Raw genomic sequence first — 288,358 nt, 5'->3', positions numbered from 1 at the left:
GAAGTCCAACGTGCACCGCTCTGGCCCTCGTCAGTGGTGGCATGAAATTCCTGCTCCAACTCCAGCTGTTCCTCCTCCTCTTCTTCGTCATAGCTGCTGGGGCCAGCGTTCCCTGAGGCGGATGGCCTGATGTTGGTACCATCACGCTGATCGTTTTCTCCTTCAGATTCCCCCAGTTGCATCATGACAGCTGTTTCCTTGATTTTTAACATCGACCTCTTCAGTAAACACAGCAGTGGTATGGTAATGCTGACTGAAGAGTTGTCACTGCTCACAAGCAACGTGGATTGCTCAAAATTTTGGAGGACTTGGCAGAGGTCCAACATGTTGGCCCAATCGGATCCACAGAAGCTTGGCAGCTGGCCGGATGCGCCTCGGTACTGCGCCGTCATGTACTGGACCACTGCACTCTTCTGCTCGCAAAAGCGGGCTAGCATGTGCAGCGTAGAATTCCAGCGCGTAGGGACATCACACAGCAAGCGATGGTGGGGGAGATTGAAGCGCTCCTGCATCTTGGCGAGTGCCCCCGAAGCAGTACTGGAAATTCTACAATGTTTGGCCACTCGACGCACCTTCAACAGAAGATCGGCCAGGCCTGGGTATGTCCTCAGGAACCGCTGAACTACTAGGTTCATCACGTGCGCCAGGCAAGGGATGTGTGTCAGCTTAGCCAACCTTAAAGCGCGAATGAGATTACTCCCATTATCACACACAACCATGCCCGGTTTCAGGTCCAGCGGTGCCAGCCACAAATCCGCCTGTTCCTTTATTCCCCTCCAAATTTCCTCCCCTGTGTGCTGCTTATCCCCAAGGCAGATTAGCTTCAGCAACGCTTGCTGACGCATGCCAACAGCTGTGCTGCACTGCTTCCACGATCCTACTGCTGCTGGGTTAGCGTTTCCGGATGAGGTACAGCTTTGAGATGCGTTGGAGGAGAAGGAGTCAGAGAGGTAGGTGCTGCTGTTGTTATCCAGTGGGAGGGACGGCGGTGCAGCTGTTTGTGGCGTGGGCAACACCCGTGCCGTAGCAGGTGAGGAATCGCTGCCAGGCTCCACAAGGTTCACCCAGTGCGCGGTAAGGGAGATGTATCGACCCTGGCCGAACGCACTCGTCCAGGTGTCAGTGGTGAGGTGAACCTTGCAGGCAACGGCATTCTTCAAGCTTCGGGTTATTTTGCTGACCACGTGCTCATGCAACTCAGGCACTGCAGAGCGCGCAAAGTGGTAGCGGCTGGGAACCACGTAACGTGGGATGGCCACTGACATCATGCCCTTGAAGCTGTTTGTCTCCACCACTCGATATGGCAGCATTTCGCAGGCCAGAAGCTTGGCTATGCTGGCTGTTACTGCCACGGCCCGGGGGTCATTTGCTGGCAATTTCCTCTTGCGCTCAAACATCTCCGACACAGACAACTGAACCGTAGCGCTGCACACGGAAGGGCTGTTGGTTGTTGTGTTTGATGAACACTGGGAGACCTCAAGAGCACTACTCCGGAAAGTGACAGTGTCAGCGTCGTCTGATGTTTGTGAATGTTGTGAACCACGCAATGGCTGGGCTACTGCTGCTGCTGAGGCGGGTCTGGTGGTGAGTCTGGTGAACCCAAGGGAGGCAGTGTTGTTGCTGGTACCCTGTCCTGACGCGTTTGCCCACAGAGTGGGATGTTTGGATAGCATGTGACGGCTCATGCTGGTGGTGGAGAGGTTGTTAATACTTTTCCCCCTGCTCAGGCGGGTCTTGCACACCTTGCAAATCGCCATGGTAACATCCTCAGTGCAGTCTTCAAAGAAAGCCCAGACTTTGGAGCACCTGCCTCCTTGCTGGCGATTTCTGTTTGCTCCTCTTTTGCCTCTCACTTGAACTTCCACGCTTGTGGTGCCTGAAATTGCGCGCCGCCTACCTTGTGGCACAAGGCGAACTCGTGCAGCAGTGGGTTCTTCAACAGACTCATCTGTGCTGCTGCTACGACGGCGATGTTCTCGTTCACAAACAAAATCTGGGTCTCTGTCCACATTGTCCATACCCTCCTCTTCCATCTCCTCAAAATCGTCATATGTCATTGTGGGCCGCCGCCGTGGAGTAGAGCTCCCCACAACAACCTCTGCGCAGCACACTCCAACGTCGTCTTCCAGATCTTGTCGGCCGACCTCCTGCAATTGCAACCCCTCCTGCCCAAATTGCTCTGGGATTTGGGTTTCCGAGTCCTCCTCGGACTCGCCTTGTATTTCAGTGCGCGGTGCATTTCCCACAGTTAACGGTTGTGAATCCAGGCACAACATTTCTGGCTGTTCCTCCATTGACCTTTGAAAGGTGGAAGTTTGTTGGGCTGGGAATAGCTCCTGCGAATACCCCATTGTGTCCTGAGGTAATTCATCGGACTGGTTATCTGGCAGTTGTGTGCGTGGTGTCGCTGCCGGTTGTGTCAGCTTTTTGCCCACTGGCTCCTTGTAACTGGCTGAGGACTCGGACCTCGTGCGTGATGTGCTGGTGCTGCTTAACCCACTGCTGGACGCTTGAGAGGTCATCCAAGTAATTATCTGGTCCTGTTCTTTTGGATTTGTGAGGGTTGTTGTCCTGGACAACATGGGCGGTATTGAGTGGGTTTTCTTGGGTGCTCCCCTGTGGCCTGTACGTGAACCGTCAGGGGAAACACCTCTTCCCTTGCCCCTCCCTCTTTCACCGGATTTCTTCCTCATTTCACTTATCCTTACAGTACACGCTGACTGGCAGCAGTACAGTGGCAGTACAGAAATGCTATACAGTACCACTATTTCCAGCAGCGACACAGAGCACAATGCTATACAGTGACGGGTGAGCGGTGTACCACTATTCCCAGCAGCGACACAGAGCACAATGCTATACAGTGGCGGGTGAGCGGTGTACTACTATTCCCAGCAGACACAGAACAGTAAACAGAATGCTATATAGTGTGGCTGAGCGAGCGGTGTACCACTATTCCCAGCAGACACAGAACAGTAAACAGAATGCTATATAGTGTGGCTGAGCGAGCGGTGTACCACTATTCCCAGCAGACACAGAACAGTAAACAGAATGCTATATAGTGTGGCTGAGCGAGCGGTGTACCACTATTCCCAGCAGACACAGAACAGTGAACAGAATGCTATATAATGTGGCTGAGCGAGGTACACAGAGTGGCAGTAAACAGAATGCTATATAGTGTGGCTGAGCGAGTGGTGTACCACTATTCCCAGCAGACACAGAACAGTAAACAGAATGCTATATAGTGTGGCTGAGCGAGCGGTGTACCACTATTCCCAGCAGACACAGAACAGTGAACAGAATGCTATATAATGTGGCTGAGCGAGGTACACAGAGTGGCAGTAAACAGAATGCTATATAGTGTGGCTGAGCGAGCGGTGTACTACTATTCCCAGCAGACACAGAACAGTAAACAGAATGCTATATAGTGTGGCTGAGCGAGCGGTGTACCACTATTCCCAGCAGACACAGAACAGTAAACAGAATGCTATATAGTGTGGCTGAGCGAGCGGTGTACCACTATTCCCAGCAGACACAGAACAGTAAACAGAATGCTATATAGTGTGGCTGAGCGAGCGGTGTACCACTATTCCCAGCAGACACAGAACAGTAAACAGAATGCTATATAGTGTGGCTGAGCGAGCGGTGTACCACTATTCCCAGCAGACACAGAACAGTAAACAGAATGCTATATAGTGTGGCTGAGCGAGCGGTGTACCACTATTCCCAGCAGACACAGAACAGTAAACAGAATGCTATATAGTGTGGCTGAGCAAGCGGTGTACCACTATTCCCAGCAGACACATAACAGTAAACAGAATGCTATATAGTGTGGCTGAGCGAGCGGTGTACCACTATTCCCAGCAGACACAGAACAGTGAACAGAATGCTATATAATGTGGCTGAGCGAGGTACACAGAGTGGTAGTAAACAGAATGCTATATAGTGTGGCTGAGCGAGTGGTGTACCACTATTCCCAGCAGACACAGAACAGTAAACAGAATGCTATATAGTGTGGCTGAGCGAGCGGTGTACCACTATTCCCAGCAGACACAGAACAGTGAACAGAATGCTATATAATGTGGCTGAGCGAGGTACACAGAGTGGCAGTAAACAGAATGCTATATAGTGTGGCTGAGCGAGCGGTGTACTACTATTCCCAGCAGACACAGAACAGTAAACAGAATGCTATATAGTGTGGCTGAGCGAGCGGTGTACCACTATTCCCAGCAGACACAGAACAGTAAACAGAATGCTATATAGTGTGGCTGAGCGAGCGGTGTACCACTATTCCCAGCAGACACAGAACAGTAAACAGAATGCTATATAGTGTGGCTGAGCGAGCGGTGTACCACTATTCCCAGCAGACACAGAACAGTAAACAGAATGCTATATAGTGTGGCTGAGCGAGCGGTGTACCACTATTCCCAGCAGACACAGAACAGTAAACAGAATGCTATATAGTGTGGCTGAGCGAGCGGTGTACCACTATTCCCAGCAGACACAGAACAGTAAACAGAATGCTATATAATGTGGCTGAGCGAGGTACACAGAGTGGCAGTAAACAGAATGCTATATAGTGTGGCTGAGCGAGCGGTGTACTACTGTTCCCAGCAGCGACACAATGACAGGGGGGACCCTGGCTAGCGTGGCTGGAGCGCGAACTACCCTGCCTGCCTACCCAAAGCTAAACCCACAGACAAATGGCGGAGATATGACGTGGTTCGGGTATTTATTTACCCGAACCACGTGACAGTTCGGCCAATCAGAGCGCGTTCGGGTCCGAACCACGTGACCCGTTCGGCCAATCACAGCGCTAGCTGAACGTTCGGGGAACGTTCGGCCATGCGCTCTTAGTTCGGCCATGTGGCCGAACGGTTTGGCCGAGCACCGTCAGGTGTTCGGCCGAACTCGAACATCACCCGAACAGGGTGATGTTCTGCAGAACCCGAACAGTGGCGAACACTGTTCGCCCAACACTAGTCTGCACCCACTTCCTCAGGCCAAATAAAGCGCCAGAATTGTGTCAGAGCCAGGTATAGAGTGCCCTGTAACTGGCTCTGATACAACTGTGGCACTTTATCTCTAATTATTTTTATTCTAAAAATTTTAAGTTGATGCTAATTTTATGAAAATTTTTATACAAAATTAGGTAACTTGAAAATGGACAACTTCAAGGCGCTCAAAGGCTGTGAAAGAACAGAGAGGTACGAACAAATCAATATTCAAAATAAGAAAAGAGACAGTTGTGTCCGCACACTGCAACAAAAATTCCTGGTGGTTCTGGATCCCCACAATCCACCACGGCCGCCCATGAGGCGGGGTGAGGCAGGTTCCTCGGGCGGCAGAAGTGAGGGGGCATTGCAGGAAGTGACGTGGCGGTGGAACGTAATGAAGTGAGTAATTGTGTCCTCGCTCTCTGTGACATAATTAAATGCTGCACTAAAAGATGGAGGGGGAGAGCAGACGGTTGAGCCCCAGGTGAGGGAGGGGGGGTCGCGCCCATTGCATATGCGCGCACACACACGCCCGCCCCTTCTGGCCCCGTCCTCCTCTGGCTCTCGGCAGTGTCTCTGTGTCTGCCCTGCACATGCGCAGTGGCAATAAAGCTCTTACACAGGGACGGTGCAGGGACACTTATTATATACAGAGATACCGGGGAATAGGGAGGGGTGGCAACCTCATGAGTTTTCCTCAGGCGGCAAAAAGTCTAGAACCGGCATCATCATTAGTTCATATTAACATTCGAAAATAAGAATATCAAAATAGTTATAAAAATAAGTAGAATATTAATAATAAATAAAGTTTACAATTAAAGCGATCCTGAAGTGAAAGGGTCCCCAGGGGGTAATTATTACCTCGCAGGGGGGAAGCGTCTGGATCCTTAACGTTACTCGAGGCGAAACTAAACTGAGGAGATAAACAATTGTATTCATCCTGCTAAAAATGACTTTTTTTTTAGTTTTTTATGAAGTAGATTGAATGTTTTGTTGTCTCAGTGGCAGCCTATTAAGTGTCACTAAATGAAAATACGTGAACTATTGACCTTTTTCTATCTCCTCCTGCTCTCAGAAGTTGTATTAATGCCAGGAAAACTTTTATGCTAGGTATACACAATGAGATTTTCAGTAAGATTTACTGTCAGATTGATTATTTCTGACAGGTGTGATATAATTTCCGATAAATTTTACGATTGATTTTCCATAGAAGTGAACGGAAATCAGAACGGACCTGTCGGAAATAATCGATCTGACAGAAAATCTCGTTGTGTGCACCTAGCATTATGGCTATAATTTGCTTATCGGTAGAGATGTGGCGAACGGTTCGCCGGGCGAACATCTCTGGGGGGTTTACTACCTCTGGGTCACTCTGACCCGGAGTAGTACGCCTGCGCTGCCCGGCGGAGCGTGTCCTAGATCGCGCGCCTGTTGCCTGGCACTCTCTGCGCATGTGCGTGTTCATGACGTCACGCACATGCGCAGAAAGTGCCCGGCAACAGGAGCGCGATCTAGGACGCGTTCCGCCGGTCAGCGCAGGCGTACTACTTCGGGTCAGAGCGACCCAGAAGTAGTAAACCCCCCAGGGATTCAGAGATGTTCGCCGGCAAACGGTAAGGGAAATGTTCGCGGGCGAACGGTTCAGGAACCGTTCGCCACATCTCTACTTATCGATGATGTTTACCATATTCCTGACAAGATACTGACAAGACTGAAGCACATGTACACGTTTTGTCCCATTATGTCACAATTCACCTCAGGCACACTTTAAGAGGCTTTCCTCATACTCCTCCACAGCCCTGTTCTGGTGGTAAGGCCCCCTGAAAGTCTACTTGTTGGCGGCTTGGCGCTTGTTGGTGCCTTGTGCATGAGTGCTTGCTATCTCCATCCTGCTTAGCTTTTTTTGGAAATCTACTATGCAGACGCGAGCTATCTCTGGCTGTGCAGTAGCACAGACCGAATCAGGCTATTTCCCCCAAAGCCTCAGCGGCGCACTGGTAGTGTGCATGTGCACAGAGGCCACACTGGAACAGGGCTGCGGAGGACAATGGAGGAAGCCTCTTTATGTTGGGCATATACTGCTCGATTTTGAGCCATTAAAGAAAACCTGTAATGAAAAAATCCTCCCCTCGGGCGTACTCACCTCGGGTGGGGGAAGCCTCTGGGTTCCTATTAAGGCTTCCCCCGTCCTCCTCGGTCCCACAGCGGCGGCGATAAAGCGCCCCGAACAGCTGTGATGTAATTATTTACCTTCTCGGCTCCAGCTCAGGCGCAGTATCGGCTTTCCACTCGGAGATAGGCGGAAATAGCCGATCGCTGTCGGGCCGCTCTACTGCGCAGGCACAAGTCTCCTGCGCCTGCGCAGTAGAGCGTAGCCAACGGAGATCGGCTATTTTCGCCTATCTCCGTGCGGAGAGCCGCAACAGCGCCCCCTCTGGAGCCAGGAAAGGTAAATAAATCAGTGCTTGTCAGGCTTGTCGAGGGAGGATTGCTGGACACTTCGGGGGAGCCAGCGCTGGACTGCCTGCAGTTACAGGGATGGGGGAAGCCTCATTGGGACCCTGAGGCTTCCCCCTCCTGAGGTGAATGCCCCCCAGGGGAACTTTTTTTTGTAACAGGTTCTCTTTAAGATGGCTCGATAGATAATTTCCGACATGTCCAATCTCCCGACTGATCGTTTTGCCACTCGATTCCAGATAGCAGTGAATGGAAAAAGTTAAGAAAAACGAGCGGAAGATAAGAGAATTGACTGCAGAATCGAGCGGCGAAATGGTCGAATGGGAGAATCGAGTGGCAAAAACGAGCCGTGTATGCCCAGCATTAGGATCCAGAAGATCTTCCCTCCTGAGGTAAGTATCAAGAAAGGTGACTAGGGATGCTCGGAAAATTCCACGGAATTTTCTACATGCTTTAGCATGTGGTGTGGGTCATGGTCTAGAGGGTAAGACAGATACCTACTACACACTAGGTTCTGGGTTCAAATCCCAGCTATGGTATATAAATAAGCATGCTTTTCAAAAAGTACAAATCCTTAATCATGCTACTTTTTCTATCGAATTGATCATAATGGAAGTATGGTTTATGCTACCGGCAGCTTTAGCATGTAGTGTGGGTCATGGTCTAGAGGGTAAGACAAATACCTACTACACACTAGGTTCTGGGTTCAAATCCCAGCTATGGTATATAAGCTGTTTTGAAAATCTGCAATTCCCTACTGCGAGAGAGAGAGAGAGAGAGAGAGAGAGAGAGAGAGAGAGAGAGAGAGAGATTTTTCCGACGGAATTCTGTGTAAGAGAGAGAGCGAGAGCGAGAGAGAGAGAGAGATTTTTCCGACGGAATTCTGTGTGAGAGCGAGAGAGAGAGAGAGCGAGAGAGAGAGAGAGAGAGAGAGAGAGAGCGAGCGAGAGAGAGAGAGAGAGAGAGAGAGAGAGATTTTTCCGACGGAATTCTGTGTAAGAGAGAGAGAGAGAGAGAGAGAGAGAGAGAGAGAGAGAGAGAGAGATTTTTCCGACGGAATTCTGTGTGAGAGAGAGAGCGAGAGAGAGAGAGCGAGCGAGAGAGAGAGAGAGAGAGAGAGAGAGAGAGAGAGAGAGAGAGAGAGAGAGAGAGAGAGAGAGGAGAGAGAGAGAGAGAGAGATTTTTCCGACGGAATTCTGTGTAAATCGGAATTCCGCGGAACTGACCCGGTATACCGTCGGAATGGAACGGTAACGGAATTTCTATATGTCGGAATGCGGAATTGTGCCGGAAACGGAAATCGGCTATTCCGACCATGCCTGAAGGTGACTTGCAAATCTACCGGGTTAGCTTTAATAAACACATTTTTCTGTAGAAAAATACATAGGTTTATAAAGATCTGAACATCACTTCTGAAAGAGGAGGGACAGAAGGTTTTAGTCACCAATGAGGGACCGTCCTTCTGAAAAATAGACAGTTGGATGCTATGCCGTAAGCATAGGGGGTACCATGTAACTTTTAATGAATTACGTGATTGGTTTAGGGATTGGAGAGAGTTCGGCTTCCTGTGGCCTGTCATTTCGAAGGACTTTTTGTTGCTTAACAGAATTTATTTTAAAGCCAACAATATCTGCGGCAGAAGCACAATGAGCTACGTGCAAGAGATACCAACTGAAGCAATTTAATCCTTTTGTCCAACTAAAGGGAAAACTAAACTAATTCAAAGAGCTTTTCATCCCCTGGAGAAGGCGAGATAAAACACTGTACATTGCTGACTAATACAGCCAAGGCCGTGTGACTCCCGAGTTTAATGAATAGCCTTTAATTGTGCCAAGTACCACTAGATATACGCGGCATCCCATCTCCAGGCATAAAATTAGATAGCCGAATCAAAGCCCAGGGATTTCTAATAGAAGAGAAAATTAAAGTCCCTGTTCAGGCACTTTTTTTTCTTTAATTAACCATGCATTAAAAAGTTGCGTTGAAAACAAAAGTTTCCTTCAATGCAAAAGATGATAGGAAAGTACCTGCTGTGCCAATTCATAGATCCTGACCATCTCCCTAGCAACCACAGCTGCCAATACTCTCCCCTTCCACCTCTCAGATGGTCTAGAGTCACACTTCACCGCTAGAGACTGACAGCTGTGATAGGCTTTCAGTCAGGCAGGAGGTGTGGCCACCAGCAGGAGACACACGTGGGCCAAGCAGCAGCACAAGTATGACCCTCAACAGCAGTACCATTGTGCCCCCCAGCAGCAGTTCCATTGTGGCCCTCAGCAGCGGTCCCATTGTGGCCCCCAGCAGGACACACGCACGTGGGTCAAGCAGCAGTCCCAGTGTGGCTACATGCAGCAGTCTTAGTGTGGCCCATAGCAGCAGTCTCAGTGTGGCACCAAGCAGCAGTCTCAGTGTGGCCCCCAGCAGCATTCCCAGTATGGCCCCAGAAGAAGTCCATTGTGGCCCCCAGCAGCAGTCCCAGTGTGGCCCCCAGCAGCAGTACAAGTATGGTCCCAGCAGCAGTCCCAGTGTGGCCCCCAGCAGCAGTCCCAGTGTGGCCCCCAGTAGCAGTCCCAGTGTGGCCCCCAGCAGCAGTCCCAGTATGGCTCCAGCAGCAGTCCCAGTGTGGCCCCCAGCAGAAGTCCCAGTAACACCCCACCAGCAGTCTCATTGTGGCCCCCAGCAGCAGTCCCAGTGTGGCCCCCAGCAGCAGTCCCAGTATGGCCCCAGCAGCAGTCACAGTGTGGCCCCCAGCTGCAGTCCCAGTGTGGCCCCCAGCAGCAGTTCCAATATGGCCCCAGCAGCAGTCCCAGTGTGACCCCCAGCAGCGTTCCCAGTATGGCCCCAGCAGCAGTCCCATTGTGGCCCCCAGCAGAAGTCCCAGTGTGCCCCCCAGCAGCAGTCCCAGTATGGCCCCAGCAGCAGTCCCATTGTGGCCCCCAGCATCAGTACCAGTATGGCCCCAAGCAGCATTCCCAGTATAGCCCCCGCAGTCCCATTGTGGCCCCCAGCAGCAGTCCCAGTGTGGCCCCCAGCAGAAGTCCCAGTATGCCTCCCAGCAGCAGTCCCAGTATGGCCCCATCAGCAGTCCCATTGTGGCCCCCAGCAGCAGTACCAGTATGGCTCCAAGCAGCAGTCCCAATATGGCCCCAGCAGCATTCTCATTGTGGCCCCCAGCAGCAGTACCAGTATGGCCCCAAGCAGCATTCCCAGTATGGCCCCAGCAGCAGTACCAGTGTGGCCCCCAGCAGCAGTCTCTTTGTGGCCCATAGTAGCACTCTCAGTACAACACCAAGCAGCAGTCCCAGTGTGCAGCACAGACTGTACCCTCAAGCAGCAGTACAAGTTCAGCAAGCAGCAGCAGCACACCATGCTTGACAGGAACCACCGTAACCCTGGCAGTAGACACAGGTGCCCCCCCAGTAGCAGGTCTCAGTGTGGTCACAGGCAACCTTTCCTTCCCCCATTAGCTCCCCCCTCCCTTTCCCAGCACATCACATCACAGGCAACCAACATAGCAGCCACACTAAAGGGTCATATATCTTTGCTAACACAATGTGATCCCATTTTATCACTGCCAGTGCCAAATCTAGATGTAAACCGCAGTTTCTTTTAGTCAAGGAGCAGCCCTCACTACACAATCTGTCAGCAGTCTGTACTAACCCTCAAAGCCTGTTGACAATATCTTCCCAGTCACTATCAAAAGGTCATATAAGCAGAGCAAAGCAGGGTACATACATAGGGGGAGGTGGGGGGACTAATGTGGGATACACTGTGGGTGGCAAAAGAAATCTGTATATAAATGAAAATGCTGTACTTTTATGCATCTGTGTAGCAATATGTAGTATTGCAGTTTAGCCACTAGGGGCTTGATTCACAAAGCGGTGCTAACCTACTTAGCACGTCTAAAGTCTTTAGACGCGCTAACCAGGGTGCTAAGTAGGTTAGCACTAGATTTCTCAATCAGATCGCACGCTAACTTTACGCGCGCAAAGTTTTACGCGCGCTAAGTCCCATAGGCTTTAATGGGCACTTCGCGCGGAGCGCACTGCGCTCTGTGCAGTACGCGCGTAAAGTTTTACGCGCATAAAGTTTTGCGCGCGTAAAGTTTTATGCGCGATAAGCTTGTTTAGACGTGCTAAGGGGGTTTTCACAGGCGTGCTAACAGTTAGCACCGCTTTGTGAATCAAGCCCTAGGTGTCTCTCTACTGTTATTAAGGATTTCGTTTTGTACAACTCGTGTGTGTGTGTGTGTGTGTGTGTGTGTGTGCGTGCGTGCGTGCGTGCGTGCGTGCGTGCGTGCGTGCGTGCGTGCGTTTGTGTATGTGTGTAGGGGACAGGGTTTTAAAGCCTCTAAGTTATACTCTACCATGTGTGTCTGCAAATAAAAGCAACCTAACATAACAAACAATATGCAAGATCAAAACTGGATCAGTCCATAAGTAAGAACCGGTTCAGGTGTTAAGCGTGGCAGTTGCAGCGTTCTTCCCACAAATTAATGGAATTGCTTTTTAAATGGTGGATACGGATTTTCGCCTCATTTGCATAAACGCCCATCATCTCATTTCATCCTGGATGCTACATGAAACATCCAGAATTGGCTGCGTTCTGTGCTTACATGCTCCCTTAGGGGGCTCAAAACACGACTAAATGACAGGAACCGGTGCCAAACACTTTTCTGCTCAGTTTCAGAAAAATGTTAAACATAGGATAAACGAGATGGCCGCCAGTAATGTATGTATTTTTTTTCTTTTTGCCCATCTCGGGTTTACTTAAAGAGAATCTGTAAACTTATCCTGGGGGGTACTTACCCTTTGGATTGTAAATCACAAACACTGGTCCGCACGACAGCCAGGGAGCCCCAGGTCTCTCTCACTAGCTGGGGCCCCCAAACCACCATGCAATACCCAGAGGGAAGTGTGGGCAAGCCTTGGACCTCTCACCTCCAGGGAACTCACCCCACCACCTCTAAACTGAATGCCAACTGTTGCCTTTGGATTGTAACAAGGCTTCCCCCGTCCTCCTCCGTCACATGGTAGCAGCACTAGAAGCCCCCAAACGGTGGGCATGTAAATATTTACTTCACTACGGCTCCAGCACAGACGCAGTAGCAGTTCTCTCCACTTGCGCTCTGGCAGAAATAGCCAAGCCCGATCGGGTCCACTCTACTGCGCAGGTGCAAGTCTCCTGTGCAGAAGAGAGGGCCCGATCGAGCTTGGCTATTTCCGTCTGAGCCCATCAAAAGGCAGCTACGGTGCCTGCGCTGGAGCCGGGGAAGGTAAACATCCAATATCAGCTGTGGTTTTGGAGGGCTAGCGCTGCCACCATGGGACAGAGGAGGATGGGGGAAGCCTCCCTAGTATCCCGAGGCCTCCCCCTCCTGGGGTAAGTACCCCCCAGGGGACGTTTTAAGTTTACAGTGTCTCTATAAAACTCAGCCTTTTGGGAAGCTTCTACAAGAGAGAAGTGTTAAAATGTACAAGAGATGGCACACTACAAAGATTTTTTACTTACCCGGGGCTTCCCCCTACCCCTCCAGCATGTCCCTTGCCATTCACCCGCGGTCCTCCGTTCAGCGGCAATCAGCCTTGGTAACTGGCTCAGTTGCGTCAGTCGGGGTCTTCTGCGCATGCACCGACCTCCCGCGCATGCACAGAAGACCCCGACTGACGCTACTGAGCCACACGGGAGGAGGAGGGTGAAGGACTCAAACATGCTTATGGGGCAGGAGGAAGGGAAAAAATATTTGTAGTGTCTCTGGTTTTCTTTAAAGTTCATTCCATCCTTCTCATTTAACCCCGGAAAACATGTGTTTGTTGATCTGTTCGGCCCTGCCCTGGCAAGGTCTTACCAGAGAGTGACTTTCACTTTTGTTTCTCTTTAGTTCACAGCAATGTCATCTGCTGACGTGAGGAAGGAGCTGCTGGATTGTTCTATCTGCCTGAACATATATACGGATCCTGCGACACTGAGATGTGGACACAACTTCTGCCGGGGCTGCATTGATCAAGTGCTAGACTCACAAGAGGGGTCTGGACGTTTTTCCTGCCCAGATTGCAGAGCAGAGTGTGTGGAGCGGCCTGTGCTGATCAGGAACATAACTCTGTGTAACATTGTGGAGAGTTTCCAGCCGCGTACGTACGAAAAGGGCGTCGGGAAAAAAGGGCGCGTGGTATAAACGATAAATGGAAATATCGTTTATAGAAATTATTGTGTAGAATTTCGTTTATAAATAGTGATTTAAAAATGTATAAATCACTAAATAATGTGTATGAGATCGGCAATTCTTAAAACGTTAATCTTCCCTGTTTGTAAAGTGAAACGTATATTTTCGTTTATTAAAAACCCTCCCTGTACCTATCCCTAACCCCTAGACCCCCTGTTGGTGCCTAAACCTAAGACCCCCCTGTTGGTGCCTAACCCTAAGACCCCCCTGTTGGTGCCTAACCCTAAGACCCCCCTGTTGGTGCCTAACCCTAAGACCCCCCTGTTAGTGCCTAAACCTAAGACCCCCCTGTTAGTGCCTAAACCTAAGACCCCCCTGTAGGTGCCTAACCCTAAGACCCCCCTGTAGGTGCCTAACCCTAAGACCCCCCTGTTGGTGCCTAAACCTAAGACCCCCCTGTTAGTGCCTAAACCTAAGACCCCCCTGTAGGTGCCTAAACCTAAGACCCCCCTGTTGGTGCCTAAACCTAAAACCCCCTATGGATAATAATGTTTTACAGACATGAATAAATAAAGAATGTAAAGAAAAAAAATGTAAATTATTTTTTTGGGTGGATAATAATGTGTTAGAAATGTTTTAGAAATAGTGATTTATTATCTTCATAAACGTTATTCGTCACGGGCTCATTTTGTAAACTTAAATCATCACAAACATAGTTATAAATCCTTAAAAATCTCCGGGCGCCGTTATAAATCCTTAAAAATCTCCGGCGCCTTATTTTCCCCGTTCAGCGCCCATTAAACGATATTTATAATGAAAGTGAATGGGGCGCCCTTTTTGTCCACTTGTCTCATGCGCCCAAATCTACTGCTTCCTTTCCAGCCTGCTCAGCCACATCAGGAGGAGAGCGGAGTCTTCTGTACCTACTGTGTAGACTCTGCTGTACCTGCTGTTAAGTCATGTCTGATGTGTGAAGCTTCTCTGTGTGATAAACACCTAAAAGTCCACAGCAAGTCACCAGAGCATGTCATCATTGACCCCACCACTTCCCTGAGGAACAGGAAATGCTCTGTACACAAGAAGATCCTGGAGTACTACTGCACTCAGGATAACATATGTATCTGTGTGTCCTGCAGGCTGGATGGAGAGCATCGAGGACACGATGTGCAAATGCTGGATGAGGCTTCTGAGAGAAAAAAGATGAATCTGAGACAAGATGTGCAGAGACTGATCATACAGAGACAGAAGGCAGAGGAAGGAGTCCAAAATCTGCAGGTGCACCAAAAACTGATGCCTTTAAAAGTAAATGGTATAACAGAGAGAGTCACAGCCCTGTTCAGAGACATCAGGAGACAGCTGGAAGATCTAGAGAAGAAAGTCCTGAGTGAGGTCTCCAGGCAGAAAGAACAGATGCTGCTTTTCTTCCCCAACAGGATCCAGCACCTGGAATTTAAGAAGGAGAAGCTGTCCGGGAAGATGTGTCACATTGAGGAGCTGTGTAACATGACTGACCCACTGACTGTCTTACTGGATCCAGACACAGGGGACTTGTGTGACCCTGATGTGGGGATTAATGAGGTCAGAGAGGAATGTCATAAGTTTGGAGGAGATCTGGATGTCTCTCTGATGTCAAATACATTGCACATCTTGTCTGAGGTAATAATAGACATAAAGAGTGGGATTTATGTACAGGAGCTAGAAGACATGGTAAATACGTGTGAGAGAAAGTACGCGTTTATAGGGAAGCGGAAGTACAAATAATCTTATGATATATTGACTTGTATGTGTAGCACAGCTAAGAAAAAAAACATTATTAGCACAGATATTAATCTCATATTGTTTCCAGTACAGGAAGAGTTAAGGTGACCATACACTTATAGATTTGCAGCAGATTTGACCATCAGATAGCTTTCTGTCAGATGCCTGTCAAGTTGAATCTGACAGGAATCTATCTGATGTGTGCCACACTCTAGGAACAGATTTCTAATAGCTTTCAGAATGAAATCTATTGGAAATCAATCTAAATGCATTATTGGACCATTAGATCCAATGCAACTCTATGGGCCATCGATCTGCTGCCAGCAGCGATCGACCTAGATTTTCCAGCCTGTCATATAGATCAAATTGATCAAAATCGGCTGCAAATCGATCAATCTATAGATTTTATAGAATCCATAGAATCGATCGATCTATTGATGGCTGAAATCAACCAGTGTATGGGCCCCCTTAAGAAACTTCAGTTGTTATCTATGCAAAAGAGCTTATTTAAAGGACTTACGAGGCCAAGTCCATCAAAAAAAATAAAAAAAAGTTAGCTACCTTGCTCAGCTTGTAAGGCACGGAGGACGCCGTCCGCGCCCTCCGTGCCGTTCCGCCTGGTCCCCGCCGCTGCACAGCCCCCGCGAACGGTCCCCGACCAGCCTGTACCAAGATGGCCGGCGGAGCTGGCCGCGGCTGCGCAGTCCGCATAGCCGCGAGTGCGGCTGCGCAGCTCTAAGGCCAACCCCCCGATCCACGCTACTGTTGCGTGGATCGTGGGGTTGGCCTTAGAGCTGCGCAGCCGCACTGGCGGCTATGCGGACTGCGCAGCCGCGGCCAGCTCCGCCGGCCATCTTGGTAAGGGCTGGGGGGCTGTGCAGCGGCGGGGACCAGGCGGAACGGCACGGAGGGCGCGGACGGCGTCCTCCGTGCCTTACAAGCTGAGCAAGGTAGCTAACTTTTTTTTAATTTTTTTGATGGACTTGGCCTCGTAAGTCCTTTAAGCTCTGAGACTTTGTAAAGTGGACAGCACTGCCTTTTGAAGCTTTTATCTCAATTGTCTCTCATTGTTTCTTCTTTTTTTATGTTTTTTCTGCAGAGAAAAGTTCAAAGAGTCAATAGCCTGTGTGAAATAATTTAAAATGCTGAGAGTATTGTGGAAACTGCACTTATTAGAGGATGATTCAATGTTATAAAAAAAAGCTATATATATGAAAATAAAAATGTTGACACTATTACCCAATCAATTCATTATATCACAAGATTTTTTTGTTTTGTTTTTTCGCTTCAGTGTCACTTTAAAGGGACTCAGAGCTCTTGAATTAAAAAGATTTTATACATACCTGGGGCTTCCTCCAGCCCCATCCGCTCTGATTGCTCCCAATGCGCCATCCTCCGCTGCCCGCAGCTTTGGGAACCGGGTCCCATCACTGATGTCAGTCGCCACCAGCTACGCAGGAGAAGTGTGCTCTTTGCGTATCTCTCCAGCAGCTGCTGGAGATATGCGTACAGGGCGCGCTTCTCTTACGCCAGACTGACTCCGACTGACGGAAGTGCGGGGACTCAGTTCCTGAAGCTGCGGGCAGCGGAGGATGGCTGCATGGGAGCAATCAGAGCGGATGGGGCTGGAGGAAGCCTCAGGTATGTATAAAAACAATTTAATTCAAGAGCTCTGGTACATTTTAAGCAATAAAATACCAATAATCTTACAGAAATTCTACTATCACCTTACCAAATCCTCTTCTCACACTTAGCCTCACTCTACCTACTCCAAGCACTAGTAGTCAATGTACCTGGTAAGGGGCTTTCCATAGATGAACTCCAGAACCAAAAAGTGAAAGAAAAAAAAACAAGGGGAAAATGCTAGCCACTACGCCACTCTGCTGCCTTTCATGCTATGTGATGCCTCCTGTTGTTCATTTTCTACCCATCTTTTATTATCCAGTCTGCAAAGAACCTCTTCCCAAAACTGTAGCCCTAAAGATGTACTAACAAACAGACAGGCATTTAAACAATTGACATCTACATAATGAGGGTCATTGGCTTAAGTGAATGGTCTATCTGAACCAGGATTGTGGAGTCAGTACAAAAATCATCCAACTTCGACTCCTCAATTTATGAAACCACGACTCTGACTCCAGGTACCCAAAATTTCTCTGACTCCGACTCCTTCATCTAATTCTTACCAGGGCTGTGGAGTTGTCCAACTCCGACTCCTCAATTTATTGAAATCACCGACTCCGACTCAAGTTACCAAAAATTGTTCAGACTCTTCGACTCCACAGCCCTGATCTGAACTAGAAGTGTGCATATGGACAGAATTTGCCCCCATCTGTTCAACGTTTCCTTCCCTAGTCCCTTTTTTTTTGTATTTTATTCCTTCCAATCAAATTTCCATCCACATCTCTCTCATTCCTTTTCCATCTTACATATTAAGAAATTGCTTACATTAAAACAAAAAAAGGTCACCTTGAGGTTTTTGGGCGCAGGGGATGCCCTTGTTGTTTTGCTCCTTCTTGGAGAATCCCTGGCATCCTCTTCTGCTTGCTCTTAGTCTCACTGGTGGCTCCAGAAATCGGTGACTTCAGGTGAATTTGCACATGCGCTTCCCTGCCGCGCGCCCATCGCATCATCATCACATTGGTCGCTGTAAGCATCCAGTGCATGTGTGGTTCTCTAAAGCCTGAACCGTGCATGTGCAGGATACTTACGGCAGCCGTGTGCTGACACGACGGACGCGCAGCGGGGCGTACACTTGTGACTTCACCTGACGTCCCCGATTACCGGAGCCACCTGCAGGACCAAGAAGAGGATGCCGGAGGACCTTGCTGGCTACAGGGGTGCTGGAGGATGCCCCAGGTAAGTCCAAATTTGGGGGGGGGGGGGTTTACCACTCAGAGTCCCTTTAATACGCTTACTTATATGACTCAGATGGGTATAGTTTAATATATGAATTTCAACATAATAAGCATTGATGTTACACTTTTTCTAGCTGTTGGAGTGACTGTAGTGATGGTCATGTCTAGGAGAACTCATGGAGAAGCATGTGATCAGATTGGTCAGGTGATAGAGATGTACCATATTTTTCAGACCATAAGCTGCACTTTTTCTCCCGGAAAAGTGGGGGGAAAAGTCACTGTGTCTTATGGTCTGAAAACAACAATTTAGAACACTGTCCCCTCTCACATCATGAACCTGCTCCTCCTGTGTCACCAGTCACATACTTGTAGAGGTCTGCTACCACCAGTCACTGCTTTTGTGACTTGACAGCTGACCAGGCTGAGGGGACATCGGGCAGGCTGTGGTTTGTGCAAGAGAGATCCCACGGAGAGCCAAAGGAGAGATGCTTCCTTTACATGGCTGCTGCTGAGTGATGGGCAGCCTTTTCAATCATGACTGCGCTTAGCTACTGGTGCCGATGGTCTCGCAGGCCGGACCGTGGTGCCGTCATTGGGCCAATTACTGAACTTGCTTAGAAATTAAGTGAGAGTGCCGTGGTCCCACAAGTTAGGCAGCGCTGTGGAGTCGGTACACTAATCATCCGACTTCTTTTTTTCTGAAACCACTGACTTCGATTCCAGGTACCCAAAATTGCTCCGACTCCTCAACTATGACTTTACAGCCCTTGAAGGGCTAAGGCGTGGATACAAAAACCTTTCAACTCTGCCTCCGATTCCTTAGTTTATGAAACCTTTAACTTCAGGTACCCACAAATTGCTCCAACTCTGACTCTGCAGCCCTGGTGTTAGGCAGTAGGAGGGAAGGTTAGTGTTAGGCATGAGGGATTTGGTGTAAGAAAAATGTGGTGGTTAAAGAGACTCAGGGATGAATTAAAATAATAGATTTATACATACCTGGGGCTTCCTCCAGCCCCATCCGCATGGATAGCTCCCACGCTGCCGTCCTACGCTATCTCTATCGCGCTACCGGGTCTTGTAACTTCGGCCAGTCGCGGCCAGTTTTAGGCATGCGCAGTGACTCTCTCCTTCTGTCCGGCGCCTGCCTTACGCATGCATCTGCGCAGTATGGAGGGAGAACACTGGCCAAAGTTACGGGACCTGGTATTGGCGATAGAGACAGCTGAGGCTATCGGCGTGGAGCGATCCATGCGGATGGGGCTGGAGGAAGCCCAAGGTATGTATAAATCTATTATTCAAATTTGTCACTGAGTCTCAGTACAGTCCACAGTAAAATATCACTAATATTATTTACCAATATTTTCTCTATTGGCACCACCCAGTGCCCAACTCATCCAGTAGTGCTGCAATAAATACTGCTGCGTACTGCGTCTGTGAGGCGCCAGAAGAGATAGGTGCTACTGTCATGGTAACACCGCAGCCACCCCTACCATCCTTTCAGTAGTACTGCTAGGCATTGCACCATGCCCCAATGCAAAATCGCAAGGGCTTCTTCCATACTCAAATATGACCATGCTACTGTATCTCTGCATTTTCTGGTGATGCAGGGGCAGTCCATGGCTATGATTTCAGAAGGCCCGGATTGACTAGTTGACGTCACTGAGGTTACAACTGCCAGTGCGGACTGGAGGGGTACTAGACTGCAGTGGCTGAACATGGTAGGTACAGGGCCAATTTTGAATTCAGTTTGGGGAACAGGGCAGTTTCTAGGCTAATTTGCACCCAGGGCGAGGATGTAATAATTGTGCCCCCTCCCCCCCCCCCCCACCCCCGTGGACACACAAACCCTTACTCTTTAGGGACAGTCACACAGTCACAGGTCACAAGTAGATCTACCTACGTACTCGTGACCAGCGGCTCATCCAGGAGGAAGCAGCTACCAGAAAAACAAACAGGCAAAGAGAGCCAGGAACGCTGACTCCTCCATGGGCGCTGAGCACTGACAGCCTGCAGTACCGCTACAGGACATCCGGTGTCATTACTCGGGGTGAAGTTATGATGACATCACGCAGGGGTGCAGTGATGATGACTAGACTTCGGATGCAGGCAGCCCTGGAGGAGTCAAGGAAGGTGAACGCGCTGGTAATCTTCTTCCATTTGGCTGCACCGCCCACCACTAGCTCCCTAGTGGTTATGTGCTTCTGCCTGCGCCCTCCTTCTTTTACTTGCCGGTCGGCCCCCTGCCTGCACTGCCCAAGAAACGGCTCTGTTGGGGAAAAATAGTAGAGGCATGCAAACAAATAGCTCTGTTTGTGTAAGTATAGCTATCCTTAAAAGGCAGAACTGAATTTACATCACAGGAGCCTATAGGCACGGATGTTCTGGCACCCTACACTTCAACCCACAGGTGTCCCTTAATAGTTAATACTGATGTACCTCTGGCTAAATAGCTACAGAAAGAGCGTAGCTAGAAATCCCCAGGGCCCGCCTGCAAAAAAAAAAATCCCAGGCCCAACCCCCCCAGAGTCTATCAGCAGGACAGCCAGGCAACTGGTATTGCTTAAACAGAAATAAATATGGCCTCCATATCCCTCTCACTTCAGTTGTTCTTAAAATATGAATTTCAAGCAAACTATTGCACTGCTCCTCTCTGTATGCAGTCTTCCTTTTGTCACAAGAAAACCAAGACATCTGGGCATCCCTTTAGTTGCGTGTAGTACCCCCTAGTGGAGCAGCTGAAATATTTCTTGTGGAAATTAACCCCATTGCTTTGCTATACCTGTAACTGCTGTTCAGCAGCACTCACCAGCAGGGCCGGGCCGAGGCAGAGGCTGGAGAGGCTCCAGCCTCAGGGCGCAGTGTAGGAGGGGGCGCAGAATTCATTCAGCTGTCATTCCCAATTGTGTTTGAAGCAGAAAGAAATAAGAAAAGGTGATACATGGCAGCGACTGCAAGCCAGATAAGTAGAGATTAAGGTGTTGGGGGCCCTGGGGCGCCTCTTAGTGTAATAGCAATCAGTGTGTGACGGCTGGGTGGGAGGGATGGGGGAGGGGCCTCTTAGTGTAATAGCAATCAGTGTGTGACGGCTGGGGTGGGAGGGATGGAGGGGCCTCTTAGTGTAATAGCAATCAGTGTGTGACGGCTGGGGTGGGAGGGATGGGGGGGTGCACTTTGCTGTCTCAGCCTTGGGTGCTGAAGGACCTTGTCCCACCTCTGCTCACCAGGCTTCACTCCTCTCATGGTTCCACACAGGCAGAAGAATGACAGGTTTTAGCGTCAGGAACATGTGGACTCCAGCTGATGACCTGGAAAACAAATGGTTAGTGGAGCTCATTGTGTTGCAATTTTCTATAGAGGGCTCTGTCCTCATTTACAATTATAGGTTCATTTCCCATTTAATAAAGATGGGAATCCCCAAGATATGGTCACATGACATCTTTCTGACATCACTTGATCACAGTTGAAAAGTCTTACACACTTCAACAGTGGAATATGCCATAGATGCCATTAGCATAAAAATCCCCCTACTTGTGTCAGCAGTTAATACATTATTTTAATACTGGTTTCCCTTTCTTGTAATATGCTTTGAACGATTCCTAAAAACAGCATTTCTGTTACTGAAAACACTGCATACCATAGAGTGAGATAAATGGCCTTAATCCACACATCATGTTGTGCTGAGGCTGATAAATTGCTTTTCTTAAAGCGGACCTGAACTCAGAACGTCCTCTCTGCTCTAAAAGATACCCAACAGCATAATAACCTTTAAACAAAAAACATTACTTTGTTACACCTGATTCACATCCTAGAATAAATCTGTACTGTTTCTACTTCCTGATTCATGGAAGCAGACATATTGTTAAAGTGAACCTCCGGACTAAAAATCGACTCAGCAGCACTGAAAAGGCCTGGTGTTTATTTAACAGTTTCACAGCATCAGAACTTTGTTTCTCTTATCCAAGCCTCAGTTTTAGCTGCACAGAAGAAAACTGCCCGGGCTTTTTTCCCCTGATGCTGTGCAAAGCATGATGGGATTTCTGATGTTGTTGCTCTCGTTCTGCTGTTTTGGTGCAATTTTTTTTTTAACATTTAGAATTTGACATTTGAAGCCTAGCGCGTGCAGCTGGGAGGGGTTATCAGGACACAGGACACTTGGAACTGTGTCTCCTGCTCCTTGTCACCTCCTTTCAACCAAAAAGATGGCTGCCCCCATGACAAAGATGGCAGCCCCCATGAATCACAAACATTTGCTTGTTCTTTTAAAACAGGGTGGGTAAAAAATTATATTACCTATCTATTCTAATTAACATAACTAATGTAACTTAATGACAGTCAGTTTGTTTAGGCTGAAGTTCCCCTTTAACCTCCTGTACTGTTAAATGGCCTTGTATGCCATCTCTGCCATATTCAGTCATGTGACACAGGGGAGAGATCAGATTACAATTTGTGATTAGACACAAATGAGCAGGGTTGCTCGTAAACTACGCCAGCGCGAATCTACGCATCGTAGTACACAACTACGCATCGTAGTTCGTAGGCGTAGTTTAAGAACTACACGTACGCATTTCCGCGTAGTCGTAGTCCCGCTATGCGAAGCTTCGCCCGCTACGCGTAGTTGACGTATGTATTCCGAAGTCAACTACGCTTGCGGTAACTGCATTTATATGGGTCATTGCGCATGCGCAGAAATTTTATTGCCCTTTATACGCATACAATTCTGCATTGGATGGTGGAATGTATGCTTATATTAGTTTATGTATGTGCATAGTTAGCAGATTATTGCGGAAATTTTTCCGCATAAGGGCATAAGCGGTCGCATCAACTACGCTACGCACTACGTGAAGCTTGCGTATTTTAATGCGTAGTCTACGGTATGCTAACGTAGCGAAGTGGCTGATTTCGGAGGCGTAGATTGTGAAGCGTATTTGCGTAAAAATACGCGTAGTTCCAGCGTAGCGAAGTTGGCTGACTACGACCATCCCTGCAAATGAGGGGAAATTAAACAGGCTAAACTCTCTAAATACATACAGGGTGCATTTCTCTATTTATTTCTTCAGTCGTGTGCAAGAGTTCAGGTCCACTTTAAGGTACGTGCACACCTGATTTTCTGCCCAACTTGTCATCTGACTTGTTGTTTGTCCAACTAATAGACGTTCAAATATACAGTTGTTTGACCAGTCGTTTAATCCAGTCTATTGTTCTATCCAGTCCAATGTCTATTATCAAGCTGGTTAAACGACATGTAAATTAGGATATCAGCAGCTTTTTTTGGTCAGTGTGTACAGGACGTTAGGACGACTTGTTGTTTGCATGACCAGTTTAAGCGACAATCAGGTGTCAAGTTGGACGTGTGTACGCATCTTAAAGTGAACCTCCGGACTAAAAATCTACTCAGCAGAACTGAAAAGGCTTGGTGTTTCTTTAACAGTTTCACAGCATCAGAACTTTATTTTTCTTACCAACGCCTATTTTTTAGCTGAACAGAAGCTAAGCTCCGCCCCATCAAAGAAAACTGCCCAGGCTTTTTTTTCCCTGATGCTCTGATGCTGTGCAAAGCATGATGGGATTTCATATGTTGTTATTCAAGTTGCCTAGCAACTAGGAGGGGTGATCAGCACACAGGACAGTTTGAACTGTATGCTCCCTGTCACCTCCTTTCAACCAAAAAGATGGCTGCCCTCATTAAACAGGGCCAGCCCGCACACCAACCACAGCTCATGTGTCTCTCGCTGACATATGGCACTTGTTCCCGCCCACTGTCCACTATAGCAGGATACAGACTACCACAAGGGCCAAAAAACAGGTTTACTATAACAGAAGATCTATTATATCAGCATTTACTATATCCCTGACGTTACTCCCGTATACTAATAATGGTGATTGGCCGCCCGGGACCTGGACATTTAGTTTACTATACCCAAATGTTTACTATATCAGAGTTTACTATAATGATATTATACTGTATTATGTAGCTTCCTCTTGGGCCTAGGCACAAGTCAAAGCCAGACAGACCTTTTTTTTTTTTTTTTGATAATAAAGGCATTTCGTAAGATTTTTTTTTTTACTCAAATTAGAATAACGCTGTGATCTGGTAATAATTACATGTCCCCTGTCGATATATGTAAAGTATGATTTTAATGACAGGTTTTCATTAATTAGCCTGACTTTGTTAACAGAGTGTCAATTTCTGGACGGTTCTTAGCCCAGCATCGATCAGAATGGTAGCCAGCTCTTAATAATGAAAGCTTTTAGTGGAAGCCAAGAGGTTAACACACTTAAAAATGCATTTTTTTTCACCCTGCTGGAAGTAAGTGGAAAAAAAAAAAAAGAATGGATTAAGCCATAGGGCCTAAATTTCTCCATCCCGTCTCCTCCCGCGGCGCTGCCTTTGAGGCCGGCCTGTGTCCGAAACGCAGCAACGCCAGACCGTGCAACATTAGTGACACCAATCCAATTGAAAGTGTAGTTACACAGTGACTGCAAAATCAATGATACATTAAGAGCCTGCGCTGGAGAGAGAGAGGTTGGCGGCGTACAAAGGTGTAGGGGCCACATTAAAATAAGACAAATATCGAGCTGGGAAAATGGCTTCACTCTTTCGAAAGGAGAGAATGAGATCACCGCAGGTGAGAGATTTAACTCAAAGGAAGCGTCGGGGAGTCCGTTTTATTATTACCTTCACCGCCTTGTGAAAACATCTCTTTATCGCGGCTGACGACTATCTACGGAAGGGGAAGTCATTATTTGATCCGCTGTTAAATTTATAAGTTTGCCGCTTACAAAGGAAGGAACAGTTCATAATGTTTCTGGTAGTTTCATTTCAGGCCCCTTTTACACTGACACGTTGTCATTGCGTTACGTTATCCTTTTTTACCACAGGGTAACGCTATAGCAATGAAAACCTATGGGGTCTTGCATACCTATTGCGGCGTGATACGATGCGCCGGAAGTAGTGAATTTACCACAACAATAACAGCGTATTATCGGTGATGTCATGTAAGTCGCCACAGATATTTTAACCACTTCACCCCAAAGTTGTTTTTACCCTAACGGACAAGAGATTTTCACCTTTCAGTGCTCATCCCTTTCATTTGCCAATAGCTTAATCACTACTAATCACAATGAAATGATCTATATCTTGTTTTTTTTTCACCACCAATTGGGCTTTTTGGGGTTGATATTTGTTCTCAGTAATTACTTTATTTTCTATGCATTTTAAAGAAGAAAACAAGGAAAAAATAAAAAAATACACTATTTCTCCAATTTCATCCCCTATAGTTTTAACCCTCCTGGCAGTTCAATCCGCCAGGGGTAGCAAAGCCGTTGTTTTTTTTAGTTTTTTTTTCAAGGTCTCGCTACATGATAGCCGCTGCTTGGCGGCATCCCCCCAGTCCCTCCGATCGTCGTTCAAAGAAGGGGATCTCCTGGAGGGCTTCCCCCGTCGCGATGACGACGGGGCGGGATGACGCCACTGACGTCCTTGACGTTGTGACGTCAAAGGGGACTCCGATCCACCCCTTAGCGCTGCCTGGCACTGATTGGCCAGGCAGCGCACGGGGTCTGGGGGGGGGGGGCGGCTGCGGCGCGACGGATCGGTGGGTAGCGGTGGCGATTGGATTGCACACGCAGCTAGCAAAGTGCTAGCTGCGTGAAGCAAAAAAAAATTATGCAAATCGGCCCAGCGGGGCCTGAGCGGTGCCTTGCGGCGGCATAGCCCGAGCTCAGTTCGGGCTTACCGCCAGGAAGGTTAATATAAACACTGCTACTGTACATAAAACCCACACATTTTATCTGCCTATTTGTCCTGGTTATCACACCATTTTAATTATGTCCCTAGTACAAAGTATGGTGACAATATATTATTTGGAAATAAAGGTGTATTTTTTCCATGGTGTTTTTTATCTCACTAAGCTCATGAGCACCTGCGGGAGCGTGCACACGCATGCACACAGCGGCAGCAGCACTGTTTGACTTATAAAAACGTCCTGGAGCCATTAACCTCCTTAGCGGTATGGACGACTTAATACGTCCATTACCGCCGGAGGTCGCCGCTCAGGCCCCACTGGGCCGATTTGAATAATTTTTTTTAAAACACGCAGCAAGCATGCCGCCCGCCGCCGATCCGCCGCCACCTGCCGTGATGCAGGGCCCCCCCAGGCGAGACCCCGTGCGCTGCCTGGCCAATCAGTGCCAGGCAGCGCTGAGGGGTGGATCGGGTCTCCCTGTGACGTCATGATGTCGCCGACGTCGATGACGTCACGACGTGCGTCGCCATGGCGACGGGGGAAGCCCTAAAGGAAATCCCGTTTCAGAATGGGATTTCCTTATTGCTTACAGCGCCGGCGGCGATCGGAGGGGTGGGAGGGATGCGGAAGGGAGGGGGGCATCATGTAGCTAGCGCTAGGCTAGCTACATGATTGAAAAAAAAAAATTAAAAAATAGCGCTGCGCTGCCCCCTGGCAATCTTTAATAGAACGCCAGGGAGGTTAAGAGGCTCTAGCAGGACGTTTTTATAAGTCTGGTTGTCATTAAGTGGTTAAACTGTTTGCCGCTCGCATGCATGGAAGCATTTCTCGACATTACACTTCCGTGCACTTTCTATTTCCGCCACAGGAAGTGAGCGCTAGAGAGCCTCACTCATGGCTTGGCTTGGAGCCAGAAGTGAGATTACCGCACATTGCCGCGGTAATCTCTGAAGGCTGTTTGGTGCAATCGCACCACAACAAAAACGCAGATTTCTGATGTGAAACTGGCTTTAATGAAGAATATCAACAAAAAAGGCATAATAAAAACATATTACTTGAATAATATTAAGAAGATAAATGTGCCCCCTCATGCAGGGTAACTGCAGAGAAGAATGGGAAAATTGGTAACTCCCCCATTCAGGCTTCAACAACACAGTCCCCCTTCCTTCTCCAATGTCCTGGTCTTTAGTCTCTCCTCGCTCAGCTGCAGCTCTTTCTCCACCTGAGGCTACCCCGTGATCGTGGATATAGCCGTGATCACAGGCCAGGATTAATACCTGAAAACCAGCCAACTTTAGTGGTTAATAGCAAAGCCCCCTTACATGCTATTTCTTTAAACTTTTTTTTTAATCTTCAGAGGGTGGGAAATGTTTTTAACCTCCTTAGCGGTATGCCTGACACTGTGTCGGGCATACCGCTCTCTGGCCTCGGGAGTCCCCATGAAAATGTTTTGTGATCCAATGGCTGTGCGGAGAGACTGCGCCGATCGCTGGATCCAGGCTGGGTAATGTATTAAGTGGCTGGATCTGGGGATTGGCGGCGAGCAGGGGGTGTCGGCCACATATACTAGCTAGCCTAGTGCTAGCTAAAGGTTTTACAGCCATTGGATCACAAATTATTCATACCGGGCTATAAAACTGTAAAACCTCCTGAGCGGCGTAACGTTTAGAAGGTTAAAAAATTACGTATTAAAATACTTTACTCGTTGTTGCATTTTTATTTTATTTAAATCTTTGTGGAAATGGATAAGGGGTACTTTGTACCCCTATACTCATTTGTCCTGGGAGGGGGGGAGGGCATCTGGTTAAAGGGGTCTCCCAGATGCCACTATGGCACCATGGGGAAGAGCCCCTTGTCAATGGATTGGACAAGGGCTCCGGCTCTCCCCCGGAGCCTCCCTATATCATGGACCATGCAGGCTGGTATAGTCAGGGTGCGAAGCCCCACTTGGCCGGGGCCCTGCATTCTGGCTAACCCAGCCTGCATGGGGACAGGGATTAAAGAGGCTCAGGAAGGGGGGGGGGGGGGGGGGGGGAGGGATTGCACGTCATTTTTTTACAATTTCCCACCCTCTGAACATAGAAAAATAATCATTTAATACTTTTAGCCATTGACCCTGAACAAGCATGAAGATCAGTTGTTTGAGTGAAGTTTGCATCTCTAGCAGCTACCCTAGAAATCACTTGTATCTGTCATACACTCTTATTCAATTATTTTTATTATTACGGCTGTAAAAAATTAAAAAATGCCCACCGCTCCCCTCGTTCTCCTCTGTCCCCCTCTGTTATGTTCTAAAGCGGGACAGTTTTAGCGTTATAAGTGTTAAAAAAAATGGCACATGCAGTGTGCCTTACACTTATAACACTAAATAGCAGTGGGCTACTGTTAGGCAGCAGGGGTGTGGGGGAGTGGAGGCAGTGGGACACTGGAGGGAGTAGTATTGGGGAAGATGTTTGCATATGCATACATTGCCTTGTCCCAGCCGGTGATCGCTCCTTCACTTCCTCAGTTTGCTGTATTCCAGCATCCAGCCAATCAGCATGTGGCTTCAGTTCCTGCATGGTGATTGGCTGGATGCAGGACTACAGCAAACTAACAAGGAAGTGAAGGAGCAACTGGGATTGTTTACAGGGAAACATCCATTTTTGTGTCAGAGGCCAAAACTGAGGGAAGGAGGAAATTTGGGCGCATGAGGCAGGTAGACAAAAAGGGCGCCATCATTCACTCACATAATAAATATCGTTTAATGGGCGCCCAACAGGAAAAAAAGGGCGCCGGAGAAAAATAACCTTTTACAAGCGGCACCCGGAGACTTTTAATGTTTTATAACTGCTACTCATGATTACACATTATTTAAGGATTTATAATTTTTTAAACATTATTTTTAAACGAAAAACAGCGCAATATTTTTTTAAAACGTTATTAATGCTTTTCACAGGGGGGTCTTAGGTTTAGGCACCAGCAGGGGGTCTTAGGTTTAGGCACCACCAGGGGGTCTTAGGTTTAGGCACCAGCAGGGGGGTCTTAGGTTTAGGCACCACCAGGGGAGGTCTTAGGTGTAGGCACTGTCAGGAACCGGCCCGCGGCACGCCTGCGTATACGGTTCCCGACTGCGGGTTTGACCAGATTGAGAGGGGAAGCAGCCTTAGTCAAGCTAAAACAAGGCTGGGACCCCTCAGAACACCTCTCACTGCCACCACTAGCGGTTCGCTAGACACTTCCACTCTGCTGTCGAGTCCTCAGCGCGCACCCCGCGTTTTCGTATTTGGGTCAGCTTTGCGCTTAGGCCAAATACGGGAACGCCACGCACCCACACACACACACAGTTGCAATCTTACACTGTCGTGAAGCAAAGACCCACTGACAGTCGTTCCGAACGATACTGTTAGCCACTCTGCTGTCGCTACTCGCACTGGCGTTGTTCGTACGTTGGGTCAGCTGCGCGCTTAGGCCAACGTATGACAAACGCCCCCACACACAATGCAATTACAATTTCATACGGTAGTGTTGCTCAAGCGTACAATTAGGCATGAACTTATACACGGTTACACTTCAGTCTCTTCTAGGCTATGAGTGTTAGTTTAGTACGGCAGAAGTCAAACTTATTAAATAATAATTTAATATTCTAGAAAAACATAGAACAATGCAGAACTTAATATATACAAAAAGATTACAAAAAACAAAGTAAAAATAGTTACAAGATAAAAGTTACAAAGATAACACACACGGATATTTGTGTAAAAATAAACGGGGGAAAAAAGAACGTTACCAGCTTAGGTTAGAACGTTGTTTGACGGGAGGACGCCGTTTCGACCAGAAGTCGCGATCCTCCCTAGCTATTCGCTACCTCCGAGAGAAGACACCGGTGGCTGCCCTGGGCCACCTTAAATAGTCCGAAGTGTCCCCTGGGGCATTTAATGTCCAGCCCCCAGGAACTAATACAGTTTCCCCGTTTGTGACATCACCGAACGCTTGTCATAATCCTTCTTGTGATATGCACTTCAAAGGGGTTCCTGCTTTAGCTTCTTGAAGTTTGCAGAATTCGAAAGGTGAGATTGTATCCTATCAGACATCAAAAAAGCTTCCTCCACATTATTTCCTTGGGTAAAGTGTATATTAGCACATACATGAAAAGATTGCCTGTAGACAGAGGCAGACAATCACACCTGGGACAGTAGATCAAAAGTGACTGCTAGTGGCTTAATGAGCTGCTTCCTTGCCTGTTGAAGGTGACTGGTCGTATTCACTGAAGACCTCTTTAGATGCAAATGTAGGTCTAGTGACCCACCCACACAAATACATGAACAGTCCATGAATCTAGCCTGCATCTCTACACCTTTGACATACCACAGCAGATATAAAAATGGGAAAATGAAAATATATTACTGTATTATCCTTAACAGCATCAGCACCCCAATATATCTCCACACCTCCGCCGTTAACTTGGTGCAAGGCAGATGATCTTCCCAGATTATCCTGCCAGCACCTACATTGTTGGTTCTGCTTGACGGGACAGTCCATCAGCATTCCCATGATTGCTCCCCTTCCTATGTTGAATGGTGAAGCTATATTGTTGGAGAACTAAGCTCCATCTCAGCAGTTTTCCATTGTCCCCAGAAACCCGATGTAACCAACTAAGAGGGTTGTGGTCGGTTACGACGGTGAATACACGACCGTAGAGATAGTGCTGCAGCTTTTGTAGGGCCCATACAATTGCCAAGCACTCCTTCTCTATGGTGGCGTAAGCTACCTCCCGGGGTAGCAGCTTCCGACTTAAGTACAGAATCGGATGTTCTTCCCCAGTTTGGTTTACCTGGCTTAATACAGCACCTAGGCCAAAGGCTGAGGCATCCGTCTGGACTACAAACCGTCGGCTGAAGTCTGGCGCTTGCAACACGGGAGGGCTGGCTAGGGCCCTCTTCAGAGCTGTGAATGACTGTTCACATTCTGGCATCCAGAGAATCTGCTTGGGCAGCTTCTTTTTGGTGAGATCTTTCAATGGCTTGGCGAGGGCACTGTAGTTGGGGACAAACTTTCTATAGTACCCAGCCGTTCCTAAGAAGGACTGAATCTGCTTCTTCGTGTGGGGGGTGGGCCAGGACACAATGGCATCTACCTTCCCAGTATCTGGACGAAGCTCTCCCCCCCCCCCCCCACCACATGTCCCAGGTACTGTACCTGTTTCTTGCCTATCTGACACTTGCTAGGCTTGACTGTTAGTCCTGCTGCAGTGATACGTCCCAGAACCTGTGACAGCTGTGCTAAGTGGTCGTTCCAGTTGGCGCTAAACACGGCGATGTCATCTAGGTAGGCGACAGCGCAGTCTTCCAAACCTTCCAGGAGACCATTTACAACCCTTTGGAAGGTGGCCGGGGCGTTTTTCATTCCAAAAGGCATTACATTAAATTCAAACAGACCTGAGGGGGTGATAAAGGCAGACCTCTCCCGTGCCTCAGCTGTTAGAGGGACCTGCCAGTATCCCCGACTCAAATCCACGATTGTTAGCTATTGCGCGCCAGCTAGCTTATCTAACAATTCGTCGACCCTCGGCATTGGGTAAGCATCTGACGCAGTTATCAAATTTAGTTTTCGATAATCTACACAGAACCGAGTGGTCTGGTCCCGTTTGGGTACTAGCACTACAGGTGATGCCCATGCGCTGTGCGACCGTTGGATCACCCCTAGTGACAGCATTTCCTCAATCTCCTTGCTGATGTGGGCCTGAACCTCAGGGGAGACTCTATAGGCTGACTGTCTAACCGGCTTGTTATTTCCGGTGTCAACATGGTGTACAGCCAGGCTGGTCAGACCAGGGCGGGCTGTAAAGGTACCACGGTAAAGGGTCAGCACATCAGATAGCCCAGCCTGCTGCTCTGCTGTCAACTCCGGATTGATCTGCACCTCGGCAACAGAGTCGGTTTCCTGGGTGGATGCCAGGATGTCAACCAGGGCCTCTGCTTCACCGTCCGGTAGCAAACTGCAGACAGGGAGAGCGCAAGCGGTTCTAGCATGATGTTCCTTTAACATATTTACATGGTATGTTTTCAGCTGCTTACCTCGGTCATCCAGCGCGACCACATAGGTCACATCACTAATCTTCCTATGTATGGTATAGGGCCCATCCCAAGCGGCCTGCAGCTTATTCTGTCGCATCGGGTTTAGGACCCATACCTTGCGACCTACCTCATAAACTCTCTCCCTAGCCCCGTGGTCATACCACTGCTTCTGGGTGGCCTGGGCTTGAGTCAGATTCTCTCGCACTAACCCCACCAGGGTGTCCATCTTTTCCCGGAACTTTAGAACGTATTCCACTATGGAGACCCTGGGACCCATGTCCTGCCCCTCCCAGACCTCTCGAATGAGATCGAGGGGTCCGCGTACCCTCCTCCCATATAATAGCTCAAAGGGCGAGAACCCGGTGGATGCCTGGGGCACCTCACGATAAGCAAACAGTAAGTGGGGCAGGTATCGCTCCCAGTCTCTCCCTTGCGATTCAACAAACACCCTTAGCATCTGTTTCAGAGTACCATTGAACCGCTCACATAACCCATTTGTCTGGGGGTGGTAAGGGCTGGCCATGATGTGTTCTACCTGCATTTGTTTACAGAGGCATTCCATTAGGCGCAACATGAATTGCGGGCCGTGATCGGTGAGCATTTCACGGGGAAAACCGACCCGTGAGAAAATGCGCACCAATGCGTCCGCAACCTTGTCTGCCCGTATGGAGCTCAGGGCTACAGCTTCAGGGTAGCGAGTGGCATAATCTACCACCGTGAGAATGAAACGTTTCCCTGTGCTGCTGGGTATTGCCAGAGGCCCAATTATGTCAACAGCAACCCTTTGGAAGGGCTCCTCTATTATGGATAAGGGCCTCAGTGGGGCTTTGTCGGTGTCACCTGCTTTGCCGACCCGCTGACAGGCGACACAAGACCGGCAAAAATCAGCAATATCTGTCCCCATGTGGGGCCAATAAAAATTGTGGGCAAGCCGGGATTTGGTCTTGCGGATCCCCAAGTGACCAGCCAGGGGCACCTCATGTGCTATTCTTAATAGCTGCTCCCTGTACCTGTGGGGAACAATCAACTGCCGGTCGGCCTCCTCCACTTCAGACGGCTCAGAGGGAATAACCTCTCTGTACAGTCTGCCGTGTTCCCAGTACACCCTCACTTTGTCGCCCTCCACCGGTGCCCTGTCCGCCAGACTCCTGAGCTCTTCCAGGCTGCTATCAAGCCGCACAGCCTCGGAGAACTCAGCGCTGTCGGCCACAGGCACCAGGGAGGTGGCAAACTGAAAGGCCTCTGGGTCCTCAGAGCCAGGCTCTGAGGTGGAAGAGCCTGACCCAGTGACATAAGCCCCTTCAGTGGACAATTCGTCTGCTGCAGCCCGGTGAGCACTGCGGGTCACCACTGCAGCTGACGGAGCGTTCACTGTACACATGTCATCATGCAACACATCACATATTACATCAACATTATCTGCATTCATGGTAACAACGTGTCCTCCTCCAGGCCTGGGCACTGGAGACTCACTAGGGCTGGCTCCTAGTACACAGTCCGTAGCCCCTGGGGCCTCACCAGCACTCCCCGCTTGCACAGCATTATCACACAGTACCTTGCAAGAGTCCTGAACTTCTGCGGGGGATGCAGGCTCCATGGGGTGTGGAGTAGGCTCATACCGGGCCACTAACCGTCCCAGGTCAGTACCCAACAAAACGTTCGTGGGGATGGCATCCGTTACCCCCACTTCTTTCATTCCGCTGCCGGCCCCCCAATCCAGGTGGACCAAGGCGGTGGGTATGGCGGGGGTGACGCCCCCAACTCCTTTGACAGCAATAGTCTTGCCAGGAATGTACTCCTCAGGGTTCACAAGCTGGGGGTGCACTAGAGTCACCTCTGCTCCAGTGTCTCTTAGACCGGTGGTAACTGTATCCCCAACCGTGACAGGTTGCAGGTTCTCTGCATAGCTACCTGCATTCCTGGTGGCACACAACGAATTCCGGGCCCCGCCAGAGTTTGGGGCTTCCTTCTTCTTTTCTGGGCACGTAGCACTGATGTGACCCGGTTTGTTACAGGCAAAACATCTCCGAGTGTCAACGGTGGCTGTTCTACCTCCAGGCGGCTGCGGGACTTGGCTTCGCTGGGTGCTCAGAGGAGAAGGTCTCGCAGGCTTTTCTCCCTTCCAGCTGGGCGCCATAGTCCTCCGAAAATCAGATGCTCGATTGGACGTGTAGGCATCAGCAACTTTCGCTGCCTCATCCACGGTCTTTGGCTCTCGGTCCCGTACAAACTGCCGGACCTCAACAGGGCAAGTGTGGAGGAACTGGTCTTTTATTATCAGTTCCTGCAGGGCATCAAAGGTTTCAACAGCCAGTCCTTTTACCCACTGCTGGAAGGCAGTGCGCAGGTTGCACGCATGATCCAGGTAACTGTCATTAGGACCTCGCTGCACTGTCCTGAAACGTTTGCGATACACCTCTGGCGTGAGGTGGTATCGTGCAATGATGACTTTCTTAATTGCCTCAAAGTCTGTTTCTTCCTCCTGGGGGAGACTCACAAACGCCTCCAGGGCCTTGCCTCTCAGCCCTGGTGTGAGGTATCTTGCCCACTGCTCACGGGGCACCCCATACTGCCGACAAGTCCTTTCAAACCCCTGTAGGAAAGTGTCTATGTCAGAGTCCTTGTCCATAGCGGGGAACTTATCCAGGGGGATTCTGTGGACTCGCTCACCTTCGCGTTCTGCGGGTCCAGCAGACCGGTTCTGCTGCTGAAGTTTAGCCAGCTCCAGCTGGTGTTGCCGTTCAGCACTTTCCCTCTCGGCCTGGTGTCGCTGTGCAGCTTGTTCCCTCTCGGCCTGGAGTCTGTCCCTCTCGGCCTGGAGTCGCTGTGCAGCTTGTTCCCTCTCAGCCTGGAGTCTGTCCCTCTCGGCCTGGAGTCGCTGTGCCGCTTGTTCCTTCTCTGCCTGTCGGTGCAGTAGGATCAGCTTTAGGCGCAGTTCAGGATCAGCCGAGTTCAGTAGCTGTAGATCAGCTTCCAGAGATGTCATCTCAGTGTTCGGTGGATCATCCAGGACATCGTCTCCACTCGCATCCTGTAGCGGGAGCGATTCCTCCTCTGGCGTGTCGTGAGCTGCATCCACTGACGTTGAAGCACGGGCTTGCTCTGTCTCATCATACTCCTCCAGCGCACGAACTAACTGCTCCTTAGTCTGGCCGCTCACCGTCTTGATGCCTTTGTGCTCACACAGGTTGAGTAGTATCTCTTTGTTTTGCCTTGCATAGCTGGATGCTTTCTGAGCCATCGTGTTGCACAAAAGAAAAAGAAAAAAGGGGGGAGGGAAAGCAAACACCAAGTGTGTATCTTTGAACCAAAAAAAAAAGTATATAGATTCTGCACTGAGTAGACTTCTGTAGGCTAGTTGCTTCTAGCAAGCTTCCAGCCTTTAGTACTCAGAATAGCGAGCTAAACTGCGTACTAATGTACTAAACGATGCCACCACTGCCAGCCAATTATGTCAGGAACCGGCCCGCGGCACTCCTGCGTATACGGTTCCCGACTGCGGGTTTGACCAGATTGAGAGGGGAAGCAGCCTTAGTCAAGCTAAAACAAGGCTGGGACCCCTCAGAACACCTCTCACTGCCACCACTAGCGGTTCGCTAGACACTTCCACTCTGCTGTCGAGTCCTCAGCGCACACCCCGCGTTTTCGTATTTGGGTCAGCTTTGCGCTTAGGCCAAATACGGGAACGCCACGCACCCACACACACACACAGTTGCAATCTTACACTGTCGTGAAGCAAAGACCCACTAACAGTCGTTCCGAACGATACTGTTAGCCACTCTGCTGTCGCTACTCGCACTGGCGTTGTTCGTACGTTGGGTCAGCTGCGCGCTTAGGCCAACGTATGACAAATGCCCCCACACACAATGCAATTACAATTTCATACGGTAGTGTTGCTCAAGCGTACAATTAGGCATGAACTTATACACGGTTACACTTCAGTCTCTTCTAGGCTATGAGTGTTAGTTTAGTACGGCAGATGTCAAACTTATTAAATAATAATTTAATATTCTAGAAAAACATAGAACAATGCAGAACTTAATATATACAAAAAGATTACAAAAAACAAAGTAAAAATAGTTACAAGATAAAAGTTACAAAGATAACACACACGGATATTTGCGTAAAAATAAACGGGGGAAAAAAGAACGTTACCAGCTTAGGTTAGAACGTTGTTTGACGGGAGGACGCCGTTTCGACCAGAAGTCGCGATCCTCCCTAACTATTCGCTACCTCCGAGAGAAGACACCGGTGGCTGCCCTGGGCCACCTTAAATAGTCCGAAGTGTCCCCTGGGGCATTTAATGTCCAGCCCCCAGGAACTAATGCAGTTTCCCCGTTTGTGACATCACCGAACGCTTGTCAACAACAACAACAACAACAAATAACATTTGTAAAGCGCTTTTCTCCCGTGGGACTCAAAGCGCATAAGCATGGCTCCGACCATCGTGGTACAGGGGAAGAATTTTATAAATCTGGAAATGCCAGGCTAAACAGGTGGCTTTTCAGTCTGGATTTGAATAGCTCCAGGGATGGTGCTGTCTTTACTGGGTGTGGTAGGGAGTTCCAAAGAGTAGGGGCAGCATGACAGAAGGCTCTGTCTCCAGATTTTTTGAGGTGCACTCTGGGAGTGACCAAGTTTATAGAACTTGCTGATCTGAGGTTGTGAGAGGTGTGGTGCAGCTTCAGCAAGTCCTTCATGTATCCAGGGCCCAGATTGTGCAGGGATTTGAATGTCAGCAGTCCAATCTTGAAGAGTATTCTCCATTCTACTGGTAGCCAGTGCAGTGAGCGAAGGATCGGTGTAATGTGACAGTGGCGAGGCTGGTTTGTTAGCAATCTGGCAGCAGCATTCTGCACTAATTGCAGGCGACGCAAGTCTTTTTTGGGGAGGCCAGCATAAAGGGCATTGCAGTAGTCCAGCCGTGATGTGATGAAGGCGTGGACTAGGGTTTGAAGATCCTCTGGGGGAATCAGATGTTTAATCTTTGCAATGTTCTTCAGATGAAAGAAGGAAGATTTAACTACAGATGAAATTTGGTTTCTGAAACTCAATTCCCCATCGATTAGTACGCCAAGGCTGCGCACAAGGTTGGAGCTGTTTATGTCTGAATTCCCAATCCTGATTGGTGTTGCTTTAGGATAGAGCTGTTTTGATGGCGAGCACTGGCTTTGGACAAACAGGACCTCAGTTTTGTCAGCATTCAGTTTCAACCAGTTATCATTCATCCATGCCTGAAGCTCAGCTAAGCAAGAGTTTATTTTTGGGGTAGGGTCTGTTCCACCAGGTTTGAAGGACAGGTATAGCTGTGTGTCATCGGCGTAGCAGTGGTACGTCAGGCCATGTCGTTGGATAAGTGTACCGAGTGGCAACATGTAGATTGCAAACAGCAGAGGGGATAGGATTGATCCTTGTGGCACTCCGAATTGTAGAGGTGCAGGTTTGGACATTATAGGTCCTAGGGATACTCTCTGTGTTCTGTCAGTCAGGAATGATCTGAACCACTGGAGGACTGATCCACTGATGCCACAGTACTCCTGCAGTCTGTTAAGCAGGATTTCATGGTCAACTGTATCAAAAGCAGCTGAGAGATCCAACAGGATTAGGATGGAGCATTCCCCTCTGTCCCTTGTCCCTTGTCATAATCCTTCTTGTGATATGCACTTCAAAGGGGTTCCTGCTTTAGCTTCTTGAAGTTTGCAGAATTCAATAGGTGAGATTGTATCCTATCAGACATCAAAAAAGCTTCCTCCACATTATTTCCTTGGGTAAAGTGTATATTAGCACATACATGAAAAGATTGCCTGTAGACAAAGGCAGACAATCACACCTGGGACAGTAGATCAAAAGTGACTGCTAGTGGCTTAATGAGCTGCTTCCTTGCCTATTGAAGGTGACTGGTCGTATTCACTGAAGACCTCTTTAGATGCAAATGTAGGTCTAGTGACCCACCCACACAAATACATGAACAGTCCATGAATCTAGCCTGCATCTCTACACCTTTGACATACCACAGCAGATATAAAAATGGGAAAATGAAAATATATTACTGTATTATCCTTAACAGCATCAGCACCCCAATATATCTCCACAGGCATCACCAGGGGGTCTTAGGTTTAGGCACCACCAGGGGGGTCTTAGGTTTAGGCACCACCAGGGGGTCTTAGGTTTAGGCACCAGCAGGGGGGTCTTAGGTTTAGGCACCACCAGGGGGGGTCTTAGGTTTAGGCACCAACAGGGGGGTCTTAGGTTTAGGCACCACCAGGGGGGTCTTAGGTTTGATTTATAACTTTATAAAACATTATTTTTAAACAAAATATAGCACAATTTTTTTAAAACGTTATTCATGCTTATCGTTTAAAACCCTGCGCCCTTTTTTCCCCGACGCCCTTTTTTAATGTACGCAAAGCTGAGTGCCAGAAATTATTCTCACTGACTCTGAAGTCTACATAGATACTGAGAGATTCAGCAAGAATTGAGGCAGACTCTAGGTAAAGCCATTATTTTCTCTCCAGGTTTTTTACCCTTGTCACGGCTTTGATGCATAACAGTGATTTACAGGAATAGCATTTATGTCACCGCTTCCGCCTCTGCCTCTGCCCTGGGACTTGTCCAATGTATCACAAGATGTGAGTTCCCAGAAACACACCACCGACACAGAGAGCGCATCTAGATTTCATTGGCCCGCTGTGTGTTCTTCAGAGAGATTCTGGCGCTTCCAGCAAACTCACCCAACTTTATTATCAGCTCATATCTCTTCCTCCTGCACATCTCTCAGCGAATATTCCCAGGAGGAGACAGCAATGGATATAGTCTGTGCAGTTTCTGTTTACTTCTGTTATAACTGTATGTTTAAATCATAGGTTCACCTTTACAGCTCAGAAATGGGGGAAAAAAATAATGATACGCTATACAGTATGTGCCGGTATACTTTGTTAAAGAGGAAACTCCAGTGAAAATAATGTAATAAAAAAAATGCTTTATTTTTACAATAATTATGTATAAATGATTTAGTCAGTGTTTGCCCATTGTAATATATTTTAAATCCCTGATTTATATTCTGACATTTATCACAAGGTGACATTTTCACTGCTGGCAAGAGATGTAGCTGCTGCTTGCTGTTTTGGCAGTTGGACACAGCTGTAAACAGCTATCTCCCACAATGCAACAGACAGGATACTGTCAAGAGTACGTACTCAGAATTTCTTTGTGGGAGGAGTTTCACCACAATATCAGTCATACAGCACCCCCTGATGGTCTGTTTGTGAAAAAAGAATAGATTTCTCATGTAAAAGGGAGTATCAGCTACTGATTGGGATAAAGTTCAATTCTTGGTCGGAGTTTCTCTTTAAAGGGCAACTGAAGAGAAAGGTATATGGAGGCTGTCATGTTTATTTCCTTTTAGACAATACCAGTTGCCTGGCAGCCCTGCTGATCCTCTGCCTCTAATACTATTAGCCATAGCCCCTGAACAAGCATGCAGCAGATCAGGTGTTTCAGTGGTTCAGACTTATAAGTCTGATCTGACAAGACTAGCTGCATGCTTGTTTCTGGTTTTAATCAGATACTACTGCAGAGAAATAGACCAGCAGGGCTGCCAGGCAACTGGTATTGCTTAAAAGGAAATAAACATGACAGCCTCCCTATACCTCTCTCTTCAGTTCCCCTTTAAAGTGAACCTTAAGTGAGGAAAAAAAATTGAGTTTTACTCACCTGGGGCTTACCTCAGCCCCCTGCAGCTGATCGGTGCCCACGACGAGTCGCTCTGATGCTCCGGGTCCCGCCGGCGGCCACTTCCGGTTTCGCCGTCAGGACCCGTCAGGCTGGGGAACGCGGCTCATGCTACGCGTTCCCAGCCAAAATAGCACCCCCTATGCGGCCATATGTCCGCATAGGCACCCGTATGCGGACATATGGCCGCATAGGGGTGCTATTTTGGCTGGGAACGCGTAGCATGAGCCGCGTTCCCCAGCCTGACGGGTTTCCTCACTTAAGTGCCTCTTTAAGCCAGTCAATGAAATGACTATTTATACTGAACATTCTGGAGTACCAATAGCCTCAGTGTAACTGGCATACGTTAATTAAAGGCACCTGAAAATTTGGGCGTGCAGTAAGGCTGATAGTAAAATATTGATATTAAATACCAATATTTTACTATGGCCAAACCTAACCCTACTCTCACACAGAACCCTCCCACCTGATGCCTATACCATAAACCTCCCTCCGCACAAAGTACATACTTAATGCCTAAAACTAACCCCCCCCCCCCCACCCGCACACACTACCTGCCTAATGCCTACACCTACCCCCTTCCCCCAACACACAACCCCTGCCTAATGCTTAATGCCTAAAACTTAAAGCGGTATAAAACCCTGACATAATAAATAAAATCATTTTTTTCCTTTTTATATGCCATACGGTTATCATATTTGCTTTTGTGCATAAGTATTATTATTCATTTAGTAATTACAAGTTTCCAAAGAACACTTTTTTGTTTTGAGAGCTGATTTTGCATTTTATTTATAACTGTTTTTTTCATGCTGAAATATAAGCAGAAATACTTTCTGACTCTCTGTCTTTGTTCAGGAGAGCTTGCAGTGTCAGAGAAGTCTGTATTTACAGTTCTCACTTGATATAATTAAACACAAGATAACTTTATCTCTAGTTCGGATTCATCCAGCTTTCCCAGCATTGAGCTTTTCTGCCCTTTATTTAACCTTTTGAATACTGTCCTAGTAAAAAAAAAATGCTGGTAGTATGCTGTAAATAATGTTTTAGAGCAAAGAAGAATTGCTGGGTTTCATTCCGCTTTAAGTCCCCCCCCCCATTCCGCACACACTACCTGCCTAATGCCTAAACCTACCCCCCCCCCCCTCCCTCGCACACACTACCTACCTAATGCCTAAACCTACCCCCCCCCCCCTCCCTCGCACACACTACCTACCTAATGCCTAAACCTACCCCCCCCCTCCCTCGCACACACTACCTACCTAATGCCTAAACCTACTCCCCCCCTCGCACACACTACCTGTCTAATGCCTAAACGTAATACACACTGCCGCGCACACACTACCTACCTAATGCCTAAACCTACCCTCGCACACACTACCTGCCTAACGCCTAAACGTAATACACACTGCCGCGCACACACTACCTGCCTAAACCTAAATACCCCCTTCCCCCCCGCACACACACACATACCTGCCTGATGCCTAAACCTAGAGCACACACTACTTGCCTAATAGCTAACACTTTCCCCCTTCCCCCCGCACACAATACCTGCTAGAAAAAAAAGTAAAATATCAGGTGCAGCAAAAATATAGACATTTGGGAGTCCGCGGTGCCTGATACATAGCAGGCGCTATTTACCAGGCGCTCAAATTTCCGCTCCAGTGCCCAAATACCAATATTTTCTATCGGCTCCTATGACGGAGCTCAATTAATCCACTTGCCATAATGCGCCCTTTTCTACTGCTTTGCTATAACGGTCTTTCTTGTAGCTGCTTCATGTAGCTGTACAGCAAATGGCAAGTCAGCAACAGCAATAGGGGATGCTGAGGTTGTGACCACACCAGGGGCCCTGGGCCCCTATCAACCACTGTCTTAGCTCTACATTGGGGCTGTGCTGGTAATGATCACCTTTGTATGTTCTTTGAAAAATGGGAAGTGGTTAGAAAAACTGCTTACACCTGACGCTGGGGCTGCCCCTGGCAAGGCTCTGGTGCTTTATATATATATATTGTTATGTAGAGAGAGCTTGAGAGGGCAAACAAAGATCTTAAAGGGAAACTGAAGTGAAAATAAACTTATGATATAATGAATTGTATGTGCAGCACAGCTAAAACAGAACATTAGTTGCACAGTCTCATATTATTTTCAGTACAGGAACAGTTAAGAAACTTCACTTGTCATCTATGCAAAAGAGTTTCTTTGAGCTCTTCGACCTAATTTGGGTTGGCTACAGTGCTATTTTCTGAAGCACTTATACATCAAAGGAACGGTTAAAGACAGCTGCAGATAAGGTTTTACTGCAGGGAGTTCAAAAGGTCATTATTAGCTCTGCTCTGTTTCATAGTTTAAAATACAGAGTGTAGTTTGCAAACTGCAAATATGACAGAATGATACAATGTTATAGAAAAAAAACTATACAACTGAAAATAAATATGAGACTATTTTCTTTGCCACTAATGTTCTATTCATGGGCAGCATGGTGATGTTGTGGTTAGCTCTCTTGCCTTGCAGCGCTGGGTCCCCGTCTCGAATCCCAGCCAGGTCAGCATCTGCAAGGAGTTTGTATGTTCTCCCCGTGTCTGCGTGGGTTTTCTCCAGGCAGTCTGGTTTCCTCCCACACCCCAAAAACATACAGATAAGTTAATTGGCTTCCCCCCTAAATTGGGCCTAGACCAGGCATGGGAAAACTTGGCCCTCCAGCTGTTAAGGAACTTCAAATCCCACAATGCATTGCAGAAGTCTGACAGCCACAGTCATGATTCATAAAGGCAAATGCATTGTGGGACTTGTAGTTCCTTAACAGCTGGAGGGCCAAGTTTGCCCATGCCTGCCCTAGACTCTGATATATACACTTGGCACTCCAGGTGTGACAAAACTACAAATCCCATCATGCCTCTGCCTCGTCGAGTTATGCTTAGAGCTGTCAGAGTATTGCAATGCCTCATGGGACTTGTAGTTCCACCACAGCTGGGGTGCCAAGGTTAGCCATCACTGCATTACACGGTACATACATAGACATATGACTATGGTAGGGACTAGATTGTGAGCCCCTCTGAGGAACATTTAGGGACAAGACAATATACTATGTATAGCGCTGTGTAATATGTCAGCGCTATATAAATACTTAAATAAATAAATATTCATTATCTGTACTACACATACAATCCATTATATCATAAGCTTTTTTTCTCGCTTCAGTGTCACTTCACTTTAAAGGACTTACGAGGCGAAAAAGTCACAAAAAGTTAAATACCTCCATGTAATATCAATGCACGGAGGGCGCCGTCTGCGCCCTCCGTGCCGTTCCGCCGGGTCCCCACAGCTCAATGTGCCCCCCGGCCGGTCCCGACCCCTCCTTCCTTCACTAAGATGGCCACCGGAGCTGGCTGCGGCTGCGCAGTCCGCATATGCGCGAGTGCGGCTGCGCAGCTCTAGGGCCCCCCCCCCAATCCACGCAACAGGAGCCGACCTGTAGCGTGGATCAGGGGGGATGCCCTAGAGCTGCGCAGCCGCACTCGCGCATATGCAGACTGCGCAGCCGCGGCCAGCTCCGGCGACCATCTTAGTGGAGGAAGGAGAGCTCGGGCTGGGGGGTCGGGACCGGCCGGGGGGCACATTGAGCTGCGGGGACCCGGCGGAACGGCATGGAGGGCGCGGACAGCGCCCTCCGTGCATTGATATTACATGCAGGTATTTCACTTTTTGTGACATTTTCGCCTCGTAAGTCCTTTAAAGTCTTATATAAGCTTAAAACTTTGAGAAATTTCCATATAATGTTTGTGTGCAGCCTCCTTGGCTGCTGGCTGGACAGTATGGACACATAACGATCCGATATTACCTCAGCAGCAGTGAAGGATCATAGCAATAATGAAGGTAGCAGGTAGGATAAGAAAGGCAATAATATGGTGAACTGACAGCATCACTTTGACACCCGCACAATGGCAGAACACAATCGATGCAGTATTGACCAACACCACAAGATAAGAGCGCCGATCAATAGGAATCAGATAAGGGAATACTGAATGGCTGCCTCCATCAGGCCGCAAAGAAACAGGAGCATGATGGCTGTCTTATGACTCATTAGCATTTAGTCTTTAGCGGCCTTTAACCTCTGAGGAGGGTTTTATTTTGACTGTCACGATAATTAGTGTGTGACAATCTAGTGGCATTTGTCTTTCTTTTGGGGACAAGTAACTCATCACTGCCAGTTAGAGGGAGACGAAACTTGCTAACGAAAAAATTAAATTGAACGTTTTATATAATTTAGTGAGAGTCTTGAATAGCTGGAGGTCACTGGAAACAAATCCAACCCATGTGAAAGCATCATTATCACGTCAGCTACCGACCAAGCAGCGTGTAATGGCCCATACTCACGGGCTACAATTGTCGCCCATGAGTATGCGCCGTCGCACAGGCGCGCACCCCGAACTGTCGCCCGTCGCTGATGTTGCCAGGCGATTGCCGCGGTCAATCGCCTGGCGACAGTCGCCACCGCAACTCCGCCGCAACTGTCGCTAGTCCGCGTGAGTACGCGGACTAGCGACAGCAACCTCCATTGAGGTATACGGAGCTTCCGGCGAGGGGAGGAGGAACGTCGGCGACAGCTTCCGTCGCGCCGCTGGTCCCTCTTCCACGTGTGTACGCGGAGGGACCTGGCAAGGAGCTGTTGCCGGCCTGTCGCCCACACACTCACGTGTGCTGGCGACAGGCACAAAAAGTTGCCCGTGAGTATGTGCCATTAGTAAGGATGGTCGAAAATGCCCATTTCCGACTCCGCAAAAAATGACAATTTCCCCCAATACCAATTTCCGATTTTCTTTTCATTTCCGAGGAGTATTTTATTTGTCAGGTTTTGCATCAGATTATGCAAAAAATGACAACAGAAAAAATCGGAAAATCAGAAATCGGAAAAATGGAATCCGCAGATTTCGGATTTCCGCAGAATTCTGATTTCTGAATTCCAATCGGAAATGTGGAAATTTGAATTCCGTGGAATCTGGAGGAGCATCCATTATGTTAGGTGCACTGCAACGTGGCGGAATTTGTCTTCTACCATTGCAGTGTCTTTGCAACCAAAGCAAGATGGTGACGGTTATAGCGGTTGTCCCTTTGGTACCACTTATGAGACAGACAGATTCTCTGTGGTGAGGTGGGATGGCAAGATGTTTCCTCAAGGTTGGGCATTCGTGAGCTAGCTACTCGTTTATGTTACTTACTTATGAGTTGGTTTCTAAGGGGGGCCACTAATGATACAATTTGCTGAACTTTCGATTATGAACGATTCTTTATATGAACAATCGTAAATGATCGCTTGGGACCACTAATGGACAAAAATCTCCTAATCAATCCAATCAGATTGGTTGGATTGAACCGAAATTCTATCAATTTCATTAACCTTTTGGGGACCGCCTGTTTTAGATCCTACGCCGCACTTGTGGCTCTGGCTGGCATCCCCGCTCTCTCTGACGTCAGTGCAGTAGAAGAAGAGATGCCGGCCGGAGCGGAAGGGTCCACTGTGGCTCATCGCTGGAGCCTGGACGGTGAGTGATGGCTGCCAGCTACAGGGGAAACACCTGGCTACAGGGGGGACACTGTGCCAAGCAAGCCCCATTGGGGATCCGGCTGCCTGACCCCCCAAATGCACCCCCCTTCAGCAAAAATGCCTGGTCCTTAAAGAAAACCTATACTGAAAATTAAAAGTCAAAATAAACATACACAAGTCATACTTACCTCCTGTGTACTCTACTCCTCAATCTCTTTTTCCTCTCCTGCGTCCTGTTTGTCCACTGTGATCAATAGAATTCTCCATCCTCCATTTTGAAAATGGCTATTACCCCATAACAGCTTCCTGGTCAGCACACTGTTAAACTGTAATATCACCCACTTGAGCCATAGGGAAACATGGACACATCAGTTCTCCTCTCAGCTGTAACTGACAGCAACTGATATATAACTGACAGCAACTGATATATTTCAATTCTGACAAAATGTTGTCAGAACTGGAAGGGATCACTGTAAGAAGAAAATGGTGAGCTTCTGAGAGGAACTGATGGCAAGGTAACTATATAATGTTCATTTGAAGTTACCTCATGTGTTTATTTTAAATAATTTTACTCAGTACAGGTTCTCTTTAAGGGGGGTTAGGCGGCCAGTCCCCAAAGGGTTAATGTGATCACATTGGTTTGGAGATTTTCATCCATTAGTGGTCCCAAATGATGATTTCTGATCGGTCATACAAAGAATCATTCGTAATCGATCTATCAGTAGAGTGGGGCCGAACCTCCGATTTTCGGTTCGCGAACCGGGTTCGCGAACTTCCGTGGAAGGTTCGGTTCGCGTAAAAGTTCGCGAACCGCAATAGACTTCAATGGGGATGCGAACTTTGAAAAAAAAAAATTATGCTGGCCACAAAAGTGATGGAAAAGATGTTTCAAGGGGTCTAACACCTGGACCCCCAGGTGGAGAAGTGGGATACATGCCAAAAGTCCCCGGGAAAAATCTGGATTTGACGCAAAGCAGCGTTTTAAGGGCAGAAATCACATTGAATGCTAAATGACAGGCCTAAAGTGCTTTAAAACATCTTGCATGTGTATACATCAGTGGCGGGTTCACTGAACACAGCAGGTATGCAGTGGCGGGTTAACTGAACAGGTATACAGTGGCAGGTTCACTGAACAGAACAGGTATACAGTGGCAGGCTCACTGAACAGAACAGGTATGCAGTGGCGGGTTCACTGAACAGAACAGGTATGTAGTGGTGGGTTCACAGAACAGGTATGCAGTGGCAGGTTCACAGAACAGGTATACAGTGGCGGGTTCACTGAACAGAACAGGTATACAGTGGCAGGTTCACAGAACAGAACAGGTATGCAGTGGCAGGTTCACTGAACAGGTATGCAGTGGTGGGTTCACTGAACAGGTATGCAGTGGTGGGTTCACTGAACAGGTATGCAGTGGCAGGTTCACTGAACAGGTATACAGTGGCGGGTTCACTGAACAGAACAGGTATGCAGTGGCAGGTTCACTGAACAGGTATACAGTGGCGGGTTCACTGAACAGAACAGGTATACAGTGGCAGGTTCACTGAACAGAACAGGTATACAGTGGCGGGTTCACTGAACAGAACAGGTATGCAGTGGCGGGTTCACTGAACAGTACAGGTATGCAGTGGCAGGTTCACTGAACAGGTATGCAGTGGTGGGTTCACTGAACAGGTATGCAGTGGTGGGTTCACAGAACAGGTATGCAGTGGCAGGTTCACTGAACAGGTATGCAGTGGTGGGTTCACTGAACAGGTATGCAGTGGTGGGTTCACTGAACAGGTATGCAGTGGTGGGTTCACAGTACAGGTATGCAGTGGTGGGTTCACAGAACAGGTATGCAGTGGTGGGTTCACTGAACAGGTATGCAGTGGTGGGTTCACAGTACAGGTATGCAGTGGTGGGTTCACAGAACAGGTATGCAGCCAGGAACAAGCTAAGCCTAACTAATCTTTCCCTATGAGAGACAGTCTGCAGCAGCTCGCCCTACTCTCACTAACGCAGGCACACGAGTGAGCTTAATGGCCGCCGCTGCCTGCCTTTTATTAGGGAGGGAGTGGCTCCAGGGGCTAGTGTAGCCTAATTGGCTACACTGGGCCTGCTGACTGTGATGTAGAGGGTCAAAGTTGACCCTCATGGTGCATTATGGGGCGAACTGAACTTCCGCAAAACTTCGCCTGCGGGACGCGAACGCGAACCACTGAAGTTCGCATGGAACCGTTCGCAGGCGAACCTTTCGGCCCAACAAATTATATCATAAGTGGCCACCTTAACCACTTGAGGACCACAGTCTTTCTACCCCTTAAGGACCAGGCACTTTTTTTCCATTCAGACCACTGCAGCTTTCACGGTTTATTGCTCGCTCATACAACCTACCACCTAAATGAATTTTGGCTCCTTTTCTTGTCACTAATAAAGCTTTCTTTTGGTGCTATTTGATTCCTGCTGCGATTTTTACTTTTTATTATATTCAGCAAAAAAGACATGAATTTTGGCAAAAAAATGATTTTTTTAACTTTCTTTGCTGACATTTTTCAAATAAAGTAAAATTTCTGTATACATGCAGCGCGAAAAATGTGGACAAACATGTTTTTGATTAAAAAAAAACCCATTCAGTGTATATTTATTGGTTTGGGTAAAAGTTATAGCGTTTACAAACTATGGTGCAAAAAGTGAATTTTCCCATTTTCAAGCATCTCTGACTTTTCTGACCCCCTGTCATGTTTCATGAGGGGCTAGAATTCCAGGATAGTATAAATACCCCCCAAATGACCCCATTTTGGAAAGAAGACATCCCAAAGTATTCACTGAGAGGCATAGTGAGTTCATAGAAGATATTATTTTTTGTCACAAGTAAGCGGAAAATGACACTTTGTGACAAAAAAAAAAAAAAAAAAAAAAAAAAAGGTTTCCATTTCTGCTAACTTGCGACAAAAAAAAATGAAATCTGCCACGGACTCACCATGCCCCTCTCTGAATACCTTGAAGTGTCTACTTTCCAAAATGGGGTCATTTGTGGGGTGTGTTCACTGTCCTGGCATTTTGGGGGGTGCTAAATTGTAAGCACCCCTGTAAAGCCTAAAGGTGCTCATTGGACTTTGGACCCCTTAGCGCAGTTAGGCTGCAAAAAAGTGCCACACATGTGGTATTGCCATACTCAGTAGAAGTACTATAATGTGTTTTGGGGTGTATTTTTACACATACCCATGCTGGGTGGGAGAAATATCTCTGTGAATGACAATGTTTTCATTTTTTTTACACACAATTGTCCATTTACAGAGAGATTTCTCCCACCCAGCATGGGTATGTGTAAAAATACACCCCAAAACACATTATACTACTTCTCCTGAGTACGGCGATACCACGTGTGACACTTTTTTTGCAGCCTAGGTGCGCTAAGGGGCCCAACGTCCTATTCACAGGTCATTTTGAGGCATTTGTTTTCTAGACTACTCCTCACGGTTTAGGGCCCCTAAAATGCCAGGGCAGTATAGGAACCCCACAAGTGACCCCATTTTAGAAAGAAGACACCCCAAGGTATTCCATTAGGTGTATGGCGAGGTCATAGAAGATTTTACTTTTAGTCACAAGTTAGTGAAAAATGACACTTTGTGAAAAAAAACCCAATAAAAATCAATTTCCGCTAACTTTTGACAAAAAATAAAATATTCTATGAACTCGTCATACACCTAACAGAATACCTTGGGGTGTCTTTTTTCTAAAATGGGGTCACTTGTGGGGTTCCTATACCGCCCTGGCATTTTACAGGCCCAAAACCGTGAGTAGTCTGGAAACAAAATGTCTCAAAATGACTGTTCAGGGGTATAAGCATCTGCAAATTTTGATGACAGGTGGTCTATGAGGGGGCGAATTTTGTGGAACCGGTCATAAGCAGGGTGGCCTTTTAGATGACAGGTTGTATTGGGCCTGATCTGATGGATAGGAGTGCTAGGGGGGGTGACAGGAGGTGAATGATGGGTGTCTCAGGGGGTGATTAGAGGGGAAAATAGATGCACTCAATGCACTGGGGAGGTGATCGGAAGGGGGTCTGAGGGGGATCTGAGGGTTTGGCCGAGTGATCAGGAGCCCACACGGGGCAAATTAGGGCCTGATCTGATGGGTAGGTGTGCTAGGGGGTGACAGGTAGTGACAGGAGGTGATTGATGGGTGTCTCAAGGTGTGATTAGTGGGGGGAATAGATGCAAGTAATGCAATGACGAGGTGATCAGGGCTGGGGTCTGAGGGTGTGGGCGGGTGATTGGGTGCCCTAGGGGCAGATGGGGGTCTAATCTGATGGGTAGCAGTGACAGGGGGTGATTGATGGGTAATTAGTGGGTGTTTAGAGGAGAGAACAGATGCAATGCACTTGGGAGGTGATCTGACTGCGGGTCTGCAGGCGATCGGATGGTGTGTGTGGGTGATCAGATTGCCCGCAAGGGGCAGGTTAGGGACTGATTGATGGGTGGCAGTGACAGGGGGTGATTGATGGGTGGCAATGACAGGGGCTGATTGATGGGTGGCAGTGACAGGGGGTGATTGATGGGTGATAGGTGATTGACAGGTGATCAGTGGGTTATTACAGGGGAGAACAGATGTAATTAATGCACTGGTGAATTGATAAGGGGGGGTCAGTGGGCGATCAGTGGGCGGGGGGGGCAGATCAGTGTGTTTGGGTGCAGACTAGGGTGGCTGCAGCCTGCCCTGGTGGTCCCTCGGACACTGGGACCACCAGGGCAGGAGGCAGCCTGTATAATACACTTTGTATACATTACAAAGTGTATTATACACTTTGTAGCGGCGATCGCGGGGTTAACATCCCGCCGGCGCTTCCGTATGGCCGGCAGGATGTTACGGCGGGTGGGCGGAGCCAGTTGCCGGGGGAAGCGCGCGTCATCAATGACGCGATCGCTCCCCCGGCATAGGAAAAGGACGCAACGCCCTAAGGCGTATTGCGGTCCTTAAGGCATCCACTTTGCCGCCGCCCATGGGCTGTGGGCGGTCGGCAAGTGGTTAAGGGTGAAAAGCTTTGAGATGGTTCTTCAGTGGAGTGGAATGTGAGTAGCTGATTTAGGAAAGCTTCAGTTTACCACTGAGTCTCCTTCCAGTTTAAATATATAGAGAGGAGATTTGGTACTGCACAGAGATTCACTGAGATTTGGTACTACAAATAGATTCACCATTATTTAGTATTGTATACAGATTCAATAAGATTTGGTATTGCATAGAGATTTACTGAGATTTGGTACTGCACAGAGAGTCACTGAGTTTTGGTACTGCACAGAGAGTCACTGAGAGTTGATTCATTCGGCAATGACCTCAATTCACTAAGAATTACCACATTCGGTAATGCAGAAAAAAGCTGATTTTACAGATCACCTTGCCAAATGCCAATTCACTAAACCTATTACCACACAGAAAATTACCGACTAGTGGGGTAAATTACTGACTTGCGTGGTAAATACCTCAAGAAGTGTCAAGAAATTGCAATTTCTGTGTGTCTGTGTGTGTGTGTCTGTGTTTATATATGCTTGGAGTCGCTCTCCCCCCTCTCGCTGTGTGCCTGCTGTGTATATTTCTCTCTATACAGAGACTACCTCTGCAAAAATATAAAGCAGACAGCTCAGAATGCTTTACTTTACATTGCAGTCTTTACACTTCACTTAACGACACCTCAGTCCAGGTGATAATTTCTCACACACTTTACACTTGCATTCCTCTCTGTGAATTAACAGTCTGTCTTTAACTAGAATTCTGTCATTATTGTAAGGATTGAAACCTTAACTTTAGAAATCTCTCCTTAACTTAAAGACAGAATTCTTAACTTTAGGTTTTCCTGAGGTAAATTGTTTAGTGAATACTGCATGCTTTATCCAGACGCGTATCTTAAGGGGTGCAGGTATGGCTAGTGCCATGGGCGCCATAGCACCCAACCGCGGTCTCCCGTCCTGCTGCCATTACTCAGACCTCCGATCAGCGGCGAAGTGAAGAGAAGGCGCATGGCACGCGGACAAAGTACCGACTGCACTTGCGGAAGTGACGTCATTAGTCACTTCCCGCATTTGAAGCGCAGACGCGTGTGTGCTTACCATGCGCCCTTTCCTCACTTCGCTGCCGATCGGAGTTCTCATTGCTTCAAATGACATGAAGCCAGCATGGACGGGTGGCGGTGGGTAACGGCAGCACTGATCTTATTAAGAACTGTGAGTAGGGGCACCGCAACTATCAATACCTAACCTACGGGGGTCCCTGTCGCTACTTAACCTACGGGGGTCCCTGTCACTACTTAACCTACGGGGGTCCCTGTCACTACTTAGCCTACGGGGGTCCCTGTTACTACTTAACCTACGGGGTCCCTGTCACTACTTAACCTACGGGGGTCCCTGTCACTACTTAACCTACGGGGGTCCATGTTATTACTTAACCTACAGGGTCCCTGTCACTACTTAACCTACGGGGTCCCTGTCACTACTTAACCTACGGGGGTCCCTGTCACTACTTAACCTATGGGGTCCCTGTCACTACTTAACCTACGGGGGTCCCTGTTACTACTTAACCTACGGGGGTCCTTGTTACTACTTAACCTACAGGGTCCCTGTCACTACTTAACCTACGGGGGTCCCTGTTACTACTTAACCTACGGGGGTCCCTGTTACTACTTAACCTACGGGGGTCCCTTTTACTACTTAACCTACGGGGGCCCCTGTCACTCCTTAACCTACGGGGGTCCCTGTCACTACTTAACCTACGGGGGTCCCTGTCACTACTTAACCTACGGGGTCCCTGTCACTACTTAACCTACGGGGGTCCCTGTTACTACTTAACCTACGGGGTCCCTGTCACTACTTAACCTATGGGGTCCCTGTCACTACTTAACCTACGTGGTCCCTGTCACTACTTAACCTACGGGGGTCCCTGTCACTACTTAACCTACGGGGGTCCCTGTCACTACTTAACCTATGGGGTTCCCTGTCACTACTTAGCCTATGGGGGTCCCTGTCACTACTTAACCTACGGGGGTCCCTGTCACTACTTAACCTACGGGGTCCCTGTCACTACTTAACCTACGGTGGTCCCTGTTACTACTTAACCTACGGGGGTCCCTGTCACTACTTAACCTATGGGGTCCCTGTCACTACTTAACCTACAGGGGTCCCTGTCACTACTTAACCTACGGGGTCCCTGGTACTACCTAACATAGGGGGTCCCTGCCACTACCTAACCTAGGAGGTCCCTGTCACTACCAAACCTAGGGGATCTCTGTCACTACCTGATCTTGGGGTCCCTGTCACTACCTAACCTAGCGGGTCCATGTCACTACATGATCTTGGGGTCCCTGTCACTATTTAACCTACGGGGTTCCTGTCACTACTTAACCTACGGGGGTCCCTGTCACTACTTAACCTACGGGGGTCCCTGTCACTACTTAACCTAAGGGGGTCCCTGTTACTACTTAACCTACGGGGGTCCCTGTCACTACTTAACCTACGGGGTCCCTGCCACTACCTAACCTAGGAGGTCCCTGTCACTACCAAACCTAGGGGGTCTCTGTCACTACCTGATCTTGGGGTCCCTGTCACTACCTAACCTAGCGGGTCCATGTCACTACATGATCTTGGGGTCCCTGTTACTACCTAACCTACGGGGGTCCCTGTCACTACTTAACCTACGGGGTTCCTGTCACTACTTAACCTACGGGGGTCCCTGTCACTACTTAACCTACGGGGGTCCCTGTCACTACTTAACCTACGGGGGTCCCTGTTACTACTTAACCTACGGGGTCCCTGTCACTATTTAACCTATGGGGTCCCTGTCACTACTTAACCTACGTGGTCCCTGTCACTACTTAACCTACGGGGGTCCCTGTCACTACTTAACCTACGGGGGTCCCTGTCACTACTTAACCTATGGGGTTCCCTGTCACTACTTAGCCTATGGGGGTCCCTGTCACTACTTAACCTACGGGGGTCCCTGTCACTACTTAACCTACGGGGTCCCTGTCACTACTTAACCTACGGTGGTCCCTGTTACTACTTAACCTACGGGGGTCCCTGTCACTACTTAACCTATGGGGTCCCTGTCACTACTTAACCTACAGGGGTCCCTGTCACTACTTAACCTACGGGGTCCCTGGTACTACCTAACATAGGGGGTCCCTGCCACTACCTAACCTAGGAGGTCCCTGTCACTACCAAACCTAGGGGATCTCTGTCACTACCTGATCTTGGGGTCCCTGTCACTACCTAACCTAGCGGGTCCATGTCACTACATGATCTTGGGGTCCCTGTCACTATTTAACCTATGGGGTTCCTGTCACTACTTAACCTACGGGGGTCCCTGTCACTACTTAACCTACGGGGGTCCCTGTCACTACTTAACCTAAGGGGGTCCCTGTTACTACTTAACCTACGGGGGTCCCTGTCACTACTTAACCTACGGGGTCCCTGCCACTACCTAACCTAGGAGGTCCCTGTCACTACCAAACCTAGGGGGTCTCTGTCACTACCTGATCTTGGGGTCCCTGTCACTACCTAACCTAGCGGGTCCATGTCACTACATGATCTTGGGGTCCCTGTCACTACCTAACCTACGGGGGTCCCTGTCACTACTTAACCTACGGGGTTCCTGTCACTACTTAACCTACGGGGGTCCCTGTCACTACTTAACCTACGGGGGTCCCTGTCACTACTTAACCTACGGGGTCCCTGGTACTACCTAACATAGGGGGTCTCTGCCACTACCTAACCTAGGAGGTCCCTGTCACTACCAAACCTAGGGGGTCTCTGTCACTACCTGATCTTGGGGTCCCTGTCACTACCTAACCTAGCGGGTCCATGTCACTACATGATCTTGGGGTCCCTGTCACTACTTAACCTACGGGGGTCCCTGTCACTACTTAACCTATGGGGTCCCTGTCACTACTTAACCTACGAGGGTCCCTGTCACTACTTAACCTACAGGGGCCCCTGTCACTACTTAACCTACGGGGGTCCCTGTTACTACTTAACCTACGGGGGTCCCTGTCACTACTTAACCTACGGGGTCCCTGTCACTACTTAACCTACAGGGGTCCCTGTCACTACTTAACCTACGGGGTCCCTGGTACTACCTAACATAGGGGGTCCCTGCCACTACCTAACCTAGGAGGTCCCTGTCACTACCAAACCTAGGGGATCTCTGTCACTACCTGATCTTGGGGTCCCTGTCACTACCTAACCTAGCGGGTCCATGTCACTACATGATCTTGGGGTCCCTGTCACTATTTAACCTACGGGGTTCCTGTCACTACTTAACCTACGGGGGTCCCTGTCACTACTTAACCTAAGGGGGTCCCTGTTACTACTTAACCTACGGGGGTCCCTGTCACTACTTAACCTACGGGGTCCCTGCCACTACCTAACCTAGGAGGTCCCTGTCACTACCAAACCTAGGGGGTCTCTGTCACTACCTGATCTTGGGGTCCCTGTCACTACCTAACCTAGCGGGTCCATGTCACTACATGATCTTGGGGTCCCTGTCACTACCTAACCTACGGGGGTCCCTGTCACTACTTAACCTACGGGGTTCCTGTCACTACTTAACCTACGGGGGTCCCTGTCACTACTTAACCTACGGGGGTCCCTGTCACTACTTAACCTACGGGGTCCCTGGTACTACCTAACATAGGGGGTCTCTGCCACTACCTAACCTAGGAGGTCCCTGTCACTACCAAACCTAGGGGGTCTCTGTCACTACCTGATCTTGGGGTCCCTGTCACTACCTAACCTAGCGGGTCCATGTCACTACATGATCTTGGGGTCCCTGTCACTACCTAACCTACGGGGGTCCCTGTCACTACTTAACCTATGGGGTCCCTGTCACTACTTAACCTACGAGGGTCCCTGTCACTACTTAACCTACAGGGGCCCCTGTCACTACTTAACCTACGGGGGTCCCTGTTACTACTTAACCTACGGGGGTCCCTGTCACTACTTAACCTACGGGGTCCCTGTCACTACTTAACCTACAGGGGTCCCTGTCACTACTTAACCTACGGGGTCCCTGGTACTACCTAACATAGGGGGTCCCTGCCACTACCTAACCTAGGAGGTCCCTGTCACTACCAAACCTAGGGGATCACTGTCACTACCTGATCTTGGGGTCCCTGTCACTACCTAACCTAGCGGGTCCATGTCACTACATGATCTTGGGGTCCCTGTCACTATTTAACCTACGGGGTTCCTGTCACTACTTAACCTACGGGGGTCCCTGTCACTACTTAACCTACGGGGGTCCCTGTCACTACTTAACCTAAGGGGGTCCCTGTTACTACTTAACCTACGGGGGTCCCTGTCACTACTTAACCTACGGGGTCCCTGCCACTACCTAACCTAGGAGGTCCCTGTCACTACCAAACCTAGGGGGTCTCTGTCACTACCTGATCTTGGGGTCCCTGTCACTACCTAACCTAGCGGGTCCATGTCACTACATGATCTTGGGGTCCCTGTCACTACCTAACCTACGGGGGTCCCTGTCACTACTTAACCTACGGGGTTCCTGTCACTACTTAACCTACGGGGGTCCCTGTCACTACTTAACCTACGGGGGTCCCTGTCACTACTTAACCTACGGGGTCCCTGGTACTACCTAACATAGGGGGTCTCTGCCACTACCTAACCTAGGAGGTCCCTGTCACTACCAAACCTAGGGGGTCTCTGTCACTACCTGATCTTGGGGTCACTGTCACTACCTAACCTAGCGGGTCCATGTCACTACATGATCTTGGGGTCCCTGTCACTACCTAACCTACGGGATCCCTGTCACTACTTAACCTATGGGGGTCCCTGTCACTCCTTAACCTACGGGGGTCCCTGTCACTACCTAACCTAGGAGGTCCCTGTCACTACCAAACCTAGGGGGTCTCTGTCACTACCTGATCTTGGGGTCCCTGTCACTACCTAACCTAGCGGGTCCATGTCACTACATGATCTTGGGGTCCCTGTCACTACCTAACCTTGGGGGTCCCTGTCACTACCTAACCTTGGGGGTCTCTGTCACTGCCTAACCTGTGGGTCCCTGCCACTATCCTACCTGTGGGTCCCTGCCACTATCTAACCTAGGGGGTCCCTGTCACTACATGACCTGGGAAGGCGCCTGTCCCTTCTTAAAACAGGGTGGTCCCCATGACTACCTAAACTGGGGATCTCTGTCACAACCTAACCTTGGGGGGCACCTGTCACTACCTAAACTAGGGGGGCCCTATCACTAAACCTGGGGAGACACCTGTCACTGTCTAAACTGGGGTCCCTATAACTACCTAACCTGGGGGGGGTCACCTGTCAATGCCTAAACTGGTGGGCCCCTGTCACTACTTAACCTGGGGAGGCACCTGTAACTGCCTAAACTGGGGGGCTGGCTATACTGGGGACACCTCTAGCTACATAATACTGGGGGATCACACCTGGCGACCTATTGGAATTGGTGGGTCTGTGTACATAATACCTTTGGGGGTAATTTTAGTGACCTAATACTATCTGAGGGGTACATCTGTCTACCGAATACTGCTAATTAGGGGACTCACAGGACAATTGCTAATTCAGGGACAGCTCTGAATACCTAATATCTAGGGACACTTCTGGCTACCTAATACTGCTACATAGGGGCAAATGGCTACATAATTATGTTGTCTGGTGAGCATGACTACTTAATTATTTTACTTTGATACACCAGGCTATTTAATTTGTTTAACTTGAGGCACCTGGTTGCTTAAATATTTTATCTGAAAGTATGTGACTACTCAATTATTTTGTCTGGTCTAGATACTTGTTACTATTTAATATTTTTGTTGGGCAGCATGTGAGTACTTGATTCTTATATCTGGAAGCATGGATCTGTTTTATCCTTTTATCTAAAAGCACGTGACTAGTTATTTCATAAATTTTGAGGCACATGGTTACTAACAAATGTACATGAGTAAGGGTGTGGTTTTCACAGAGGAGGGGGATCTGATGGAGGGTAGAGTTGGGCCGAACCTCCGATTTTAGGTTCGCGAACCGGGTTCGCGAACTTCCGCGGAAGGTTCGGTTTGCGTTAAAGTTCGCGAACCGCAATAGACTTCAATGGGGATGCGAACTTTGAAAAAAAAAATTTATGCTGGCCACAAAAGTGATGGAAAAGATGTTTCAAGGGGTCTAACACCTGGAGGGGGGGCATGGCGGAGTGGGATACACGCCAAAAGTCCCCGGGAAAAATCTGGATTTGACGCAAAGCAGCGTTTTAAGGGCAGAAATCATATTGAATGCTAAATGACAGGCCTAAAGTGCTTTAAAACATCTTGCATGTGTATACATCAATCAGGTAGTGTAATTAAGGTACTGCTTCACACTGACACACCAGACTGTTCACTGAACAGAACAGGTATGCAGTGGCGGGTTCACTGAACAGAACAGGTATGCAGTGGCGGGTTCACTGAACAGAACAGGTATACAGTGGCGGGCTCACTGAACAGAACAGGTATACAGTGGCGGGTTCACTGAACAGAACAGGTATACAGTGGCGGGTTCACTGAACAGAACAGGTATACAGTGGCGGGTTCACTGAACAGAACAGGTATACAGTGGCGGGTTCACTGAACAGAACAGGTATGCAGTGGCGGATTCACTGAACAGTACAGGTATGCAGTGGCAGGTTCACTGAACAGGTATGCAGTGGTGGGTTCACAGAACAGGTATGCAGTGGTGGGTTCACAGAACAGGTATGCAGTGGTGGGTTCACTGAACAGGTATGCAGTGGTGGGTTCACTGAACAGGTATGCAGTGGTGGGTTCACAGAACAGGTATGCAGTGGTGGGTTCACAGAACAGGTATGCAGTGGTGGGTTCACAGAACAGGTATGCAGTGGTGGGTTCACAGAACAGGTATGCAGTGGTGGGTTCACAGAACAGGTATGCAGTCAGGGACAAGCTAAGCCTAACTAATCTTTCCCTATGAGAGACAGTGCAGCAGCTCGCCCTACTCTCACTAATGCAGGCAGGCAGTGGCACACGAGTGACCGTAATGGCCGCCGCTGCCTGCCTTATATAAGGGGGGTGGCGCTCCAGGGGCTAGTGTAGCCTAATTGGCTACACTGGGCCTGCTGACTGTGATGTAGAGGGTCAAAGTTGACCCTCATGGTGCATTATGGGGCGAACCGAACTTCCGCAAAAGTTTGCCTGCGGGACGCGAACGCGAACCACGGAAGTTCGCATGGAACCGTTCGCAGGCGAACCGTTCGGCCCAACTCTAATGGAGGGGGGCGCAATTTTAGTGTTTGCCATAGGCGCCATATTACCTAGATGCGCCTCTGGCTTTATCACCATGGTGATAACACTAGAAAAAGCTCAGAACCGTTATTAAAGAAAGGTGATGAGCTTAATGAATTAAGGGCAATGTTTTGTGCTCTGTAACGCATTGTGATACAAAGTCTGAGCAGTTTACCCCTTGCTTTGCAACTGATGTCGTTGTTATAAAACACGCAGTGCTAGAAGCATATACAGTATAATGAGGCTCACAACATTAATCAAAGGGCGCATTCCTTAGTTGCTTCTTTGCCTGCGTTACATGGCATGCCACTGCAAAGGTTTTTGGTTGCAGTATATGCGCGTCACAACACAATGAAATGTCCCAGTGTGAATCCAGCCTTAAAGCACTATGATTCTCTCACAAATGGAATTTCCATTTAAAGGGAACCCGTGATGAGAGGGATAAGGAGGCTGCCATATTTATCTCCTTTTAAACAATGCAAGTTGCCTGGCTGCCGCCTGAACCTGTGTCTCTGATACTTTTTAGCCATAGACCCTGAACAAGCATGAAGATCAGGTGCTCTGACTCAAAGCTGACTGGATTACCCAAATGCTTGTTTCAGGGTTGTGACTCAGACACTACTGATGCCAGAAGAGCAACAGGGACTGCCAGGCAACTGGTATTATTTAAAAGGGAATCAATATGGCAGCCTCCATACCACTCTTTCCTTGGGTTTACTGTAAGCATTTCATTTTTACTTTGTTTGGGAAATGACTCAGGACTGGAAGATGGGAATTTGGCATTGATAAAGGACAACTGAAGTGAGAGTGATATGGAGGCTGGTAAACAAATACAAAATGTGACAACCCAAGGGATACCAACATATCAAAACCTTTATTGTATCAAAACGGTTTGCATACGGCCAACAACCGCCCTTAAAGAAAACCTGTAACGACAAAAAGTTCCCCTGGGGGGTACTTGCCTCAGTAGGGGGAAGCCTCCGGATCCTATCAAGGCTTCCCCCGTCCTCCTGTGTCCCACGGCGGTCTCGCTCTGGCCCTCCGAGCGGTGGGGATGTAAATATTTACCTTCCCAGCTCCAGAGCAGGCGCAGTATCGGCTCTCCGCTCGGAGATAGGCGGAAATAGCCGATTGCTGTCGGGCCGCTCTCCTGTGTGCAGGCGCAAATCTCCTGCGCTCATGTAGTAGAGCGGACCCAACAGAGATCGGCTATTTCCGCCTATCTCTGTGCCACAACAGCGCCCCCGCAGGAGCCAGGGAAGGTAAATAAATGTAGCTTGTCAGACATTTCGAGCCTGGATTGCTGAAGACTTCGGGGGAGCCAGCGCTGGATTGCTTGCAGCTACAGCGGAGGGGGAAGCTTCATTGGGACCCTGAGGCTTCCCCCTACCGAGGTGAGTACCCCCCAGGGGAACTTTTTTTTATTACAGGTTCTCTTTAAAACCAATTAAAATCACAATTGACCTGCAGAGCGCTCCACTTACATAACCCAGGAATCCACACACAGCTCATCCACACTGGTGCCAAAGTCTGATGGTTACACAGAGTGGGGAGACAGAGGTAGCCCAGTGCTGGGCCGAAATTACGCATTAGCGTAATTACGCATCGTAATTCACTACAAATGCACCGTAAGCATTAGGTGTAAGGTTACGGTATTACACGTAATTAATTACGCGTAGACCGTAGGTTACGTTATTACGCGTAAGACAGTAAACTCCTATTGAAATTACACAGTCTGCCGTAATCGCGTAATATTACGCTCCCGTATAATATAAAAAAGCCGCCGACTTTAAGGGTTAATAGCAAAGCCCCCTTAAGTGCTAAGGGCCTCAAATTTGGAGAATATATTAAGGAGATCAGAAGGAATAAGAGGAAAAAAAATTTCAAATAGACCTTATAGTTTTTGAGAAAATCGATGTTAAAGTTTCAAAGGAAAAATATATACATTTAAAAACCCGCCGACTTTAACGGTTAATAGCAAAGCCTGCTTAAAATTTAGGAACACCAAATTCCCAGGGTATATTAAGGGGATCAGTGGGAATAAGTGGAAATTTTTTTTTTTCAAAAAGACCTTATAGTTTTTGAGAAAATCGATTTTTAAGTTTGTGTGTTTATTTACTTTTAACTCTTAAAGGAAATGGGTAAGAGGTACAAGTACCCCTATACTCATTTCTCCTGGGAGGGGGGGTGGGCATCTGGGGGACCCCTTTTTAAAGGGGACTCCCAGATGCCACCATGAACCCCCCCCCCCCCCCAGGAAATCGCGGCCTCCACCTCCACCGCCCATCGGAGGTGGAGAAGAGCCCCTTGTCCTTGGATTGGACAAGGGCTCGGAGGGGGAGGGGAAAGCTTGGCTGCCCCTCCCCTTCCGAGACCCCCCAATCCATGGACCATGCGGGCTGGTATAGTCAGGGTGCGGAGCCCCACGCGGCCGGTGCTCCGCATTCTGGCTATCCCAGCCTGCATGGGGGACAAGGGGTTAAAGAGGTCTGGGAGGGGGGACCCCACGTCGTTTTTTTTTTATATTTCCCACATTCAGAACGAAGTAAGTAAAACTCTTCCCACTTGGGGGAATCTATGAAAATAATACACTATTGTTACCTGTGCAAAAAAAACTGACAGTTTCCGCATTTAAAAGACATTTTTGCCCTTGAAACTTAAAAATCGATTTTCTCAAAAACTATAAGGTCTTTTTGAAAAAAAAATTTTCCTCTTATTCCCACTGATCCCCTTAACCACTTGAGGACCGCCCCCAGCTGATGGGCGGCGGCAAAGTCCGGGCCCAAACGACCGCAATACGCCCATCGGCGGGGGCGGCTGCGGGAGTGGCTATGCGGCGATCGCGTCATTCGTGAAGCGATCAGCCGCAGGGGACTCGCTCCGCCCACCGCTCGTAGTAACCCGCCGGCCGTTCGGAAGCGCCGGCGGGTTACTAGCACCCGGATCGCCGCTGCACGTATGTATAATAGGCTTTGTAATGTATACAAAGCCTATTATACTGGCTGCCTCCTGCCCTGGTGGTCCCAGTGTCCTAGGGACCACCAGGGCAGGCTGCAGCCACCCTAGTCTGCACCCAAGCACACTGATTTCCCCCCCCCCCTGCCCCCTGATCGCCCACAGCACCCCTCAGACCCCCCCCTGCCCACCCCCCAGACCACTGTTTGCACCCAGTCACCCCCCTAATCACCCATCAATCACTCCCTGTCACTATCTGTCAACACTATTTTTTTTATCCCCCCCCCCCTGCCCACTGCCCCCTCCTGATCACCCCCCACCCCTCAGATTCTCCCCAGACCCCGTGTACTGTATGCATCTATCCCCCCTGCTCACCTGTCAATCACCTGTCAATCACCTGTCAATCACCCGTCAATCACCCCCTGTCACTGCTACCCATCAATCAGCCCCTAACCTGGCCCTTGCGGGCAATCTGATCACTCACCCACACCAATAGATCGCCCGCAGATCCGACATCAGATCACCTCCCAAGCGCAGTGTTTACATCTCTTCTCTCCTCTAAACACCCACTAATTACCCATCAATCACCCATCAATCCCCCCCTATCACCACCTGTCACTGTTACCCATCAGATTAGACCCTAATCTACCCCTTGCGGGTACCCAATCACCCGCCCACACGCTCAGATTGCCCTCAGACCCCCCCTTATCAATTCGCCAGTGCAATATTTACATCTGTTATTCCCTGTAATAACCCACTGATCACCTGTCAATCACCTATCAATCACCCCCTGTCACTGCCACCCATCAATCACCCCCTGTCACTGCCACCAATCAATCAGCCCCTAACCTGCCCCTTGCGGGCAATCTGATCACCCACCCACACCAATAGATCGCCCGCAGATCCGACATCAGATCACCTCCCAAGTGCAGTGTATACATCTCTTCTCTCCTCTAAACACCCACTAATTACCCATCAATCACCCCCTATCACCACCTGTCACTGTTACCCATCAGATTAGACCCTAATCTGCCCCTTGCGGGCACCCAATCACCCGCCCACACGCTCAGATTGCCCTCAGACCCCCCCTTATCAATTCGCCAGTGCAATATTTACATCTGTTATTCCCTGTAATAACCCACTGATCACCTGTCAATCACCTATCAATCACCCCCTGTCACTGCCACCCATCAATCACCCCCTGTCACTGCCACCCATCAATCAGCCCCTAACCTGCCCCTTGCGGGCAATCTGATCACCCACCCACACCAATAGATCGCCCGCAGATCCGACATCAGATCACCTCCCAAGTGCAGTGTTTACATCTCTTCTCTCCTCTAAACACCCACTAATTACCCATCAATCACCCCCTATCACCACCTGTCACTGTTACCCATCAGATTAGACCCTAATCTGCCCCTTGCGGGCACCCAATCACCCGCCCACACGCTCAGATTGCCCTCAGACCCCCCCTTATCAATTCGCCAGTGCAATATTTACATCTGTTATTCCCTGTAATAACCCACTGATCACCTGTCAATCACCTATCAATCACCCCCTGTCACTGCCACCCATCAATCACCCCCTGTCACTGCCACCCATCAATCAGCCCCTAACCTGCCCCTTGCGGGCAATCTGATCACCCACCCACATCAATAGATCGCCCGCAGATCCGACATCAGATCACCTCCCAAGTGCAGTGTTTACATCTCTTCTCTCCTCTAAACACCCACTAATTACCCATCAATCACCCCCTATCACCACCTGTCACGGTTACCCATCAGATTAGACCCTAATCTGCCCCTTGCGGGCACCCAATCACCCGCCCACACCTCTGAACGTCCTCAGACCCCAGCCCTGATCACCTCGCTAGTGCATTGCTTGCATCTATTTCCCCCCTCTAATCACACCTTGAGACACCCATCAATCACCTCTTGTCACCCCCTAGCACACCTACCCATCAGATCAGGCCCTAATTTGCCCTGTGTGGGCTCCTGATCACTCGGCCAAACCCTCAGATCCCCCTCAGACCCCCTTCCGATCACCTCCCCAGTGCATTGATTGCATCTATTTTCCCCTCTAACCGCCCCCTGAGACACCCATCAATCACCTCCTGTCACCCCCCTAGCACTCCTATCCATCAGATCAGGCCCAAAACATCCTGTCATCTAAGAGGCCACCCTGCTTATGACCGGTTCCACAAAATTTGCCCCCTCATAGACCACCTGTCATCAAAATTTGCAGATGCTTATACCCCTGAACAGTCATTTTGAGAAATTTGGTTTCCAGACTACTCACAGTTTTGGGCCCGTAAAATGCCAGGGCAGTATAGGAACCCCACAAGTGACCCCATTTTAGAAAGAAGACACCTCAAGGTATTCTGTTAGGTGTATGATGAGTTCATAGAAGATTTTATTTTTTGTCAAAAGTTAGCGGAAATTGGATTTTTATTGTTTTTTTCACAAAGTGTCATTTTTCACTAACTCGTGACAAAAAATAAAATCTTCTATGAACTCACCATACCCCTAACGGAATACCTTGGGGTGTCTTCTTTCTAAAATGGGGTCACTTGTGGGGTTCCTATACTGCCCTGGCATTTTAGGGGCCCTAAACCGTGAGGAGTAGTCTAGAAAACAAATGCCTCAAAATGACCTGTGAATAGGACGTTGGGCCCCTTAGCGCACCTAGGCTGCAAAAAAGTGTCACACATGTGGTATCGCCATACTCAGGAGAAGTAGTATAATGTGTTTTGTGGTGTATTTTTACACATACCCATGCTGGGTGGGAGAAATCTCTCTGTAAATGGACAATTGTGTGTAAAAAAAATCAAAAATGTGTCATTTACAGAGATATTTCTCCTACCCAGCATGGTTGTATGTAAAAATACACCACAAAACACATTATACTACTTCTTCTGAGTACGGCGATACCACATGTGTGACACTTTTTTGCAGCCTAACTGTGCTAAGGGGCCCAAAGTCCAATGAGTACCTTTAGGATTTCACAGGTCATTTTGAGACATTTGGGTTCAAGACTACTCCTCACGGTTTAGGGCCCCTAAAATGCCAGGGCAGTATAGGAACCCCACAAGTGACCCCATTTTAGAAAGAAGACACCCCAAGGTATTCTGTTAGGTGTATGATGAGTTCATAGAAGATTTTATTTTTTGTCACAAGTTAGCGGAAATTGATATGTATTTTTTTTTTTCACAAAGTGTCATTTTCCGCTAACTTGTGACAAAAAAAAAATCTTCTATGAACTCACCATACTCCTAACAGAATACCTTGGGGTGTCTTCTTTCTAAAATGGGGTCACTTGTGGGGTTCCTATACTGCCCTGGCATTTTAGGGGCCCTAAACCATGAGCAGTAGTCTAGAATCCAAATGCCTCAAAATGACCTGTGAATAGGACGTTAGGCCCCTTAGCGCACCTAGGTTGCAAAAAAGTGTCACACATGTGGTATCGCCGTACTCAGAAGAAGTAGTATATTGTGTTTTGGGGTGTATTTTTACACATACCCATGCTGGGTGGGAGAAATCTCTCTGTAAATGGACAATTGTGTGTAAAAAAAAGCAAACAATTGTCATTTACAGAGATATTTCTCCCACCCAGCATGGGTATGTGTAAAAATACACCCCAAAACACATTATACTACTTCTCCTGAGTACGGCGGTACCACATGTGTGGCACTTTTTTGCACCCTAAGTGCGCTAAGAGGCCTAAAGTCCAATGAGTACCTTTAGGATTTCACAGGTCATTTTGCGACATTTGGTTTCAAGACTACTCCTCACGGTTTAGGGCCCCTAAAATGCCAGGGCAGTATAGGAACCCCACAAATGACCCCATTTTAGAAAGAGGACACCCCAAGGTATTCCGTTAAGAGTATGGTGAGTTCATAGAAGATTTTATTTTTTGTCACAAGTTAGCGGAAAATGACACTTTGTGAAAAAAAACAATTAAAATCAATTTCCGCTAACTTGTGACAAAAAAAAAAAAAATCTTCTATGAACTCACCATCCTCCTAATGGAATACCTTGGGGTGTATTCTTTCTAAAATGGGGTAATTTGTGGGGTTCCTATACTGTCCTGGCATTTTAGGGGCCCTAAACCGTGAGGAGTAGTCTTGAAACGAAATTTCTCAAAATGACCTGTGAAATCCTAAAGGTACTCATTGAACTTTGGGCCCCTTAGCGCAGTTAGGGTGCAAAAAAGTGCCACACATGTGGTATCGCCGTACTCAGGAGAAGTAGTATAATGTGTTTTGGGATGTATTTTTCCACATACCCATGCTGAGTGGGAGAAATATCTCTATAAATAGACAATTGTGTGTAAAAAAAATAAAACAATTGTCATTTATGGAGATATTTCTCCCACCCAGCATGGGTATGTGTAAAAATACACCCCAAAACACATTATACTACTTCTCCTGAGTACGGCAATACCACATGTGTGGCACTTTTTTGCAGCCTAACTGCGCTAAGGGGCCAAAAGTCCAATGAGCATCTTTAGGCTTTACAGGGGTGCTTACAATTAGGCACCCCCCAAAATGCCAGGACAGTGAACACACCCCACAAATGACCCCATTTTGGAAAGTAGACACTTCAAGGTATTCAGAGAGGAGCATAGTGAGTCCGTGGCAGATTTCATTTTTTTTTTGTCGCAAGTTAGAAGAAATGGAAACTTTTTTTTTTTCTTTTTTTTGTCAGAAAGTGTCATTTTCCGCTAACTTGTGACAAAAAAAAAAATCTTTTATGAACTCACCATGCCTCTCACTGAATACTTTGGGATGTCTTCTTTCCAAAATGGGGTCATTTGGGGGGTATTTGTACTATCCTGCAATTTTAGCCCCTCATGAAACCTGACAGGTGCGCAGAAAAGTCAGAGATGCTTGAAAATGGGAAAATTCACTTTTGGCACCATAGTTTGTAAACGCTATAACTTTTACCCAATCCAATAAATATACACTGAATGTTTTTTTTTTATCAAAGACATGTAGCAGAATAACTTTCGCGCTCAAATGTATAGGAAATTTTACTTTATTTGAAAAATGTCAGCACAGCAAGTTAAAAAAGTCATTTTTTTGCCAAAATTCATGTCTTTTTTGATGAATATAATAAAAACTAAAACTCGCAGCAGCAATCAAATAGCAGCAAAAGAAAGCTGTATTAGTGACAAGAAAAGGAGGTAAAATTCCTTTAGGTGGTAGGTTGTATGACCGAGCAATAAACCGTGAAAGCTGCAGTGGTCTGAATGGAGAAAAAGGCTCTGGTCCTTAAGGGGCGAAAAGACTGTGGTCCTCAAGTGGTTAATATACCCTGGGAATTTGGTGTTCCTAAATTTTAAGCAGGCTTTGCTATTAACCGTTAAAGTCGGCGGGTTTTTAAATGTATATATTTTTCCTTTGAAACTTTAACATCGATTTTCTCAAAAACTATAAGGTCTTTTTGAAAAAAAAAAATTTCCTCTTATTCCTTCTGATCTCCTTAATATATTCTCCAAATTTGAGGCCCTTAGCACTTAAGGGGGCTTTGCTATTAACCCTTAAAGTCGGCGGCTACCTAACAATGATCCATGCGTCAACTTTTCCGCTTGGGAGCATTGCCTTACGCATTAATTGCTAGTAAGAAATTATGCGTAAGCCAATAACGTAACAACCTGCAGTACGGTATGCTTACGCGTAATTGCGTAAGGGCCATGCGTAATTACAGACATGAACCGTAGATAAATGTCTACGCCGTAAGCGTAATTCCGTAATGCGTAATAGCGTAAAATTACGCGTAATGATCCGTAAGCGTAGATTTTTCCATTACGACCAGCACTGAGGTAGCCAAGTCACTGCAAATGAAACTTAAACCACTTGCGATGCAAGGATCCTGTTACACCATTATCACCAGATCACCTTAGTGTGTATGGCAGACAGCCAACATCTCACCAGTCCAGGCACACCGTATTCAATCCTGTTTTTAGACTTCCGGGATCCCTCTCAATACATTTGTCCTTTAAGGACATCCAAAGGACTAATAAGAACACCAAACACCACACTGTTGCCGTGGTTGCAAAGCAGTGGATTGGAATGTGAACTATCGGACAATTTTAACTGGCTGCAAACTGAAATGGTAAGTTTATTTATCAGCTAACACTGAATGATGGAAATGGCTTGTATACAGCTGGAAAATATAATGTGGAACTTCCTTCTCAAACTACATGTGCTTGGTTTGCTGCCTGGGGATTTTTCATTGTGATGTTGGCAAACACAGCAGCTGGCCTGTAACAGGTGCTCTTTAAAACATACACAAGCGCACACAAGGTTGTCATGATTCACCAGTGGCGAATCCCAGGATGTGCTCTCCAGCACTGCAGCCTACAGAGGTGTTAGTCAAATCCTTTCCTCCTCACAGTTTTGGCAGCAGCAGGGATGCTGAGGGATGCAGGCGAAAATCTGCACAGCAATAAAAAAACAATGTGCAGCCCAATCCAGAAACCGTGTCAGTCTAATCACAGCTGTGTATAATACATGAGACAGCTGCTCAGCTGCAGCCTGCGCCTAAGACTGACGCTGAGAGACAGAGAGAGCTGCCAGTGACAATACCAGCAACAGATGCCCAGGTGAGGTCTACTCATGCAGAATGCTTCAGAGATCATAATGCAGAAATTATTATTATTATTCTTTTATTATCATCATTATTATATTTATATAGTGTGGACATTTTACATACTGCTTTGCAGAGTACATATAGGTCACCTCATGCACAGTGGTGTAGTGGTTAGCGCTCTCGCCTTGCAATCGTGGGTTACCAATTCAGTTACCAGTTCAAATCCCAGCCAGGTCAACATCTGCAAGGAGTTTGTATGTTCTCCCCGTGTCTGTGAGGGTTTCCCTTGGGCATTCTGGTTTCCTCTCACATCCCAAAAACATACAGATAAGTTAGTTGGCTTCCCCCAAAATTGTCCCCAGACTACGATGCATAGACATAGGACTATGGTAGGGATTAGATTGTGATCCCTTCTGAGGGACAGTTAGTGACAAGACACGTAAAAAAAAGTGCCCAGTACAAAGTGATAGCTGCTACTAAAATATTGGAAACATTACTATAATATTTTACTTACTATGACCTAACATAACCCTATTCTCACATTGTGCCCTCCCTATTGATGCCTAACACTAACCGATCCCCCCCACCATTGCCTAACCCTAAATACCCCCAAGTGGTGACTAGCCTTATGCTGAATACACCCGGTTCGTTCCCGCATCAAATGCGCCGCTCGATTCCCGACAAATCGATTATTCCCGAACATTTCTGAGCACATTTCGATGATTTTTAGGTCGATTGCCATGTAAAGTATGAAACGTGAATCGGACATGTTGGAAATAAACGAATCGACGGGAATCGAGCGGTGCATCGACGGGAATCGAGTGTGGGAACGAACCGTGTGTATCCAGCATTAGGACTCCCCCTGCTACTGCCTAATTCTATATACCACCAAGTGGTGTATCTAACCTTAGGGCTCCCCTTGCCGCTGCCTAGCCCTAAATACCCCATAGTGGTGACTAATCTTAGGACTCACCCTGCCTAACCCAAAATACCCCTTAGTGGTGCCTAACCTTAGAACTCCCCCGCCTAACCCTAAATGCCCCCTAGTGGTGACTAACCTTAGGACTCCTCCTGCCTAGCCCTAAATACCCCTTAGTGGAGCCTAACCTCAGGACTCCCCTTGTCACTGCCTATCCCTAAATACCGCCTAGTGGTGTGCCTAACCTTAGGACTCCCCCTGTCACTACCTAACCCTAAATACCCCATAGTGGTGACTAACCTTAGGACTCCCCCTGCCTAGCCCTAAATACCCCTTAGTGGAGCTTAATCTTTGGACTCCCCCTGCTACTGCCTAACCCTAAATACCCCCTAGTGGTGTCTAACCTTAGGACTCCCCCTGCCTAGCGCTAAATACCCCTTAGTGGAGCCTAGTCTTAGGACTCCCCCTGCTACTGCCTAACCCTAAATACCCCCTAGTGGTGTCTAACCTTAGGACTCCCACTGCCTAGCATTCAATACCCCTTAGTGGTGCCTAACCTTAGGACGCGTCCATGCAAAAAGGACTTCGGGAAAAAAGGGTGCGTGGTGTAAACGATAATCGGTAATAGCATTTATAACAATATTGTCTATGTTTTACAAATTTTTAATGTTTTACAAAATAGAAACATTTAATAATGTGTATGAAATTGCAAATTGTGAAAACGATAATCTTCCTTGTTTTAAAAGTGAAACTTATAATTACGTTTGTTAAAAAACGATAATATATGTATAATCTTTATAATTGTATAATATTGTGTATAACCTTCCTTTATCGTTTCTTCATGTAATAAAATCTGAAAATATTGTTTATAACGATGAAGTATGTTCGTAATAACTATTGAAAAACGTTAGTAAATATTAGTAACATTTTACTACAACTAAACCTAACCCTACTCTCACACAGGACCCTCCCTCTACCTATCCATAACCCTTAGACCCCCCTGGTGGTGCCTAACCCTAAATTCCCCCTGGTGGTGCCTAACCCTAAATTCCCCCTGGTGGTGCCTAACCCTAAATTCCCCCTGGTGGTGCCTAACCCTAAATCTCCCCTGGTGGTGCCTAACCCTAAGACCCCCCTGGTGGTACCTAACCCTAAGACCCCCCTGGTGGTGCCTAACCCTAAATTCCCCCTGGTGGTGCCTAACCCTAAATCTCCCCTTGTGGTGCCTAACCCTATGACCCTCATGGGTATGGCCTAACCCTAAAACCCCCTGGTGGTGCCTAACCCTAAGACCCCCCTGGTGGTGCCTAACCCTAAGACCTCCCTGGTGGTGCCTGCCTAACCCTAAATTCCCCCTGGTGGTGCCTAACCCTAAATCCCCACTGGTGGTGCCTAACCCTAAAACCCCCTGGTGGTGCCTAACCTTAGGACTTCCCCTATCACTGCTTAACCCTAAATGCCCCTTAGTGGTGTCTAATTTTAGGTCTCCCCCTGCCTAACACTAAATACTCCCTCGTGGTGCCTAACCTCAGGACTTCCCCTGCCTCTGCCTAGCCCTAAATACCCCCTAGTGGTGTCTAACCTTCGGACTCCCCCTGCCTAGCCCTAAATACCCTTAGTGCCGCCAGCCTAACCTTAGGACTTCCCCTGCCTCTGCCTAACCCTAAATATCCCCTAGTGGTGCTTAACCCTAGGACTCCCCCTGCCTAACACTAAATACCCCCTAGTGGTGCCTAACCTTAGGACTTCTCCTACCGCTGCTTAACCCTAAATACCCCTTCGTGGTGCCTAACTTTAGGTCTCCCCCTGCCTAACACTAAATACCCCTTAGTGGTGCCAGCCTAACCTTAGGACTTCCCCTGCCTCTGCCTAGCCCTAAATACCCCCTAGTGGTGTCTAACCTTTGGACTCCCCCTGCCTAGCCCTAAATATCCCTAGTGGCGACTAACCTTAGCGTGGGGAAGTCCAGTAGGGAATAATTTGTGCACATATTATTTATACTGAAGCTAACGCCCTCCTTTGCTGTACCTGTTTTGAATACAAGTTGTGTACTTTTGTCCATATTGTGGAGTTCTGCACTTCTATTACAGGTAGTTCATTCAGGTGCAGTCTCTGTTTGGAAGCGCTGCCAATGTCTCCAGTTGTACTTTCACAATAATTGGTTTTCATACACATTCGAAATTTCATTGCAAAATTTTGTGGAAAAATCGCACAAATGGAAACCTCGCCTTTAGATATAATATGAAAAATATGTAAAGTTGATTATTCAGTAAAATGTAATTATGAAATTGCAAACGTGTGTGGTATTCCGAACTTCCTCTGAGCTTTCAGGTCACATTCACAGTGGGACGTTATTGTCCTGCATTATAAAGTTATTATAACGCAGGATAACGCACTGTGATGTTAAGCCCATGCGGCATCCACAGTGTGATGTTAACGTCGCGTTGTAAAAGTTGCGTTATGGTAACTCACTGCTTGAAGTGCATTACCTCTAAACGCAGACGTTACACAGATACAGAGAGGCATACTTTTCATTGCCTGTATGCTGCACTGTATCTACTGTATGCCACAGTAAAGTGGCGTTAATGTGTGTTACCACCCTGTTTTTGTCGTTTTTGTCAAATTTAAAAAAAAAAAAAAAAAAAAAAAAAGGTACAGTATGTGGCCACCTTTAGTTAATCGGGAGTGGCTGATTATTCTGATAAATTTTTCTGAAAATTGAATGGTGTAGGATAGATTGTCAATTTCTTGGCTTTCAGACCCGAGCAAATTCTTTTTTGTTCATAATTGGGGAAAAATTGGACACAGGTGTGTGATGCGTTGGTCAGATTTTTCAAATGTTGCAATCAATCAGAAAAAAAATTGATTATAAGTCTCAAATTGAAAAGAAATCTAAAACATTTTATCCTATGTAGCCTTCTTTAGTCTTGCTGCATTTTTCACAAAAACCCACATTTGATCAGATGAGCTCCTAAAAATAAAACTGACCCCTTTTGTCCAGGAGGGGGCGCCTGTCTCCTGCGGACACCAGATCTATGTGGGGTTTTGGAGTGTTAAGAGTTTCTGGTTGATGGAAGTTGACTGTCTGGTGTGTAAATAACAGAAGGTGTGTGTGTGTGTTTTTACTGACCATGTTGTTTATATGATTGCATAGAAGCTCTGCCAAATGTTTCATCGTGCCGCAACACATTGCAGGCCCATCTGGCGGTGGAAGGGTCACTGAGCGCCTGTGTGTGTGGAAACCACGTAACAAAACCCACAGATCTGCTGTATTCTGGAATCTAGCAGGATGGATATACAACATTGGAAAGAGCAGCTCCACTAGAATGAATATACTGTACTGTTAATCATTTGCATGATCTTGTTTTGTTGTGAGTTTCTGTATGTTCTACCTGTATGTTAACCCATTTATCTATTGTGCAGCGCTGCGTAATATGTTGGCGCTTTATAAATACAATAAATAATAATAAGGGGACTGTGGAGTAGCTAAGGTGAACCTTATTTAAAAAACACAGAGGCACCAGGAGCCCGGAGTAGTGAAGTACGTTCATAGGTGGTATAGGGAAATATAATTAGAGGCTGTGGTACTCACAAGGCTGGGTTGCAAATCTGGGCAACCAGAATCAGAATCACGTTTATTCGCCAACTACGACTGGCATCGTACTCAGAATTATTTGTGGTTCACATGGCATAGGCAAGTACATAAAGAGGCAAAACAGATGGGCAAGACAGACATTTACAGGTGTGCTGTGGTGCATCTGACATTTACATTTCCAAGATATAAACAGACTTAGCCTGTGGGGCCTATGTAGTCATTAAAGCACACATCCGAGCACCTAAAAACAATCCACTTACCTGGGGTTTCCTCCAGCCCCTGCCAGCTGTCCGGTGCCCTTCCCGCAGCTTCGCTCCCCGCCAGTAGCCCAGGGTCCCCTCTGGCGCAAGATGCCCACTGCGCCTGCGCGAGCAGCTCTCAGAGTCACGCTGATGTCCTCTGGACTGTACTGCACAGACGCAGTAGTTCTGCACCTGCCCAGTACAGTCCGGATGATGTTAGTGAGCCGAGGTTGGTATCTGCACCGGAGGGGACCGGGAGCCACAGGAGCTGCGGCGAGGGCACAGGGCGGCTGCAAGGGGCTGGAGGAAGCCCGAGGTAAGTGTATTTTTTATTTTTATTGTGCTCTGACCTTCCCTTTAAGGGCCCATTCACACTTGAAAGTAGCAATATTGTTTTTGCGCGGGTGATTTTACCGCATTAGCGCGGTAAAATCACTGGACACTCTCGTGATTCCTGACGATCATGATCAGCGCTTGCTTAAGCACTGTACCGTCATCTCTCGAGAATTGCGGCAAAATGCTTCTGGTAACACGTATTGTGATTGCCGTTAATCGCGTAACGCCTGCGATCGGCAGCAATAGCGGCAGTGAGATCACTGCTATAGGGTTATAATTGCTCTAGCGCTTTAAAAAGCCCTAGCACTTCTGTAATTAGTGGGAATTACCCACTAATCGCCATAGTGTGAATGGGCGCTTAGTTTAGCTTCAGCCAAGCTGTGGGGCCGTACTGTGCTGTGAGGATCAGGGTGAGCAGCTGAGAGGTATACTGACCTAAGAGAGTGCTCTACTAGTTTAGCAACAAAACTTCTCGGTGGGGAAAAAGGAGTTCCTGCGCCTGGTGGTTTTGGATGGGATAGTCCTATAGCGATGACCCGATGGGAGGAGCTCGAAGTAGCGACTGCCAGGGTGGGAGGGGTCGCGAGAGATCCTGGTGGCCCTCCTCTTCATCCTAGTAGAGTGGAGGAGACCGAGGGGTGGCAGCAGAGATCCGATGATCCTCTCCGCATCAGTAATGACTCTCTGCAGTTTATACCTGTCGCTGGCTGTCACACCAGCATACCAGACTAGAATAAAGAGGGGCAGAGGATGGATTCAATGGTTGTGGTGTAGAAACTGATCAGCTGCTCCCATGGCATGCCAATTTTTTTCAGTTGGCGCAGGAAGAACAACCACTGCTGAGATTTCTTCTGAAGTTTGGTGGTTTTCTGCCCCATGTCAGGACTTGTACTAGTGGTAATGTGCTGTTTCCGCAGATGTACGCTTTCTGATTAAAAAACGTGGAAATTTTAATTCTGCGGAATCCAAATGAGCATCCCTATTAGGTAGCCAAAGGGACCCTCACTATTAAGTAGCTAGAGGTGCCCCTGACTGAAGGGAGATCTCATCAGTGGAATGCAGAGAGCAGGGTGAGTAACCTCTCATTTACACTCTCATCAGGACTCTGCATAGGAAAGGAGTGAGCCGCCTTTCCATCTTCAGGCGCCTGTAGGCACGTGCCTACAGTGCCTTATGGTAAATCCGGGCCTTGTTACAGCAAATAAACTTTCCCTTTCCAGTTTATTGTGGAATGTGGAATAACGCAGCAATGGCTGATAAAACGTGCTTGTGATCAGGCCGTCCATGATGCCAAGTGAGGCGACTTCCTCAGGCGGCAGAAGTCTGGGGGCAGCACCAGGCAGAAACAGGAAGTGAAGAGTGCCTGACCAACCTATACTGGGGGCAACTGTAACTGGTTAACCTATACTGGGGGGCAACTGTATCTAGCTACCAACACTGGGGGGATGTATAACATGCTACCTACCTATACTGATTTTGGGGGGCTCACCGCAGCTATAGCATCCGGTGCAAATTGTCGGGTACTGTGCAATCCTCAAAAGTTTGTCTCAAGCAGCAAAAAATCTAGAACCGGCCCTGCTTGTGATTGCTAACACAGCAGCAGGTGCGAAAAGCCCCCAAAAGTCTATTCAAACAAAGTTCAACTTACACTGTGTTTTCGATAGCAGAAATGCTGTGCTTAGTAATATTTCAGAGCCTATTTTAAGCCAGGCAAAAGCTGTATTCAGAGATTAATTGTAATAACATATAACTGTAGGGATACCTTTATTTGGCACATCCTGGAGTCCTGGAATTAGAAGGGTTTAACGCCACAATATACAATAGCGATCTTTCAGCGTGGGGAGGCTCAGGCTAAATGACTAAACCCCGGGAAGCTTGTGTGATGCCTCAGCGTGCATCTCCCAGCATCGCTCTGTGTAGCATCCGCCACCCCCGACCGGGAAACTCCTTTCCCAGCACTGACCTAAATATCAAGACTTCTTCTTTGTCTCACTCCCACTTCTCAGATAGGAAAATATGTTTATTTTGTGTCATTTTAGGTGAAGATGAATTACTGTCCCCAGTAATGGCTGGACCTCCCTACATCTACTGCCCATTAGTGATGACTGCAGTCAGCTGATTCCAACTATGCAAAATTCTGCATACATTTCAGCTATTACGCCTATACATAATTACAATTTGTAAATTCAATTGATTTCGAGTAATCATTCATAATTTCGCGTACATTTTTGCATAATTTTGTGCTGAATTTAGCAGTGAACACCAAAGCCCCTATACATGCTATTGTCACCAAATTGCTAAATATGTTAGAGAGAACCCCAGACGGCATAAAGAAATAAAATAAAAAAACATACTACCTGCTCCACGCCGCATCCTGGATGCATCTGTGCCGCTCCACGCCGCTCTTGGTGGCCCTGTTCATCCTCCGCAGCTTATTCATACCCTGATCACTGGCAGAAGAATCCAAGATGGCCGTGACCCGGAAGTACTTCCTGGGTCACGGCTTAGCTGATGATTAGAGGAGGCGAGGGAGTGAAGTGACGGAGGTGTGGGAGCAAGTTGGTGGAGGCGAAAGAGCGAGGCGGAGGAGGCGGGGGCAGCAGGGGATTTATGGGTGACAGGGCAAAAGGAGGCTAGCGACAATCAGAATGGATGAAAATGGATTTTAAAATACAAAGAATATGTTTTTTAAATTCAGAAAAATGACAGTTTAAAAAAAAAATTCCTGTGCATTTTTAAAATTGATTTTCTCAAAAACTACAAGGTCTTTTTGAAAAATTATTTTTCTTTTTGACTTGTACCCGCTATTCTCCTTAACTTATGTAGCAATAGCATGTATGCGGGCTTTGCTATTAACTGCGAAAGTCGGCACAAAATGACACAAAAATTACCCAAAAATGTATGCAATTACAAATGATTACAACTACAGACATAATTACAATTACGATTTTGGATCGTAATTGCGAATTTCGAATACAAAATTACATCTAATTTGTGCTCATCAGTCACTACGGCCCATACAAAGCTTACAATATGTCCTCTCACACGATTGCAGTGTTGTCCGCTGCAGTCTTACATTTTTCTGGACAGCTGATTCCGTTCATCAGATGAATGGCACTAATCCTCTCCACAGTGAGAGTGGACCCTACATTGTACCCTGGAATAGCATAGCCCATCAGTACAATCAGAGGCGTAGCTATGGGTGGGCAAGGGGAGCACATATGTCCCCGGGTACAGCACTGTGAGGGCGCTCAGCACAGTCACCGTTCCCCCACATGTGTGAGAAGTGGCTCACTGGCTGCCTGAAGTGCCCCTGCTTCTCTCCCTCCCTCTACAGAGGAGTGCAGAAGCATTAAGATCAGCAGAAAAAGCAGGGCACATCTGGCTATCTAAACGAGGGCACATAAGGCTATCTAATGGGCGGAAGGGTGCACATCTGGCTATCTAAAGGGTTGCTTTCTGAATGGGGGAAGGGGGCACATCTGGATATCTAAACAGCATTTGTACATTTAACTCCACCCATGACAATGACCACATTCTGATTTGTGGCCACGCCCATTTTGTCCAGAGGGGGGCACAAAAACAGTGTTTGCCCCCGGGCGCTGAAAACCCTAACTACGCCTCTTGGTACAATACAGATATGGTGCCACTCTGGCAGAGTTTGAACCCGGACTTAAGGTCCGTACACACGACGGACTGGAGGAAACGACGGGTCCGTCGTCACCTCCCGCTGGGTGGGCGTTCCAGCGACAGTCCGGCGTGTGTACAGTCTGTCGGCGGACTGATACGGCTGTTTCTGAGCGATCCACCGGGCGGATCGCTCAGAAGCAGCCGTATCAGTCTGCAGACAGAGTAAATTGTCGGGTGCTGTGCGATCATTCATCAGGGATGGGGGGGGGGAGCATCCTCACAAGTTTGCCTCAGGCAGCAAAAAGTCTAGAACTGGCCCTGCCTGTAGAGCTTCCCATTCCTCCTATGATCCCCGTTAAGGTTATAGGCTCTGTCCCGGATCCTTCCCTCTCCTTAGGTGAGTATCTGTTTAACCCCCTTGGCGGTATGAAAAATACCGCCAGGGGGCAGCGCAGCAGTTTTTTAAAAAAAAAAAAAATTTTAAATCATGTAGCGAGCCGAGGGCTCGCTACATGATAGCCGCTGCTCAGCGGCATCCCCCCAGCCCCGCCGATCGCCTCCGGCGATAGGCGATCAGGAAATCCCGTTCAAAGAACGGGATTTCCTGGAGGGCTTCCCCCGTCGCCATGGCGACGGGGCGGAATGACGTCACCGACGTCAGCGACGTCAGGACGTCATTGGGAGACCCGATCCACCCCTTGGCGCTGCCTGGCACTGATTGGCCAGGCAGCGCAGGGGTCTAGGGGGGGGGCGCGTGCCGCACCGGATAGCGGCGATCGGGCGCGCGGCGGCGGCGATCGGGGTGCTGGCGCAGCTAGCAAAGTGCTAGCTGCGTCCAGCAAAAAAAAAATTATGTAAATCGGCCCAGCAGGGCCTGAGCGGCACCCTCCGGCGGCTTACCCCGTGTCACACACGGGGTTACCGCTAAGGAGGTTAATAAGATAAGTCACTTCAGACCCTCTTTAAAGCAAACTTATTTCCTAGTATCTAGATACTATCTAGTATTTATCCCCCTACTCCTAAAAATTACCTTTTTTTAGAATTCCACATTTTTATTTTCTATTTAAAAGCTAAAAAGTAAGTTTAATGTTTCATCATCTCAGCTGAATGACAGTCTTTCAGCGTCCCAAAGCTAAAATATATTTTACAGTAAAATTTCATTATCGTAAACTCCAAGGGACCAGGCAAAGTGGTTTACGGTATCAGAACTTTACTAAATCAGAAATTGTCCTAGCATGCCCTGGTACATTGTCTGCTGCAAAGGACCAACTCTGTCCTCCCATTGAGGTACACTACAAGCACTTTCACTTTTGGTGGACTACAAGGTTAAGTATACTAACTACTTAAGTACCAGTGGTCTCTGCCCCTTTAAGGACCAGAGACCACTGGTACAGAAACGGCAGAATCCTGACGAATTGCCGCACATACCCGCCGCAACCGCCGTCACTGCCGCACGTCGGGAACCTGGGCCACCCACTTTGCCATCTCTATGACGGCAGAGTTCCTGTGAGCCGGCCAGGAGCCGCTTTCATTGGCTCCTGGAGTCAGGGGGCAATAAAATCAGCTCCTGACTCGCTCACAGGAACTCTGCTGTCATAGAGACAGGCAGAGCAAGTGAGCTGTGGCGGGGATCCATGCCTCATTCATTTTGATAAAGGTGAGGTACTTAACACTTTTGTGATTTAGGCGACTTCTCTTCTCTGTGACAATGCCTCCAGCTGCGCTGAAGGTCTTTTCTGACAGGACGCTTGCGGCAGGGCAGGAGAGAAGTTGGATGGCAAATTGGGACAGCTCTGGCCACAGGTCAAGCCTGCGCACCCAGTAGTTCAAGGGTTCCTCATCGCTGTTCACAGCAGTGTCTACATCCACACTTAAGGCCAGGTAGTCGGCTACCTGCCGTTCCAGGCGTTGGTGGAGGGTGGATCCGAAAGGGCTACGGCGAGGCGTTGGACTAAAGAACGTCCGCATGTCCGACATCACCATGAGATCGCTGGAGCGTCCTGTCTTTGACTGCGTGGACACGGGAGGAGGATTAGTGGCAGTGGTACCTTGCTGGTGTTGTGCTGTCACATCACCCTTAAAGGCATTGTAAAGCATAGTTGACAGCTGGTTCTGCATGTGCTGCATCCTTTCCACCTTCTGGTGAGTTGGTAACAGGTCCGCCACTTTGTGCCTGTACCGAGGGTCTAGTAGTGTGGCCATCCAGTACAGCTCATTCCCCTTGAGGTTTTTTATACGGGGGTCCCTCAACAGGCAGGACAGCATAAAGACGACATCTGCACAAAGTCGGATCCAGTACCCTCCATCTCCTCTTGCTCTTCCTCAGTGACGTCACGTAAGTCAACCTCCTCACCCCAGCCGCGAACAATACCACGGGAAGGTTGAGCAGCACAAGCCCCCTGCGACGCCTGCTGCGGGTGTTCTCCTGCCGCCGTCCCCTCCTCCTCCTCCTCCTCCTCCCCCAAAGAAACACCTTGCTCATCATCCTCTGAGTCTGACTCGTCTTCTGCACACGACTTCTCTTCTTCCTCCTCCTCCCCCCTCTGGCTGCCGCAGGTGTTGAGGAAACAGCTGGGTCTGATGAAAATTGGTCCCATGCCTGTTCCTGCCGTAACGATTCCTGGTCACGCTCATTCACAGCTTCATCCGCCACTCTACGCACAGCACGCTCCAAGAAGTAAGCGTAGGGAATTAAGTCGCTGATGGTGCCCTCACTGCGGCTCACCAGGTTGGTCACCTCCTCAAACGGCCGCATGAGCCTGCATGCATTTTTCATCAGTGTCCAGTTGTCGGGCCAGAACATCCCCATCTTCCCAGACTGTTTCGTTCTACTGTAGTTGTAGAGGTACTGGGTGACGGCTTTCTTCTGTTCTAGCAGGCGGGAGAACATGAGCAGGGTCGAATTCCAGCGAGTCGGGCTATCGCAAATGAGGCGTCTCACCGGCATGTTGTTTTTCCGCTGAATTTCTGCAAATCGTGCCATGGCTGTGTAAGACCGCCTCAAATGCCCACAGAACTTCCTGGCCTGCTTCAGGACATCCGCTAAGCCAGGGTACTTTGCCACAAATCTTTGAACAACTAGATTCATGACATGTGCCATGCAGGGTATGTGTGTCAGCTTCCCCATATGCAAAGCGGCAAGCAGATTGCTGCCGTTGTCGCACACCACGTTGCCTATCTCCAGGTGGTGCGGGGTCAGCCACTCATCCCCCTGTTTCTTAAGAGCAGCCAGGAGAGCTGCTCTAGTGTGACTCTCCGCTTTGAGACAAGACATGTCTAAGATGGCGTGACAGCGTCGTACCTGGCATGCAGCATAGGCCCTGTGGAGCTGGGGCTGTGTAGCTGGAGAGGAGAACTGCCACTCAGCCAAGGAGGAGGAGGACAGCGAAGAGCATGTAGCAGGAGGAGAGGAGGTGGCAGGAGGCCTGCCTGCAAGCCGTGGAGGTGTCACAATTTGGTCCGCTGCGCCCTGCTTGCCATCGTTCACCACCAGGTTCACCCAATGGGCTGTGTACGTAATGTAGCGGCCCTGCCCGTGCTTGGCAGACCAGGCATCCGTGGTCAGGTGTACCTTTGACCCAACGCTCTTCGCAAGAGATGACACCACTTGCCTCTCAACTTCACGGTGCAGTTGGGGTATGGCCTTTCTCGAAAAATAAGTGCGGCCTGGCATCTTCCACTGCGGTGTTCCGATGGCCACAAATTTACGGAAGGCCTCAGAGTCCACCAGCTGGTATGGTAACAGCTGCCGAGCTAACAGTTCCGCCACGCCAGCTGTCAGATGCCGGGCAAGGGGGTGACTGGCCAAAATTGGGTTCTTCCGCTCAAACATTTCCTTCACGGACACCTGACTGCTGCTGTGGGCAGAGGAGCAGGAACCGCTCAAGGGCAGAGGCGGAGTGGAGGAGGGTGCCTGTGAAGGTGCAAGGGAGAAAGCGGCAGAAGCAGATGATGCACCTGAAGGAGGAAGAGGAGAAGGACGGTGACTTTTCTTTTGTGTGCTGCTGCTGCTTTTGCTCAGGTGCCCATCCCATTGCTGTTTGTGCCTTTTCTCCAGGTGCCTTCGTAAGGCACTTGTCCCTACGTGAGTGTTGGCCTTTCCACGGCTCAATTTTTGTTGGCAGAGCGAACAGATGGCTTTGGTCCGATCTGAGGCACACACATTAAAAAATTTCCACACCGCTGAGCCACCCTGGGATGTGGGCACTATGGGGACCTCAGCAGCTGATGCTGAAGGGCAAGTTGGCTGGCTGTACATAGGTGGCGATACATGGTGCCGGACTCTGCCACCAGCTGTTTCTGACGAAGAGCTGCCCCAGCTTCTTTCAGCAACTTCTCTCCTCCTACTACTCTCTGACTCCCCCTCTGAACTGTCCCCCTCTTCATCTCCTCTATTGGGAACATACAGAGGATCCCTATCATCGTCAGCATCGTAATCATCCTGCCCAGCTTCGCTTGCCTCAGAAAAATCCAAACATGCACCATCAGTAGGTCCTTCATCCTCCTTACACGTTACATCCATAGTGTTGCCGCGTAAGGCAGACATATGAGCTGGTGAAAAATCATCTGGCTGTAACAACAATGGCTGTGCATCAGTGATTTCACCACTAAATAATTCTTGCGAAGTGTCAAATGCAGCGGAAGTGGTGCTAGTAGTAGCGCTGGTGGCTGAGCAAGATGAGGTGTTCTGTGTCGCTAAATGCTCAACCACGTCCTGACAATCTTGGGAGGTGATGGGACGTGCCTTCTTCCGAGCACTGTACTGTGGGCCAGGTCCACATGAAATTACATTTACACGACTTCGCGCAGACCTGCCGGGTGGCCTTCCTCTGGCTCTGGCACTAGCTCTTCCTCTACCTGTTTTGTCCATATGGGGTATGCACGGAGTGGTATATCACACTGCGTGCACTCACGTAGGTAGGTGGGTTCACTTAACTGCACAGGTATGCGCACTGATGCGGTGGGTTCACTGAACACAACAGGTATGCAGTGGCGGGTTCACTGAACACAACAGGTATGCAGTGGCGGGTTCACTGAACACAACAGGTATGCAGTGGCGGGTTCACTGAACACAACAGGTATGCAGTGGCGGGTTCACTGAACACAACAGGTATGCAGTGGCGGGTTCACTGAACACAACAGGTATGCAGTGGCGGGTTCACTGAACAGGTATGCAGTGGCGGGTTCACTGAACAGTACAGGTATACAGTGGCGGGTTCACTGAACACAACAGGTATGCAGTGGCGGGTTCACTGAACAGGTATACAGTGGCGGGTTCACTGAACAGAACAGGTATACAGTGGCGGGTTCACAGAACAGGTATGCAGTGGCAGGTTCACTGAACACAACAGGTATGCAGTGGCGGGTTCACTAAACAGGTATACAGTGGCGGGTCCACTGAACAGAACAGGTATGCAGTGGCGGGTTCACTGAACACAACAGGTATGCAGTGGCGGGTTCACTGAACAGGTATGCAGTGGTGGGTTTACAGAACAGGTATGCAGTGGTGGGTTCACAGAACAGGTATGCAGTGGTGGGTTCACAGAACAGGTATGCAGTGGTGGGTTCACAGCACAGGTATGCAGTGGTGGGTTCACAGAACAGGTATGCAGTGGTGGGTTCACAGCACAGGTATGCAGTGGCAGGTTCACTGAACAGGTATGCAGTGATGGGTTCACAGCACAGGTATGCAGTGGCAGGTTCACTGAACAGGTATGCAGTGATGGGTTCACAGCACAGGTATGCAGTGGTGGGTTCACAGAACAGGTATGCAGTGGTGGGTTCACAGCACAGGTATGCAGTGGCAGGTTCACTGAACAGGTATGCAGTGATAGGTTCACAGAACAGGTATGCAGTGGCAGGTTCACTGAACAGGTATGCAGTGGTGGGTTCACAGTACAGGTATGCAGTGGTGGGTTCACAGAACAGGTATGCAGCCAGCCAGGAACAAGTTAAGCCTAACTAATCTTTCCCTGAGAGACAGTCTGCAGCAGCTCGCCCTACTCTCACTAACGCAGGCAGCACACGAGTGACCGTAATGGCCGCCGCTGCCTGCCTTATATAAGGGGGGGTGGGGCTCCAGGGGCTAGTGTAGCCTAATTGGCTACACTGGGCCTGCTGACTGTGATGTAGAGGGTCAAAGTTGACCCTCAAGGTGCATTATGGGGCGAACCGAACTTCCGCAAAGGTTCGCCAGCGGGACGCGAACGCGAACCACCGAAGTTCGCGTGGAACCGTTCGCCGGCGAACCGTTCGGCCCATCTCTATCCATAAGTAGTTAAAGAAAACCTATACTGAAAATTAAAAGTCAAAATAACCATACACAAATCATACTTACCTGCAGTGTAGTCTACTCCTCAATCTCTTTAGCCTCTCCTGTGTCTTGTTTGTCCACTGTGATCAATGGAATTCTCCGTCCTCCATTTTGAAAATGGTTATTACCCCATAACAGCTTCCTGGTCAGCACACAGTTAAACTGTAACATCGCCCACTTGAGCCATAGGCAAACATGGACACATCAGTTCTCCACTCAGCTATAACTGACAGCAACTGATATATAACTGACAGCAACTGATAGATTTCAGTTCTGACAAAATGTTGTCAGAACTGGAAGGGATTATTGTCAGAAGAAAATGGAGAGCTTCTGAGAGGAACTGATGGCAAAGTAACTATGTAATGTTCATTTGAAGTTACCTCATGTGTTTATTTTAAATATTTTTACTCAGTACAGGTTCTCTTTAAGTATAACTTAGGGCTGCATAGCCAGGCTGGACAAATTGCTGTTACAGTATCCAGTGCTCCTTAAAAATTGCAGCCGCCACTGAATAGAGGCAGCCACTCGCTTCCTGAGAGTGGCTCTGATACCTCCGCGGGCAGGACTTGCAGCACTTGTCTTGCAAAACTTTCTGCTTACACCTGGGCCAATCATAAAGCCATCTTCAAAATGCAGCCAATCATAAGTCACTCACATCTGAAACACTTCGATACCTCCACGGGTGGAACTTATCACTCTCCACTCTCCTTAGTTCTGCAGCGAGTAGGCGTGCTCTGATCTGCACTACATGTGAAAGTAGTCTGTACTGTACTCCACCCTCTACCAGGAGCGTCATTGCTAACAAGGGAAGAGATAACCGGGAGTGCGTACAATCCTATGGGAAGATTGTGATGATACTTTTACCTGTGATTGCAAAGCGGAAGTGGTAAAGCTGCATCATCTTTTGTTTACAGTGTGATAGTGGGTCTCTGAGTTATAGTATTTATATTTAAAGGACCGGTATCACGAAAAAAATTGGCTGTTAAAATCTAACAGAACAGACAGGTTTTGGGCCAAACCATCTCCTCATAGGGGATTCTCAGGGTTTTCTTTGTTTTCAACAACATTTCCCGAACAGCAGTTTAACTGCCAAAATAGTAAGATACCAGCCAGCCTCCCTACTTACTTGTTATTTTGTCAGTTAGACTTTGCAACTGCTGTCCAGGAAATGCTATTGAAAGCAAAGAAAACCCTGAGAATCCCCATGAGGAGATGGACTGGCCCAAAACCTGTCAGTTCTGTCAACTGCTTACTTTTTTCGCAATAGTGGTCATTTAACCACTTAAAGAGACTCTGAAGCGACTTTAAAAACTGCTTTTTACCTTGTATTCTACATGGGCATGTTTGCCCCTGCTAAAACGCAGCTATCTCGCGGCAGAACGAGGGGTCTTTACCCCCCAAATCCCCCCACTGCAAAATCCACGACCAACTTGGTCGTAGATTTTGCTGCTCATGGGGGCAGAGCTTTCGGCTGTAGCCCTGCCTCCATGCGCGTCTATCAGCGGCGGATCTCCGCCTCTCACCGCCCCTCTCAGTGAAGGAAGACTGAGAGGGGTGGGGAGAGGCGGAGATACGCGCTGATAAACGCGCATGGAGGCAGGGCTACAGCCATTAGCTCTGCCTCAACAGTAAGCGCTCCCCGGGCACCACGGAGGGGATTTGGGGGTAAAGACCCCTTGTTATGCCGTGGGATAGCGGCGTTTTAGCGGGAGCAACCATGCCCCTGTTGAATACAAGGTAAAAAGCTGTTTTTAATCTTGCTTCAGATTCTCTTTAAGCCTATCTGGATGAAAATGTTCGTCCAGATAGGCTGTGAAAGTTCCAGTGTGTGGTGCGCGTGATCGCCGCCTGCCGTTAGCCCCCCCGATCAGTGAATGGGAATATACTTCCCATTCACCGATCTTTGTCCCTCACAGAAAAACCGACGGTCTCTCATCAGAGACCGCGGCATTTCTGCAAAAAAAAAAAAGTTTCCTGTCTTCATTCTTTTGGCCATCTTGTGGCCAAATAGTACACTACACTCACGTATATTTTTGAATCAATAAATACATTAAATTACAGTTAAAAATACTGTTTACTTCCACACACCAAAAATTACCCAAATAAAATTTTTAATTAAAAAAAAAAAAATTATAATAAAAAAAAACAAAACATAAATAGTTACCTAAGGGTCTGAACTTTTTAAATATGCATGTCAAAGGAGTATATTACAATACTTTTTTAAATTATGGGCTTGTAAATAGCGATAGACGCAAATTGAAAAAATGCACCTTTATTTCCAAATAAAATTTCGGCGCCATACATTGTCATAGGGACATAATTTAAATGATGTAATAAGCGGGACAAATAGGCAAATAAAATACATGGGTTTTAATTACGGTAACATGTATTCATTTCAAACTATGATGGCCAAAAACGGAGAAATAATGCATTTTTTCAATTTCTTTCTTAATATTCCTGTTAAAATGGATTTAGAATAAATTAATTCTTAGCAAAATGTATCACCCAAAGAAAGCCTAATTGGTGGTGGAAAAAAACAAGATATAGATCAATTCATTGTGAAGAGTAGTGATAAAGTTATTGGCAAATGAATGGGAGTTGAAAGATGCTCAGATGCAAAAAATTTACAACCCTGTGGGCTTAAAGAGAAACTCCAACCAAAAATGTAACTTTAACCCAATCAGTAGCTGATTCCCCCTTTTACATGAGAAATCTATTGCTTTTCACAAACCATCAGGGGACGCTGTATGACTGATATTGTGGTGAAACCCCTCCCACAAGAAGCTCTGAGGACCGGGGGTACTGTTGGCAGTTTCCTGTCTGTGAACCTTGTTACATTGTGGGAAATAGCTGTTTACAGCTGTGTCCAACTGCCAAAACAGCTAGCAGCAGCTACATAACCTGCCTACAGTAAAAATGTCACCATGTAATAAATGTCAGAATGTAAATCGGGGAGAGGAAAGATTTTACAATGAGCAAACACTGACTAAATCATTTATACATAATTATTGTAAAAATGAAGCACTTTTTTTTATTACATTATATTCACTGGAGTTCCTCTTTAAGTGGTTAAAATGTACCCAAGCAGAAGCACCTTAGGTTTTATACTTACCTGGAGCTTCCTCTTGTCCCTGGCCTGAAGTTTGCTTCATTCTCCAACAATCTGTCCCAACAGATTGCCCTTCTGACCTAGTCTTGGGCCACTGCTCACGCACAGTCCCGGCTGTGCGCACCCATGATCGTGTTCTCGTGGTCAGGAGTGTTCTTCATCTCAAATTTCTGCATTGTGTGTATTTCTAATATCCCATTGTGACCACTGCAGACTCTGTGGTGGATTGTAAATTATAAAAATTTGGGAGGTGGATGTTCTTTGCTTGAATATTTTCGCTTTAAAAACTACCCATCTTTGTCGTTATAAAAGTTAGGAGATGCTCTGTTGTCGTCCTTGCCTAGCTGCCTTGGCACAGCCGCCGGCATAGAACTCTTCTCACTGAACAGATCTGTATGTTTGGTAATTACTGTCTAGCTAATGATACTGTTTAGGTTCAGAAATCATTTTGAAATGCACTCAAAAAAAACAAACATAAATAATCAGGTGGTTACTGTGGAAACTATGGTTGCCATGGAGATTGCTCGAAAATGTCTTTTTTTTCCGTGCAGAATTTTGCTTATTAGAGAGTCAGATGGGGTAGGACTCAAACCACTTTGTAAACTTTTCTCTGAAGACTTATCGGCAAGTTTCCTACATGGCTATCACAACAACAACCTCTGACCTGTGTGAATCCTGCAGAAAGTGTAACAAAAAGTAAACCACTAATTGGGATTGTCAAAGAGAAATGACACTTCCGTTGATTAGAAAGCAACTCCCTCAGTTCAGCTCTATACATCGATAGTGGCAGGCATTACATGTGCCAACTGACTTTGTTCTTTTGTGCATATAAAGCACAGCTATGCTACAGTGTTCCTAAGGTGGCCTTAAACGGGTTCTTTTGCGAATGAGGAAAAAAATAAAAAGTGGTTTATGCATAAACTATTAGGGCCCTTTTCCACTTGCAATCGCTAGCGTTCACGCTGAACGCTAGCGATTGCTGAATCGCAATTACCGGCGATTCCCCGACGTTCGCCGCCGCGATTTTGCTATGCTATGCACTGCATAGCAAAATCGCGGCAATTATCGCTTCGCCGCGCGTTCGCGTTCCCGACAAAAGCGAATCGCGGTAGTGGAAATGACCTACCGCGATTCCTATGTTAAAAAGCAAACCGTAGCGATTGTAAAATCGCTAGCGGTTTGCGGTTTTGCGATTCAGCCAGCGCAAACGCGCTGGTGGAAAAGGGCCCTTAAACATCCTTCTAAAATAGTGTAAAGTTTTTTTTTTTAAATGAATGGTTTCATCAATACAACATGTAATGTAAATCGTGATTATTTTTCAGTTTTCGGCCATTATAGTTTTTAAATAATGCATGCTACTGTAATTAAAACCCATGAAATGTATTTGCCCATTTGTCCCGGTTATAAAACCGTTTAAATTATGTCCCTATCACAATGTTTGGCGCCAATATTTTATTTGGAAATAAAGGTGCATGTTTTTTAGTTTTGTGTCCATCCCTAATTACAAGCCCATAGTTTATAAAGTAACAGTGTTATACCCTCTTGACATAAATATTTAAAAAGTTCAGTCCCTAAGGTAACTATTTATGTATTTTATTTCTAATTTTTTTTATTACAAAAAAAAAAGGGAATGTGGGAGGTAATGAGTTAATGTTTAATGTAAAACTAATGTATTTGTATATGAAAAATGCTTTAGGGTCTAGTTTTACTATTTGGCCACAAGATGGCCACCAGTGGTGCTCAGCAGAGCTCGAATATTCGAGTAGCTCGAATATTCGAGCTCTTTTTCAGCTATTCGAGCTCGGTATTCGAGCTCCGAATAGCTGGAGCTATTCGAATGGGCTATTCGAGTGAACTCGAATAGCCCATTCACTATTCACGCTATTCGAGCTAACAGCGCTATTCGAGCTCGAATACCGAGCTCGAATAGCGTCATAGCCCAGATTGATGTCCTTAGAGCCAATCAGAGGGCTCCCAGGCCCTCTGACGGCAGCCAATCACTGAGGGGGACCCTGGCCAGCCCCTACCCTATAAATAGCGGCCGCCATGTTCCGTTTCTCCGTCCTTGCCCGACTTTGCACAGAGAGAGATCTGCTCCTTTGTGCGTTGGCTTAGCAAGAGCTTTATTGTGGTCATTTACCTAGCGTTTTTGCTCACATACACCTCCTATATACACCTATATTGTTGTTAGTTAGATAGACATTGTATTTTAGTTAGTAGCTTTTGTGTTACATAGAGAGAGACTCAGACAGCTGCTGCAGGCTTACAGCTTTAGGCCTCAGGGCCTTGCCTGTGTGGGCAGCTGTGCTCTCCTGTCCTCTGTTTATTTCTCATCTATACCAGTATTTCTGCTGTCCTTTAGTACTGATTGATTGTATTTTGTATTGTAGTTATATACTGTAACTGTACTAGGACACTCACTCAGTCACTGTTCATAGGCTACTAGCTCCTGCGTGTGCGTGCACTCACTGTCTGTGTACTGTACACACACTCTATTTCCTTCTGAATAGTTATATACTGTAACTGTACTAGGACACTCACTGACTGTCACTGTTCATAGGCTACTAGCTCCTGCGTGTGCGTGCACTCACTGTCTGTGTACTGTACACACACTCTATTTCCTTCTGAATAGTTATATACTGTAACTGTACTAGGACACTCACTCACTGACACTGTTCATAGGCTACTAGCTCCTGCGTGTGCGTGCACTCACTGTCTGTGTACTGTAGTGTACACACACTCTATTTCCTTCTGAATAGTTATATACTGTAACTGTACTAGGACACTCACTCACTGACACTGTTCATAGGCTACTAGCTCCTGCGTGTGCGTGCACTCACTGTCTGTGTACTGTAGTGTACACACACTCTATTTCCTTCTGAATAGTTATATACTGTAACTGTACTGGGACACTCACTGTCACTGTTCATAGGCTACTAGCTCCTGCGTGTGCGTGCACTCACTGTCTGTGTACTGTACACACACTCTATTTCCTTCTGAATAGTTATATACTGTAACTGTACTAGGACACTCACTGTCACTGTTCATAGGCTACTAGCTCCTGCGTGTGCTCGCACTCACTGTCTGTGTACTGTACACACACTCTATTTCCTTCTGAATAGTTATATACTGTAACTGTACTAGGACACTCACTCACTGACACTGTTCATAGGCTACTAGCTCCTGCGTGTGCGTGCACTCACTGTCTGTGTACTGTAGTGTACACTCACACTCTATTTCCTTCTGAATAGTTATATACTGTAACTGTACTAGGACACTCACTGTCACTGTTCATAGGCTACTAGCTCCTTCCTGCGTGTGCGTGCACTCACTGTCTGTGTACTGTACACACACTCTATTTCCTTCTGATTACTGATTGATTATTGTAATTTCTGGTTGTACTTACTGTTACTACTTACTGTACTAGTAGGGACACTCAGTCACTGTTCATAGGCTAGCTCCTGCGTGTGCGTGCACTCACTCACTGTCTGTGTACACACACTCTATTTCCTTGTGATTATTACTACTGATTATTGTAACTTCTAGTTGTACTTACTGACTCTGTTACTACTTACTTACTGTACGAGACACTCACTCAGTCACCTCGCCCACCAACCCACTCCATTAAAGTACCCCACTTTTCACCCGCCCTTTTAAAAAACTTTTGTGTTTACGCCCAAAACATCGAAGATGTCTGGAAGTGGCAGCCAGCGCGGTCTGGGCAAGGGGAAGGGCCGCAAGGGAATCAGGAGGAGAGGGAGTAGCATTGTGGCAAGCCGCGGGCGCGGCCGCGCCACCATGCACAGTTCCGCAGCAGCAGCGTCAGTGGCTAACATTCCTCCTATAGCCACTGGCCGTGGACGCCTTGGGCGCCGCCGCCGCCGCCCAGCAGGAGCATCTGCAACTCACGCTGCAGAGACACAGCAGCAGCAGCAGCGTGTAGCACCTGCTCCGATTTTCCTCCAGCCGGGTCGGAAACGTCCCATTGAGGAAAAGGATGCAGACACTGTGGTGCAACTGATGACGGAGGATGAGCAGCCCGCCATCAGCTCTGCATCCGAGGCCTCCACCCTCACCACCACCACCTCCACCCCTGTTCGCAGCAGCCGCCCAGCAGGGCCTGGGGAGGAGGCCAGTTCACCGTCAGTCGCCGACCTGTCACTCAGCACTCTTTTGACCCCAGGCATGAATCATTTAGTGTTGGGCGAACAGTGTTCGCCACTGTTCGGGTTCTGCAGAACATCACCCTGTTCAGGTGATGTTCGGGTTCGGCCGAACACCTGATGGTGTTCGGCCAAACTGTTCGGCCATATGGCCGAACTAAGAGCGCATGGCCGAACGTTACCCGAACGTTCGGCTAGCGCTGTGATTGGCCGAACGGGTCACGTGTAGTGTTGGGCGAACATCTAGATGTTCGGGTTCGGGCCGAACATGGCCGAACTCCGAACATAATGGAAGTCAATGGGGACCCGAACTTTCGTGCTTTGTAAAGCCTCCTTATATGCTACATACCCCAAATTTACAGGGTATGTGCACCTTGGGAGTGGGTACAAGAGGAAAAAAAATTTAGCAAAAAGAGCTTATAGTTTTTGAGAAAATCGATTTTAAAGTTTCAAAGGGAAAACTGTCTTTTAAATGCGGGAAATGTCTGTTTTCTTTGCACAGGTAACATGCTTTTTGTCGGCATGCAGTCATAAATGTAATACATATAAGAGGTTCCAGGAAAAGGGACCGGTAACGCTAACCCAGCAGCAGCACACGTGATGGAACAGGAGGAGGGTGGCGCAGGAGGAGAAGGCCACGCTTTGAGACACAACAACCCAGGCCTTGCATGAGGACAAGAAGCGTGCGGATAGCAATTTGCATTTTGTCGCCATGCAGTCATAAATGTAATACAGATGAGAGGTTCAATAAACAGGGACCGGAAACGCTAACCCATCACAGATGTTCATTGTTCATGTTACTTGGTTGGGGTCCGGGAGTGTTGCGTAGTCGTTTCCAATCCAGGATTGATTCATTTTAATTTGAGTCAGACGGTCTGCATTTTCTGTGGAGAGGCGGATACGCCGCCGATCTGTGACGATGCCTCCGGCAGCACTGAAACAGCGTTCCGACATAACGCTGGCTGCCGGGCAAGCCAGCACCTCTATTGCGTACATTGCCAGTTTGTGCCAGGTGTCTAGCTTCGATACCCAATAGTTGAAGGGTGCAGATGGATTGTTCAACACAGCTACGCCATCTGACATGTAGTCCTTGACCATCTTCTCCAGGCGATCGGTGTTGGAGGTGGATCTGCACGCTTGCTGTTCTGTGTGCTGCTGCATGGGTGTCAGAAAATTTTCCCACTCCAAGGACACTGCCGATACCATTCCCTTTTGGGCACTAGCTGCGGCTTGTGTTGTTTGCTGCCCTCCTGGTCGTCCTGGGTTTGCGAAAGTCAGTCTGTCGGCGTACAACTGGCTAGAGGAGGGGGAGGATGTCAATCTCCTCTCTAAAGTCTCCACAAGGGCCTGCTGGTATTCTTCCATTTTGACCTGTCTGGCTCTTTTTTCAAGCAGTTTTGGAACATTGTGTTTGTACCGTGGATCCAGAAGGGTATAAACCCAGTAATTGGTGTTGTCCAGAATGCGCACAATGCGTGGGTCGCGTTCAATGCAGTCCTAGGCCGAAGAGGTCATAGCCTAGGGTCACAAAACCTGTTTATTGGGCAATTTCAATGGTGGCGAGTCTGACGTACATAAATCGCAGCAATGGCCGTTAGCAACGTCTGAATCTCACGAAATGTCTCATGCAGGTAGAAGACATATTGTTAGACTTGGGCTCCAAAGATGGGTTCCCTACATCTCTGCAAACCAGAGTTACAGGGCTCCAAATTTGGTAAAATCCCCCATAGGCTTTCATTGGGCCTCCTATTTACAGTTCCAAAATCTCACATCTTTTCAAAGGGCAATTACTCAGCAGTGGCAAATTTTCTAGCATTGTAGGGACCCTTAGGGGGAACATGACTGGTGAGTTTCGGGCCCCTAGGCCGAAGAGGTCATAGCCTAGGGTCACAAAAACCTGTTTATTTGGGCTATTTCAATGGTAGTGATGGTGGCGTACATAAATCGCAGCAATGGCCGTTAGCAAAGTCTGAATCTCACGAAATGTCTCATGCAGGTAGAAGACATATTGTTAGACTTGGATTCCAAAGATGGGGTCCCTACATCTCTGCAAACCAGAGTTACAGGGGTCCAAAATTGGTAAAATCCCCCATAGGATTTCATTGCCTCCCTATTTCACTTTCCAAAATCTCACATCTTTTCAAAGGGCAATGGCTCAGCAGTACCAAATTTTCTAGCATTGTAGGGACCCTTAGGGGGATCATGACTGGTGAGTTTTGCCACTGCTGAGCCATTGCCCTTTGAAATGGTGTGAGATTTTGGAACGGTAAATAGGAGGCCCAATAAAAGCCTATGGGGGATTTTACCAATTTTGGACCCCTGTAACTCTGGTTTGCAGAGATGTAGGGACCCCATCTTTGGAATCCGAGTCTAACAATATGTCTTCTACCTGCATGAGACATTTCGTGAGATTCAGACGTTGCTAACGGCCATGGCTGAGATTTATGTACGCCACCATCACTACCATTGAAATAGCCCAAATAAACAGGTTTTTGTGACCCTAGGCTATGACCTCTTCGGCCTAGGGGCCCGAAACTCACCAGTCATGTTCCCCCTAAGGTTCCCTACAATGCTAGAAAATTTGGTACTGCTGAGCCATTGCCCTTTGAAAAGATGTGAGATTTTGGAAAGTGAAATAGGGAGGCAATGAAATCCTATGGGGGATTTTACCAATTTTGGACCCCTGTAACTCTGGTTTGCAGAGATGTAGGGACCCCATCTTTGGAATCCAAGTCTAACAATATGTCTTCTACCTGCATGAGACATTTCGTGAGATTCAGACTTTGCTAACGGCCATTGCTGCGATTTATGTACGTCACCATCACTACCATTGAAATAGCCCAAATAAACAGGTTTTTGTGACCCTAGGCTATGACCTCTTAGGCCTAGGGGCCCGAAACTCACCAGTCATGTTCCCCCTAAGGGTCCCTACAATGCTAGAAAATTTAGTACTGCTGAGCCATTGCCCTTTGAAAAGATGTGAGATTTTGGAAAGTGAAATAGGGAGTCAATGAAATCCTATGGGGGATTTTACCAATTTTGGACCCCTGTAACTCTGGTTTGCAGAGATGTAGGGACCCCATCTTTGGAATCCAAGTCTAACAATATGTCTTCTACCTGCATGAGACATTTCGTGAGATTCAGACGTTGCTAACGGCCATGGCTGAGATTTATGTACGCCACCATCACTACCATTGAAATAGCCCAAATAAACAGGTTTTTGTGACCCTAGGCTATGACCTCTTCGGCCTAGGGGCCCGAAACTCACCAGTCATGTTCCCCCTAAGGGTCCCTACAATGCTAGAAAATTTGGTACTGCTGAGCCATTGCCCTTTGAAAAGATGTGAGATTTTGGAAAGTGAAATAGGGAGGCAATGAAATCCTATGGGGGATTTTACCAATTTTGGACCCCTGTAACTCTGGTTTGCAGAGATGTAGGGACCCCATCTTTGGAATCTAAGTCTAACAATATGTCTGCTACCTGCATGAGACATTTCGTGAGATTCAGACTTTGCTAACGGCCATTGCTGCGATTTATGTACGTCACCATCACTACCATTGAAATAGCCCAAATAAACAGGTTTTTGTGACCCTAGGCTATGACCTCTTAGGCCTAGGGGCCCGAAACTCACCAGTCATGTTCCCCCTAAGGGTCCCTACAATGCTAGAAAATTTGCCACTGCTGAGTAATTGCCCTTTGAAAAGATGTGAGACTTTGGAACTGTAAATAGGAGGCCCAATGAAAGCCTATGGGGTGTCAGGAACCGGCCCGCGGCACGCCTGCGTATACGGTTCCCGACTGCGGGTTTGACCAGATTAAGCGGGGAACAGCCTTATTTAAGCTACAAACAAGGCTGGAACCCCTCAAACACTTCCCACTGCCACCACTAGCGTTGCTAGACACGTTCACTCAGCTATCGAGTGCTCAATACACAATCTGCGTTTTCGTATTTGGGTCAGCTTTGCGCTTAGGCCAAATACGGGAACACCACGCACCCACACACACACACAGTTGCAATCTTACACTGTCGTGAAGCAAAGACCCACTAACAGTCGTTCCGAACGATACTGTTAGCCACTCTGCTGTCGCTACTCGCACTGGCGTTGTTCGTACGTTGGGTCAGCTGCGCGCTTAGGCCAACGTATGACAAACGCCTCCACACACAATGCAATTACAATTTCATACGGTAGTGTTGCTCAAGCGTACAATTAGGCATGAACTTATACACGGTTACACTTCAGTCTCTTCTAGGCTATGAGTGTTAGTTTAGTACGGCAGAAGTCAAACTTATTAAATAATAATTTAATATTCTAGAAAAACATAGAACAATGCAGAACTTAATATATACAAAAAGATTACAAAAAGACAAAGTAAAAAAGTTACACAATTAAGAGTTACAAAGATACCACACACGGATATTTGCGTAAAAATAAACGGGGGAAAAAAGAACTTTACCAGCTTAGGTTAGAACGTTGTTTGACGGGAGGACGCCGGTTCGACCAGGAGTCGCGATCCTCCCTAGCTATTCGCTACCTCCGAGAGAAGACACTGGTGGCTGTCCTGGGCCACCTTAAATAGTCCGAAGTGTCCCCTGGGGCATTTAATGTTCAGCTCCCAGGAACTAATGCAGTTTCCCCGTTTGTGACATCACCGAACGCTTGTCATAATCCTTCTTGTGATATGCACTTCAAAGGGGGTTCCTATTTTAGCTTCTTGAAGTTTGGCAGGACACAATGTCACCCATTGAACTCTGCAGACATCAAAAAGCTTCCTCCACATTATTTCCTTGGTTAAAGTGTATTTTAGCACATCCATGAAAAGATCGAATTTTGGTTACAGGTAGCAGTTTGCCTGTAATCCTGTTTACACTTACAGATTTCAAAGCAATTCCACTTCCGTTTTTAAAGTCTGTAGAAATTTCCAACCCCTTCCATGTAAATTTCCAACCTTCAGGTGTCCGCTTCCCATCCCCAACACTCTGGCAAGCTTGCTTTGTATGATGGGACAATGGCTGATTCCAGTTCAAAAGCCATGCCTACCAGCCTATTCTTCCTCAATTGGCCGCTAATTAGCAGTACACACAGTTTCCCCGGCTGGACAATGAGGGCAGAGGTAATGTACATTTACATGCAGACTTACATTATCCTTCAGATTACTCTGGCCAGGTGGCCAATTACTACCAAGCACAATACACATCTGAGGTTTTACCCAGTAGACAGAAAAAAGACAGAAATATGTTCTGTTATTATCCTTAACATTATCAGCACCCCAATATATCACCACACCTCCCCTCTTTAGAATGGGGCAAGGCAGATGATCTTCCCAGATTATCCTGCCTGCGCCTACATTGTTGGTTCTGCTTGACGGGACAACCCGTCCGCATTCCCATGATTGCTCCCCTTCCTATGTTGAATGGTGAAGCTATATTGTTGGAGAACCAAGCTCCATCTCAGCAATTTTCCATTGTCACCAGAAACCCGATGTAACCAACTAAGAGGGTTGTGGTCGGTGACGACCGTGAATACGCGACCATAGAGACAGTGCTGCAGCTGGGGAAGGGTTCCAACCGTCGCTACACGCACTTCCTCTACAGTGGCAGGAGCTATCTCTCGGTCCCTTTGGGGAATGATTATCTGCCGGTCTGCCTCCTCCACTTCGGACAGCTCAGAGGGAATAACTTCCCAGGACCCTCTCAGCCCGCCCCTCCCAGCTGGTGACCTGCTGGCTAGCCCCCTGAGCTCTTCCAGGCTGCTGTCAAATCGAACAGCCCCAGAGAGCTCAGTGCTGCCTGTCACACATTCCAGGAAGGCTGCAGACGGAGAGGCTCCTGGGCCCTCCAGGCCAGGTTCCGGATTGGATGTGGCTGACCCAGCGACATTTGCCACTTCGGTGGACAGTCCCTGTGCTGTAGACTCGCTAGCGCTGCGGGTTACCACGGCAGCTGAGGGAGCGCCCACAATTCACACATCGTAAATCACATCGCCTTTGGTCTTGAAACCATCTGAAGGGGGAGGATCTGGCCTGGTGCCATCTGCCCCTTCAGTGGACAGTCCACCTGCTGCAGCCCAGCGAGCGCCGCTGGTTACTCCTGCAGCTGACGGAGTGTCCACATGACACACAGCATTATGTAGCACAACACAGGTGACATCAGCATAATCAGCCCTACGTATATGGTCATTTGGGCCCTCACATAAAACATCAACATTATCTGCAACATTATACACAGTGGTACTCAGCACTTCACCAGTAGCATCAACAGTTCCTGCATCGATCGCATCGATAGTCCGGGCGTCATAAATGACATTATCAATTTCTGCATTCTTTGTATCAACATGTCCCACTCCAGGCCTAGGCACTGGAGACTCACTAGGGCTGGCTCCTAGCATACAGTCCGTAGCCCCTGGGGCCTCGCCAGCACTCCCCACTTGCACAGCATTATCCAACAGTGCCTTGCAAGAGTCCTGAACTTCTGCTGGGGATGCAGGCCCCACAGGGTTTGGGGTAGGCTCATACCGGGCCACTAACCGTCCCAGGTCAGTACCCAGCAAAACGTTGGTGGGGATTTTGTCAGTTACTCCAACTTCTTTCAGTCCGCTGCCGGCCACCCAATCCAGGTGGACCAAGGCGGTGGGTATTGCTGGGGTGACACCCCCAATTCCTCTGACAGCAATCATTTTCCCAGGTATGTACTGCTCCGGGTTCACAAGCTGGGGATGTATGAGAGTCACTTCTGCTCCAGTGTCTCTCAGCCCAGTGGCAACTGTACCCCCAACCGTGACAAGCTGCAGATTCTCTGCATAGTCAGTGGCATTCCTGGTAGCACACAAAGCCGTTGGGACTTCACTGGGGTTTGAGGCCTCACTGGATTTTGGGGCCTCCCTCTTCCTCTCTGGGCAAGTCGTGCTGATATGACCCACCCTGTCACATACAAAGCATTTCCGAGTGTCAGTGGTTGGTTGCCTGAATCCAGGAGACAGCGGTGCTTGCCTCCTCTGGGTGCTGGGTGAAACAGGTTTAGCCATCTGTTCTCCTCTCCAGCTGGGCGTAGTAGTCCTCCGGGACTCAGGTGCTCTATGGGCGGTGTAGGCATCGGCCATTTCCGCAGCCTCATCCACTGTCTTTGGTTCTCGATCCAGCACAAACAGCCGGACCTCAACAGGACAGGTGTGTAGGAACTGGTCTTTTATCATCAGCTCCTGCAGGGCATCCAAGGTTTTAACTGACAGTCCTTTTAGCCACTGCAGGAAGGCAGTGCGCAGGTTGCAGGCATGATCCAGGTAGCTGTCATTAGGACCTCGCTGCACTGTCCTGAAACGTTTTCGATACACCTCTGGCGTGAGGTGGTATCGTGCAATGATGGCTTTCTTAATTGCCTCAAAGTCTGTTTCTTCCTCCTGGGGGAGACTCACAAACGCCTCCAGGGCCTTGCCTCTCAGCCCTGGTGTGAGGTATCTTGCCCACTGCTCACGGGGCACCCCATACTGCCGACAAGTCCTTTCAAACCCCTGTAGGAAAGTGTCTATGTCAGAGTCCTTGTCCATAGCGGGGAACTTATCCAGGGGGATTCTGTGGACTCGCTCACCTTCGCGTTCTGCGGGTCCAGCAGGCCGGTTCTGCTGCTGAAGTTTAGCCAGCTCCAGCTGGTGTTGCCGTTCAGCTCTTCCCTCCTCTGCCCGGAGTCGCTGTGCCGCTTGTTCCTTCTCTGCCTGTCGGTGCAGTAGGATCAGCTTTAGGCGCAGTTCAGGATCAGCCGAGTTCAGTAGCTGTAGATCAGCTTCCAGAGATGGCATCTCCCTGCTCGGTGGATCGTCCAGGACATCGTTTCCCCTCGCATTCTGTGGCGGGAGCGATTCCTCCTCTGGCGTGTCGTGAGCTGCATCCGCTGACGTTGAAGCACGGGCTCGCTCTGCCTCATCATACTCCTCGAGCGCACGAACTAACTGCTCCTTAGTCTGGCCGCTCGCCGTCTCGATGCCTTTGTGCTCACACAGGTTGAGTAGTATCTCTTTGTTTTGCCTTGCATAGCTGGATGCTTTCTGAGCCATCGTGTTGCACAAAAATAAAAAGAAAAAAAAGGGGGGGAGGGAAAGCAAACACCAAGTGTGTATCTTTGAACAAAAAAAAAACGTATATAGATTCTGCACTGAGTAGACTTCTGTAGGCTAGTTGCTTCTAGCAAGCTTCCAGCCTTTAGTACTCAGAATAGCGAGCTAAACTGCGTACTAATGTACTAAACGATCCCACCGCTGCCACCAATTATGTCAGGAACCGGCCCGCGGCACGCCTGCGTATACGGTTCCCGACTGCGGGTTTGACCAGATTAAGCGGGGAACAGCCTTATTTAAGCTACAAACAAGGCTGGAACCCCTCAAACACTTCCCACTGCCACCACTAGCGTTGCTAGACACGTTCACTCAGCTATCGAGTGCTCAATACGCAATCTGCGTTTTCGTATTTGGGTCAGCTTTGCGCTTAGGCCAAATACGGGAACGCCACGCACCCACACACACACACAGTTGCAATCTTACACTGTCGTGAAGCAAAGACCCACTAACAGTCGTTCCGAACGATACTGTTAGCCACTCTGCTGTCGCTACTCGCACTGGCGTTGTTCGTACGTTGGGTCAGCTGCGCGCTTAGGCCAACGTATGACAAACGCCCCCACACACAATGCAATTACAATTTCATACGGTAGTGTTGCTCAAGCGTACAATTAGGCATGAACTTATACACGGTTACACTTCAGTCTCTTCTAGGCTATGAGTGTTAGTTTAGTACGGCAGAAGTCAAACTTATTAAATAATAATTTAATATTCTAGAAAAACATAGAACAATGCAGAACTTAATATATACAAAAAGATTACAAAAAGACAAAGTAAAAAAGTTACACAATTAAGAGTTACAAAGATACCACACACGGATATTTGCGTAAAAATAAACGGGGGAAAAAAGAACGTTACCAGCTTAGGTTAGAACGTTGTTTGACGGGAGGACGCCGGTTCGACCAGGAGTCGCGATCCTCCCTAGCTATTCGCTACCTCCGAGAGAAGACACTGGTGGCTGTCCTGGGCCACCTTAAATAGTCCGAAGTGTCCCCTGGGGCATTTAATGTCCAGCCCCCAGGAACTAATGCAGTTTCCCCGTTTGTGACATCACCGAACGCTTGTCATAATCCTTCTTGTGATATGCACTTCAAAGGGGGTTCCTGTTTTAGCTTCTTGAAGTTTGGCAGGACACAATGTCACCCATTGAACTCTGCAGACATCAAAAAGCTTCCTCCACATTATTTCCTTGGTTAAAGTGTATTTTAGCACATCCATGAAAAGATCGAATTTTGGTTACAGGTAGCAGTTTGCCTGTAATCCTGTTTACACTTACAGATTTCAAAGCAATTCCACTTCCGTTTTTAAAGTCTGTAGAAATTTCCAACCCCTTCCATGTAAATTTCCAACCTTCAGGTGTCCGCTTCCCATCCCCAACACTCTGGCAAGCTTGCTTTGTATGATGGGACAATGGCTGATTCCAGTTCAAAAGCCATGCCGACCAGCCTATTCTTCCTCAATTGGCCGCTAATTAGCAGTACACACAGTTTCCCCAGCTGGACAATGAGGGCAGAGGTAATGTACATTTACATGCAGACTTACATTATCCTTCAGATTACTCTGGCCAGGTGGCCAATTACTACCAAGCACAATACACATCTGAGGTTTTACCCAGTAGACAGAAAAAAAGACAGAAATATGTTCTGTTATTATCCTTAACATTATCAGCACCCCAATATATCACCACATGGGGGATTTTACCAAATTTGGAGCCCTGTAACTCTGGTTTGCAGAGATGTAGGGAACCCATCTTTGGAGCCCAAGTCTAACAATATGTCTTCTACCTGCATGAGACATTTCGTGAGATTCAGACGTTGCTAACGGCCATTGCTGCGATTTATGTACGTCAGACTCGCCACCATTGAAATTGCCCAATAAACAGGTTTTGTGACCCTAGGCTATGACCTCTTCGGCCTAGGACTGCATTGAACGCGACCCACGCATTGTGCGCATTCTGGACAACACCAATTACTGGGTTTATACCCTTCTGGATCCACGGTACAAACACAATGTTCCAAAACTGCTTGAAGAAAGAGCCAGACAGGTCAAAATGGAAGAATACCAGCAGGCCCTTGTGGAGACTTTAGAGAGGAGATTGACATCCTCCCCCTCCTCTAGCCAGTTGTACGCCGACAGACTGACTTCCGCAAACCCAGGACGACCAGGAGGGCAGCAAACAACACAAGCCGCAGCTAGTGCCCAAAAGGGAATGGTATCGGCAGTGTCCTTGGAGTGGGAAAATTTTCTGACACCCATGCAGCAGCACACAGAACAGCAAGCGTGCAGATCCACCTCCAACACCGATCGCCTGGAGAAGATGGTCAAGGACTACATGTCAGATGGCGTAGCTGTGTTGAACAATCCATCTGCACCCTTCAACTATTGGGTATCGAAGCTAGACACCTGGCACAAACTGGCAATGTACGCAATAGAGGTGCTGGCTTGCTCGGCAGCCAGCGTTATGTCGGAACGCTGTTTCAGTGCTGCCGGAGGCATCGTCACAGATCGGCGGCGTATCCGCCTCTCCACAGAAAATGCAGACCGTCTGACTCAAATTAAAATGAATCAATCCTGGATTGGAAACGACTACGCAACACTCCTGGACCCCAACCAAGTAACATGAACAATGAACATCTGTGATGGGTTAGCGTTTCCGGTCCCTGTTTATTGAACCTCTCATCTGTATTACATTTATGACTGCATGGCGACAAAATGCAAATTGCTATCCGCACGCTTCTTGTCCTCATGCAAGGCCTGGGTTGTTGTGTCTCAAAGCGTGGCCTTCTCCTCCTGCGCCACCCTCCTCCTGTTCCATCACGTGTGCTGCTGCTGGGTTAGCGTTACCGGTCCCTTTTCCTGGAACCTCTTATATGTATTACATTTATGACTGCATGCCGACAAAAAGCATGTTACCTGTGCAAAGAAAACAGACATTTCCCGCATTTAAAAGACAGTTTTCCCTTTGAAACTTTAAAATCGATTTTCTCAAAAACTATAAGCTCTTTTTGCTAAAAAATTTTTCCTCTTGTACCCACTCCCAAGGTGCACATACCCTGTAAATTTGGGGTATGTAGCATGTAAGGAGGCTTTACAAAGCACAAAAGTTCGGGTCCCCATTGACTTCCATTATGTTCGGAGTTCGGGTCGAACACCCGAACATCGCGGCCATGTTCGGCCTGTTCGGCCCGAACCCGAACATCTAGATGTTTGCCCAACACTAGGCATGATGAGTCAATTGTCTGCTGTTGTTGGCGATTTGGAGGAGGAGATGCTGATGGGCACTTTGGGGGAGGAGGGATTGGACAGCAAGACTGTGGCGACAGTCAAGCAGCCCATCCATGCATCAGGAGAGGAGTTTGGGGGGTCATCATCCCAGCAGGACATGTTTCAGGAGGGGGAGGATGATGATGACACGGTGACAGACAGAGACTGGGTGCCACCAGCTCCAGGGGATGTCGTCATCAGCAGCTCTGAGGAGGAGGAGGAGGATGCGCTTGTGGGCCTTGCAAGGAGGCGCATCATTGCAAGCATTGGCAGCAGTAGGCAGGTCCCCCAGCCTGCTGGTGTCTCAGGCTCAGCAGCAGCAGCAGCAGCATCTGCCAGTACCACCACCAGCCGCACCCAAGCCCCCCCCCCCCCCCCCCCAACCACCACAGGGAGACAGGCAGCAGCGGTTCCATGCCGTAGGGGGTTGTTTTTGTCACCAATCTGGCGCTTTTTCACCATGCCCACAGTGTACAGCAAGTACGCCACTTGCAACCACTGTCAGCGGAAGTTGAGCAGAGGTGCAGACCCCTTAAAGTTCAGCACCAGCTCGCTCATCAACCACCTTGCTGCGAAACATTTCCACCAGCATGAGAAGTTCCAGAGGCTGAAGGCATCTTGTGCTGGCAGTGGCACCACACCCATCACTGCACAACCTTCAGCAGCAGCAGCAACAGCAGCCACCCGCCCTCCTGCTCCTCCAGCAGCACCAGCAGGAGTGCGGAAACGCACTCCTCCTCCCCCCTCTGCAACTCCTGCCGCCGACACTGAGGCCTGTTCTGGCAGCCAGTCCTCAGTGGCCTCCTCTGCTGTGTCTGCTGATTCCCGTGCCAGCAAAAGGCCACGCCAGAGCCTTTTGAGCGAGTCCTTCCAGGGGGTGGTTAGGGCTCTGCCTCCCAGCAGCCGTCGCGTGCGGCAGCTGAACGGCTTGCTGGCACGGGCCATGTGCTTCCAACTCCTGCCGTACACGCTCGTGCAGGAGGGGAGCGACATTCGTGCGCTGCTTGCTTGCGCAGCCCCAGACTGGCAGCTCCCCAGCAGACACTTCTTCGCCCGCAAGGCCATTCCTGCACTGCACCGCTTTGTGATGGCCAATGTGGAGCGAGGGCTGGAGCACGCGGTTGGTGAAAGGGTCCACGTCACCATGGACTCCTGGAGCAGCCGCTTCGGGACAGGCCGCTACCTGTCCTTCACTGTCCACTGGGTCAGCTTGGTGGAAGGGGGTGAGGATGGGAGAGCAGCAGCGGGCACAGCAGCAGCAGCAACACAGTGGGTGGTGCCACCCCGCAGGGTCGGGGGAACTGCAGCAGGTTCCTCCGATCCTCTGCCATCCTCCGGCACACCTGGCCAAACCCCCCGCCTCAGCAGCAGCGTGAAGGCCCGCCACTGCCAAGCGCTGCTGCACTTGGTCAGCCTTGGGAAGACCAAGCTGATGGCAACCCATGTGTTGGCCAAACTCCAGGAGCAGGAGAGGATTTGGCTGACCCCCAGAGGCCTCAGAGTCTGAGAGGTGGTGGCCGACAATGGGGCCAATCTGGTTGCCGCAATAGACAGGGGAAACCTGACCCAAATCCCCTGTCTTGCCCACGTGCTGAACCTGGTGGTGCAGAAGTTCTTGCGCACCTACCAGGGGATGGGCAAACTGCTGGAAACGGCAAGGAACGTTGTGCGTCACTTCCGGCGCTCGGCTGCAGCCTGTGCGAGCCTGGAAGACGTGCAAAAGGAGCTGGAGCTGCCACGCCATCGGCTGATCCTTGACGTTCCGACTCGCTGGAACTCCACCCTGGCGATGTTGGAGCGTCTGGTTGAACAGAAGCACGCTGTCAACCAGTACCTTGCCCAGGCCACTGTTTCCGCCGCTCAGAGAAGGGACAAGACCAGCAACATCCCGTCCATCGTCCCCGATGATGACTGGAGGCACATGCAGCAGGTGTGCTTAGTGCTGGCTCCCTTTCTGCAGGCCACTAACATGGTGAGCAGGGACCATGCTATGGTCTGCGAGTGGGTGCCCCTGGTTTGTCTGCTGAACAGGGCCCTCGATGCTTTGCTGGAACAGGGAGCGGCAGCCTTGGACCAGCAGGAGCGGCAAGCAGCTGCACAGTCCACCTCTGAGGGGGAGGAGGAGGAGGACTTGGTGGAGGTCCCCGACCTTGCTGCTGATGAGGGGGATCAGCACAGCGCAGCTGAGTTGGTGCGGGGGTGGAGAGAGGATGAGGAGGCAGAGGAGGAGGATGAGGAGGACAGCACTGCCGTCGATGTGCCAGCAGACGTGGCCCGCCTCTTCCCAATGGCAGCGCACATGCTGACGTGCCTGCGCAGGGACCCCAGGGTGATCCAGATGAAGCAGAGGGAGGACATCTGGATCAGCATGATGTTGGACCCGCGCCTCAAGGGGAAGTTGAGCCAGTTCCTGCCGCCTGCAGGAGGAGACCCAGCGCAACAAATAAGGAGTTTGCAGCAGGCCCTTGTTGAGCGCTTGGAGGAAGCCTTCCCCCAGCCTTCCACCCCCACTGTCCAGCCAGCACAGAGGCAGCAGCAGGTGCCTGCATCCAGCAGCAAGCGCCCCACAGACCTGCTGTCTCTCAGCCACGAGCTCTACAGGACTGTAGAGGCTCCGGCAGCAGTGACTAGAGAGGAGGTGCATGCAGCAGCATCCTCCTCCGGTCACAGCCAGCGCCTGACCCGCATGGTGGCTGACTACATGGGGTCCTACAGCGGGCTTGACAGCGATGCCCCTGTTGATCCCATGGAGTATTGGGTCAAGCGCCTGGAGATCTGGAGCGAGCTGGCGCAGTACGCCCTGGAAGTGCTGTCCTGCCCCCCTTCCAGCGTGCTGTCCGAGCGCTGCTTCAGTGCAGCTGGTGGCGTGGTCACCGAGAAACGCTCACGTCTGTCTCACAAGTCTGTGGACAGACTGACGTTTCTCAAGATGAACCAGGCGTGGGTGGAAGGCGAGTTCCTGGCCCCTGTTGTCGGCGAGAGGGGGACATGAATTGGCTGCCGGAACTTAGAACCATCGTTAATGTGCCTTACCACCCTTTACCACCTCCTGGCTCCTGCTCACTAAGCCAGCCTGGTTCACTTTGACTATTACGTCGCCTGCAGCCACACATTTTACAACTACAGTGGGCTGCTGTGTACTGCCCTTCTGCTGTCTGTCTGTGTTTCCCACTGCCAGGGTACACAGATTTACATTCTGCTGCCACTCTGCCACCAGCTTTTACGTCAAAAAATAGCTATATCTGTGTAGTTGGTTGTAAAACCAAAACTACAAAACCATAAAAAAAAAAAATGGTTTAATTTTTCTGAGGTGCCCGGGTTGAAAACTGTGTTGTCCCAGTTGTGTATTGGACACGATGTGGGCTGCACGACCACTGTCTGGGACCTCCTGTTGTGTTTATTTACAGCCCTGGTATCACCCGCTAGGTACCAGGGCTATTATGTCACGCTGCCTGCCTGCTGCCACACTCACACTACTCCTCCATTCCTCCTGCTGCTGCTGCTGTCTGTCTGTGTTTCCCACTGCCAGGGTACACAGAATTACATTCTGCTGCCACTCTGCCACCAGCTATTACGTCAAACAATAGCTGCTCACATTACTCCTCCATTCCTCCTGCTGCTGCTGCTGTCGGTCTGTGTTTCCCACTGCCAGGGTACACAGAATTACATTCTGCTGCCACTCTGCCACCAGCTATTACGTCAAAAAATAGCTATATATCTGTGTAATTTGTTTTACAAACAAAACCAAAAAACCATAAAAAAAAAAAGGTTTAATTTTTCAGAGGTGCCCCGGTTGAAAACTGTGTTTTCCCAGTTGTGTATTGGACACGATGTGGGCTGCACGACCGCTGTCTGGGACCTCCTGTTGTGTTTATTTACAGCCCTGGTATCACCCGCTAGGTACCAGGGCTATTATGTCACGCTGCCTGCCTGCTGCCACACTCGCACTACTCCTCCATTCCTCCTGCTGCTGCTGCTGTCTGTCTGTGTTTCCCACTGCCAGGGTACACAGAATTACATTCTGCTGCCACTCTGCCACCAGCTATTACGTCAAACAATAGCTGCTCACATTACTCCTCCATTCCTCCTGCTGCTGCTGCTGTCGGTCTGTGTTTCCCACTGCCAGGGTACACAGAATTACATTCTGCTGCCACTCTGCCACCAGCTATTACGTCAAAAAATAGCTATATATCTGTGTAATTTGTTTTACAAACAAAACCAAAAAAACATAAAAAAAAAAAAAGGTTTAATTTTTCAGAGGTGCCCGGGTTGAAAACTGTGTTGTCCCAGTTGTGTATTGGACACGATGTGGGCTGCACGACCGCTGTCTGGGACCTCCTGTTGTGTTTATTTACAGCCCTGGTATCACCCGCTAGGTACCAGGGCTATTATGTCACGCTGCCTGCCTGCTGCCACACTCGCACTACTCCTCCATTCCTCCTGCTGCTGCTGCTGTCTGTCTGTGTTTCCCACTGCCAGGGTACACAGAATTACATTCTGCTGCCACTCTGCCACCAGCTATTACGTCAAACAATAGCTGCTCACATTACTCCTCCATTCCTCCTGCTGCTGCTGCTGTCGGTCTGTGTTTCCCACTGCCAGGGTACACAGAATTACATTCTGCTGCCACTCTGCCACCAGCGATTACGTCAAAAAATAGCTATATATCTGTGTAATTTGTTTTACAAACAAAACCAAAAAACCATTAAAAAAAAAAAGGTTTAATTTTTCAGAGGTGCCCCGGTTGAAAACTGTGTTTTCCCAGTTGTGTATTGGACACGATGTGGGCTGCACGACCGCTGTCTGGGACCTCCTGTTGTGTTTATTTACAGCCCTGGTATCACCCGCTAGGTACCAGGGCTATTATGTCACGCTGCCTGCCTGCTGCCACACTCACACTACTCCTCCATTCCTCCTGCTGCTGCTGCTGTCTGTCTGTGTTTCCCACTGCCAGGGTACACAGAATTACATTCTGCTGCCACTCTGCCACCAGCTATTACGTCAAAAAATAGCTATATCTGTGTAATTGGTTGTAAAACCAAAACTACAAAACCATAAAAAAAAAAAAAAGGTTTAATTTTTCTGAGGTGCCCGGGTTAAAAACTGTGTTGTCCCAGTTGTGTATTGGACATGATGTGGGCTGCACGACCGCTGTCTGGGACCTCCTGTTGTGTTTATTTACAGCCCTGGTATCACCCGCTAGGTACCAGGGCTATTATGTCACGCTGCCTGCCTGCTGCCACACTCGCACTACTCCTCCATTCCTCCTGCTGCTGCTGCTGTCTGTCTGTGTTTCCCACTGCCAGGGTACACAGAATTACATTCTGCTGCCACTCTGCCACCAGCTATTACGTCAAACAATAGCTGCTCACATTACTCCTCCATTCCTCCTGCTGCTGCTGCTGTCAGTCTGTGTTTCCCACTGCCAGGGTACACAGAATTACATTCTGCTGCCACTCTGCCACCAGCTATTACGTCAAAAAATAGCTATATATCTGTGTAATTTGTTTTACAAACAAAACCAAAAAACCATAAAAAAAAAAAAAAGGTTTAATTTTTCAGAGGTGCCCGGGTTGAAAACTATGTTGTCCCAGTTGTGTATTGGACACGATGTGGGCTGCACGACCGCTGTCTGGGACCTCCTGTTGTGTTTATTTACAGCCCTGGTATCACCCGCTAGGTACCAGGGCTATTATGTCACGCTGCCTGCCTGCTGCCACACTCGCACTACTCCTCCATTCCTCCTGCTGCTGCTGCTGTCTGTCTGTGTTTCCCACTGCCAGGGTACACAGAATTACATTCTGCTGCCACTCTGCCACCAGCTATTACGTCAAACAATAGCTGCTCACATTACTCCTCCATTCCTCCTGCTGCTGCTGCTGTCGGTCTGTCTTTCCCACTGCCAGGGTACACAGAATTACATTCTGCTGCCACTCTGCCACCAGCTATTACGTCAAAAAATAGCTATATATCTGTGTAATTTGTTTTACAAACAAAACCAAAAAACCATAAAAAAAAAAAAGGTTTAATTTTTCAGAGGTGCCCGGGTTGAAAACTGTGTTTTCCCAGTTGTGTATTGGACACGATGTGGGCTGCACGACCGCTGTCTGGGACCTCCTGTTGTGTTTATTTACAGCCCTGGTATCACCCGCTAGGTACCAGGGCTATTATGTCACGCTGCCTGCCTGCTGCCACACTCGCACTACTCCTCCATTCCTCCTGCTGCTGCTGCTGTCTGTCTGTGTTTCCCACTGCCAGGGTACACAGAATTACATTCTGCTGCCACTCTGCCACCAGCTATTACGTCAAACAATAGCTGCTCACATTACTCCTCCATTCCTCCTGCTGCTGCTGCTGTCGGTCTGTCTTTCCCACTGCCAGGGTACACAGAATTACATTCTGCTGCCACTCTGCCACCAGCTATTACGTCAAAAAATAGCTATATATCTGTGTAATTTGTTTTACAAACAAAACCAAAAAACCATAAAAAAAAAAAAGGTTTAATTTTTCAGAGGTGCCCGGGTTGAAAACTGTGTTTTCCCAGTTGTGTATTGGACACGATGTGGGCTGCACGACCGCTGTCTGGGACCTCCTGTTGTGTTTATTTACAGCCCTGGTATCACCCGCTAGGTACCAGGGCTATTATGTCACGCTGCCTGCCTGCTGCCACACTCGCACTACTCCTCCATTCCTCCTGCTGCTGCTGCTGTCTGTCTGTGTTTCCCACTGCCAGGGTACACAGAATTACATTCTGCTGCCACTCTGCCACCAGCTTTTACGTCAAAAAATAGCTATATCTGTGTAATTGGTTGTAAAACCAAAACTACAAAACCATAAAAAAAAAAAAAGGTTTAATTTTTCTGAGGTGCCCGGGTTGAAAACTGTGTTGTCCCAGTTGTGTATTGGACACGATGTGGGCTGCACGACCGCTGTCTGGGACCTCCTGCCTGCTGTGTTTATTTACAGCCCTGGTATCACCGCTAGGTACCAGGGCTATTATGTCACGCTGCCTGCCTCATTGACTGCCTGCTGCCACACACTCATCCTCCTCCTCCTGCTGCTGAATTTACCTCCTGCTGTCTGTGTGTTTCCACTGCCAGGGAGCACATACAATGGCGCTTCCAACATGCGTGCGCCACCAGCTATTTGTTACGCTCAATAATAGCTGCATTTCTTTAAAAAAAAATTGAAAAGAGAAATAAGTGAAGAAGAAGAAGACGATATAGAAAAAGAAGAAGAAGAAGAAGAAGAAAAGGAAGAAGAAGAAGAAAAAGAAGAAGAAGAAGAAGAAGAAGAAGAAGAAGAAGAAGAAGATATAGAAGAAGAAGAAGAAGAAGATATAGAAGAAGAAGAAGAAGATATAGAAGAAGAAGAAGAAGATATAGAAGAAGAAGAAGAAGAAGATATAGAAGAAGAAGAAGAAGAAGAAGAAGAAGAAGAAGATATAGAAGAAGAAGAAGAAGAAGATATAGAAGAAGAAGAAGTATATACAGTACTGAACAAAATTCTGGACACAACTTCTCTTTCCACCTTTTTTTTTTTAAAGGAACATCCCCACATAATCACTTGCTGTTGTTACTTGGAAAAAAAGATGTTTCTTGCATCATTCACCCTCAAAACAAGTGTTGGAAGCTATTTAAGGCCAATTCGAATAGTCAGCTCGAATAATGAGCTTGAATACCGACTCGAATAGTGAGCTCGAAGTCCGAGGTCGAATCGAATAGTAAAAATTATTCGACTCGAATATTCGACTGACCTCGAATAATTTACTATTCGAATTCGACCAAACTCGAATTTTAAAAAGGGGTATTTGAGCACCACTGATGGCCACAGTAACTTTTTGTTTATGCGACCTGCAAGTGTAGGAAGTATGCTTGCAGGAAGTCTTATAAGGCTGGGAAACTGTTTTTTTTTCATTATGATCGCTGCTTCTCATTGCGAGGGGCTTAGATCAACGAACGGGAACGGTTCATCCCGTTCATTGATCTCCGGGCAAGCGGGCGGCGGCGTGCACGAGAGCGGGAGCGAGCGCACGAGCGAGCGGGAGCGCGGGCAGCGGCGGGAGCGCGGGAGGTGCAGATATCTCCGTCCCTGGAGGTGAAAGGATGGAAAAAGGGACGGAGATATCCGCACCTATGGGAGTAAAGTGGTTAAAGACCAACTCCAGACAAGTGTCTGCTCATTTTGGCTAGAGTTGGGAAGCGCTACAACCTCAAGTTTTGATTACTCTGTTTTTCCCCTGACTTCTTTATAAAATGTACTTCCAATTTAAACCAGCACTAGTATACATATTTAAAGGTAGTGATGGGTTTTAAATAGCCTGCTAAAAGCCTTCCGCTTGAAGCCACACCTCCTTACTAGAGATTAGAGAATTAGAGAAGGAGGTTTAGCTGTGGTGGAGAAAGAAATCTCTCTCTCTCTCTCTCTCTCTCCTGTAGGCCCATGCGACTCAAGGGGGAGTGGTTCAGACTACCTGAGAGTGAACAGACAGCAGGAGTCAATGAGCTATAAAATGATGCTGCAGGTATTTTCCTTTTTAATATTGTAATTATTTTGGGTGAAAAGAATTATGTGTCCTTTAAATCTGAAGTTAAACTAAACCTTTTTAAACCTAGAGTGCTCCTTTAAATTCGTTGGTCTGATGCCCAAGCCCACCATGTCACGCAAAATAAACAGTCAGTCCTCGTATTCTTTTGTGGCTTTTTTAAAGTTTATTAGGCTGTATTAAATAGTGATATTAGATGATATGGTAGTAAAATTGTTCTGGGGTATTCCAAACCTGGCAATGTGTGCCATGACCCCAGCCCCCCACAGGACTACAAGTACCAGCAGGCCCAATTGGCCTGATGGGACTTGTAATTCTGTGGTAGTTAGGTGTGTCACTGCCTGCCTGGCTGGAATGTAGTATTAATAGAAATAATAATATAGGTATAATATATACCCCCAAGCCCAACTACAAAAAAACAAACCAAAAACCTAGGCCCCCTTTCCTCTATATACACACATCTAATAGCCAGTATATGTCCCCTAGCACAGTGTTATGGTTTAAAAGAAAATTTCCCCCAACCACCAAGTAAAAGACTACATTGTACATTGTATGTTCCCCTCTTCCCTTCCTCTACTACAGGTAGACAGTTTATTAAGCCACTTTGCAGGTGGCTCCGGTGCGCCCCCCGGAGGTCAGGTCTTCTTCTCTGGGCTTCCTCTTCTCTCGTCCGATCAGTCCACCATCTTGTCCTGCTTCTTTCCCTCCTTTTTCTTCTTTTTAGACTCTGTGAACAAGAAAAACGAGGTTGAGGCGAGTTAAAGATCAGTAAACCGATACAACTGGTCAGTGTGTTGTAAGGCAAAAATAGAGAGAGTGTCAATTTGGACACCTTTTCGTGTCATAGAAGATGTTTAGTCACTGGCACAAAAAACATCTTCAATTCATTCAAAATTAAAGAGGAACTGTAGTGAAAATAACAAAATGAATAAAATTGCTTATTTTTTACAATATTCATTCATAGATGATTTAGTCAGTGTTTGCCCCATTGTAAAGTCTTTCCTCTCTCTGCTTTATATTCGAAAATGTATCACTGGTGGTGACATCTTTAGCTCTGCCAGGTGATGTGTACGGAATGTTTGTTACTGAGAGTTCTGTGCAAAGAGGGAGATATTGCTTGCTTGGCAGTTTGAAAAAGCCATTATTTCCCACAATGCAACAAGGTTCACAGAAGCAAACTGTCAGGACCATGGTCATGACATCACACTGTGGGAGGGGTTTCACCACAATATCAGCCATACAGACCCCCATGATGATCTCTTTGAGAAAAGGCAAAGATTTCTCATGGAAAAGGGGGAATCAGCTACTGATTGGGATGACGTTTAATCCTGGGTGAAAGTTCCTCTTTAACTCTAACCTCCATTCGAACATAAACCTGATATCTAACTTCAACCTCCACCCTACAGGAAGCCCTTACTAATGCCATCAACCCCAGCCCCTGACACTAACACTACTAATATAATACCTAATCCTTTACTGAGCCCCAGCCAATACTTACCTTCTGTTGTAAATTTCAGAACCTGTCTAAAATGAAGGCTGGCACTGCAGCTACAGGAACAAGATACTGGCTACAAGAAGTGAATCAGGCGCTGGTGTTCAGCTGTAATAAAACTGAGTGCCTACAAATTTTTAGAGTGCAAGCAGCCAATTGATGTATAGTAGAGCAGATAGGAGGTTCTGAGTTGAGGTTTGTTTTAAAGTGGACCTGAACGCTTGCACAGAACAGAAGGAACACAGAGAAATGCACCCTGTATGTATTTAGAGAGTTTAGCCTGTTTAATTCCTCCTCATGTGTGTCTAATCACAAGTTACATTGTCGTGTATCTTTTAGAACAGAGAGGAGTTCTGAGTTCGGGTCCACTTTAAGCCAACATGCTAAGGATGCTGTCCATGGTTCTGAAGCCCTCTATTTATATTCCTGTTCCTGTCTGTGCCCAGAAAGCAGAAGGAACACTCACAGGAACGGGAATGGATGCTAGAGATCAGACTTGATCTTACAGATCAGAGATGCGTTAGTAATGTTTACATTCAGGAATGATTGACAGGACTAGACAGAGCAGTAGGCTGTAGGGACAGCAAATGCCATGTACAGTAGACAGGCAATTATTAAAGTAAGCCTTAGCCAAATCTCAGGTTCAAAATAGGCCATTACCATTAAAGGAAAACTATCAAACCATGGGCTCGATCCACAAAAGGGTGCTAACTCAGTTAGCACGCCTAAAAGCTTTGGGTGTGCTAACTAGGGTGCCAAGCAGTTACCAAGCCCAAAGCTTTTAATGATGCACACAAAACGCCGCACCGGGAGCCCCTAAAACGTTGCACTGGGTGTGCCCGAAACATCGCAATGTTTTAAGGGCATCCGCTGCAACGGTATAGTCGCACCTGGTGCAACGTTTCGCGCGCATCGTGCAGCACTAACCTTTGCGCGTCCTAAAGGGCTTTAGGTGTGCTAAGGGGCTTTTAGGCGTGCTAACTAAGTTAGCACCCTTTTGTGAATCAAGCCCCAAGTGTTCTAAAATGACAATATACAAATAATGTCTAAGTAGCTGTGCAAACATTTTCCTACTTTTCATGTTAACCACTTGCTGACCGCACGCTTATACCGTGCGTCGGCAAAGTGGCAGCTGCAGGACCAGCGACGCAGTACTGCGTCGCCAGCTGCAGGCTAATTAATCAGGAAGCAGCCGCTCGCGCGAGCGGCTGCTTCCTGTCAATTCACGGCGGGGGGCTCCGTGAATAGCCTGCGGGCCGCCGATGGCGGCTCGCAGGCTAAATGTAAACACAAGCGGAAATAATCCGCTTTGTTTACATTTGTACGGCGCTGCTGTGCAGCAGCGCCGTAAGGCAGATCGGCGATCCCCGGCCAATCAGCGCCCGGGGATCGCCTCCATGTGACAGGGGACGTCCTGTCACTGGCTGCACAGGACGGATAGCGTCCTGTGCAGCCTCGATTGCCGGGGGGGCAGCAGGTAGGAGAGGGAGGGGGGAATTTTGCCGCGGAGGGGGGCTTTGAGGTGCCCCCCCCCCCCCGCATCACCCAGCAGGCAGAAGAGATCAGACCCCCCCAGCACATCATCCCCATAGGGGGGAAAAAAGGGGGGCAATCTGATCTCTCTGCCTGCTACCTGATCTGTGCTGGGGGCTGCAGAGCCCACCCAGCACAGATCAGTAAAAACAGCGCTGGTCCTTAAGGGGGGGTAAAGGGTGGGTCATCAAGTGGTTAAATAACAGAGGCAAAAGTTTTAATTCATTGTGTGTTGGTTTAAGTACAGTTGGAGTGTTTCATTTGCAAAGGTTTGCTTCAATAATACACGGTTCTTTGCACGTCAGACTGCATATGAAAAGGGATGTCAGGTTTCACATACAATTACAAACAAGTTACATTTCCTCTGCTTTCTGCAGACAGCTCAGTCAGAGACAGGCTGAGAGCTTTCTCTCACACACAGGGTTAACAGATGCAGTGTGAGGGAATCCCCCCTCCCTTAATGAATGAGTAGTCCCATCAGATGCCGTCAGTAAGTGTAAAAGGAATTTGATAATAGTAAACAAAGAGATAAGCATTTAAAAATATACACCCGTATTTAACAGCACTTCTTAAACTATTCCTAACTCAATTGAAAAAAACATGTCATTCGATAGTGTTCCTTTAATAGAGGGAAGCCTAACGATCCTAGTGAGTGCTGAGCATGCACCCCCTCCACATCGGGCTGTGCAGCCTCCTCTTCCTGATTCATGGCCGCGCAGGAGATGCGCGAGCACGCCTGCACATGCGAAGTAGTACGGATCCCACGGGTCCAGCTTACTGCGCATGTGCAGGCATGCTCACGCATCTCCTGCACGGTCATGAATCAGGAAGAGAAGCTGCGTGGTTCTGATATTATTAGCAACAATGCCTTGTCCCTAATCTTCAGGGGGGCCCTGTTCAGCGACGGGGGACATTAGAATAGAGAGGGAAGCCTCAATAGGATCCTGAGGCCTCCCTCTCTTTAGGTAAGTATCTGATTTTGTACCCGAGCTTCGGCTCAGGTACAGTTTAAAAAGGAATTGCTTGCAAACGACAAGCAGTCAAGTGTTGCTTACCTCATTTCAAAGTATCATTATTACTATTCTAGTTTTGTTGTGTATTGTATTATAATTGATGAGCGAGCGGTTAAAGGCGTATATTCAGTATCTAGGTGGCCCAAGTTAACCAACACTTTAAACACTGCAAAATGTCAGTGTTGGTTCCAGCCAAGAAGCATACAATAGCTTAAGGTGGCCACTAACTGTCCAATTTCTAGGAAAAAATCGTTCGAGCGATCAGAAATTCTGATCGGACGAAAAATCGTTCACTACACCACCAACTAACCAATCTTTGCTTCCTATCTATCACGACCACCAAGAAAATCCAAATTTTCGTTCGACGAAAATTCATTCGGGCGACATTTTTTTCACTCGTTCATAATCGATTGTGACCACTAATGGAGATTATTTACAACCAATCCGATCAGAGTTTCTGATCGCTCGAACGATTTTTCGCTAGAAATTGGACCGTTAGTGGCCAGCTTTATTTAGTATCGAAATTATAGGTTGCCCATTTCTTTTCCGCTTTCAAATGGCTTTTTAATTTACACACTTTCAAACACATTTAGATTTTCGAGTTTTGTTCTCAGCCGCACTCCATGAATTCCATTCAAGGCCGGCAGAACCCTTTTCTGCAGCGCGATGGCTTGCGAGATGCTCCGTAGCACCCACCCAGCAGCATAGACCAAGAAACAAAGACCACCGCCACCATAAATATGTATTTCCCCGCTCCGCTGTATCGCCCATATAGTGTGAGATGACAGGTAGGCACTGGAGGGGACTCTATTAATTCTGCCTGGTTTCAGCGATTCACGGACTGTGACGGAATGAAGCATACGAGAGCCCTGGAGGGAAAGGGGAGGGGGGGGCAGCGGCGCCACAAAGAACAATCCGCGGACTTCGACAATATGGAGCCACTTTGAATTCAGGACGTTGCATCAGTCATCATTGCCATGCTAGGCCAGGCAGAGGAACAGCAGGAGGCCGCTGGGGAAAGCAGGTCACGGCTCACAGAGGAGCCACAGTTTTGTTCAGGCTTTTGTTTTGTTTTTGCGCTGCCTACTGTTTGCTGTTGTTCGGCTTTCAGGCGGCCTAAAACATGTTGTCTTTTTTTTCCTCTCTCTTTTTTTTATCTTTTTTTTTTTTTTACAAACCATAAGGTCTTGTGGTGTGGGTAAGACAGATGCATATTTCCCCATCCCGAGCCTAACGGTGACGAACAAAGGTGTACTATTTCTGCCAAGGGACTCGCAAATCGTTTAATGTCCAGCGAGAAACTTAAAGGGGAAGTCCGCTCTTGTTGAAGTCTTGGTGAAACTGACAGCATGCTGCATGTTTGACCTTGCTGTGCTTCTGTTCCAAAAGCAGAGACAGAGCTTCCCCTTTAGCACCTGTAGCAGCAGGCATATTTTAATCAGAAACATGCGCTCTGCAGGTATGAAGACAGAATACAGAAAGTCCTTCCAGGCACAGCTTTGATGAGTGGATAATGGCACTTCTAGTCAAGGCCTCCCTCATGCCATACCATTGAGCTGTGTACTAAAATGGGCAAGACTAGTGGCCATCTAGGAAGAAGGCGCTGCCATGCCAGGGAACCCTGCAAGGAAAGAAGAGAAGCGGTGGGGAGCAAAAGGGGGCTTTCTGGGTGGTTATTAACTTTTCTCCCCACGGGGTTGCCTGGAGTTTAAATTCACTCCCTTGACCAAAATTGATTCAGTCTGCAATACATAATGGGTCTACATAGAAATGTAGAGCAACACAAGAAAAAAAGGAAAACTGATGCCCAAGGGAGCTGTTAATGAAAGAGGGACTACAGTACATGGATGATACAAATAGAAGATGGGGCTGCACACGGAATGGGAGAGTTGCTGCTGCACATGGAAGGGGGGCACCAATATACGTGGCCTAGGGGCACAAAAAGTATAATTGTGACCTTGTACATTTGCCAACCAGTAGGACAAAATGTACTGATTCTTAAATGAAAAATGGTATATTTAGTCTCTTATCTTAAACTTCCATAGCAGTTATCAGTGAAGTAACACCTGGGGCCATTTTAATGTGATGCACAGAGCTCTGAATTAAAGTGTATCTGAAGTGAGAAACTCCGCTGAAAGCAAAAGCAAAACCCCCCTCGAAAACATGATTCCCCAAATACCTTTTTATCCCTACCTAGTTTGTCCATCTCCACTCCCCCTAGATTGCAAGTCCTCCCTTCCCTAGTGTATTCTTACATGATCCTGGGCTCCTTTCCAATGACAGCCTGTACTTGTATTACTGAGCCTACCTAACCAGCCCAAAATCACATGATCATGTATCTTATTTGCCTTGTATAGCTTATTCCTATGTTGTATATAATCTTGTTACATTACGTCTGTCATCCTTTTTATTATTGTGTGTATTTATTGTCCAGTGCTGCGTAATATGTTGGCGCTTTATTAATCAAATAAATAATAATATATTGTATGTTTAATGGAAGCTCCCTTCAGGAAAAAATCTCCTCTCCTTCAGAGTCTCTCTTTGAGTCATTGTGAAATTGCTAGCTTACTGCATGCCTGATGCCAACATGCTTTTCTACTGTAAACAATCCTCTTGCAGAAAAGCAGCAGAGGCAAAGATATCCCTTTAGTATTTACAGCAGATATCACCCTGCAGGTAAACTGAACTCCGGGAACTTCCTAAAGTAGAGATGGCCGCCGCCATGAAGAAAGCACAACCGGCAATACTGGGCAGCAAAGTGAGATAATCCTGTGCACTGATAAAACAAGAGGCAGGCAAATGGCGGCAGCTAATATAATAGGATATTCAGAGTATGCTTGGCATGCCTCCACTCTCCTGTACAGCACTGAATGGGGGCATCTTCCTCCAGCCCAGCGCAGAGCTCCTGCCAAACTCGATTCACTGACTTCTCCATCTTCGCTCCGATAGGCCATACAATGAGCCACTGTTTTCCCCAGAAGGATTACAGGACATCAACACAAACCTTATTTTGCCTCTTCCTCGCTGTAGCAAGGCAGAAATAAAGCAAGTAATTTCTCTCTTCTATGAGAGTGTCCCAGCGGACATTCCCACAGGCCCTTATTGGATCTTCCTGCTTCACTCCGTAACCAGACTCCAGATTGATTGCAGGCCAATGAAATTATGTGACAGGTGGGACGAGGACGAAGGTAGAAGACTGTACAGAAGAAATGCCATTATAGAAAGTCTGCTTCTTGGAGCAGTGATAAGAATTGTGTATGAAGTTTCTCATGTTTTACGCTCATGGCATAGCCAAATGAAAATATGTTCGTTTCAGTTGTGCTTCTGTATGCTTCTATTAGCAGGCATCAGACATTTCTGGGACCTGCCCACCCAAAAGTAACTAGCGCCCCCCCCCCCCCCCAAAAAAAAATTAATTAGCCAGCTCTTCCCTGTATAATTAGACAGCGATTCCACCACCAAATTAGCCAGCATTTGCTCCACAAAACTAGGGCCTATCTACACTCATGCCACACATTACACAATCTGCAAGGACATGAGACAATGCATAGATGATGCTGTCTGGTATCTTTTTATCGTGCTGCACAGCACCCAGGCAATGCACTGCTGTGTGCTGGGCAGAGTTATCCCATTCATTGTAAATGAAAGTGTTCAGCACCACAACAGGCAGCAACGGAGGTGTTGGGTATAGTGTGGCCCCCTGCGTTGCTAGCCAGCACACAAGTATGGATGGGCCTTAAAAGCCCATCTATTACACTATTGTGTTGGCTAGCAAGTCCGGGGGCTGCACTGCTCCTCGGTTGCTAGCCACCATGTTGCCGATCCCATTGCACTACCCAATGCACTCAAAGGTACTGCTCCCCGCGATGCACCGCTGCAAAAAGAAAAAAGTCAAAAGAAACATAAAAATAAAATAAGCATGTCATACTTAGATACATCTAGAGTAGCGGATTTTGATTTGGTAAGAAGCCACTTAGGTCTCTAGTGATCATCGCTACTATATGTATAGTTGGTGCAATATTTACTTTGACCCATTGACTCTGCATAGATATATATTAAAATATTTCAGCTCTCTTGAAAGGAATCTTAAAATGAAAAAAAAAATAGATTTACTTACCTGGGGCTTTTTCCAGCACTTGCAGTCTATCTTGTCCCTCACTGTTCTTCCGCTTCACACCAGTCCCCCGCGCCCCCCCCACCTTATGGGTTTTGGATTACCAGACGGTTATGGTAACTGCATCTCATTGTACATTGGAGACAAAACATGTAGGGTGTAGCCTAAATACGTAATGAATTGACACTTACAGCGTGGCCATGTTGAATTAAACACTTAGAGTGGCTTGGACTGTGGCATCACTGTTTGGGTACATATATTAGTGGACTTATTCATCTTGTTCTTTGTAGAAACACAGGAGCCAATGCAGTGAAAAATGAGTTAAAAACATTTTAAAAATGAGGGGTAGTGGACTTACCTCCCCATAGACGACAGAATAGTAAGATATCAAATAAGAACAATTGTTTATGCCTTACTTCATAAAAGTGGTGCAACACGTTTCAAGGGTCTGTAGCCCGTTTCCTCAGCTGAATACAAAAATAAGCAGCTTTAAATGTGTCAAGATGAACAGAGCACCTGTGTCGATTGCTCTTATTTGATATCTAACTAGCGTGTCATCTGTGGAAAGGTAAGTCCACCACTAACCCCCCACTTTTAGACCTCTTGCACGCTACATGCGATTCTGATTTTTTTATACGTCCGATTTTTTTATTTGGAATGAAAAACATAGCAGCGTGCAGTACATTTTTTAATCGAAATCAAAAATCGGATTAGATTAAAAAAAAAAATCGGAATTGCATGTAGTGTGCAAGAGGCCTTAAACTGTTTTTAGCTCATTTTACACAGTGCTGGCACCTCTGTTTCTACAAAGTACAATAATTCACCCCTTTTCATAATCTATGGAGAGCGACTTCTTAGCCTGAGTGGGGACAGGATAATTTCCGCACCTGCCCATACAGTGGTGTCCTTTGAGGTAACCCATCCTTGTGAGTAGTTCACATACCATTAAACACATTTTCTAAACTAATCATACTACGCTATATTGGGCTCTCAATTGTCTTCCCTTTTATTTTTACTCATGTTGTTGCATGTTTAGTGAAATGGTTGTGTCCTGGTCATTCTGGATGATGCTAGTCTGCTCCTGTATATAGTTTTAATAATCCTTGACCATTGCTGACCAGCTCATATATTAAAAAAAAGTTTATGCTTGAAGATCCAGTTTAGACACATTATTATAAATAAAATATGAAATTTGTAGAAAAAAAAAAGGAAGACATGTGAGGCACCCAGTATAGGGTAGCCCCCCCCCCCATTATTAGGTAGCCCCCACCAGTACAAGGTAGCCAGAGTGTGGGTAGCTAGTGGTACTCAAAGTATAGGAAACCAGAGGTGCCCCGCAGTATAGATAGCCAGAAAAAGGCTACCCCCCCCCCCCCCCATTCTGTATGTACTTTCCACTTCAGGGGGCCTGCTGCAGGATTCCATGAGGCCCACAGTCAGGGCCGGATTTCTGGCAAGGCCACATAGGCCATGGCCTAGGGCACCAGAAGTTTAGGGGCGGCACAGTGAGTGGCAGTAAAGCTGTTCTATGCAGCCATCTTTATCTACAAGGACAGCTTTAACCTTTGAACTCACTGTCCTGTACTTGTGATGTCCCTGCAAGATATGTAAGCTCTATCCTGCAGGTACACATCAGCCTAACTCTCATGGTGACACATTGGGTCCATCATTAAGGAGATGGCAAGCATACCATAAAAGTTCAAAACATAACATGTAATCTATACGCATATTACTAAAATAGCTATTGTCTGTGACACCAATGATGGAAAGTAAGGAGAATTCTCGTTGGGGCACACAGAGCTGACAACCATACAGACGATATAGTTGGCCTTGGGCGGTAAAAAGTACAAATCCGGCCCTGCCCACAGTGACTCCCATTATTGCCTGCTGAGACTATTCAACCCCCCTTGGCTACAGGCCATTGTATCAACTGCTATGGCTGCTGTGGTGATCCCTATGCCACTGCCCCAATCAGGCTGAGGCAGAGGCGAAAGAGGCTCCAGCTTCAGGGTGCAGTGTAGGAGGGGGCGCACAACTCACTCAGCTATCATTCCCCTATTGTGTTAGAAGCAAAGAGAAATAAGAAAAGGGGATAAATAGCAGTGACTGCAAGCCAGATAACTAGAGATTAAGAGGTTGGGGCGCCTCTTAAGGGGGCCATACACTAGCCGACCAATTGACCATCCAATTTGATTATTATAATAGAATTGGATGAAAATTGGTGCTGCCAAGTGCATGCCCGACCGACAAAGTGACCAATTTCGGGACAGAAATTGGCCGCACGATTGATCGCGCATGCTGGAAAATTTGGTTGGTTGGTCGGGTGCGCGGCGGTACGGCGGCCGATTTGCGAACGAGCGACGAGACATTGAAACCACCGCCTCTACCACCGCAATGTATAAATGTATGTAGTGTGTGTGCATTTATACATTACCTGTCCTAATGTCAGACGCTATGCGCCGCTAGCGTGTATGCGGCTGTTACCCGGCGAGATGGACGGACACCGTGCGAAAGCTGCTACAGGACAGGTAATGTATAAATGCACTACACTACATACATTTATACATTTTGGGGGCGGCGGCGGGCGGATGCGGCGGACTCAGGCCGCTCAGCCGATTCCCTGATGATTTCATGCTGAAATCGTATGGGAATCGGCCTGTTAGTGTATGGGTAGATTCGACTAGACAAATGTATCTCTAATCAGATTCGATTAGAGATAAATTTGTCTCTTGGTCGAATCTGCCCATAATCGTTCTAATGTAGCAATCAGTGTTTGATGACTGGAGTGGGAGGAATGGAGGGGCGCACTTTGGTGTCTCAGCCTTGGGTGCTGGAGGACCTAGTCCTGGATCTGGCCCCAATGTAAGGTTATACTTTCCTATAAATCTATAACTACTGAGCAGACTACCATTGCTCAAAGTCATTCAAATATTAGGAAACAAGTTCATTTTACAGGTCAGAAGAGTGTTAACGCCCTATTTGTGGCGAATGACTGAGAGACTTCCTCACAAAGTCCCCAGCAGTTTACCACACCCCCTTCATTCATCCCAGCAGGAGAGTAGCGAGTCAGCTCAGCCTTTCACCTCCTCAAAAGGCGTACGTTAAAAAAGGGCGCTGGGAAAAAAGGGCGCAGGGTTTTAAACGATAATCATGAATAACGTTTAAAAAAAATGTGTGCTATATTTCGTTTAAAAATAATGTTTTATAAAGTTATAAATCATTACATAATGTGTATGAAATCAGCAATTTTAAAAACGTTAATCTTCCCTGTTTAAAAAGTGAAATTTATAATAACGTTTTATAAAACATTAATAAGAATTTTACTAAAGCTATACCTAACCCTACTCTCACACAGAACCATCCCTTTACCTATTCCTAACCCCTAGACCCCCCTGTTGGTGCCTAAACCTAAGACCCCCCTGGTGGTGCCTAAACCTAAGACCCCACTGTCGGTGCCTAAACCTAAGACCCCCCTGTTGGTGCCTAAACCTAAGACCCCCCTGGTGGTGCCTAAACCTAAGACCCCCCTGTTGGTGCCTAAACCTAAGACCCCCCTGTTGGTGCCTAAACCTAAGACCCCCCTGTTGGTGCCTAAACCTAAGACCCCCCTGTTGGTGCCTAAACCTAAGACCCCCTGGTGGTGCCTAAACCTAAGACCCCCCTGGTGGTGCCGAAACCTAAGACCCCCCTGGTGGTGCCTAAACCTAAGACCCCCCTGGTGGTGCCTAAACCTAAGACCCTCCTTGTGATTCCTAAACCTAAGACCCCCCAGTGATAAGCATTAATAACGTTTTAAAAAAAATATGGTGCGGTTTTTCGTTTAAAAATGTTTTTTAAAAAAAAATTCTACGGTTTTTCGTTTAAAAGTAATGTTTTAAAAAATATTGTACTGTTTTTCGTTTAAAAATAATGTTTAAAAAATTATAAATCATTAAATAATGGGTAATCATAAGAAGCAGTTATAAAACATTAAAAGTCTCCGGGCGCCGCTTTTAAAACGTTATTTTTCTCCGGCGCCCTTTTTTCCTGTTGGGCGCCCATTAAACGATATTTATTATGGGAGTGAATGGCGGCGCCCTTTTTGTCCACCTGGCTCATGCGCCCAAATTTCCTGCTTCCCCTCAAAAGTCCTGACTGGCAGAGGTGGTGAGTGGCACTGGCAGCTTAGCTTCACCTACCTCTCCCAAGGTCAATGCACCTTCGCTGCAGGAGAGGAAGGGGAATGACTGCATCGGTGCAAGTCACATGACTGTGATGCTGCACATTGAAATTCAGACATACAGTATTCACTCTTTTAAAGTGGGATGAAAATCCATATTAACTGAAAAATAAAAATCATCCAATAAGAAATAACTCATTATCTTACAGTACCTATCTTGTTGTGTTTAGTGTTTACAGTCAGTTTTAAGAGAAATGTGATATGAAAAAAAGAGTTATTTCTGCTGTTTTCCATCTTTACTGTTTCCCTGTGATGCCAAAAGTGACATCACTTTTGACATTTTCTTTTCTTTTTTTCAACTCAGCTCAGTATTAATGTTCCCTCCCTCCTACCACAGATTACTGTCCTTCCCACAGAAATCATCACCTAGACAAAAAACTTACATTACTGTGTAAACTCTACAAAGGGAGGGGGAAATTCAATTACTTTCTGGTCAGAGTGTTCTTATCCTATCCAAAATAGGAAGCTTTTTGTTATTTGCATGCTGAGATACGCTTGTTACTGTAGCTAAAAAAAACTTCCCTCAATCCCACTGGCACTGCAAAGTTCCTGCAGATGGGCAAAGGCTCACAGACCAGGTAAAAAGAAAAAAAGATGGGGGTGGGGTTACGTATAAGTGTTTGGGAAACTAACAACTTTTAGTCATTTAATTATGTTTGGCGTTACCACCCCCTATAAGACATCCGGTATTGAGCTACTGGGGTATTGATGGGGTGGAGAGAGGCTTTAAAGGGAAACCGTGACCAAAAATTGAACTTCATCCCAATCAGTAGCTGATACCCCCTTTCCCATGAGAAATCTTTTCTTTTCTCAAACGGACTTGTGGTGAAACCCCTCCCACAGTGTGATGTCAGGACCATGGTCCTGACAGTTTCCTGTCTGAGAACCTCATTGCACTGTGGGAAATAACAGCTGTTTTACTGTTTCCAACTGCCAAAAAAAGCAAGCAGCATCTCCTTCCACTGTCATCACCTACCAGCAGTAAAAATGTCACAATGTGATAAATGTCAGAATGGAAATTAGGGAGAGGAAAGATTTATACATCATAAATCATTTATACATAATTATTGTAAAAATGAAGCACTTTTTTATTACATTATTTTCACTGGAGTTCCTCTTTAAAGAGGAGCTGTTGGGTATAAGGTCTCAGAGAAAATAAACACATATATCAGTAGCTAAAGATTGGCTGTACTTACATTACATATGCATTTCACTGTCCACGTTTGGATTTCACAGAATTTGTATATAGTATATGCAGAGAATGATGCTCCTGACAGCTCATGGCAGGCTCCATGTTTTTCTGTCAAATGTGTCGTCATGTCCTGCCTGCTTCCTGATCACAGAAAAGCTCGTACTGAATAACACAGTGTGCAGTGAATATTAATGAGCCATGTGGCTAGGAACAATAGCTGACTCCTGCAGTGTACTCTGCCCGGAGATTTATCAGTGCTACGCGCTGGACTGATTACAAGCTGCTGTAACGTCTCATTAGCAGCCGAGGGGAGGGCCCCAGAATGCTTTGCAGTATAGTATGCGGCTTGCGTCCTCTTGGGTCTAACAGCTTTGCTGATAAGCACACATCAAAGGTAAGAGAGATTTTTATCTTCACTAATGCCTTTTTGGCTTCCTTCTAAACTGTTTAACACAGGAGAATAGAGGTTTAAATTAGCTTCTGCAGCCTGACAGTTACTCTTTAAAGGAAGTTAAAGTATTTTAACTCCTTGCCGACCACTCCACGCCAATTGGCGTGAACGCGGCGGCAGCCCCAGGACCGCTCCACGCCGAGTGGCGTGAACGGCCTTCTATGGGGCTAGCAGGAGATCGCGCGCGCCGATGCGTGTGCATCTCCTCACCACCGTCAGTCTACCAGCCGCTCGGAGACTGTTAGATGGCGAAACCGCCATCTATAAACATTGTACAGCATGGATCATTGAGATAAGGAAACAAGTTCCATCAGGCACTACAGTCAGGGCTGAGGCAGAGGCTGGAGAGGCTCCAGCCTCAGGGCGCAGTGTAGGAGGGGGCGCACAATTCATTCAGCTGTCATTCCCAATTGTGTTTGGAGCAGAAAGAAATAAGAAAAGGGGATACATGACAGTGACTGCAAGCCAGATAACTAGAGATTAAGGTGTTGGGGGGTGGGGGGGGGACCTGGGGCACCTCTTAGTCTAATAGCAATCAGTGTGTGAAGGCTGGAGTGGGAGGGATGGAGGGGCGCACTTTGCTATCTCAGCCTTGGGTGCTGAAGGACCTTGTCCCGCCTCTGACTACAGTTAATTTGTATTTATATGAAATTCAAGCGTGATATGGATCACAGTATGTGAATTCCTTGTGTTCATAGATAGGTGCATAAGTCATAAGCATAAAACATTGCTGCGATCTAAGGCAGTCACAAAAGTGATCGGCTGTCATAGGCTGAAGCCTATGACAGCCGATCACACTGATTGGCTGGCAGGGGGAGGGAGGGATGTAAAATAAATTTTAAAAAGTCAAATTTATTCAAAAAATTATAAAATAAATATTTATTAAAAATACAAAAACAAAAAACTGGGGTGCGATCAGACCCCACCAACAGAGAGCTCTGTTGGTGGGGAGAAAAGGGGAGGGGGGGAATCACTTGTGTGCTGGGTTATGCGGCCCTGCAGCTGCAGTGGCCAAATAACAAAAAAAATGGCCTGGTCACTAAGGGGGTTTAACACCGTGGTCTTCAAGCGGTTAAAACCTTATCTTGTAAAAATAGATTTTAAAACTGGACAGCCTGGCGATTGGCAGACTGGAAAGTGTTACATGTTTGTATCTGCAGAGTTGGGGGTGTTCGTGAACTGCGACCTGTCTGCAATGCTGATGGCATCTCCCGGATAGAGAGTTGCCTGGCAGGTTCTCAGGACCCGCTCCTTTCCCATTGCTGTGTGCCAAAGTGATTTCTATTCTTACCATGGAGTGTGATGAACCCGGAGGAAGACAAACTGCGTTGGAGGGACAATTGGTGACTAATGCATTTCAGCCTCAAATAAAGCTGTCCATTCACTTATGCAGAGCGGCCTTAGAAAGCGGGGAACCTAGTTAAAGTCTGATTTATCATCCGCTCCATTGAGGAATGCATAAGGAGAAACACACATAGAGGTGTCCTGTGCTGATTGAGGGAAATTACCAGAGTGCATCTCACCCCTCAGTCATACGTCTGCTGCTATTTGTAAAGGCAGGTGAGAAAAAAAATAATTAATTCTGAGCTATGATATTACTTAAAGGGAACCTGAAGCAAATAAAATTATTTAAAATAAAAACATATCCCATAGTTTTATTTTATGTTTAAACATTTACAAAGTAGATTTAATGTTTTTTGTCTCTGTTCAATGGCATTCTCTTAAGCTAAAATGCTGTATATAAACTATTGACCTTTTTTAATCTATCCCCTACAGCCAGAAGTTTTTCTCTGCAGGAAAAGGTTTGATGGCTGTAATACCTTATCAGTGAGGGTTACACTATAATAACAAGAGCCCGAGAAGACAGAAACTGTTAGTTGCATGCCTGCAGGTGAACTTTATCAGAAAAAAAAGAAATGAAGCCTAGTTATTTATTCATATGTTTGGCACTGTACATACACATATTTATCTTATGTCAAATCATCTCGGGAACATAATCTGGGAGTATAATTATGCATAGCTAAATAGCTAAGCATCACTGGGAGGATGGGGCTAAATACCATTTTACAGCAATATATAGCTACAGGCAGGAACGGCGCTACCATAGAGGCAAAGGAGGCAATTGCCCCAGGGCTCCAGAGCCTGTAGGGGGCCCCAGTGGCTACAAGAGGACATTTTTTTTTTCAAAAAGACCTTATAGTTTTTGAGAAAATCGATTTTAAAGTTTCAAAGGAAAAAAATACACATTTAAAAACCCGACGACTTTAACCGTTAATAGCAATCCACCTTAAATGCTAGAAACCCTAAAGAGATCATTGGGAATAAGAGGAAAAAAACAATTTTTCAAAAAAACCTTATAGTTTTTGAGAAAATCGGTTTTAACGTTTTGAAGGAAAAAAGTATACTTTTAAATGTGGTAAATGTCACTTTTACCGGTAGTAGCAAACCTAACGTTAGTGTAATTTTACATGTATCAAAAGAAAGAGCAATGAATTTCCTGGTGGGGTTTCCAGGGGGTCCATACGCAGTACATATGGGCCTCCTGGAAACCCCTCCGCAGCCGCAGCGCTTTGGCCAGGGATCACTACAGCCGCAATATGGCTGTATGAATCCCTGGCATTTTTTACTATTTTTCCAATTTTTTTATTTTATTTTTTTTACGGTTAGAGTGTGGGAATTTTTTTTTTTAATTATGTGGGGTCCCCCCTCCTAAAACTTTTTAACCCCTTGTTCCCTATGCAGGCTGGGATAGCCAGAATGTGGAGCTCTGACCGATTGGGGATTCACACTCTGACTATACCAGCTGCAAAAAAGGTCCCTTAATGCCGATTATTTTTGTTCCGGGGTATCTGTTGGGTGGCCCCCCAGGTTTATTTTGCCCTGGGGCCCCATTGTTGCTAAAACCGGCCCTGGCTACAGGAAGTGTTTCTTCTGAAACCAAGAAAATTACAGTAAAACCGGGTGTCCTGAATAATTTACTGCATGTTACTGTATGTCGCGACAGTGCCTCTTTAAAAATAATAATGTGGCCTTTAATAAGCTTAGGACAGCATAATTATTGAGCAAAACAAGATTCAGCTGCCCGTTCAGTAACCCGAGCCAGGCAGCGACGGTACAGTGACATATTATTGGTACGGTGATACGATGTGACAATTTTGCCAGAATCTCATTATAGACTGAGATGAATCTCAGATGATGCAGAACGCACAACGCAATCGTTTGAAATGATAGCTGAAGTTCAGCTTCCTGTGACAAAGAGCTCAGAACGCGTCGAGGGGGCGATGGCGACGAGTGTTCGGTAGACACAGAACCAAGACGCATCAGATGTGCACCCAGAAGAGGCTGTGACAAGAAGCCGCAGCGGCTGGGTGGCCGTCTCCTTGTGTAACCTCGTGACATTTAGAGCCGCGGCGTTATGTAAGATGCAAGGAGAGCAAGAAGGACACAAGTAGGTTTACCAACCATCAAACCGAGGCGCAATGAGGAGGATGCGCAAAGTGTATGAAACCGCAGCAATCAGCCCCATTTCTGTACACTGTCATTACTCTAGTAAAACTGACCCCTTTACATAGAGATTGAGAAGCCAGAATCGCCACCTGGGGCTAAAAGTTGGTTATGTGGATCGATAGCCAGGTCCACTGAGTATAATCAGCATCTAAACTGACTGCCGAGTAAAATCATCATCTAAACCAGGGGTCTCAAACTCAATTTACCTGGGGGCCGCAGGAGGCAAAGTCAGGATGAGGCGTGGCCGCATAAGTAATTTCACAATCGCGGCGCATCGCCGCCTCTGCCCGCCCCTCTCACTCTTCCTTCACAGAGAGGGGCGGGGAAAGGCGGCGATCCGTGTGGCGATTGACGTCAGGAAGGTCAGAGCTGAAGCTGAAAGCTCTGCCCCTTCCAGGAAATGCCAGACAGATTGACCCCCGGCGATTTGGGGGCTCTGCAGCCCTTGTTTAACGTCGAGGATGCGGCGGATTACTTGAGAGCACTGAAGCGAACTATAAGGAAGCTTTTGCCGGCGAGGGCCACAAAATATTGTATCGAGGGCCGCAAATGGCCCGCGGGCCGCGAGTTTGAGACCCCTGATCTAAACTGACCGCGTGCCTAGTTCAACAGAGAGAAACAATAAGGAAACTTACAGATATGTCACATAAACCTCTAAATGTCCCATGATCAGTAACCCATTACTGTTTCTGCACTCCTGATAAATGTAAGAAGCTCCTGGCTGCCCCTGGTTAAAGGGTTTTGTGAGACCCCCAAATCTTTATTAATTTACCCTTGAAGCCTAACCTCCCCATTTCCTGTGCTAAACCTAACCTCCACCTGATTTGATCTTTAACCTCTCTGCTGTAAAAAAAACAAAAACAAAAAAACCTCCCTCCTCCTTTCTTCTTTCCTAAACCTAACCCTAACCCGATTCCTAACCTTTCCCATTTCATGTGCCAAACCCTTATCTCATGCCTTTTTTTGAGCCGAAACCTAATCCCACTCCTTTCCTGTGCTTAACCTTTCCCATCTCATGTGCCTAACCCTAATATCATTCCTCTTCTATGCTGAACCCTAATCTCAGTCCTCTTCTGTACTCAACCCTAAACTCATTGCTCTCCTGTGCCTAACTCTAAAATCACTCATCTCCTGTCCTAACTCTAATCTCACTCTTCTCCTGTGCCTAACCCTAATCTCACTCCTCTCCTGTGCCTAACTCTAACCTCACTCCTCTCCTGTGCCTAACCCTAATCTCACTCCTCTCCTGTGCCTAACCCTAATCTCACTCTTCTCCTGTGTCTCACCCTAATCTCACTCCTTTCCTTTGCCTAACTCTATTCTCACTCCTCTCCTGTGCCTAACTCTATTCTCACTCCTCTCCTATGTCTCACCCTAATCTCACTCCTCTTTTGTGCCTAACCCCAATCTCACTCCTCTCCTGTGCCTAACTCTAACCTCACTCCTCTCTTGTGCCTAACTCTATTCTCACTCCTCTCCTGTGTCTAACCCTAATCTCACTTCTCTCCTGTGTCTAACCCTAATCTCACTCTTGTCCTGTGTCTCACCCTAATCTCACTCCTCTCCTATGCCTAACTCTATTCTCACTCCTCTCCTGTGCCTAACCCTAAACTCTCTCCTCTCCTGTGCCTAACTCTAATATCACTCCTCTCATGTGCCTAACCATAATCTCACTCCTCTCATGTGCCTACCTAATCTTACTTCTCTTCTTTGCCTAACCCTAATCTCACTCCTCTCCTGTGCTTATTGCCTAACCCTAAACTCACTCCTCTCCAGTGCCTAACCCCAATCTCACTCCTCTCCTGTACTTATTGCCTAACCCTAAACTCACTCCTCTCCTGTGCCTAACCATAATCTCACTCCTCTCCTGTGCCTAATCCTAAACTCACTCCTCTCCTGTGCCTAACTCTAATCACACTCCTCTCATGTGCCTAACCCTAATCTCACTCCTCTTCTGTGCCGAACTCAAATCTCACTCCTATCATGTGCCTAACTCTAATCTCACTCCTATCATGTGCCTAACCCTAATCTCACTCCTCTCCTGTGCCTAACTCTATTCTCACTCCTCTCCTGTGCCTAACCCTAAACTCTCTCCTCTCCTGTGCCTAACTCTAATCTCACTCCTCTCATGTGCCTACCCAATCTCACTTCTCTCCTTTGCCTAACCCTAATCTCACTCCTCTCCTGTGCTTATTGCCTAACCCTAAACTCACTCCTCTTCAGTGCCTAACCATAATCTCACTCCTCTCCTGTGCCTAACCCTAAACTCACTCCTGTCCTGTGCCTAACCCTAAACTCACTCCTCTCCTGTGCCTAACTCAAATCTCACTCCTCTCATGTGCCTAACCCTAATCTCACTCCGCTCCTGTGCTTATTGCATAACCCTAATCTCACTCCTCTCCTGTGCTTATTGCATAACCCTAAACTCACTCCTCTCCTGTGCCTAACCCTAATCTCACTCTTCTCCTGTGCCTAACCCTAATCTCACTCTTCTCCTGTGCCTAACCCTAATCTCACTCTTGTCCTGTGCCTAACCCTAGTCTCACTCCTCTCCTTACCCTAATTTTACTCCTCTTCTGGGACTAACCTTAGTCTCCACCTTGTCCTGTTCTCAACCTTCAAGCTAAGTTCAAAAACCCTTTCATGCCACTACTACTCTCAGGCCCCGTTTACACTTAATCAGTTGCTCTCAGTTATAACTGAAATGTCAACTGATTTTCAAAGTAAGTCCCATATTTTCCTATGGCACCTTTCACACTTAACGCATTTAACTAAAATATTTTTCAGAATGCACTACTATGGAGAAGAAAAAAAAAGCGTACCAACTGATTAAATGTAAACAGGGCCTAGTCCTCTAGCTTTAACTGTATACAGAAGCACTGATTCATACAGAAGCATGGTTCGGGTGAGGCAACTGGCACCATACCTGGTTCTTAACCTTTCTATGCCTAACCTTAACTCTAACCTTCCCCTATGCTTAAAGAGAACCTGTACTGAGCAAAATTATTTAAAATAAACACATGAGGTAACTTCAAATGAACATTACATAGTTACATTGCCATCAGTTCCTCTCAGAAGCTCACCATTTTCTTCTTACAGTGATCCCTTCCAGTTCTGACAATATTTTGTCAGAACTGAAATATATCAGTTGCTGTCAGTTATATATCAGTTGCTGTCAGTTACAGCTGAGAGGAGAACTGATGTGTCCATGTTTCCCTATGGCTCAAGTGGGTGATATTACAGTTTAACAGTGTGCTAACCAGGAAGCTGTTATGGGGTAATAGCCATTTTCAAAATGGAGGCCGGAGAATTCCATTGATCACAGTGGACAAACAGGGTGCAGAAGAGGAAAAATAGATTGAGGAGTAGACTACACAGGAGGTAAGTATGACTTGTGTATGTTTATTTTGACTTTTAATTTTCAGTTCAGGTTTTCTTTAACCCTTATTCTCCAACCTTTACAGTGGACCTGGACTCTTGCACAGGACACAAGAAAAACAGAGAAATGTCCTGTGTATTTTTAGAGAGAGGAGTCTGTCTAATTCCCCCTCATCTTCAAGTAATCACAAGTGTAATTTGATCTCTCAGCGGTGTCAGCGCAGACATTCGGCAGTCCTCTGCGGACACAGCTAGTAATATGTAAACACAAGATGTAAACCCTTTTTCCTGCTTTATTAAAAGTAGGAAGTAGACACACTGCAGATTTATTGCAGGACCTCTGTAAGCTGTAGCAAAGACTTGTTTGTTCTGTAATGGTTAAAAGAAACACTTTTCTTTTTTACAGTTGATACAAATCCTGCAATAAATCTGCAGTGTGTCTACTTCCTGCTTTCATGGAAGCAGACATGTTGTATACATTGGGCTTGACTCACTAAACTGTGATAACTCAAATATCACACCTTATCAAAGATATCACACCTTATCAAAGTTAACATGCCTTATCAGAGTAGCATAGCGAGCGCTACGAACTTATGCCCGCTAATTGGCAATGACACTCGTCCTGCCCTGAGCCCCTGTGGGTTTGTAGCGCTCGCTATGCTACTCTGATAAGGCGTGTTAACTTTGATAAGGTGTGATATCTTTGATAAGGTGTGATATTTGAGTTATCACGGTTTAGTGAATCAAGCCCGTACTGTGTTAACCCCTTAACTCTCTGCCATGGCAGGCAGATGACACAGCTGAGGGATCAAATTACAACTTGTGATTAGTCACAGATGAGAAGGAATTAGACCAGCTAAACTCTCTAAATACGTACAGGGTACATTTCTCTCTGTTTCCCTTCTCTCCTGTGCAAGAGTTCAGGTCCACTTTAATAATTTCTCTTTTGGCACGTCTTGGTGTGATTTGCCGTCTTAAAACAAGACACATTTTGTCATGAACAAAAATACTATATACAGTAGCGGCAGCTTCGTCTAGCATCTCCCCCGGCCGCCCATCCCCCACTGCCTATTGTTCACAAATAAAGATAAACAATGTTTGTACCCTGCAGAGAGCATTCTGAATAGCAGGACCATACTTAACCAGGCCACAAAGCCTGCAATTAATTCCTTCAGCTTGGCTGCGCTACATCACAACACGATTTTTACGCTAGAAGCCTCATTTCACTTGGGAAAAAAAGATAATATTCGGTTACTCTGCTTACTGTGCTGTCAGATGGTATTTTTTGAACTCAGCCGGGAGAGGAGCTTTTAAGGATACGTGTACTGTCCCTGCACACTGTATTCAGCCTCCATCAACTCCTGATGACCCCCAATACCTGATTTGACCCCTTTACTCCCACATGTTATAGACACCTATAGGACAGTATAGCATGCCCCCCAACAGTCCCGAATTCTGCGGGACTGTCCCGATGTGGGGGGGCTCTCCCGCTATCCCGGTATGGCCCCCTTATGACCCGGCCAGCCATAGGCAGAGAGGGGGAAAAAATGAATGAGTCGCCTGCCGCCAATATGAGATGCAGGATGCCGGCAATCACATACATTCATACATTCCTACCTCCCTCCCTCCCCCTGAATGTGCCCCGTGTCCCCCTGTTTGCAGAGTAAAGTGCGCAGCGGAACGGCTATCATCTTTTCATCCATCCTCGCATACCAGCATCTGGCTTCATTCTGCTTCCTGTGATGTCACAGGAAGCAGGAATCAATGAAGAGCCACAGGGCCGGCGCTACCATAGAGGCAAAGGGGACAATCGCCCCAGGGCCCCAGAGCCTGTTGGGGCCCCCAAGGTGTCTCACCATCTTAACTGTTGCTACCGGGGGCCTCTGCAGAGTCTTTGGCAGACTATCGTATCACCTGTGCTGGCAGGAAGATGAGACACTACACTGCCAAAGACTCTGCAGGGCCCCGGGGAGCACAGTTAAGTTGGGAGGTGATTGGCAAGAAGGGTCAGCAGCCGGCTCAGGGGCCTAGGAGGGAATTTTGGCTGCAACAAAAGGCCCTTAATGTCGTTTTCTGGTCGGGGGTGTTTGTTGGGGGCCCCCAGGCTAATTTTGCCCTGGGGCCCCATTGTTACTAGAACCGGCCCTGAAGAGCCAGATGCCGGTATGCGAGGATGGACGGTAAGATGAAAGCCGCTCCGCTGCGCACTTTACTCTGCAAACAGGGGGACACGGGGGCACATTCAGAGGGAGGGAGGCAGGAATGTATGTGATTGCCGGCATCCCGCATCTCATATTGGCGGCTGGCGCCTTGATCATTTAAAAAAATGTTTTTTTCGTAAACAATCTTTATGGCATGCGGGACTAGGGGTGTGTTGGGGGTGTGGTTATGGGGTGTGGCCTAAGTGTCCCGGTTTCCTTTTCTAAAATGTGGGGAGGTATGAGTATAGTTGTGTAGTCACACATACCTTCAAGCAGGCGTGCCTGAAAAAAGGGTGTGAGGACATTTGGACGCCCAATGTCGCAAATCATATGCAAATCTGCTACTACTTATCATGCAAACAGGAAACTCAGGAGGAGGGGCTGGGAGCAGCTAACCTAACAGTTACATAGTTACAAAGTTAAGGAAAGGTGGGGGGAAAGGCTGCGCATCCCTAAACACATGTTGCATTCGAATGGTTAATCGCACAGGCATACACCGCCTCTGCCAGACTGAAAAATGCATGCCCTGCATCCAAGACAAGTGCTAACATTTATTCCTCCTAGTTTAATTGACTCTGAACTATTTTAAATGGGATCGTTCGACTGCAATTTTGTCAATCGAAAACATTTTTTATGACTGGTTGTGATGGACAGGAAGTACAGATTGGCTTGTTGATGGTGAAATAATCGATGTATTGTAACAACATTATTACCTTAAGCTGCAGTATAATAAAACGGCGTGTGTAAAATGTGATGATGATCTTTATGGGATTGTTATTTCCTCTATTCTCGGTGATCCACTCTGTTCTAAATAAGCTGCATTTTATGATGGTGTGTGTATGATCTATCCCTGCATGTTTTTTCTTCAGTAAAGAGTTCTAACTTGTTATATTGGGTAACTATCTGCATGCACAGAACACTCTGCTCCATAAATTGCGACACTGCATTTATCTGATCGCTTGAATGATTTTTTGCTAAAAATTGGATCGCTAGTGGCCACATTAAACCTCCAGAGTAATAAACAAATTCCTGCAGCTTCCTAGTAAAAAAAAAAAGGTAATAGTTACCGGAGAAGCCTTGTCCCGTGAAGCTGTCCCCCCCCCCTTCCGCGTCACTTGACTTCTGGTGCCTGACCACGCCTCCCCTCTCTGACCTGAGAAAGCCGCCAAGCAGTTTACTGCAGTAAATAGCTTGGCATTGTTCCCGGGAAGAGAATGGAGGAGGGGCCAGGCACTGGAAGTTGGGTGAATAGCTTATCTTTTTTCACTGGGGAGAGAGGGGAGGCGGGGCCAGGTGCAAGAAGTCGAGTGATGTGGGGTCTTCGGGATGGTTTCGCAGGACAAGGCTTCTCAGGTAACTATAACTTTTCTTTACTAGGAGGCTGCAGGATTTTGTTTATTACTTTGGGAAATCTGGTAAATGCGTTCAGTGCTGTGTGAGTGAACGGTTAATGCCGCGCTCCTTATCACAGATAAGCCTATCCAGGCCAGTGGGACCGGCACGGCAGAAGCTCAGAGGAGTTCATTACATACTGAAGTCAGATCGATGGGAAAGAAAATGAGTTTGTCTGCTTGGAGCGTCAGGAGCTGACGCGGGGAGCGGCCGGGGTCACGGGACGGCAGTCAGGCCTGTCGGGTGTTCGGCAGAGCATGCCGGAGAGACCACCACCTCCAACAGGATCAAAACAGCATCAGCTGTAGAATATAAATATGGATTCTGCAACCTTTCCGCAGCAGCTGGGAATCGCATGCACCATCGGGAACATTTAAAGCGTGACATCTGCAATCCAATCACATACTGTTTACTGATTATTAAAGGCCCCGGCATCGAGAGCTTAAGCGATAACATTTATAATTATCTTAGTAAGGGCTTTCCAAATCCATCTGAAATTTAGCTTCATATAATCATCAGCTGCTGCTTCCTGAATAAACAAATACAGGCCTGAGATGGAAGAGAGTTCCTGAAGTACGCTGAGTGGGCGGAGCAGAAACCCATCTCACTAGGCATAACTTCCTCAGCTCAGGCATGGGTTCTCCACAAGTAAAATTCTCAAAAAATAAAAGAAACATTTGAAATCAAAATATGGTGTCACAACATTGAAACCAGGGCCAGTACTAGTAACAATGGGGCCCCTAGGGCCCCCCCCCCCCCCCCAAAAAAAAAAATTACCTGGCGACCCATTGACAGACTCCACCCCTTCTTCCCTAAAGTGGCATTAGAGCCCCTTTGTTGCTGCCTAATTCACCCCTCGGGCCCCAAGCCAAATGTTGACCCCTAACCCCCCCCCCCCCCCTTTCCCCAAGTCTCCTTAAAGTAAATCTGTAGCAAAAAAATCACTGTGATCGAATCTGCTGTAAAATCGTCAACGCTGACCGAACAATCGATTTCCGTACGACATCGATCGTTCCCGTCGATCTGTCCACGCTGAAGATTTTCAGCGATCGCCAGTGGGTCGGGAATGCGTCGATAGCGGCGTTCGAATGTCCGACGACCGACGCTAGCAGCAATACATTACCTGATGCAGCCAACGCGTATCCCCGCTGCTCCTTCTCCGCTGGGCTCCGGCAGGCTTCACTTCTTCCTGTCCCGACAGGAAGTTTAAACAGTAGAGCGCCTTCTACTGTTTAAACTTCCCCGGACAGGAAGTAAAGTGAAGCTGGAGCCCAGAGCGGAGAAGAAGACAGCGGAGACCGGGGGGCTCGCGCCGGCCGGGTCAGGTAATGTATGCGGCGGGGAGAGGGGGCGCAGCAGCAGCTCCACAGATTGTGAATCGGTTTCATAGTGAAATCGATTCAAAATCTGCTTGCAGTGTCAATATCAGTGGGATAGTTTGCCAATAGATCCCTCTTTGATCAGATTCGATCACAGAGGGATCTATCTGCTGGTCGATCTGGTGGCAATCAACCAGTGTATGGCAGCCTTTAGTCACATAGTCACAGGCTGAGAGCTGGAGATGCTATCAGCTTTCCTATGAGTAAATTCAGTCCCCTCTCCTCCTCCCTCCTCCCCTCTGCCTCTGAAATTTCTGGCTAGTAACAGCTCCCCCTCTTGCTACTGTCTGAAAATGCCAAGGCACTGTGAAAAGCTGTGGGCGAGGCTTGTTTAGTTTAAAGGTAATTAGAGTATTAAAACAACACAAAAAAAGTATTTGGCTTGAGGAATACCCTATAAACTATATGAAGGGAACACAATTATGCAATGAGGAAAAGTTTATCTCGGATCCACTTTAAGTTGGAAGGAGACCTGGGGAGGGGGCGGCAGTTGGCTCGGGGCCCTTATGATGGGGATACATGGTAAGTTTCTGTACCGTGTATCGACCAGCTGATCCGGCCAGCTGATAATATTCAGCTGGCCCGATCAAGCCGCTCGACCCGCGCCCGCTCGATTCCCGCCTGCGGACAATGGCAGGAAATCGAGCGGCTGATAGGGACCGCCGGCGGGGACGAGCGGGAATCATTCCGCGCGCACGAGCGGACGAGCGTGGACGCGGCAGGGAAGCGGCTGGAGTCGATCCAGCGGCTAATCGGCCGCCGGATCGACCCGTCTATGCCCAGCATTAGGCAAATGGTAATCTTGATTGAAGCTTCTGGGATATTGATCTTGTCAGTTAAGTAGCAAAGGGGGACTTTAATCAGTTTGATCAGTTCGTTAATCATTTAGCTACTTTGGTGTTAATGTAATTAGCAACAGGTGCACTAGACCATTACATTAGGTAGTAGAAATTTGACAGAACTGACAGGATTTGGACTAGCCCATCTCCTCATAGGAGATTCTCAGGAATTCCTTTATTTTCAAAAGCACTTGCTCTGTCTAACGGTGTGCAGTGAACAGGGAGGCTAGCCAGCATCTTTATAAATCCTTCTCAGGGAGTGTCTTTATAAAAAATAAAGGCCTTGCTGAGAATCCCCCATGAAGAGATGGACTAGTCCAAAACCTGTCGGCTCTGCTAGATTTCTACTACCTACTGTAAGCGACAGCAACATTTGAGAAAAGTAATTTATGACTCATTTTACTCTGGAAGAAACTTACTTAGTATTTGTGTGTGTTTACACATATTTTAAATTTTACAATTTTTTGAGACAGTGGTCCTTTGAAGAGGACCAAGATTGTAAAATATAAAACGTTCTGTAAACCACTGCTTGAAAATTGGAACTCAGTATTAGTTGCTGTGTTTTTGCGAAAATAATCTGAGGGCAGAAACAAAACGAAGATGCTACACGATGGACTGGATGTGTAAAGATCCATATCAGATATCCCCAAATCTTCATTGAAAGGACAGCAAAGCCTTCATTCCCGCATTACTTTTTGTTTTACCCAGCTTAATGCACATTCTTTAAACAGATTACAGTGTTGATATACATGGATGATTAAAATCACGACTAGCAGGAAGTGAACCGTCCGTAACGCACTTTAATATTGCTCCAGTTACACCGTCTCTTTCCTACCTACAACAATTAATCAGGTTCATGGTTGGAGCAATATGACTAAGTGGATAATTACTTCCGCTCACGTAATTGCAGACCCGCTGACGCATTAACTGGCAGGAGTCACTTTGTTGTCACACAGGTACAGGAACTTGTCACGTCAATTCATTCTGCCGCACTGACAAGAATAGTTTTCTACAGCTATTTTAGGGAATGTATGCAGACAAGAAAGATGTCACCTAATCAGGCTTATGTAATACAGCAAAAATCATCATATGGAGGTGTAGTTATCCCCAAAAACCAATTAGTATCCAACTTTCAATGTTGTAAATTACCGTAAGCTGTTGGCTTTGGGTAACTGTGCTAGGTGGTCCACAAATATCTAGATCATGGGTCATGAACCTTTGTGGCTGAGAGAGCCATGAACTCCACATATTTAAAATGTAATTCCGTGAGAGTCATACAATATGTTTCAAACTAAATACAAGTACAATTGGAGCAGCCGTTAGTTTTGGGGGGAGCGCGAGTAAGCTAGTAGCGCATGCTACAGAAGTAGCATGCCTACTTTGAAAATGTTACTCGCGCTGCCACACTAATCTGAGCTTCTTGAGCGATGCAGCTTAGTGAATCAACCTCTACTGATTTTGTCTGTGAGCCAGAAGTAGCCATCAAAAGAGCCACATCTGGCTCCCGTGCCATAGGTTCAGAATCAGAATCAGAATTTATTTCCGCCAAGTACAACGGTGAATTGTACCCGGAATTGGTTTTGGTGCATACAGGGTCGTTGATGAAAAAAAGAAAATAGCACGGTTTAGCATGTTACATACATAGACATGGGACAAGCACACATAGGACAACATTACAGCTTGTGCATACAATTAAGCAGTGCGTCGTATACAGTTAAGCATGGTACATACATTATAAACAATAAAAGCGAAAATAAAAAGCAAAAACAGAGAGCATTACATCATACACGTACAGTTAACGTAATACAAACAGAGCAAAACATACACTGATAGCAGGAACAGAAAAGAGTGGGACTGGAGGAGCAGCCTGAGAGCTGATCTGAGCGCTGCCTTTTTCGGCACTAGACGCTACACAGCGACACGCTCCCAACAAGACAGGTGCTCCGAATGTCAGCGAAAAGTAAAAAGGAAACTAAGGGGGATCATGATGGCGGCGGACAGCAGAGTATACTGCAGAGTATCCTGGTAGAGAGTGGATAGAGAAAGAGAGAGGTAAAGAGAGGGATAGCTAAAGAGAAAATGAGGAAAGAAAGAGAGAGAACCAAAGCGAGAGGAGAGAGGCAGAGACAGGCACCTCTGATCTAGATCGTTGCAGAGGATGAACTTCTTATCAACACGCAGTCCAAAAGCCACTATCATGTAGGTGGGAGGTACATTTGGAAGACATTTTGGCCCCTTTTACACTTGCATTGCATGTGTGTGTTGCACTACCCTGTTTTACCGCAGGGTGATGCAACAGCAATGCAAGTCAATGGGGCCTTTAGCACTTGTCGCATTGCGCTGGAAGTGTTTATCCTACCACAATCCCGACGCACAGCCTGCATCACTTTACCGCAAGCACCACGTTTAACGCAGGGTGCTTCCGGTAATGGAAGTCTACTATAACCAACATGGTAAGTGTGAACAACTGAGCATGGTGCGTCACGGCACACATGTGCAGACCGATGGGAATCCCAGTGACGTACTTCCTGACTAGCAGGTAGTACGTCACTGAGAGGTGGAAGCGCTATGCATATGATCCTGTTGGCACACTCTGCTGTGTAAAAAGGTAATTATTGGTTGCTATGGGTTACCACCTTTTTCGGCACCAGCAGCCTGGTTGGCTGCAATTAGCGTTTTGACATTCTCACAGCCCAGGATATATGTTATCTCAAAGTGGACTCCAGATGCCTCAAGCTTTCAGGAATTGATTTGGCAAATTCAGGTGTGTAAATTAGTTATCTTCATAAACCTCAGCAAAGCAATCAATCTGTAGGTGCAAGATCATATGTTTGTCATATGTTTGTTCTGCAGTGGGATGCAACTGGAGCAACGCATCCCCACCGCAATGCAAAAAACGTGTGTGAAACCTGCCTCAGAGATGCCGAACTGCACATTTGTCAGGCCATTCAGCCTCCCAGCTGCCGGCTACAAGTACCGTTCAGCTGCAATTACATGCTGCCGAATGGCGGCATTTGTTAACACCGCACGTGTCACCTTTGACATGCAACAGTTGTTTCCCAATGGCCGAAAACCTTCTCGTGTCACGTCCGATGACTGCAACTGCCATGCTCAGATACAACTTCATGGCTGTCCACTGTCCACCAGCACCGAGTGCTAGCAAGCACCGTGCCTGTGAACAGGAGAAGCTGACCGGCAGTGAATTCACCGCCTTTAGCTGCTTGTGGAAAAGAGACCTAATGCTGAGTGATATACTGTACATAGAATTTTGAGCAACACAGACTGCCATCCAGACAATGGGTATTATTCACTAAACCAGTACTTACTCCATTTGAGTAGCATGCTCTGCGCAATAAGCAAAACCTGCACTACTTGAATAAAGAGCTTGTTGCTCTCGTGTTTTAATTGTTACAGTTTTTTTTTTACCATAGTGCCCCTTTAAAACTCTGTTTTTTAGAGGAAGGCTGTGAATGATAGATACTGTGCTTTCCTGCTGTGTTCTCCATTGTGTGTGGCCTCTGGATCATGTCTGCTGGGACACATTCACACGTCTGCCTGTGACTCATCGTGTGATAACTAGTAAGAGTGGACTCCTCGGATGGAGAAATCCGCACCTATCTAAAGGGTGAGAAGCACATATACTCCCGATCTAGGAAATGAGGACTTGTGAGACCCCCCTACCCCCCTGGATCAGGAACAAGGAAGTCAGTCAAGCAGCAATAATAACCACTAAGCTATTTTATCTTTCTGATCCCTGTTCTCTGTAGCTGTTTTACTATGAGAAAGTCCATTGCTTTTTCAAAGCATACTTTTTTCTCTATGTTTAAAAGTGTAAGTGCACTTCTAGAGAGTAATGTTTTTGTTGGGGAAGTGGAATGAGAAAAGGAGCAGGGATTGCTAAGACTTTGAGGAGGAAAAGTTCTTTGGAAAGGGTATTATTTGGGGGGCTACATTGGGAAACAGACAGATTAACCTACTGTGTTGTTTCACCTTATGCATCCAAGCAACGTTCACCTACCATTCATTCGCCAACACTACTTATCACAATTAATTGATCTATATCTTGTTTTTTTCCGCCACCAATTAGGCTTTCCTTGGGTGGTACATTTTGCTAAGAATTATTTTTTTCTAAATGCATTTTAACAGGAATATTAACCTGCTGAGCGGTCTGGACGAGCTCAGCTCGTCCAGTACCGCCGGAGCCTGCCGCTCAGGCCCTGCTGGGCCGATTTGGCTCAAATAAAAAGCAGCACACGCAGCCGGCACTTTGGCAGCTGCGTGTGCTACCTGATCGCCGCTGCAGCGCGGCGATCGGCCGCATGCATCGGCGAAAGAGGGTCCCCCCAGCCGCCTGAGCCCAGCGTAGCCGGAACAAAAAGTTCCGGCCAGCGCTAAGGGCTGGATCGGAGGCGGCTGACGTCAGGACGTCGGCTGACGTCCATGACGTCACTCCGCTCGTCGCCATGGCGTCGAGGTAAGCGAAACACGGAAGGCCGCTCATTGCGGCCTTCCGTGTTACTTCTGGCCGCCGGAGGCGATCAGAAGAACGCATCCGGAGCGCCCTCTAGTGGGCTTTCATGCAGCCAACTTTCAGTTGGCTGCATGAAATAGTTTTTTTTAATAAAAAAAAAACCCTCCCGCAGCCTCCCTGGCGATCTTAATAGAACGCCAGGGTGGTTAAGAAACAAATTGAAAAAAATCATTATTTCTCAGTTTTAAGCCATTTTAGCTTTAAAATAATAAATGCTACCATAATTAAAACCCACGTATTTTATTTGTCCATTTGTCCCGGTTATTACACCATTTAAATTTTGTCCCTATCACAATGTATGGCGACAATATTTTATTTGGAAATAAAGGTACATTTTTTCAATTTGCGTCCATCACTATTTACAAGCTTATAAGTTAAAAAAAAGTATAGTAATATACTTGCTTGACTTACATATTAGAAAAGTTTAGACCCTTAGGTAACTATTGTTGTTGTTTTTTTTATTGTAATTTTTTTTTTTTTTTGTTAAAAATTTTATTTGTTTTTTTGGGGGGAGTGGGAAGGTAAACAGGGGATTTTAAATGAAATTGATTGTGTATATTTAAAAAAAAATATATATAGATGTAGTTTTATTATTTGGCCACAAGACGAGTTTTTGATTTTTCGTCCTGCAAGCGAGAGCTCTTTCGCTTACAGGAACAGAACGGGTGACATGGGACACAGAAAAATTGCGGCTTTCCAGAGAAAGCCGTCGTTTTTTCTTAGGGGGACATAGATCAATGAATGGGATCTGTATTCCCATTCATTGATCTCAGGGGCAGTGAAAGGCGGCGTGAGTGCGTGTGGCCCCGCAGCAGCTGTGCAGGCTACCTGGACGGATATATCTGTCCAGATAGACCGAAGTGGTTAAAACATGATGGGGAATAGTACTGAGTTTTTCAGAATATTAGAAGCTCTGGACTATAAGACGCACCTAGGTTTAGAGGACAAAAGCCAAGGAAACAAAATAAACCTGGCATGTCCATGGTCCAGAAACATCTTGTAGAGGGGGAGCAGTGCAGAAGATGAGAGATCTACGATCGCCACTGGAATCGATTGATCAGGTGAGCCGGTGCTGCTGCTTCACACTATACACGCGGAGTGAAGGGAACACAAGGGCAGCAGAGGAGGACCCAGGAGGACAAGGTAGAAAGTCCCCAACATCATGGCGGGACGGCAGGGCGTCTTATATTCCGAAAAATATGTGACAGGGCAACGCAGCCAGTTAGTTGGGTGCAGGGTGAGGCGAATGACGACTCACCCTGCTACTGCTCGTATAAAACTTTTCTAACTCTCATTCTTAGCAACTGGGAGGTAGAAGTAATTTTGGGGTCCGGCAATCGCCAGTATTGTATTGGGGCGCCGTTCATGCGCAGAAGAGCCGACTGGCACGACTGAGCCAGATTACCGGGGCTGTTTGCGCCCGCACGCAAGCACTTGGGAGGATGGCGAGGGATGCATCGGTGCTCATGGAGCTGGAGGAAGCTATGGGCAAGTATTAAATCTTTATATTTTGCCATCTCAGGTTTACTTTAAAAAGATTAGTAGCTAAGGTTCAGTGAACTACATTGCAGCCTGTCACCCTTCTTTTGTCACAGGCATCTCACCTTGAGGTTTTGGTGGTTTGGTGATCTTCCCGCAGGGTTTGGACAAGGTGACAGTTTTTTGGCACTCCGCATTGTGGAGGGCTCGCTTCAGGCTGCCCTTCCTGGTCTTCACCCCGGTCTCCAGGTCACAGTCCTGCCACTCCTGGAACTGGTACTTACACTCCGCTGCAGGTGAGGAGAGGAAACACAAAGAGTAAGGGCAGGGTTTTTATGCCTTTCATTATTATATGCCTATCATTATTTCAAATAATACAGAATTTCCAGATTAACAATGGTGAAAACCTCATGCAGAGATGACTAGAAGATCAGGGAATCCCACCACTTCCTGTTTACAGTAATGCCCTCCTCTTCTCAATGAAGTGAACTTACTTCATATCTCTTCTGCAAACACTGATAAGAAAGCATTATCTGTGATTAAAGCTACTAACACATGTAGGATAAAATGTGCCTAAAATGATCATTGACAATGGTAATTTGCTGGGGTGGACCTACCATGAAGCCACCTGAATCACGCCATTCAGGCACCAAAATCTAGGGGGCAGTATTTGGACAAATAGTTTGGGCCACCAGGCGCCGGCTTCCTCTCCGCTCTCCCTCCCGCCTTCCTGACACACACATTGCCCTCCTGATCCACGCATCCCCGAATCCCTGTCCTTATTCGGCTGGTAGCACCTGTTGTGACCATTGTGCCGGGGGTGATCACACCAGACTGGCCAATCACAGCCGCTTGCTGCTCCTTTTACTAACTGGTGCCAATGGTCAGATAGGTCACTGCTACTGATTGAGTGCAGTGATTGGCCCAATGACGGGGCGTGGTTTTGCCCGCAAGCAAAAGGACTAGTGGGCTTCTGTGATTGGCTGGTCTGGTGCCCAGCCTGATTGCTGCAAAGCTTTCCCTTTGACTGGCCACGGTGATCTCCACCCGGTGATGGGGTTTATATGGGGTATGTATATATATATACAGTATATATATATATATATATATATATATATATATATATATATATATACATACACACACACACACACGTACTCCTCATTTATATAAGCTTTCCGAGGGGAGGGGGGGTGGCGCATCTTCCAAAGTTTGCTTCAGGCAGCAGAAAGTCTAGAACCAGCCCTAGTAATTGGGTGACAGTTTATCCACAATTGTTATACAGACATATGTTTTGAGGAGTCCTCCAAGAGGTATCAGATACGTTTTCAGTTAATTGAATGAAATAAATAAAGAGGTAACACGTACCTTACACTTTCAGAGTCAGGATAAGGGTTTTAAGGATTTTTATTGGCACACCAACGCGTTTCAGGGTTGTGGGCCACTTCCTCAGGTATTGTGCCTATTTGACTGATCCTCAGTAGTGTATGAGCATCTCATTTCCTGTTCTGTCCTATGGAGTGGGGAATACAAGTCACATGTTCTTTCCTATATAGAGGGTTGGAGGTTGGATGAGTAGAAGGCATCTCGCCTGTATGAGTTGCTGCTGGAGCTATGATAGGGGACAGCCAAAAAATGTCCAACTTGGCAGATTTCTGAAGTGACCCCTGAAGTATTGGATTGCAAAAATATGGGGGGAGGTCCGTGATGATCTAGGGGTGCTTTAGTAAGGCTGTGCCCTTGTGACTGGTGCATGAATCAAGCCACATCCAAGATTGTCATAGAAAAACATTTGCTTCCTTCCACTAAAACTATGTCCTCCAACTCAGATGAATGGTCTTTATTTCCAGCAGCACAATGCTCCATGCCACACAGCCAGGGGAATCAAGGCCTGGATGGAGGGTCACTAAACCAAGAGTCTGTCTTGATCAGCCTACCGTTATCCCCAGATAATACGTACGCCTATACGTAATTACGATTTGCAAACTAAATTCATTTCATAGTCATTCATAATTTTGCATAAAAATGTGCGTAATTTTGCGCCGCATTTGGAGGTTAATAGCAAAACTCCCATACATGCTACTGACACCAAAATTGCTAACTATGTTAAAGGGAATAGTGGGTACAAGGGAAAAAAATAATTTTCCAAAAAGACCATATAGTTTTTGAGAAAATCGATATAAAAAAATGCAAAGAAAAATTGAAATGACCATTTAAAAACCAGTTTTCTTTGCATTTTTGAAATCAATTTTCTCAAAAACTACAATGATTTTTTGAAAAATTATTTTTTTGACTTGTACTCAATATTCTCCTTAATATATGTACCAATTTTGGTGGTAATAGCATATATGGAGGCTTTGCTATTAACTGCCAAAGTCGGTACAAAATTTCACGAAATTGCGCGAAAATTACGTGAAAAATTCAGCGAAATTATGAAATACTACTATTACATACGAAATCAATTACGATTTTCCCTGAAATTTCACATTACAAGTACGATGCGAAAATGCGAATTTTGATGCGAAATTTCACATATGTGAAATTTCGTCCCATCACTGAATTCCTCCGGGAATGACAGCAAGAGGAAGTGGAATGGTTAGAAGCCATCAAGGAAAGCTGAGCTGATTTTTTTTTTTTGTAGGAAGAGTGGTATGAAGTTACCAAACAGCAAAGTGAAAAACATTATTGCCATGTTGTTTAAAGTGTACATTACCTGGAATAACATATAGGATATTTTTTATCTCCATAACCAAAAAGTAGGCAGAGACAAATACAAACTTCACTGGGAAAATGTTGCCCAATTGGTCACTGGGTGACTGGGAGTAATATTCAGAAAAGTGGGTGGAGCCTACAAAAGCCAATCAAAATGTGCCTATTGATTTTCAAGGGGAATATTTAATTGCTGCCATTCTTGCACTGTCAATGGCACAAGCCTCAAACATGGTACAGTTGGTCATTGGGTGACTGGGGTTCAAATTCACATAAGGGGGTGGAGCCAGAAACAGCCAATCAGATTTGTTCCATTTCAATGTAAATTATTGATGCCAAAGACCGCAAAGCTCACAAACTTGGCCATTGAGTAATGGAAATTGTGTGTTAGGGTTAGAAAAAGTGGGCTCACCCAACACCAGCCAAATACATGTCCGGGCAACGCCGAGCCATCAGCTAGTATATATATATATATATATATATATATATATATATATATATATATATATATATAATATTTTTATTTTTTTTACCAGTCCTGGTCTCTTTATTTTAGATTTATATTGCACTTGGCTTATAGCCTCACCTCCAAACTGCTTCTTCCAGTTGCATGGAATCTTGCATTTCTGGGTCTTCATTGTCTGCTTGCACTCCTTGCCTGAGCGCGTTCCCTCCCGCGTCCCTATCCCGCAGTCTCCGCTGGTCGGAACACAAACACTCCACTGCCACTCACCGCAGTCTGACTTCTTGGCCTTTTTCTCTAAGAGGAAGAAAAGTTTTATCAGCACATCAATAAGCAAAGCGACCTTCATTGATCTATTAAAGTGAAATGCAAACACAAACGGGCACTTCCTCCCACTCGGCTAACTCATACCAGGGGCGTAACTAGTTCCCCCTGGGCCCCCCTACAGAAATTCCGTGGGCCCGCTTGGGGCCATTTTGGGGGGCTGGAGGGGACGCAGCATAAGGGGAAAGCCATGCTGCACTTCGGCGGGGAAGGGGGACGGTCTCCCTTCCCTCATCTCAGGCTCTCCCCTCCAGCATCAATGCAATTGTGTGAGCAGCGGCAGGCAGCGGCAGCTACATACCTTCTGTGCTCACCAGCGTGGACGTTCCTATCTCTCTAGCCTCTGACGCGACTTCCTGTATAAACAGGAAGTCGCGTCAGACACTAGAGGGAGAAACATCCTCGCTGGAGCGCACGGAAGGTATGTAGCTGCCGCTGCCTCCCTCTGCTCACAGAATGGTATTGATGCTGGAAGGGAGCGCAGAGGGGAGAGCCCGAGGTGAGGGAGGGGGGGGCCGTCCCCCCTCCCCGCCGAAGTGCAGCATGGCTTTCCCCTCATGCTGCGACCCCTCCAGCCCGCCAAAACAGCCCCGAGCAGGCCCCCGGGAAAGGGGGCTGCCCCCCCGCGAGGGCAGGGGCTGCAGGGCCTATTGTTACGCCAGTGACAACTACCTATTTCTGATATGTGGGGCTCAGGGATACTTTGTTCGGGTATGTGGTGTGTACATAACAATGTAATTCTGTTACATTGTAACTGGATTACATTGTTCCTCCTTGTGTCTCCTAGCTGATCACGCACCTCCATCAACGTACACCTATCCTATGGATCCGAGTGAACTCAATTAGCCTAATCTTCATGCACTTATCCACTAAGTAAGCATTTCCTGTACTCATACTGTGCTGCGTGATCTGGTTTGCATGTATTCCTGTATTGTCATATTGCTGTATGTCACCCCTAAATATTATCTGTAACCTAAACTAATGTCCAGCACTGCGTAATATGTTGCCGCTTTTAAATACAATAAATAAATATCTGGGGGTGCATAGCTACATAATTAATCTGGGGTGTAAATTCCTACCTAATTCTAATACCTGGGAGCACATGGCCTTGGCTACATAATTTTTGTGGAGGGTGAACTGATACATAATTCTCATACTTGGAGGGTACATGGATTCTTAACTCTTCATTAAAGTAATAGCTAAATAGTTACAGACTAACCAGCAAGCTCATGGTGAACCAGAACTCATTGGAGTGTGTGAGGGGCTACAATGGTCCAAAAAGCCCCCTTACTAAAATGCTATGGAAAACAACAGTTTGCTTTTCTTAAAACAGAAAGTATTTGTGATAATTCAGGTTGGAGTGAGCTCTGAGATGTCTCCCAGTGCAACACTGCTGAATAAATACAAATTAACCATTGTCGTCCTTAAAAGCTAAACACACCTCCAGATCCGCTGGAATGCAATGATGTGTCAGCTTGTAATTAGGATCAACCAATCCTAAACAGTCTGTATGCATGTTGGATTATTATGGCTCTGTACTAATTTTATTAATTTTTTATTTATTAATTTATAAACTATTATACATGTATTAGTCAGTACTTGCCATTGTAAAATCTTTCCTCTCCCTGACTAACACTTTCTGAAATGTATCATAGATGGCAAAATCTACTGGCAGGTGATCTCTGCAGAATGTTCATTACTGAAAGTTCTAAAGCCAGTACAGAAACATAGCTAGTCTCCCAGAATGCTCTGGAGGGAGGGTGGGGGAATTCCGCATAATAAACAGCCTAGGGTAAGCCTCAGTGGAAGGGCAGAGTTACACACCAACATACAGCAATATATAGCTATGGGAAGTGATGCTGAAAACTGGATATTTAACATAACAGTGGGTATCCTGAATAATTTACTGTATCCCTGTGGTTTACCTTGTTTCTCTTTCTTTGCAGTGTCCGTTCCGAGAACTGCGAGCACCAGTAGGAATGCCAGGAGTGCGAGCATGAATATCCCATGGTGATGATGCATCCTGGAAGGTAGAGAAGGTCAGATATGTAGGCTGGAAGCACAGCAGTTGCACATTCTACTAGTACTAACTAAGCCAAATACCGGCCCAACCTGTCATAACTGCTAGATGGGATCATAAATAATGCAGTTCTACTGCATAGAACATGATGGAACCTCTAACATGACCCAAGCAGGAGACTTAATACTGCTGTATTACATTATTTTTAGACATCTAGCATGACCTGGTCTGACCTGGACATGACCACCAGTTCTGCTTTAATCTCTGCGGATAAAGAGCACACCTCCAGCAGGACCTGATAATACTCTATGGACAAGATCGAGGCATAGACTTGTTTCACAATATATAGACAAAGATGCAGTACTACCTTGGACATGACTTGACCTGACCTGACCCAGGACACGATCATTACACAATTTTAATTTTCTTTATATCGACAAAAGGGCTACACTTCTTCCATGACCTGACCTCTGGATGTAAATTACAGTTTATTTCCTGAAACTGACCACTAGACCTAATACAGCTGTGTTGCACTCCATAGATCTAATCCTACACCTCCCAACATTCCACAATCCGTGGACATAGCATAGTGTTAGTGTACTCTGTAGTGTACATAGAGCTCTACACCTCCAACGTGACCTGACCCGAAGCAGGCAATTTGGGTGCCCGCTAGCAGCCTATTGGGCACCACTGTAGTCAAACACTGAAATAGTAGCGTTGATGGAATAAAAAGCTAGCACTGGTTTATCGGGTGTCGTGGGTGCTCAAGTCAGCCCTCAATGCCGCTATTTCAATGGGCGCCCTATTGTGGTACCTGGAAAATTACGTTGTTTTTTTTTGCAATGATTGGCGTGAGAGGGTGGCAATTGACGGTGAAGGGGTGTTTAAGGTTAGGCGTCAAGTAGGGTGTTAGTGTGAGGGGGGCAGTTAAGCATCAGGTAGGGTGTTTGTGCGAAGGGGGGTGGGGATGAGCAAAAATGCCGATATTCGTTTAACATTAGTTTTTGCAAAAATAATGTAAAATTCAACTTCTCAGCAAAAATGCCATTGAAAATCATTTTGTAATAAGTTTGTGATGTTTTGCATTTTTTTGCGAATTTTTCATGCTAAATAAACAATTTTTTTGCGCTTTTCTTGGTAAAATAAAGTTTTTATACTTTTTTTTGCAAATTTTCCCATCGGAAAGAAACATTTTTTTTCCCTTGCCCATACTGCGAAAATATGATGTACGTAAATATTTTCTTAAATAACTTGGGCAAAAATTTAGAAAGCAACATCAGGTAGGGTGTTTGAGCAGGGGGTTGGTTAGAGTTAGGCATCAGGAAGGGTGTCTGTGCGAGGAGGGCGGTTAGGGTTAGGCATCAAGTATGGTGTTTGTGTGTGTGTATGGAGGGGGGAGGGTGAAGGTTAAATGTCAGGTAGGGTGTTTGTGCAGGGGGTCATTAGGGATAGGCGCCAGGTAGGGAGAGTGTATGGGTGGGGAGCAAGGACGTTATGGTTAGGCATCATGCAGGGTGTCTGTACGAGGATGTCAGTCACCTGATCCATCGAAGCCTGCAGCGATCAGAGACCTCTCCTATCTCTCACTGTTCTCTTAGTGCCATCTTCATTTATTCAGAGAGAGCAGAGGAGGACACAAGGGGGACAGGAGGGGACACATGGTGGACAGAAGGAGACACATGGGGGATGGAAGGGGACACATGGGGACAGAAAGGAAAACACATGGGGAAAAGAAGGAGACACATGGGGATTGGGGGACAGAAGGGAACACATGGGGGACAGAAGGGGATACATGGGGAGAAAAGGGGGCACATGTGGGGCGGAAGGTGACAAATGAGGGACAAAAGGGGAAACAGGAGGACACATGAGGTACAAGGGGAGACACAATAATTTTAGGAGAACATCCTGGACCATAGATGCACCAGGTTTAGTATATTATTTTCCTGGTTTTTGCCTGTTAAGCCTAGGTACAACGTATAGTCCTATAGTCCTATATAGTCTTATATACTAAAAAATACGGTACTCCAGAGCTGGTGAGACTACATTACAGAGCAGGTCTCAGTGAATTGAAGCAATTTTTTTCAGTAAATTACCAAACTATTACTGCATGTGAGGAAATCTCAGTGAATTTGGAAAAAGTCTACATTAACGAATGTGGTAATTTTTTTTACCGAACAGCCTTAGTGAATTGAAGTCATTATCATAATACTACTGTGATACAATTCTATTACACTCATTAAATATATATACTATATAAATATATATACTGTATGCTGCTACCCTTCCCATATAATCTAACCACAACATATGACCATAATACAGTATTACGCTCTATACATATACGGCTTAACCTGCCATGTGAACCAACCGCTGGACATCACTGTGATAATTCTATCACACTCTATACATATACTGCAACACTTTCCACATGACCCGACCACTGGAAATGACCATAATTCCATTACATATCATATATACTACTCTTCCAATATAACCCAACCATTGCAAATGGCCAAAGTAAAGTTCTTCTATACTATATACATAAAGCACAATGGGCCTGATTCACAAAGCTCTTCTGTTAAAATATCTCACCTTACTTATTAACTCACAATTTATCTTTCCTTAAAGAGAACGCAATGTAAGAGTGATATGGAGGCTTATTTCCTTGCAAACAATGGCAGTTGCCTGGCAGTCCTGTTGATCTTCTGGTATAAGTAGTGTCTGAGTCAAAACCCTGGAAGAAGCATATGGTTAATCCAGTAAAACGCAAGTCAGCTGAGTCAGAGTACTTGATCTGCTGCATGCTTGTTCAGCGTCCAGGGCTGAAAGTATTAGAGGCAGAGGATCAGCAGGACAGCCAGGCAACTGGTAAAGTTTAAAAGAAAATAAATATGGCAGCCTCCATATACCTCTCACCTCGGGTTCCCCAGCAGACCTATAGGACCACTATAGTGATAACTGTAAAATTTAAAATACAATGTAAACACACACAAATAAGTAGGTTTCTTTCTGAATAAAATGAGCTATAAATTACTTTTCTTCTATGTTGCTGTCACTTTAAGTAGTAGAAATCTGACAGAACCGACAGGTTTTGGGCAAGCCCATCTCCTAATGGGGGATTCTCAGGGTTTTCTTTATTTTCAAAAGCACTTTGTGAATGGCAGTTGCTCTGTCCAACTGCCAAAAGAGTGTATGGTGAGCAGGGAGGCCGGCCAGAATCTTTATATAAATCCTTATCAAGGGGTGTCTTTGTAAAAAATAAAGGCCATGCTGAGAATCCCCCATGAAGAGATGGACTAGAACAAAACAGTGGTGCTCAGCAGAGCTCGAATATTCGAGTAGCTCGAATATTCGAGCTCTTTTTCAGCTATTCGAGCTCGGTATTCGAGCTCCGAATAGCTGGAGCTATTCGAATGGGCTATCCGAGTACACTCGAATAGCCCATTCACTATTCGAGCTATTCGAGCAACTCGGCGCTATTCGAGCTCGGTACCGAGCTCGAATAGCGTCATAGCCCAGATTGATGTCCTTAGAGCCAATCAGAGGGCTCCCAGGCCCTCTGACGGCAGCCAATCACAGAGGGGGACCCTGGCCAGCCCCTACCCTATAAATAGCGGCCGCCATGTTACGTTTCTCCATGCTTGCCTGAGACTTGTACAGAGAGAGAGTTGCTCCTTTGTGCTTTGGCTTAGCAAGTGCTCTATTGTGATCATTTACCTAGCGTTTTTGCTCACCTACACCTGCCATATACACCTATATTGTTGTTAGTTAGATAGACATTGTATTTTAGTTAGTAGCTTGTGTGTTACATTAGAGACAGGCAGCTGCTGCAAGCTTACAGGTTTAGGCCTCAGGGGGGCCTTGCCTCTGTGGGCAGCTGTCCTCTGTTTATTTCTCTCATCTATACCAGTATTTCTGCTGTCCTTTACTAATAGTATTGTAGTTATACTGTACTAGGAGTAGGACACTCACTGACTGTCACTGTTTATAGGCTACTAGCTAGCTCCTGCGTGTGTGCACTCACTCACTGTCTGTGTGTACACACACTCTATTTCCTTCTGATTACTGATAGATTATTGTTAGTTAGTTGTACTTACTGTTACTACTTACTCTTACTGTACTAGGAGTCTAGGACACTCAGTCAGACAGTCACTGTGTTCATAGGCTACTAGCTCCTGCGTGCGGTCACTCACTGTCTGAGTGTACACACACCACCCACACTCCATTTCCTTCTGATCGCTGATTGATTATTGTAATTAGTTAGTTCTACTTACTGTTACTACTTACTCTTACTGTACTAGGAGTCTAGGACACTCAGTCACTGTGTTCATAGGCTACTAGCTCCTGCGTGCGGTCACTCACTGTCTGAGTGTACACACACCACCCACACTCCATTTCCTTCTGATCGCTGATTGATTATTGTAATTAGTTAGTTCTACTTACTGTTACTACTTACTCTTACTGTACTAGGAGTCTAGGACACTCAGTCACTGTGTTCATAGGCTACTAGCTCCTGCGTGCGGTCACTCACTGTCTGAGTGTACACACACCACCCACACTCCATTTCCTTCTGATCGCTGATTGATTATTGTAATTAGTTAGTTCTACTTACTGTTACTACTTACTCTTACTGTACTAGGAGTCTAGGACACTCAGTCACTGTGTTCATAGGCTACTAGCTCCTGCGTGCGTGCACTCACTGTCTGAGTGTACACACACCACCCACACTCCATTTCCTTCTGATCGCTGATTGATTATTGTAATTAGTTAGTTCTACTTACTGTTACTACTTACTCTTACTGTACTAGGAGTCTAGGACACTCAGTCAGACAGTCACTGTGTTCATAGGCTACTAGCTCCTGCGTGCGGTCACTCACTGTCTGAGTGTACACACACCACCCACACTCCATTTCCTTCTGATCGCTGATTGATTATTGTAATTAGTTAGTTCTACTTACTGTTACTACTTACTCTTACTGTACTAGGAGTCTAGGACACTCAGTCACTGTGTTCATAGGCTACTAGCTCCTGCGTGCGGTCACTCACTGTCTGAGTGTACACACACCACCCACACTCCATTTCCTTCTGATCGCTGATTGATTATTGTAATTAGTTAGTTCTACTTACTGTTACTACTTACTCTTACTGTACTAGGAGTCTAGGACACTCAGTCACTGTGTTCATAGGCTACTAGCTCCTGCGTGCGGTCACTCACTGTCTGAGTGTACACACACCACCCACACTCCATTTCCTTCTGATCGCTGATTGATTATTGTAATTAGTTAGTTCTACTTACTGTTACTACTTACTCTTACTGTACTAGGAGTCTAGGACACTCAGTCACTGTGTTCATAGGCTACTAGCTCCTGCGTGCGGTCACTCACTGTCTGAGTGTACACACACCACCCACACTCCATTTCCTTCTGATCGCTGATTGATTATTGTAATTAGTTAGTTCTACTTACTGTTACTACTTACTCTTACTGTACTAGGAGTCTAGGACACTCAGTCACTGTGTTCATAGGCTACTAGCTCCTGCGTGCGGTCACTCACTGTCTGAGTGGACACACACCACCCACACTCCATTTCCTTCTGATCGCTGATTGATTATTGTAATTAGTTAGTTCTACTTACTGTTACTACTTACTCTTACTGTACTAGGAGTCTAGGACACTCAGTCACTGTGTTCATAGGCTACTAGCTCCTGCGTGCGTGCACTCACTGTCTGAGTGTACACACACCACCCACACTCCATTTCCTTCTGATCGCTGATTGATTATTGTAATTAGTTAGTTCTACTTACTGTTACTACTTACTCTTACTGTACTAGGAGTCTAGGACACTCAGTCACTGTGTTCATAGGCTACTAGCTCCTGCGTGCGGTCACTCACTGTCTGAGTGTACACACACCACCCACACTCCATTTCCTTCTGATCGCTGATTGATTATTGTAATTAGTTAGTTCTACTTACTGTTACTACTTACTCTTACTGTACTAGGAGTCTAGGACACTCAGTCACTGTGTTCATAGGCTACTAGCTCCTGCGTGCGGTCACTCACTGTCTGAGTGTACACACACCACCCACACTCCATTTCCTTCTGATCGCTGATTGATTATTGTAATTAGTTAGTTCTACTTACTGTTACTACTTACTCTTACTGTACTAGGAGTCTAGGACACTCAGTCACTGTGTTCATAGGCTACTAGCTCCTGCGTGCGTGCACTCACTGTCTGAGTGTACACACACTAAATTTACTTGTGATTACTACTGATTATTGTAACTGCTAGTTGTACTTCCTGACTGTTACTACTTACTTACTGTACTAGGGGACACTCACTCAGTCACCTCACCAACCAACCCACTCCATTAAAGTACCCCACTTTTCACCCGCCCTTTTACAAAACTTTTGTCTATACGCCCAAAACATTTAAGATGTCTGGAAGTGGCAGCCAGCGCGGTTTGGGCAAGGGGAAGGGCAGCAAGGGAATCAGGAGGAGAGGGAGCAGCATTGTGGCAAGCCGCGGCCGCGGGCGCGCCACCATGCACAGTTCCGCAGCAGCAGCAGCAGCGTCAGTGGCTAACATTCCTCCCATAGCCACTGGCCGTGGACGCCTTGGGCGCCGCCCAGCAGGAGCATCTGCAACTCACGCTGCAGAGACACAGCAGCAGCAGCGTGTAGCACCTGCTCCGATTTTCCTCCAGCCGGGTCGGAAACGTCCCATTGAGGAAAAGGATGCAGACACTGTGGTGCAACTCATGACGGAGGATGAGCAGCCCGCCATCAGCTCTGCATCCGAGGCCTCCACCCTCACCACCACCACCACCACCACCCCTGTTCGCAGCAGCCGCCCAGCAGGGTCTGGGGAGGAGGCCAGTTCACCGTCAGTCGCCGACCTCTCATTCAGCACTCTTTTGACCCCAGGCATGATGAGTCAATTGTCTGCTGTTGTTGGCGATTTTGAGGAGGAGATGCTGATGGGCACTTTGGGGGATGAGGGATTGGACAGCAAGACTGTGGCGACAGTCAAGCAGCCCATCCATGCATCAGGAGAGGAGTTTGGGGGGTCATCATCCCAGCAGGACATGTTTGAGGAGGGGGAGGATGATGTTGATGACCCGGTGACAGACAGAGACTGGGTGCCACCACCTCCAGGGGATGTCGTCCTCAGCAGCTCGGAGGAGGAGGAGGATGCGCTTGTGGGCCTTGCAAGGAGGCGCATCATTGCAAGCATTGGCAGCGACCCACAGCCTGCTGGTGTCTCAGGCTCAGCAGCAGCAGCAGCAGCATCAGCCAGTACCACCACCAGCCGCACCCAAGCCCCCCCCCCAACCACCACAGGGAGACAGGCAGCAGCGCTTCCATGCCGTAGGGGGATGTTTCTGTCACCAATCTGGCGCTTTTTCACCATGCCCACTGTGTACAGCAAGTACGCCACTTGCAACCACTGTCAGCGGAAGTTGAGCAGAGGTGCAGACCCCTTAAAGTTCAGCACCAGCTCGCTGATCAACCACCTTGCGGCTAAACATTTCCACCAGCATGAGGAGTTCCAGAGGCTGAAGGCATCTGGTGCTGGCAGTGGCACCACACCCATCACTGCACAGCCTTCAGCAGCAGCAACAGCAGCCACCCGCCCTCCTGCTCCTCCAGCAGCACCAGCAGGAGTGCGGAAACGCACTGCTCCTCCCCCCTCTGCAACTCCTGCCGCCGACACTGAGGCCTGTTCTGGCAGCCAGTCCTCAGTGGCCTCCTCCGCTGTGTCTGGTGATTCCCGTGTCAGCAAAAGGCCACGCCAGAGCCTTTTGAGCGAGTCCTTCCAGGGGGTGGTTAGGGCTCTGCCTCCCAGCAGCCGTCGCGTGCGGCAGCTGAACGGCTTGCTGGCACGGGCCATGTGCTCCCAACTCCTGCCGTACACGCTCGTGCAGGAGGGGAGCGACATGCGGGCGCTGCTTGCTTGTGCAGCCCCAGACTGGCAGCTCCCCAGCAGACACTTTTTCTCCCGCAAGGCCATTCCAGCACTGCACCGCTTTGTGATGGCCAATGTGGAGCGAGGGCTGGAGCACGCGGTTGGTGAAAGGGTCCACGTCACCATGGACTCCTGGAGCAGCCGCTTCGGGACAGGCCGCTACCTGTCCTTCACTGTCCACTGGGTCAGCTTGGTGGAAGGGGGTGAGGATGGGAGAGCAGCAGCGGGCACAGCAGCAGCAGCAGCAGCAACACAGTGGGTGGTGCCACCCCGCAGGGTCAGGGGAACTGCAGCGGGTTCCTCCGATCCTCTGCCATCCTCCGCCACACCTGGCCAAACCCCCCGCCTCAGCAGCAGCGTGAAGGCCCGCCACTGCCAAGCGCTGCTGCACTTGGTCAGCCTTGGCAAGACCAAGCTGACGGCAGCCCACGTGTTGGCCAAACTCCAGGAGCAGGAGAGGATTTGGCTGACCCCCAGAGGCCTCAGAGTCGGAGAGGTGGTGTCCGACAATGGGGCCAATCTGGTTGCTGCCATAGACAGGGGAAACCTGACCCACATCCCCTGTCTTGCCCACGTGCTGAACCTGGTGGTGCAGAAGTTCCTGCGCACCTACCAGGGGATGGGCGAACTGCTGGAAACGGCAAGGAATGTTGTGCGTCACTTCCGGCGCTCGGCTGCAGCCTGTGCGAGCCTGGAAGACGTGCAAAAGGAGCTGGATCTGCCACGCCATCGGCTGATCATTGACGTTCCGACTCGCTGGAACTCCACCCTGGCGATGTTGGAGCGTATGGTTGAACAGAGGCACGCTGTCAACCAGTACCTTGCCCTGGCCACTGTTTCCGCAGCTCGGAGAAGGGACAAGACCAGCAACATCCCGTCCATCGTCCCCGATGATGACTGGAGGCACATGCAGCAGGTGTGCTTTGTGCTGGCTCCCTTCCTGCAGGCCACAAACATGGTGAGCAGGGACCATGCTATGGTCTGCGAGTGGGTGCCCCTGGTTTCTCTGCTGAACAGGGCCCTCGATGGTTTGCTGGAACAGGGAGCGGCAGCCTTGGACCAGCAGGAGCGGCAACCAGCTGCGCAGTCCACCTCTGAGGGGGAGGAGGAGGAGGACTTGGTGGAGGTCCCTGACCTGGCTGCTGATGAGGGGGATCAGCACAGCGCAGCTGAGTTGGTGCGGGGGTGGAGAGAGGATGAGGCGGCAGAGGAGGAGGATGAGGACAGCACTGACGTCGATGTGCCAGCAGACGTGGCCCGCCTCTTCCCAATGGCAGCGCACATGCTGGCGTGCCTGCGCAGGGACCCCAGGGTGATCCAGATGAAGCAGAGGGAGGACATCTGGATCAGCATGATGTTGGACCCACGCCTCAAGGGGAAGTTGAGCCAGTTCCTGCCGCCTGCAGGAGGAGACCCAGCGCAACAAATAAGGAGCTTGCAGCAGGCCCTTGTTGAGCGCTTGGAGGAAGCCTTCCCCCAGCCTTCCACCCCCACTGTCCAGCAGCCAGCACAGAGGCAGCAGCAGGTGCCTGCATCCAGCAGCAGCAAGCGCCCCACAGACCTGCTGTCTCTCAGCCACGAGCTCTACAGGACTGTAGAGGCTCCGGCAGCAGTGACTAGAGAGGAGATGCATGCAGCAGCATCCTCCTCCGGTCACAGCCAGCGCCTGACCCGCATGGTGGCTGACTACATGGGGTCGTACAGCGGGCTTGACAGCGATGCCCCTGTTGATCCCATGGAGTATTGGGTCAAGCGCATGGAGATCTGGAGCGAGCTAGCGCAGTACGCCCTGGAAGTGCTGTCCTGCCCCCCTTCCAGCGTGCTGTCCGAGCGCTGCTTCAGTGCAGCTGGTGGCGTGGTCACCGAGAAACGCTCACGTCTGTCTCACAAGTCTGTGGACAGACTGACGTTTCTCAAGATGAACCAGGCGTGGGTGGAAGGCGAGTTCCTGGCCCCTGTTGTCGGCGAGAGGGGGACATGAACTGGCTGCCGGAACCATCGTTAATGTGCCTTACCACCCTTTACCACCTCCTGGCTCCTGCTCACTAAGCCAGCCTGGTTCACTTTGACTATTACGTCGCCTGCAGCCACACATTTTACACCTACAGTGGGCTGCTGTGTACTGCCCTTCTGCTGTCTGTCTGTGTTTCCCACTGCCAGGGTACACAGAATGACCTTCTTCTGCTGCCACTCTGCCACCAGCTATTACGTCAAACAATAGCTATATTGGTTGCAAAACCGAAACCAAACAAACCATTAAAAAAAAAAAAGGTTTAATTTTTCTGAGGTGCCCGGGTTGAAAACTGTGTTGTCCCAGTTGTGTATTGGACACAATGTGGGCTGCACGACCGCTGTCTGGGACCTCCTGTTGTGTTTATTTACGGCCCTGGTATCACCGCTAGGTACCAGGGCTATTATGTTACGCTGCCTACCTGCTGCCACACTCACACTGCTCCTCCATACCTCCTGCTGCTGCTGCTGCTGCTGTCTGTCTGTGTTTCCCACTGCCAGGGTACACAGATGATTTACCTTCTGCTGCCACTCTGCCACCAGCTATTACGTCAAACAATAGCTGCTCGCCTACTCCTCCATTCCTCCTCCTGCTGCTGCTGTCTGTCTGTGTTTCCCACTGCCAGGGTACACAGAATTACCTTCTTCTGCTGCCACTCTGCCACCAGCTATTACGTCCAAAAATAGCTAAATTGGTTGTAAAACCAAAAACCAAAAAACCATTAAAAAAAAAAAAAGGTTTAATTTTTCTGAGGTGCCCGGGTTGAAAACTGTGTTGTCCCAGTTGTGTATTGGACACAATGTGGGCTGCACGACCGCTATCTGGGACCTCCTGTTGTGTTTATTTACGGCCCTGGTATCACCGCTAGGTACCAGGGCTATTATGTCACGCTGCCTACCTGCTGCCACACTCACACTACTCCTCCATTCCTCCTGCTGCTGCTGTCTGTCTGTGTTTCCCACTGCCAGGGTACACAGAATTACCTTCTGCTGCCACACTGCCACCAGCTATTACGTCAAACAATAGCTGCTCACATAATTACTCTCCTCCATTCCTCCTCCTGCTGCTGCTGCTGTCTGTCTGTGTTTCCCACCGCCAGGGTACACAGATTTACCTTCTGCTGCCACTCTGCCACCAGCTATTACGTCAAAAAATAGCTATATATCTGTGTAATTGGTTGTAAAACCAAAACTACAAAACCATTACAAAAAAAGGTTTAATTTTTCTGAGGTGCCCGGGTTGAAAACTGTGTTGTCCCAGTTGTGTATTGGACACAATGTGGGCTGCACGACCGCTGTCTGGGACCTCCTGTTGTGTTTATTTACGGCCCTGGTATCACCGCTAGGTACCAGGGCTATTATGTCACGCTGCCTACCTGCTGCCACACTCACACTACTCCTCCATTCCTCCTGCTGCTGCTGTCTGTCTGTGTTTCCCACTGCCAGGGTACACAGAATTACCTTCTGCTGCCACACTGCCACCAGCTATTACGTCAAACAATAGCTGCTCACATAATTACTCTCCTCCATTCCTCCTCCTGCTGCTGCTGCTGTCTGTCTGTGTTTCCCACCGCCAGGGTACACAGATTTACCTTCTGCTGCCACTCTGCCACCAGCTATTACGTCAAAAAATAGCTATATATCTGTGTAATTGGTTGTAAAACCAAAACTACAAAACCATTACAAAAAAAGGTTTAATTTTTCTGAGGTGCCCGGGTTGAAAACTGTGTTGTCCCAGTTGTGTATTGGACACAATGTGGGCTGCACGACCGCTGTCTGGGACCTCCTGTTGTGTTTATTTACAGCCATGGTATCACCGCTAGGTACCAGGGCTATTATGTCACGCTGCCTGCCTCATTGACTGCATGCTGCCACACACTCATCCTCCTCCTCCTGCTGCTAAATTTACCTCCTGCTGTCTGTGTGTTTCCACTGCCAGGGAGCACATACAATGGCGCTTCCAACATGCGTGCGCCACCAGCTATTTGTTGTTACGCTCAAAAATAGCTGCATTTCTTTAAAAAAAAAAAAATGAAAAGAGAAATAAGTGACGAAGAAGACGATATAGAAGAAGATGAAGAAGAAGAAGAAGATGAAGAAGATGAAGAAGAAGATGAAGAAGATGAAGAAGAAGATGAAGAAGATGAAGAAGAAGATGAAGAAGAAGATGAAGAAGATGAAGAAGAAGATGAAGAAGAAGAAGAAGAAGAAGAAGAAGATGAAGAAGATGAAGATGAAGAAGATGAAGAAGAAGATGAAGAAGATGAAGATGAAGAAGAAGATGAAGAAGATGAAGATGAAGATGAAGAAGATGAAGAAGAAGATGAAGAAGATGAAGAAGAAGATGAAGAAGAAGAAGAAGAAGAAGAAGAAGAAGATGAAGAAGAAGATGAAGAAGATGAAGATGAAGATGAAGATGAAGAAGATGAAGATGAAGAAGATAAGGAAGAAGATGAAGAAGATGAAGAAGAAGATGAAGAAGAAGAAGAAGAAGAAGAAGAAGAAGATGAAGAAGATGAAGATGAAGAAGATGAAGAAGAAGATGAAGAAGATGAATATGAAGAAGATGAAGAAGATGAAGAAGAAGATGAAGAAGATGAAGATGAAGAAGATGAAGAAGATGAAGATGAAGAAGATGAAGAAGAAGATGAAGAAGATGAAGAAGAAGATGAAGAAGAAGAAGAAGAAGAAGAAGATGAAGAAGATGAAGATGAAGAAGATGAAGATGAAGATGAAGAAGAAGATGAAGAAGATGAAGAAGAAGATGAAGAAGAAGAAGAAGAAGAAGATGAAGAAGATGAAGATGAAGAAGATGAAGAAGAAGATGAAGAAGATGAAGATGAAGAAGATGAAGAAGATGAAGAAGAAGATGAAGAAGATGAAGATGAAGAAGATGAAGAAGATGAAGATGAAGAAGATGAAGATGAAGAAGATGAAGAAGAAGAAGAAGAAGATGAAGAAGAAGAAGAAGATATAGAAGAAGAAGAAGAAGATATAGAAGATAAAGAAGAAGAAGAAGAAGAAGTATATACAGTACTGAACAAAATTCTGGACACAACTTCTCTTTTCACCTTTTTTTTTTTTTAAAGGAACATCCCCACATAATCACTTGCTGTTGTCACTTGGAAAAAAATATGTTTCTTGCATCATTAACCCTCAAAACAAGTGTTGGGAAGCTATTTAAGGCCAATTCGAATAGTCAGCTCGAATAGTTAGCTCGAATACCGACTCAAATAGTGAGCTCGAAGTCCGAGGTCGAATCGAATAGTAAAAATTATTCGACTCGAATATTCGACTGACCTCGAATAATTTACTATTCGAATTCGACCAAACTCGAATTTTAAAAAGGGGTATTTGAGCATCACTAGAACAAAACAGTTAAATCTCATTCATTGATCTAAGTTCCCATGAGAATGACCGCCACTATCAATGAGATGGCGCCATCATTCACAAAAAAATGATACTTACATGTCCACGCATTACTTCCTGTTTGCGTAGTAATACTACATATAGGAAAGTTATGCGCAAGGACATCTTGTGGCCAAATAGTAAAATTACATTTACACACATTTTTTTCCATTAACAGACTTTTTTTTCATTTAAAATTAACCCCTTACCTCCCACACTCCCCAATAGCTACCCCCAAAAAATGTTTGTAAAAAAAAATACATATACTATCAGAAAAAACAAAAAACAAATAGTTATCTTAGAATTAGAAACTGAACTTTATTAATGTGTATGTCAAAAGAGTATATTACTGTTAATTTGTAAATGATGGGCTTGTAATTAGTGATGGACGCAAAACTGAAAAAATGCACCTTTATTTCCAAATAAAATATTGGTAGCATATATTGTACTAGGGAAAAATTCTAAATGTTGCAATAACCGGGACAAATGGGCAAATAAAATGTGTAGGTTTTAATTACGGTAGCATGTATTATTTTAAGACTATAAAGGCTGAAAACTGAGAAATAATGAATTTTTTCCATTTTTTTTTATGTTTCCTGTTAAAACGCAGTTAGAATAAAATAATTCTTAGCAAAAAGTACCCCCAAAGAAAGCCTAATTCATGGTGTGAAAAACAAGATATAGATTGTTTCGTTGTGATAAGTAGTAATAAAGTTATAGTGAATGAATGGAAGGAGCGCTGACAGGTGAAAATTGCTCTGTTTTTTTAAGAGGAAAAACTGTTGGAGGTGAAGTGGTTAAACCACCAGCAATGAAGAAAATACTCAAAACAATTTTGGTATTACTTTTTCACCTACTTTTTGGGACATTTTCAATTGCTTCTCTTGTCTGGCTATCGGGGAAATTTCTGATGTTGCTGAAACCCAAGAGAAGCTGAAGATGTCTGACACTTCCGCTGCCCGGTGGATCAACTGTATACACATCACCATGGCAACAGGGAAGTGAGTCCTACTGTCCCAGTTTGGAACATATTGTATGGCTCTCACAGAATTACATTTTAAAATATGTGGCGTTTATGGCTCTCTCAACCAAAATGGTTCCTGACCCCTGTGCTAGGAGAACACTCAGGAGAAAACGTTAACTGCATATGGGCTTGTATGTGAAACATTACACCTCCAACTTGAACAAATCACAAGACATAAGATTATAATGAGATTACTATATATACTTGAGTCTAGAAAGTGTAAAAATTTAGTTCTGATTCACTTCATAAAAGAGGAGTGGAGAGGTCAGTATGGGTCCTAGGTGGCGGGAGAGGTTCCTGTGGGTGCAAGGTTGAGGGAGAGGTCACTATCTTACCTGCTCCCACACATCTAAGGGGACAGTTACACTAGGATTCCTGTATGGCACCTCTTTACTCCATAGTCTTCCAGATGGGAAGGAGCATCCTGCGGGTGTGGGCGGGCTGGTGGAGCTTTGTTTTTACAGCCACCCCCCCCCCCCCCCCCCCCAAAAGGCACATGCCTGAGTCCTGGCCACAAAAATGAACAAGTAAAGGGGCAGGGGGGAAATACTGAGCTGCATAAAAGGTGAATAATTGCTTCACTTTGGGACCTACTTTATGCAGTGCAGTCATTAACCTCTCCTGAACCCCAAGTGCACCCATTAACTTTGCTGAGTAGACTTATACTTAGCTTGAGTCAATAAAAAATTCCAGTTGAAGAGGGTTGAATATTGGAGTCGACTTATGTACAAGGTGGACGTATATTCAAGTATATACGGTATTATCATTCATAATACATTTCTATTTCATGCTATATATAAAATACCCTGACACCAATATGACCTGACCACAGCACATTATTTTTATTCATTTAAATATAGGACTGACAGTTTCCAAAGTGCTTTACAGAGTACTCATTGGATCTCAGAATCGAATCCAATGTGTTGCCAGCTGATAGAATTAACAGCAAGCTTTGTGGCTCAGTTTTAGCACACATTATCATGTTTGACTGCATATGGGCGGAGCACAGACAGCATTTTCGGATGCTTGCAGCGTGAACCTCTTGAAGTCTGTGCTGCAGTGTCTGGCTGGCATAGAGGCTCCTGACAAGCTATTCTAAAAGTCATTCAATTGACATCAAATTCATAAGGAGGCCCACAGGTAAAACTAGCTTGGCCATTGAGCGTTGTGCAGGAGTGGGAAATAGCTTTAGGCTGAAACTTGACTTTAAATAGTGGCTTTATCTACAACTACTCCCATCATTCATCTTACAGGGGTTCTCTCTCTGATAATTACTCATGTGTGACTAACGGCCCTCCCAGCCCCGGGATCACCGTAAATTCAATACTTCTCTATACAGTTATTGACCGGGTAAATTAAATAGTGCATAGCACAAACAGAATATACAATTAAGCGGATGCTGGGGATGGATTTTAGAAATAAATAAGGCTCGGGCTTTGCTCTGAAAGCAATCAGCACAATAGCTCACCAGAAAATTAGGATAAACGTGGATGAGGATGCAGCCATTTATCCTCAATAATGGTCAATCGATTTATCCCAGGCGCTTTCATTTTAGGCACTGGGACCGGTCGGAGTTGGTCATCCTGACAGAGGTGAGAATTCCATATTGATTAGTGGGGGAGGCACTTATTGGAGACAAAGGCAATCACTACAGATTATCTCAGGGTTAAAAAGGACCTGTCATGAATGGATGTGGTCATTGCAAGAGATATAGTGTAATTTATTAGTCTTAGTGCTACATAGTTACATAGTTTGCATGGCCGTAACCATCACCCCTGCAACCCCTGCCATCACAGGTAGGCCCTGGAGGCTTTGGGGTCCCTCTTCCTACCTCTCCCCAACCACAAGGGCAGCCAATTAGCAAAAAATACCTCCCCATTTGCTCACAAAAACCATCCCTGCCACCTCCTCCTGCCATGCGGAGTAGCGAGTAGCAGAAGCATCTTTAATGTTTTCCTGCTTCCAGACACTGCTTCAAAGCAGAGCACTTTCTGCTGCCTTTCGCCGACTCCTAATTACGTGAGGACCAAGGGGGCCGCATGCTATCGTTTTTGCAGGGGGGCCCTATTAAGTCTAGCTATGCCCCTAATAGTTTGGTTAAAAAAAAAGACACCCGTCAACCAAACTTACACCAGAAAAAGAAAGACACCATCCTGAACGTGCACAAAGGCGATAAAACCTAACAAGGCCTGTGCTAATAAGCCTTAAATTAGCCTTAAAAAGGGAAACATTCATTCCATTCCAAATTTTAACCACTCTCACTGTAAAGGAGTTTCTAAATAGATGGCAAAAACTTTTTTCCTCCATACACAGATCATGTCTCCTTATCCATTCATTGTACAACGTAAGGGACAAAAAGCGCATCTGCCAAGCTTTTGCATTGCCCTCTACAGTATATTGCTTCTAATTTAATTTTTTTTTTCATTTCTTTTGGTTCAACTTCTTTTGGCAAACATTATGAAACAAGTGTAGTCGTTTGTCGTCCATTGTTCAAAGATCTGTTATGAGTGAAAGTCAAATGACATCGGGGATGGCGGCACGGATGCCATATTTTTGCACAAGACGATAATTGTGACACTCCAATAAGGAAAGGGTCTGGTATTTGTACGTAGTATTGAAGACTTTTTAATCGGGAGCTTTGCAGCAAGAAGTGGGTCATCTTGCAAAATTTGCAAAATGCAACAAGATAATTTTGTTGTTATATAATTTGTAAATAAAACAAAGTAAGAAAAGTAATACTGGAATGAAGTTAATCAGGAACAACTTACTTTGAGTGATTATTTTGCTTGTAAATGTGCTGAAAGGTTATTTTTTTATGAAATAAGTGATAAATAAGTCATTTAGGAGTAATGAATAGAGCCCAGTGCCTCTTTAACCACTTAGACTGCTTACTTAAAGTGTAACTGTCGGGCATAAAATCAAAAATCAATTAGTTAAGTCTTATATTGGTTAAGTCTGAGGGGAAATAAAGAAGCAAAAAAAGACAACCCAGCATGCCCTGCAACTTCCTTTTTGCGGCAACGTACCAATAAGAGTCGGGTAAACTGGGGAATGATCATTTATAAACAAGAAAAGTAATAGAGATTTTAACTTTTGGATTGCCTGGTTAGTATCCTTATTACTTGTTTACCAGATAAAAATAAAGAATTGATTTTTGATTTTATGCCCGACAGTTACACTTTAAATCTACGCCGCGTTTATGGATGTTTAACCCTGACACTAATATTTCCCTCTGTGCTCAGAACATTCTCAGTAAACAAACATACCATAAGCCACCAGCCAGCAAGAAAATAGAGTAATCTTGACAGTACTTTTTCACCTACTTTTTTGTAATTTGTCACTGCTGAAAAGTTTTGCACTGCTGCAAAGTTATTTTGAACTGAAGATGAAAAATGATCTCCTAGGAGAAAACTTAGGAGAAAAAGTAAATTGGACCAGGTTGTGTGTCTAAAATACTTTTAGCCTCAGACCCAGAACAAGCATGCAGAGCAGAGGTTTCTGACAAAATCTGACAAGGTTAGCTGCATGCTTGTTTCAGGTGTGTGATTCAGACACTACTGCAGCCAAATAGATCAGCAGAACTGCAAGGCAACTGGTATTGCTTAAAAAGCAATAAATATGGCAGCCTCCCTAACACTCTCAAATCAGGTTCACTTTAACCATTTCAGCCCGCAGGTATTTTTCACTTTATGCATCAGAGCAATTTTCACCTCCCATTCATTCGCTTTATCACTAATTATAACAATGAATTGATCTATATCTTGTTTTTTTCTGCCACCAATTAGGCTTTCTTTAGGTGATACATTTGGCTAAGAATTATTTTTTTCTAAATGCATTTTCACAGGAAAATTAAGAAAAAAATGGAAAAAAATCATTATTTCTCAGTTTTCGATCATTATAGCTTTCAAATAATACATGCTACCATAACTAAAACCTATGTATTTTATTTGCCCATTTGTCATTTTTTCAGTTCTGCGCCCATCGCTATTTACAAGCGTATAATTTAAAAAAAAATGTTCATAATATACCCTTTTCACATGCATATTAAAAAAGTTCAGACCCTTAGGTAACTATCTATGTTTTTTTTGTTTTGTTTTATTAATTGTATTTTTTTTTTCATTAAAAAATTTATTATTTGGGTAATTTTTGATGTGGGAGGTAAACAGTTAATTTAAAATGTAATAATGTGGGTTTATTTTATTAAAAAATGTATGTAGATGTAGTTTTACTATTTGGCCACAAGATGCTCGCTTCCAGGAAACATATGGAGGACGGGAAACGGTTTTATTTTTTGCTCAGAAAGACTGCGTCCTCTCATAAGAAGCCGTCAGTTTTTCTGTCGGGGACTTAGATTAATGCCGGAGACTTAGAACCATGTTGCCATTCATTGATCTCCGGGTTAAACGGTGGGGGGGGGGGCGCAGAATCACGCGCGGGAGTGTACAGACGCGCGAAACAGCACATCAGCAGCCGCCTGGACGTGACCATCATGTCCAGGCAGCAGGAATGGTTCACATTTTTTTAAGCAATGATGAAGAAAATCTTTAATAATAGTAGGATTTCAGGTGGGCCACATGGGAAGCAATACTGTCCTTATTATCGTAGCCAGAGAAACACTTTAATGATCTTGTCTTGTGCAGCCCATAGACCCAGAACAAGCATGCAGATCAGAGGTCTCTGACAAAAATCTGACAAGATTAGCTGCATGCTTGTTTCAGGTGTGTGATTCAGACACTACTGATAGCAGAATGATCAGCAGGGCTGGAAGGAAATGGTATTGTTTAAAAGACAATAAATACGGCAGCCTCCATATCCCTCTCACATTGGGTTCACTTTAAAGGACCACTATCGTGAAAAATTGTAAAAATTAAACACATAGAAATAAGAAGTAGATTTCTTCCAGATTAAAATGAGCTTTAACCTCCTTAGCGGTAACCCCGTGTGTGACACGGGGTAAGCCGCCGGAGGGTGCCGCTCAGGCCCTGCTGGGCCGATTTACATAATTTTTTTTTTTGCTGGACGCAGCTAGCTACATGATTTAAAAAAAAAAAAAAAAAAACTGCTGCGCTGCCCCCTGGCAGAATTTTTCATACCGCCAGGGAGGTTAAATTACTTTCCTCCTATGTTGCTGTCACTTACAGTAGTTAGTTAAAATATGACGGAACTGACAGGTTTTGGACTAGTCCATCTCTTCATGGAGGATTCTCAGCATTTAATGTATTCTTTGCAAAAGCACTCCCTGGAAAGGATAAATACAAAGATGCAGGCTGCCCACCCCTACCTGATTGCACACTATTCCCGCAGTTGGACTGAGCAACTACAATTCACAAAATGCTTTAGAAAATAAAGAAAACACTGAGAATCCCCCATGATGAGATGGACTAGTCCAAAACCTGTCAGTTCTGTCAGATTTCCACTACCTATTGCAAGTGACAGCAACATAGGAGAAAAATAATTTATAACACATTTTACTCTGAGCGAAAAGTACTTTTTATTTATGTATTTTCAGGTATTTTAAATGTTACTATTTTTTTTTTTGCGATAGTGGTCCTTTAAGCATCACATTTTTGGGCAATGATGAAGAAAATCTCTTATAATAGTCAGATTTCAGGTTGGCCTCATGGAAAGCAATACTGTCCTTGTTGTCATGGCCAGAGGTTCACTTTAATAATCTTCTCATGTGCAGCCCTGTCCTCCAAGACTCCTTCACATCAATAACTGGGAGCGTCTGGGTTGCAGAAAGCCTAATCCTCCCCCCTGTCGGACACATATGCAGCCTCTGTTATGACAAATGCCCGCTTCTTCAGAAGTACATGCTGGAATGGGAAAAGAGACAGTGCTGAGTGGGAAGGGAGATGGAGGGCTGGAAGTCTGTATCTGCCGAGTTGAATTAAAGCAATGGAGTGTTTCATTCCATTATTGATCGAGCGTGCAGAAGAAGAGAACGTTTAGAAAGAAAAGCAACAATTCTGCGTGTCAATGGAGCGCGTCCGCCCAGGGGTCAGATGGTGGGCCGCTGTCACGCAACCTGCAGAAGTGCCTGACCTCAGCCAGTCCCCTGCTTAATGGTGAAATGATCACCTCGTGACATGTATTCCAGGCCCTGTCAGATGAGCAGCCGTGGCAGCGACTCTTCATCAAAAACCTGACAGGGGTCAACCACCGCCAAGTAAAAATTGAAATAAAAACGGGTTGCTTTAAATTAGATTAGGAGACGCAGTGATAAGGTGTAGAGTGCATTAACCGCAACCAACCAATCAAAGTTAGCGTTTTATTAAGCAACACAGCAGTCTGCGAAGATCACACAGCTGATTGGTTGCTGTGGAATGCTTCACAGTCTAGGCTGCTGTTTTGGCCGTAATGCATGGCTATTGGGGGGAGGCATTACTGGAGGTAGCATGGCTAGTATTCAGTGGGGGCACGGCCTTACTGCAGGGTGCATGGCTATACCAAGGGGTGTGATACTACTGGAGGGAGCATGGCTATACCAGGGGGTGTGATACTACTGGAGGGAGCATGGCTATACAGCGGGGCGTGGCATTACTGGAGGGATCACGGCTATTCAGGGGTACACGGCATTCCTTACTGGAGGAAGCATGGCTGTAAAGGGGTGGGGGGATCAGCGCCGGTTCTCTCATGAGGCAAGGTGAAACATTTGCATCAGGCGTAGAGATTTTAGGGGCAGCATTTTTGTACTGTGTGTACTTTCCTGAGGCGGAATGGAGTGGCTGAGGGCGAGCAGTTAGTTTTTCCCAGACTCACAGCCAGCCAGTGTGCTATTGTGTTGAGCTGCAGCATGTCAAGTGAGAACATTTAAATGAACCAGAGTAAATTGTCGGGTGCTGTGCGATCATTCTAAATCGGGGTGGGAGGAGCATACTCACAAGTTTGCCTCAGGCAGCAAAAAGTCTAGAACCGACCCTGGGGAGATATGGCACTATCAGCATGGCATGCATGGCTATATTAGGTTGAAACTGGTCGTTGGCTTGCTGCTATGGAAGGTAGAATGGGTGTCCTGTTCACCTCACTAATGAATGGGAGAGAGACATGGAGGTCACAAATGTATGTGTCATTGTGGCCACACTTGTTATATTACAACTGGTTCCCCTATGGGGGTCACCGCACATGGGCTGGGAGGTGTGAATATAATATCTTCTGCAGGGGCGCCTTTACCTACTGACCACCCAGGCAGCGGCTTGGAGCGGCTTTGATGGGGAAGGCGCAATAAATTACTGTAAGTCCAAGGGGAAATAAAAATTCCTGTCCTGAAAGACCGTTGTAAGGGACTGGAGAGAAAAAGATTTCCTTCTGTTTTAAGAAGGCAAATTACACCAAGCTTTGCTTTTTTAGTAGGAGGGCATTTGGTTCCTTTTATCCCCCTATACATTCCTAGTGGCTTGGGTCACCCTGAGCTGCTTGGTTACTCTGCTCTTTTCACAAATAGCCTTCTGCTAAGTCACTAAAGAATCATTCAGAGTTCAGAATTATAGATACTCCCTAAGAAGAAGGTGTCTGGCTTATAGCTGTTCTCTGCCCCTCCACAGAGGAGACAGCGACAGCTCCCTACCCCCAAATGTTACTGAGTCTGCAGAGGGAGTGAGACAAACAAACAAACAAACAGTAAACTCTGCAGACAGCTGTGTGCTCTGCTAGAATGTCTGCATGTCTAGATGTCAGGAGGATCGCCATGACTAGCTATGGAGCGGTAGTATCATCTGATCCTCTCCCCTACACAGCCTGCACTTCTCCCTGAATTCAACAGGACAGTGTTTGAAGTGTGTAATGGACACAGTGGGGGTTGCAGGTTTTGTCTTTCATTGTGTGTGAGTGAATAGGAGGGCAGCATCTAAAGCTCAAACAATGATAATGGACATGTAAGCAATGTGTGTAATTACATCCATCACTACTTATAATTGAAGATGGTATAATAATGTATTTCCATTAATGCTGTCTGTTTGCCCTCTCTCTAATGCTATGTACCACCTCACAATTTTTCCAACGATTTTCCCGATGTTCATCAATTTTTTTTTTTTGAGCGACAAGTAGTCATTTACACGATGTCGTGACATCGCTTAGCGTTGTGTGGTGAAAAGTGACCGTCACTGAGGATCAAGTAAAGTACTGAGGTCGCTTGACTTCTTGTTCGCGCCCGTCCTGTAATGTCACGTGACATCTCACATACCCGCTGGCAGGAAGATGAATCGCTGGATGCTTGTCATGAGGGACACCTCGCTGGATCCATCTTCCTGTGTTGTTGCAGTCACTGTGGTGAGTGTGGAGCTTAACTTTGCTTGCCCTGACCCTCTGCTCATGCTCCCTCTCCCACTGTCTCTCTGACCAAACAACTGCTACTTGGGGAACAATGTGCACAACTATGTACACTAGTCTGAGCACTCTTCAGGGGAGCCAGTAGCATTTGGAACTATTATTGTGTATTTATGTAGCACTGACATCTTCAGCACTTTAGGCCCCGTTCACACCGTACGTTTCTGATCCGGATCCGATCCGGATCCGGTCAGTTTGCATCAGGTGTTCATCAGGATGTGATCCGGATCCGTTTGGCAAAAGATAGTAGAAAAGGAATAAAAATGTTGGGGTCTGGGAGGTCAGCAGAAGGTGGACCTGTGGAATCAGGCCCTCCGCTGTTTAGCACTCACCTCCACCTCCGACATACTGCCAACATCTCCAGCACGTTTAAAATCACTGCTGCTCCACTCCAAAATGCTTGCCCATGTGTCCCCATCCAAAATCGCCGCTTCAATACGCATAGGAAGTGGGGTAGAACGTCCGGATTTTTAGCCAGTGTGTTGTGCGCTCTCCGGTTCTCATTGGTTTGTATTGGCCGGATGGTGCAGTCCGGCTCCGCTCCGGATACGGCTGCCGGAGGAGCCGGACCAAAATATAGCGCATGTTGGGTCTTATGCCGGAGTCCGGATCCGGTCCGGATCCGGTCCGGACGAAACGGACGCATGTGAATGGACGCATAGGCTTTCATTGCTATGCCGTGCGTCCGTTCCGTCCGTTCTGCATGCGGTCCGGCTCCGGCACGGCGATTCCGGACGGCGACCGCTAATGTGAACCGGGCCTAACAGAGTACATAGTCATGTCACTGACTGCTCACTGGAGTTTACAATTTCATCCCTACCATAGTCAAACTGTAATGTCCGACCATATTATTATCATGTATTTATATAGCACTGACATCTTCTGCAGTACTTTATATAGCACTGACATCTTCTGCAGTACTTTACAGAGTACATAGTCATGTCACTGACTGTCCCCAGAGGAGCTCACAATCTAATCCTACCATAGTCATAGTCTAATGTCCTACCATATTATTATTATGTATTTATATAGCACTGACATCTTCTGCAGCACTGTAGAGAGTACATAGTGATGTCACTGACTGTCCTCAGAGGAGCTCACAATCTAACCCTACCATAGTCATAGTCTTATGTCCTACCATATTATTATTATTTATTTATATAGCACTGACATCTCCTGAAGCACTTTACAGAGTACATAGTCATGTCACTGACTGTCCTCAGAGGAGCTCACAATCTAACCCTACCATAGTCATAGTATAATGTCCTACCATATTATTATTGTTTATTTATATAGCACTGACATCTCCTGAGGCACTTTACAGAGTACATAGTCATGTCACTGACTGTCCTCAGAGGAGCTCACAGTCTAATCCCTACCACAGTTATAGTCTAATATTTTCAATATAGGATTGTTTTGGGGTAAACCAGTTTACTTATTAGTATGTTTTTTAGGATGCAGGAAATGTCTGAAGTGTCTGAAGCCAGAAACTCCATGCAGATTTTGCCCTGGCCAATGTTCAAGCCTAGGACTCAGCACTAAAATGCAGTAGTGCTACCCACTGAGCCTCTATTCTACTCATAGATATCTGCTCATCCATGTCATCAATTCTGACCCTCTACTACCCTTCCTCCCTCCATTCTACTTCTCTTCTCTTGTATCACTTACACTACAAACACACTGTGCTTATCTCCAGAATGGATTATGAATCAAACTATTAGGCCCAGTGCACACCAAAACCGCTAGCAGATCCTCAAAACGCTAGCGGTTTTGGAGCAGATTTCAGAGGGATTCTAGGCATGTTTAGAGACATTTTCTAAACATGCCGAGCGTTTTTGTGAAGCAGATTACAAATATTGTTACAGTAAAAGCTGTTACTGAACAGCTTCTGTAACAAAAACGCCTGGAAAACTGCTCTGATCTAGCGTTTTTCAGAGCGGTTTGCATTTTTCCTATACTTTACATTGAGGCAGAATCGCTTCTGCAAACCGCAAATGTGCAGCAGGAGGCACGTTTGCGGTTTGCTAAAAACCTCAAACCGCTGGTGTGCACCATCCCATGGAAATACATTAGCCAAGCGTTTTCACAGACAGATGCGGTTGGCGGATCGCTGCTAAAACCGCTCGGTGTGCACTGGGCCTTTACCACTTTACCCCCGCGCGTACGTATTTCTCCGCCCCTTTTTCCATCCTTTAAAAACCAGGGACGGAGAAACACGTACTTTCCGCGTTCCCGACACTGCCCGCGCTCCCGCTCGTAAACACGCCGCCCGCCGCTAGTAAGCACGCCGCCGCCCGCTCGCCCAGAGATCAATGAACGGGAAAATCCATTCCCGTTCGTTGATCTAAGCCCCGCAATGATCAGCTGCTCTCCTATAGGCAGCGCGATCATTGTGAGAAAAAACTCACGTGTCCAGCCTCCTTATTCTTCCTCCAAGCTTCCGGAAGGAAGCTTGGAGGTCGCATTAAAACAAAAAGTTACTGTGGCCATCTTGTGGCCAAATAGTAAACTACACCCTACACATTTTTCACATACAAATAAATGACTTTTACACATAAAATTAACTCATTACCTCCCACACTCCCCATTTTTTTTTTTTTTTGTAATTAAAAAAAAAAATAAAAAATTTACAATTAAAAAAAATACATAAATAGTTACCTTAGGGACTGAACTTTTTAAATATTTATGTCAAGAGGGTATAACACTGTTACTTTATAAACTATGGGCTTGTAATTAGGGATGGACGCAAAACTGAAAAAAATGCACCTTTATTTCCAAATAAAATATTGGCGCCAAACATTGTGATAGGGACATAATTTAAATGGTTTTATAACCGGGACAAAAGGGCAAATACGTTTCATGGGTTTTAATTACAGTAGCATGCATTATTTAAAAACTATAATGGCCGAAAACTGAAAAATAATTATTTTTTTCCCCACATTTTTCCTATTTTCCCATTAAAACACATTTAGAAAAAAATAATTCTTGGCATAATGTCCCACCTAAAGAAAGCCTAATTGGTGGCGAAAAAAACAAGATATAGTTCATTTCATTGCGATAAGTAATAATAAAGTTATAGACGAATGAATGGAAGGAGCGCTGAAAGGTGAAAATTGCTCTGGTGCTCAGGGGGTAAAACCCCTCAGTGGTGAAGTGGTTAAACCACCTTACCATATCAGCCCTTCAATGTCATGATATACCCACTCTAGTCCTACCCTAACAGGTGGTAACATATTTGCATATCTCATAATGTTTGTGAAAAATTATTTTGAAAGTAAGAATGTCTTGCTTGATAATCCAATCTTGCAATGTGACTGCCATTGGAACTTGTAGTGTGGATGCTGTATTTATTTGAGGTGCATACTGGCAGCATGTGCTGTATGGCATACAATGCTGATCATCCACAAGGCAAACTTAGGCAGCTGCCTAGGGTCTAGAGAGAGTTTAGGGGCCTGGTGGTTGCTAGCCCCCACCAAATCTAACTAAATAAGCCAGGTGACCATCAGTGGAGGGCAAAGTGTTACCTTGCCTAGGGCCCCATTTCATAGTTATCCCTCTCTGATGGCTTATATCAAGTGTGAAGTGTTCTATAATGTATATGATTTTTGTTTTATTTTTTATGGGGGGGGGGGGGGGGCGCTACAGGATTTCTTGCCTGGAGTGACAAGAAGGCTAGAGGCGCCCCTGATCTTCTGCTTTGCTATGAACATGTTGCAGCTTTGAGTGGAACAAGCCTTTATCATTCATCAAACACATACAGCTTAATTAACCAAATTTCTCAGAGCACAATTAGCAGGTATTTCAGTGAGTGATCAGCGCAGGCTGGCCAGCGCTAACATGAAAGCCCTCTGATATGAGGAATTACCATGGAACAGAGCGAGGAGAGTCTGTATAAACCTATTACCAGGGACAAGCACAATATGAGGCACATGCAGACAGATTCATATGCTGCTTCCTAATGGCCTGTTTCATGTGTCACTACAAAACCACTCTGTACTCCTGTTGCTAGATATTCTGCATATGTTATGAAAGTTCATCCAGTACTGTTTTTATTTTTCAATACTGCGATGTTCCTACATCTGATCTGTAGATGGCGCTGTGCTGCTGGCATTTCTTATTAGATGATCGGTACTGCTGTGAGTTGTTGGTTCCTGTTGATGTATGCTCAGTGCCGGATTTGTACTCTTTACCACCCTAGGCCACTGTCACCAGCCGCCCCCTTCAGTATAGATAGCGAGATGACCCCTCCCCCCTTTCCCTCCAGCATAGGTAACCAGATGACTACCTTAATCCCTCCTTTTCCACACCCCTTTCAGTATAGGTAGCCAGCTCGCCTTCACACCACAGCAGCCATCAGTGTCACTCATTTCTCCATTCGTCTCCAGTGCAGAAGCTTCCTCTTCCTTTCTGTCTGCAATGCTTCCCAAGTTCATAGCCGTCGGCCACAATGCAAACGTGTGCAGAGAGCAAGGTGGCTGCTGCACAGGTGGCTAGCAGCAAAGTACTGAGGTCAGGCACTCGCCTGATCTCCCTGCATTGCAGCATTTGCAAGGGTGCAAATGCTGCACCAGCTAACCTGCTGCTCTTGTGCCCTTACTCCTGTGGCGCCCTAGGCCATGGCCTAGGCGGCCTTGGCCTAAATCCGGCCCTGAGTATGCTGGAGACACAGACGAAAGTGCTGCTTAATGTAGAGAGGTGCTAAATCCTGTAAATAAACCAAGTTCCAGTTAAGGTACCCATACATCTAGCCATGCATGTGCAAATCGACCAAGAGACAGATCTCTCTCTGATTGTATCTGATCAGAGAGACGCAGACTACCCAGCAAGCTCATGGTGAACCAGAACTCATGTGAGTGTGGAAGGGGCTACATCAGAGAGAAAGAGATCTGTTGGCTGCTCATACACCACAGGCTAATTCCCGACTGATTGCAGCATGAAATCTTTCAGGAATCGGCCTCATGATGGCGCCTCCGTTGTTGTGTAGTGTTCAGCCCTCCATCGTATTGCAGATCAGGGACGCGCATGGTGCAGTGGCCGGCGACTGCCTCTGTCGACTAAATAAAAACGTAGTCACTGCGGGTGACCGCAGGATTGTTCCATGACAGCGGTTGGACAGGGAAGCTGCAGGGGTCTGGTAGAAGCCCCAGGCAAGCGAAACTCTTTTTTTTTTTTTTTCACTTTAGGTTCCCTTTAAGTAGTATTTTCCTCTGTGTCTTCAGCATGCATTAACAGGAGCCAACAACCCACAGCAGTACAGATCATCTCATAAGAAATGCAAGTGGCACAGTGCCATCTACAGGCCGGTTTTATGAATACCACAATGTCTGCAGCACGGTTCTTTCTCCCATTCCAGAATCTAATAAAACCAATTACATGCGATAATAGGTTGTTCAATTTAAGCTTGGCCATGTGGAAAGCTGTGCAATGTAATTTCTGTGACTGGAGTCACTTGATAATTACACACATTTAATGACAAAGTGGCTTATGTAGTGGTAATGTATAGGGGAGTTACCATTTCATGTCTTTTGAATGGAGATGAAGCAAAACGAAAGGGTATCATTATGCTTTACATTGGAGCAGAGTTCCTCTTCATTGTGAGGAACCTCTAAATATGTATTCATTTTCCTCCTAGCGAGCAGAGCGGTAATTATAGCGTTCCCAGGCAGGCTGAAGATGGCAAGGGTGGCATCACTTACTCAGCTTGGCCTCCTTCCTGCGCTGCCCCTAGGGGCCGCCTGCGTGCCAGGCCTGTGTGGTAGATCCCGCTCCCTCAGGATATGCTTCTCTTTAGCTCTGTAGAATCTCAGGTGGCTATTTTTAGATGCTTCTCCCTTAATGAGTCCTCCAGCACCTCCTCTCCACCCCGGGTCGCATCTGCTTGTTAATGAGCCCCAAACAAATTAACAATTCAACAACAAGGCCTAGATAAAGACAGGCAGGCACCCAGGGGGATCCGGAGAAAGGAGGACAGGCTCACCCTCGGAGATGGCAGGATATGAACGCTTGTATCCACCACAGAGCATCGGAATTCATACATACTAATTTCAGCTTCACAGCAGCCAGCAACAATGTGCAGGAAGTCAAGTGCTGGGTGATGCCACAGGTGGGCTCTGCAGTACCAATGGCTGGTTGCCCCCACCACACTGTAACCCAGGGAGATAACAGAGCTATGTACATTCCTAAGTGCCGCTTGTAGTTTTTGGTGCATGATATTGCCTAAGATTATTTTTCAACAATATATTATGTTCCCTCTTCTATTCGAACACTACCCCCACCCCCCTTTCATCCTTTTCAAACGCAACACGAGTGTATTTACACTCACCTCCCTCCTTGTTGCCTAACACTGACCTCCCCCATCTCCACTCCTAACACTAACCTCCCCTCTCCACTCCTTACACTAATCACCTCCTCTCCACACTTAACACTAACCTCTGCACTCTTCGCTTCCTACGCTAACCTCCCCCTCTCCGCTCCCAACACTAACCTCGCTCTTCTCCACTCCTAACACTAATCACCCCCTCTGCACTCTTAATACTAACCTCCCCCTCTCCACTCCTAACACTAATCACCCCCTCTTCACTCTTAACACTAACCTCCCCCTCTCCACTCCTAACACTAATCACCCCCTCTTCACTCCTAGCATTAACCTCCCCCTCTCCACTCATAACACTAACCTCCCTCTCCATTTCTAACACTAACCTCCCCCTCTCTGCTCCCAATACTAACCTCCCTCCTCTCCACTCCTAACACTAACCTCCCCCTCTCCACTCCTAACAATAACCTCCCCCTCTCCGCTCCCAACACTAACCTCCCTCCTCTCCACTCCTAACACTAACCTCCCTCTCTCCACTCCTAACAATAACCTCCCCCTCTCCGTTCCCAACACTAACCTCCCTCCTCTCCACTCCTAACACTAACCTCCCGCTCTCCACTCCTAACAATAACCTCCCCCTCTCCGCTCCCAACACTAACCTCCCTTCTCTCCACTCCTAACACTAATCACCCCCTCTCCACTCCTAACAATAACCTCCCCCTCTCCACTCCTAACACTAACCTCCCCCTCTCCACTCCTAACAATAACCTCCCCCTCTCCACTCCTAACACTAACCTCCCTCTCCGCTCCAACACTAACCTCCCCCTCTCCACTTCTAACACTAACCTCCCCCTCTCCACTCCTAACACTAACCTCCCTCTCCGCTCCCAACACTAACCCCCCCCCCCTTCCACTCCTTACGCTAATCACCCCCTCTCCACTCCTAACACTAACATCTGCACTCTTCGTTTCCTACACTAACCTTCCCCTCTCCTAACACCAAACTCCCTTTTTTCCACTCCAAACACTAAGCTCCCTCCTCTCCACTCCTTACACTAACCTTCCCCTCTCCTAACACTAAGCTCCCTCTCCTAACACCAACTTACCTCCTTCATGCCTAACACTAGCCTCCCCCGTCACCACTTCTAACACTAACCTCCCTCTCCATTCCTAACAATAACCACCTACCTCTCCACACCTAACACCAACCTCATCCCTCTCCACTCCTAACACTAACCTCCCTCTCCATTCCCAACACTAACCACCCCCCTCTCTACTCCTAACACTAGCCTCCCACCCCTCTCCTGGTTGGAGTAGAGTGGTCTGTACCACTGCACTAACCTCACCCCTCTCCACTCCTAACACTAACCTCACCCCTCTCCACTCCTAGCACTAACCTCACCCCTCTCCACTCCTAACACTAACCTCACCCCTCTCCACTCCTAACACTAACCTCACCCCTCTCCACTCCTAACACTAACCTCACCCCTCTCCACTCCTAGCACTAACCTCACCCCTCTCCACTCCTAACACTAACCTCACACCTCTCCACTCCTAACACTAACCTCACCCCTCTCCACTCCTAACACTAACCTCACACCTCTCCACTCCTAACACTTATCTCACCCCTCTACACTCCTAACACTAACCTCACCCCTCCCCACTTCTAACACTAACTTTACCCCTCTCCACTCCAAACACTAACCTCACCCCTCTCCACTCCTAACACTAACCTCACCCCTCTCCACTCCTAACACTAACCTCACACCTCTCCACTCCTAACACTAACCTCACCCCTCTCCACTCCAAACACTAACCTCACCCCTCTCACTCCAAACACTAACCTCAACCCTCTCCACCCCTAACACTAACCTCACCCCTCTCCACTCCTAGCACTAACCTCACACCTCTCCACTCCTAACACTAACCTCACCCCTCTCCACTCCTAACACTAACCTCACCCCTCTCCACTCCAAACACTAACCTCACCCCTCTCCACTCCTAACACTAACCTCACACCTCTCCACTCCAAACACTAACCTCACCCCTCTCACTCCTAACACTAACCTCACCCCTCTCCACCCCTAGCACTAACCTCACCCCTCTCCACTCCAAACACTAACCTCACCCCTCTCACTCCTAACACTAACCTCACCCCTCTCCACCCCTAGCACTAACCTCACCCCTCTCCACTCCTAACACTAACCTCACACCTCTCCACTCCAAACACTAACCTCACCCCTCTCACTCCTAACACTAACCTCACCCCTCTCCACCCCTAGCACTAACCTCACCCCTCTCCACTCCAAACACTAACCTCACCCCTCTCACTCCTAACACTAACCTCACCCCTCTCCACCCCTAGCACTAACCTCACCCCTCTCCACTCCTAACACTAACCTCACCCCTCTCCACTCCCAACACTAACCTCACCCCTCTCCACTCCTAACACTAACCTCACCCCTCTCCACTCCTAACACTAACCTTCCTCCTCAATTATTGTAAAGAGGGATCCCAGGAAAGGATTGGAGGGGAGAAGGAAAATCAGTGAAATCTCTGAACTGCGTTTGAATTTTTAACTGAATTTAACTTTGAGTTAAAGTCAATGTGAGAGCAATTCATTAGCAAACCAAACGCAGCGCTATGCAATGTTCTTGCAATTTCCTTGTTATCCATAAATCAACAGAAAAACACAAACATAATCACACCATGAAAAATGAGTGATCGCCCACCATCTTAATCAGTGGAAAAGGGCCCTTTATGCGCACTGCATGCAGCCTGAAATGCACCCAATGTAACTTCCTGCTATACTTGACTGGCCCAATTTCTGGCTGCATACAATTTGCATTCAATCTGAGTGCAAGCTGCATCTCACTGACCATCACTAATCTGTATATTCCTGTTAGGTCAGAGGCTGCGAGAGCTGGATAGTCCATGCATCAGCCTTAGCATTGCATATGGACGGCAGTGATTCCCATCCATATTTCTCGCCGTGACAGGTTTACTTTAAACTCAGTCAGCTGTAAAATGAAGCTGTGAATGGATTTCACTTTAATGAGAAAATCAGAATGTCAGTAGCCATTTATCACAAGATCCATCTCATGTCAGGTGGATTATCATAGACTCTGCTCTTGTACAAACACTGTCTGTGGAGAAGACCCCTCCCCCCCCCCTCGCCATGCCTCAGCAACAGTCCCCCTGGCCTCTAACTCAGACAGATATGGGGGTCATTTACTAAACACAGCCGAAAACAAGCGAGTAGGACAGACTCAAGCACCTTGATGAAATCAGCAATCTAATTGCAAATTGCCAGTCGATAAACCTATGTTCAGTGTCATCTGGAGCAGCGGTAGATTTGCAGCAAGGGGGCGCCAGAGAACAGACAGCCACATAGATCTGGAGAGCGCTACGTCGTACCCTCTTTGCGATTTTGTGCGTGATTCTTCCGACAACCTGCGAATTTTTTTTTTGAGCAACCATTTCAGAAATCTCGCGACGTGGGTACGAGTGAGCGATTAGGCGAATGATGCTTTGCAGCATCACCGCAGATCGGATCATTTGAAATCTTGTTCGGGACCATCGTGTGCCGTTGTGTGGCACTGCAGGCTGCGTACATTAAAAAAAGGCGTCAGGAAAAAAGGGCCCAGGGTTTTAAACGATAAGCATGAATAACGTTTAAAAAATTGTGCTATATTTCGTTTAAAAATAATGTTTTATAAAGTTATAAATCATTAAATAATGTGTATAAAATCGGCAATTGTAAAAACGTTTATCTTCTCTGTTTAAAAAGTGAAATGTATAATAACGTTTTATAAAAGATTAATAAGAATTTTACTAAAGCTATACCTAACCCTACTCTCATACAGAACCCTCCCTGTACCTACCCCTAACCCCTAGCCCCCCCCCCCAGGTGGTGCCTAAACCTAAGACCCCCCTGGTGGTGCCTAAACCTAAGACCCCCCTGGTGGTGCCTAAACCTAAGACCCCCCTGGTGGTGCCTAAACCTAAGACCCCCCTGGTGGTGCCTAAACCTAAGACCCCCCAGGTGGTGCCTAACCCTAAGACCCCCCTGGTGGTGCCTAAACCTAAGACCCCCCTGGTGGTGCCTAACCCTAAGACCCCCCAGGTGGTGCCTAACCCTAAGACCCCCCAGGTGGTGCCTAACCCTAAGACCCCCCAGGTGGTGCCTAACCCTAAGACCCCCCAGGTGGTGCCTAACCCTAAGACCCCCCAGGTGGTGCCTAACCCTAAGACTCCCCTGGTGGTGCCTAAACCTAAGACCCCCCTGTGATAAGCATTAATAACGTTTGAAAAAAATATTGTGCTGTTTTTCGTTTAAAAATAATGTTTAAAAAAATTATAAATCATTAAATAATGTGTAATCATGAGAAGCAGTTATAAAACAGTAAAAGTCTCCGGGCGCCGCTTGTAAAACGTTTTTTTTCTCCGGCGCCCTTGTTTCTTGGTGGGTGCCTATTAAACGATATTTATTATGGGAGTGAATGGCGGTGCCCTTTTTGTCCACTTGCCTCAGGCGCCCGAATTTACTGTTTCCCTGCAGGCTCCTGCGGGCAGAGGGAAGTATTCGGGATGCTAATTGTCGCGTCACGTGACGTCGCTGAGATCCATCTTCCTGCATCTTCAGGTGAGTATTCAGCACTGACGGAAACCACCCAGGCGACGTCGACGTCTAAAGAATGTTTCTCCTCTGAATGTCCGGTGTATATAAGCTTTTTTTTTTAAAGCTTGTCAGTATATGCAGAAATCAAGTCTGTTGAAGGCTTATTATTAGCCAAAAGCTTATTTTTTATTTATCTCTAAAGTTAGCCAATAAATGGTATATACCTGATTCAAAACTTCTTGCTTTTACTGATGGCCAACATGGTACAACAGGCTACTGCTTCTACTATTTTTTAGTAAAGTTCCTCATTACAAGTCGATGTAAGTTCCACAGACAGGTGAAAAAAAAAACGTGTCAAGCTTTTATACAGTTGTGGTTGTTTATGTGTATTGTATCTGTCAGGTGAGTCCCATGTGTGGCGCAGTGTTGGGATCTCTCACTGCTGCAAAGAAACTTCCATAAGTCTCTCTTTCACGTGAATGGCTCACAATACTCCTTTAACTGCTTGTCAGCCTCTCTTGTTTATTTGCAGGGCGCTTGTAGCTGGCTGCGAACATCCAGCACTTGCAGGGATCTCTTGCATGTTGTGCATCTGAGGTGGCGGCTGCCTCCCCTGGACGCTAGGCACTGTGTCTTTTTTACCAGGCGGGAAACCGCAGCGGGTGTCAATCACTGCGCAAAAGGTGGATCAGCGCAACACCAGGCCGCCTCCAAATGGCCTCCAATCAGAGGGTGTCAATCACTGACATGCTTATGGTTACAATGCTACCATTGTCTTGCCTTGGTTTGCAACCAGAGGGCACTTAACCTCAGCAATTTGGGGGGCTAAATGGCAATTTTAACTATTTAGTCATAAGTGTAAAAGAGCACTGAGGATACCTGGCAGGTTTTCATCTTATTGGATTGGATTGGAACACATTTCTCCAGGTGCCCATTAACAATCCAATTTCATGAACAATTGACCATCCGATCCAATCGAGAGGAAACAATCGTTTGGACCCACCAACAGAGGGGAAATTAATAAGCAATCCACAGGGGCGGTTCTTCTATGAAGCAATGTGAATCACATGCTTCAGGACAGCAACAATTAGAGGGCAGCAAGAGGCAGCTTCCCTCCCCAAACTTCCCCCTCTTCGTCTCTCCCCCTCCCTAGATGGGCAGCAGCGTTTCACTCACCTGCTCTCAGCATTCCAGCAATGGGATCTCCATCTGCCCATTCAGCATCCTGTATCCATGGCTACAACGGTGCCTCATGTGACCTGTTACATGCTGCCAGGTCACATGAGGTGCCGCTGTAGTCACAGAAGAAGCAGGACTTCACGTGTGGCTTGCGATCCCATCGCTAATCTGCTGAGAGCGGATGAGTGATGCGGCGGGCCAGCAGGGAAGAGTTAATTCTGATGTGATGATTCTTTGATTTTTTTTTTAACTTTGAGTCCTATATAAGTGGCCATTGAACATGCTGTGTTTAAAAGAAAGTGCTACAGAACTGCTGTTCAAGCACAATGAAACTGTTTAGGTGACCATACACCTCTTGACTTGGCGGCCGATCAACCATCCGATTTGATAAATATTATCGAATCGGATGAAAATCAGTGATGGCAAGTGCATGCCCATCGATGATATGACCAATTTAAGACCAAAATTGATTGCATATATCGAACATCGGACATGATGCAAGATGTCGGGGCATCGTGGTCAATCATGTGCGCAGCGCTAAAGGCGAGCGATGTGGGGATGAGCGACGATTGTGCGTCACATGCCGTCAGAATACAGCATGAGGCGCTTGTGTGATGTGATGTGCGCCTTGAGCTAAATGCCAGCGGCGTGTGAGGCACAAATAGAAGAGGAAGAGCCGAAAGACGCATTGGGCACAACGTGGTGGGCAACACAGGACAGATAATATATAAATGCATACACTAGGGAGGCAGCGGTGGATGCTGAAATCGATTGGGAATCGGCCTGTGTGTGGGCAGTTGACAGCTCTGTCTCTAGTCAGATTCTGGATTTACCATAAGGCACTGTAGGCAAGTGCCTACATGCGCCTGGTGATGGAAAGGCGGCTCACTCCCAGAGTGCCTCTCTCCCTCCTCCCCTAGGCAGACTCCTGATGAGAGTGTAAATGAGAAGTTACTCACCCAGCTCTTGGAATTCGATAAGATCTCCCTTCAGTCAGGGGCACCTCTAGCTACTTAATACTTGGAGGCACCTCTAGCTACTTAATACTGAGGTTCCTCTAGCTACCTAATACTTGGGGGCACCTCTAGCTACTAATTTTTGAGGGTAATTCTGGCTACATAATACTTACTAAGGGGCACCTATAGCTACCTATGACGGCCTAAGTGACAGGCCAGTTGGGCCAGCCAGCACACTTGCAGTGCGGTTTGGCAGGGGGTTGTAGGTTCATGAAGGGTGAAGTCTAGGGTGCCAGGACATTAATGCCTATAGGCTCCACAATAGGGGATGCGACCCCTGCCGTCGCGGTGGGGGGCCCGGGGCCTCCCTAGGGCCCGTTTAGGAACTTTTGGTGGGCGGGGGGGGGGAGGGGTCGCAGCATAAGAGTAGGTTGTGGCAGATCGGTGGGGAGGGGGGAAAATCCCCCCCCCCCCTCCCTTCACCTTGGGCTCTCCTCTCAGCGCTCCCCTTCCTGCAACCATTGGTGGTGTTCGTGGCAGCAGCGGCGGTGGCGGCAGGATGACTCATTACCTCCTTCTCACTGGAGCTCTTCCGTTCTCTAAGTGCTTCATTCAACTTCCTGTGTAAACAGGAAGTTGCAGTCCGGGCCCGGATTTTTTTTTTTTGCAGGGGGGCCCGGGGATTTCTAGGTACGCCCCTGGCTCCATTGATGTAAACGCAGGTCTGCTTCCTCAACCTTGGGCCTAATGAGGTGAAGGCAATCATTTCTTATTCATAGATAATCTATTTACTCCGGTATAAACAGTTCACAAAGTAGAGTGAAGAAATGTTTTCTAGAACACTAAAGAATGCCCATTTGAAGCTCCCTTTATTGGTTCCTCCTGGCAACTGCTTCATGTTTTATCCAATTTTCTTTGTGCCCCTCTCTGCAAACAATCCCCTGCCAGCGTCATGAATTTCCCTCTACCTTCCTCTCGTGCCTCAGAAAATTGACAGCTGGGACCTGGCGGGTTCGTTTTTCACACATCACTCAGAGGACTATTTTCCACCCTTCTCTGGACCTCATGTATTGGAATGATGATTATACGGACGATGAGGCCTGGAGCTCTCAGCCTCCCATTGTCTCCTTATACAAATCCTGTCAGGAAATATCTCCACATAATGGGGTCCTTAAAGAACAGACACCATTGTGCCTCTTCCTACTGCAAACAGACTGAGTGCAGAGCAAACACGGGCCAACTATCATCTCTCCGGAGAGGAGGAGGAATTGGTGGAGGAAATGGCAGCTGAAGAGATGATTGTCTTAATTGTACTTTTTGAGGGGGTAAAAAAACAACGTTTATATATTAAAATAAATCAAACCATGAACTACATTTTTTTTCACTTAAAGGACCACTATCCCGAAAATTCTAAAATGTAAAATACATACAAATAAGAGGTATGTTTCTTGCAGAGTAAAATGAGCCATAAATGACTTTTCTCCTATGTTGCTGTCACTTACAGTAAGCAGTAGAAATCTGACAGAACCGACAGGTTTTGGACTAGTTCATCTCTTCATGCGGGATTCGCCGCACGGCTTTTATTATTTCTAAAGAGATAATCCCTGAAAAGTATTTATATAGTGATGCAGACCGCCCACTTACCTGTTTGCTCACTTTTTGGCAGTTGGGCAGAGCAACTGCCTTTCATTATTTGCTTTTGAAAATAAACAAAACCCTGAAAAGCCCCCATGAGGAGATGGGCTAGTCCAGTGATGGCTAACCTTGGCACTTCAGCTGTGACAAAACTACAAATCCCATCATTCCTCTGCCTTCCCTGAGTTATGCTTGGGCCTGTCAGTGTATTGCAATGCCTCATGGGACTTGTAGTTCCACAACAGCTGGAGTGCCAAGGTTAGCCATCAGTGGGCTGGTCCAAAACCTGTTGGTTCTGTCAGATTTGTACTACCTACTGCAAGTGGCAGCAACATAGTAGAATAGTCATTTATGGCTCATTTTACTCTGAAAGAAACATACTTTTTATTTCTATGTGTTACGTTATTTTAAATTTTTACAATTTTCGCGATAGTGGTCCTTTAAACCGGAACCTGAACTCTTGCACAGGACAGAAGGGAAATAGAGAGAAATACACCCTGTATGTATTTACAGTGTTTAGCCTGTCTAATTCCCCCTCATCTCTAACTAACCACAAGTGTAATTTGATCTCTCAGCTGTGTCAGCTCAGGAAGCCCCCGCAGAGCAGCTATTTTGTAAACAAAGGATGTTAACCCTATGTCTGCTTCCGTGAAAGCAGGGAGTAGACACACTGCAGATTTATTGATGGATTTCTATTAGCTGTAATAAAGAAATGTTTTTCTTTAAAGGTTATTGTGCTGTTGCATATCTTTTAGAGCAGAGAGGAAGTTCTGAGTTCAGGTCCGCTTAAAAGTAAACCTGAGATGAATGGGAGGATTTTTACTTAAATGGGACTTCTCCAGCCCCCTGTTGTCCTTCAGCGAACACAATGCCCATTCCTTCCTCTCCCCCCCCCCTCCTTTCTTTCTTTCTTTCCTTCCTTCCTCCCTCCTTTCTTTCTTTCCTGCTTTCCTTCCTTCCTCCCTCCCTGCTTTCCTTCCATCCTTCCTCCCTTCTTTCCTTCCTCCCTCTCTCCCTCCTTTCCTTCCATCCTTCCTCCCTCCTTTCCATCCTTCCTTCCTCACTTCTTTCTTTCCTTCCTCCCTCCCTCCTTTCCTTCCATCCTTTCTCTCTCCCTGCTTTCCTTCCTCCTTTCCATCCTTCCTGCCTCCTTTCCTTCCTTCCATCCTTCCATCCTCCCTCCTTTCCATCCTTCCTGCCTCCTTTCCATCCTTCCTGCCTCTTTTCCTTCCTTCCATCCATCCTTCCTCCTTCCTTTCCTTCCTCCCTCTTTTCCTTCCTTCCTCCCTCCCTGCTTTCCTTCCTTCCTTCCATCCTTCCTGCCTCCTTTCCTTCCTTCCTTCCTCCCTCCTTTCCTTCCTTCCTTCCTCCCTTCCGTCCTCCCTCCTTTCCATCCTTCCTTCCTCCCTCCTTTCCATCCTTCCTTCCTCCCTCCTTTCCATCCTTCCTTCCTCCCTCCTTTCCATCCTTCCTTCCTCCCTCCTTTCCATCCTTCCTTCCTCCCTCCCTCCTTTCCTTCCTTCCATCCTTCCTTCCTCCCTCCTTTCCATCCTTCCTTCCTTTTCTCTCTCTCTCGTCTTCTTTTCTTCCTTCTATGCCTTTAGTACTAGCTCTCGCTATGGTGCAGAGGCTGTGCTGCACAATATGCAGTCACTTTTGATCACTTATGTATGTACACATGCCTCATAAATATGATACTTTGATATCAGTAATTATTACATGTATTCTATGTATTGTCTGTTACACTTTGCCTGCAGCACCGCATGGCTTGGCGCTGTACCAGAGCTCTGTTCTATAGTAGCTCTCTGTTTGTTTCTCTTTCTCGTGTTTTTTCAAAGCCATAAAAATTGATTTGTGGGATGAAAAAAAAAAAACGGAAAAAAAACAGCCCGTACTCTTTAGTACTTTCTCACTTTTATAATCATTTTTTATATTGTGGCTTATTAATGAGATGTTCATAGCACTGCTGTTATTGGATACCCGGGGTGACATGTGACATGATGAGATAGACATGTGTATGTACAGTGCCTACCACACAAATGACTAGGCTGTGTTCCTTTTTTTCTTTCTCTGCCTGAAGAAGCATCAGGTATGTAAGTGGCATTTCCTGTCTGAGTCAGGACTGAGTCAGACTACAGTGTGACCCTCGCTGATAAGAAATTACAACTATAAAACACTTTCCTAGCAGAAAATGGCTTTTAAGAGCAGGAAAGAGATAAAAAGTTCAATAGTTCATAGATTTTAGCTCTGGCATACTTCAATGAATGTGTCATTGAGCAAAAACAATAAAACAGTAAAAACTTAAAAAGTAGATTTAAATATAAAATAAAACTGTGGAATATCTTGAAATGATGTTTTTAGGAGAAGGAGGGTAGATACAATTGTTTATTTCACTAGTTTATTTTCACCTCGGGTGTCCTTTAATATTTGTATGGCAATCTCTTATCATTTATGCAGATTGCCTTTTTACCCCGCCCCCCTCGTTCTCAATTGTTCTTAAATTGTCCCCTTTACTTAATAAAGGATGTATTTATTATTCCTATTCCTTGGTTTTTCCTTCTTGTATATCATGTATCATTTCTTGACCTGTTGCAGATGGATATCCGGTATATACATATGTACATAGCTAATACCTGTACATTGTTTGTAGTCATTGATGGCATAAGTGGTGCTGGCCTAATATTCCAGTTAATGTGTATCTGAGATGAATTAAAAGATAGAATTCATACATACCTGGTTGCTTCCCCCAGCCCCCTTCGGCCTGATCGCTCCCCGCCGCTGTCCTCTGCCTTCTGGATCCTCCGCAATCCTCCTGGTAACTTCGGCCAGTGGGGACCAGTTGGTACAGACGCATGTGACATGCCCGACATGTGCCATGACTAACGTGCCATGTGCACTCCCCCATCACGCTCCTGATTTCCCGGGAAATTCTCCAGCCGGGGCCAGTCGCAGTGTTCTCCCCAGAAATTTTTTCCAGCCGGGTGGCATGAAATATTAGCTGGGAGGGGCAAGATGAGAGAATGCAGGACTGATGCTTCTGTGCGCAACTCTGCTTACAGCATAGGAGGAGGTGAGCCGATGACGGCCGGGTGCTCACCAAAACTAGTCGGGTGGAGCACCCGGCTAAAAAGAACCTGGGGAGAACACTGCAGTCGGCGCAGGCACAGTTCAGCCAGGCGCATTCCCCTGTCTCGCTCCTTTCACTGGGAGGGTTCCTGCCCCATCTCAGGTTCCCTTTAACACAATTGATCCAGCAGACTGCCTTTATACTTATTTATCTGGCTTTACCTAGAAAGAGTGTTTCAAGAAACTTTAAAGTGGAATACCGCTCTCACTAAAAATTACCACTGCAGCATGCTCCACTCTGCTGTACACCATTTTGCATGCTGCGAGAGTGGAAATCAGATCAGCACACAGCTGATATTTACATGCCGCTCCGCTTTGGCCGAGGGAAGGGGACACAACCATTGCTACATTTGTGACCAAACCACCCTGCATATGCCAGGGGGGCATTGAAGCTGGGGCACAGCTAAGAATTACATGCTGCTCTCAAGGAGATGGGGGCACAACCATTTCTAAATATGTGACCAAAACTATACAGCAATCTGGTGAGGGGGATACTTGGGATGTGACCATCTGATGGTAACTTGAGTATAAGCCGACACCCCCACTTTTGGGCCACACTTTTGGTCCAAAAAAGTTGGCTTATACTCGAGTAAATACGGTAGTGATTTTTTAAAGAATCCCCTCTGAGGAGTTTGACTAGGGCTACTCCAAAACCTGACTTGGACTACTTGCTGCCAGTTTTTTGATTTGCTTTGGAGCGATAATATGATTTCTTTTTTCCCACCTTCAACTGTAAATATTAAATGTACCCCTGATGAAGCCCTCTTCAGGTGAAACATGTTGGAATTCTGAGTATGTGTTTTTGAGGGGGTGATCTATGTCCTCTCCACCACAGTCAATGTACTCCCAAATACACTATCCAGCAGCGCTCAATCCTTAGAGATGTTCTTAACTCCTTAGATTATTCTGAGATACACCTTAACTAAACATATACAGTCTCATAGTGTAAACCGTTTCATACCATGAACAATATCACCTTTTTTGTGTGCACAAGTCAGTGCACAAGATGGGAGTGGGATCCACCACCTTCTGTATCACACACTCCACCCTATGTATCCCCCTGCTCACCGGCACTATCTTGGGGCAGTCTGTGTCTGTGACCACCACCTGGGCTTTTGATTATGGACACATCTGCAGGTAAACTCAAAGCGGGACCAACATAGCGTAAAACCGTTATTTATTAAAGCATCCTAAAATAAGTATTGCTCGTACATTTAAAGAAACATTTGACAGCATGGGGAGGGGGGGGGGGGGGGAGAGTGAGTGGCAGTGCACGTGCTGCCACACACTGCTGAAGGGGGGCCAAGCACAGGGGGAAGGGGCGTGCTTTTGATTCTCTTCCTCTGGTGCTGGAGAACTTTGGAGGGAGGCGCACTTTTGGTTTTCTGCCTCTGGTGCTGGAGAACATTTGTGCTCTAGTGCCCAGAGTGACCAGCAGGAAGTGCAGTGAAGCAACATTAGAGTGAAGAGTGAGAAGGGACCTGCAGCACCTAGAACTGGAAGGAGCTGAGTGAGTGTGCTGCTCCTGAAATCCTCCCCGCTGTAACGCTGCAGTGAGGGAGCCTGTGGGGGGCGAGGGGAGGGCGTAGAGTGTGTGAGCGCACTGCCGCCACACTGCTGGAGGGGGGCCGAGGACAGAGAGGGAGAATATCGGTAGATGTTGGCCCCCTTCCCTGTGCCCTCATAGCCTGGCGCTCAGAGGCTGATGCCTGTCCAGCCTCTACCTCAGCAAGTCTCTGCGCTGATCTGATGGCTCCAAAGGCCAGATATGGCCCACAGGTTGGAGTTTGACATGTATGCCTTAGTTCTCCAACCCTGTCCTCAAGGCCCACCAACAGTACATGTATTGCAGGAAACCACAAACATGCACAGGTGAGGTAATTAGTGTCTCAGAAGTGCTGATTAACTACCTCTCTGGATTTCTACAAAACATGCACTGTTGGTGGGCCTTGAGGATAGGGTTGGGGAACACTGCCTTAGAGGAACCAGATTTTCTAGTCCAAAACCTGTCTGATTTTTATTGCCTACGGAAAGAGACAACAACATAGGATAAAAATAATTTATGCTGCATTTTACTCTAGGAGAAATGTATTTCTTATACAAATGCATTTTAAAGAGACACTGAAGCGAAACCAAAAATATGATATAATGAATTGGTTGTGTACTACGAATAATTACTAGAAGATTAGCAGCAAAGAAAATATTCTCATACTTTTATTTTCAGGTATATAGTGTTTTTTCTAACATTGCATTATTCTATATGTGCAGATTACACAACACTCAGCATTCAAAATGAGGTCTTTCAGAGCAGTCTGCGAAGTGATGAACTCTCCTCTGGCAGAGAAAAAGTAAATAGTCCAGAAACAGTTGAGATAATAAAAGTCAGATAACAGCCCTCTCCACGACTAACTTAGTCGGAGAGCTTAATGGCTTGTTTGCATAGAGATAACCACTGGAGTTTCTCAACTCTTCCTGTACTGGAAACAATTAGACTGATGTATCTGATCTTAATGTTTTATTTCTTAGCTATACTACACAAACAAATCATAATATAATTTTTTTTTCGCTTCAGTGTCTCTTTAAATGTTACAGTTCTTTGCAATAGTGGTCTATGAAGTAAAGGGACTGCTTACTTCTCAACAGAGGAAGTTTTTTTTCACTGTAAAACTTTGCAGCTGTCAACTTCTGAAGGACAAAGTAAGTGAATAGGCATAAAATGATAAACGTTACTCCTGCTCAATGCTCCATCCAATAACACTTATCCCTCCGACTGATCGCAGCATAAGGTAACGGTTTTGGCAGACAAGCTCTGCATTTTATGTAAGAAATCTGCACTACAAAGGTAAGAGTGAGAGGCAGTGAGAGACGAGGGATGGCAGCCGGGATTTGGGTCCAGCAGGGGGACAGTTGGGAGCTGTGTTTATCCGCTGTCAACACGCTATTAATGTGGGCGATCAGTATGCAGGTCCACATGTCGGAGTTGGTTGCATCTGGGAACGGAACCTCTCCAGGTCACAGTCCCATCTGCTCGGAACGGCCGAGGAATTGGAAGCAGTTGGTCAGGCTGGATGCTCGCTTTGGCGAGGGTTGTATAACATAACAGCGTTGTACGTTCCGCCGTGTATCTACATCGCGAACAGCTGTCGCCCTGTACTCAAATCACCCGGGCTGCACAAACACGCAGGGCGATATATAACTTTATGTGCTTGTCATAGGCAAACACCGCACAGCTGTCACATCGGAGGAGGTGTCAGAAGCTCGGCAAGCTGATCTCAGAGATAAAGTGCATAATGGAGGACAGACACCCTCAAAATACAGTGAAATGCCAACCAAAATTCAACATTTTTGCATTAAAGCAATACTGAAGGGATCAAAAATAAAACGTTAGATACTTATCTCATTCTCAGTACTGGGAAGTTTCTGGGTATTCCAGATACTTCCCAGATCCTCTTATAGCCCTTCCAGGGGTGTAAAAATAGCCCTGGGTCTGTAGGTGCTCTTTCCTCCTCCTTAACCCAACCCGCATGCAAGGTACTACAGGAAGTGGTGTAAAATATATATATATTTTTCTAAATCAAACTCATGACCTCATGCTTGAAAGTCAGAGGCAGTACCGCTGGACAGCTCAGCTGACTACAGTGTAATATTTACCTGCTCCAGCGCTGCGGGTGTCCTCCATGCATCACAGCCGTCCACTCTCTGCTGGCAATCACCCGCTCCCGATCACATGACCGATGCAAGTCACGTGATCTGGAGACGGGGAATGGCAGCAGAGAGTGTGTGTGGCTGAGATGCATGGAGAAGTCTGGTAGCACTGATGCAGGTAAATATCTCCCTGCTCCCTGCACTACTCTGCATGACAGGAGAGGTTGACGGGGGATGGTTTGTGTGTATAAGTGGCGAGGGGTATTTTTTTATATACAGTATTTTTTTTTTTCATATTTGGCTGGCTGCACAAAGAATTCTGAAGCGACAGAGAGCAGGTCAGAGACTGTTAACGGGGAGCAGGGCTGGATTTGCAATCTTTACCTCCTAAGGCCACTGTCACCAGCCGCCCCCCTTCAGTATAGGTAGCCAGATGGCCCCCTTTATCCCTCCTTTTCACACCCCTCTTCAGTATAGGTAGCCAGCTCGCCTTCACACCACAGCAGCCATCAGCTTCACTCATTACAACGCTCATCTCCAGTGCAGAAGCATCCTCTTCCTTTCTGTCTCCAATGCTGCCCAAGTCCAGAGCCACCAGCCGCAATGCAAATGTGCACAGAGAGCAGGGTGGCTGCTGCACAGGCAGCTAGCAGCAGAGTACCACTGTCAGGCGCTTGCTTCATCTCCCTGCATTGCAACATTTGCAAGCTTGCAAATGCTGCACCAGTTTAGCCTGCTGCTTTGGTGCCCTTCTCCTGTGGTGCCTTAGGCCATGGCCTAGGTGTAGAGATGAGCGTAATGACCTAATTACGATTTTGCGAAATTTCGCGTAATTAGTGTAATTACGATTATGGCCGTAAGTACATAATCGTAACGAAGAAGGATTTCGCGAAATTTCGCGTAAGCGTAATTTTCGCGTAATTTTCGCATTACAGTCGTATCATGTCGTAATTTCGCATTAAACGCTACCGTAATTTCGCGTTAAACCGTAACGCTCCGTATAATATAAAAAAGCCGCCGACTTTAAGGGTTAATAGCAAAGCCCCCTTAAATGCTAAGAGCCTCAAATTTGGAGAATATATTAAGGAGATCAGGAGGAATAAGAGGAAAATTTTTTTTTTCAAAAAGACCTTATAGTTTTTGAGAAAATCGATGTTAAAGTTTCAAAGGAAAAATGTAAACATTTAAAAACCCGCCGACTTTAACGGTTAATAGCAAAGCCTGCTTAAAGTTTAGGAACACCAAATTCCCAGGGTATATTAAGGGGATCAGTGGGAATAAGAGGAAAAAATTTTTTTTCAAAAAGACCTTATAGTTTTTGAGAAAATCGATTTTTAAGTTTCAAGGGCGAAAATGTCTTTTAAATGCGGAAAATGTCAGTTTTTTTGCACAGGTAACAATAGTGTATTATTTTCATAGATTCCCCCAAGTGGGAAGAGTTTTACTTACTTCGTTCTGAGTGTGGGAAATATAAAAAAAAAACGACGTGGGGTCCCCCCTCCCAGACCTCTTTAACCCCTTGTCCCCCATGCAGGCTGGGATAGCCAGAATGCGGAGCACCGGCCGCGTGGGGCTCCGCACCCTGACTATACCAGCCCGCATGGTCCATGGATTGGGGGGTCTCGGAAGGGGAGGGGCAGCCAAGCTTTCCCCTCCCCCTCCGAGCCCTTGTCCAATCCAAGGACAAGGGGCTCTTCTCCACCTCCGATGGGCGGTGGAGGTGGAGGCCGCGATTTCCTGGGTGGGGGGTTCATGGTGGAATCTGGGAGTCCCCTTTAAAAAGGGGTCCCCCAGATGCCCACCCCCCTCCCAGGAGAAATGAGTATAGAGGTACTTGTAGTACCCCTTACCCATTTCCTTTAAGAGTTAAAAGTAAATAAACACACAAACACATAGAAAAAGTATTTTAATTGAACAAAAAACATAACCACGAAAAAAGTCCTTTAATATTCTTAATTAACCATTAATACTTACCTGTCCCTTTAAATAAATGATCCCACGCAATATCCTCGGAAATGTTCTATCAGTTACAATGTAACAAAGTTATTATGTAACAACTTTGTTACATTGTAACTACGCCGCACCCGACGCCACTCGCCGCTCAGCCGCCGCATACGCGTCCGTGCAGGACGCTAAGTCCCCGCAGCTCCCGCTGTCCACCCCGCCCACATCTGTCACCCACATGTCACCCACATGTGGGTGACATGTGGGTGACATGTGGGAGAGGCGGGGAGGGCAGCGGAGCCGGCGGGGACTTAGCGTCCTGCACGGACCCGACAGAGCTCTGAGCTATATAGCTCAGAGCTCTGAGAAGCATCTTTGTATTTGGGCTCCAAGGAGCCCCATTGGTCCTTAGCAGACCAATGGGGTTCCTTCAAATCAGAAGGAACCCCATTGGTCTGCTAAGGACCAATGGGGCTCCTTGGAGCCCAAATACAAAGATGCTTTTGAGAGCTCTGAGCTATATAGCTCAGAGCTCGGGTCCTGCAGCGCAGACGCGGTGGCGGCGGCGGCGGTGAGTGACGTCGGGTGCGGCGTAGTTACAATGTAACAAAGTTGTTATATTGTAATAACTTTGTTACATTGTAACTGATAGAACATTTCCGAGGATATTGCGTGGGATCATTTATTTAAAGGGACAGGTAAGTATTAATGGTTAATTAAGAATATTAAAGGACTTTTTTCGTGGTTATGTTTTTTGTTCAATTAAAATACTTTTTCTATGTGTTTGTGTGTTTATTTACTTTTAACTCTTAAAGGAAATGGGTAAGGGGTACTACAAGTACCTCTATACTCATTTCTCCTGGGAGGGGGGTGGGCATCTGGGGGACCCCTTTTTAAAGGGGACTCCCAGATTCCACCATGAACCCCCCACCCAGGAAATCGCGGCCTCCACCTCCACCGCCCATCGGAGGTGGAGAAGAGCCCCTTGTCCTTGGATTGGACAAGGGCTCGGAGGGGGAGGGGAAAGCTTGGCTGCCCCTCCCCTTCCGAGACCCCCCAATCCATGGACCATGCGGGCTGGTATAGTCAGGGTGCGGAGCCCCACGCGGCCGGTGCTCCGCATTCTGGCTATCCCAGCCTGCATGGGGGACAAGGGGTTAAAGAGGTCTGGGAGGGGGGACCCCACGTCGTTTTTTTTTTATATTTCCCACACTCAGAACGAAGTAAGTAAAACTCTTCCCACTTGGGGGAATCTATGAAAATAATACACTATTGTTACCTGTGCAAAAAAAACTGACATTTTCCGCATTCAAAAGACATTTTCGCCCTTGAAACTTAAAAATCGATTTTCTCAAAAACTATAAGGTCTTTTTGAAAAAAAAAATTTCCCTCTTATTCCCACTGATCCCCTTAATATACCCTGGGAATTTGGTGTTCCTAAACTTTAAGCAGGCTTTGCTATTAACCGTTAAAGTCGGCGGGTTTTTAAATGTTTACATTTTTCCTTTGAAACTTTAACATCGATTTTCTCAAAAACTATAAGGTCTTTTTGAAAAAAAAAATTTTCCTCTTATTCCTCCTGATCTCCTTAATATATTCTCCAAATTTGAGGCTCTTAGCATTTAAGGGGGCTTTGCTATTAACCCTTAAAGTCGGCGGCTTTTTTATATTATACGGAGCGTTACGGTTTAACGCGAAATTACGGTAGCGTTTAATGCGAAATTACGGCATGAACGAAACGCGAAATTTCGCGTTGAAAATTACGCTTACGGTATTTTCAATTACGATTTTAATGGCAATTTCGCTACGCTAATTTCGCATCGTAATCGCAAATTTCGCATGCGTAATTATAGTAATGCGAAATTACGAAAATTTCAGCTCAACTCTACCTAGGTGGCCTTGGCCTAAATCCGGCCCTGACGAGGAGCCAGCAGTGGAATGCTATCCTGATGATCCTCTGCCTCTAATACTTTTAGCCATAAACCTGAACAAACATGCAGCAGATCAAGTGTTTGACATTTTCGTCAAATCTGACAGTGTCAGTTGCATGCTTGTGCCAAGTGATTCAGACACTACCGCAGCCACCTAGACCAGCAGGACTGCCAGGCAACTGGTATTGTTTAAAAGGAAATAAATAAGGCAGCCTCCTTATACTTTTCACTTCACTTTAGGCCCCTTTACACTTGCATTGGAAACCTGCATTGCGTTACCCTTTTTTTTTTACCGCAAGGGGCCGCAAAAGCAATGCAAGTCAATGGAGCCTCGCACACTTAATGCCATGCGCGGAAAGCTGCCGATCCGACGCAAGGGCCGCAGCGCGTTATTCTATGCACCCAGCTTGACGCACAGAGCATGCTCTAATGCAAGTCTATGGGCGATGCAGGTAGTGTAAACAATGAAGCACAATGCTCATGCATGGACCGAGGGGAATCCCGGTGACGCCTGTAGCATCCTGCATCGCCTGCACTCGCCATTACCTATCTCCCGAGGGGCTCAAAACTTGATGATGGAACCATGGGAACCGATGCCGAACGACTTTCTGTGCGGTATCAAAAAAGCACTTAACATGAGCCAAACAAGAAGCCACCGTCAACCATCCATCTGAACCGGTCGGAAAAAGCAATGCAATCAGGGAGTAACTAGAGGAGAGCAGCACCTGTGATTGCATCTTTCCTCTCCCTGATTTACATTCTGATATTTATCACTGGTGGTGACACCTTTAGACCTGGCAGGTGATCCCTGCGGAATGTTTGGTTACTGAGATTTCTAAAGCCAGTAGAAAATATACCTGGTCTTCTAGAATGCCTGGGGGGGGGGAGGGGGAGAATTCCACATAGCTAATCAGCCTAGGCTAAGCATCACTGGAAGGGCAGAGCTACATTCAAAATACAGCACTGTATAGCTATAGGAAGTGTTGCTGATGCAGAGACCAGGAATATTACCATAAAAGTGGGTATCCTGAATAATCTACTGCATTCTACTACATGAGTGTTACAATACCTCGTGTTTCTAAAGTAGCATTAAAAATGCAGACAGTCAAACAGGGCACATCATTTATAAGATGCAACAAGACGCGTCTCAAGTACCTCCTCCCTCACAAGAATAGATAGAACACCCAGCACTGCAAACTACTAAGAGGGGTTCACTCAGAAGCTCAGCACTCAAGAATTTTACATTATGGAAGAAGCTAGAAAAGGATAGAGCTCAGTGATATAACAGCCAGGGCCGGCCCGCTCATGAGGCGGGGTGAAACATTTGCCTCAGGCAGCACATCTGGGGGGGGGGCTGCACCCGCCTGTCCGTGGGTGGGGGCCGCCCGCCGAGCTGGAGGAGTAGCGGTCAGAAAGGGGGTATTGGGCCTAGCGGTGGGGAGGGGGGTCGGACCCCCCCCTCCCTCGGCTGGGTCCCCCGATCTGCGCTCCCCTCTAGCTGTAAATAGTTAAGTACCAGCGTATAGATTGAGAGGCAACGGGCGGGGATCACTCACCTCTTCCGCGTTCCAGCGAGCGCTCCACTGACGTCACTTCCTGCAATGTCGCCCACTGTATTGTAAGTGGACGGCGTTGCAGGAAGTGACGTCAGTGGAGCGCTCGCTGGAACGCGGAAGAGGTGAGTGATCCCCGCCCGTTGCCTCTTAATCTATACGCTGGTACTTAAAGGGGCACTATGGCGAAAAATTGTAAAAATTAAAATATGTGCAAACATAGACAAATAAGAAGTGCATTTCTTCCTGAGTAAAATGAGCCATGAATTACTTTGCTCCTATGTTGCTGTCACTTACAGTAGGTAGTAGAAATCTGATATTACCGACAGATTTTGGGCTAGTCCATCTCTCTTTAGGGGATTCTCAGCATGGCCTTTATTCTTTATAAAGACATTCCCTGAAAAATCTTTATACAAAGATACTGGCCAGCCTCCCTGCTCACTGCACACTATGCTGGCAGTTGGACAGAGCAACTGCCATTCACTAAGTGCTTTTAAAAATAAAAAAAACCCTGAGAACCCCCCTATGAGAAGATGGGCTAGCCCAAAATCTGTCGGTAATTTCAGATTTCAACTACTTACTGTAAGTGACAGCAACATAGGAGAAAAGTAATGTATGGCTCATTTTACTCTGGAGGAAATGTACTTCTTATTTGTATATGTTAGCACATATTTTAAATTTTACAATTTTTCGCCATAGTGCCCCTTTAACTATTTACAGCTGGAGGGGAGCGCAGATCGAGGGACCCAGGCGAGGGAGGGGGGGTCCGACCCCCCTCCCCACCGCTAGGCCCAATACCCTCTTCCTGCCCGCTACCTCTCCAGCTCGGTGACCCCCCCAGTGGGCGGTGATTTTTAAAAATTTTGCCTCAGGCGGCAAAAAGTCTAGGGCCGGCCCTGATAACAGCCCATAACACTGAACCCCAACAACAACAAAATGCACAGTGCCACCCTGTGGCCTATTAGCTCACACCAACAGTCTAAGCATGAAAACTGTTGTATGTGCACAGTGTATTCCACCAATACCCAAGACAAAGCCTGTGAAATGCCTCCTGCTTTTCAGATCTATATAGATACATATCTTTTCTACTGAAAAATATTTGAAATTGACTCCAAACTTTACCCCATCATTTAGATTCCTATATTTCTTATTTTCAAAAGTTATTATGAAGTAAAATGAATGATGATAGAAAGGACCAGTGTGGTTTGAATTATAAAACAACCTCTTTTGCTTAGGCCGGTTACACACTCAAAACGTGCAGGAGTATGGCTTCTGCAGGCGTTGCGGCGTGTCGTCGGAGTCTGCGGTGCGACGCTGAGCAGCGGCGGTAGTAGTTAATTTTCCTGAAGGGGAAGCGCCGATTCCCGACGATAAAATGTGCCGGGATGCGTCGTACCGCATCGCATCGAAACGCAGCGTCGGGTGTGAAAGGTAAAATGAAAGTCTATGGACTTACCTTTTACCTTAAAACGCCGAAAGAGGGCTCTGGTGTGAAAGAGCCCTTATGAATTGTCTGTGATATGCTACTAGGGGTGTGGCTGGGCATGATTAGGGGTGTGGCTGGACATGATTAGGAGTGCCCCTTCTTCTTTACACAAAAAGTTGGGAGGTATGAGCTTGCCCTCCCCTCCCTACTCTGTAGGAATAGAAAATGTTGTTCAGTAGGAAGCAATCCTCTATACTAAAACCTAACTGTCTCTGCATCCCATCCCTGCACTTACTGTTTGTGTGTGTGTGTGTGTCCCGTGTTTTGCGCTACTGTGCATGTGCAGGGAGGGACGCAGAGACTGAGGAGAGCTGGGGGAGGACGGGCGGGCGCGGTGGGCAGGCGGCGTGCGTGCGTCGTGTGTGGCGGGTGCGCGCGCGGCGGGTGTGCGCATGCGCGGTGACTGGAGCATTCATGGGGAGAGTGAGAGGGAAGGAAGGGGAGGAGAGTGGAGGGGAGGGGAGTGGAAGAGAGGAAAGGGGAGGGGATTCAACACAGACCTAGAGCCCGTTTTGAAACGGGCTTAGGTCTACTAGTGTATAATAATCTCTCCCCAGTAACTATCAGGAAAGTTTTATTTGAAAGAACTCTTACGTGGACAGGTGGCTTAAAGCCAATGTACACCTTCTGTAGGCATTAATCCCCCAACAATCTCTTGTTTTTTTCACCGCATCACCACCAAGTTGCCTGATGGTCCAGTGATGTCATGTTTTCAGGCAGGTCCCCTTGGCTTTGCGATTTTACACTACATGGCGCACCGGGGTACAGGCCAGCCAGGCAGATGGCGTCCGCCGTGATTGCCATTCGTCTCAATATCAAATGCTGTTACCAATGCGCACGCGATCAAGCACTTTTGACCGATATCTTTCCAGTATGTATGATTGATGCATTCAACCCATTTCGGCCTAAATAGGTCAAATCAGGCATGCTTGTTACAGGACCAAATGTTTACATTTGATGGTCGATTGGGCAGCAAAATAGGTAGATGTGCAGCCAGCATAAGGGCCAGGGGCATAACTAGGGGGGAGCAGACCGTACGACTGCAGGAGTGGGGGGGGGGGGGCTCAACTACTAACCTTCCCTTTCTCCGATACTCCAGATCAGTTGGTTTTGTGGCTACACATGTTATGGCTGTGAAGATCCTGATGGCCGCACTCGTTTTATGACCCTTGTGAGATGGACACTCATGATGTGAGGACATTAAGGGGGCCCCATCAAATTTTTGCTGGGGGCCCCCATGGTTTGTAGTTACATCCCTGATAAGGGCAAAGGTTTGCTTAGCAGGGATGCCTAGTACACACCATACAATTTCCTGTTAAATTTTTCTGTTAGATTTTCTGTTAGATTATTTTCTGTAAAGTACTGGTAGAGTCTGTTCATTATCTCTGGTGCATTGTCTTCTGGTTATCTCCTGCTGAGTAGAACAATGCCTAATTGCTCGGCAGATAGATGGTTACGCTGGGAATTCAATACACGGGTCGATTCTGGCACTCAATTCTGCGCCAGATCGTTTTGCCCCCTCGATTCTCTAATCTTCCGCTTGTTTTTCTTATCTTTTTTTCAATTTACTTCAATGAAAAATCGAGCGGCAAAACGATGGAACGGTGATCGGACATGTCGGAAATTATCTATCTAACCATCTTATCAGCTCAGAATCGAGCCGTGTAGTCCCAGCATTAGATGGATAATTTCCAACATGTTGGAAATTATCTATTGCTGGGAATACACAGTTCGTTTTTGAGCCATTTAGATGGCTCGATAGATAATTTCCGACATGTCCAATCTCCAGCCCGATCGTTTCGCCGCTTGATTTGTGATAGCAGTGAATGGAAAAAGATAAGAAAAACGAGCGGAAGATAAGAGAATTGACTGCAGAATCAAGCGGCGAAACAATCGAAGGGAGAATCGAGCGACAAAATGAGCCGTGTATGCCCAGCATAACTGGTAGGTAAATCTAACAGAAAATTGTATGGTGCACCTAGCATAAGATTTAGCCAAGGCTGTGAGGGGTAGCTTCTCTGCCAGGATGAACAGCAGGCAAAATACTTTAATTGTTCTACAAGTGAATTCAATTGATAGATAAAATAGCAGCCCGTTGTCTGGCCTGCAGCATGAGAGGTGCTCAGATCCACCACCAGATAATAGCGGCCATGCTTGTTATCTGGGATCTGTATCTCCTATTAGCGGTGTTGGTTACAGGCACAGACTGGAGCCCTGGCTTGGCTGAGCTCGCCATCTGTTCCCACTGAGAGTCCTGGCTTTGAATCATCTTTCTACCTCCGTCAACCTGTTCCGTCTGTGCCGCTCTCTGCCTGCCAGCTTCCGCCGCTGCCTGCTTGCTCTGCACAATGCGGGGACCCGGCCTGGTCCGCACAATGGGGGGCTTGTCACTGGCTGCTGGGAACATCAGAGCCCTGTCACTTTCACAGTTCCCAGCAGTGCTCAGTGAAACGGATACTGCACAGACTGGAAACCATACAAAGCCACAACATCCATTCCTAGAACTCAGAGCTCAACAACAACTAACTCTTTCTAATGACGAGACTCTCCATAAGTGGTGGGGATCATATGAGTCTCCTAATAAGCATATTAGTGTCATCCAGAAGGGGGGTAACACTAAATTGCTGATTAACACAGCTACTGGTTAGATTAAAGTGGACCTGAACTCTTCCACGGGACAGAAGGAAAGCAGAGAGAAATGCACCCTGTATGTATTTAGGGAGTTTAGCCTAACTCTCCCTCATCTGTGACTAATCACCACTGTAATTTGATCTCCCAGCTGTGTCAGCTCAGGAATCTCCTCTGCCGCAGCAGAGCAGCTAATTGTAAACACAGGATGTTAACCCTAAGGGCCTGTACACACTGCTGCGCTTTTAAAATCGCATGTGATTTTTAAATCGCAAGCCTTCATGAGCATAGGAAAAGCGCATCGCACCAGTGTGTACAGGTCTCCACGATTTTCATTATTTTTCAAAAGACCTTGCGATTAAAAAGCGCATGCGATTTGAAAAGCGCAGCGCAAGCGCAGCAGTGTGTACAGGCCCTAAGGCTGCATTTTCACTTGTGCGGTGCGGAATCACCGGGAAATCACCGCAGACGAAATCGCATGCGGGTGCGATTTTGCATGCGTTTTTCCCGCGATTTCGCATAGGGTAGTGGGTGGGCGATTTTAACCATGTCACTGCCTGTGTAAATTAACATTACCGCCTATGCGAAATCGCATGTGAAATCGCGGGGAAAAACGCATGCCAAAACCGCATGTGATTTCCCTATTAGATACATTGTATGCGATTCACTTAGCGGGGTGCGGGGAGCGAATTCTGACGGCTCTGCTGTGCAGATTTTCCCCGCACACAAAAACGCTCTGCACAACGCACAAGTGGAAAGAGGCCCATCCACTTGTATTGGCTGTGCGAATCCGCATGCGGACAACGCATGCGGATTCGCTATAATGGAAATGAGCCCTAAGTCAGCTTCCATGAAAGCAGGAAGTAGACTCACTGCAGATTTGTTGCAGGATGTGTATCAGCTGTAACGGAATGTTTTTCTTTAAAGGCTGTTGCTTTTCTTTTAGTTTCAAAAAACCTTTATTTGGGTTTAGCAGAGAAAAGATAGGCTAAAACGCCTGAACACCCACATAGGGGTTTTAGTAGGAACTGTAGATCAACATTTAAAAAACAAGTAAAGAACAAATAATGTTAACCAAGTCATTAGAGGAATATAAAGACATTTTTTTCTATTTCTTGTCTTTCATTAAAGACATACATTCATAGGTCACTTCGTCAAGAGTAATAGATTGTTAAAGAGGAACTCCACCCTAAACAATCATACTGTCATTAAGTTACATTAGTTATGTTAATTAAAATAGATAGGTAATATAATCTCTTACCCACACTGTTTTAAAAGAAAAGGCAAATGTTTGATTTCATGAGGGCAGCCATCTTTTTGGTTGAAAGGAGGTGACAGGGAGCATGAGGCACAGTTCCAACTGTCCTGTGTGCTGATCACCCCTCCCAGTTGTTAGGCAACGTGAACAACAACATAGGAAATCCCATCATGCTCTGCACAGCATCAGGGAAAAAAAGCCCTGGCAGTTTTCTTTAATGGGTGGAGCTTAGGTAAAAATGCAGCTAAAAATGATGCTTTGGTAAGAAAAACAAAGTTCTGATGCTGTGAAACTGTTAAAGAAACACCAAGCCTTTTCAGTTCTGCTGAGTAGATTTTTAGTCCGGAGGTTCACTTTAAGTTACAATTTCTGCAAGATATATGAGAGGCTAATACCTTCACGCCAAGCAATCCATGGTGTCCAAGTATTGTAAATCCCCAGCATGTTGTCAGTAAGTTTTGCAGTAATATAGGCTAAAACTAAAACTAGTTTATGGACATCTCTAGTGGGAAGGTTAGAGGTGAGCCAGTTTCGAGCCAGTTCTCCCTTAGCAGTGGACACTATATGCTGAAGAAGCTTATGGGCACCCCTTAGAGTTTTCCTAACTGAGAGTGAGCTCAAATTGCTTTTCCTAATCTGTATTAGGTTTGCTGTACTGGCTGTCCAGATATTTTCCTCTTCCTGCATTAGCTGGAAAGAGCAGAAACCCTTGTTGCTTATTTTCCACACCTGCACTAATTAAGTCAACATCAATGAGGAATAGCTCTGTGTTTATATGCACACAGAGCAATCTGTGTAGGCTAAAGGATCCTTATCAGAACTTCTGATTGCTGGAAGCCTGGTGTCTGGGGAAAAATCTAAACTTCACACTGAATCTTGGTACCCCCACCCTGGCAGATCAGGATTTGTCCCCCAGGATGCTCAACTGTCTGAAGCTATGCGCACACTACTAGATTCTGTCACCTGGTAGGGTTCGGGATTGGGGCCACAGTTAGGGGCCACATACTGTACAGATGCATCATTAGCCTTTAGGCTAGCGATGCATCTGTCGCTATGGAAGGGGGGAAGAGGGACAATGAGTGGAGCTACTTATCATGGGTGGGGAGGTACAATGTACTCAAGGGTAACGCGGGCATTGAGGATCACAAACAATTTAGGAGATGTCGGACAGGCACGGTACACACACTGGATTAACTCTAGATCTCGGCCAAGGTGGCCTTTATCGGTCATTATTACCGAGTTCAATCCAGCGTGTGTAAGTAGCTTAATTTCCTAGGAGAGCACTTGTTCTGAATACAGTCTGCGGAGCTACCCCTAAAAGAATTTACAACTGAGAGCCAGTGCCAGAAACAATTGTACATAAATTATTTCTTGGCAGTCTGCTGGATCTGTCTTGTGATTTATTTCCAACTTTTGTATCTGTGAAAACTTAATATAACCTGTATTACTTTTTTTCCCTGTATCCTTTATGCAGTAGCTATAAATTTTATTTCATCTTTCATGCCTGTTCTGTAGATGGATTTACTTTTATGTATAGTTTTTGCTCAGATGCAAAGATTTACCACTCTCACCTCCAAATTCCTTTTCAGTCTTCCTATCTGCACCTATCTCTAGATACTACTCCTACTTTGGTTACATTATTCTATCATCCTCTCTAGTTACCTCTCTTATCATTCTCACATACAGGACTTTACTTACATTTCACCCCTCCTCTGGAACTCCCTACTACAAAATTAGAGGGAAGGTTTTGGGTCCTATAGAGCAGAGCTTTTCAATCTTTTCACTAATTGTACCACTTTTATCACCTGAAAATGTACAAGTACAAGTACCACCCGTGTGCCTGCACAGTAGAGCGCTCCCAATCATGCTCGGCTGTTTCCACCAGAATCCAAGCGAAGAGCTGCTACTGCGTATGCGGACAAGGAGATCTTTGGGTGTCCTATCACTGGATCCCCTCTACTGTGGAGGAATGGGGAAGGAATGGGGAAGCCCCTTTAGCCCCCGAGGTCCTCGCTGTGCTTCCCTGCAGAATAGTTCAGACCTCAGATCAGCAGCAGTGTGGAGAAAAGATGGGACCAGGACAAGTGGCAGACAAACCTGAGGTGTACCACCTGGCCAACAGCAAAGTACCACTGGTGGTACACGTACCACCAGGGCCGGCGCTACCATTAAGGCAAAGGAGGCAGCTGCCCCAGGGCCCCAGAGCTTGTAGGGACCCCCAGTGGCTACAAGAGGAAAACATTTTTTTTTCAAATCGGCCTTATAGTTCTTGAGAAAATCGATTTTAAAGTTTCAAAGGAAAAAAAACACATTTAAAAACCTGCCGACTTTAATGGTTCATAGCAAATCCACCTTAAATGCTAGAAACCCTAAATTTGCAGGATATGTTAAGGAGATCAATAGGAATAAGAGGAAAAATTTTTTTTTCAAAAATACCTTATAGTTTTTGAGAAAATCGATTTTAAAGTTTTGAAGGAAAAAAGTATACCTTTAAATGCGGTAAATATAACTTTTAGTAGCAAACCTAAGGGTAGTGTAATTTTACATGCATCAAATGAAAGCGCAATAAATTTCCTAACGGGGTTTCCAGGGGGTCTATACGCAGCCGCATCGCTTTGGCCAGGGATTGCTATACAGCCGCAATATGACTGTATGAAGATCACTGGCATTTTTTCCTATTTTCCCAAATTTTTTTTATGTTTAGAGTGTGGGAATTTTTTTTTTTAAATTATGTGGGGCCCCCCCTCCTGAAACTTTTTAACCCCTTGTCCCCCATGCAGGCTGGGATAGCCAGAATGTGGAGCTCTGACCGATTGGGACTTCACACCCTGACTATACCAGCTGCAAAAAAGGTCCCCTAATGCCGATTTTTGTTCCGCGGTATATGTTGGGGGCCCCCAGGTTTATTTTGCCCTGGGGCCTCATTGTTGCTTAAACCGGCCCTGCGTACCACAGGTTGAAAAGCCCTGCTATAGAGCCTTCCCGTTCTGCTCACGGTCTCCTCGTCCCCCCCGCAGGCTTCTTTGTTCAAATCTCCTGCCACGGGAGACTTTGGAAGTCTTCAGGAGCTCAAGTCCTTCCGAAGACAGGCAGCTCTTTCTAAGGAGATACTTATAGTAGCTCTCTCTCCTTAGGTGAGTATCTGTCTATATTATATGCCTTTGGTCAGGAACCCTTAACAAGTTTTGCATTATAATGTTTCTTACTTTCAATGAGTTTAAAGGAAACCAGAGATAAAGAATTAAAAGTTAGTTATACATACCTGGGGCTTCCCGCAGGTCCAGAAACCATGATCGCTCCCACGCCGCGGTCTTCAGCCTTCCCCGTTCGCCACACCGGCTCAAGGACTTTCAGGGGGCGTGGCCAGCCTACGCAAGTGAAGTGCCCTCTTTGCGTATCTCTCCAGCAGCCGCTGGAGAGGTACGCAAGGAGCGCACTTCAGCTACGCCTTGACTGGCCAGTCGGCTGAAGTCACGGGAGCCGGTTCGGCGAACGGGGAAGACTGAAGACCACGGCGTGGGAGCGATCAGGGTTTCTGGAGCCGGGAAAGCCCCAGGTATGTATAACTAACCTTTAATTCTTTATCTCTGGTTCTCTTTAAAGGAAAATTAATGTATATTGATCATTCTTATTTATGTGATACAATGGCTTCAATTCACTCGTTTGATAAAATATACATGGTCGGTAAAATACCTCATTTGGGGCTTGATTCATTTAGACAAATAGCATGCCCCTATTAGAGTTAACATGCTATATCAAAGTTAACATGTCTTATCAGAGTTAACACGCCTTAGCATAGTCAACACGCCTTATCAGAGTAGCATAACAAACGCTACGAAATTATGCCTGCTAATTGGCAATGACAAGAGCTCCACTCGTCCTGCCTTGAGCCCCTGCATTATCCCTGCACTTTCATTGGCCCAACAGGCTGCCTGTCAAGTTTCCTGTCAAGTGACAGGCAGCCTATTGGTCCAATCAAAGTGTGGGGATAATGTCCTTTAACCTCCTTGCCGGTTATCCCGAGCTCAGCTCGGGGTAACCTGCGCAGGAGGATATCTCAGGCCCCGCTGGGCCGATTTGCATAATTTTTTTTGTTACAAGCAGCTAGCACTTTGCTAGCTGCTTGTAACTTCCGATCGCCGCCGCTCGCCGCCGATCCGCCGCAATCCGCCGCGCCGAGTCGCTCCCCCCGCCCCAGAGCCCTGCGCTGCCTGGCCAATCAGTGTCAGGCAGCGTTGAGGGGCGGATCGGGATTCCCTATGACGTCGGTGACGTCATCCCGCCCCGTCGCCATGGCGACCGGGGAAGCCCTGCAGGAAATCCCGTTCTCAACGGGATTCCCTGCATACTCTGATCGCCGAAGGCGATCAGAGTGGGTGGGGGGATGCCGCCGCTTAGCGGCTATCATGTAGCGAGCCCTTGGCTCGCTACATGATTTAAAAAAAAAAAAATTAAAAAAATGTGCGGCGCTGCCTCCTTGCCGGATTTTTTAGACCGGCAAGGAGGTTAAAGGATACCCGAAATGACATGTGACATGATGAGATAGACATGGGTATGTACAGTGCCTAGCACACAAATAACTATGCGGTGTTCCTTTTTTTCTTTCTCTGCCTGAAAGAGTTAAATATCAGGTATGTAAGTGGCTGACTCAAATTCCAACTATAAAACACTTTCCTAGCAGAAAATGGCTTCTGAAAGCAAGAAACAGGTAAAAAGGGGAATTTCATATCAGTGAGGGTCACACTGTAGTCACTTCCTGTCAGGACTGAGTCAGCCACTTACATACCTGATATTTAACTCTTTCAGACAGAGAAAAAAAAAAGGAACACAGCATAGTTATTTGTGTGCTAGGCACTGTACATACACATGTCTATCTCATCATGTCACATGTCACTTCGGGTATCCTTTAAAGTGATTGGACCCGCAGGGGTTCAGGGCAGGAAGAGTGGAGCTCTCGTCATTGCCAATTAGCAGGCATAAGTTCGTAGCACTCGCTATGCTACTCTGATGAGGCTTGTCAACGCCGATAAGGCGTGTCAACTCTGATAAGACATATTAACTCTGATAAGGCATGTTTACTTTGATAAGGTGTGTTAACTCTGATAAGGCATGCAATTTGTCTTAGTGAATCAAGCCCCTGGTGTTTTAACTTTTTTTCCTGAAGCAGCTCGGGAATTTTGCAGTGCTGGTCCAAGTCCTATCCCATAGAGCCATCCCTGCCATGTACTGATGAGGACCAAATGTCTGAAACAGGCTGTCTGCATGGTGGGTGATGTGGCTCTGTAAAATGTAATAAGCTATAGGCTTGCTATACACCAGCGGTTCTGGATGTAATCTTGGCTTCAGGGGAATAAAGGGATGATTTGCATATTCAGCAGTGATGCACTGTGGGAGACCACAGTCACTTACTTAAAGCAGATTGATCACAAATACCTGCTGTTTTAAAGTGCACCCGAGGAATTCAGATAGGACGGAGGCATGACCCCTGCTGCATAACATGCCCCTGTGTCCACCACCCCCCACGACTCTCTGCTCCCCACTGCCGCGCCCCCTGAAATCGGTGTCATGCAGCTTGTCATGAATCTTGAGGGGAACGGAGGAGAGGTAATCCGTGCTAACGCCCATTAGGCAGCTCTGCCTCTCCACCTGCTGCTACCCCGACCCCGCCTCCACAGAGCAGCTCTTCCAGCTTCGTGACCCCAGGGGTCAGGTACACAAAACTAGAGTACTGCAGGCCAGAGGAGCAGCACAGGGCAGTGGTGATTGCAGGTACCTGATCTGCCCAGCCTTCCGGATCAGGTAGCATTGTTTGTTACATAGTTACATAGTTTCTTGGGTTGAAAAAAGACATACGTCCATCGAGTTCAATCAGAGGACAAAGCACAACACCAGCCTGCTCCCTCACGTATCCCTGTTGATCCAGAGGAAGGCGAAAAACCCTTACAAGGCATGGTCCAATTAGCCCCAAAAGGGAAAAAAATCCTTTCCGACTCCAGATGGCAATCAGATAAAACCCCTGGATCAACATCATTAGGCATTACCTAGTAATTGTAGCCATGGATGTCTTTCAACGCAAGGAAAGCATCCAAGCCCCCATCAAGCCATCCCCCGCCCCCCATCCCACCTTTTTGTTTGTTTTTTTGTTTAAATCCCCACCTCAGGTTCCCTTTAAGAAGGCAAATTACACTCAAAACCATTTCTATCCTATTCACCATTTTAAAATAATAAATAATACTATTGTGAAATGTGAGAAATAGTATGTTTTTATTATTAACTTTCTTCTTTTCCCGAACAGTTTAATTCCTTTTCACCTTTTCTCTGCTCTGTTTCCTCCCTTTCCACCTTGTAATGGCTGTTTGCTAGTTAGGTAGCAGGAAAAAATGGTGCCGCCTGAGGGTGGACAAAAAAGGCGCCGCCACAGACTCTAATGCAATTATCGTTAATACAGCAAAAACAGCAGAAAAAAGAGCGCCTCGATAAATATCGTTAACAACATTAGAGCATTACAGTTTTCGAAGTATGTTATCGTTTTAGAAGCTTGCAACTTTATAGTTTTTGTCATATTATTTTTTAGTTTGTATGTACAGATTTTACATCTGTAGCACGCATCCCATTCCCCCGCAGTGAGTGACAGCCACATCCGGACTTCCGCGTTGTCCCGGAACACGGCCGCGTAGAGACACAATGCGAAAAGCCAGATGCAGAAAGCGACCGGCTACTGGAAATGTGCCCTTATTGAAGCATATACCTCACAAGTAGATCATTTTAGTTTCCATGTGGTAACAGCCACATGTGTTCAATAAGGGCTTGTTCGCACTACGGGTTCGATTCACAAAGCCGTGATAAATGCTATCACAGCCGTAATAAGCTTAGCGTGCGGGTTAGTACGCGTACAGGTTTGTGCGCACAATAGTAAAGGTTTGCACGCATTAACTTTTCCCGTTCACACGCTAATATATGGTCACGGGGGAAAGTTAATGCGCGCAAACATTTACTATTACGCGTGCAAACCTGTACGTGCGCTAACCTGCACGCTAAGCTTATCACGGCTTTGTGAATCGAGCGTTTGTGTATTTCTTTAAGCGCTGCCAATTTTAGAAACCACCCTAACAGCGCATGTGCAATGATTCCCTATGAGCATGTTCACATATGAGCAGTTCCATTGCGTTCCGCTTCCAGAAGCACTAACTGTACCATTTTCTAAACACTTCGGCTCAATGGAAGGTATAGGGAAATCGCAAAGCGTTTGAAAAAGCGCTTTGTATAGCGATTTTTTGAGCGCTTTTATGAATAAATACATTATATTTATTCATTTCCGGGTGAAGAGTTCACTTCCTGACATAGCCGGCCTTTGACCTGAGCGACCGGAGCGGTCGCTCAGGGCGCCGGCTTCCAAGGGAGCGTCTATAGCTGGTTACCTATACTCAGGGCACCTACACCTGACTTCCTATACCTGGGGCACCTATGCTTGGCAACCTATATTGAGGGCACTTACACATGATATCCTATACTGGGGGCACCTATACCTGGCTATTTTTTTTTGGGGGGGGGGGGGGGGCGCACTGCGGCTATAACGCGTGGTGCAAATTGTTTGTGCTATCATGGGGGGAAGGGGGGGGAGGGTCCGCCAACTGTCCCACTGATTGTTTTTATTAATATTCCTGAAAGGTTCTAGCCTTCATGTTTAAGTATATTCAGGATAATGCACTCTTTCCATCCTTTCGTATATATTTATAGTATTTTTTCTATTATATAAATGTGATGTGTCATGGAGATCTGAGCATTTGGCGTGATGTGTCACGGCGTCAAAAAGGTTGGGAACCACTGTCCTAGGAGATATCTCAGGAGAAAAGGTGAATTGCATATGGGCCTGTGTGTGTGTGTGTGTGTGTGTGTGTGTGTGTGTGTGTGTGTGTGTGTGTGTGTGTGTGTGTGTGCGTGCGTGCGTGTGTGTGTGTGTGCGTGTGTGTGTGTGAGTGTGTGTGTGCGCGCGCATCCGTGAAGAGGATGAAGGGGGGCACAAAAATCAGGTTTCGCTCAGGGCGCTGTGAAACCTAAGGCCGGCCCTGCTTCCTGTCCCTGACTGCCGTCAGGAAAACAAATCGCTCTGCAAAAGCGTTTAGAAAAGCACTTTTCTAAGCGCAAAGCGCAGGGAAAAGTACTTACAAAACTCTCAATAAATCGCTCAGCGCTTGAGATAGGGCTGGCGATTTATAATGTAAACAGGGCCTTAGATCAACTGTTTTCTGCTTAAGCGAATGCGGTCATTTTTTGTGAATTAAAGCCAATCATGTTATCATGCTAATTGCTTATTATTATAGATATATAAGGCACCGACATATTCCGTGGCGCTGTACAAAGTAAGAAACAAACATGGGGTACATAATAATACAGATAATGGTATGCACAATATATAAAATACAGAATCGGTACAAAGTCCAGAATTGGTAATTACGGTGACAAAAGTAATATGAATAAAATGTGTAATAAATTCCAAGACACGAAAGGGTGAGAGACTCTTTAAGAGAGCCCTTTTTAATGTTAATAGGTGTAGACTGACTTTCATATTAGCCCTCCCCTAACATTTATCATAAGCCTGTCACCTGATGTCTGCTCACCTCTGCTGCTGGAAAGTGTCTGCCTAAGCTGCCTGTAATCTCCACAGCCAGACAAATGATGCTGAGGTGACCTGCTTCCACTGTCCGCACCTGAGTATGTGAGAGGTGTGAAAGGACAATCCAAATCACAGCTTAAAGGAGAACTGTAGTGAGAGGTATATGGAGACTGCCATATTTATTTCCTTTTAAGCAATACCAGTTGCTTGGCAGCCCTGCTGGGAAACAGTAAATTCGGGCGCCTGAGGCTAGTGGACAATTTCCATTCACTCCTATAATAAATATCGTTTAATGGGCGCCCGATAGGAAAAAAGGGCGCCGGTGAAAAATAACGTTTTAAAAGCGGCGCCCGGAGACTTAATGTTTTATTACTGCTTCTCATGATTACACATTATTTAATGATTTATACATTTTTAAATATTATTTTTAAACGAAAAACAGTACAATATTTTTTTTCAAACATTATTTTTAAACGAAAAACAGTACATTTTTTTTTTTTTTTTTTTTTACATTATTTTTAAACGAAAAAACCAACAGGGGGGTCTTAGGTTTAGGCACCAACAGGGGGGTCTTAGGTTTAGGCACCAACAGGGGGGGTCTTAGGTTTAGGCACCAACAGGGGGTCTTAGGTTTAGGCACCAAAAGGGGGGTCTTAGGTTTAGGCACCAACAGGGGGGTCTTAGGTTTAGGCACCAACAGGGGGGTCTTAGGTTTAGGCACCAACAGGGGGGTCTTAGGTTTAGGCACCAACAGGGGGGTCTTAGGTTTAGGCACCAACAGGGGGGTCTTAGGTTTAGGCACTAACAGGGGGGTCTAGGGGTTAGGGGTAGGTACAGGGAGGGTTACTTAGGCACCAACAGGGGGGGTCTTAGGTTTAGGCATCAACAGGGGGGTCTAGGGGTTAGGGGTAGGTACAGGGAGGGTTACTTACTAATTTTTTTTTTTTAACGTTATTATACGTTTCAGTATTTAAACGAAAGATTAACGTTTTTACAATTGCCGATTTAATGCACATTATTTAATGATTTATAATTTTAAAAAACATTAATTTTAAACGAAATACAGTACAATACATTTTTAAACGTTATCCATGCTTATCGTTAAAAACCCGGCGCCCTTTTTTCCCAGCGCCCCTTTTTAACGTACGCGCCCTGCTGATCTATTTGGCTGAAGAAGTGTCTGAATAACATCAGAAAAAAGCATGCAGCTAATCTTGTCATATCTGTCAAAATTGACAGAAAAACCTGATCTGCTGCATGCTTGTTCAGGGTCTGTGGCTGAAAGTATTAGAGGCAGAGGATCAGCAGGATAGACAGGTAACTGGTATTGCTTAAATGTAAATAAATATGGCACCCTCCATATACCTCTCTTTACAGTTCTCCTTTAAAGAGAACCCGAGGTGGGTTTGAAGAATATTATCTGCATACAGAGGCGGGATCTGCCTATACAGCCCAGCCTCTGTTGCTATCCCAAATCCCCCTAAGGTCCTCCTGCACTCTGCAATGCCTCATAAATCACAGCCACGCTGCTGACAAACAGCTTGTCAGAGCTGGCTGTGTTTATCTCTATAGTGTCAGTCTGCTGCTCTCCCCGCCTCCTGCAGAACTCCAGTCCCTGCCTGCATCCCTTCCCTCCCTGCTGATTGGAGGGAAGGGAAGGGGGCAGGGACCGGAGCTATGCAGGAGGCGGGGGAGCAGCTGAGACTGACACTACAGATGTAAACACAGCCTCACAGCATGGCTGTGATTTATGAGGGATTGCAGAGTGCAGGGGGACCTTAGTGGGGTTTGGGATAGCAACAGAGGCTGGGCTGTATAGGCAGATCCAGCCTCTGTATGCAGATAACATTCTTTAAACACACCTCAGGTTCTCTTTAAAGGACAACTGAAGCGAGAGGGCCCTATTTCTTTCCTTTTAAAGTGAATCTGAAGCTAAATAAAAAAACAAAAAACAGATACTTACCTGAGGAGAGAGAAGGTTCTGGGTCCTAATGAGCCAGCCCGCTCCTCGCACGGTACACGCATTCCAGCCTTGGATCCACGGTTCAAATCTCCTGCCACAGGAGGCTTCAGAAGTCTTCGGAAGCAAGAGTGATCCCAAAGACCAGCGGCTCCATACTGCGCATGTGCAAACATGCAAGACAGCATGCTCGCGCACGCACAGTATGGAGCGGCCCATCTTCAGGAGCATTCAGGCTCCCAAATACTTACGAAGCCTCGGGCAGTGGCAAAAAGCAGTCAAAGACTGGTAATGGGGGAGCCAGAGCAGGAATGATGGATGATGGGACCAGGAGAGGAATGTGAAGGCTCTATAGGACCCAGAGCCTTCCCTCTCCTTAGGTGAGTATATATATATATATATATATATATATATATATATATATATATATATATATATATAGGCTTCAGACCCCCTTTAAAGTGGAACTGTAGATAGGTATCAAACACACTGTTTCACTTACCTGGGGCTTCTGCAAGTCCCCAGCAGCCGTCCTGTCCCGCGCTGGTCCTCCACGAGCCTCCGTTCTCCGCTGCCGCTCCGTTCCTCGATTTGTACGTCGAGGCCAGCGCAGCCCTGCCAAGCATATCTTTTCTTCGTGTTCCCCTCTGCAATAGCACTATTGCAGAGGGAAATGCGAAGAAAGGATACGCGTGGCCAGAGCCACGCAGGCGCAGTGCCCCAGCGGCGAATCCGAAAAAAGCTGGCAGCGGGAAAATGGAGGCTCGTGGAGAACCGCCGCGGGAGAGGATGGCTGCTGGGTCTTGCAGAAGCCCAAGGTAAGGGCTAGTTCACACTTGCTTTAAAAACGTATCCGTAGCTACGTTTTTTGTCCCGGACAAAAAACTGAGCCACGAATACCAATGTTAAAAATAGGAACAGTACACACTCAAGTTAAAAACGTATCCGCGTGCGATCCGCGGAATACGTTTTCAAACCCAGAACGCAGAGTCCGGACTTGTAGCATTTTTCACGGACCCGTATACACGTACGGGTAGTGAAAATCAATGGAGAAACGGGCCTCCCTCTTCACTGACATTTTGGGACACTGGAAACGGATCAGTTTCCAGTGTCCCTTGGTGAAGGATGGGGCCCGCCATGCTGGAGGGGGTAGCAGCCAGGACAGGGGGCTGCGGGGAAAGCGGCGGCCAGGGGGGTCACCCCCCCCCCTTGCTCACCTGGGTGCTCCCCGTCCCCGCTCCCCCTCCAGCTCGCACATAATGTGATAAATTGTACCTAAGGAAGTCCGACGAGCCGGGCACTTCCGCGCACACCGCTCGAGTCACTTCCTGCGATGCGGCATTGCAGGAAGTGACTCGAGCGGTGTGGGCGGATGTGCCCGGCTCGCCGAACTTCCTTAGGTACAATTTATTACATTATGTGCGAGCTGGAGGGGGAGCGGGGACGGCGGGCACCCAGGTGAGCAAGGGGGGAGGGGGGCCGCCGCTTTGCCCACAGCCCCCTATTGTGGCTACTACCCCCTCTAGCAAAAAAAAAAAAAAAAACGCAAACGGATCCAGAACGTGTGCTGCAAAAAAGGCAGTACAGATCCGTTTGCGTTCCGGTTTTTGAAAATCGGAGCCCGGACCGCGGATGCGTCCCACACCCGGAGCTAGTGTGGCCCTAGCCCTAGTGAAACAGTGTGTTTGATACCTATCTACAGTAGTTGCCTGGTTATCCTGCTGATCCTCTGCCTCTAATACTTTTAGCCATAGACCCTGAGCAAACATGCAGCAGATCAGGTGTTTCTGACATTTCTGTCAAATCTGACAAGATTAGCTGCATTCTTGTTTCTGGTCTGTGATTCACACACTTATGATGCCAAATTGATCAGCAGAGCTGCCAGGCAACTAGTATTATTTAAAAGAAAATAAATATGGCAGCCTCCATATTATTCTCACTTCAGCTGTCCATTAACCAATGTAAAACCCAATGGATTCCGTGTCTTATGCCCCAATCTCTTCCTCAGTCTTATGTACCCTATGTGGTACATCCCCTCTCAGACAAAGGGTGACAAGTTACCTTGTCCCAGCACTCGGTTACGCCTAGGCCTTTAACCCCTTCCTGACCGCCTAATGCCAATAGGCGTCGGGAAGGTGGCAGCTCCCTAACGCCGAAAGGCGTCAAGTCCTGGGGTGGGGTTTTCAGGGGAGCCCTGCTCTGTCATCAGTCTACCAGCGATCTTTGCTGGGAGACTATTAGACGGCGATTTACATTGTACAGTGCTGCGATCTACGGCAACGCTGTACTGGGGACAGCAATGTCACTCGGCTGTCCCCTGGAGAGGCTGGCAACGCCATCCCCTCTCATAGGCTGATGCCTATGAGAGAGGATCGCTCTCATTGGTTCAGGGGGGGAAGGGAGGGTTCGGGGAAAATTAAATAATAAAAAAGTATACATTTTAATTCAAAAATAATACACAATTAAATAACAAAAAAAAAAAAAAAAAACGAACAGGAGCTGCAACAGCGATCAGAGCCAACCAACAAAAGGCTCTGTTGGTGGGCAGAAAAGGAGGGGGGGGGGAGGGGAGGGAAATTAATTTGTTTGCTCAGTTTCATGGCTCTGCAGCGAACCATTAAAGCTGCGGAGCACTTATTTGTAAAAAAAAATAGTTCCTCTCAGAATCTCACCATTTTCTTCTTAAAGTGATCCCTTCCAGTTCTGACAAGATTTTGTCAGAACTGAAATATACCAGTTGCTGTCAGTTATACATCAGCTGCTGTCAGTTACAACTGAATGTGCAAGGTAATATCCATGTTTCCCTATGGCTCAAGTGGGTGATATTACAGTTTAACAGTGTGCTGACCAGGAAGCTGTTATGGGTAATGGACATTTTTAAAATGGAGGACAGATAATTCCATTGATCACAGGAGAGGAGGAAGAGATTGAGGAGTAGACTACACAGGAGATAAGTATGACCTGTGTATGACCTGTGTATGGTTATTTTGACTTTTTATTTTCAGATCAGGTTTTCTTTAAAGTGGACCCAAACTAAAAATACAAGATTTCAGAAATAAAATCTATTTTCTAACTTATAATAATAAATAGCAGCCTTTTTTTAGCTGCATGATGACAAATATAAAATATTTTACATTTATTGGAGAAACCCCTCCCTTCCTTTCATTTTGCCGGCAAATAATCCGGCAAACTGGTGGAGTAGATGGTATCCAGCAAAGGAGGAATTGCTAATGGCTGCCACCTGTATAACCCTAGTTATGCAAAGAGGAGGGTAAAAAGCATGCACTGAAATGCTCATAGGCTTGAAGGAGTGTTTATTTATATTTGTATGTGTCAGGGTGGTGCAACTAAATATTTTGAATTAAAAAAATGTTTGGTTTGGGTCCGCTTTAAGTGGTGTGCGAAGTATAGGGACTGATATGATGAGGACAGAGGTACCACCAGGGCTCACTAGGCCAGGGTCATGCACAGGAAACAGATGGCTGACAAAAAGAGGGGCAGACAAAAATGGAGGTCAAGGGCAAAGTCAAAAGTTTCCAGGCAGATAATCCAGGAAATCAGACAAAATTGTAGTCCAAAACAGGACAGTGGTCAGTTTACAGGGCCGGCCCGCTCATGAGGCGGGGTGAAACTTTTGCCTCAGGCGGCACATTTCTAGGGGCGGTACCCGCCCGTCCGTGGGTGCGGAGAGCCGGCCGCCAAGCTGGAGGGGTAGCGGGCAGGACGGGGTTATTGGGCCTAGCGGCGGGGAGGGGGGTCGGACCCCCCCCCCCCTCCCTCACCTGGGTCCCCCGATCTGCGCTCCCCTACAGCCTTAAATAGTTAAGAAGCAGCCGCTACTCGTAAGAGGCACGGGCGGGGAGGACTCACCTCTTACTCGCTCCAGCCTGCGCTCCACTGACGTCACTTCCTGCAGGCAATTTTTTCAAAATTTGCCTCAGGCGGCAAAAAGTCTAGGGCCGGCCCTGGGTCAGTACATGCAACAGTTCAAGCGTAGGTCTAAGGTAGCAAAGATCACAACAAGAAGACAATCAAATTCACACTTATGCAGTCTTCATGATGCACTTTATCTATTAGCATATATTGAACCCTTTCTATCCTTGAGGGGGTTGCATTAATGAGCACCTCGGGTGATATTTTCAACTATTGGTATGATATAAACTCATCTTCAGGATTATTAGGAACACCTGTTCAATTTGTCATTAATGTAGTTATCTAATCAGCCAATCACATGGCAGTTGCTTCAATGCATTTAGGGGTATGGACTGGTAAAGACAATCTCCTGAACTCCAAACTGAATGTCAGAATGGGAAAGAAAGGTGATTTAAGCAATGTTGAGCGTGGCATGGTTGTTGGTGCCAGATGAGCAAGTCTGAGTATTTCACAATCTGCTCAGTTACTGGGATTTGAACGCACAACCAATTTTAGGGTTTACAAAGAATGGTGTGAAAAGGGAAAAACATGCAGTATGCGGCAGTCCTGTGGGCGAAAATGCCTTGTTGATGCTAGAGGTCAGAAGGGGAATGGGCCGACTGATTTAAGCTGATAGAAGAGCAACGTTGACTGAAATAACCACTCGTTACAACTGAGGTATGCAGGAAAGCATTTGTAAAGCTACAACATGCCCAACCTTGAGGCGGATGGACTACAACAGCAGAAACCCCCACCAGGTACCACTCATCTCCACTAGAAATAGGAAAAAAAGGCTACAATTTGCATGAGCTCACCAAAATTGGACAGTTGAAGACTGGAAAAATGTTGCCTGGTCTGTTGAGTCTCGATAGAGTCAGAATTTGGCGTAAACAGAATGAGAACATGGATCCATCATGCCTTGTTACCACTGTGCAGACTGGTGGTGGTGTAATGGTGTGGGAAATATTTTCTTTGCACAGTTTAGGCCCCTTAGTGCCAACTGGGCATCGTTTAAATGCCATGGGCTACCTGAGCATTGTTTCTGACCATGTCCATCCCTTCATGACCACCATGTACCCATCCTCTGGTGGCTACTTCCAACAGTATAATGCACCATGTCACAAAGCGCGAATCATTTCAAATTGGTTTCTTGAACAGGACAATGAGTTCACTGTACTAAAATGGCCCCCACGGTCACCAGATCTCAACCCAATAGAGCATCTTTGGGATGTGATGGAACAGGAGCTTCGTGCCCTGGATGTGCATCCCACAAATCTCCATCAACTGCAAGATGCTATCCTATCAATATGGGCCAGCATTCCTAAAGAATGCTTTTAGCACCTTGTTGAATCAATGACACATAGAATTAAGGCAGTTCTGAAGGCGAAAGGGGGGCAAACACCTTATTAGTATGGTGTTCCTAAACATTCTTTAGGTGAGTGTATCTACATCATAGTATATTATATATGTATTAAGGTGCCTTTATTATCACCAGTATTTCTGACATCAAGTCACAACGTATAATATTGCTTTAGGAGGTATGATCTTTTTAAATTGTTTTTAATATGTTATTTATAGTGTTTATGACTTCAATACATTTGTTGATACCTTTGCATACTAATGTGTAGTGCTGCTTTATGGGCTTTCTGCTCTCATTACAGTTTGTTGTCTCTTATTAGCCCTAACAAACATGGTCGGAAGTGCTGCAGTGATTACTCCCTCATGGCAACTTTTAGACAACAATTTTTGGATGATAATTAGGCATTAGGCCTTGTCAGTCTTGACCGAAAACAAGTGGTAAAACAAATGGTCTCACAAAAATGTCAGTATGTTTACATATCGAAAAGGATACACCACAAAGCTAGTAAAAAGAGTACAATACTAGGGTATATAGTAACGCTTTTATAAACAGCCTGTCTTTTGCAAGGTGGTATAAAGGTTACCTCACAGCTGAAAGTGTTCTCTCATGAAAACAAATTAAGAATACTGCCACAGTCTATGCTGACTCCATTTTGTATGCTCGTTGAATCCCATCCTCACTCATGCATCATTTTGTCCAGGCCCGGATTTACACCATAGGAGGAGCCTATAGGCACAGATGTCCTGGCACGCTAAACTGCATCCTCCAGAACCCCACAAACCCCCGCTGAACCGCACAGCAAGTGTGCTGGCTGACCCAGCTGTTACTTCTCCCTTATTCGTCATAGGTAGCTACAGGTATCCCTTTGCATTAGGTAGCCAGCTAGTGGTGCCACCGACTGAAGGGAGATCTTGTCAGTGGAATGCCAAGAGCCAGATGACTAAACTCTCATTTACGCTCTGCTCAGGACTCTGCATAGGGAAAGAGGGAGTCGCTAGGGGAGGAGAGTGAGCCGCCTCTCCATCATCAGGCGCCTGTAGGCACGTGCCTACAGTGCCTTATGGTAAATCCTGTCCTGATTTTGTCTAATGAGCCACTGTTCATTTCTTGGATCTCTTGACTACAATGCATAACGGGCTGAAGACAAGCATGTCTCCTTTACCTGCTCTGTCACAGTTTGCCACACATTCCTGCCACACTCATGCTGAGCCTACATTGTTTTTACTGCTTAGTTGGATTCGTATATTTGAGAATAATATACTTGTTGCAAATCATAAACTTCTATCTACTACTAGGAAACGTTCTTTACTATTCCACTTTCCAGGAGCAGACTACCAGTGACACCTCCGTATGCCCCTGATGAGTTTGCTTGGAAATGAAACGTGTGGGGAGGTAGGTGTTTGAACCTGGCATATCGAGTTCAGAACACCTGAATACTGCTAAACACCATACTTCAGCACCATTTCAGTACCTAACAAGTGGACAGCGCCAGGGGGAGTTCAGTTACTTGCACGTCATAGCAGGGCGTGCTGAGGATCCTTAACGCCAATGGGAACCGCTTAGTAAAAAAAGAAACCAGATACTTACCTAAGGAGAGGGAAGGCTCTGGGGCCTAATGGGCCTTGCCTCTCTTCTCCCAGTGCCCTCGGTGCAGTGCTAGTTCCCCCGTTTAAATTCCCCACCGTGGGGGGACTTTGGAAGTCTTCGGGAGCCGAGTCCTCCCGAAGACAGGCGCCTCCATACTGCGCAAGCGCGATTGTGTGATAGAGGGAGCTCGCGTGAGGAGCAGTATTTGACCAATTTAGTAAAATACTGCTCCCGGGGACAGCGCAGCACCGAGGGCACCGGGAGAGGAACGGGAAGGCTCATTGGGACCCAGAGCCTTCCCTTTCCTTAGGTAAATATCTGATTTCTTTTGCTATTATGCGGTACCAATTGGCTTTAAAGTGTAAAAATTAGATACTTACCTAAAGAAAGGGAAGCCTCAGGATCCTACCGAGGTTTCCCTCTATATTATAATGTCCCTGACACTGAGCGCGCCCCCCCCCCGAAGATTAGCGGCAATGAAGCTCTTCTCCCTGTATCATGGCCGCACAGAAGTTGCATGAGCCCACCTGCGCATGTGCGAGTCCATGTTACTGTGCATGCATTTCCATGCTCGTATGTGAACTGCGCGACCATGTTGCAAGGCGGGAAACAGCGCGGCCCTGATCTGGAGGGGATCCACGCTCAGCGATGGGGGACATCTGAGTACCGAGAGAAGTCTTAATAGGATCCTGATGCTTCCCTCTCTCAAAGGGAACCTAAATTAAACTGAAAAAAAAAAGTTTCACTTAACTGGGACTTCTTCCCCTTGCAGCCGCCTTGTGCCCGTGCCATCCTGGAACAATCTAACTGTGGCATATTCTCTATTTCGGTGACAGAGCCAATCGCCAGCCACTGCGCCTGCGCGGGCCCTGCAGGGCATGTCCTCAATCACACTCCCGCCGCCGGGAGCATCCTGCACAGGCTTAGTTTCTATTTCGGTGACAGAGCCAATCGCCAGCCACTGCACCTGCGCGGGCCCTGCAGGGCATGTCCTCGATCACACTCCCGCCGCCGGGAGCATCCTGCACAGGCTTAGTTTCTATTTCGGTGACAGAGCCAATCGCCAGCCACCGGGCCTGCGCGGGCCCTGCAGGGCATGTCCTCGATCACACTCCCGCCGCCGGGAGCATCCTGCGCATGGGCAGTATGAGAAAATCAAAAGCGGACCTGATCAGGCTTGACTGTTTCTGCTGGAGCCCATCGGAAAGCCACTACTGCGCCTGCGCTGGAGCCCTAAAGGTAAATATTGCCATGTGGTGCTGTGTCTGCGCAGTGCTTGCCGGTGCTTGTTGAGGGAATTTTCAGAGGAACCAGTGCTGGATCCCCGAGGCTACAGAGGACAGGGGGAACCTCATTCGGATCCTGAGGCCTCCCCCTCCCAAGGTAAGTACCCCATAGGGGCTGTTTTTTTTTTGTTACAGGTGTACTTTAAAGGATCCCATACATCTAGCGATGTATGGGCAGCCGCAGATTGAGCAAGAGAGAGATCTCTCGATGATCGAAGAGCGATCTGTTGGCCGCCCATACCCCGCAGAATGATTCCCGACTTGGAATCGACCTTGCAATGCCACCGGTTCTTCCCAAATGGCTGCCCCACAATTGTAAATGTCTTTTATATTTACGTAGCATATAGCAGTATGATCACGTTTGGCAACCCTCCATTGTACCCAACACTTCATGAATGATTTAGTGACAAGTAGCTGTTGTGTGTGCTGACGCCTAGGCAGGCCCAACCAGAGCCGTGTGAGACAGTCTGACAGGAAATCTCATGTTGCGGTTACAGACTGAATGAGATGAGCAGCAACAGACATTGTCCTCTGTTATTTACTTATGAAGTCTTACCAGCTCTGCAGGAAAACTGCACTGTTTCCAAAAGCAAAGCTGCTTAGATTTCTAAATATAACAACAAATATCCCCCAGTTATTAAAGCTCCTAATGTGCTCACTGACTGATATCCTACATTAGACATAATAAACAGTCTGTGCCCCACCCAACTTAATGGTGTGCCAATTTAATTGATTTTCCCAGGCAGAATCTGTTCAAGATTGACTCCCCAACATGGGCACCTGATCCTAATTGGGAGGCACATGGGAGAGTGAGCCACCTTTCAATCACCAGGCGCCTTTAGGCATGTGCCTACAGTGCCTTATGGTACATCCGGCCCTGGTGGGTGGACACAAGAGGAACGTTCTGGCAGAAAGATGAGTACGCTCTACTGCCGCCCCACAGGGCCCCCTAGGTGAAACACTAGGGGGAGCACTAGATGGGGGCCACTGCAGCTGAAATCTATTATAAAACTATTTGCAGTGTGGGGCAGTAATAGTAACCAGATTTCTGATGTCATTAAACAAATATATTTCTTTTAGTATGAAGAGAGCTTTTTTTTTTTTTAACCTTCAGGCGGTTCAAATCTTGTTCCGTGTTAGCTGTGACAACAATATTGGTATAAAGCAGGAAGAGCATCTGATGGGCCCAATTCAAGTCTTCATTCAATTTGCTTAAAGGTGAACTTTACACTTAAAGTGTACCTGTCCGGATCAGGTAGTGTGAGGGCTGGATACACCATAAGGCACTATACACATGTGCCTACAGGCGCCTCCTGACATACCAATGCAGAGTCCTGAGAGTGAGAGGTTACTCACCCAGCTCTCAGCATTGGACTGACTAGATCTCCCTTCCGTTGGAGGCACCTCTAGTTACTTAGTATTAGGTAGCCAGAGGTACACTCAGTATTAAGGGACACCTGTAGCTAGCTATGACAGACAAGGGAACTAAAGGAGAAGTGACAGCTGGGCCACGGCGCGGTTCGGCGGGTGTTTGTACGTTCATGGAGGGAGAAGTCTAGGGTTCCAGGACATACTGTATAGGCTCCTGTGAGGTAAATACAGGCCTGGATAATGATGTACTCCCAGTTGCTAAGACTGGTTTCCGAGGTTTTGGTGAAGATACCATAAGTCGTTATATAATTTCATATCATGTACTGTTTCTGATGTGACACATTATTCAGACGACCAGCTGTTTGCGAACCCACAATTTTATGTTCGGGCCATCTCTAATTGGCAGTAAAATTTACCAGCACTAAACTCTCCCTTGTTGAGAAACTCTTTCCTGTTGCTAACTGTAAGTTATAAGGCTAACCTTCCCCTATCCTGTACCCTATTCATGCTAACTGATGCCTAACCCTAGCCTTTCAAATGGTTGTCTAACCCTAACCAATATTCACCTTTTAGAAATTTGTAGCTGGGTGCAAACTGAACTAAAAGTGAGTGTAAGCTCAAGTTGCACATCTTCGCAAGCATGGAATCTCTACTCTACCTGGAGAACAGACTGCCTAGTAATTCCCATCCTCCTATAAGAGTAATTAGCTATGCAGGGCAGGCACTGGTACTACACTTACCCCCCTCTGTTTCCTCCAAGACATTATCTCCTCCCTGCTGGAGGATCCCCATGATGCCGGGTATGTGCTGCCCCAGCGCCACATCACTCACCCGCTCTCATCAAATTAGTGATGGTATCACCAGCCACATGTGAAGTTCTGCCTCCTCTCTGACTACAGCAGCACCTCATGTGACCCAGCAGCACGTAACAGGTCACATGAGGCACCGCTGTAGCCATGGATACAGGGTTGCTGTACAGGCGGATGGAGATCCCATCGCTGGACCGCTGAGAGCAGGTGAGGGAAGCGGCACTGCACATCTAAGGAGGGGGAGATGAGGAGTGCGAGGCGGGGGACATTTGGGGAGGGAAGATGCCTCTTGTTTCCCTTTAATTTTTGCCACCCTGAGCCAAGTGATTCACATTGCTTCATGGAAAAACTATCTCTGTTCAGACCCCATAGCCCTACTTTCACTATTAGAAGGTGCCACTAATACAGACGGTGCCCTGAAATAACCACATTATTACAGACTGATCCAGAATCTGCCATATGGGCTTTTCAGACGCTTGTTAAACATTACAGGCTGGTTCCCACACAGCCAGAGAAACACTGAGCTACGCTGCAGATGTCCTATGGGGGTTTAATACACTTGATGATTCAATGCAGGTTATAGTGGGCTGGTTCTGGAATCCATCATAGCCACATGCTTCTCCTTCTGCGCTGAAATCAAGACTTGGCTAACACTGAAATGTGATTCTTACTATGAATTCAGTCAGGCCAGAAGGCATAGCTCCCAACTGTCCCTCTTTCGGAACCCAATCCCACGTGTCCCTCTTTCAAGACTGATGTACAGATCTGTGTTAAAGCTGTAGATTGCAGCGCTGTACACGGTGTTTAGAGGGCGGTTTCGCCGTCTAACAGTCTCCGAGCGGCGATCGCTCCACTCCGCCTACCAAGCAGAAGATGCGCGCACAGCCTGCAAACTGCAGCCCCAGGACTTTACGCCGATCGGCATTAGGTGGTCCTGGGGCTGCCGCCGCGGCCACGCCCATCAGCATGGCGCGGTCAGCAAGCAGTTAAATAGTGATGGGCTCGTGAGTAGTTACCTACTCAAATTCGTGATTCAATTGAGGCATAATTGCCTCAGCTGTATGCATGGGAGACGGAGGGTTAATTACCCAGAATTCTGTCGGCTTCTATGCGTCCAAAACGTCTTGCATGCGGCCTATGGGACGCGTTGGAAGACTCACCACCACTCACTTCCTCCTTCCGGCTTGAAGGAGAAAGTGCGCGGTGTTGAGTCTTGCAAAGCATCCCATAGGCCACGTGCAAGACGTTTTGGACGCATGGAAGCCGACGGAATTCTGGGTAATTAACCCTCCTTCTCCCATGCACACAGCTGAGGCAATTAAGCCTTAATTGAATCACGAATCGAGTAGGTAACTAGTCGTAACTACTCATGAGCCCAGAAAAACATTTATTTGTTACAGCTGATACAAATCCTACAAAAAATCTGCAGTGTGTCTACTTCCTGCTTTCATGGATGCAGACATGTTGTTAACATCCTGTGTTTACCAATGAGCTGCTCAGCTGTGGCAGCCAGCTGAGAGATCAAATTTCAACTCACTTGATTAGTCACAGATGAGGGAGAATTAGGCCTTGTTCACATAAATCACCAATGCTATCGAATGCGCTGATTGATTTATTCAGAGTTTTTTTCAGTGCTTTTCCCTGCGCTTTGCACTTTGAAATGTGCTTTGTAAGTTTTTTTGCAGAGCGATTTGTTTTTTCACTTCCTGACGTTAGTCAGGAAGTGAACTCTTTCACCCGGAAATGTAAATATACAATGTATTTATTCTTGAAAGCGCTCTGGAAATCGCTATACAAAGTGCTTTTTCAAGCGCTTTGCAACTTCCCTATACCTTCCATGGAGCCAAAGCGCTCAGAAAATGATACAGGCAGCGCTTCTGGAAGCGGATCGCAATCGAACCTCTCATATGCGAACACTCTCATAGGGAATCATTGCACAAGTGCTTTTTGGCTCCCTGCACACTGCAAATCCGTTTTCCGTTTCCGTTTCCGATTTGCAATTCCGATTTTCCCTAAATACAATCAACAGAGAAACAGAGGAAAAAAACGAAGCATGCAGTAACAATTAAAAATCGGAATTGGATGTAAATAACGATTAAAAATCGGAATCGCATGCCGTGTGCAGGGAGCCTTAGGCCCCTTTTACACTTAATCAGTTGGTATGCGTTAGTGTGCGTTAGTGCGTGTTGGTACGCGTTTTTTCCATAGCAGTGCATTGGGAAGAAGATTTCAGTTAAAACGCATTAAGTGTAAAAGGTGCCATAGGAAAACATGGGCATTACTTTGAAAATCAGTTTTATTTCCGTTTTAACTGAGAGCAACTGATTAAGTGTAAAAGGGCCCTAAGGGTTTCAAAAAATCGCCAGCACTTAAAAACCACCGAAAACGCTCTAGGTATGAACAAGCCCTTAGGCCTAGTGCACACCAGAGCGTTTCGGCTGCGGTTTGCGATCCGCTTGCGGGTGCGGATCCGCTTGGGTAATGTATTTCAATGGGCTGATGCACACCAGAGTGGGAGGCATTTTGCAGAAACGCATACTCCCGGGCTGCTGCAGATTTTGGATTGTGGATGCGTTTCTGCCTCAATGTTAAGTATAAGAAAAACGCAAACCGCTCTGAAAAACGACACTTCAGAGTGGTTTGCCAGGCGTTTTTTGTTACAGTAGCTGTTCAGTAACAGCTTTACTGTAACAATACATGAAATCTATTACAGCAAAAACGCTTCACTAAACCGCAAAATGCTAGCTGAAACGCTACAGAAAAAGAAGAAAAAGCGTTTCAAAATCTGCTAGCATTTTGCGGATCTGCTAGCGTTTTTTGGTGTGCACTAGGCCTTAGGGAGGCTAAACTCTCTAAATACATACAGTGTGCATTTCTCTATGCTCTCCTTCTGTCCTGTGCAAAAGTTCAGGTCCTCTTTCATCATATATTTATTTTTCACAAAAAAATGTGTCAGACTACCTCTAAACTTTATTCCCATCAATTAAATTTATATGTTTATTTTTAAATATCAAAATGAACAAACACTAATGATGATAGAAAGGACCGGTGTGGTTTGATTGATAAAATTAAATCTTTTGATTCTGATTTCTTAGTGATCTGCAAGGCAAGGGGTGTGGTGGGGGCGTGGTTAGAGGTGTGGCATGGGGTGTGTCTTAAAGTGTCCCTCTGATCTCAAAAAGTTGGGAGGTATGCTGATGTACTCTGACTATTCAGGGAACATTTTCCCTAATTGATAGTAAATTTATTTCTGCCTTTTTGCCCTCCATCCAAAGTGACATGTGACATGATGAGATAGACATGGGTATGTACAGTGCCATTCACACAAATAACTATGCTGTGTTCCTTTTTTTCTTTCTCTGTCTGAAAGAGTTAAATATCAGGTATGTAAGTGGCTGACTCAGTCCTGATTCAGACAAGAAGTGACTACAGTGTAACCCTCACTGATAAGAAATTCCAACTATAAAACACTTTCCTAGCAGAAAATGGCTTCTGAGGGCAGGGAAGAGATAAAAGGGGTCAATAGTTTATAGATTTTTAGCTCTAGCATACTTCAATGAATGTGTCATTGAGCAAAAACAATAAAACAGTTAAAACTTAAAAAGTAGATTTAAACAAAAAATAAAACTGGAATATCTTTAAAAAAATCTTTTTTAGGAGAAGGAAGATAGATACAATTGTTTATTTCATTTGTTTATTTTCGCCTCGGATGTCTTTTAAATGATCAAAAAACAACTATTTTGAGTAATGTTCTCCCCCACAGACTGAACTCTGCAAGTTCTCTGAATAGGCGCAGCTTTGAAATCTCCAGAAAGAGAAACTGGAAACCCAAGCATTCGGTAGCCAAGTGTAAAATCTCATTGGCCATGTCTGTCTGCATGGGCCCTCATTGGTATGCAAATAATTCATGCAAATTCCTACCCCCAATTGTATGCAGATGTATGCAGCAACATTTGATTGGTCCAGAATTATTAGGTACTAGTGACCTTAGCCCATTTAAAAACAGGCTAGGTCACACTGCTGCCCCTCCTGGCCCCGTCCTCCCCTGCAAGCCGCGCCCCATTCCCTAGCTCTCCTCTGTGTCTCTGCGTCCCTCCTTGCACATGTGCACAACACAAAACACACACACACACACGGACATGGGATGTAGGGACACTTGAGGATTATTATAGAGGATGGCAACTAATACTAGACTGTTCATTTGATCTATTTATTTTGAGCATTTAGCATATGTTTACAGGAAGCACATAGGTTATTCACTAATACCTGTTGCCTGGTACAAATTGTGCAATTTCAGATCAATGGAAAGTTTGCTGCTGTACAATAATTTCCAAAATGTCCGATTTGCTTCCAATCGTGAAAGGGATCAATTTTGTGCAATGCTGATCTCGAAAACAATCCCATGGTGGAAATTATCAACCAATGGGAAATTTCAAGTTGATCTGATGGCTAAATTGCATTGTGAGTACCAGGCCTAAGAAATCATTATTTTATTTATTGTATTTATAAAGCGCCAACATATTACACAGCCCTGGACATTAGTTTAGGTTACAGACACTATTTAGGGGTGACATACAGCAATATGACAATACAGGAATACAAGAAAAACCAGATCACGCAGCACAGTATGAGTACAAGGTAATGCTTAGTCAGTCACTGGATGGGAGCATGGAGATTAGGCTAGTGGTGCTCAAATACCCCTTTTTAAAATTCGAGTTTGGTCGAATTCGAATAGTAAATTATTCGAGGTCAGTCGAATATTCGAGTCGAATAATTTTTACTATTCGATTCGACCTCGGACTTCGAGCTCACTATTCGAGTCGGTATTCGAGCTCATTATTCGAGCTGACTATTCGAATTGGCCTTAAATAGCTTCCAACACTTGTTTTGAGGGTGAATGATGCAAGAAACATCTTTTTTTCCAAGTAACAACAGCAAGTGATTATGTGGGGATGTTCCTTTAAAAAAAAAAGGTGAAAAGAGAAGTTGTGTCCAGAATTTTGTTCAGTACTGTATATGCTTCTTCTTCTTCTTCTTCTTTATCTTCTATCTTCTTCTTCTTCTATATCTTCTTCTTCTATATCTTCTTCTTCTATATCTTCTTCTATATCTTCTTCTTCTTCTATATTGTCTTCTTCTTCTTCTTCTTCTTCTTCTTCATCTTCTTCATCTTCTTCATCTTCTTCATCATCATCTTCTTCTTCTTCTTCTTCTTCATCTTCTTCTTCTTCTTCTTCTTCTTCTTCTTCTTCTTCTTCTTCTTCTTCTTCTTCTTCTTCTTCTTCTTCTTCTTCTTCTTCTTCTTCTTCTTCTTCTTCTTCTTCTTCTTCTTCATCTTCTTCTTCTTCTTCTTCATCTTCTTCTTCTTCATTTTCTTCTTCTTCATCTTCTTCTCCTTCTTCTTCTTCATCTTCTTCTTCTTCATCTTCTTCTTCTTCATCTTCTTCATCTTCTTCTATATCGTCTTCTTCTTCACTTATTTCTCTTTTCAATTTTTTTTTTACAGAAATGCAGCTATTTTTGAGCGTAACAAATAGCTGGTGGCGCACGCATGTTGGAAGCGCCATTGTATGTGCTCCCTGGCAGTGGAAACACACAGACAGCAGGAGGTAAATTCAGCAGCAGGAGGAGGAGGATGAGTGTGTGGCAGCAGGCAGTCAATGAGGCAGGCAGCGTGACATAATAGCCCTGGTACCTAGCGGTGATACCAGGGCTGTAAATAAACACAACAGGAGGTCCCAGAAAGCGGTCGTGCAGCCCACATCGTGTCCAATACACAACTGGGACAACACAGTTTTCAACCCGGGCACCTCAGAAAAATTAAACCTTTTTTTTTTTTAATGGTTTTTTGGTTTTGTTTGTACAACCAATTACACAGATATATAGCTATTGTTTGACGTAATAGCTGGTGGCAGAGTGGCAGCAGAATGTAATTCTGCAATTTCTGTGTACCCTGGCAGTGGGAAACACAGACCGACAGCAGCAGCAGCAGGAGGAATGGAGGAGTAATGTGAGCAGCTATTGTTTGACGTAATAGCTGGTGGCAGTGTGGCAGCAGAAGGTAATTCTGTGTACCCTGGCAGTGGGAAACACAGACAGACAGCAGCAGCAGGAGGAATGGAGGAGTAGTGTGAGTGTGGCAGCAGGCAGGCAGCGTGACATAATAGCCCTGGTACCTAGCGGTGATACCAGGGCTGTAAATAAACACAACAGGAGGTCCCAGACAGCGGTCGTGCAGCCCACATCGTGTCCAATACACAACTGGGACAACACAGTTTTCAACCCGGGCACCTCAGAAAAATTAAACCTTTTTTTTTTTTAATGGTTTTTTGGTTTTGTTTGTACAACCAATTACACAGATATATAGCTATTGTTTGACGTAATAGCTGGTGGCAGAGTGGCAGCAGAATGTAATTCTGTGTACCCTGGCAGTGGGAAACACAGACAGACAGCAGAAGGGCAGTACACAGCAGCCCACTGTAGGTGTAAAATGTGTGGCTGCAAGCGACGTAATAGTCAAACTGAACCAGGCTGGCTTAGTGAGCAGGAGCCAGGAGGTGGTAAAGGGTGGTAAGGCACATTAACGATGGTTCTTAGCCAGTTCATGTCCCCCTCTCGCCGACAACAGGGGCCAGGAACTCGCCTTCCACCCACGCCTGGTTCATCTTGAGAAACGTCAGTCTGTCCACAGACTTGTGAGACAGACGTGAGCGTTTCTCGGTGACCACGCCACCAGCTGCACTGAAGCAGCGCTCGGACAGCACGCTGGAAGGGGGGCAGGACAGCACTTCCAGGGCGTACTGCGCCAGCTCGCTCCAGATCTCCAGGCGCTTGACCCAATACTCCATGGGATCAACAGGGGCATCGCTGTCAAGCCCGCTGTAGGACCCCATGTAGTCAGCCACCATGCGGGTCAGGCGCTGGCTGTGACCGGAGGAGGATGCTGCTGCATCATGCACCTCCTCTCTAGTCACTGCTGCCGGAGCCTCTACAGTCCTGTAGAGCTCGTGGCTGAGAGACAGCAGGTCTGTGGGGCGCTTGCTGCTGGATGCAGGCACCTGCTGCTGCCTCTGTGCTGGCTGCTGGACAGTGGGGGTGGAAGGCTGGGGGAAGGCTTCCTCCAAGCGCTCAACAAGGGCCTGCTGCAAGCTCCTTATTTGTTGCGCTGGGTCTCCTCCTGCAGGCGGCAGGAACTGGCTCAACTTCCCCTTGAGGCGTGGGTCCAACATCATGCTGATCCAGATGTCCTCCCTCTGCTTCATCTGGATCACCCTGGGGTCCTTGCGCAGGCACGCCAGCATGTGCGCTGCCATTGGGAAGAGGCGGGCCACGTGTGCTGGCACATCGACGGTAGTGCTGTCCTCCTCATCCTCCTCCTCTGCCGCCTCATCCTCTCTCCACCCCCGCACCAACTCAGCTGCGCTGTGCTGATCCCCCTCATCAGCAGCAAGGTCAGGGACCTCCACCAAGTCCTCCTCCCCCTCAGAGGTGGACTGTGCAGCTGCTTGCCGCTCCTGCTGGTCCAAGGCTGCCGCTCCCTGTTTCAGCAAAGCATCGAGGGCCCTGTTCAGCAGACAAACCAGGGGCACCCACTCGCAGACCATAGCATGGTCCCTGCTCACCATGTTAGTGGCCTGCAGAAAGGGAGCCAGCACTAAGCACACCTGCTGCATGTGCCTCCAGTCATCATCGGGGACGATGGACGGGATGTTGCTGGTCTTGTCCCTTCTCCGAGCGGCGGAAACAGTGGCCAGGGCAAGGTACTGGTTGACAGCGTGCTTCTGTTCAACCAGACGCTCCAACATCGCCAGGGTGGAGTTCCAGCGAGTCGGAACGTCAAGGATCAGCCGATGGCGTGGCAGCTCCAGCTCCTTTTGCACGTCTTCCAGGCTCGCACAGGCTGCAGCCGAGCGCCGGAAGTGACGCACAACGTTCCTTGCCGTTTCCAGCAGTTCGCCCATCCCCTGGTAGGTGCGCAAGAACTTTTGCACCACCAGGTTCAGCATGTGGGCAAGACAGGGGATGTGGGTCAGGTTTCCCCTGTCTATTGCGGCAACCAGATTGGCCCCATTGTCGGCCACCACCTCTCCGACTCTGAGGCCTCTGGGGGTCAGCCAAATCCTCTCCTGCACCTGGAGTTTGGCCAACACATGGGTTGCCGTCAGCTTGGTCTTCCCAAGGCTGACCAAGTGCAGCAGCGCTTGGCAGTGGCGGGCCTTCACGCTGCTGCTGAGGCAGGGAGTTTGGCCAGGTGTGCCGGAGGATGGCAGAAGATCGGAGGAACCTGCTGCAGTTCCCCTGACCCTGCGGGGGGGCACCACCCACTGTGTTGCTGCTGCTGTGCCCGCTGCTGCTCTCCCATCCTCACCCCCTTCCACCAAGCTGACCCAGTGGACAGTGAAGGACAGGTAGCGGCCTGTCCCGAAGCGGCTGCTCCAGGAGTCCATGGTGACGTGGACCCTTTCACCAACCGCGTGCTTCAGCCCTCGCTCCACATTGGCCATCACAAAGCGGTGCAGTGCAGGAATGGCCTTGCGGGCGAAGAAGTGTCTGCTGGGGAGCTGCCAGTCTGGGGCTGCGCAAGCAAGCAGCGCACGCATGTCGCTCCCCTCCTGCACAAGCGTGTACGGCAGGAGTTGGGAGCACATGGCCCGTGCCAGCAAGCCGTTCAGCTGCCGCACGCGACGGCTGCTGGGAGGCAGAGCCCTAACCACCCCCTGGAAGGACTCGCTCAAAAGGCTCTGGCGTGGCCTTTTGCTGGCACAGGAATCAGCAGACACAGCAGAGGAGGCCACTGAGGACTGGCTGCCAGAACAGGCCTCAGTGTCGGCGGCAGGAGTTGCAGAGGGGGGAGGAGCAGTGCGTTTCCGCACTCCTGCTGGTGCTGCTGGAGGAGCAGGAGGGCGGGTGGCTGCTGTTGCTGCTGCTGCTGCTGCTGAAGGCTGTGCAGTGATGGGTGTGGTGCCACTGCCAGCACCAGATGCCTTCAGCCTCTGGAACTCCTCATGCTGGTGGAAATGTTTCGCAGCAAGGTGGTTGATGAGTGAGCTGGTGCTGAACTTTAAGGGGTCTGCACCTCTGCTCAACTTCCGCTGACAGTGGTTGCAAGTGGCGTACTTGCTGTACACTGTGGGCATGGTGAAAAAACGCCAGATTGGTGACAAAAACGACCCCCTACGGCATGGAACCGCTGCTGCCTGTCTCCCTGTGGTGGTTGGGGGGGGGTGCTTGGGTGCGGCTGGTGGTGGTACTGGCAGATGCTGCTGCTGCTGCTGCTGAGCCTGAGACACCAGCAGGCTGGGGGACCTGCCTACTGCTGCCAATGCTTGCAATGATGCGCTTCCTTGCAAGGCCCACAAGCGCATCCTCCTCCTCCTCCTCAGAGCTGCTGATGACGACATCCCCTGGAGCTGGTGGCACCCAGTCTCTGTCTGTCACCGTGTCATCATCATCCTCCCCCTCCTGAAACATGTCCTGCTGGGATGATGACCCCCCAAACTCCTCTCCTGATGCATGGATGGGCTGCTTGACTGTCGCCACAGTCTTGCTGTCCAATCCCTCATCCCCCAAAGTGCCCATCAGCATCTCCTCCTCAAGATCGCCAACAACAGCAGACAATTTACTCATGATGCCAGGGGTCAAAAGACTGCTGAATGACAGGTCGGCGAGTGACGGTGAACTGGCCTCCTCCCCAGGCCCTGCTGGGCGGATGCTGCGAACAGGGGTGGTGGTGGTGGTGGTGGTGAGGGTGGAGGCCTTGGATGCAGAGCTGATGGCGGGCTGCTCATCCTCCGTCATCAGTTGCACCACAGTGTCTGCATCCTTTTCCTCAATGGGACGTTTCCGACCCGGCTGGAGGAAAATCGGAGCAGGTGCTACACGCTGCTGCTGCTGCTGTGTCTCTGCAGCGTGAGTTGCAGATGCTCCTGCTGGGCGGCGCCCAAGGCGTCCACAGCCAGTGGCTATGGGAGGAATGTTAGCCACTGACGCTGCTGCTGCTGCTGTGGAACTGTGCATGGTGGCGCGCCCGCGCCCGCGGCTTGCCACAATGCTGCTCCCTCTCCTCCTGATTCCCTTGCTGCCCTTCCCCTTGCCCAAACCGCGCTGGCTGCCACTTCCAGACATCTTCGATGTTTTGGGCGTAAACACAAAAGTTTTTGAAAAGGGCGGGTGAAAAGTGGGGTACTTTAATGGAGTGGGTTGGTGGGTGAGGTGACTGAGTGAGTGTCCCGACTCCCTAGTACAGTAAGTAAGTAGTAACAGTCAGGAAGTACAACTAGCAGTTACAATAATCAGTAGTAATCACAAGGAAATAGAGTGTGTGTACACTACAGACAGTGAGTGCACGCACGCGCAAACACGCGCAGGAGCTGGCCTATGAACAGAGAGTGAGTGAGTGTCCCTAGTACAGTAAGTAAGTAGTAACAGTCAGGAAGTACAACTAGAAGTTACAATAATCAGTAGTAATCACAAGGAAATAGAGTGTGTGTACACTACAGACAGTGAGTGCACGCACGCGCACACACGTGCAGGAGCTAGCCTATGAACAGTGACTGAGTGAGTGTCCCTACTACAGTAAGTAAGTAGTAACTGTCAGGAAGTAGAATTTACAATAATCAATCAGTAATCAGAAGGAAATAGAGTGTGTGTACAGTACACAGACAGTGAGTGCACACACACACGCAGGAGCTAGTAGCCTATAAACAGTGACAGTGAGTGTCCTAGTACAGTTACAGTATATAACTATTCAGAAGGAAATAGAGTGTGTGTACTACACAGACAGTGAGTGCAAGCACACGCAGGAGCTAGCCTATGAACAGTGACAGTCAGTGAGTGTCCTAGTACAGTTACAGTATATAACTATTCAGAAGGAAATAGAGTGTGTGTACACAGACAGTGAGTGCAAGCACACGCAGGAGCTAGCCTATGAACAGTGACAGTCAGTGAGTGTCCTAGTACAGTTACAGTATATAACTATTCAGAAGGAAATAGAGTGTATGTACACAGACAGTGAGTGCAAGCACACGCAGGAGCTAGCCTATGAACAGTGACAGTCAGTGAGTGTCCTAGTACAGTTACAGTATATAACTATTCAGAAGGAAATAGAGTGTGTGTACTACACAGACAGTGAGTGCAAGCACACGCAGGAGCTAGCCTATGAACAGTGACAGTCAGTGAGTGTCCTAGTACAGTTACAGTATATAACTATTCAGAAGGAAATAGAGTGTGTGTACTACACAGACAGTGAGTGCAAGCACACGCAGGAGCTAGCCTATGAACAGTGACAGTCAGTGAGTGTACTAGTACAGTTACAGTATATAACTATTCAGAAGGAAATAGAGTGTGTGTACTACACAGACAGTGAGTGCACACACACACGCAGGAGCTAGTAGCCTATGAACAGTGACAGTCAGTGAGTGTCCTAGTACAGTTACAGTATATAACTATTCAGAAGGAAATAGAGTGTGTGTACACAGACAGTGAGTGCAAGCACACGCAGGAGCTAGCCTATGAACAGTGACAGTCAGTGAGTGTCCTAGTACAGTTACAGTATATAACTATTCAGAAGGAAATAGAGTGTGTGTACTACACAGACAGTGAGTGCAAGCACACGCAGGAGCTAGCCTATGAACAGTGACAGTCAGTGAGTGTCCTAGTACAGTTACAGTATATAACTATTCAGAAGGAAATAGAGTGTGTGTACTACACAGACAGTGAGTGCAAGCACACGCAGGAGCTAGCCTATGAAGACAGTCAGTGAGTGTCCTAGTACAGTTACAGTATATAACTATTCAGAAGGAAATAGAGTGTGTGTACTACACAGACCTTGAGTGCAAGCACACGCAGGAGCTAGCCTATGAACAGTGACAGTCAGTGAGTGTCCTAGTACAGTTACAGTATATAACTATTCAGAAGGAAATAGAGTGTGTGTACACAGACAGTGAGTGCAAGCACACGCAGGAGCTAGCCTATGAACAGTGACAGTCAGTGAGTGTCCTAGTACAGTTACAGTATATAACTATTCAGAAGGAAATAGAGTGTGTGTACACAGACAGTGAGTGCAAGCACACGCAGGAGCTAGCCTATGAACAGTGACAGTCAGTGAGTGTCCTAGTACAGTTACAGTATATAACTACAATACAAAATACAATCACTAAGTAGTAGAGGACAGCAGAAATACTGTCTAATACTATCTAATACTGTCTAAATACTAATGAGAAATAAACTAACAGAGGACAGGAGGACAGCTGCCCACACAGGCAAGGCCCTGAGGCCTAAAGCTGTAAGCCTGCAGCAGCTGTCTGAGTCTCTCTCTATGTAACACAAAAGCTACTAACTAAAATACAATGTCTATCTAACTAACAACAATATAGGTGTGTATAGGAGGTGTATGTGAGCAAAAACGCTAGGTAAATGACCACAATAGAGCTCTTGCTAAGCCAAAGCACAAAGGAGCAACTCTCTCTCTATGCAAGTCTCAGGCAAGGACGGAGAAACGGAACATGGCGGCCGCTATTTATAGGGTAGGGGCTGGCCAGGGTCCCCCTCTGTGATTGGCTGCCGTCAGATGGCCTGGGAGCCCTCTGATTGGCTCTAAGGACATCAATCTGGGCTATGACGCTATTCGAGCTCTGTATTCGAGCTCGAATAGCGCCGTTTGCTCGAATAGCTCGAATAGTGAATGGGCTATTCGCGTTTACTCGAATAGCCCATTCGAATAGCTGCAGCTATTCGGAGCTCGAATACCGAGCTCGAATAGCTGAAAAAGAGCTCGAATATTCGAGCTCTGCTGAGCACCACTGGATTAGGCAAGTTAGGTTCACTCAAATGCCTAGCATGGGTGCACAGTAATGGAGGTGCATGATCAGGTAGGACACAAAAGGAGAAGGACCCTGCCCGAAGGCCTACAATCTAGAGGATTAATGTGTATAAACTGCATTGAAGCATTTTTACAGGTGGCAGTACAGAGGCTCTGCCTCTGAAACAGGAGACCAGGGTTTTAATCTTGACTCTTCCTGTTCAGTAAGCCAGATCTTATTCTGTGAGAAAACCTTGGACAAGACTCTAGAACACTACTACTGTCTATAGAGCGCCTCCTAGTGGCTGCTCCTCTGATGCTTTGAGTCTGTTATTTGTCTTGTCTTGGTTTATGTGGGGTTACCCTTTAAAGGAAACATCAGAGCTGCAAAAAAAATTAGATCTACTTACCCGAGGCTTCCTCTAGCCCAGGGGTGTCAAACCAAATACAAAGTGTACACTGGGACCTAGTCGCCAGCCAACCTCAATGTCTACTGGCCACCTTCCTCCTCCCTTATAAAGTTCTCTGGTGTCTAGTGGTCCTCCCTCCCCTATACAGTTCCCTGGGGTCAGAGCATGATTATCCCCCAGGCAACATAGGCAGGTGCTTGGGGCCTAGTAGGTATCAAGGGGAGCACATGTCACCCTCTGTGACCTCTCTCCACTTCAGCTTATCAAAAGGACCACAAAGGGGCCCCAAATCTAATACCTTGCCTAGAGCCCTGTTACATCTTAATCCATCTCCGCCTGGGGTCTAGAGACTCCCACCCTCCCTTATACAGTTTTAGTGCTTTCCCCCACCTCCCCATATGGCTTCCTGTGTGTTCTAGGGCTTCCCCTCCAATATAGCTTCCCTGGTTGCCTAGAGTGGGCCAAACATAAAGCAAAGTGGGGAAACCACTTGAGGGCCAAATGTAATGTTTCTGAGGGCCAGATTTGGCCCATGGGCCGGAGTTTGACATGTATGATCTAGCCCCTGGTAGCCGATATGTCCCTCGCCTCAGTTCTGGTGTCCCAGGATCCCCTCCGTTGCAGATGACGACCTCGCAAGGTCGGCATCTACTGCGCCTGTGCTCGAGCTCATGTGGTCTGTAGTATTCTGCGCAGGCGCAATAGATACTGACCTTGCGAGGTTGTCATCTGCAACAAAGGGGATCCTGGAACACCAGAACTGCGGTGAGGGACATATCGGCTGCCAGGCGCTAGAAGAAGCCTGGGGTAAGTAGATTTTTTTTTTTGCAGCTCGGATGTATCCTTTAAACTGTCGGTTGTGAATTTTGCTGGGAAATGACATTATCAGCGGTCACTGCATGCTCCAGTTCAGCAAACAGAAGAATTGACATGTGCCCTAGAGATGGCGGGAAATCGGCCTGGCACAGCGGGAGTCGCAGGCCCGAAGCTCGTACACCCAGCTGGTGAGGAGAACGCAGGTACAAGGCAGCTATTAATATCAGCACAATCCTATTAAAGCTTACACTGGCTGCACACAGAGCTCAGACTCCGGCTTTCCTTATCTTCACACGCCCGAGAAATACCCCGCTAACCAGCTAAGCCGCTTCCTGTTCTGCCATTGTTGCCTAATGCTTCGCACTTGTCTGTTCCCGTCCTCCAGCTGGGAGGCTGGCCCGCTTTACCACAAAATATGCTTTATGAGCAAGTTACTAACACTAAACTCCAGCTCTGAGTAGAAAAAAAAATCTCCTTTTAGTACATTGCAGGGATCTCATCCACTTGTATTCTGTAGACACTGAATTTTAGTAATTCCATCCTTTGATGGCAAGCTACAAATGATTAAAGTCTAAAGTCAGCTTCAAAGGTTCTTATGCATGCTTTTTTCCTGATTAGCTTAGTGGAAAAAAATCATTGGATCATTCCTGACACCTCTCGATCTCCTCCATACAGCTATAATGAAGACTAAGGCCAATAAGATATCGCGCATCCCCTCCCGCCCGGGCAACTGGTTCTTTGAGCTCCTCCCATTGGACCGCCATTACAAGACTATCCCCTCTAGAACCACCAGGCGCAGAAGCACCTTCTTTCCTCGGGCTGTCCTCCTGCTGTACTGCGAGGCCCTTTCCCCCTGCGGCCAGGGGCGTTTTTAGGCATAGGCATTACAGGCCATTGCCTGGAGTGCCATTGGATTAAGCCATTCTCCCCGCATGAAGCCCCACCTCCAGACTAAGCCCTGCCCCATGGGTATCCTACAACTTGCTTCTGCTGCTTCTGGGAAGCATAAATTGCAGGCAGCTGCCACTGTGTCCATCTGTGCCACCTCTCCTCTTCTACCCATGCATCTCTCTATCCCCTTGTGCACCCTTCTTTCCCTCTTTGTGCCTCCTTCTGTCCCCTTTGTGCCTCCTTCTGTCTCCATGTGCCTCTTTCAGTCCCTCAGTGCCATCTATGTCTCCCTGTGCCTCTTTCTGTTCCCTTGTGCCTCTTTTTGCCCCCTTGTGCTACTTTTGTCCCTGCTGCAGGGCCGGCGCTACCATAGAGGCAAAGGAGGCAATTGCCCCAGGGCCCCAGAGCCTGTAGGGGCCCCCAGTGGCTACAAGAGGAAAAAATATTTTTCAAAAAGACCTTATAGTTTTTGAGAAAATTGATTTTAAAGTTTCAAAGGAAAAAAAAAATACACATTTAAAAACTCGTTAAATTTAACGGTTAATAGCAAATCCAACTTAAATGCTAGAAACCCCAAATTTGCAGGAAATGGTAAGGAGATCATTGGGAATAAGAGGAAAAAACAATTTTTCAAAAAGACTTTATAGTTTTTGAGAAAATCGATTTTAACGTTTCGAAGAGAAAAAGTATACTTTTGCGGTAAATGTCCCTTTTAGTAGCAAACCTAACGGTAGTGTAATTTTACATGTATCAAAAGAAAGAGCAATAAATTTCCTGACGGGATTTCCAGGGGGACTATAACAGCTGCAAAAAGGTCCCTTAATGCCGATTTTTGTTCCGGGGTATCTGTTTGGGAGCCCCCTAGGTTTATTTTGCCTTGAGGCCCCATTGTTGCTAAAACTGCCCCTCTTTCAGTCCCCCTCTGCCTTCTTCTGTCCTTCTGTGCCTCCTTCTTTCGCCATTTGTGCCTTTTTCTGTCTCCATGTGCCTCTCTTGTCCCCCTTTGTCTCCCTGTCCCCTTGTGCCTCCTTCTGTGCCCCTTTGTGCCTCCTGTCTCCCTGTGCCTCCTTATGTCTCCTGGCCTGTCCTGGGGTAAGGCAACACAGGACTTCTTGCTTGCAGTGACAAAAATCAATTAGACAGTAAAGACTCCCTTGCGCTCGCCCCGGCACTCCAAGCACTGCACTGGCGCAGCACACTTTTCAGCTTGCTCTTAACAATTCTGAAGTGAATTATTGCCTGCCCAGTTATATTCCTCTCAATGTTGCAAATTATTGTTTACATGTATCATTGCGTACTTTTATTGCTGTATCGCTGTTCTGTTTTTTGTTTGCCAATGTTTGCCTGTTCCAATGCCATGTGTACCGCAATCAGTTCCGGGGTACGACAACCATTGTACTTGGTGTATAAAGCTATTTCTGATTTCCTGCTAGGCCATAAATATTGCATAGCCCACAACAAGGGCTGATTCTAGCTAAAATGTGGCCTCTGAGCAAAAGTAACCTGGGTCCCCCTGACAGCAAATTCATCTGCTAGGGCCCTGGAGCCAGCTGAACCCCCTTCTTCTCCCGCTAACCCTATCCCTCAATTTTATTGTGCTCCACCTCCTTCTTAGGGCCCCTGCAAAGTTTTTGGCAGTATAGCAACTTACCTGTCCCGGCACACAGCCCCCTTAGTCCCTGCATTCTCGTATTTATCCTCACAGAGGCGCCTCTTCTCAGTGACCCGCAACATGTTATTATGTAATACATTTTTGGGGTTACCGAGAAGATGGGGCCAGACGAGGCTGAAGACTGGAACACACGGACTATTGGGGCAACACGCTGGCCGGGACAGGTGAGTTGCTAAGCAGTCACAAACTATGAAGGGGCCCTGGGGTGCATTTGGGGGCCCTGGGGCATTTGCCCTGGTTGCCCCTATGGCCTTGCCCACATCTGCAGAATTATATTCAGGTACCTTTCACATGCGCAAAAATTCATTGCCTGTGTGCTTGTTTCCAACACTTATTTAGATTAGCTCACTGTCCTCGATTATCTCCCTTTGTCCTCTAGACAGCTCTACCATTTTGAGTTGGTGGGGAGAGGAAAAGCCAGCATGCTATCCTGATAAATCTAGGGGGGGAAGATGGAATGTAAAGGGATTGTGTGTCCTGTTCTTTAACCACTTGACGACCATAGTGCTAACCCCCCTAACGACCAGGCTCATTTTTGCTGTACTGCGCTGTGCAGGTTTTTCAGCTTCCTGCACAGCCCAGCTAAGGAGCCAATTGATCAGACTCCCCTCCTTTTTTGTCCCTAAGTGGACATGCAGCTGGAAGGGTCCGATCGCTGCGGCAGTTTTTTTTTTTTATCCTTCAGCCTCTATGAGGCTCTCTCTCCCTCCCTCCTCCCTCCCCTCCGGTATCTGAATTGGAACAGGACTGCGATCCGTCCTGTTCAGCCTCTCATAGGCATCAACCTATGAGAGGACGGCGCTCCCCGGCCAATCAGATGCCGGGGATGCCGGGGACCGCAGCGCTGTACAGTTGTAAACAAAGGGGATTTCTTTCCCCTTTCGTTTACAAACAGCCTGCTAGCCACGATCGGAGGCTAGCAGGCTAATCAAGTGGCAGGGAACTGCAGCCCCAGGACTTGAAGCCAATTGGGCTGCCGCTGCGGCCACGCCCATCAGTTTTAGGCGGTCCCCAGAAGGTTAAAGGTACTCATTCATTCTGTCGGCCGATCGACCAATAGACAGGTCTGATTGGAAAGAGATCTGTTGGCCGCCGTAGACCACAGGCCCATTCTCAATCGTTTTCAGCATTACATTTTCCAGGAATAAGCATCGTGACGCCACCTCATCACCTCACTGGGGCGTGCCCTCAAAGGTACATCCCTGCATTAATACTTTATCTGTGTGGTATGTGCCCTTTTGTCTGCGCCCCTCTTCTGCGGCACGTCACACACACGCCTGCGTGCAATTGTGCCGGCAACCACGGGGGGGCAAAAATCCGGAAGAGGAGTACAGACACAGCAGCGGTCACCAGGCAGTTAAAGTATGAAGGCAGGGGCACTGAGGGGTACATGTACATTAGAAGGGACAGTGGCTGGGGGTGTCGTTCGCGATTATCGCACGCCGTTACTGCCACGCACCCGTTAGAGCATGTCGGCCACAGATTTTCCAGCATGTCCGATCGAAACATGCAACCAATTTTTGGCCCAAAATTGTTAGCATTGACGATCTGGCATGCTTTTGGCAGCACCTATTTTCATCAAATTCTATAATAGTTATCAAATCTGTGGTCAATTGGTCTCCAAATCTACAGATGTATGGCCAACTTAAGTAGTTATGCAGCTACAGCACAGGGGCATTGCCAGGGACAATGATTCCGAACCCAAAATAAATACTTTGTAATGGTGCTCTGATCCTCCAGTAGGATTCTCCTGCTGCTCTTCAGGATGTCAATGTGTGGACACAGCTAGGGAGGAGGCAGCACAGCAGTGGAGCAAACCTGTGTGGTGCTGCTACATCACTAGACGCGCAGAGCCGGGACAAGGTCCTTCAGCACCCAAGGCTGAGACAGCAAAGTGCGCCCCTCCATCCCTCCCACCCCAGCCGCACACTGATTGCTATTAGACTAGAGGCGCCCCAGGGCCCCCAACACCTTAATCTCTAGTTATCTGGCTTGCAGTCACTGCTATGCATGCCCTTTTCTTATTTCTTTGTGCTTCAAACACAATTGGGAATGACAGCTGAATGAATTGTGCGCCCCCTCCTACACTGCACCCTGAGGCTGGAGCCTCTTCAGCCTCTGCCTCGGCCCGGCCCAGGCTGTAAGTATAGTCTGGCTTGCCAGGTGGGAGCAACACTGCTGGAGATAGGGTAGCTGCAGGGCCAAAACTGTGGAAAGGCCACCTAGGCCGGTGCCTAGGGCGCTAGAATGGCTGGCGCAATTTTGGATGTGTTGCAAATGTATGGCTGTCTCACCTGTGCTGTCCGTTTCCCACCACTCGCTTCCACAGAACTGATTTGCAATGGCATTGCCGCCACCTCCTTCTGTATTTTAATCCCCCTTCACTGCATAATCAGACCTCCGATCAGTGCTGGCCAGGCGCTGTGCTGAGAGTGGAGAGGTGTCATGCAAATACCAGAAGTTACATCACCGGTTACTTCCTGTTTTTGATGCATACGGTGCGTGCTGCACTGTGCACGGCACATCTCCACTAGCATTGTGAGCTCCGACCAGCGCTGATCTGAGGTCTGATTATGCAGCAAGCAAGAGGGATGACAGTTACAGGAGGAGGAAGCGGCAGCAATGCCACTGCAAATCAGTTACGTAGCTGCGAGCTGGCGGGCGGATAGCAGCAGCACCAAAAGGACAGCACAGGTGAGCCAGTCACATGCCTGCAACACTGCTGAACTTCAGGGACAGTGAGCGAGGAGGGGTGTCAAAAGGATAGCAGGTCAATCACTGCTAAGTGAATATGGTGCCCAAGTAAAGTATTCAGAAGGCGGGGGGGCTCTACCTATATACGTTGTTTGTTAGGACACTGCACCTAATTATGTTATTTAGTGGCACTCTACCTGATCATGATATTTAGGGAACAAGATTCTAAAAATGGTTATTATAAAAAATAGTGTGCACAGTCTATAACTAGGGCATTTGACACCCGGTGCTGGGTATTAAAAGACACACACACACCTGCCCAGAAAAAAGGAGAGGAACAAGTGTTGCATACTAAGTGCGCCACCGGTAATGCCAGGTATAGGTGCCCCCAGTATAGGTAATATAGTTGCCCCAGTATAGGTAGCATATTTTCCCCAGTATGTGTAATAATGTTGCCCCAGTATAGGTAGCTTGTATAGTTTTATCGGTAGCAGAGTTGCCCGTAGTATAAGTAGTATACTTTCCCCAGTATAGCTAGCATTGTTGCCCCTATCATGGGTAGTATCGTTGCCCCCATTATAGGTAGCATAGTTGCCCCAGTATAAGTAGTATAGTCGCCCCATTATAGTTGCTCAAAGTATAGTTTGAATAGTTGCCCTAGTATAGCTAGTATAGTTACCCCCAGTGTAGGTAGTATAGTTGCCCCAGTATAGCTAGTATAGTTGCCCCTAGTGTAGGTAGTATAGTTGACCCAGTATAGCTAGTATAGTTGCCCCCAGTGTAGGTAGTATAGTTGCCCCCAGTTTAGGTAGCATATTTGCCCCCAGTATAGGTAGTATAGTTGCCCCCAATATAGGTAGTATAGTTGCCCCCAGTATAGCTAGTATAGTCGCCCCCAGTATAGGTAGTATAGTTACCCCCAGTGTAGATAGTATAGTTGACCTAGTATAGCTAGTATAGTTGCCCCCATTGTAGGTAGTATAGTTGCCCCCAGTATAGGTAGCATAGTTGTCCCCAATATAGGTAGTATAGTTACCCCCAGTATAGCTAGTATAGTCGCCTCCAGTATAGGTAGTATAGTTACCCCCAGTGTAGGTAGCTCACCTAGCTCCTGCGTTCCAGGGGCTGGAGCACTGTATCACCATCAGGTGCCACAGATCTCCGCCTTCAATCCCGCTCACTGTGCTTCTGCTAATCAGGAAGTACAGTGAGTGACATTGAAGGCGGAGACCTGTGGCACGCAGCGCTCCAGCGTCCAGATTGCGGAAGTAGTAAGTCATTCCCCGCCCGTCACTTGCTGCCACTGACCTTATATCCTTCCCCCCCACTGTGCTCACTGCTCCTCCTTCCTGCACTGCTACCCCCTCCTGCTCATGGCGGGGCCCCCTTCAGTGTGAGGCCTGGGGCAATCAGGATTCCGCCCTGATACATGACGCCGCCTGAGGAAGAGGCGTCACCTGGCTTCATGGGCGGTCCGCACCTGCATGGAGGTGGTAAAAATGTTTAGTGATTGGCCAATCAAAATTGAAGGTGTGTGTACCAGGCTTTAGTTAAAAGACATCCTGTTAATATTAACCACCTCAATTTTCCAAAGCGCAGCAAGGAAGGAGTCGCTGAACTGCATGATGCCAATCATAAAAGTGCAAAAGAACATGGATCAGACCCTAAAAATGAGTTCCATCCCAAATGACTAAACTAAACGCTTCCCACAGTCCCAGCAGCCTGCTAACTTCTGAAGAGCAAGACAGTCTGACAAACCCCCCAGAGTGATGGAGAGCGTATTTATAGACCTGTATATGCAGCCACCGCTCCTAACGAGCTCTCTGCGGACCCCAGCGATACAAACCATGCACCGGTCCTCGCTACACGCGTGTCGGAGCACAAGAAGCATTAGCGTGTGATCCGCTGGAGTTTATTATTTTCCCCTTTATTGCTCCCCATGAGAGCTACATAGCAGCAAAGTAAGCAGAGAAGACGGAGTTCTTCCTAGTGTTTTACAGCGGGCCTAAAGCGAGGGCACCCTCCAGGGAAATCTGATTGATTGCATGGAGAGAGACGCAAGCAGACTGGGTTTAGGGGTCAGACTGAACTGGTATTTCATCTTCCAATACAGACCAGGTATTTAAAGAGGCACTGTAGTGATAGAATTCCGTACAGTAAATTATTCAGGATATCCACTTTTACATTAATTAGCCTGGTTTTAGCATCCCAAACACATCCTATAAATATATATTGCGGTGTATGGGTATCTAGCCCCTCCCTCCCAGTGATGTCACAGCCTAGGCTGTTAAAGCGGACCTGAATTTAGAACGTCCTCTCTGCTCTAAAAGATACGCAACGGCATAATAACCTTTAAAGAAAAACATTTCTTTGTTACAGCTGATACAAATCCTGTAATCTGGTGTTTACTTCCTACTTTCATGAAAGCAGACATAGGGTTAACATCCTGTGTTTACAAATTAGCAGCTCTGCCATTGCTAGAGGATATTCCTGAGCTGACACAGCTGAAGAGATCAAATTACAGCTGTGATTAGTCAAAGAGGAGGGGGAATTAGACAGGCTAAACTCTCTAAATACATAAAGGGAGCATTTCTCTATGTTTTCTTTCTGTCCTGTGCAAGAGTTCAGGTCCACTTTAAAGTGAACCAGAAACGAAGCATCCTCATGTATTTTACCATATTTATCAGTGGGAACATTAGAGAAAAACTGCCTACCCTGCTCTCTGCTTCATCCTTCATTGTTCAGCTTGCTTCTTATCAGCCCTGATAAAATCCCAGACTGAGCATTCAGTCTGGCTTTGCTCAGGAATCATTATAGTTGGGTCATTATAGCAGATCCAGAAGGGGGCAGGCTTGTGCTTGAAAAGACATCAGGGAAGACAGACTCAGCTATAATGATTCCTGAGCAAAGCCAGACTGAATGCTCAGTCGGGGATTTTATCAGGGCTGATAAGAAGCAAGCTGAACAATGAAGAATGACACAGAGAGCAGGGTAGGTGTTTTCTCTAATGTTCCCACTGACATATATGGTATATGAGGGTGCTTCGTCTCTGGTTCACTTTAAGCTATGCAGATTTCTCCTCCCAGACCAGGCATTATTTTTACCCTGGCTCAACAAGGAGATCAAACTAGAAACACTGCTCCCAGGTAGCTGAACGGCGCTGGCAAAAAAAAAAAAAAAACTATTGCCTGAGCAGTTCCAGAGTTTTAAGAAAGCTTTACACACATTCAGACAGGCCCTCTCAGCAGCCAAAAAAACATACTTTTCCGTACTAATCTCCGAGTCCTAACGGTCCCACAACACTAAACTACTCTTTACTACTTTCAGCTCCCTCCTCCGGCCCCCACCTCCACCTCTTACTCCTTGCATCTCTGAGGAGCTTGTCTCCTTCTTTAGTGACAAAATCACCAGTACCAGGAAAACTTTCACCCAGCAGCACCATCTCTCTATATACAAACCCTAAACCTTATACCCTCCTGTGTTCTCACAACAATGTAAACTTACTGTCTCCTCCCTCATCTCTAAATCATGTCTCACTACATGCCACCTTGACCCCATTTCCTCTCACCTTATTGCTCTCCTTAATTAACCTCCCTTTTCAACATTTCTCTCTCCAAAGGCATCTTTCCTTCCATACTCAAGTAAGCCCTCATCATGCCTACCGTCTCTTGACCCCTCTCCCCTGTCCAACTACCGTCTCACCTCTCTACCCCCTTCTTTTCCAAGCTACTCGAGCAATACGTTCACTCAGACTTAGTCATCTCCCCGCTAATTCTCTGTTCACTGACCTCCAATCTGGTTTCCGCCCAAGCCAGTCAATCGAAACTGGCCTACCAAAAGTAATCAATGACCTGGCAACTGCTAAATATAAAGGCCTTTACTCTATTCTCATCCTCCTAGATCACTCTTCCACTTGAACACAGTGGATCATCCTCTCCTCCTCCAAATCCTCTCATCCATGGGCATTCAGGGTCTTGCCCTCTCTTGGATTTCCTCTCACAGATAGGCACCACCTCCTCTCCATGTCACCTCACTGTTGGAGTTCCCCAAACCTCAGTCCTCGGACCTCTCCTTTTCTTTATCTACACTTATAACTTGACCCCGCCCACCCCTTCCTGTGGGTAGCGTCAGCTTTGTGTACAGGAAAAGAGCGGTTTGTGGCTCCTCCCAGCTCATGCCTGACAAATGTGATGATGAGATGGTGTGGAGTTTGGACAGTTCACAGACTGTTGTCCAACCAAGCTGCTTCTGATATTCACAGAGGATGTCAGCACTGCCAACCTGGCCAGCCAGGCAAAAAAAAATATCATACTGCAAAAAATGGTTTATTTACAATGCATAACACTTTGCCCATAGCAAGCTATATGTTCTATTACCCACAACATGCATTAGAAAACATCCGCCTAAACCAGGGTTTTAAACTACCTAGTGGTTTGTGATATCTTATAAGGGATCTGGGATGCTCGCTGGATTCCGCGGAATTCTAAATTCCGCGATTCCGCCAGTCAGAACGGAATTGCTATAGCTCTAAAACGGAATCTAATTGATGGGGATTTAAACTTCAGAACTCAAATCTCTGCTGTGGTGAAATCATCCTATTTTCACCTGAAGAACATTGCAAAAATCAAGCACCTCATACTCCCAGAAGATCTGCCAACCTTAGTCCACGCCTTCATCACATCCCGACTGGACTACTGCAATGCTCTCTACACTGGCCTTCCAAAAAAGGTCTTGTACCGCCTACAGCTGATACAGAATACTGCTGCCAGACTGCTAACCAACCAACCCCGTCACTGCCACATAATGCCAGTCCTGCATTCCCTTCACTGGCTACCTATAGAATGGAGGGTCCTATTCAAGATCGGCCTACTGACATTTAAATCCCTGAATAATCTAGGCCCTGGATACATGAAAGATATGTTACAGCTGCGTAGCAATCCCCGCATTCTCAGATCCACAGGTTCTAATAATCTAGTCATACCCAGAGTCCACTTGGAAACTTTTGGTCCCAGAGCCTTCTGTCATGCTGCCCCTACGTTTTGGAACTCCTTACCTCAACAGATCAGGACAGCCCCATCCCTGGACGTGTTAAAATCCAGACTGAAAACCCACCTGTTCAGTCTGGCATTTGCAGAAATATAACTTTTGTTGTGTGAATACTTCATCCTACTAATTACTGAATCTGAGAGAGCCTAAGCGCTTTGAGTCCTATGGGAGAAAAGCGCTATAGAAATGTTATTGTATTGTATTGTAATTCCGCGGAAAATGTTTTAATTCTGCGGAATGTTATGGAATTCACATTTATTTCCTCACCTATTTACCTCCCTCCTTCCTTTCTCATCTCATCTTCCGGGGAATTGTAGTATTTCAAAAGCCAGTTAACATACCGTGGCTGGTAATTGAACCCAGGTCTCAGTGTGTGGTAGGTAACTGACTTAACCACTTGCCGACCAGGGGATTTTACACCGATCGGTGCTGCGTGGGCTCTACAGCCCGCAGCACCGATCAGGAGTGCAGCAGGGCGATCAGACTACCCCCCTTTTTTCCCCACTAGGGGGATGTCCTGCTGGGGGGGTCTGATCGCCGCCGGCTGCAGTTGCTTAGCGGGGGGGGGGCTCTTCAAAGCCCCCCTCCGCAGCGCTTTCCACCCTCTCGCCAGCTCCCTCCCTCTCCCTTCCCCTGTGTGCTGCGCAGGACGGATTTCCGTCCTGCGCATTGAAGGATAGGCTTCAGCCTATCATATGCCGGTGATCCCCGGCCAATCAGAGGCCGGGGATCGCCGATCTGCCTTACGGCGCTGCTGCGCAGCAGCGCCGTATGATGTAAACAGCGGGGATTTCTTCCCCGCCTGTTTACATTTTGCCGGCGAGCCGCCATCGGCGGCTCTCCGGCTGTTCACGGAGACACCCTCCGTGAAATGACATGGAAAGGCCGCTCGATCGAGCGGCCGTTTCCATGGTAACCCGCAGACGACCAGTTTACGCCAATCGGCGTTAGCTGGTCGTCAAGAGGTTAAAGAGACACTGAAGCGAAAAAAAAATATGATATAGTGAATTGGTTGTGTACTATGAATAATTACTAGAAGATTAGCAGCAAAGAAAATATTCTCATACTTTTATTTTCAGGTATATAGTGTTTTTTCTAACATTGCATCATTCTATAATATGTGCACATTACACAACACTCAGCATTCAAAATGAGTCTTTCAGAGCAGTCTGTGAAGTAATGACCTCTCCTCTAGCAGAGGAAAAGTAAATAGTCCAGGAACAGTTGAGATAATAAAAGTCAGATAACAGCCCTCTCCATGACTAACTTAGTCGTAGAGCTTAATGGCTTGTTTGCATAGAGATAACAACTGGAGTTTCTCAACTCTTCCTGTACTGGAAACAATTACACCGATGTATCTGATCTTAATGTTTTATTTCTTAGCTGTGCTACACATACAAATCATAATATCATCATTTTTTTTTCGCTTCAGTGTCTCTTTAACCACTATACCACCACCAACACTACATGCTGAAGCCAGCCTAGCATGTACCATTGTGATATACCCAAGAGAAAAATGAGCTCTCTCTCTCTCTCTCTCTCTCTCTCTCTAGGACTTGATGCCATTAAAGTGAATTTTCAGCTTAAAATCATCAACAGATACCGGCAGAATTTCACAGGCATTTTCGGAATTCCGCCAGATTGAAAAAGCAATTCCGTTCCGACCAAACGGAACGGAATGACCAATTTCCGCCAAAAAATTCCGGAAAATACAATTCCGCGGAAAGCGGTGACCATCCCTACTAGAGAGAGAGAGAACAGGAAATTAGTTAAGTAGTTCAAGATTTGCCTGTATGGAAGCTAAAGAACATTAAAAGCTCACCACCGTGTACCTGCGGCAGCCAAGACTTAGAATTGGATTTTGAACTTTTTAAATGAAAAGTTTGTTTTATGTGATTAGGACTACATATACTCCTTATCTCATCAGTGTATTATCACTTCAGGTTTGTTTTTTTTGGTTAGAACATGAAATGTCGATTTTGAGTGTCAAAAATGGTACATAGATAGTTTTTTTTTTATATGGAATTTGCTCTATTGTTTACCTTATATATATTACATTGGAGTTAGACAATTCTGTTAAACTCCCCCCCATACGCTTTCTGGATACTGCAATGCTCCTGGTTACATTCAGCATCTTTAGTCAGAGATGGATGAAGATGAAATAGGGCACCAGACTTTGGCTTCTACCTACTTGTTTTGCTTAATTAGGGTGGGTCCACTTGGGGTTCAGAGAAGATGGCAGTTATTGTCCTATACACCCGCCAAACTACAGGCACTTGCTTAGGTTGCATAGTGAGTAGTTTGCCACTGTCCTAAATTAAGGCGATACCTCTGCAGAACTTTGCTGTGTCCTAGCCACGTGTCCAGGTGGCTGGGACTCCGTAGTCTCAGCAGTGTCCTGTCTTTGTTCCGGCAGGTAGCACACATTAGTTGTTTCAGTAAAATGGGGCTGAAAAATTAAAGTGAACCTGAATCTAAAGCCACCCTGAAAAAAACAAGTTAGCTAGTCCCCTATGACGAGGCAAGGCTCTGGATCCCATAGAGAGTTCCCAGTCCTCTCTCTGTGCCCTCGGTCACTGCTGTCCCTCTTCAGGACTCCATGGAAGACTTCGGAAGCACTCACATCCCCAACTGCTTCCTTAGACATCCATACTGTGTATGGGCAATATGGACCCACTTCAGAATTACTAGGGGACATGAGTTCTTCTGAACCCTTCATGAGGACTCCCATAGGTGTGTTTAACCAACTGGTCAAACAACTTTCATGGAGGATAGCGGTGGACCGAGGGCATGAAGAGAGGACCAGGAAGGCTCAAAGAGATCCAGAGACTTCCCTCTCCATAGGTGAGTTTCTAACTTCTTTTTTCAGGTTGGCTTCAGTTTTACCATAAGTAGAGGGGACTATAGAGTCTTCCCAGTCCTTGCTCTGTCCCGTCGTTCCTGCCCTGTCCCTTGTTGAAGTTATTTGACCTGCTTGGGATCACGCGTGCGCAGTAATGATACAATTATCTTCGGAGCTACTGGTTGACGGCGTAGGAGCGAGGACCAATTTGATCATTATTAACGAATCGGATGGAAACCAGTGCCGCCAAAAGCGTGCCAATCGATGATTTGACCTGTAGCAACCCGAAAATGGTTGAATCGGACTTGCTGCAAGATGTCGGGCTAAAATGTTTGATCAGGTGCAGGTAATGGCGTGCGATAATCGAACAAGGAACGCAACATAAACCTCCGGCCAATGCCCCCACCCCCCAGTGTACGTGTACCCCCCCCTTCTTGCCCATGCATTAATACTTTACTTATCATGCCACCCACCACTGTGTCCAGACTCTTCTTCCTGGTTCGCACACCACAATTGCTGGTGCCCCACGTTGTTGCCAGCGCATTGCGTCATGAGGCCAATTATCAGAAGATTTCATGTTGAAATCGGCCTGTGGTTTATGGCGGCCAACAGATCTCTCTCCGATCAGATTCGATCAGAGAAAGATCTGTCTGCTGGTCAATCGGCCACCATAATCGATAGATGTATGGGCACCTTTACAGAACTTAAGAAGTTTTGAAACCTGTTTAAATTCATACTTTTCAAGCAAATGTAAACATACACCACAACCAGTTTACTATCAGTATAAGCACAGAGTAACAACTTACACTATACATACCGGGCTTGATATGACAATTTCTTAAGAGAATATGAAGAGGGGATCATTATAGGAAGAATATTGTGCTACTAGCTGACCTAAGCTCGTTCAAAAACGGGCTCTAGGTCTGTCACCGCCACAGAATTACAGCGCGCATGCACACGGCACGCACATGCCCGTCTGCCCGGCCCGCCTCCTGGCCCATCCTGCGTCCTGTTCCAATAGCTGTCAGTGCTGGACATGCGCAGTAGCGCAAAAGCACTGACACGTACATGGGACACAGGGAAATGATATAAAGAGATTAATCCTATTAAATAATTAGTCCTATTTTATGACAATTCAGCCTATTCACATTAGCATGTTTAAATATATAATACGAGTTCTTATAGTGTGATTTCCTGGGTTGTTAGCTGGAACTGGACCCAAAAGAAACTTTAGAGTAAAGACTTTTATCGGCTGACTGAAGAAACTGAAAATATGGGGTTTTCAATGCCTTTTGGGGTCCTTCATCAAGCATAATTCCTGACCGAGAAGCAGACAGCCAGACATGTGTGCCTGAAGAGGTTGATGAAAGGTTTTGGAAAGTTGCATTGTCCATTTATTGAGTTTCCCAAACTACAAAGTACCCAGACATCTCACTGTGACCCAGAGTCAGACCGTAAGGAAAGAGGAAGGGGCTAAAAGAGACCGAAAAGCTCTCAACGTTGTGTTCCCCAATAACTGGGATCATCCTTCCTAAGTTTGGGCTTTAACTGATGGCTAACAGTACAATAGCCTTCTATTGGATACATGTATAAACAAAGACTACCATACTACTACTGCTAGTAATAATAATAATAATAATAATAGAATAATATAATAATATGCTACTAATAATAACAACAGCAGCAGCAGCAGCAGCAATATAGCCATAACAACAAGCTGCTAATAATAATACTGTATCAAGATAATCTTGTGGGACTGTGCTCTGTCTCTGGTGCTGAACACAAACCTTGCACTTACTTTAATGCCTCTGTCACCCCAGCACCAATCTTCCTGGCTTTCTTCTCTCTCTTCTCTCCGGCTTTCTTGTTAATCCCAAGTTTGGGTTGGACTCCTCTGCACAGTCCCAGCTCCTTCTTTGTAGTCCGTTCTTGAATGTGAGACTCTAGTGTAGAGGAGTCCCGTTCAGGATTGCCCAGAGCTGTGTGCAGATCTCTGTCTCCAGTGCAAACTTCAGTCTCTGTGCTGCCTCTCTCTCTCCTGTGTGTGTGTGTTGCTGCTGGTAGCTCTGAGCTGACTCTACACAACAGGCAGGGGGAGAGAGAGAGGGGACGTGTGTGACAACAGGCTGAATGAACAGCCTTTCATAGCTGCTCTCTGGCTGCTGCTTGTATAGGATTCTTCTCCCAATATTTTCTCTTTCTATAAAATGGAGCAAGTGGGCTTATTCTGGAAACTAAGGATGGGGAGAACAACTCCTGTTGGGACATTGTGGACACAAAGCAGAAATTAAAAATCACAAAGGAGCTGATTCACAAAGCTTTTCTGTTGAATTATCTAACCTTACTTAGCTCACAATTTATTTCTCCTTAAATGACTTAACTCATGATTTATCTCTCTTTATCAGTTTATGTCATTAATTATCTCTCCTTATTTGTTTATCTCATGCCTAAAGGCTGGTACACACGTGCAACTTTTCCGCCCAACTATCGTCCAGACTTGGTCTGTTGGACAATAGTTGGAAGTGATAAACAACTAGGCAAGCGACTGATAACAGGGGATTTGCCTGATCCAACCGGCGGATCGACTCATGCGACTGTTGGGCTGATATCGTGCAGTTGGCCACGTGTGTACAAGCTTGCATGTGCAGTATGCAAATTAGTTGTAGGTGTGGATGAAATCCGCACCCTCCCAGGTTGAGGAAGTCCAAAAACTTTATTCACAAATCACAGACACAGCATAAAAACGGCTGGCATGTTTCGGACCAGGTGTCCTTACTCATAGCCTTACAGAACTGACATGTCAGCAGCAGAAAGTCTCAATTCTGATGCAAAATCATAACTATTTATTGTATATATTAAGCGCCAACATATTACGCAGCGCTGGACATTACTTTAGGTTACAGACAATATTTAGGGGTGACATACAGCAATATGACAATACAGGAATACAAGAAAAACTAGATCACGCAGTACAGTAGGAGTACAAGGTAATGCTTAGTCTGTCACTGGATGGAAACATGGAGATTAGGCAATTTTAGTTCACTAAAATGCATAGCATGGGTTCACAGTAATGGAGGTGCATGATCAGGTAGGACACAAAAGGAGGAGGACCCTGCCCAAAGGCTTATAATCTAGAGGGAGAGGTAGGGACACGAAAGGTAGGGGACCAGAGTTCAGCTGTGGGTTTAGAGCACTTGTGAGGGGTGGTAGGCCAGAGTGAAAAGGTGAGTTTTGAGGGCCTTCTCGAAGATGTTAAGGGAAGGGGCTGCCCTAATGGGTGGAGGTAGGGAGTTCCATAGTGTTGGAGCAGCTCTTGAGAAGTCCCGGAGGCGTGCATGGGACTGGGTGATGCAGGGGGCGGTCAGGCGAAGTTTATTGGAGAAATGGAGTGAGCAGCTAGGTGTGTACCTGAGTAAGATCAGAAATGTAGGTTGGACAGGTTTTGTGGACAGATTTTTAGGTCAGACACAGTATCTTGAATCTGATTCTGGACTGGATAGGAAGCCAGTGGAGGGATTCACGGAAGGGAGCTGCCGTGGTCGAGCGATGGGAGAAGTGGATACTTCTGGCTGCCGCATTCATGATGGACTGCAGCGGGGCTAGTCAGGGTTATAGGGAGGCCAGACAGAAGGGCATTGCAGTAGTTAAGGCAGGAAATTATGAGGGCATGGATGAGGAGTTTGGTGGTGGCAGAGGTCAGGAAAGGGCGGATCTTCCAGATGTTACGAAGGTGGAAGTTGCAGGACTTTGTGAGGTTTTGGATGTGAGGAGTGAAGGAGAGTGCGGAGTCCAGGGTGACTCCCAGACAGCGGGCTTGAGAGGTAGGGCCGAATGGTAGTGTGGTTAACAGTGACATGCACATCTAGGAGGTTCAGGGATGGCCAGGGTGGGAAGATCATAAATTCAGTTTTGTCTAGATTTAGTTTCAGGAACCTAGCGGACATCCAGGAGGAGATGGCTGATAGGCAGGAGGAGACCTTGTCCAGTTGTCCATGGTAGTGGGGGATATGTCAGGGGTGTGGAGGTAGATCTGGGTGTCATCTGCATACAGATAATAGTTAAAACCCATGGAGGAGATGACCTTGCCGAAGGAGGATGTGTATAGGGAGAACAGTAGGGGGCCAAGGACCGAGCCTTAGGGGACACCCACCGAGAGGTGATTGTAAGTGGATGAGGACTCATTGAAGGAGGTCGTGAAGGAGCGGTTGGAGAGGTAGGATGAAAGCCAGGTCAGGGCGAGGTCGTGAATGCACATGGACTGGAGGAGTAGAGGATGATCTACTATGTCAAAAGCTGCTGAAAGGTCAAGGAGGAGGAGAATGGAGTATTTACCTTCAGCTTTAGCTAAGGCAAGGTCATTGACCACTTTGGTGAGAGCAGTTTCGGTTGAGTGGGCAGGCCGAAATCCAGATTGCAAGGGGTCTAGCAGTGAGTTGGCATTGAGGTACTGGGTCAGGCGTTTGTGAAGCAGATGCTCAAGGAGTTTTGAGGCAAAGGGGAGGAGGGAGATAGGGCGGTAGTTGGAGGGTAGTGAGGGGTCGTGGGTGGGTTTCTTGAGCAGGGGTAGTACAGTAGCTTGCTTGAAGTCTGAGGGGAAGGTGCCTGTGGCTAGGGAGAGGTTAAATAGGGTAGTGAGGACTGGGGCCAAATTCATGAAGTGAGGCTGGAGTAAATCAGAAGGGATGGGGTCAAGGGAGGAGGTAGTGGTATGGGAAGTCTGCAGTAGGTGGTAGACTTTCTCAGTGGTAGTAGGCGTGAAGGAGGTGAGGAAGGGATAGGGTGGAGGAGGAGCTGGTTGGAAGGGGGTGGGAGGTGAGGATTAAAGATTGGATATTTCCTGGCGGATGGAGACAATTTTGTTGGTGAAGTGGGTGGCTAAATCTGTGGCAGAGGGTGAGGAAACGGATGGTGAGGAGGTGGGTTTAAGCAGGGAGTTGAAAGTGGCAAAAAGAGGCCGGGGGTTGGAAGCTTGTGCTCCGATGAGCTTGCTAAAGTATTCCTGCTTCGCATCAGTAAGGGCAGTAAGGAAATCCTGGTTAAAGGAATACTGTAGGGGGTCGGGGAAAAAAGAGTTGAACTTACCCAGGGCTTGTAATGGTCCCCCGCAGAAATCCTGTGCCCGCGCAGCAACTCACCGATGCTCTGGCCCCGTCTCCAGTTCACTTCAGTGGCACGTGTTACCCTCTGGAGATTGCGAGTGTGGGTAGTGCGCCAGGGCTGGGGGTTAGGGGGGCAGAATATTGGGGGAGCAGCTTTCTCTAGGGCTGATGAGAGAGTTTGGCGATACTGAGCTGCAGCAAGATTAGGACAGTTTAGGGTGGGGAGAGTGGAGGAGAGGGCATGGAGGGGTTCAGCAAGTACACTAGGGTTGAGCTTGCGTAGGTCTCGTTGCCAACGACCAGGTGGGTGGGTGGATAATTTGGAGGTGCCTTCTGTAAGGAGGTTGAAGGTGAGAAGGTGATGGTCTGAGGTGCGATGTCAAGGTCTGTAATGGTGGTGGATAATGTGAAATTTCTGGCAAATTTGTCATTCATTTTGCACGTAACCGTAATTCTGTTCCGTAATTTTGTGATGACAGGTTATTACGAGAAAATGCAACATTTAGTCAAAAAATTGTCTTTAAAAAGATGTAGTTTTTGAGAAAATCGATATTGATTTTATTTTTTTTTATGTTTTTTAAACTCTATAAAATGACATTTTGCTGTGGTACACTTTAATGTATGCAGAGTTCCGAAGACACATTTTAAAGAAAACATACTGTATGGGGTCCCCCCCTCCCAAGCCTGTGGGGGTCCTCTGGAAAAAAGAGGCGAAAACGTCTTACCCTCTCCCCCTCGTCTACAGAGGCATAACAATCGCCCCTACAGCCACTGCGGCTGCAAGTAGGCCTGCAGGCAACCAGGGCCCCGGACCTGCAGGGCCGGGTCAAGTAACAATGGGGTACCCAAGCAAAATAAATCCGGGGCCCCCCTGACAGACACCTCCAAACTAGAAAAAGGCATGAGGGGCCCTTTGTTGCAGCCAAATTTCCCCCAGGGCTCCTGAGCTGGCTGCTGTCCCTACCTCCCCTCCTCCGACCACCACCCAACTTAACTGTGTTCCCTGTGGCCCCTGCAGCTTCTTTGGCAGAGCAGTGTCTCACCTGTTCTGGTGGGCATGCCCCTCTGTCAGTCCATGGCTCTTCACACTACCATCTTCATCCTTACAGGGACGTGACTCCTCCAGGACCAGACACATGTTGTTAGGTAATATCATGCCACAGGTCACAGAGAAGATGCAGCCAGCAGTGGATGGAGATGGAAGTTCATGGAGCCATAGAAAATTAATGTAAACATTAATAGGGCAACTATACTAGTTACCTATACTGGGACAACTATGCTACCTATAGTGGGGCAACTATGCTACCTATACTGGGGGCAACTATACTAGCTACCTATACTGGAGCAACTATACTACCTATACTGGGGCAACTATACTACCTATACTGAGTGAAACTATACTACATATACCGGGGCAACTATATTACTTATACCGGGGGCAATTATACTAGCTACCTATGCTAGGGACAACTATACTAACTACCTATACTGAGGCAACTACCCTACCTATACTTGGGGCAACTATACTAGCTGACTATACTGAGGCAACTATACTACCCATACTGGGGGAAACTATACTAACTACCTATACTGGGGCAACTATACTACCTATACTGGGGGCAACTATGCTAGCTACCTATACTGGGGCAACTATACTACCTACAGTGGGGGCAACTTTACTAACTACCTATACAGGGGCAACTATACTACCTATACTGGGAGTCTCTATACTAACTAACTATTATACTGGGGCAACTATACTACATATGCTGGTGGCAACTATACTACCTATACTGGGGCAACTATCCTACCTATACTGGCAATAATTATACTAGCTACCTATACTGAGGCAACTATACTACCTATAATGGGGACAACTTTACCAACTACCTATACAGGGGCAACTATACTAACTACCTATACTGGGGCAACTATACTAACTATACTGGCAGCAACTATACTAGCTACCTATACTGGGGCAACTATACTACCTATACTGGGGGCAACTATACTAGCTACATATACAGGGGCAACTATACCACCTATACTGGAGGCAACTATACTGGATACCTATACTGGGGGCAACTATGCCTGGCTACCGTATATAGGGAACACCGATACCTGGCTGCCTACCTACCAATACTGGATGCCTACCTACCAATGAGGATGAAAATTTTGGGGTACTGTGCGACCATTCCAAACCGTGGAGGGGGGGGGGGGGGCACATCCTCACAAGTTTGCCTCAGGCAGCAAAAAGACTAGAACCGGCCCTGATATAAATGTGCTGCGTTTATACATTACCTGTCCTGTGTTGCGGTGCCCATCTGTCTTCCACCATTCTTCTATTAGCCGCATACACGTTGCTGGCGTGGTGGGTGTGTGATGTCACGTGCCAGCGTGCTATGCGCCGGCAATGTGCATGCAGCTAATAGAAGAGCGTTGGATGAAAGATGAGCACAGAGACACAGGACAGGTCATGTATAAACGCACACTTACATCACATTTATACATTGCAGGAACAGTGCCGGGGGGTTGTCGCCCGTCCCAATATCGCTCGCTGTTTCCGCCACACACTCAATCGAGCAAGTCAACCCTACATCTTGAGGCATGTCTAACCGATTAATGTGACCAATTTCAGCCCGAAATTGGTTGCATCATTGATAAGGCATGCACTTTGGGGTACCCCAAGTCTCAACTTCTCATCCGATTCCGATTATAATTATCGAATCGGAGGGTTGATCAGCTGCCAAGTCACCTGATGTATGGCCACTATAAGTGTCCTGCTGGCTCTTCAGGACGAACACAGTGAATCCAGCGCAGGAGATTTGGGCGCACAGGGAGTAACTTCGGCGCCGCTAGAAGACGGAGCTGAAACTACTTTTAAAACACAATAATTCGGCTTCCAGCAATAGCTGGAAGCCAAATTATTTCATTCCCCACCATCTATGGCTGCCTGGAGGGGGAATAGTATTTAATACGGCCGGGACTTGTGCAGCAGCAGGATCTGCCATATACCGGCTGTATCCTGCGCCCAAGTCTCCCGCAGCGATTCCTCTCGTACGCCTGCAGAAGACACTGCGTGGCTTCTATACACTTGCTAGATTCTTGCCTGAGACTGCCCTTATGCCCACCTATCTAGTGTGTGTACCTAGTGTAATGGTGCCTATGCACACGCCGTAAGTAATATCTCACTGTTAATATGTCACGTCTGCTGATAAACTAGGCTGGAAACAGGCAGAAAGCGGAAGACCTGTACGCTTATCTACAGCTGAACAAACTATTGTATTTGCCTTACCTCATAAAAATGACCACTTCAGGATAAATGGAGGATGCTTTGTGCTTTAGTGCACTGCTTATCTTTAAGGAGGGAATCTGGGCAACATTTCATAAAAAACATAGTGTACTCACATGTCCAGGGCTGGGGCAATTGCTCAGGGCCAGAGCAGGATCTTCCATCAGGCAACCTAAGCAGGCGCTTGGGGCCTAGTGGGTGACAAGGGGCCCACCAGTCACCTTCTCTAACCTCTCTCCACTTCAGCTTACCAAAAGGACCACAAGTGGCCCCCAAATCTACTACCTTGCCTAGGCTCCCATTACATTTTAATCTATCTATGCCCAGGGCTATAGAGCCCATACGGGCCCCCAAGTCTCCCCCTTTTGAATGGCTAAGGGGTGCAGGAGGTGCGGCGTGCATCGGGTGTTTCCATCAGAGGGATGAAACCTGGGGGTTAAGAAAGAGTTAACAAAGCAGAGCAGTGTAGCGTAATATCTCACGTATCTGGCTGACATGCTCCTCCTCCTTCCCTCCTCCGGTCTCCATGAAAACCACATGACCTATCTGCATTTTATGTCAGTGCCTACATGCCTGCGAGGAACAATTGGAGCAGCGCCCAGATGAATCCAATCGGGTTTGCAGCTATTGAGTAAAACAAGAATTCTGATTGGCTGCCCTGAAGTAACTGATATCAGTTACCTCAGAACAGCCAATCAGAATTCTTGTAACCTTTTGAGCTGTCTTGAGAGGAACTTTACCAAAAGACAGCAGTCTGGGTCTCGGCATCTCCACCGGAGAAGATCGGGAGCCACCAGAGCTGCGGCAATGGCACAGGACAGATTCAGGGGGCTGGAGGAAGCCCTAGGTAAGTGCATTTTTTATATTTAAAGTGCTGAGACTTTCCCTTTAAGTTAGAAGTTAACAAAATAGAAGTAGGTCAAGAAATGATTGATACCCGCTGCGTAACTCGTACACGTCGTTTGATCCTTTGTGAGCCTGCAGGTCAACATCTGTTCTGCTGACAAGCATGAAAAAAAGCACCAAATGCCCTTATTTATAAACACACCCACCAAAAATGTGATAGACTTAAAGGTTATACTGTATATACAGTGGCTTGCAAAAGTATTCAGCCTCCTTGAAGTTTTCCACATTTTGTCACATTACTGCCACAAACATGAATCAAGGATTTCAGTCTCTAAATGTGCAAAGCTGGAAGAGACATACCCTAAAAGACTGCCAGCTGTAATTGCAGCAAAAGGTGGTTCTACAAAGTATTGACTCAGGGGGCTAAATAATTATGCACACCCCACTTTGCAGTTATTTATTTTTTTAAAAAATGTTTGGAATCTTCTATGATATTCATTCCACTTCCCACGTGTATACTACTTTGTATTGGTCTGTCACGTGAAATTCCAATAAAATTGATCCATGTTTGTGGCAGTAATGTGACAAAATGTGGAAAACTTCAAGGGGGCCGAATACTTTTGCAAGCCACTGTATGCACCCTCAGATGCTTGCTTGGCAATTGGAACAAGACGTCATCTCCCACAATGCAATGCAGTGCAATGACAGGAAACTGTCAGGGCCATGGCAATGACATCACACTGTGGGAGGGGTTTCACCACAATATCAGCCTTACAAACCCCTCTGATGATCTTTTTCAGAAAAGGTAAATATTTCTCATGGGAAAGGGGGTATCAGCTACTGATTGGGATGAAGTTCAATTTTGCATTAAAGTTGGTCCTACTACATCTCCTATGGGATAAAAAGATAGCAAAGATCACTGCCCTGAAAGATTCTATTCATTTGAGGTGACCTCAAAAAGCAAGCATCTAAAGGAATGCAGGGGATGCAATATTCCTGACTTTTAATGGCTTAGCTAAAAGCCTGCAATTATACCTCCTCAATTCTCTGAGTATTATAAGAATAAATCAGCAGATTGTCTGCGTGGCCCACAGAAAAGCCTAGTGAGAGGTTTGCAGAGCGACGTGCCAGAGTTCTCCATGTGGAAGTAAAGTTCCCCCACCCTCCACTTTGTAGGAAAATAAATATGGTAATCGAGTTACAGCACACCAGCCAAAAAGTATCTACTTCGAATATCCATTCTACTGCGCAGAAAGCCTGGTTCCTGTCACAGGCAGCATGTGTTTCTTACACCCCAGCCCAGATCTTAAAGCGCAATTTACAATTATGCATTACAGGATTTGTAAATTGCTCGCCAGGAACTTTTTTCCACTATACCGAATTCGGATCCGAATCGTGATTGCATCTCAATCACGAATTCGGATCCAAATGCCCCCGAAGTCTGGTCCAAATCCGGCCGTGATCACTGGTGATCACGGCGTGATTACCCGTTATTAACAGCCAAAACCCGCCCACTTTAAGGGTTAATAGCAAAGCCCCCTTAAATGCCAGATTAACCAAACTTGCAGGTTATGTTAAGAGGAAAAGTGGGAGCAAGGGGGAATTTTTTTTCAAAAAGACCTTATAATTTTTGAGAAAATCGATTTTAAACGTTCAAAGAAAAAACAGATACATTTAAATGCCGGTCAATGACAGATCGTGGGAAATAATTCCCGCCGACTTTAGCAGTTAATAGCAAAGGCCCCTTACATCCTAGCAACACCAAATTTGCAGGATATGTTAAAAAGGTAGTGGGAAACAATAATTTAAACAAAATAAATAAAAACATTTATTTTTGGGGAATGTTCTGCGTGTGGGAAATCTGAAAAAAAAAATGGCATGGGGTCCCCCCTCCCAAGCCTCTGTAACCCCTTGTCCCCCATGCAGGCTGGGATAGTCAGAATGTTGAGCCCTGGCCGACTGGGGCTTCGCACCCTGAGCTATACCAGCATGCATGGTACATGGTATGGGGGGGCTCTGGGGGAGAAGCCTTCCCCCCCCCCCTGAGCCCTTGTCCAATCCATGGACAAGGGGCTCTTCCCCACCTCCGGTGCCCCAGGAGGAGTCACAAAAACCTGTTTATTTTTGCAATGGTACTGGTGATGATTCTGACGAACAGAAATCGCGGCCATGGCCGTTAGCAAAGTCTGAATCTCACGACATGTTGCATGCAGGTAGAAGGCATATTGTTGTACTTGCACTTCAATTTTGGGTTCCCTGCATCTCTGCAAACCAGAGTTATGGGTGTGCAAATATGCTAAAATCCCCCATAGGCTTTCATTGGGGCCTAGGTTTTGAGGGTAGAAAAGCACAGGTTTCTGCCAAACAGTAAGGTAAGGGCCCAAAACTCACCAGCCCTGAGCCCCCTTAAACTCCCTACAAAGCCTGAAAATTTGGGTCCGCTCAGCCGTCCCATTCGGCAGAAACCTGTGCTTTTGTACCCTCAAAACCTAGGCCCCAATGAAAGCCTATGGGGAATTTTAGCACTTTTGCACCCCCATAACTCTGGTTTGCAGAGATGTAGCAAACCCAAAATTGGAAGTACAAGTATAACAATATGCCTTCTACCTGCATGCAACATGTCGTGAGATTCAGACTGCTAACGGCCATGGCTGCGATTTCTGTTCGTCAGAATCGTCATCAGTACCATTGCATAAATAAACAGGTTTATGTGACCCTAGGCTATGATCTCTTTGGGTTAGGGGCCTGAAACTCACCAGTCCTGAGCCCCCAAAGAGTCCCTACAATGCTAGAAAATTTGCCACTGCTGAGCCATCCTCCTTTCAAAAAGGTACAGACTAACCAGCAAGCTCATGGTGACCCAGAACTCATTGGAGTGTGTAAGGGACTACAATGGTCCTAAAAGCCCCCTTACTAAGATGTTAAGAAAAACAAAAATTTGCTTTCCTAAAACAGAAAGAATTTGCGATAATTCAGGTTGGAGTGAGCTCGAGATGTCTCCCAGAGCACCACTGCTGAATATATGCAAATTAACCATTGTACCCTTAGAAGCTAAACACACCTCCAGAACCGCTGGAATGCAATGATGTGTCAGCTTGTTAAATTGTACAGAGCCATAATAATCCAACATGCATACAGACTGTTTCGGATTGTTTGATCCTCATCAGTGCATGACATGGATTAATCTGGCTCTATGGAGTAGGGCTTGTAAACCGAGAGGTACAGACTAACCAGCAAGCTCATGGTGACCCAGAACTCATTGGAGTGTGTAAGGGACTACAATGGTCCTAAAAGCACCCTTACTAAGATGTTAAAGGACTTACGAGCCCAAAATGTCTAAAAAAGCAAAGTACCTGTAAGCTGTTTAAATGCACGGAGGACGCCGTCCGCGCCCTCCGTGCAGTTCCGCCGGGTCCCCTTCCTGAGATCGCCCCCCGCGCCGACCCCGACCCCCCAGGCCGGGTCGGGCTCTCGTGCCGCTCTCAATATGGCCGCTTCCATTGGCCGCGGCTGCGCAGTCCGCCTGGCCGCGAGTGCGGCTGCGCAGCTCTACGGCCAACCCCTCTGATCCACGCTACAGTGCGTGGTTCGGGGGGTTGGCCGTAGAGCTGCGCAGCCGCACTCGCGGCCAGGCGGACTGCGCAGCCGCGGCCAATGGAAGCGGCCATATTGAGAGCGGCACGAGAGCCCGACCCGGCCTGGGGGGTCGGGGTCGGCGCGGGGGGGGCGATCTCAGGAAGGGGACCCGGCGGAACTGCACGGAGGGCGCGGACGGCGTCCTCCGTGCATTTAAACAGCTTACAGGTACTTTGCTTTTTTAGACAGTTTGGGCTCGTAAGTCCTTTAAGAAAAACAAAAATTTGCTTTCCTAAAACAGAAAGAATTTGCGATAATTCAGGTTGGAGTGAGCTCGAGATGTCTCCCAGAGCACCACTGCTGAATATATGCAAATTAACCATTGTACCTTTAGAAGCTAAACACACCTCCAGAACCACTGGAATGCAATGATGTGTCAGCTTGTTAAATTGTACAGAGCCATAATAATCCAACATGCATACAGACTGTTTCGGATTGTTTGATCCTCATCAGTGCATGGCATGGATTAATCTGGCTCTATGGAGTAGGGCTTGTAAACCGAGAGGTACAGACTAACCAGCAAGCTCATGGTGACCCAGAACTCATTGGAGTGGGTAAGGGACTACAATGGTCCTAAAAGCCCCCTTACTAAGATGTTAAGAAAAACAAAAATTTGCTTTCCTAAAACAGAAAGAATTTGCGATAATTCAGGTTGGAGTGAGCTCGAGATGTCTCCCAGAGCACCACTGCTGAATATATGCAAATTAACCATTGTACCCTTAGAAGCTAAACACACCTCCAGAACCGCTGGAATGCAATGATGTGTCAGCTTGTTAAATTGTACAGAGCCATAATAATCCAACATGCATACAGACTGTTTCGGATTAGTAAGGGGGCTTTTAGGACCATTGTAGTCCCTTACACACTCCAATGAGTTCTGGGTCACCATGAGCTTGCTGGTTAGTCTGTACCTCTCGGTTTACAAGCCCTACTCCATAGAGCCAGATTAATCCATGCCATGCACTGATGAGGATCAAACAATCCGAAACAGTCTGTATGCATGTTGGATTATTATGGCTCTGTACAATTTAACAAGCTGACACATCATTGCATTCCAGCGGTTCTGGAGGTGTGTTTAGCTTCTAAGGGTACAATGGTTAATTTGCATATATTCAGCAGTGGTGCTCTGGGAGACATCTCGAGCTCACTCCAACCTGAATTATCGCAAATTCTTTCTGTTTTAGGAAAGCAAATTTTTGTTCTCCTTTCAAAAAATGTGAGATTTTTGAAAGTGAAATAGGAAGCCCAATGAAAGCCTATGGGTACGGTGACCATACGTCCTGCTTTATCCAGGACGCGTCCCGCCTTCGGGGGGCGCTGTCCCAGGCTGCATGAGGTCCCGGGAAACGTCCCGCTTTTAGCAGCGGGATGTCCCGGCCTCGGGACTCTGGCCACCGTACAATGAACTAGCCGCAGCGTCTACTAGACGCTGCGCTAGTTCATTCCCCGCAGCCCCGCTCCAGCCTGCAATGTTCTCCTCCGGCAGGCACAGGCAGAGCAGGGCTACGGGAAGATGGCGTCCGGACTATTTGTCTCCAGTACAGGGCTCCGCCTCCGGACGCCATCTTGCCGTAGCCCTGCTCTGCCTGTGAGAGGCTGAGCGGGAGATTGAACATCGTCCAGGCCAGGGGGAGCTGCACCTGAGGCACCAGAGGCCGGCTGCGTGAGGGGACGTCTTCTGAGTGAGTGAGTAAATGCCTTTTCTTGCAGGTGAAGTGTTTGGCCGCATTGCGTGTATTTTGTATTGACATGTTTGCCCGCAGTGCGTTTATCTTGTACTGACATGTTTGGCCGCATTGCGTGTATTTTGTACTGACATGTTTGCCCGCAGTGCGTTTATCTTGTACTGACATGTTTGGCCGCATTGCGTGTATTTTGTACTGACATGTTTGCCCGCAGTGCGTTTATCTTGTACTGACATGTTTGCCCGCAGTGCGTTTATCTTGTACTGACATGTTTGCCCGCAGTGCGTTTATCTTGTACTGACATGTTTGCCCGCAGTGCGTTTATCTTGTACTGACATGTTTGCCCGCAGTGCGTTTATCTTGTACTGACATGTTTGCCCGCAGTGCGTTTATCTTGTACTGACATGTTTGCCCGCAATGCGTTTATTTTGTACTGACATGTTTGCCCGCAGTGCGTTTATTTTGTACTGACATGTTTGCCCGCAGTGCGTTTATTTTGTACTGACATGTTTGCCCGCAGTGCGTTCATTTTGTACTGAAATGTTTGCCCCCATTGCGTTTATTTTGTACTGACATGTTTGCCCCCATTGCGTTTATTTTATGCTGACATGTTGCCCGCAATGCGATTATTTTGTGCGGAAATGTTGCCCATTGCGTTTATTTTGTGGTGTCTGGGGTAACTGTTGCTGCATTTATTATTTAATGGTCATAGTTGGCTGTGTTTGCTGCTTTGGGGTTATGGCATACTATTAAATAGCATCACACAGTTTCTGCACACCTATGATGTGAATCCACGTTTGACCACATCACGCCGTAAACACTGCTTTCTTATGCCTCGCTGTTGCATCATTCTGTTAGCTCCGCCCATAGAATGTCATGACCATGCCCATTTTTCACGCGCGCTGCAGACACCAAATTTTTCGGCGCGGCGCACGCACCCCCTATTTTTCGCCCCCCCCCCCCCCCCAATTCACCCCGTCCCAGGTTGAGCCTACAAAAATCTGGTCACTCTACCTATGGGGGATTTTAACACATTTGCACCCCCATAACTCTGTTTGCAAATATGTAGGGAACCCAAAATTGAGTGCAAGTACAAAAATATGGCTTCTACCTGCATGCCAAATGTCGTGAGCTTTAGACTTTACTAACAGCCCTGGTGGCGATTTACGTTCGTCACCAGCACCATTGCCAAAAAAAAACAAGCTTTTGTGACCCTAGGCTATGATCTCTTTGTGTTAGGGGCCCGAAACTCACCAGTCCTGAGCCCCCTAAGAGTCCCTACAATGCTAGAAAATTTGCCACTGCTGAGCCATCATCCTTTGAAAAAATGTGAGATTTTTGAAAGTGAAATAGGAAGCCCAATGGCAAAATTCAGCACTAATAGCAAAGGCCCCTTACATCCTAGCAACTCCAAATTGGCAGGTTATGTTAAAAAGATAGCAGGAAACAATATTTTAAAAAAAATAATAATAATTTTTTTTATTATTTTGTATGTGCTGCTGAGTTTGGGAAATTAAAAAAAAAAATGGCTTTGGGTCCCCCTTCCCGAGCATCTGTAACCCCTTGTCCCCCATGCAGGCTGAGATAGCCAGAATGCTGAGTCCCGGCGGACTTGGGATTCACACCCTGAGCTATACCAGCCCGCATGGTCCATCGTATGGGGGGCCAAGCATTCCCCTCTTCCCCCCGAGCCCTTGTCCAATCCATAGACAAGGGGCTCTTCCCCACCTCTGGTGCCTCAGGAAAAGGTGGGGGCGATGACTCCCTGAGGGGGTTCATGGTGGCATCTGGGAGTCCTCTTTAAGAAGGGGACCCCAGATGCCCACCCCCCTCACAGAAGAAATGAGTATAGGAGTACAAAGTTCCCCTTACCCATTTCCACAAAGGGTTAAATTAAATAAAAACACAACCACGGAAAAAATCCCTTTAACTTCGTGCCGACTGCCTAACGCCAATGGGCGTGCCCGCGGTGGCAGCCCCAGGACCGCCTAAAGCCGATTGGCGTCAAGTCCTGGGGCTCTGTTTTGCAGGAGATCGTGCGCAGGTCGCGCACATCTCCTGCTCAAGGGGCGGAGCTCCGCCCCGCCTTCAGTCTCCAAGTGGCGATTGCCGAAATCGCCGTCTATTTACATGTACAGCGCTGCGATCAGCAGCAGCGCTGTACTGGCTGGGCACAGCCGTGTGACACGGCTGTCCCCCTGGGGGACAAGAGAGCGTTCGGCTCTCATAGGCAGAAGCCTATGACAGCCGATCGCCGTGATTGGCCGGCTGGGGGGAGGTAGGGATTTTAAAAAATAAATAAATAGGAAAAAAAAAATAACAAAATAAAGATATAAATATTTATTTAAAAAAAAAAAAAACTTGGGGGCGATCAGACCCCACCAACAGAGAGGTCTGTTGGTGGGGGGAAAAAGGGGGGGGGGATCACTCGTGTGCTGTGTTGTGCGGCCCTGCAGCTTGGCCTTAAAGCTGCAGTGGCCATTTTAGTAAAAATGTGTCTGGTCTTTAGGGGGGTTTACCACTGTGGTCCTCAAGTGGTTAATGTTCTTAATTAACCAGAAATACTTACCTGTACTTTTAAAAAAATGTTCCCATGCCAATATCCTCGGGAAATGATCCCACGAATACAGTATCCTCTAATCTTGCGATCTTCAATTAAGTTGATTGAAGATCTCCCACGGCCATCAGTTATACTAATTATAGCTTAGAATGCGTCCTGCCGACGCATAGCGCCAGCTCCCGCTGTCCTCCCCGCCTCCTCACCTGTCAACCTCACCTAGCCTGTCACCTGGTGCACCCATGGGTGCTGCTAGGTGAGGGGTGACAGGTGCAGGCAGGTGAGGTGGAGAGGGCGAGCGGGAGCTGGCAGCTATGCGTCTGGCCTGGACGCATTCTAAGCTATACTAACCCGTTCGTGAATGATCCGGTTCTTTTTGTATTGATTGAATCGAATGAATCGGTTCAGAGCCGATTTATTTGATTCAGTACCAAAAGAACCAGATCATTCTCGCTCAGCGCAAAACGCTAGCGGTTTGTAAAAACCGCTAGCCATGTAAGCCTATGGCAGTGCTCTCACTGCCGCGTTTGCGGTTAGCGCTAATCAGTGAGGGTTACACTGTAGTAACTTCCTGTCTAGACTGAGTCAGCCACTTACATACCTGATATTAAGCTCTTTCAGGTAAAGAAAGAAAAAAAGGAACAGAGCATAGTTATTTGTGTGCTAGGCACTTCACATACCCATTACTTCCAACTGCCAATGAGTGCATACTATCCCATATTCATTTTCATACTATCCCATATTAATTTGCATTCTATCCCATAATCATTTGCATACTATCCCATATTCATTTGCATTCTATCCCATATTCATTTGCATACTATCCCATATTTGGCTCTTGGTTGCCTGTATCTCCTTGTTTATGAGATCCTCTCCCGAGAAAGCATCCTACACAGATTCACTTCATTCCTTGTCCTCGCTGACCCAGATCCTGAGAGGAGAAGTGAAGGTTAATCTGCCTAACTGGAACTCAGACAGATACTCCAAAACTGACAAGAAGCTCAAAGCCTTTTCCCTTTCTATCTACAACAAAAATAAAAATGTTTGGCTGGTGTTAATGTATCTCCAGGCAAATACTAACATTGTTTAGCAGGCAGTATTTATACATGCAATGTAAATGATACAAGTGCTGGGAATAACAATCCAGCAACGGAACTGCAATCGGCTAACCTACTTGGTTTCTGCTCATTTAATATCCAAGTGTATTTACTCATAGCTTCCAGCTCACAAAGCAAAGGATGTCCAACCGCTGCACCCCCCCCCCAGGGTAACAACACAGTGTTGCCAGCTATGCAACTGACTCACGTCTGTGCAGCCTGGGCCACTGACGTCACCCAAGGGGATCGGGTCCCAATCCCCGATGGGCGACATCCATCAAAGGTGTGTACGTATCTTAATGTGAACCGAACACCATTTTTAGCACCCAGGGCATCTCAATAGCACATGAGAAATGCATGCCAAAAATATGTCCCATTATTAAAATAAACTTCCATTTTACCTTTTATTTTACATTCAAAGTAGTTTTAGTAGCCCACTGCAGCAGACCTGCCCCTCTGTCCCCGGCCACAGATTTCAGGAAGCTATTTGCTTTATTGAGGTTATTAACAAGAAGTAAACAATGCCTTTTCTTCAACAGAGGGGGTGGATAATCAAGAGAGTTTCTTCAAAGAGATTATCTAGAGTGAATGTGTCAAGATAGCATTTCTGACTACTTTAAATAAGGACTGTGAGAACGGAAGGGGGGAACATGGCAGCTTCTATGCCAGGAGAAATTCCAGTGAAAGAAAGGGTGCTTAGTTCCCTTTAAGAGATTGTTGCTCGTTATGAATACCTCTTGCCTCTGAAGGCCAGAAAACACAGACGCACAGCTTCCAGACACAGATAAGCAGCTTTGCATACTGAATGTGCACTGTAATGCGTTATATACTATTTAGTTCTTATTCAAAAAGTTGCAATCTCACATCAAATTTTTGAAAAATATAATCGCATTTTTTTGTGTGTTTTGCGATTTTAGGTACATTAGCCTTAATCGGAACACAGCAAAAGGTCAGTGCTTTCCTTTTGGGAAAATCAGAATGCAATCTGTGGGAATGAGTTCCCACAATTCCCATTAAAACAGAGCTGACTTTGCAATCAGAAAAAAATGTCAGCTTTACGGAAATATGACTGGAACGTACGCGGTGTGAAAAAGCCCAAAGGAGAGATATTCCCAAACATCCCCCTTAAATGTCAGTCAAGGCAAAACAACAGGATTAGAATGAAGTGACGGCTCTTATATTGCGGCATCTCCCAGCCAGCAAGGCTGGAGGAGGCGACACTCTTATGAAAAATTCAGGTTCGGATTTGATTTCACCCCCATACCACTTGTTTAATCTATTAATGCAGCAAGAACTAAAGCCAATTTAGTGTGATGCGCGGAGATCTGCTTTAATGGGAATCCGGGGTGAGAAACATATGAAGGCTGACTTGTTTCCTTTTAAAGTGAGCCTGAAGCAAAGTTAAAAAAAACAAAAACAGATACTAACCTAAGGAAAGGGAAGGCTCTGGGTCCTATACAGCCCGAGTGCTCTGTCTTGAAGACAGGCCGCTATGTACAGCACATGTGTGAGAATGCGTGCTTGCGCATACGCAGTACAGTCTTCGGCAGCACTCAGGCTCCCTTAGATTGCCGATGCCTCCAGCAGCGGCGTAAGTGAGCAGTCTCTGACTCATCCGTTGGAGACTGCTAACGGGGGATCCAGAGCTGGAGCATGCAGACCATAGGAGGAACGGGGAGGCTCCATAGGGCCCAGAGCCTTCCCTCTCCTTAGGTGAGTATCTGTTTTTTGTTTTTAACTTCACTTCAGACTCACTTTAAACAATGCACATTGCCTGGTTGTCCTACTAATCAATTGGCTCTAATACTTTTAGCCATACACCCCGAACAAGCATGCAGATCAGGTGTTTTTGACTCAAATCTGACTGGAATAGCCACATGCTTGTTTCAGGTGTGTGATTCAGACACTTCTACGACTATAGAGATTAGCAGGACTGTCAGGCAACTGGTATTGTTTAAAAGGAAATAGATATGGCAACCTCCATATGTCTCTCACCTTGAATTCTCTTTAAAGAGATCCAAGCAGCTTTTTTTCCTGCAGTTTGTCCTGCTTTCTAATAGCTCTTACTTATCCGGGGGAAGGTGTGAATGTAATCGTGACTTCTCTAAACTGTTTGAAGTACAGTGTACTACCCCTCCACCCCCTGCTGATGAAAGCTTTTGTTTGCTCCTTGCTACTGCTAACTATGAGTTTTTTTTGGCAGATTTAATTTCTGATTGTTTTTCTGCTCAATTTCCATTCACTTCTATGAGAAAATCGATCAGAAAAATAATTGAAATCAGATTTGACCCGTCGGATATTATCTTTCTAGCCATCTATCTGCCGAAAAAACTCATGGTGTAATCCCAGCATTACAGTCCTTATCTGCCTACTCTTTCTTTGGACAGCAGACCCTCAGAAGTTGGGAAATAAAAGCCTCTAACAAACATTTAAATGTAAAAAGAAGAGGTAGAATTTTTTTTTGTAATGAGCAACATTGTTAGCATACATTTTTAATGTGTTATTGAGATGCCCCGGTGGCTTAAAATACTGCTCTGTTCACTTTAAAGTGAATGTGAAGTAAAGTAAAAAAACAGATACTTACCTATGGAAAGGGAAGGCTCTGGGTCCTATAGAGCCTTCCCGCTCCACTCATGGCCCACATGCTCCCGAAGACGGGGCGCTCCGTACTGCTCATGCATGAGTGTGTTTCCGTATGGTGTATGTGCAGTACGGAACTGCCTGTTTTCGGGAGCACTCAGATTCCAGAAGACTTCCAAAGGCTCATGTGGCTGCCCAGGGACATCGCTGGAATGAGAGGACTCTGAGAGTAGCGAGAAGGCTCTATAGGACCCAGAGCCTTCTCTTTCCATAGGTAGGTATCTTTTTTGGTTTTCTTTTACTTCCCTCCACATCCTCTGTAAAGTGCTACTGAAAAGGTATCAACGCTCTACAGAGGTGGGAAGAAAATGAGTAAAGTTTGGCCCATAGTTAGCAACTGTAGTGCTTTTTTTAGGATGTTCTGCAGCTAGAGTTGTACATCTCCCCACAAGTATCCTGTTACACAGCCCCTCCCCTCCTGCCAGCATTTCCCAATCTTATCTCATCCCCAGATGTCCCTGTGTGTCCTGCTCTTGTTCTGCCATTGTCCCCTTTGTTAGGGATGAAGAGGAGCCGGAGGGGAGCTCAGGGAGGTCCCCTAAGATGGATCATGTCACCCCTGGCTGCTCCATCAGCTGGACTTACAACTGTCTCTGACATCTAATCCATCCCCAGCCATGTATTATGCATCAGCCGGAGACTTATCGCCATTCTCCAGCACTCTCTGCCATGAAATATGAAAGGCCCCGCTGGGAGCTGCTCTGCTGCAATCCTAGACTCAATGTTTCCATGTTGCATGTCAGGCCCGGTGCGCGGGGAGACCAAGACTCCCTGGAGCCGCCAGGTCACATGATTATCCAATCTTACAGCGTCCAGCAGCCTTTAACCCTTTCCTGATGACGGAGCAGGCTGAGCAGAATTAAAGGGCGTCGCACAAAATACTCAGTAATAGGCGTAAATAAGTGAAGAGGTTAAGCCACTGACTGCAGTCACATTTATATTTTAGATACATAAGTGTTTTGGTGCAAAACTGAAAGAGTCACTAACTGTTATTTGTTTGCACTCAGTGAAGTGAAGTTAGATTTGTGAAAGAAGAAATTGTAAGTTAAGTTTAGATGCATGACTCATGTCAATGCCGCCCCCTTGTAGTCCACAAATTAAGAGGCCTCTTCCCCTTGCATAGAAAAGAACAGGCTGCTCTTCAAAGAACCCAGCTGCATGTCTCTACAGCCACTGTCTTTAACAGGGCTGTGGATTTGGTACAAAAATTATACGACTCCTCAGTTTATGAAACCACCGACTCCAACTCCGACTCCAGTTACCCAAAATGACTCCAACTCCTCGACTCCTTAGTCTAATACTTACCAGGGCTGTGGATTTGGTACAAAAATCATCCGACTCCAACTCCTCAGTTTGTGAAACCACCGACTCCAACTCTGACTCTAGTTACCAAAAATGGCTCTGACGCCTCAACTCCATATCCCTGGACTTTAAGCGGTCACCTGAAATTATCACGAACAACAGTTTCAGCTACAGTAATCTAGTATCTGTACAAGGCAGAAAGGATAACTGAAGTGAGAGGGATATGGAGCGAAGCAGGTTATTTCGGAGCGCGAAGCTGAGCACCAAAGCTGGGCACCATCATAGCAGCAATGCTATGATGCGCACCTCGCTCCGGCAGTTGCCAGTCCCTGAATTACATCTTCCTCTGAGTTGCTACAACTCGGAGGGTGAATAATATTTAACTCCACCGGGAAGTTTAGCTGCAGCAGGGAGAGCGGTCATTTGGCTCGCCCTGCGACGAACTGCCCGGCCCCCAAATAATATGTACTCATATGGAGGCTGCCATATTAATTTCCTTTCAAGCAATACCTGTCGTCTGGCTGTCCTGCTGATCCTCTGCCTCCAATACTTTTAGCCATAGACCCTGAACAATTAGCTGCATGCTTGTTTCAGGTGTTATTCAGGCACTACTGTAGCCAAATAGATCATCAGGACTGCCAGGCAACTGGTACTGTTTAAAAGAAAAGCAATATGGCAGCCTCCATATCCCTCTTACTTCAGTTGCCCTTTAATTGTTAACGTATTTATATTTATGTGTGGTTTTTATGTTTAATAAAGTAGCATTATTAATTTTAGCTCGGTTTTGAAATCCTAGAAACATACTGGCCTGTGATTTATAGTTTAGATTAAGAAATGACTCATCTTTAGTTCATTCTCCTCCCACTCAGTGTGTGCTGAAGTGCTGATAACAAATGTATAAGGATGATAAGCAGGGCTGTGGAGTCGAAGAGTCAGAGCAATTTTTGGTACCTGTAGTCGGAGTTGGTGGTTTCAATAAAGTGAGAACTCGGAGTTGGAGTCGGATGATTTTTGTACCAACACCACAGCCCTGATGATAAATTGTAAAGATGAACAAACCTCCTAATGTTTAGTGTTTTTGTTGCAATACTTGTGCTGCTTAAAGGGACACTTAAGTCAAACAAAAAAAATGAGTTTTACTCACCTAGGGCTTCCAATAGCCCCCTGCAGCTGTCCCGTGCCCTCGCCATCTCCCTCTGATCCTCCTGGCCCCACCAGCAGCCACTTCCTGTTTCGGTGACATGAGCTGACAGGCTGGGGACGCGAGTGATTCTTCGCGTTCCCAGACACATTAGCACCCTCTATACTGCTATATGGTATATGATATATGCTATAGCAGCATAGACGGCGCTATTGTGGCCAGGATTGCGAAGAATCACTCACGTCCCCAGCCTGTCAGCTCCTGTCACCGAAACAGGAAGCGACTGCCGGCGGGACCAGGAGGATCGGAGGAAGACGGCGAGGGCACCGGACAGCTGCAGGGGGCTATTGGAAGCCCCAGGTGAGTAAAACTCATTTTTTTTGTTTGACTTAAGTGTCCCTTTAACTCTGCTGTATATTTTTCGGTTTGTGCTTTGTAAAACGCTGCGGAATATGCTGGCACTATACAAATAAAAAATAATAATAATCATCATAATAATAATGAACAGAACTGAAAACTAGAACAATTTAGAAGCTCAAATCTAAAGAAGGGTCAGTACACACTGTTGCCATTTTACCATCAGTATAAGCTAAAATTAGCCAAGCAAGTATATTGTTTTACTGATCAGCCTAAGCACATGTAGAGCTGAGAAACACTGCAGAGCGCTTTTCAATCCATTTTCGTTTAAAAAAAAAACACACTCCCATTTCCTTATTAAAATGGGGGCAAAATTGCTGCATTAGATATTTTTCAACAAAATGTAATTGTGGCAATTTTTCTCAATTTGAAACCTAAACAGATTGAAAAGCACTCCGCAGTGTGTATAAATATTCATACTTTAAAGAGGAACTCTAAGTAAAGTGTTATAAAAAATCATGTACCTCGATATGTGTGCAAAATTAATATTGCAATGTTTCTTATGTAATATATTAATTATTAGCCTGCTAAAAATGTAGTTTGTCTTTCATTTCTTGCGTTGGGAAGTCTCTATATACTGCACCTACCATGAAGCTAGCTGAATCATGTGATTCAGGTGACAAAATCTAGGCGGCAGCATTTGGACAATCAGTTTGGGCCACCTGGCACCTCTTTGCTCTCCTACTTGACTTCCTGACATACACACTACCCTTCTTGTTCTTATTCCACCGGTGGCACCCGCTGCCCTTCCCTGTGATATCATAGGGCATGCTACGGTAAAACCCCATGACTGGGAAGAGATCACCATGGCCAGTCAGAGGGGAAGCTGGTGGCAACAGACTGGCCAATCAAAGCCGCCCGCTGCTCTTTTTGCCTACTGGTGCTGATGGCGGTACCACGGTAACAGTGGGGAATCTGTGGCTACATAGCTGTGTTCTGCATGGAATGGGCGGGGTAAGGGTAATCTGTACATCACCAGGCCGCTTCCGAATGGCCTACAATCAGAGGTGCGCTGAGCCCCCCCAGAAACTGCAAACGCAACTTGAACCCAAACAGAAGCTCTGCATAGACACCAAAAGCAAGGCTGCCAAGTGGGAGCAGCTGACCAAAAATGAATTAAATTAGTACATGGCAAAGAAATGAACAGCGCTACTTAAAAACAGATAAGTGCCTACCTGCAAGAGAGTGCAAGCCCCATTTGTGGGATAAAATACACACCTAGCATACACATAACCTGTCTACCACTGGAGGATGTTGGTGGTAGACAGGTTATGTGTATGCTAGGTGTGTATTTTATCCCACAAGTGGGGCTTGCACTCTCTTGCAGGTAGGCACTTATCTGTTTTTAAGTAGCGCTGTTCATTTCTTTGCCATGTACTAATTTCATTAATTTTTGGTCAGCTGCTCCCACTTAGCAACCTTGCTGTTGGTGTATATGCAGAGCTTCTGTTTGGGTTCAAGGTGCGTTTGCAGTTTCTGGGGGGGGGGCTCAGCGCACCTCTGATTGTAGGCCATTCGGAAGCGGCCTGGTGATGCGCTGATCCACCTTTTGCGCAATTTTCCATTTTACTTGGTAGCGCGCCCAGGCTATGCATATGCATAGGTTAGGATTTAGTTAGTATTAGGTCCCCTCCCATATGAGGATGACTTCTCCGCAGTGGGAGGGACGATTACTTAACAAGTTGCATGCAAGCTGTTACAGGAAACCAACATCCTTCAGTGGTAGACAGGTTATGTGTATGCTAGGTGTGTATTTTATCCCACAAGTGGGGATTGCACTCTCTTGCAGGTAGACACTTATCTGTTTTCAAGTAGCGCTGTTCATTTCTTTGCCATGTACTAAGGGTAATCTGTGGCTGCATAGTTTTGTACTGCATGGAATGGGCAGGGTAGGAGTGGTGGGGAATCTGTGGCTGCATGGCTTTGTTCTGCATGGAATGGGTGGGGTAGGAGTGGTGGGGAATCTATGGCTGCATAGCTTAGTACTGCATGGAATAGGCAGGGTAGGAGTAGTGAGGAATCTGTGGCTGCATAGCTTTGTACTGCATGGAATGGGCGGGGTAGGAGTGGTGGGGAATCTGTGGCTGCATAGCTTAGTACTGCATGGAATAGGCAGGGTAGGAGTGGTGAGAAATCTGTGGCTGCATAGCTTTGTACTGCATAGAATGGGTGGGATAGGAGTGGTGGAGAATCTGTGGCTGCATTGCTTTGTACTGCATGGAATGGGGCGGTAGGAGTGGAGGGGAATCGGTGGCTGCATAGCTTTGTTGTGCCTGAAATGGGCGGGGTAGGAGTGGTGGGGAATCTGTGGCTGCATAGCTTTGTAGTGCATGGGATGGGGTGGTAGGAGTGGAGGGGAATCTGTGGCTGCATAGCTTTGTTCTGCATGGAATGGGTGGGGTAGGAGTGGTGGGGAATCTGTGGCTGCATAGCATTGTTCACCACTCCTACCCCTCTCATTCCATGTAGAACAATGCTATGCAGCCACAGATTCCCCACCACTCCCACCCCGCCCATTCCATGCACAACAAAGCTATGCAGCCACAGATTCCACTCCTATCACCCAATTCCATGCAGTAGAAAGCAATGCAGCCACAGATTCTCCACCACTCCTACTCCACACATTTCTTGTAGAACAAAGCTATGCAGCCACAGATTCTTCACCACTCCTACCCCTCTCATTTCATGTAGAACAATGCTATGCAGCCACAGATTCCCCACCACTCCTACCCCACCCATTCCATGCAGAACAAAGCTATGCAGCCACAGATTCCCCTCCACTCCTACCACCCCATCCCATGCACTACAAAGCTATGCAGCCACAGATTCCCCACCACTCCTACCCCACCCATTCCATGCACAACAAAGCTATGCAGCCACAGATTCCACTCCTATCACCCCATTCCATGCAGTAGAAAGCAATGCAGCCACAGATTCTCCACCACTCCTACTCCACACATTTCATGTAGAACAAAGCTATGCAGCCACAGATTCTTCACCACTCCTACCCCTCTCATTCCATGTAGAAGAATCTGTGGCTGCATAGCTTTGTTCTACATGAAATGTGTGGAGTAGGAGTGGTGGAGAATCTGTGGCTGCATTGCTTTCTACTGCATGGAATGGGGTGATAGGAGTGGAATCTGTGGCTGCATAGCTTTGTTGTGCATGGAATGGGTGGGGTAGGAGTGGTGGGGAATCTGTGGCTGCATAGCTTTGTAGTGCATGGGATGGGGTGGTAGGAGTGGAGGGGAATCTGTGGCTGCATAGCTTTGTTCTGCATGGAATGGGTGGGGTAGGAGTGGTGGGGAATCTGTGGCTGCATAGCATTGTTCTACATGAAATGAGAGGTGTAGGAGTGGTGAAGAATCTGTGGCTGCATAGCTTTGTTCTACAAGAAATGTGTGGAGTAGGAGTGGTGGAGAATCTGTGGCTGCATTGCTTTCTACTGCATGGAATGGGGTGATAGGAGTGGAATCTGTGGCTGCATAGCTTTGTTGTGCATGGAATGGGCGGGGTGGGAGTGGTGGGGAATCTGTGGCTGCATAGCTTTGTTCTACGTGGAATGAGAGGGGTAAGAGTGGTGCAGAATCTGTGGCTGCATAGTTTTGTACTGCATGGAATGTGTGGGATAGGAGTAGTGGGGAATCTGTGGCTGCATAGCTTTGTACTGCATGGAATGGGGTGGTAGGAGTGGAATCTGTGGCTGCATAGCTTTGTTGTGCATGGAATGAGAGGGGTAGGAGTGGTGCAGAATCTGTGGCTGCATAGCTTTGTACTGCATGGAATGCGCAGGGAAGCAGTGAAGGGTGGAAACCAACTGTTGCATGGAATAGCCACAAGAGGAGTGATGGGGCTGTAAGGACCCTGAACAGGCCCTGATAAGGATGGGGGAAGGCCCCCATATATCAAGAGCAGCTTCTACTCCTACCTGGGGCGGGGCCACTTGTGGATTACCACTAACCACAGAAGCTCTTTTACACCTTAAAATGGCTGATACCAAACGCAGTGATTGAAACCAAGAAAAAGTGACCACACATCGGACATCACAGGTTATGTCATGTTAATGAGACATTTACATATACATTTGTGAATGTTACAATAGCTCTCCTCGTATTGGATATTGTATTTTAAGTTTGGTGGTCCTTGGAAAAAAAAAGAAGCTTTTCACACAATGTCGTATGTGAACATATAAGAAAAAATTACCATCCTCAAATTGTAAGCACACAGATCCAAAGTAGTTCAGAGTCCTTTTTTTTTATGTTTCGGCACTGCAGATAATAAAAACAAAAGGTGAGGTTCATAACACTGTGCAGGCCTACAAATCCTCCTTCCAACTGGACCAGGTGAGTTTGGACCAATGTGAGGAGACAGACAATGGACGGGGTCATGCGTCTTGTTGAAGAACAGAAAGAGGGATCCACGCGGGGCGAGGGGAGGGGGGTCAGCCCCAACCTCTATCGTCCATCACCCCCACCTCTGCATCCCTCCACGCGTCCGTCGGGCAAGCAGTTGCGTGGCAAGTCCTGTTAGCCCTTAGAAACTGGACGGTGCACCTTCTGCTGCTCATCTTGCTTGAAGAAGAGGTGCCTCTTCTGACAAGGTTCCTCCTTCTGGGTGACCTTCTCCAGGAACTTTCCCATTCACGTCTCTTCTCATGTCGAGTTGTTCCTGACACCTGCTGGCCATTTCAGACCGCCGTTTCCAGGTCCTCGTTGGCAAGGAATTGCTTTGCTTGACACGTCTCTAAGTAGGACGTAAGATCGTCATCCCCTGCCTCCTGGGCTTTGTCAGTAGGAGTGAGCCCCTGCAGGAATTGGCAAGAAGGACTAATTAATGAAAGCAAATAAATATGCAACTGAAAACATCTCTGTGACTGTCTGGGGACGAAAGAGCCAGAGATATCTAAAGATCATCAACGATGGTCCAACATGAAATTAATAATCCAAATATACAGGGATGTCAAACTCCAGTCCTAAAGGGTTGAGGTCCTTACACATTTTTGGCACAGCTCAAATTAATTGGTGGGACTGAATCAGGATCATCACGTAGAACACATTGCTACATTTCTCAGTACATCCTAAACACTGACATGGCTATGGCCCTCAAGGACTTCAGTTCGACACCTGTTTCTTAGAAGATCACTGTAAAGACTCCCTAAAGTCATTACTGGTCTCAGATATAAAGGCTGTAGAACAGTTTCCATCCCTTTCCTAGCAACCAAAAAGTTAGTAGTTAGGGGCCCCCACAGCTCTGGGCCCCCTATGGTCGCGGGTGCTGCTCCCCTCTAGTTACGCCCCTGCACCCAACTACAACCAAAATTTAGCAAGGCATATTCTACTAGTAATCAGGATCTTCTGTACAGTAGAAGTAAAGTGGTGGAGGGAATACGTCTTCCATTGACCATACATGATTCTCATAGTCCACAGCACCACTTTGGGCCCATTAACACTACAGCTAAAATCGCTGTGTTTACGGAGCACATTTAAATGCAAACATGGATGGTAAATGTATCCTATGTTATCAATAGGATGCATTTACACTGTAAAACGGAACGCAAATGCACGACGTACCCACGGGACTGCAAATGCAAAATGCCAACCAACTGCATTTTTCCGCAGCCGCAATGCAAAACGCCGACTGCAAACATGAATAGAGCACAATATAGGCCTATGAGAATTGACAGAGTCCATTCCCACTAGACTGCCTCCTGCATGAAAAACGCTACCTGTCCTGTAGAAACTTGCCACCGTCATCCAGGCTCATCACATACCGACTTGTCCCTGGGACCAGGAAGCATAGGGCTTCCTGTTGATTTGCAAAAGATCCAATGGGTATCCTTCTCCTGCAACACAGAAAATTCTCATTGGTTCAGGTGGACAAATGAGAATCCTTCCTGTTGCTAGGTAGAATTCAAAATTTTTTTTTACAAACCAACAGGGAGCCGTATGCCTCCTGGTCTCCGGGTGAGTGGAAATAAGTGGGGACAGTGCGGACGGCGAGAAAAGCAGCAGAAGTACCGGCAGACAGGTGAGCAGACAGGTGGCGACACAAGCAGAGCGACCAGTGCTAATGGCGCCAGCGCATCCGCTCAGGTCTGGAAACAGATGCACTCACTGTGTCTTTACACATACGCTGCGTTTGTGCCATAGTGTGAACCTGGCGTTATCCCCCCTGCTTTGGTTGCAGCCGGTAGGCAGGTAAATTAAGTGTGAGCAGGTGCCGTGTGGGCCAGGTATGGAATCACACAACTACAGCACATTGCACCGCAGGGTATCCTGTTACAGTTTACGCGCCTCAAAACAAATTTTAATTTGGAGAATAAGATGTTCTTTCTCTACCTGCAGTTGAGGCATGCGATGCAATTGCTATTTCAGGAGCTTCCCCGGGTACTCAGATCAGATGATCCTGAGACATTATGTACTACACTGTAAGAAAACCTGAGACGAAAGAAAAAGTTGGCTTTACTTATCTAGGGCTTCTTCCAGGCCCACATAGTCTGTTAGGTCTCTTGTTGTCCTCCTAGTCTCCTGTCAGCCCTATGAAAGTCTATGACCCAGGTTGGTCGCAGGCTCATGCTCTGTCCTTGCTGCGTGCTCCTTGATCACGCTGCCATGACTGTGAGCGTTCTGCGCATGTGTAGTTACAGGACTTAACTAAATGAGCATGCCCAGAACACTCTAAGCCACGGAAGCGCAATAAGCTTCTAACAATCATTGGCCATCAAGAAGGCAACACTGGACAGTTACTCCTCCACTGGTGCCCAGAGGTTCCATGGATCCTCTGGAACCCTAGCAACCCCCTCTGCCCTGCATCCCCATAAAGGGATAGCCAGTACATGAACATGGCGGTGTGGTCTCAAAATAATCGCGTGGATCCCACGACATGCATCATGCCGGTCTGTTGTCATTCTACTGCTATATAGTTATTTATTTAACTGTTGTCCATTGGTGGGTGCTTTTTCTCTCCATCCACTTTACCATCCCATGCACTAGCCGTCCCGAGATATCCCTCCTTGTTGCATGCAGTGTGTTAGTGTTACTGCAATAAATAGGACAGCCCCACAGGACCATGCATCAGGATGCCGCAACTTTGTGCAACGTGACAGTAAAAGTGTGAAAGGTCCCTCAAGGCTTAACAGGATAAAGGCCTGGGGCCCCCAGGAGCTGTTTCAGCAATGCTCTGAAATTGCTGGCGCTAGTCACATGAAAGTGAATAGAAGGGATTCCACAGGAGCTATTGTGATTTCCCCAAATCGCTATTGCGCTACAATACAAACTATAGGACCACTGAAAAATCGCTTTTCAATCGCTCTACAAAGTGATTTTGCAGCGATTTTACTACCCAGAGCCAAAAAAAACAAAAAACAGAAAAAAAGAAAACTGCAAATCATAAATGCTGTACAAATCGCTAGCATTACATTTAAAAGCACTTAAAAAAAATCACCAGAAATTGCTCTGGAAAACACTTCTACAATCACTACTAAATGCGATTGTGATTTCTAGTCGGCTCCAGCCCTAAGTGAGCAGGAAGTAGCACAAGAGGCAGGAGACACTATTGGGTCATGCAGGACGGCCGTCTTACCTTGGCATCTTTCTTTAACAAGCAGCCTCCGGCATCCACAAGGATTTGGCAAACCTGCCGGTGCCTCTGGAACGCGGCTTTGTGCAGTGCTGTCTCTCCTCTGCAGGACAGAAGAGACAAAGACCTCAGCATAGCAGGATTACAGCTACATACACACATCCAATGTTGTCTACATACACACTTCCAATGGTTGTCTACCTACACACTTCCAATGGTTGTCTACACATGCACACTCCCAATGGTTGTCTACATACACACTTCCATTGGTTGTCTACACATACACACTTCCAATGGTTGTTTACACATACACACTTCCAATGGTTGTCTACACATACACACTTCCAATGGTTGTTTACATACACACTTCCAATGGTTGTCTACACATACACACTTCCAATGGTTGTTTACATACACACATCCAATGGTTGTCTACATACACACTTCCAATGGTTGTCTACACATGCACACTCCCAATGGTTGTCTACATACACACTTCCATTGGTTGTCTACACATACACACTTCCAATGGTTGTTTACATACACACTTCCATTGGTTGTCTACACATACACACTCCCAATGGTTGTCTACACATACACATTTCCAATGGTTGTCTACACATACACATTTCCAATGGTTGTTTACATACACACTTCCAATGGTTGTCTACACATACACACTTCCAATGGTTGTTTACATACACACATCCAATGGTTGTCTACATACACACTTCCAATGGTTGTCTACACATGCACACTCCCAATGGTTGTCTACATACACACTTCCATTGGTTGTCTACACATACACACTTCCAATGGTTGTTTACATACACACTTCCATTGGTTGTCTACACATACACACTCCCAATGGTTGTCTACACATACACATTTCCAATGGTTGTCTACACATACACATTTCCAATGGTTGTTTACATACACACTTCCAATGGTTGTCTACACATACACACTTCCAATGGTTGTTTACATACACACATCCAATGGTTGTCTACATACACACTTCCAATGGTTGTCTACACATGCACACTCCCAATGGTTGTCTACATACACACTTCCATAAGTTGTCTACGCATACACACTTCCAATAGTTGTTTACACATATACACTTCCAATGGTTGTCTACACATACACACTCCCAATGGTTGTCTACATACACACTTCCATTGGTTGTCTACACATATACACTTCCAATGGTTGTCTACACATACACACTCCCAATGGTTGTCTACATACACACTTCCATTGGTTGTCTACACATACACACTTCCAATGGTTGTCTACACATACACACTTCCAATGGTTGTCTGCACATACACACTTCCAATGGTTGTCTACACATACACACTTCCAATGGTTGTTTACACATATACACTTCCAATGGTTGTCTACACATACACACTCCCAATGGTTGTCTACATACACACTTCCAATGGTTGTCTGCACATACACACTTCCAATGGTTGTCTGCACATACACACTTCCAATGGTTGTTTGCACATACACACTTCCAATGGTTGTTTACACATACACACGCCCAATGGTTGTCTACACATACACACTCCCAATGGTTGTCTACATACACACTTCCATTGGTTGTCTACACATACACACTTCCAATGGTTGTCTGCACATACACACTTCCAATGGTTGTCTACACATACACACTTCCAATGGTTGTCTACACATACACACTTCCAATGGTTGTCTACATACACACTTCCAATGGTTGTCTACCTACACACTTCCAATGCTTGTCTACATACACACTTCCAATGGTTGTCTACACATACACACTTCCAATGGTTGTCTACACATACACACTTCCAATGGTTGTCTACATACACACTTCCAATGGTCCAATGGTTGTCTACATACACACTTCCAATGGTTGTCTACATACACACTTCCAATGGTTGTCTACATACACACGTCCAATGGTTGTCTACTCATACACACTTCCAATGGTTGTCTACATACACACTTCCAATGCTTGTCTACATACACACTTCCATTGGTTGTCTACATACACACTTCCAATGGTTGTCTACATACACACTTCCAATGGTTGTCTACATACACACTTCAAATGGTTGTCTACACATACACACTTCAAATGGTTGTCTACATACACACTTCCAATGGTTGTCTACACATAAACACTTCCAATGGTTGTCTACATACACACTTCCAATGGTTATCTACACATACACACTTCCAATGGTTGTCTACACATACACACTTCCAATGGTTGTCTACACATACACACTTCCAATGGTTGTCTACACATAAACACTTCCAATGGTTGTCTACATACACACTTCCAATGGTTGTCTACACATACACACTTCCAATGGTTGTCTACACATACACACTTCCAATGGTTGTCTACCTATACACTTCCAATGGTTGTCTACATACACACTTCCAATGGTTGTCTACATACACACTTCAAATGGTTGTCTACATACACACTTCCAATGGTTATCTACACATACACACTTCCAATGGTTGTCTACATACACACTTCCAATGGTTGTCTACACATACATACTTCAAATGGTTGTCTACATACACACTTCCAATGGTTATCTACACATACACACTTCCAATGGTTGTCTACCTACACACTTCCAATGGTTGTCTACACATACACACTTCTAATGGTTGTCTACATACACACTTCCAATGCTTGTCTACATACACACTTCCAATGCTTGTCAACCTACACACTTCCAATGGTTGTCTACCTATACACTTCCAATGGTTGTCTACACATACACACTTCCAATGGTTGTCTACATACACACTTCAAATGGTTGTCTACATACACACTTCCAATGGTTATCTACACATACACACTCCCAATGGTTGTCTACCTGCACACTTCCAATGGTTGTCTACACATGCACACTCCCAATGGTTGTCTACATACACACTTCCAATGCTTGTCTACATACACACTTCAAATGGTTGTCTACATACACATTTCCAATGGTTATCTACACATACACACTTCCAATGGTTGTCTACCTACACCAGGGGTCTCAAACTCGCGGCCCGCGGGCCATTTGCGGCCCTCGATACACTATTTTGTGGCCCTCGCTGGCAAAACCTTCCTTATAGTTCGCTTCAGTGCTCCCAAGTAATCCGCCGCATCCCCGCCGCTAAATTAGGGCTGCAGAGCCCCCAAACCGCCCCGGGGGCAATCCGCCAGCATTTCCTGGAAGGGGCAGAGCTTTCAGCTTCAGCTCTGCCCCTCCTGACGTCAATCACCGCACGGATCGCCGCCTCTCCCCGCCCCTCTCTGTGAAGGAAGAGTGAGAGGGGCGGGCAGAGGTGGCGATGCGCCGCGATTGTGAAATTCCTTATGCGGCGCAGCCTCATCCTGACTTTGCCTCCTGCGGCCCTCCAGGTAAATTGAGTTTGAGACCCCTGACCTACACACTTCCAATGGTTGTCTACACATACACACGTCCAATGGTTGACTACATACACACTTCCAATGGTTGTCTACATACACACTTCCAATGGTTGTCTACATACACACTTCCAATGGTTGTCTACATACACACTTCCAATGCGTGTCTACATACACACTTCCAATGGTTGTCCACCTATACACTTCCAATGGATGTCTACACATACACACTTCCAATGGTTGTCTACATACACACTTCAAATGGTTGTCTACATACACACTTCCAATGGTTATCTACACATACACACTTCCAATGGTTGTCTACATATGCACACTCCCAATGGTTGTCTACATACACACTTCCAATGCTTGTCTACATACACACTTCAATTCGTTGTCTACATACACACTTCCAATGGTTATCTACACATACACACTTCCAATGGTTATCTACACATACACACTTCCAATGGTTGTCTACCTACACACTTCCAATGGTTGTCTACACATACACACTTCCAATGGTTGTCTACATACACACTTCCAATGGTTGTCTACATACACACTTCCAATGGTTGTCTACACATACACACTTCCAATGGTTGTCTACATACACACTTCCAATGGTTGTCTACATACACACTTCCAATGGTTGTCTACACATACACACTTCCAATGGTTGTCTACACATACACACTCCCAATGGTTGTCTAGACATACACACTTCCAATGGTTGTCTACATACACACTTCAAATGGTTGTCTACATACACACTTCCAATGGTTATCTACACATACACACTCCCAATGGTTGTCTACACATACACACTTCCAATAGTTGTCTACACATGCACACTCCCAATGGTTGTCTACATACACACTTCCAATGCTTGTCTACATACACACTTCAAATCGTTGTCTACATACACACTTCCAATGGTTATCTACACATGCACACTTCCAATGGTTGTCTACCTACACACTTCCAATGGTTGTCTACGCATACACACTTCCAATGGTTGTCTACACATACACACTTCCAATGGTTGTCTACACATACACACTTCCAATGGTTGTCTACATACACACTTCAAATGGTTGTCTACATACACACTTCCAATGGTTATTTACACATACACACTCCCAATGGTTGTCTAGACATACACACTTCCAATGGTTGTCTACACATGCACACTCCCAATGGTTGTCTAGACATACACACTTCCAATGGTTGTCTACATACACACTTCCAATGGTTGTCTACATACACACTTCCAATGCTTGTCTACATACACACTTCCAATGGTTGTCTACATACACACTTCCAATGGTTGTCTACACATACACACTTCCAATGGTTGTCTACCTACACACTTCCAATGGTTGTCTACATACACACTTCCAATGGTTATCTACACATACACACTTCCAATGGTTGTCTACACATACACACTTCCAATGGTTGTCTACACATACACACTCCCAATGGTTGTCTACACATACACACTTCCAATGGTTGTCTAACTACACACTTCCAATGCTTGTCTACATACACACTTCCAATGGTTATCTACACATACACACTCCCAATGGTTGTCTACATACACACTTCCATTGGTTGTCTACACATACACACTCCCAATGGTTGTCTAGACATACACACTTCCAATGGTTGTCTAACTACACACTTCCAATGCTTGTCTACATACACACTTCCAATGGTTATCTACACATACACACTCCCAATGGTTGTCTACATACACACACACATAGAGGTGGTAAAATTGGTCAGAGATTGCCCAATCATAATTAAAAGTGTGTAACAAGCTTTAGCGATCCAACATGACAGATCTTTAAAGGACCACTGTTGCGAAAATTTTAAAATTTAAAATATATGTAAACACATACAAATAAGAAGCATGTTTCTTCCAGAATAAAATGAGCCATAAATTACTTTTCTCCTATGTTGCTGTCA

General features: G+C 46.9%; 3 protein-coding genes across 22 annotated transcripts in view; 1 reads left to right on the top strand and 2 right to left on the bottom strand.

Annotated features, from left to right (window-relative positions):
- Positions 1 to 14,419: 14,419 nt before the first annotated feature.
- On the top strand, positions 14,420 to 16,598 carry LOC137561669 (tripartite motif-containing protein 29-like). Its single transcript, XM_068272997.1, has 2 exons — positions 14,420 to 15,270; positions 16,472 to 16,598. The coding sequence occupies exons 1-2, from the start codon at positions 14,428 to 14,430 to the stop codon at positions 16,511 to 16,513; spliced, it is 885 nt and encodes a 294-aa protein (XP_068129098.1). The 5' UTR covers positions 14,420 to 14,427; the 3' UTR covers positions 16,514 to 16,598.
- A 93,890-nt stretch (positions 16,599 to 110,488) lies between these two features.
- Positions 110,489 to 253,746, bottom strand: PTN (pleiotrophin). 2 transcript variants are annotated; one of them, XM_068272996.1, is made up of 5 exons: positions 253,446 to 253,746; positions 148,487 to 148,584; positions 146,361 to 146,534; positions 143,191 to 143,355; positions 110,489 to 111,072 (listed from the first exon to the last, which is right to left on the bottom strand). In XM_068272996.1, exons 2-5 carry the CDS (start codon positions 148,581 to 148,583, stop codon positions 111,020 to 111,022), a joined length of 489 nt encoding a protein of 162 aa, XP_068129097.1. In that variant the 5' UTR covers position 148,584; positions 253,446 to 253,746; the 3' UTR covers positions 110,489 to 111,019. The 2 variants fall into 2 exon arrangements, with proteins under 2 accessions (XP_068129097.1, XP_068129096.1); XM_068272995.1 differs by having other exon boundaries at positions 253,457 to 253,745.
- A 25,862-nt stretch (positions 253,747 to 279,608) lies between these two features.
- Positions 279,609 to 288,358, bottom strand: part of DGKI (diacylglycerol kinase iota) — a 599,247-nt gene continuing 590,497 nt past the window's right edge. For all 19 annotated transcript variants that reach the window (XM_068277868.1, XM_068277875.1, XM_068277871.1 and 16 more), the window contains 2 exons: positions 282,952 to 283,051; positions 279,609 to 280,174 (listed from right to left, as the gene is read on the bottom strand). In XM_068277868.1, coding sequence (XP_068133969.1) covers positions 280,058 to 280,174; positions 282,952 to 283,051 — 217 coding nt within the window. In that variant the 3' untranslated portion in view covers positions 279,609 to 280,057. The remainder of the gene's footprint in view (positions 280,175 to 282,951; positions 283,052 to 288,358) is intronic.

The sequence above is a fragment of the Hyperolius riggenbachi genome, chromosome 3 (genome assembly GCF_040937935.1).
Source record: "Hyperolius riggenbachi isolate aHypRig1 chromosome 3, aHypRig1.pri, whole genome shotgun sequence".
NCBI classification, from domain to species: domain Eukaryota; kingdom Metazoa; phylum Chordata; class Amphibia; order Anura; family Hyperoliidae; genus Hyperolius; species Hyperolius riggenbachi.
Note: the sequence above shows the minus strand (reverse complement) of the source record. Positions and strands in the feature narration are given on the sequence as shown.

Bases quoted from the DNA above. Each gene is read 5' to 3' on its own strand.
- LOC137561669 (XM_068272997.1), top strand. From the start codon at position 14,428: ATGAAAGTGAATGGGGCGCCCTTTTTGTCCACTTGTCTCATGCGCCCA. The intron at 15,271-16,471 runs GTAATAATAGAC...TTTTTTCTGCAG, and splicing joins CATTGCACATCTTGTCTGAG to AGAAAAGTTCAAAGAGTCAA.
- PTN (XM_068272996.1), bottom strand. From the start codon at position 148,583: ATGCATCATCACCATGGGATATTCATGCTCGCACTCCTGGCATTCCTA. The intron at 146,535-148,486 runs GTAAACCACAGG...TCTTCCTCTTAG, and splicing joins TGCAAAGAAAGAGAAACAAG to AGAAAAAGGCCAAGAAGTCA. The intron at 143,356-146,360 runs GTGAGGCTATAA...CCTCACCTGCAG, and splicing joins CTGGAAGAAGCAGTTTGGAG to CGGAGTGTAAGTACCAGTTC.